Source organism: Girardinichthys multiradiatus, chromosome 24 (genome assembly GCF_021462225.1).
Source record: "Girardinichthys multiradiatus isolate DD_20200921_A chromosome 24, DD_fGirMul_XY1, whole genome shotgun sequence".
NCBI lineage: Eukaryota > Metazoa > Chordata > Actinopteri > Cyprinodontiformes > Goodeidae > Girardinichthys > Girardinichthys multiradiatus.
In genome coordinates this window covers 11,899,809-12,134,076 of record NC_061816.1, presented here as the reverse complement: position 1 = coordinate 12,134,076, position 234,268 = coordinate 11,899,809, and the positions used below count along the sequence as shown (strand labels likewise).

Here is a 234,268-nt window from a genome sequence, read left to right as displayed (position 1 = left end):
CCAGTCGGTCGTGGCAGATGGCCGCTCACACTGAGCCTGGTTCTGGTTCTGCTGGAGGTTTCTTCCTGTTAAAAGTGAGTTTTTCCTCTCCACTGTCGCTACATGCATGCTCAGTATGAGGGATTGCTTCAAAGTCAACGCCAGTGCCTGTCCACTGTTTCTACATGCTCATCCAGGAGGAGGGAATGCTGCAAGTCACTGACTGGATGCAATCTGCTGGGTTTCCTTAGACAGAAAAACTTTTGATCCAATTTGAATAAATAACTGAATCTGACGGCACTGTTCAATGGTTAGGATTAATTGGAATGTATGTACCTGACTGTTGTGAAGTGCCTTGAGACAACATGTGTTGTGAATTGGCGCTATATAAATAAAATTGAATTGAATTTAAATTGAACTTATCCAATCTTCTTACAAATCTTACTGATACTCGCTTTTTTTGTTCAGAGACTTTGTACTCTCTAGTTCTGTGCATGAGACTTAAGACCAAAGAAAACTGAACCTTTCAGGTCGCGGCATGAAGGCGGTGTGTGGACTCATTTAGCTAAACGACAATCAAATATATGAGGTTCAGCCCAGCAATGTTTTGAACCTTTTCAACTAATTCAGTTAAATTCTAACTGATTTGTTAAATTATTAGAGACCGGCTGCCTTTCATACCATTAATCAGACTCATCTTCTCCTTGTTTGCACTTATCACCCCACCTGCATTTCTTAAGTTGTTCTGTTACTTTCAGTCCTTACTAGGTCCTCTGTGTTCATGATTCCTTGTTTTCTTGTGCTTCTTTCCATGTTTCCAATTAAAACCACTCCACTCAACTCAACAGACTGCCTCATGCTGCTGTGCATTTGGGTTCGAACGCAAATACAAAGAGGTTATAAGAGCACAAGTGTGTCAGTGTCAGTATAAATCCAGTTGTTCTATGAAGGCCTCAGTGGTTTGTTAGAGAACATTATTAAACAAAAAGCATCATGAAGATCAAGGAACACAGCAAAAAGTTGAGGAGAAGTTTAAATCAGGGTCAGGTTAATAAACAACATCCAAAGATTGGGGCATCTCTGTACATATATGTATGGAGTAAAGAACAACTGAGCACCTACCAAGACATAACCATCCACCCAAACTCACAAGGTAACTCAGGAGGAGCTGCAGAGATCCACATGCCATTGAACATGTCATCCTCATGGTGAAACATGGTGAGGACAGCATCATGATGTGGGGATACGTTTCTTTAGTTGGAAATAGTAGCTGATAAGAGCTGATGCGAGGTTCGAGCTAAATGCTGGCTAATCTTGGACAAATGCAGTAGGTTTTGCTTGTCTATTAACAAAAAAGGAAAGAGAAAGAAGAGATTCCTAAGATTCCTAAACATGTAACATATCTGTGAGAGGTGCCTTAAATAAGTTGCAGAAATTAGGGAGTTGGCACCTCTGTGTGTGGAGCAGGCATTCCATGCTAGCTGCACTACAATTGATCCCATCTAGCATCTCACATAATTTCGTTTTAAATGGGTGGAGGACATCAGAGCGGGCTGGCTAAAGGCACCATTCATGTGAGAATCGCCACTGTTTCTGACATTTTTTTTTGGATAAATTCCTTTCTTCTTTTCTTCATTTCTCTTTAAACTGTTTATCTGGATTGGATTGTGGATCATCTCGTGTTGCTGTTGTCTTCCTCACTGCTGAGTACTGCAATGAAAGCCCTTACCTGTTTAAATCTGTTTTCTAAACATAAAGTTTCTCAAAAACAGAATTGTCTCGACAATCCTTAACCATGGATGTAATCTTGTATCCCATGCACATGTAAAAGGTATTCATTTATTGTTGGATGGTTAGTTCCAAGAGCCGCCTGTCTGAGCCCAAGTCATTTACATAGGTAATGGTAGGGGTAGTGCTCAAAAATGTGTGGGGGTGGAAAAGATACAATCCTCTAACAGCATTCAAAACCAACCAGCAGGAGAGAGAGAGAGAGAGAGAGAGACACACACATAGAGAGGGAAGGAAGACAGAAACAGAGATGAAGGTTTCAGGCTCCTGAAGCACTAGGAAATGATGGGTAATTACATTTCAAATTACCGATGGGAACAAGAGCAAACTCGCTTGCTTTGGTGTACAGGGAAATTCATCAAGAGTGCTGAAATCAATGTGCAAGAGGTAATTTCCAGAATTCAGGCATTTAGGAGTTGCGGATTTGCATAGTTGGGGAAAAAAGAGTCAGTTCAGCAGTAAACAAACCAAATGTATTTTGCATCTCATATTGAACATCTTTAGGTTATGGGACAAAAACTATTCTGCTTGTTCAATGTTGGATGAAAATCCAAAAGATATGGAGATATTTCAGTCACCCAATGTGATGCAGAAATGTAGGTCTCTCTAAAGGGACGGTCATCATTTTAAAAGATCATTCATTATTCATGCTTCGTGTTTTAATAGAAATCCAGTATGGGGTCATTTTGTCTACTGAAACAATTTCAAGCAATTTATGTGCTACAATCATTACAGCTTGAGTACTACTAAGGCTTAGGTTGATTTGAAATCTCCTTTCCAAATGCTAGAATTTTAACACACATTTATATTTGCTTTAATTGAATAGCTATAGTTTAGCTTACATCCAAAGGCTGGAAAAAAAAGAGTTCACAGGGCTACAAGAAAAAAATGATGTAAATCATTTCTCACAGCTTGTTCTTAATACAACATCTGGGCAGAACTGTTTTCTCATGTGGTTTTCTGCTCCACGTGATTGGCCAGAAATTTGAAGTGGGTGTGGTTAATACAGAAAAGTGGAAGCTCATTTTGCCAACATTACTGCTGTCATTGTTTGAATTTCTTGTGAAATACGAAATGAAAGGCCTAAACAAACTTTGTTTTTTATCTTGTTAATTCAAGTAAATGCGCAAATTTATAGCTGATTGCAGATAAAACAGAGACTTAAGAAGGTGCCTTTTGAAGACTCGTTAAAGGCTCTTGTGTCTGGGATCTTGTTATTTCATTCATAATCCATATCTAATTACCATAGGTGAGGCTCAGAGAAGTGCCAACTTTCCTGCAGATGAGGCTCCAGTATATCTATTCATGTCCCGCTCCATTCTGCCATCACCTATGTATGAGACGCCGATATACTTGAACTCTTACGTTTTGAGACAGAGACTGGCCCCTGATCTGGTGGAAACAGTCCATGTTTTTTCTGACTGAAAACCCTGCCCCTGCAGATCTGCCCAGCAGAAAGCCTCTGCGGAAATGACCCTTCACAATTGGGTGAAGGTAAAGATCTGGTCCATTTTTGTACAATCGGGTAAGTCAAATATTTCTTTCGAGGTTTGATAATCAATCGGAGCCTTCTTTCCAACATCCAAGAGCAAGTGATTCTAGCAAGGATGCACTCCTCTTCCCTTTTCTAAAACGGTTCCCCTCCACAGGTGTCGTCCTGGCATACCTCCTGACATTGAAGAGGTGTGTCAACAAAATGGTTTATAAACCCACCAGAACAGGGTTGCCATAACTTAGGCTTAAGGACAGCTCCACTTTGTCAGAGCAAAGAGTTGACCTAAAATAATTTCTCATGGTCAGTGTATGGATCAGTCCTAGAACCCAGAAATACTATACATGTCCTAAAAGTTGTAAATGTGTCCCTGGTTCCTTGTTGATATGATGCACTTACCTTTCTAGCCTATTGTCAAGTCCTGCTAATGACCCATCTAAGAAAGGAACATCCAAAAAGTAACAGACATTGGGTCAGGATTAAAGCACAATTAAAAAACACCTAAATTATGATGTTTTTCAGGGACATATTGATGAATGGAGTCCTAATCAAAAAGTGACAAAGATGACAGAAACAGGTTCATCTACATATTTCATGAAAATAAATATTAAAATAGGGTGATTATAATGGGAGTAAGTTTAAAATACACAAAAAAGATGGATACTTCAATCACTTAATTAGGTACACTTGGCATGAGGTGAAGCAACATGCGCAACATGCTGAACCTAGAAGCAGATGGGCTACAGCAGCAGAAGACTGCACCTGCTGGTTAAGGAGAGGAAGCTGAGGCTACTATTTGCATCGGAAATATCACATTGGAAAAGTGTTGCCTGGTCTGTTGAGTGTTGATTTCAGCTGGAGCTTTTAGATGCTGGGGTCAGAATTTGGCATAAACCTCATGAAAGCATGGATCTCTCCTGCCTTGCATCAACGGTTCAGTCTGGATGTGGGAGTGTAAAAGTGTGTGGAGTGCAGGGGATACTTTTGTGGCTCACTTTGGATCATCTTTCAAACACAAAACGTTTCTGACATTGTCCATCCTTTTCTGACAACGGTTTCAACATCTTCTGGTGGCTACTTCCAGCAGGATAATGCACCATGTCAAGTTCAAACTAACAAAATGGTTTCTTGAATAAAACAATATGTTCCAGTGAATTTACATCCCTTTGGGCCTGAAAACACCTCCAGATCTCCCAGAGAGAGATGGAAAATGTCACTGGAGAGGGATTTCTGGTTCTCCCGCTCGCAGTTTTTACCTTGATTACCCAATATCTCAACATTTGTTTCTGAGAGAGTGTTTGTTTGATGTAGCTGACCGGCACTGACCACCCATATTTGAGTAGCTGCATGTAGCTGGATCAGCTCACATCGAGAGGTGGAAAATCAATGGTTTACTGCTGCCTCAAGCCCAGGATCTACCCTGCCTATTTTTTTATGTTTATTTTCAGCAACAACGGGAAAGCTTTGGTTTGATTTCTGTCAAATGCAGTTATTCTGTTGTGCAATCAGAGATTTGCCTCGTGGATGTACAGCCAAACAAATCTCCAACAACTACATGATACTATTATGTCAACAGGGACCAAAGTCTTTGAGGAATGTATTTGAAACCTTGTTGATCCTGCACCATGAATAATTATTTCAGTTCTGAGGGCAAAAAGGGGTCCAGTCCAGTATTAGCAAGGCATTGCTAATAAAGTGGCTGTTGAGTGTATAAAACCATCAATCCAGCACCTTAGGAAGTTTTTTTTTTCACTTGAACCATTCCTAAAGGTAAGAATGCAGGTAAAATGTGAAAGTTGATGGTGTTTTCAAGCAAGTTTAAGGCAGTTTTAGTGAATGCATCATGTTAACAGACAATATTCCAGCAGCAGACCTAGCGTCTTGCATTATTTGACAGAAGGAAATAAGAAATAAGTAAAGAATATCTTTGCAATAAACAGCAGCTTGTGCATTTTGAAATAGATTCTTCCTAAATGTTTATACAAGGTGCAAAACTGTAGATGTTGCTTTTAGCTGTGTACCTGTGAGTTTCACTGAATATTTTAGTCTTTTATGTACATCTAATTTTTTCTTCTCCCTGTCTGACGGGTCCAACTGTTTCTATGGAATGTGGCGTGGGACAAAAGGAGATCCAGAAACTCTCTGACCTCCTGAAGAGGCCTCACTCTCTCTCTCCTTCTCCTCTCACCCTATTTGTATCTTATTCTCTTTCCTCCTCCATTCAAAGAGTGTTTTTTCCCTTTTTGCCTCTCTTGCTTCTTCTGTCTCTCACTCCTTTTTTCACTCTGTCAGGCCGCTGTACTTTGATGTGTTGCTGGCCCAGGTACTCTTGCCTGGCCTCCTCCTTCACACACACACACACACACACACACACACACACACACACACACACACACACACACACACACACACACACACACACACACACACACACACACACACACACACCACATCACTATATTCTTCTCCAAGAACAACACAAGCTGATGTGTGCACGACCTGAAACACAGCCAGGCTCTCTCACAAACAGGAATGTGTGGGAATCTCCCCTCTGGCTACCTCTGTAACCTGCATCTGAAGCTGGTGAGGGGCCAAGAAGGCAACAGACCCAGGAGACTGAATGCAAATAGCGGAGATGCTAGTAGGCTGCCTGGCTGAGATCAAAGATCCCCTCCACATAGCTCAACTCTACTAGACATGCATGAACAACACTGGCTTCCACACATGCTCTGTGCGTGTGTGTGTTTTTTTGGGTGTGGGACATGCGTGCACGTGCGCGCCTGGTGTGTTTGCGTGTGGGCAAGCAGGATTGTGGGAGCTGCCAGTGTGTGAGCGGTTAAGATTTGTTTTAGCAGCTCATTCTCTCAAGGAATTTCTGCTTTAGGCAAATGAGTCAGACGGAATATATGATCACTGACCTTGGTGCAAACAGCTCCAAACACAAGCAGGTAAATAAATATGATCAGCCAAGCCTTTTGCATCCTGTTCTGTGGAATACAGCCAACAGATCTCAGCTCTTATCAGGGGTGGGTGAAAAGGTTCTCCAGGTCTGGATAAAAATGCTGTATTTCCATTCCTTTTCCCAATGCCACAGTTGAAATGTCCGTTCGTCCATCTCCTTCCAATCTCTGGTTTTTGCAGATGTTTTCGATTTTGCGAGCCTGGCCTCTGTAGCGATATCTGCAGTAAAATCATAATGAACTTCTACATTTAAAATAGACAAAAACTGACTGAAATCTCTGGAAATTCGAACCTGGAAAAGTATAGAATTTTCACATAAAAATACAATCAGTAAATCAGCAGGCAGCAACTCAATGCATTTAGGCTTTTACAAGCAACAGAATGGAGAACAAAGGGGATTTAAGTGACTTTGAACAAGACATGATTGTTGGTAACAAAAAGGCTGGTCTGGGTATTTAAGAAACTGCTGATCTGCTAATTAACTATTGAGCATCACTTAAACAGCATATAAACTCCATGTCCATCCAATTTTATACACACTGTACCTATCTTCTGACAGCTAATTTCAGGAGCAAAATCCACTATGCCACAAAGCTCAAAGCATCTCATGATAGTTTCTTGAACATAACAGTGTATCCCACTGGCCTCCACAGAGATCAGATCTCAGTCTCCAAATTAAATCAGTAAAGATGTTCTTGTATGTAAAGCTATCATTTTACCCAACTGAGTCCACACCTTAATATCCAAACAAACACTTGAATTCTAGAGAAAATACTTTGTGACTGCTCCTCGGAAATGAAACCAGTGAACGTAAACCAGGATACAAGACAGAACATGGCTGGAGGAGATGGATGCCAACAATAGCTACAGTATCGTGATTAAAATGGCTTACAGTACAGGAGCTACTGTACAGATGACTGTTCAAAAATGCTTAGTTTAAATATATTGGAGTAGCATCTGTTCATTCATTCAAGGGAATTGCAAGGGAAGGGTTTGGGTTGAATGGGAAATTACTGTGTTGTTTCTAAACCAATGGACTGGGCTCAGTTTTGCTAACAAACACTGGCATGAACAAAGAGGGGGATCTAAGTGTCCTCCAAGAACAACTTTCTCCAACAATTGGAGCTGCAGGTAAGACATGAATGTGTCACCTTCAGTAGGGATGTGACCCAGGCATTAAAATTAAGCTTGTCAGAGTGGACTACAGAAGTGCTGAAGAATAGAGGTCATCACTTTTAATACTGACTGTCTGATGTACAGGGGTTGGACAATGAAACTGAAACACCTGGTTTTAGACCACAATAATTTATTAGTATGGTGTAGGGCCTCCTTTTGCAGCCAATACAGCGTCAATTCGTCTTGGGAATAACATATACAAGTCCTGCACAGTGGTCAGAGGGATTTTAAGCCATTCTTCTTGCAGGATAGTGGCCAGGTCACTACGTGATACTGGTGGAGGAAAACGTTTCCTGACTCGCTCCTCCAAAACACCCCAAAGTGGCTCAATAATATTTAGATCTGGTGACTGTGCAGGCCATGGGAGATGTTCAACTTCACTTTCATGTTCATCGAACCAATCTTTCACCAGTCTTGCTGTGTGTATTGGTGCATTGTCATCCTGATACACGGCACCGCCTTCAGGATACAATGTTTGAACCATTGGATGCACATGGTCCTCAAGAATGGTTCGGTAGTCCTTGGCAGTGACACGCCTATCTAGCACAAGTATTGGGCCAAGGGAATGCTATGATATGGCAGCCCAAACCATCACTGATCCACCCCCATGCTTCACTCTGGACATGCAACAGTCTGGGTGGTGCGCTTCTTAGGGGCTTCTCCACACCGTAACTCTCCTGGATGTGGGGAAAACATTAAAGGTGGACTCATCAGAGAACAATACATGTTTCACATTGTCCACAGCCCAAGATTTGCGCTTCTTGCACCATTGAAACCGACGTTTGGCATTGGCATGAGTGACCAAAGGTTTGGCTATAGCAGCCCGGCCGTGTATATTGACCCTGTGGAGCTTCTGACGGACAGTTCTGGTGGAAACAGGAGAGTTGAGGTGCACATTTAATTCTGCCATGATTTGGGCAGCCGTGGTTTTATGTTTTTTGGATACAATCCGGGTTAGCACCCGAACATCCCTTTCAGACAGCTTCCTCTTGTGTCCACAGTTAATCCTGTTGGATGTGGTTCGTCCTTCTTGGTGGTATGCTGACATTACCCTGGATACCGTGGCTCTTGATACATCACAAAGACTTGCTGTCTTGGTCAGAGATGCGCCAGCAAGACGTGCACCAACCATTTGTCCTCTTTTGAACTCTGGTATGTCACTCATAATGTTGTGTGCATTTCAATATTTTGAGCAAAACTGTGCTCTTACCCTGCTAATTGAACCTTCACACTCTGCTCTTACTGGTGCAATGTGCAATCAATGAAGACTGGCTACCAGGCTGGTCCAATTTAGCCATGAAACCTCCCACACTAAAATGACAGGTGTTTCAGTTTCATTATCCAACCCCTGTATTTGCTAATAAAAGCAAAACTTTAACATTGGCTGTAGTTACTTCTAAAACTACTGCAGATACGGCACATCAAAAAATGTTGCCTACAATTTAAATCACAAATGATTGGTAGGAAAACAGCTGCAGATCCTTCCTTCCTTCCTTGTTCCTAATACCCCCATTTATTCTTTGTGTTTTCCCTTCTTCCTTGCTTTCTTGTTAACCAGTAAAACCAATAGATTGAACAATAGACAAGTAGTCAGTCTGATCTCTCTTTCCTATCGATGATGAAAGTCCCCGCTCTGGTTTTTCGCTTGTTCATTCATCATCTTTACCAAAGTGGAAAAACTTTACTTGGTCTTCAGTTTTCTCTGTACTCTACTGTTTGCATGCCTTACCCTCAAAACTGTGCCTTTTTATTTATCAAAATATAAATAGCTCAGACTACCTTCAAGGGAGATTTTGTAGAAATCAGCCAAAAACATTTCACATAGGTGTGTAAGAGGGAAAGTTTCATGTCAGTTAAAATCCTTTCTTTTTAATGAAATGTTAGGATCACTTTACAAATATGCAAACATAAAGGTGGACTCCTGCTTTTCTGTCTCTCCCTCCTGTGGAGCACGACACTGAAGGAGCAGCAACATAAAGATCAGGCATGGAACGTAACAAACACATTCAGAAGAATGATACTGAGTTTTTCTACATTCTGACTGTGTACAAACATATTTAAATTTGACTTCCACTGCAGACAATTCAGTGACTGAGCACCAGTTCCTGAAACAGGCATAAAAATTCAACTTTTGATTCGATTTAAGTGCCCACAATAAAAAGATGCTTCAGTGCGTATAAGAGAGTTAACTGAAAAGCAGGAAACAACTAATATTTGCTGTGATAACAGACCATGAAGACAGAGGCACTTAGCAAACAGCTATTGAAATCAATCCACACAAACCCATACATCTTTAATTTTTTAGAACATATTCTTGATTTTTAGACTGCAATACAGCAGCTTTGGATGATACACATTATAATAAAATATTCATCTTACCTAAGCTCTTTGTTTCTTTCTTACAATTTAATATACTTTCATGATAAAAAAGTAAGTAAGCTACTTCTCAGTTCATATGAGTCACAGATTTATCAAAATACTTCATAATAGCTATATAAGTGAAAACAGGGAGCATTTTTTAAGTATCTCAAATTAAAAGAAGGGTATTAAGCTCCTGAATGAGGAGCAGGCATACAGTGGCTTGCAAATTTATTCCAAGTAGGACATTTTTCACGTTTTGCAACATTCTGTCACACAACAAACATGTGGACAAACATGCTGTAGTCAGATGAAAACTAAATTAAACTTATCGGCCTAATTGCTGTGTATGGAGGAAAAATAACACAACATGCCCATGGCAAAACACAGTAGTGGCAGCATCATGCTGTAGAGATATTTTTCTTTATCACGGATAGGGAAACTGATGAGGTAGATGAATGGAGGTAAATGCCAAGCAATCCTGAGGGAAAACATGTCAGTGGCTTAGACTGGTGCAAGCAGGGCAAGAACACCAAACATGCAGTCAGAACTACAGTGCAGTGGTTTAGATCAAATCATTTTTATTTTTAGAATGGCCCAATCTAATTAGAAATTTGTGGCAAAAAATTGAGACTCACAGATTCTTCCTGATTTTTGATACAACAGGCAGCTGCCCAGGGTGGTAAACTTGGGGGGTGGTACCACCAGTAGACTAGGAAAACATAGGTTTTATGCTTTGGTTTGCACCCTGAATGAGCTTTGTATTATACATGTGCAGTCAGTGGGGAGTTAGTGCCCCCTTTTTGTTGAGTAGTGGCACCCTGTTTGCTGCTGACAATGGATGCAGCAGGTTGTCTGACTTCACATCATCTTTTTCTCCCTTCCCCAAAGCTGAGTGAATTTCCTGGATTTTGATTGGTTTCAGGAGGCATGGCTGTTTTTGTCAATCAGAGCCACCTGGTGTCAATCAGACAGAGCCCAGGTGGCAGAACTGCATTTTCACCTGTTAGCAACAGCGCTACATTAACCTACACTCAACCAGGAAGTTTGAAGAAATTATGTCCGGGCCGGTTTCTGTGGATGTTTGTTTCATGGAGACAGTCATGAAGAAGGGAAATTTGGTGCTAATAGAGAAACCCATTAGGTTCTGGTTAACAGATCGGTTTCCAGCTGTGAGGGGCCTCAGTTCAGCTTCCGGTGCGGCAGGAAGGAGTTCCACACTGAAAGGTACCCTATAAAAAAAATCCCATTTAGATATACTGAAGGTTTTGGTTGTGACATTACAAAATGTGGAACGGTTATAGGGATTGAATGTGTTTGCAAAGCAGTGGGAATAACTACTTCCTTAAAGTCTAGTAATCCAGATGCTCCTAAACAGTTGCTATACAGAGGAGTGAGCAGATTTGCTGAAGTTACCATTACCTACTGAGGCAGGGGTAATTATGCAAACATTGTTCTTATGTGTGCAAATGAATGTTTCTGCGCTCTCTGAGTAAAAAACAAAAACAAAAGAGCTCACACACATTGGAGTTTGTGTGTCATTGTTCCTTAAGTGTGTAAAGAAATTAGAAAGGCAGTCAGTTCTAGATATTACAAAAACACAGGCAACTCAGAGCGGTGTGAGACCTGAGCAGTCAACTTTATGTACTGTACCTTTTATTCTTATTATACATTTTTTTTATAGTCAGTTATTCAGGTTTGAACACCCTCTGTAGTGTTACACATCTTTTGAACATCTTGTCCTAGTTCTTGAAGGTGTTGTTTCTCATTTTATTGCCTCTCTAAAAGATCCATCCACCAGTGGATTTCATAATAAATACGATGCCAAATAAGATGTCAGTCTTGTGCTACCTGCCAGTGTGGACGATTGTCTCAGTATTAGAATTTCAAGTGCACAGTAAGGCGCTGTGTGTACTTATCGTGTACAAGAGGAGTGAAGATGAACACATGGGCCGTGTGGGCGTCTTCTGGTAAGGAACCGCTACGTTCCCTCGGTTTGAACAAAAGGCAAGAAATGCAACATCTTATTCCTGCCAGTTAAATCTCTATGTTAATCTGGAAAAATGTCATTCGGATTCTGGGTGGTGTTGCTTGTGGAAAAGCAACACCAAAAGCAAAGTTGATACTTTGTCATTAGGTGACTTCTGTGTGTTGAGTCTTATTAAATAGTGAGAACCTCAGAAATCCTTGGCTCATATTCTTTTATTGAAGCTCAACATTGGACTCAGCTTTCATATGCTTTCTTTCCCATGATAGAAGGGGCAAACACATATTTCTATCCGTGTCACACACACGTGCACACACACACACACACACACACACACACACACACACACAGCCTTACTGGCAGCCATGCACACAAATCCCAGCTATTGAGTGCAACGTGAATCATGTTTTCAGACAATATCTTTGTCAAACACTCTGGCCTTGACGAATAGACACAGGCAGATTTGCAGAGCCATGGCAACAGTCGAGTGTGAATCCCGCTGATGAGAGGGGAGTGTTTGTGCTTTAGAGAAATCGTTCGGTTAATTCCTTCACAGAGCCTGCTGCACTTTCAAAAGCTGCGATGTACAGGGTTGTAAAGAAAGATTCATTCTTTTTGCTTTTTTTTACCACACTTAAATGTTTTAGATCATGAGAGAAATTTTAATATCAGACAAATACAGGTCCTTCTCAAAATATTAGCATATTGTGATAAAGTTCATTATTTTCCATAATGTCATGATGAAAATTTAACATTCATATATTTTAGATTCATTGCACACTAACTGAAATATTTCAGGTCTTTTATTGTCTTAATACGGATGATTTTGGCATACAGCTCATGAAAACCCAAAATTCCTATCTCACAAAATTAGCATATCATTAAAAGGGTCTCTAAACGAGCTATGAACCTAATCATCTGAATCAACGAGTTAACTCTAAACACCTGCAAAAGATTCCTGAGGCCTTTAAAACTCCCAGCCTGGTTCATCACTCAAAACCCCAATCATGGGTAAGACTGCCGACCTGACTGCTGTCCAGAAGGCCACTATTGACACCCTCAAGCAAGAGGGTAAGACACAGAAAGAAATTTCTGAACGAATAGGCTGTTCCCAGAGTGCTGTATCAAGGCACCTCAGTGGGAAGTCTGTGGGAAGGAAAAATGTGGCAGAAAACGCTGCACAACGAGAAGAGGTGACCGGACCCTGAGGAAGATTGTGGAGAAGGGCCGATTCCAGACCTTGGGGGACCTGCGGAAGCAGTGGACTGAGTCTGGAGTAGAAACATCCAGAGCCAAAGTGCACAGGCGTGTGCAGGAAATGGGCTACAGGTGCCGCGTTCCCCAGGTCAAGCCACTTTTGAACCAGTAACAGCAGCAGAAGCGCCTGACCTGGGCTACAGAGAAGCAGCACTGGACTGTTGCTCAGTGGTCCAAAGTACTTTTTTCGGATGAAAGCAAATTCTGCATGTCATTCAGAAATCAAGGTGCCAGAGTCTGGAGGAAGACTGGGGAGAAGGAAATGCCAAAATGCCAGAAGTCCAGTGTCAAGTTCCCACAGTCAGTGATGGTCTGGGGTGCCGTGTCAGCTGCTGGTGTTGGTCCACTGTGTTTTATTAAGGGCAGGGTCAATGCAGCTAGCTATCAGGAGATTTTGGAGCACTTCATGCTTCCATCTGCTGAAAAGCTTTATGGAGATGAAGATTTCATTTTTCAGCACGACCTGGCACCTGCTCACAGTGCCAAAACCACTGGTAAATGGTTTACTGACCATGGTATCACTGTGCTCAATTGGCCTGCCAACTCTCCTGACCTGAACCCCATAGAGAATCTGTGGGATATTGTGAAGAGAACGTTGAGAGACTCAAGACCCAACACTCTGGATGAGCTAAAGGCCGCTATCGAAGCACCCTGGGCCTCCATAAGACCTCAGCAGTGCCACAGGCTGATTGCCTCCATGCCACGCCGCATTGAAGCAGTCATTTCTGCAAAAGGATTCCCGACCAAGTATTGAGTGCATAACTGTACATGATTATTTGAAGGTTGATGTTTTTTGTATTAAAAACACTTTTATTTTATTGGTCGGATGAAATATGCTAATTTTGTGAGATAGGAATTTTGGGTTTTCATGAGCTGTATGCCAAAATCATGCATATTAAGACAATAAAAGACCTGAAATATTTCAGTTAGTGTGCAATGAATCTAAAATATATGAATGTTAAATTTTCATCATGACATTATGGAAAATAATGAACTTTATCACAATATGCTAATATTTTGAGAAGGACCTGTATTAACCTGAGTCAATGCAGAAAACAGTTTTGAAAAGATGATGTGAAAAAGTATACTCCTCCTTGTTAAATCATGAATTAACTGTGATGAACCACATTCTTTGTAAAGCAGAGTTAAGATTTGTTAGCCACATCTGGGGCAAGATTTCTGCCAAGCGTGTAGAAATCATTCAAATAGAACCTGTCTGACAACATGAAGTTGGCTAAAAGATCTCAAAAAGCAACACATCATGCCCCAATCTAAAGAAATTCAAAGACAGATGAGGAACAAAGTGTCCGAGATTTATTAATCTGGAGATGGTTGACTAGAACAGCATCTAAAGCACTGCAGCCCTCACTTGTCTGAGCTAGGGTCTGTGTTAATGATTCAGCAAAAATGGCATCCATGGGACAAACTCAAAGCATAAAGACTTCTTGGAAAGTATTCTGTGGATGAAAGTGGAATTTTTTGGAAGATGTGCGTCCCATTACGTCTGACGTAAAACTAGCAGCATTTCGTAATGGTCTAGCATTGTGGTGTAAGTGTAAGGCTCTGGGCCTGCTTTTCTCCCTCAACTTGCTGGAAGTGATAAAACTGTGAATTTTACTTTGTAACAGAAAATCCTGAAGGAGAATCTCCAGACTTATTACTCAAGCTCATTTGAGTTATGCAGCAGAAAATGACCAGAAACACACCAGCAAGTATACCCCTGAATGGCTCAAATACAACCAAATGAAGGTTTTAAAGAGGCCTAGTCAAAGTCTGGACTAGATTTTGAATGCAAACAGGTAGTTTATACTTGAAACTCCCCAGTGTGTCTGAAATAAGGCAAGTCTGCCAAGAAGACTGAGCAAACATTTCTTCAAAGCAATGCAGGAGACTGATTGCCACTCATAATAAACATTCGATGACAGTAGTTGCCATTACTGATTTTTTCATTAAGGGGTAGTAACTTTTTCACGTATGGCTAGGCTGATTTGTAGCAGTTTTCTCCAACAATATAGCAGATAATGTTCTGAAAACTATATTTCATTTCTACTCAGGTCATCTATGATCTGAAACCTTTTAGGTGTGACAAAAAAAGCCAAACCTGAGTAAATCTGTAAGGGGGAAATCATTTTCAACAGCACTAATGTTGAAGTGGGGAAAAAAACTAATAATTCTTGATATGCATTATAAAAAATAGGAAACTCCCCCCAAAAATGAACAATTTTATTAATGTTTTTCATATTTTAATATCCCACTCAGCAACATGCCTTTGGTTGCAGTTTAATATTTCATATTCTTTCCTCCAATTTTCTCTTCCAAACCCAAAAGTGTACAACTGTCTAACAGGGCTGCCTTTTTTGCGGCCTAAAGAGGCTTTTTGCAGTTCGACAACGCAAAACATGTCAACAGAAAATGTAGCAAAAAAAGGGTGAAATGTCACAGTAAAAAGGCCCACAAACACACGCTCTGAAACCCACTCACTCAGGACAAGAGTCCATAAAAGCTGAGCGTGGGTGAAAGTGGTAGAGAGGAGGAAAAAGGACCCAGGTGATGAGGAAGAAAAGGTTGCTTTCACATCCTGGTCTGATGCCGAGGCATTCAGGCTGCGGTGCATTACCCACAATTGTGGGGCTTCTATGGTATCCGATGAATGACTGTTTTTTGTTTTTGTTTTTTTAAGACGCACACATGGGAGAAGATGCAGGAAGCTGACATGTCTGAAACTGAAGAGACTTGGAGGATCAACACTGAAAACGTAATTTAGTCTGGCTTTTTTTTAATGTGGAAACATTTCTGCAGAGACTGCAGAAAATGTATGTTGTGCAATGTCTAGAGTTTAACAATATTCCTATTTTCATGACTATAAAGGGGTCGGCACGATGCAAAACTTGAATGAAAATTCTTACTGAGGTCAGGTAGCCAGTTTCAAACAGATAAATCTGCAAGAGTGTTGTCATTTAGGGTGATGGTAGGATGGAGCAGAAGATGGATAGATGGTCGGGCTGCCTTCTGCATTAATGAAGGTTCTGGGAAAGAAAGTGAGGTTCAGAGCAAAGAGTTTAGTTCTGTTTGTATTTCTGTCTTATTTGATGTGGTGATAGCTGACCGGTATTGACCAGCTATGTTTAAGCAGGACTATGGTGAATGTAGCTGGATCTACAGTCCAATAGCTCTGGAATAAAAATCTGGCATTGGACTAATTATTGTTTCTAAATGTATCTTTCTCCAATTAAAACAAAAAATTCATTTTAAAATCGTGTACAAATCTGGGATGTATCCCAGTGCTGCAGTTAAGTGTTAGATGTTATGACTCTACTTGCCCTTGAAAAGCTGTTTTTTACTATCCTAACTTGCAATGCTTCTGGATTAGTTGCTTTGACACTTTATCCAGTCCTAATTGTACCTTTACATCTGTGTCCCAGGATCACCATGTTCATGATTAATAGTTTTACTAAACCCCATGTGAGCTTTCTCATTTCTATTATACTGGAAATCAGGAAAGTGCCCTTCTACCTTTCATTGGTTTAAAGAAACCATGTTTTATGTTTTTTTATAAAACTGAAATATGGACTTTGTGGATCTACAGATTGTCTCCTGTTTTTCAGATCTTCAGCAGCTGTTTGATTTGAACTGTTTCACTAATCTCAACAGCTGACAGGTCGGGAAGGGTACGTTTTTCTTTTTTTTTTCTCGGGTTTTTTTGTTTCATTTCATTGTCTCTATAAATGTGTAGATTTTGTTCTTATATTTCTGTATTTTCAAATTATGCTTGTTTTTCAGAAGGGTTTGTTTGAAGATGACTGCAATTTGAATTGAAGTGTATAGAATAAGATGTTTCTTATTATGTTGCGGACAAGCCACACACTTTCTTCTGTCTGTCTGTTAAAAATCCTCGGCCCGTATTCACAAAGAATCCCAAGACTAAACGTAGCTTCTACTGATGTCGTTCGAAGAAAACTTAGACTTTGTCGAATTCTAAGATTTTTCTTAGACTTTCTCCTTGGTAAGATAAAGGTTATTTAGTGGCAGGACAGGTTAACGGTGCACCTTTAGTAAGGTAATATTAGGAAGGACAAACAAATAATAGAAACCATGTTGAATAACCATGAACAAAAAGTGAACAAAATTACAAACACTATATATAGTACAGAATTATTTAAATATTTGCTGCTTAAAATTTTAATTTGGAAACAATTGGAAAAACTAGAAAAGAAAATACTAATAATACAAACTGTAGTCAACAGTACAATAATCTAAGCACTATATACATAGAAGGAAGGTGAATGGGGTATTCCTGACGTATTTGCTGCACTGTACATGATGATGTCTGCAGTCTAAGCCTAAATGGTCATCTACAATGCTCCCCTGTCTGTGGAGAAGTTCTCTGGTGTGCTGCTACCTCCTTTCTAGCTTCTGAATGCTGCAGGAACCAGAGCTGCTCACATTCCAGGCTGGTGTTGAAAGCAGAGGGAATGATGCATTGATCTGCTCGGGAATGCCTGTTTGTTCCCACAGTGATCCCAGGATCAAATCTACCTTTCAACACACCTCGCTCCGCCTCCACCAGCAGGTTCTGCTCCTCTGTTCAGTTATTTTTTTTCTCCACCTTTTTTTCTCCGTTTTGGTTTGGTCATTTTACAAAATTAAACATCATTGCACAAGAAGGAGATCACAGTAAAATGCTGAATTTTAATATTCTGAAAACAATTAATATGAAATAGATGCGTTATGAAAACGACCAGCATGGCGAGTAAACATAAAAATAAGCAAAATAATGACAAGCAAATAAATAAATAAGCTACGTTCAAACATGTTGATGCTGTGTGACAATTTAATTCAGCTAAGTTTTATCATCATGATTTATCCATTTCTAAATTGTTGTCTGACTGCCAAGAGATTTACTTTCACAAGCGGAGCATTATAGCGTAGCCGTAATGCTCCGCTTGATGTATATAAAAAAAATTATTAGAAACTGCTTTTGGAATATTTCAAATGCAATGGACATGGAGATGGAAATGAAAAGGGGGAAAAAAGCAAGAAAGAGAGAGAGGTGGGACAAAAAGGTAAAAGGGAGAGGAGAAAATAATTCAGGATAGAAAGAAGGATGAAGAGAATACAAGACAACATCCTGGAAGACTGCTTCTACACCTTCTGAATGCATATAAAACAACGTTACGCTTGTGTATATGTAAGGTTTTTCCACAAAAGTACACAATAGCGGGTGTGGGGAGCCACAGACCCACCCCCCTGCACTGAGACAGACACAGAGGAGATCTGAACCACAGACATCCAAAGGCCCCCCCAGACCACGGGAGCACCACTGCCTGGTCTAAAACTTTGTTTTCCATCATGCCAATGATCCAAAAACCGCTTTTGGAATGGATGACGCTGACCATATTGTAGTCCTTTTTTAACGCTGTCTCGTGCATCTCGAAGTGATTGGTGTGTTGCTGAAGAAAGTCAAGAAAACATTCAACGGTCCTGGTCACTTCTAAATTTGTGTGCACTTTCTTTTGTGTATACTTGGTAAAAACTCTGCCCACCACTAATCTGCCTCCACTTGTATACATGTGAAACACACAGTCACAGTTTGTGGGAAGAAAAATGCCTCAGACTTATTCAAAATAACACAAGAAATGCTAAGATGAGGCAAAGGAGCAAATTGTAGCCAAACCTGTGGAGAGATCAGCAGTGCTATGAATAAACATGAACAGCTCAACCCACGCAGAAGCCTCCTTGTTACCTCTCTTTAAGACACATGAACATATCAGGGTGAACTGTCTTCTTCCACATGTGTGCAGAAAAAAAACATGGGGATATTTTTTTGTGCACGACGAAGTCTGCCTAAACAGTTAACAGTTAAATGGTCAGTTTTTCTGGTTTTACATCTAAGATTTGAAAAGTGGAGAAAAATAAATATTTTTTTACATTTTATCCAGCTCTGACTTTGAGGTCATATCACATGCTTCCTTACCTTTGTGAAGCCTCAAAGCCAAGTTTTTATTTCATTTTTATATAAAACCAGGATATTCACGTATCAAGCAACACTGTTGCCACGACAACGGCTGGAGATCAGTCGTATAGGTGGGCGATAGTACCCACTGGCATTCAGTCTAAAGGGCTCTCATTGGCCTCTTCACGGATTCCCACAATCCATTGTTGCAGTGCTACGACAGCCACCATGAAGCCCACCTACCTTTTCATGAGTTCATCACTCAACAGGAAGTGCAGTGAAGGTGGACAGCCCGGATTTGACCTTTAACTGACAAGAGCGCTCTTTTTCAGATCCCCTCGGCTGGCTTCACTGGACTTTGGATTTAGTCGAAGCAAACTCTCAATCCCACGTCTATCTGCATCAATGTCATTTATTAATTGCGGTCATGGGGCCACAAAGTCAGTCTGAGGGCTGCTAAAGGCCCTTGGGTCGAACTGTGGACTCCTCTGGTTAAGTCCAAATAACTTGGTGTTATTAGTTGTGATAATTCATTGTAATTCTTGGTAATTTAGTTTTATTTTGTTTTTTTTTTAAACTGGTATCAGTGGAAAAAAAAAATCATGTTTCAAGGGAAAACACTGTTCTTAAAGCACAATGAATGTTTGTTTTTCCAAACATAAATGCATATTTGTATACAATCATAATTTCAAAACTGACAAAAATATGTATTTTTTTCCATAATCAAGCTGCCCTATTTTCACTGAAGTAATGGGAAAATCTATAAAATCAGGAGTCTTGCCAGTTTGGTTGTTTGGAGTATACAGATGTATGTAATTACAATGTAAAGGCAGCTGACTTACCATGTTACATCCAAATGACCCTCAAAACCTTTTGAACCACGACAGATTAAACCAAAGTAGACACGTTTGGTCATAATGCACAATGTGGTGTTTACAACCTGATGCAAACTGCTGAGCACGGTGGGGGAGGAGTAATGATTCGCAGTCATAGATTTGACCAGAAACTCTTCTGTGTACCAAAGTATCGGCCCATCTGTCCGACAGCTAAACCTTAGCCAAAATCAGGTCATCAACAGCACAATGGTCCCTGAAACTGCAGCAAATCTGCAACGGCATGGCTAAAAAAAAGTGCAGATGTTATGGCCCAGTTGAGGTCCAGACACTGATGCATCTTACAAGACCTGAAGAGGTGTAAAGAAAGAAATGTCTGAAAAGCTACAGTAACTAGATGAAGCAATGAGCTACAACAATGTGAGAAAACGACTACCGAGAGTTATTGCTGCGAAAGGTCATTCTACAAGCTATTTAAACCACAGGGTGTACTTACTTTACACACGACTGCTCCATTTATAAATGTTTTCTTATATTTTCCATGACAGTATTTGTACATTTTAAGCTTCACTTTTATACACTGCAAATATTATAAAGTGAGTTAGAACCTTTAATCAAACCTCATTAGAAGTAGCTCAGCTGTTACTGTAATTTATGATGACTGCTGGAATATTTTCCAGCAATGTTTTGGGCCATTATGCCAGCTAATGAAGCCGAATACATAGCCTCTTTGTCTCATGCAACATATTGAAGATTTCTGCCTTCTATACGTTGCCACATACGGCCGTAGGAATAAAATGGCACCCAGTTTTCATCATTTGTGGCTTTGTGTCCACCTTATGTGTCTTTCTTTCCTGTGATTTGCTTTTATTCAGAAGGAGGAGGATATCAGCTTTCCTCAAAGTAATTTTGATCATGGTTTGTCTCCAGATGAATGTCTTCTATTTCCTTAAAAAGTGCCACAGGCTAGATATATGGCTGAGAAACATATGTTTTAGCTTATTGTATTGCACTTTTAGAACCTGGTTATTGTTTTCCCTCAAGTTAGAATGCCAAGAAATGAATACCAAGTTATACTTTATTCAATATCGTTGGCATAGTGAATTCCGAGCATAGCCTAGCAATATTTGTGCTGTTAGTCCTTGTGATCTTTAGTCTTCCATAAGTAAGACTGGAAATCTATTTAAGACATTGTCATGAATGTATTTTCACTCTGCCTGCTTTCCCACGGTGGTGTGGTCAGTCGGTGTCCGGTTTCAGGTAGCTCGGCTGTTACCAGAACGTGACCTGGGCAGGGGCACATGGGAGCCCTACCGGGACACTTTGGGATCAGTTAAATTCCCGGCATTCCTCACATAGTCCTTTTTGAGGGGAAAGCAAATACACAGAGGTTTATTGGCCCCACTCTCACACTTCCATACAGGCTACAGAGGGGAAACAGATAGAGTGAATGAGGGCTTATCACAAGATAACCGCAGTACCATGCTGGGCTGGGGTCAGTTTCCTCTAATCTGTTCACTGTAGTTCAGGGGAAGGATTTTCTTGAAGTTTCTTGCATGAAGAAATTTACATTTTCACAAAACACAATTTGGGGTTGAATTTGCTGATTCAACAGGAAGCTAATCTGTTGAAATAGTTAATATCAGGATCATAATATCAGGATTCTTTTGAAATCATTCCTTATTTACATCTAAGGATTATTCATTGGCTTCTAAAATGAATACACTTAACGTCAATCCATAATGAGCCCCTTCTTACCCCAAAGAGCTAAGTGACTGGGAAATCTTAACTGATCTGTCTGTGTGAATTTACCAAATAGAGAAGCAATGTTATCTACTTAAGGAACTGCTGGAGTTTTAGTTTCATTTATACTTTATTTCAAAAGGGAATGAAAATATAAAGTTTGCCTGCATCCATTACTTGAGGGTTATTGCCACCTTAACCCTCAAAAACTCAGGATTTAAATAGTTCATTCAATAACTCTTGCCTTTTTTAAAGTTAGAACTTGTCTTTGCAAAGAAAATGTCACAATGAACTGGCACCTTGTCTGGGATGTACTCTGCTGTTTCTTCTTTCACTGTTGGAGTAGGCTTTACCACTCCCTGAAACACCGAACATGAACAAGCAGGCAAAGGAAATGAAGAATGCTTGAAGTTAAGCTTGAGAAAAACCACACTCACTGCAGTCCTGATCATAAGTTGGTGTTTCCAAATAAACAGGACTGCAAAAGAATGGCAATAAAGGGCTTGCTTACTGTGAAGGCCATTAACTTAGGGGATTTGACTTTCAAAGAGGTCATTTATATTTTTTGTGGCTTTGACTTTGTAATTTCCTATAGACCTGGAACTACCTTATTTTGAAGCACATGCATGTATATTATTGTTTGTAGCTTGACAGAAAACTCTACAGGAGTGTGGTACAAGCTTAAAATAAGGATAAATCAAAGGGCTAAAGGTTTAGCCATCTAACCCCTATCTCCTGAATCTTCATCTCTTACACCTACTACCTTCATGTTCTCTTTCACTCCATCCATAAATTTCATCTTTGTTCTCCTGCCTGGCAGTTCCAGCCTCAGCATCCTTCCACCGATTTACTATTGCTCCTTTCTACATGTCCAAATTATCTCGGTCTGGCCTCTCGGACTTTATCTCCAACACATCTAACTTGAGCTGTCCCTCTGAGCATTTCTTGTTTGTACTTCTTTCCTTTTTCTCTTGTGATCTTACTTTATTTCCTTCCTTGTATCCTTCATTTTTGCTCTGTTTCCATGCTGCCTCTCTTCCTTCCTTCTGTCCTTCCTTCCTGTCTGTTTGTACGGTTTTCCAGGTTCAAAACTCAATGACCACCCTCTGTAGAAAGATTTGCCATAAATTAATGGTGAAATTTGAAATAAAAAAGCCCCTAAACTTTATTATCATTGGTCAGTTGTCTGAGTAACGAAAGCAGGAGGGCAGCAAGACTTTCCTTTTACGTTGTTTATTTAGTGAGCATGTTCACTTTAAAGTTTGTTTGAGCAACTTTTGGATGCTGTGATGAGGGGCATTCTTCTCAATAGAGACAGATTCATTCATTCATTTCCATTCTGAGGTTTCCTAAAGGGAGAATGTAACATGCAGCATGTGACAGAGTGCAAGATGGCTTTAGGAATGTGCATGCAGTGCAGTCAAGACACAACATCTGGGAATGTGTGTGCGCTTGTAGCACGCACACACTCCAAGACAGTCGCTCAGCACCTTCATCTGACTCCAAAGATCTGCCTTTTACTTTTCTGTCCTTTGACTTTTAACAGTGTGTCACCATGGAGAACACAACACTTTTCTTGGTTTTTATTTCGGACAAGGAAAACTGTCTGCTGTTCCTTTGCTTGTTCTCTCCCCCTCTAGTGCTGATCATGCATAATTACTGATTTTTTAAAATTGTGTCCCTGTCCAGGTTGTTACTGTGTAGTTTGAAGAACACAGCACATAATTCAGGCAAGGAGCAAATGTAGTGCACACATATTTAAAACGTGTTTGTTTTACTGTGCTTGTGGCAACAGTTGGGAGGAGTCAGTCAAGGAGATACAAGAAACACATGTCCTTGAGCTTACAACGTCATTAAGGGAGAATACGAGAGCCAAGTTTTCAGCTGATTATGATCCAGAGTAACCCATCTTCTATACAGCCTTTGCTTGGTAACGCAGCCTTTAAAAACCATAAATACATGTTGGTTTAAAGTACATCTCAGACAATAGCAAGACCTTCATGAAGATGAAAGAGTCTGGCTCCCTCTGGTGGTAAGAAAATGTAAATGCGATGAAACTGTTGAAAGTTGCCTGTGATGTGTATTTTTTTTATCTTAGTAAATTAGAAAATGAGCAGTTAACTCACTAAAGTCAGAAGGGAAACTCTGCAGTCGTCATTCTCCACAAAAAGTAAGATGCAAAAAGTCATTTCTATAGAAAGTGGCTGTTCTGAGTGCTGTACCCAATCACATTAATGGGAAGTTTAATGGAAGGAAAAATGTGGTAGAAAAGGGTACACAAGCAACAGGGTAAACTGCAGCCTTAGGAGGATTGTGAAGCAAATCCCATTCAGGAGGTTGGAGGTTGACACAACTATATCCAGGATATCCGCTACAACAGTTATTTGTTAAACCACTCCTGAACCAGAGACATTTGAAAAAAATCACTGTTTAAATGACAAATCTATGAGTTTTACTTTTTGAATTGAGTGCTGGAAATAATTAAACATTCAGTGATCTTCTCTTATTAATTTCCTTTATAAAAATACAGTAAAAAGGTAGCTAGATTTAAGAAACAGAATTATAGATTTACGCCAGGTCAGGAAATCTTTTGAAATCATTTCTAAACATTTGGAGATTATTGATTCAAACAACTTTATGTAATTATACTAGACATGTCCATGGTCTGGAAAAACCTCAAAATGGTCCCCCTCAGATTAAAGGAAAACCAAGGCTCACAAATGCCATGAAGCTGAAACTGCTGGAACACAGTTGTCACTGTCCACAGTGAAGCCAGTTCTACATCAGCATTGACTGAGAGGAAGCAGGAACCTCCTACAAAAGTGACTCCTGAAACTTGAAGAAGACAAAGAGCTGTTTGGCCATAAAGACAAAAAAAAACAAACAATGTTTGGTAGAGTCAAGATGAGGCAAAGAATACTCTACTGACTGTCCAGCATGGTGGTGCCAGCATCATGCTGTGGGACTGTTGCTGTCAGTGGTATTGGTGCAGCAATAGAAAAAGATTGCCTTGAAATTCTTTACTTTAAACAGATGACTAAAGCTTCCACACGACAGGGTGTCCTACCAGGACAATAATCCAAAATATGTCAAAACTGGTTTCCTGACAGACCATGCTTTAGAGCCAGGTCTGCCAGTTTAAATAAACTCCAGCAATTCTGCCCAAACAGTGATCACTGCAATCATTGAATTTATTGTGGCCACATTTGTTTTCTGGAAAAGTCACTTTCACAATCTCTGGACATTAAATTATTTTGCTGTCATGTGACTTGGACAAATCAAACCAGAAATGGGTGATATATGTCATACTGGACACAGTTATCTTCTCATTCAAACCTAGTTTATGTTCACACTTGCTACAAGTATCTTGTTATCCACCTACTGTATTGTGTTGGATGGTAAAATCTCAGAAACGTGATATGTTTTAATAAACACTGTTGAATTTAAACGGCCCCTGACCACTTGAGGGCAGTGTTCATCTTTTTCATTCATGGATTATGTCCTTCTTCTATCGCTCTGAGCTCCTTGTCCTCACATGTTAATCTCTCAGAACAATACAGATTAGAACAAAATGTCTGCAGATGCTGCCTGAAATCAATCTGGTGCTGAAGCTCTCCTTAAAATGAATTCTGGTGCGGTTCACTTTAACGTAGATCACAGGATGCTCTTCCTCTTGCTTTGATGGCTTTTCTGAATGTTTAGTGGCATTTTGTGGGCATTGATTATGAAGATTAGTGCTAATCTACTAAATGCTTGCAGTTTATTTCACAGCAGTCTGTCCCTGGACAAAATGCTTGGAATTGGAAGACTTGTTCAGGTGCCTTACATGTGTACTTAATTACCGGTTTTTCATGTTATGTGAGAACAAACTGATTTTTTAAATATAGGGATTACATGAGAAACTTCATGCTGAGCCATTCTATGCTTGAGGAAGAAGAGGACATGGATACACGACGAATGATCTTTAATTAATTCAAGAATAAAAGGCAGTCTGCTTTTATTTTTCCCAATCTGTCTTTAAAGATGCTTGTGCCTTAATGCAGGCCGATCAGCTGATGTGTAAGCGGCATGGTTATCATTGCATAAAGCATTTCTCGAAAGATTTGATCTTTTGATCACTAGAAAAACATTAAAGGAGGAAGTTATAAAAGAGATTAGTACTAACACATGTTTGTACCCGATGGTGGTGTGGATTTCTTATTGTTTTGTTTGGAGTTGTGGTTAAATCATCAAGGTTTCCGTTTAGCGTCCTCTATTGGTAACCTACTCTCTTATCTAGCTGGTTAGTCTCTCAGTATGAATTTAGCCCGGCTTAATTTGATGAATGGCTTTGAGTGGTTATTTTATCTACTGATTGGAACTGCCTATTCTCAGACATTTCCGTGACACTGCTGCTCACTAGATGTTTTGTGTCCTGTAATTAGCTGATTTTCCATTTGTGTTGCAATTGAACAGGTGTGTCTAATGAAATTGCCGTTGAGGGCATGGCATACATCACACTCATATTCCATGGTGTCTTTTATTAGACCTCCATGCACTGATGGGATGCATTTTCTTCTTTTCTGGTTGGAATTGGACTTATAATTTAACGGTTGGTTTAAATATGTTGGTACATAATATTTTTAATGGTAAGTTGCAGCTACATTTAAATTGCCTTCATGCAGGGTGAGCCACTTTAAAGTCTATTCAGTATGTAACAGGTCATGACCCAGATATCAGTCAGTCAAGGTTAGGTACCCTTTCTGTACCTAATCTTGACTGACTGGGTGTGTTTCCTTCGTAGCTCTTCAGAGTTAATGCTTGGACCCACTGATCTCTTCTGTTTGTTTTTGGGTGTTTCCTTGTAGGAAAATGTAACAAATACTGAAAAGTTATGATAGCCTTAGAAAACTATGCATGCTTCTATTAACAACTGTATTCATGTAGAACCAATTGTGCAGACGATTGTGCCAACCAATCGTCTGCACAATGTAGATTTAAAACAAACCCAAAGAATTTTTATATAAATCCAGTTTCTTCCTGGCTGGATGAGGAGTAGACGGCAACGCCCAGCCACAGTGTTGGTTTTACATCCCAGATCAATGCAATAGGCTTCAATAAAAGCGGAGGATGAAAACAGGCAACAGAGGACACAGCCACAACCTCCAACCTGGGTGCTGCAGAGAGACCTGTCAAAGACTCTCAATAATAAAAGTCAAGCTTCTCATATAATGATACAGACAACGTAAACAAAACAGCACTTCTATCAAAAGAGCACTGGCTCCAGATCTTCTGGATTTTGTGTTTATTGTGAAACAAAAAGATGTAAATTAGAGAGCTGGAGTCGTACAGGCAGAGCAGACTTTAAATGGGTTCTGCCCCAAATTAGAGTTTTAAGATGCATTCCCCTTTTCTCATCTGTTTCAGATGAGGCAAAAGTGGGTTACTGCTGTATTTGTCAGCTTGGTGGGAATCTCTTCCTGTTTGATCCTGGAAGATGTTACATGCATGGTAAAGTAATCACATCAAATCCCAGTATTTACCGCTGATCCTTCTCTAAATTAGTACTGTTTGTCACAGGAGCCACTGAGACCCGCAGGATGAGTTAAGGAAATTTCCAATGAAAAATGACAAAATGGGGATTTATACAGAGGCAGCAGGCTGACAAATTCAAAGACCAGTCTGTCTCCTGTTTAGCAACTGTTTAGTTCACTAACTAACTAACTACCTAACAGGTTAGTTATTGAACTTGAGTTGAACAATATCCACAAGCTGAATATTTGTACTGCCATTTATTAAATGTAGCCTAAAGGTAATTTATAAAAGTGTCAAAAAGCATCCTGTATTTGTTTTCTTGAGCATGATTTCCTTTTTAATCAGCTTGTAAACATGTACAGCAGATCTACATCCCCTGAATAAAATGTCAGGTTTTCCTGATTTAAAGGATGAGATGAGGATTTAACCTTTTCAGCCTCTAATGGAATGTATATCCTGTAAGTGTGCAACCCCAGGGGCAGTTTTTGATATGGGGCTTACTTGGTAGTTGCCCAGGGTGGCATTAGAAAAGGGACATGCAAACACAGGAAAAATCTAATTACGCATGTGCATTTAATAGACCAATTAGCCTGTTAGGTTAATTGGTCACTCTAAATTGCCCTTAGGTGTATGAATGAGTGTGTGCATGGTTGTTTGTGTGTTGCCCTGCGATGGACTGGCGACTTGTCCAGGGTGTACCCCGCCTCTCGCCCATAGACTGCTGGAGATAGGCACCAGCTCCCCCGTGGCCCACTATGGAATAAGCGGTAGAAAATGACTGACATTTAATAGGGAGTTGGCAGTCCCTGCTTTCTGATGAGAATGAGGCTATTTGAAGTGCTTCATGTGAGACCGCAGGTGAATTTGATCTCACCCTAGGGTCCAGATGACATCCTAGGGTCCAGATGACATCCTAGGGTCCAGATGACATCCTACATTTTGGCAAGTTGTGGGGTGGTAGAAGGAGAACCTTGCCCAGGCAGCCAATCCTGTGGAAATTACCACCATGCACCCTCTTTAATTAATGGTTTCTTAAAACAACTTGGATTAAATTTCAACATTCAGACTTCTTTACCAAGAGTCTGTCAACATCCTGCATCTCGACAATGTAATATTTGCCAACTCTGCCCTGTCAAAGTTCTCCATAGCTCTGACTTTGAGGACATCTCTTGTCCATAGCCCTATTCAAGCGACCTCACAGATTTTCTGCCAGGTCCCTGGCAAAACCTTACTTTTCTTCTAAGAAAGTAGTGATTTTGTAGATTTTGATGTTTACTTGGACTAACAGTGATGCTGAAAAATGTGATTCAGTTTTCCTAACACACACCTGAAGCGTATGGGCCAAGCTGTTTAGTATATTCACTGGTTTGATTGCATCCAGCTTGGAACAAAATGTCCAGTTTCATCTGAAGAACAGCAACTCTAGGTCATGATGCTGCCAACACCATGCTTCACTGTGAGTTCTGATATTCTTATTCTGGCGATACTCATGTTTTTTCCTATTTTTTCTTCAAACATAGTTTTTGGAATTTGGGGTCACAAATTCAAGTTTGGTTTCATCAGACCAGAAGACATTCTACTACAAGATTTTGGGATATTTTAGATGGGCCTGGATGTTTGAAAGAAACATGTTCTGTTTTTCAGCAGGTTATTGTCACGTGTATGCCAACCCCAATAAAAAACTTGTTCAAGGTGCAACTGACAGAGAAGTGCCGCCCAACCCCTCCCCTTCTGGTGCCGCCCTGGGCAGCTACCCATATTACCCATATCTTCAAAATCGCCTTGAAACACAGCTTCTCCCTATATAATTAATGATGAATTTTATTGTGCCTCAGTTTATAAATATAAAATGCTGCACATTGTGTTTATACCCTTCTGCTGAGTGATACCTTTGTACACTGAGATAATTTTGATCCTATTTATCCTCTCTGCAAACTGTGGCTTTAGCTAAAACATGCAAATGCCAACTTCCCAAGGACAGCTGAACTTTATTTATGTTTAGACTCTATATTTGAAGGCAAGTATGTGCCTCAGGACGGAACACTGTAAAATGTGTTTAATCTAAAACATTTAAGAGTGCCAAAAAGGAAAAATTGAAGAAATTTGTAAAAGGGGAAATACTTTTTCACGGCAGTGTAATATATTTTTGTTTAATTGTGCACATCAACAAATAATCTTAATAAATTTAAGATCAGAGTTAGTTACTTAGGTTAGCTTCACTCTCATTTTCTTTAGTGGTTGTTTAGACTGTCTGGTGCAAGTAAGATTCTGATTATTGATAGAAAATCTACAAAACCCCAATTCAAAAATCTAGATTACCCTACTTTTTGTTGGGAAGGGGGGGAACTGTAAAAAAAGTAAAATCCTTCCATGTTTTTGTGGTTTTGCATGCTCCTTTTCTCTGAATGTTTTCTGTGCAGCCCTGCTTCTGGCCCTGTTCGTGCAGTTTCATCATGTGCGCTTAATTTCATTGTTTTGGTCTCACAGTCTGGAACAGCTGCAAATTGTTAGGGTAAGCCTTGCATTAGCAGAGCTTCAGTAAGGGAGGAAAGAGTGGGGGAGGCGAGGGGTCATTAGGGTGCTGAAAGGCAAATCTCAAACCAAGCACCAACAAAAACAATCGATACTCACACTTTATCCTACATTATCACCTCTGTCCCTCTGGATTTCCCCACTTGTCCTTATGAATACACTGAACCTCCAAAAATTGCTTTTGACTTACTTTGGTTCTGACTAATTGCTGGACTGCACTTAATCTCAACCAGATAAAGTGTCTCACTATAGTTTTTCAATTACACTCCTTCATGATCAGTTGAGGTTTACCAGCACAGGTTGGGAATAACCTTTGAACTTAGAAGCTTTTGTTAAAATATCACTAAATCTTTGTGCAGAGTACCTCTACTAAGATTTGTTAAGTGTGTAAGAGAGGAGAGTTTGTTTTTAAGGTTGGATTATGACAGGGAAGCATGCTGGAGATTTTCCGTAGGGAATCACTCTGGGTTTGGCTCCAGCCATCTGCTCCTCCAAAAGGCTTGAAACAAAGATAGCAATCACCCAGAGTCCTGGCTGTAGGGTCTTTCAGCTTTCAGGCATTTTTGGGGAGGACCAGTGAGTGAGGAGGTAATATCTGAGGTCAGAAGCAGCCAGGATGTGATGTTCTGTTCTCTGAAAACGTCAAACTGGGTCAGATCAGCTCGCTCTGGTAGTTCACCCCTTGACTGAGCAACTCTTGATCTGGAAAGAGATAAACCATACTGCGATGTCTACGGTTACAGCCAAGCTTAGGAAGTTTAATTGGTGTGAACAGTACTGGGAACTTTCTTCACTCCTCTTCTTGGTGTGTGTGTGTGTGTGTGTGTGTGTGTGTGTGTGTGTGTGTGTGTGTGTGTGTGTGTGTGTGTGTGTGTGTGTGTGAGTATCATAATTTTCATAGAGCCTGAGAAGCTGTCAGGCTATCTGGTGAATGTATACGGGTACAAATAAAGTGAAGGTTTCAAATGCTCAACGACCAAAGCTTTAAACTGATTTTTGTTTTATATGTGGACTTCTATTTTTTGAACAAGTATTTTTTTCAGTATACCAAAGCTAAAAGAAGCCATGCTTAAATTTATTTTCACAACTTTATTTTGACATAACAAAGCTTTTCCTAAGATAATTATTAATTTATTTAGTTATTTGAACCTACAAATACATGTTTCCCATGAGAACTGAAAGTTATTTTAAAAATCAAAGGGTTTTATTTTTATTAAAGGTCAGGGCAGTCCTGCTAGCAGCTAATTTAAAAATAAAGCAAATTTATTTAATCAGCTGAAGTAAAAAAGGAAACTCTTATCTATTAATTATCAACAGACTGATATATTTCAAATGTTTGTTTAAAATTATGATGTCTATGGCAGAAGTCCAGCAGACGGTCACTGACAGCCAGAACCTGGATGGTAAGCCATAGATGGTCATTGCTAACAAAGGTAGCTGCTCACAGAGTGCTGAACCCACTGAAATAAGAGGAAAGTTGAGTGGAAGGAAAAAGTGTGGCAGAAAAAAAGTGCACAAACATGAAGTAAGTGAAGTAATTCACTAGGATTGATTGGTTTATGGATTGGTGTCCAAACTTTTGGCCACATGGGCCCGAAATTGTAAAGTGGAAAGTATTCACAGATTTTAAATAAAAACAATAAAACAGATTTTATTGTGATTTTGTTTTTCTACTTTTACACGCTCAAAATTGAACTAAACATGGAATATTTTAATAAAAATGGGAAGTATTCTGTTTTTGTAGTAAAGGGATCAGTAATTAATCTTATATCTGAAATATAGAGGATCTGAAACATTTGCCTTTTTAAAAGATAAGCATATAATTTCAAATGGGTCAAATGTCACAGGCTATTCTCAGTAACAAGAAGAGGATATGGGTTACTCTTCCAAAATGCTTACTGCAACTAATTAACTTGCTGTTCTGGTTGGTCAAATTTGTACTAATCTTTAATTGCCACAAATGGCACCCGGGCCAAACTTTGGACACTCCTGGTTTATGGGAAGCTAATAATCAGAAACAGTGGCTGCAGCACTGTTGGTGCCAACGAAAAGGAGCCACAAAATAATGGAAATTTCATCAATTACTGTTAGTTTCACATAGGCACTTTGGAAAAACCCGAGGTGTCGTACTTCTGTCTGGTATTATTAACAACCATAACTCGATCCAAGGTGAGCTCTGAGTCACAGTAATCACAGCAGCACCACTGCTTTGCTGCAAAACCTCTGTGGAAAGTTCAAGTTCAGAAATTCCAGTCAGGGCGGCCAGGCTTGACTACAACATTGGCACATATGGCCCAAGTGTCCGTGTTGCTTTCCAAACCAGAATAGCTGACCTACAAATGTGTGTGAAATATACACATTTCCAGTAATCTGACGTTCTGGAAAATCCCAAAAATTTGAGGTGCTTTCAATTTACCATATACAGATCTAATAGATGTTTCCCTATCTGAAGGTTATATACACTCCTCATCAGCATGAACTTCATTCATTTTTAGCTTTTCATTGTTCATTTTGAATTGTTCCCTTTCAGGGTGGAATAATCATTCGATAAACAGCTTCAACCCGTTTTAAAAACAGGAATTTGGCCTAAAGTTTGTATGTATTATGGCTTTTCCCTAATCCAGAAAGGTAAAAGTTATACATACAGGCTCAAATGTGTATATAGATATCATATAATATTATATATATGGAATATAAATGTTCCATAGCAAATTACAGATAACAACATGCTCTATGTAGCCATAAACAAGGTTTTGGCACAATTTTAGCTAGATATTTAAACACTAGTTTTATCAGAATCAGAAGGGCCCATTCATATTGGCTGTCTTTCAGCTTTTAGGCATAGTCCATGAATCCCATGTTGGGTTGAGGTTGAGGCCATTCCAGGAGCTTGCCGCTCCAGTCCAAACCAGTAAGACATTCGTGGTGCTTACTCTGTTGGAACACCCAACAGTCTCCAAGTCTAAATGTTACTTTGAGGGTTGTTATACAAATTAGGTGGTAGTTCTCCATCTTCATTACACCCACATTGTTCAACGGCAGGAAAACAGATCCTCATCATGATACTTCCACCACCATGTTTCAGATGATACAATGTTCTTTGGTTGGAAGCTTCATCATGAAAGCCTCATTTGACCATTCAGCATTCCTCCAGAAGACTCGGGCAGAAGGGATTACTAAAGACTGTGGAGCTTCTCGTTGTAGATAAAGACTGTAGCGACTTTCCACTCTGAAATGAGGAGGAATGAGGCACTGCGATCCCACTGTGCGACATCCCTGCTGTGTGAGTGTAGCTAAAGGAGAAACAGGAGGTCCATCAGTGGACGAGCGCACCTCCTACACCATGAAAAAATATGGCCTTGTTCATTCATTTTCCCCCCTACACATGCTTTGTTTTGATATGTGGTGTTTCTGCATCATGGAAATTTGGATGGAGATATTTCTGAAAATGACCATGAATTACTGAAATTTTCCTGTCGGTTATTGTGCCGTAATGACAAATTCCCCCTTCTAGCAGAATAAAAGCAACTCTAAGAGACCCTATTTGTAGGAAATGTTTCACCAAAAAAAAACCTTCTTAATCACAACTCATAGAAATAGATTTATTAGAATTTGGGGAAGCAAATTGATGGGCTGCTTGCATGCAGATGTTCAGTTACTGCGAAATAGGAGAGATGCATTGTATGTGCATCCATGCACCTATAATAGGAAATTATGAGTGAGTTCTCAAGTGTGTATTAAGGTTTTTTTTCTGATGTTTTTCTAAAACGTGAGCCTAGTTCAACAGGACTTCTTTCAAAAAAAGTCCTTTTTGTTTTCCTCTCTGGTATCATGTGTTCAGAGTTTTATTCTATTCCAGCTCATTTCCCACAGTAGCTGGCTATCCTTTGTTTCAGATCAGAGGGTGAGCTCCAAGCCTTTGTCTTCATGAGTGCATCAGCTTATTCTCATGGATTTCAGTATTTAGTTAACGGGGTGTGTCGGCATCTCGTTATCCATCTGTGTGTCTGGACAAGGTTATAGCAAGACCATTTGTATGTCATGCGCTGAAATGAGTGATTCTGGCTACACATATACTCAAAACAAAACCTGCAGAGGTGGTTGGAAAACCTTTCTTGCTTCAGAACACTTCCAAGTGTGGGGATAGTTTGGGCATCCCCAAAACTCTCCCAAAGAAAGATATATATTACCTATACAGCTGACTTAAATCTAAAGATGAAGAAAGATAAAGATGCCCATGTGTTGAATTAAATTAAATGATTTAACTTCTTAACCTACAGCAATGATTTGTTTAAGGCTGATTGAGATGAAGTGGATCTGATATATAAAGGTTGGCTTCAGGCATTAGATTTCACTTGAAATCACTTGAAAACCTCTGCCAGCTGGTCAAGGTGCATGGTTGCTTAAGCAGAACCTGGTGCTGATAGAGGTTGAAAAGAGTTTTTAAGAGATTTTTCTTTTCACTGTCTACTTACTTACTTACAGTTGGATGAGGAATCACTGCAAAATCGGTGACATCTAAATCTGACTCTCTGATTGGATTCTGCTGGACGTAAATCGATCAGTTGAATCCGCATCTGATTGTGTTCAGATTGGATTGCATATATTTGTCCTGTCAAGTGCCTCCATATTCTACGTAGAGTAAATAAACTGAACATATTATTGCATAAAATAAATGGCCTGATTACACTCTATATGGAGTAGAAAACACATAATTGCTCTAAAATGTTAGAATAGTTGGGACATTTTTTGTTCTACTAATAAGGGATGCGTTTTTGCTTCAGAACAATGTGATTTGAAGGCTCTGTGAGATTTATTTATCCCTTTCTCTTCTGCTTTGTTGTATTGTCAAATCATCACTGCGGAGGAATTTTAGACCACCCCTCTTTGCAGAATTGTTTTAATTCAGCCATATTTGAGTATTTTTAAAAACGAATTGCATGTTTAACGTCATGCTACAACTTCTTAATTGGATCCAGGTCTAGAATTTATTAGCTTCCTCCAACACCTTTTATTTTTTCAGCCCTTCAGGGGAGGACTACTTTGTGTACTTTGGATCATTGTCCTTCTGCATAATCCAAGTGTAATGGAGCTTCAGGTCACAAACTGATGGTTGAACATTTTACTTCAGGACTTTCTAATAGAGAGGAAAATTTCTAGTTCCATCAATAACAGTAAGTCATCCAGGTCCTGATGCAGCAAAGCGGCCCCAGACCATTACACCACCACCATCACAACCATCACGCATGACTGTCAATATGATCCTTTTCTGAAATGCTATGTTGTTTTCTTGCCAGATATAGCAAGACTTTTTGGTCAGCAGTGGTTTCCACCTTGGATCTCTCCCACGAATGCCATTTTTGCCCAGTCTATTTCTTACAGTTGTCATGAATGCTGATGTTTACTGAGACGCGTGAGTTCTGGTTTCTTTTGTAACTTCCTGGTCAGTCCATCAGGTGCTCCACGAGTAAATTTGGTGGACTGACCACTCTTGGAAAGGGTCACCACAGGCCCAAGTTTTCTTCATTTGTGGTCCTTTTCTAGACTAATAGATGTCAGTGACTTTCTCATCTGTTCTTTAATTTCATTTGTTACTTTTTGGTATGTTTTAGCCTACTTTCTTTTTTTAGTCTGACAAGTTCTATTTAGGGGATTTCTTGATTCTACAGGTTCAACAGTAATCAAGCTTGAATCTGAGTAGCATCTAACCACTAATAAACACAACTCAGACTGAAAAAAAAAATAAAACAATTAAATGTGGCCTACTGAACATAAGATCTCTCTCTTCAAAGACATTGCTAGTTAGTGACCTGATTTGTGACAATCAGATTGATTTATTTTGCCTCACAGAAACCTGGCTGCAGCAAGAGGATTATGTTACTAAAAATGAGTCAACTCCCACTAATTATTAAAATTTTCACATTCCTCGAAATACTGGGCGAGGAGGAGGAGTAGCAACCATCTTTCAGTCTGATTTATTGATTAGTCCCAGACCAATCAATAGCTACAACTCTTTTGAATATTTAATCCTTAGTTTTCCTCATCCAAATTGCAAAGCACTAAAACCACTTCTGTTTGTTGTTTTGTACCGTCGACCAGGCCCTTACTTTCAATTTTTAGATCAGTTTTCAGACCTTTTATCTGATTTAGTGTTAAATACAGATAAAGTTATTATAGTGGGGGATTTTAACATTCATGTTGACGCTGAAAGTTATAGCCTAAATATAGCGTTTAATGCTATCTTAGACTCAATTGGCTTTGCTTAAAACATTAACAAACCTACCCACCTTTGTCTTCATTCTCTGGACCTTGTGCTGACATATGGCATTGAGTGTAAAAACATAACAATAACCGACTGTTGTATAAAAAGACACTTCGCCAAGCCAGAACAGCTTATTTCTCATCATTAATAGAAGAGAACAAGAATAATCCTAGGTTTCTCTTTAGTACAGTTGCTAAACTTACACAGAGTCATAGCTCTGTTGAGCCATCCATTCCCTTAGTTCTTAGCAGTCATGACTTTATGGGATTCTTCTTAAATAAAATTGATTCTATTAAAAAGAAAATCTTTGACATACTGCCAAAGATGATTACTTCATCCTCAGCAAGTGAGACAACATTGGAAATAACAGCAGAACCTGATTTGTGTTTGGACTGTTTTGATCCTGTGAAGCTTCCTGAGTTATCAGAAATATTAGCTTCATCTAAACCTTCAACTTGTATGTTAGACCCAATCCCAACCAAATTATTTAAGGAAGTGTTCCCTCTGATTACCAGCCCCATTTTAGATATGATTAATTTATCCTTAGTAAATGGATATGTACCACAAGCTTTTAAGTTAGCTGTAATTAAACCTTTACTTAAGAAACATTCGCTTGATCGAGATGACTTGAAAAATTACAGACCTATATCCAATCTTCCATTCTTATCTAAAATTCTTGAGAAAATAGTTGCTAATCAAATGTGTGAGCATTTACACAGCAATGACCTGTTTGAAGAGTTTCAGTCAGGCTTCAGAGCTCATCATAGCACTGAAACAGCTCTGCTGAAAGTCACTAATGATATTCTTATGGCCTCAGATAATGGACTTGTGTCTGTACTGGTTCTGTTAGATCTCAGTGCTGCATTTGATACAGTCGACCATAATATTCTCTTAGAAAGGCTGAAATATGCTGTAGGGATCAGGGGAACAGCACTAGGCTGGTTTAAATCTTATCTATCTGACAGATTCCAGTTTGTTCATGTAAATGATAAATCATCTTTAAACTCCAGGGTTAATTGTGGAGTACCACAGGGTTCAGTATTTGGGCCAATTCTCTTTACTATATATGTGCTTCCAATAGGTCAAATTATCAGGCAGCATAGGATAAATTTTCACTGTTACGCTGATGATACTCAGCTTCACTTATCCATAAATCCTGATTAACCCAACCAGTTAGATATACTACAAGCATGTCTTGAAGATATAAAAACTTGGATGACTTTAAATTTTTTGCTTCTAAATTCAGACAAGACAGAAGTTGTTGTCTTTGGACCGGAGTCTTTAAAAAAGAAACTGCTTAGTCAATCACTTAACCTGGACGGCATGAAATTGACCTCCGGTAATAAAGTAAAAAACCTTGGTGTTACTTTTGACCAGGACATGTCATTTAAATCCCATATTAAACAAGTTTCTAGGATTTTCACCTCCGGAACATTGCCAAAATTAGAAATATCCTGTCCAGGAGTGACGCTGAAAAACTAGTCCATGCATTTGTTACTTCAAGGCTGGACTATTGTAATTCTTTACTATCAGGATGTCCACAAAATGCAGTTAAAAGCCTTCAGCTGATTCAGAATGCTGCAGCAAGAGTTCTGACGAAAATGAAAAAGAGAGATCATATTTCTCCTATTTTAGCTTCCCTTCATTTGCTCCCTGTTAAATCCAGAATAAAATTTAAAATTCTCCTCCTCACATATAAACCCCTTAATGATCTAGCTCCATCATACATCAGAGATCTGATTGGTCCATATGTTCCTAACAGAGCACTTTGTTCTCAGACTGCAGGTTTACTGGTGGTTCCTAGAGTCTCTACAAGTAGAATGGGAGGCAGATCCTTTAGTTATCAGGCTCCTCTCCTGTGGAACAAGCTCCCAGTTTTAGTCCGTGAGGCAGACACCCTGTCTACTTTTAAGGCTAGGCTTAAAACTTTCCTTTTTGATAAAGCTTATAGTTAGAGTGGCTTAGGTTATTAGGGAGGGAGCCTTCCTCCCTCCCTGTTGGATGGAGTAAGGGGGAGTCAGGTTTAGCCTAAATCGGCTCAGTTATGGTTGAGGTGCAAACACACCCTCCATTTCTGCTACCTGTATGACCCCTTCTCTTTTCCAATGGTTATAATCAATCTGACAGAGAGAGGTATCCCAATCCTTGTGGTTTTTAGTATAACAATGACCATCAGTGGGACCCTTTGTGAGGTTCCTTGAGACGACATTGCTGTAAATAAGCGCCGTTTAACAAAATAATCTGAACTGAAACTATCTGTGTAGTTATGCTGCCATAGGCTTAGGCTGCTGGAGGACATAATGACCACTTTCACCCTCTTCGCTACATTCTCACACTACTCTCCAATTTGGCATTGTTTGCTTTTATTTCAGCTTTTAACTTTGTTCTCTCTTTTCTCTTCCTAGAAGCTACACCTGGCCTGACTCTGTGTCTGCCTGTGACACCTTTCTGGAGAGGGGCATCGTCCGAGCTTCTGCTGGCAACAACTTAATGCTCACCCTCTACCAATGATCCACATAGCCCTGTCTTTTAGTGTTTAACCCTTTCTCTCTCCTAGACATGGAAATTGACTGAGCTTTTACTGTAACTAATTATATGTGCTCTCTTTCAGACTCTAACCTTGAAAACTGGCTCAGAGTTTATCTGTTCTTTCTTTCTAGGTGAAACGACTAAAGGAGCTACATCCATTAACATTTACTTTTCCTTCCCATAGAAAGGACTCCTGGATCAGTGCTTCTTTGTTCTCTTTGTGTCTCTGCTCTGTTCTCTCAAACCCCCAGTCGGTCATGGCAGATGGCCTCTCAGACTGAGCCTGGTTCTGCTGGAGGTTTCTTCCTGTTAAAAGGGAGTTTTTCCTCTCCGCTGTCGCTACATGCATGCTCAGTATGAGGGATTGCTGCAAAGTCAATGCCAGTGACTGTTCACTGTCTCTTCATGCTCATCCAGGAGGAGTGAATGCTGCAAGTCACTGACTGGATGCAATCTGCTGGGTTTCCTTTGACAGAAAAACGTTTTATCCAATTTGAATAAATAACTAACTCCAACTGCACTGTTCAATGGTTAGGATTAATTGGAATGTATGTAACTGACTGTTGTGAAGTGCCTTGAGACAACATGCATTGTGAATTGGCGCTATATAAATAAAACTGAATTGAATTGAAAAAATTAAAACTGAACTCGGCTGTTCAGCGGTTCCTGTTTCCCATAGGGCCTTGATGGTTTGGACAGCTGTTTTCCTTTTTAAGTGATTTTAAAAACGACATTGTTTATTTACTCATTTTATCTTAGACTGATATTAACATGTTTGATGTTCTAAAACATGTAACTGTGACAAAAATGGATAACATGTATAAAGGGGACAAATATTTTTTCTCAGCACTATAGGTGTTTAAATATGACAAAAATAAATATAAAGGGATACTATGTTTATTTGGCTCTAACCACATTCTTGATTGCTTGCCAGTTGGGTAGTCAGCCTACTAAAAATTTACAGATCTGTATAGTAAGAAAAGTGAAAAGAAGTTGAAGAAAAGGGGAGTGAACGGGGCCGCGTTTATTCACCCACCTCCCTACACTTAAAACCTCTTCACGTTTTACAGAATTTAAAAGGGTGGTTACGGGCCACAACAAGGCCATGGTAGAAAAACAGTTGTACATTGCTGAGGTAGGCACTTTTGGGAAATGTTTTCTGTATGTATGGATGTGTAAGGGGATTTACTGTGTGCCTGTGAGCGCAGGGGAGTCTGGGAGTACGCACATGCTTGCATCTAACCACTAACAGACTTGCTCCAGATGTGCCACAGTGTGAAGCAGCTGGGTAGGTTCTGGTGCCTTAGAATAAGTCCGGTCTGTGTCTGCACAAACAAAACCATGAGAAATTCCTGACGGTCCCTGTACATGTGACCTGACTCTAAGCTTTATGCATGTACAGAATGTCTACATATTGTTTTGGTTTTCACTTTTCACCATTAGAGGCTTAGAAGCACGCAGTCCATTTAAACCTCTCAGATTGCACAACAATCTGGCAGCCATTACATTGACAAAGGGAGTATAAGGAGTAGTCAAAGTTAAGAGTTTACACAGTTCAGCAGTATTTTACAGTCAGAGGGTTTTAAGGTTAGGAGCCTGGTTTTGTTGGACTTAACGGTGACGAAAGAAGAGTGAAAAACAAGCACGTCAGCAGTACGTGGCTTCTTTTCAGAAAAGGCAAACCTAAACTTCTGATCCTGCTGCTGTTGTCCACAGCAGATATTCAAACACACCTTATACAAGGGCGCACAACCTTTTTCCTCAACTGTCTGACATTAAAACCCCTGTTTTAGGTCAGTTAGGGTAACTGAAATTATTTCTATTTGCTACGGTATTAGGGTAATGTACATTTCATTGATATTTTGCAGAATTACCTTTTAAACTATATGATTTAGATGTTTTGAGTATCCTGCCACAAGCATCTCACAGTAGTTGCTGAAGTTTTTGGCCAATTTCTCCAGACAGACCTTCAGGCTGGTGTCTTCAGATGTTGCTTCAATATTTCCACATAATGTTCTTTTTCCATGATGCCATCTATTTTGTAAAATGCACCAGTTTCTCATACAACACAATACCCACACATGATGCGTCCACACCCATACTTAACAGTATGATGTTCTCAGGCTTGCAAGGTTTCTCTTTTTCCATAGCTCCATCAGACTACAGGACATTTCTCAAAAAATAAGGTCTTTGACCCTGAACGGATTTACAAAGTTTAAAATAGCTTTTGATTTTGCTTTTTGAGGTATACCTTTTTCCTCTCGGAGTGGCCATTCAGCTCTCTTAACCCACTTCAGCCAGCATCTTCACAAGGTCTTTTGCTTTTTCTGTGGGACTCAGACGCAGACACTCCCTTGGTTCTGATTCTTGTGTATAATGTTTTGAACGGATCAACCATCTGGAAGTTTTACCCAAAGGTCCAAAGCTCTCTTTGTTTTTCACACAAGGAAGCAAAATGTTTGAAATGTTTTCCAAGTTCATCAAATATCAGACAATGAGAAACAAAATTTTGTGGCTTTTAAACAGCGTATATAAACATCTGGTTACAGATGTGTGTTGGAATCTATGAAGAATCACTGGTGGTTCAGTTAATATGATGCTGTTTCTGTGAAAATATTACCAAAACAAGTTTTTAATAAGCCATCCACAGTCAGACGTTGACTGAGTTTGCCTTTTTTTCTTCGGCCAACATTAAAAACCTCAGCATACTATTGCTTGTTGAGTTTTAAATCGGAACCGCCCATAGAACCAGGTCCAAATATCTGTCTTCTACTAGTCAAAACTGGAAAAGAACAGAAAAAGAACCCCTTCCATCCTAATATCTATTGATGGTCTGAAATGTTCAACAATAAACATGATCAGAAACAGACATGTGTTTAGACTTGAGTCTGATTGCTTTCAACATGACTCCAGCAAAATGAAATGTGAATTCTGAAAACAAAATGTCACGGGATGTTCCTGACTTTCTATAAAGAGAATGGAAAACAGTCATAAGGCTTTTGCATTTACTTGAAGATTGCTGCTGGATGACTTGCTTGTTTGTCATGAATTTTGCTAACTTCAGAGGTTTCCCTTCTGGTCCTAAAATACAAAACAAAAAATGGTTCACCTGTGTTACGCTCAGGTAGGAGACCATGTTGACAGGACATCTAACAGCTATTAACTCCCTAAATCTTGCCTTTATTGAAGAGTGGTAGGAAGTAAGCCATAAGAAGTCCAGTTTACAGCACATTATAATCCATGTAGGGGAAACTGCAAACATTCGGAAGACGGTGCTCTGGTTGGATGAGAGCAAAATTGAACTTTTTTGACTTGCATGCAAAACACTTTGTGTGGGGGGCAGAATACAAATTCATGCCGCACTTTTCAGATTCTTATTTGTTAAATTCTTAAAACCATTTATTAGTTTCCTTTCACTTTACAATTATGTACAATTTGTTTCCCAGTGCCATTAAAACACTTTTAAAGTTTATGGATGTAAATAGAGGGTTATATATACTTTTACTGCAACAATTGGCTAGAGGTGGTGCAGATTTACGCTGGGTTACCTTTGTCTGATATTGAAATCTGCTTCAAGGTTGGATGTGTTGTGCATTCAGTGATGATATTCTGCATACCTTGGTTGTAATAAGTGATTTGAACTACTATTGCTTTTGTATCATCTCAAAGCAGTCCGCCCATTTTCCTCAGTCATCAACTATGCATTTTTGTCAAACCATTCTGGGTAACCTCAAGACATGGTTGTATGTGAAAATCCCAGTAGATCAGCAGTTTCTGAAATTCTCAGATGAGCCCATCTGGTACAAACCACCATGCCACGTTCAAAGTCACTTAAATCCTTTCTCCACCCCATTCTGATTCTCGGTTTGAACGTCACCATGTCTAGATGCTGCTATGTGATCAGTGGTGGTTCTTGCATGAATGCTGCCCTGGGTGATTTATTGTGCAAATAATCAGAACCATTAAAAACGTAAAACAATATTGATATTTTACATTTTGTGCATTACACAAAAACAATTTTATATGTGACCCCACTTTTGCATTTTAAGCTAGGGATCAAATGCGGCCTAAATTTTAAAAGAAAACAAAATAGTGAATTGGCCCTTTAATTCAGTTCCAACTTGGGAGCTTCAGATCAGACGGCCGTGGTGCAGTCCTGTTTTCTTATGTTACTTTCTAGTGCTTTCATGGTGCGAAACACCACAATTGCTCCTTATTGACTAAACATGCAACTAAGCAAAAGACAATTTTTTATTTTTAGGTGTAACTGAGCACCTCACGTAACAGTTTTTGTGCTAAAACGTCAACCCCAGGTCATGCTCCTCTGGGTGGGGAGCCACATCAAAAGCAGCCACAGCATGTAATTGGCTTATTATCTATTTGTGTTCACAAGCAATTGCACAGCTGTACGTAATGAAGTGGTCAGTGAGTTTACACAATGTGTTTAAGGAATAAAACATTTGGTGATTTTCACTAAACATCTGGGATGTTTTTAAAAAATGGATATCAGCATCCGGTGGACATTTTCCATATCTCCTCACAACGCTGTGTTCACAGATGAAATCCTGTCAATATTTGTCCTCAATCTCCTTCTTGCTTTTAATCAATGAGAATTAACCCCCTCACTCGGAACTCCTAGTTTTAAAAATCATGTTGACCAAAATGAGCCGTACTCCAAGCTGCTAACCTGCAGCCTATGAGCCATACATAGGGTTTGTTCTATTGCGGTTCACATCCATAAACAAACTACTTCTCTCATGCACACAGACTGACAACCGACTGAAGCTGGCTTTGAAAACAAAGCACTGTCCTCCAAAGAACAATTGATTCCATCTGGATCAAGATGCTGCAACGTGTCAGTGATGGGAGTTTTGAAATGTAATACTGCCACAAGGCATTTATGGAGCCATGTTAGGCAGGAGTCAGTTTCTCCTTTGCTTCTTTATTGGGTAAACGGCGAAAACAGGAGCGGGGCGATTTGACATTGATTTGACAGAGGGAGATGAGCTGTTGATAAAACCTACAGCTGGAATATTTGATCACTGGAAGCTTTTGTCTGTGAGGGATGTTCTCAGGCATGATAAATACTCATTGAAGCAGTGGTACTGCATAGCTGTCATACCGACTGGTTCTGGATATTTTTTACTGAACGTGTGTGAATGTGCCTTAGATGAAAAACGCTTTGGAACTGGACATTTTGATGTTTTTATTACTGTGGCTGCTTCTGACTTTCAGCAGATCATATTTTACCCACTGTGGTTTGGTTTAAGGTTGGGATAATAGTGTGGGTTTTACATTTAGGGCTTATAGCTCTTAGTGGTCTGTGCCTGTGGCACTATATCACTATGTGATACAAATACGTATGCAGGTGTCCAACCTGCATTTGTAATTCTAATCAAGCTGTCACCAAACATTAGTTTGCCATTTTTCAAAATGGGCCATTTATCAGGTAAACCTGTTCACTTGATTGTTAACTCAAATAGTGAATTAACCAATCACATGGCAGCAACGTAATGCATTTGGAGATCAAGATGGGTGGAAGATGACTTGCTGAAGTTCAAACTGAGAATCCAAATGGGAAACAAAGGGGGTTTAACTGACTTTTAACATGGCATGGTTGTTTCCAGATGAGGCGGTCAAGTTATTTCAGAAACTGCTCATCTACTGGGATTTGCACACACAACTTTATAAAGTTTGGAGGAGAATGGGCAGACTGGTCTGAGATGACAGAAAAGCAACAACCGCTCAGATAACAAGATGCAACAAAATCAACCAAGGTATTGGGACAAACAGCATGGGAAACCTTAAAGATGGGCTACAGCAGAGACTATAATCCAAACAGGTCCCCCAAAGTTGGATGATAGCAGATTAGAAAATGGTGCTTGTGTTGAATCAATATCAGTTGAGACATTCAGATGTAGGGTTCTACATGGTTTCTGTGGTTCAGGCTGGTGGTGGTCGTGTCACGGTCTGGGGAATATTTTCTTGGCACACTATAAGACCCTTTGTACCAACTGAGTGCCATTTAAAATCCACCGCCTATTATTGCTGATCATGTCTGTCCCTCTATGGCCATAATCTAATGACTACTTCCACCAGGATGCACTGTCACAAACGTAGATCATCTTAGTATGGTTTCTTGATCATGACAGTGCATTTTGTTCATTTATCTGGAAATTGTCCCATTTGAGAGGTTGAACTAGAAGATGTAATTTGTGATAAGGAAAATTCCTTTTCAGATTGAAGAAATTTGATAAATCTCTGATCCATACTGGACCCAAAATGAAATAACTTCTCTAGGTTGTAAATATCCTGTGGTCTACAACTTATCTCAGAGGAATGATGTCATCTGTACCAGAACTTGCAACATTTTATCAACCAGATCTTAAAGAAAAGAGATTTAAATCTCTAAGCAAAAAAATAAAGAGCCAGAGGTGAAGTTTTTGCCAAACTGCATAAATATAGGTTATTTTGGGTGTTTTTTTACTTGGCATTTTTAGTGCCAAGTTTTATATTAGCTTTATAATGTTATGCTTTTTAATGACTTTCTTTTAATTATTTATACAGTTCAAAGAAAATAAAGGCCAAAGTAAACCTTCGCTGTGCCTTTTCTGCTCTTTTTTATACCTATTTGAATTTGTGCCCATCCTTTTACATTTTATTATCTACTGTATTATTAGGCCTATTTCACGTGCCAGTGAAGCATCACATTTTGTGGGTGTTTGAGCTTGTTTTTATGCATTATTTTTTATGTTCCCTTCACAGTTTTGCACTCTGGGATTCCTCGCCAAGCTTCCCAAACAACCTCCTGGGTAACCTAAAACTAAGTTCTGGCAAAACATCATTAAATGCAATAAAATCATGACCTACTTTTTACTTGATCACAAATGGAGACAACTTCTGAAGACAGATCGGGTATCTCGGAGGATTAATGCAGACATGTACATGCAATCTGTTCCTCTTTGTCTGTAGTGTGAAACATCTCCAGGGAGACGAGATCTCAGTCCAGTTGCATTTTATGATCGTCTTCCAGTTTCTCCTCCTGCAGTCTTCTTCATGTGCTCTCCCACATCACACCTTGACTGGCTCGCAGTCACTACTCTGATACACCAAAACTAACACGTAATGGTTTGACACAGTGTTGACTCTGTTAAACTGCTTACAATTTTAGAGTAAAAAGATGAGCATGAGCACTTTTTTCCTTAACGCTGAAAGTGTTTTATGGGAGGTGGTTTGTATGTAAGAGAATTTAAGTACACCCTTTCATCAAACTTTTTGACAGGTGGGCGGGACTTCCGGTGAGGGCGGGACTTCCGGTTGGCGCCATGTGGGCGCCATGTGGGTGCCATGTGGGCAGGAGGTCACGTGGTCAAGCAGGTGGTGTGTCCAAGGGGGGCGTAACAGTGGATGCTGATTGGTTGTCGTCATTAGGGGCGATACCTTAAATGACTCAATTAAAACACAGGGGTGTGTTTGTTATAAATAGAACAAGGCAAATATAGTATTATTGGAAACTGTTTGGCATCAGCACCAATTAAAAATACAGGGGGTGTGTTTGTAAGCATCGTTAAACCTTGAATAACCCAATGAAAACAATAGGGCGTGCTTTAGTCAGTCAGTCATTTTCTACCGCTTATTCCATAGTGGGTCGCGGGGGAGCTGGTGCCTATCTCCAGCAGTCTATGGGCGGGAGGCAGGGTACACCCTGGACAGGTCGCCAGTCCATCGCAGGGCAACACACATACAACCATGCACACACTCATTTATACACCTAAGGGAAATTTTAGAGTTACCAATTAACCTAACAGGCATGTCTTTGGACTGTGGGAGGAAGCTGGAGTATCCAGTGAGAACCCACGCATGCACGGGGAGAACATGCAAACTCCATGCAGAAAGACCCCAGGCCGGGAACATATTGATTTAGAAGGCCAATGGATGGTTGCATTAGCCGAGATTTCATATCCTCATACATGGCATAATTTACCGGATTATGATGCCTACTTTGAATGGAGGAAGGTTGGTGATGTGGAGATCAATACGCAAAGGATCAGAAGTGGCTACTATAACAGTGTTATTCAACCCGAGACAGAGATGGAAATGTTTTTCAAAAAATTGAAATCGGGTTTACGCATTAAATTCAGCAAAGTTCAAAAGAGATTTGCATTTCAAGCAAACAGTCCGTATAAAATACGCTTCTTCAGCACTCTAGCTTATATGATGGGCGTGAAACCAGGGGAATGGATTCATGTTTCTGAACCAAAACTGGCTCCTTTTCCGGCGGATATAAAGGCTGGTTTCTACCACCTATACTGTTACAGCGACGTGGTCAGCCCACAAATAGTAGGCGACACTTTTGCACCTTTACTGCGGACCGTTAAAGTACAAGGCACATTCAGTGATATGATTACTCAGACGTTTAACCCCGCCCACTACCTTCCAGTCTCCAGAAGATATATTGAAAATATCAATATAGAAATTAAATCGGACCAAAACGTTCCTGTAAATTTCGTCTATGGAAAGACCGTCATAAGACTACACTTCAGACCGGTGATATCACAACGTAGCCTGAGATAAATTTTATTTGTATAAACTATTCCAGAGATATGTATATAACCTCTAAGATTGATTGGTTATCATTCATATTACGCTGGTCATTCAACACTGCATCAAGCAGGCAAGAGAGAACATGGCACAGCTAAGTCTGAGACGTGATCCAAATCGCTTTGTAAATTACTATGTAAGTCAATCAGGCGGTAATCTGCCAGGGTTTTATGGGGCCCCGGTCATGTACGGACGCGGAATTGGATCATTATTTTCAAAATTATTCCGCTTCGTATCCCCTCTGGTTAAAAAAGGATTTGCAATTGCAAAACCCCATCTTAAAACGGCTGCATCAAATATCGCTTCGGATGTCATCGGTAGAGCCGTGAGTAAAATGAGTGGTTCTACACACACCGACGGTCAAGAAGGTTCAGGAATTATGTTTTTATCCAAAAGACCCAGAACAAGACCCCCTGGTGATTTTTTAAGGACGGTTAAAAAACAACGACAAACGCGAAAAAGGAGATCAGTCGCAGCTGACAAACGAAGAGGAAGGAAGTCATCCGCAAGTTTTGATATATTTAAATAATGGCTCTTTTACATAACAAATCATCAGAGTGCACGCTGGCAGAGTTGGACTTATTTTCTGCCCCGATGACGCAGCTATCGATCGAAGATAAAATTTATACCGAGATCCAGCCTTTATCAGCAATCACTGATGGAGGGCCGATCGAGTTTTTCATTCCGGGAGACGAAGAAAAGTATCTGGATCTCAACGATACGCTGTTGCATCTCAGAGTGAAAATTACTAACGAGAATGGAACAAACCTGCCAGATGATGCACCTGTAGGGCTCATCAACTACCCGTTAAACACCATCTTCAGTCAGTGTGACGTCACTCTCGAAGATCGAATGATTTCACAATCCAGCGCTACACATCCATATAGAGCCATGATTGAGACATTGTTAAACTTTTCTGAGGATTCTTTAAAAACCCAGTTTAGCTCTGATCTTTTTTATAAAGACACTGCAGGTGCTCTGAACTCTATTGTTACAACTAACGGCCCTTACCAAGGTCTTAACAACAGAGCAGGCTTTACGGCAAATTCCAGGGAGGTACATCTCCTAGGCCCCCTGCATGCAGACATATTTTTCTGCGAGAGACTTCTTTTAAACTCTGTTGACCTTAAAATTAAACTTACAAGAGCCAACGATGCCTTTTGTCTCATGGCAGCAAGAGACTCCACTTACAAACTCAGGATATTAGGAGCATCTCTTTTTATCAAAAAAGTTACTGTCTCTCCAGCTGTACGACTGGGGCACGCTTCAGCTTTAATGAAAGCAAATGCTCTCTATCCACTTTCACGTGTGAATGTAAAAACATATTCCATCCCTGAAAATTCAAGGGTATGCAACCAAGAGAATCTTTTCTTAGGCGTCTTTCCCAAGTATGTGGTGATTGCATTACTGGATCATGACGTTTTTACAGGAACACGCAATCTCAATCCGTTTGACTTTAATCATTTTGATATGGAATATTTAGCTTTGTGTAAGGATGGCAGACAAATTCCTGCTAAAGCCTTCCAGCCCAATTTTAACCAAGGTCATTCAGTGAGAGAGTATTACAACTTGTTTACGGCTACAGGACAACATCTAAAAGATCTTCCACTGAGTATAACACGTCAGGAATTTAATCAAGGATACTCTCTATTCACATTTAATCTTAACCCGGGTGAGGACACAGATGCTCTATCTCCAGTTTCCAGTGGGAATTTAAGATTGGAAATGCGCTTCAGAAACCCGTTGCCTCATACCACCACGCTGATCATCTACGCTTGTTATGACTCTATTTTAGAGATTGATTCAAAGAGGCGTGTGCTGGTGGATTATTATTAATCTAATCAGGCATGAATAATCATGAAATTGAGAGCCTGATGCGTCATCTGCTGGGAGATTTGTTTTGTGGTGTACGGCCGTGCGACCAGCTGCCGCTGCTAGCTGACAAATTCCCAGGGCCGGCCTACTTTATCGTGAATACACATCCTTCACACATGCCGGGAGAACACTGGCTAGCTCTGACATTGGATGAGAATGGTCAATCCAGCTTTTTTGACTCTTATGGATTCTCTCCGGATTTCGAGTTCTACCCGTCAAGCATTGTAACATTTTTAGAAGACAGATCCTCAAAAATATTGTATCATAATAATCAGCTTCAAAACACTCTGTCCACTGTGTGCGGTCACCATTGCATTTTTTATCTATGTCATAGAGCGTGCGGATTATCAATGCAGCAAGTGTTGTCGAAATACACCGGAGATGTGATTAAGAATGATTTAATGGTATCTAACTTTGTGAAAAAATATCAGAAATGTGTCATTAATCAAAGTTGTACATTTTATACTCACGGAACATGCTCTTTGGAGATGTTTATGGATTGTTATGGAATTTAAATTGTCTTATTTGTTTTTTTTATTGTTTGTTTTTTTTTTTTCTTCTTATGATTTAATATTTGTGTAATGATATCATATGTTAGTGTGTGAAGTAGAGAACGAAGTTAGACTTGAAAAATATAATCAATAAATATTTTATTGAATGAAAGAAATAGACTACATGTTTCATTTTCTTATAACGGTTTATGGTGAAAATGTAATCCATCGGGGTGGTAGTGTCGTCTTACGAAGAGACCTTTTTGATCTCCCATCAGCATTTTTTGGATCTTCCAGCTCAGATCTCGACCAGTAGGGAGAATGAGTTATCTGCCTTCTTCTTCTTTTTCTTCTCTGCTTAACGCTGGTGGGTGTACCCCCATTTTCAATCGATGTACCCTCTGTTTTGAAACGTCTATATTCTTCACGAGCATAAGGGTTAATGACTGAAGATATAGGGATGTTTACCTCTGACAAGGTGTGTAGAAAATCAGACCATCCTCAGGTTTGTGATGCTCCAGATTTTTTAAACGGAAGCATGAGATTTTTCAACAAATCAATCATGTGGGACCCCTTTATAATATTTCCGTTAAATACAAATTCACCTCGCGAAGTCCAGCTCTCACTTCTTTCGGATAATTTCTTCAAAATGTACTCGGCATTTTTACGGTTGTGTTTAGGAAGGCTTTTCAGTACTTCCGTGAGAACCTGATCCTTAGGGGCCTCGTCCTGCCCTGGGCCTTGTTTTTCTTGGGACCGCTCATGTTCAGGAACCTCTGTGTCACGCTGCAGCGTTAAACTGACCCGCTGTTTTTGTTCTTTGACACCTTGCTTAAGTAAAGTCAGATACCTCTGGAGAAGAGCATCGTATCTCTTGATTTTTTCATAAGAAGTCAAACCCGGCTCGTTTAATATCGCTCTCATTTCAGCATCCAAATTCTCCTCCGCCGTCTGTCTGATGGACGTGTCTGACTGGGTCAGACGCTTGAATTGATGAGGTGAAATGAGAAACATCTTCTGCGATGTTCTGAGAGACATTATCTCCTGATTATACCACCCACTAGATCACCGATCAAGGGTGCAAGAGCCGTTAAGATGGGGAGAATAAAACCACCTCGTTGCTTTTTGAGAGCCAGCTGTTTAGTTTTTATCCCGGTTCTTTTATCACCCGACAATCTGATGATATTTCTTTGTTTCTTCAATTGTCGGTGTTGAGAGGGTGATAGTTTAATGTTACCTTTTAGGATATTCAGTGCAATCTCGCACAGAGCCTGAATAAAGTCGGGAGAGCAGTGTGCGAGAATATCTTTACGTTTCTGTGGACAGGCCTGGTACAAAGCTCTGAATAATGGTAAATTCCTTTTTATACGTGCAGACATGATGACTTACTTTGTTCTGGGTACGTACACAGCAGGCCACTGCTGAGGAAGTATCCCCGTTCTCAGTCTGAAATGTTCTGGTCAGGTAGGCGTAAAATCGATGATTAAATATCCATGAGCTTCTCTCGTTGCGTCTTCAAAACTCTCCAAGAAGAGACCCTTTTGAGATGGAAACATTTGGCGGGCCAGTATATTCAGCTGGAGTTTATCTCTCGGGTTCTTAAACAACACCATATAATTACAGTTCAAACTAATAGTGCGACTGAACTTTCCCTGATGAAAAACATTCTGAGTCAACATCATAACACTCATATTACGATGGTGACAAAACTGGGTAAAGACCTTCATCACGTTTTCATCATCTGAGGCTTGAGCGATAACATCGTCTAGAATAATCAGATGATTCTGATCAGGAGAAAACAGGTTTTCATCTTCAAAAGAATGAGGCAATCCTTCCACAAAGGTAATATTTTTATTCATCTTCTGCAAATCAGCATACATGGGTTGAAAAGATGTGTAAATCCATACAATATTTTCTGGAACAATATCCATGACATGATTACAGTTTTGTAAAATACTTTTTACAAAGAAAGTTTTCCCGCAGCCGCTGGGTCCAACTATCATACATGAGAAAGGTGCTCTAAATATAGGATCAAAATCAATCTGCAAAGACTATGTTTTTAAGACCAAAACCCTTTCTTGAGTTCAAAGGTGATATGGTTATCTAAGGAAGAGACCTAACTGCCCTTCCTGACATCGCCCCTAACAGTTGTATATAGTATAACTGTAACCCCCCTGAATAACCTTTTACTCTAAAATGAAAAAGTAAATGTTTTAGAAAAGCTACAGGTAACTAAAATTATCATTCCTTTTTTCCTAAAATGGAGTCTCTCATGATTCAAAAACAAACACATCATTGCTAGTCAATTTGTAACTTGGAAACAGTATACTGAAGTTCTTTTTTTTTTTTTTTCTGTTAATCTCATATTCGTCTTACCTCTTTCAGCTGCTTTTCCAGTATGTTGACGCAGAAGCTGAAGGTTTTTCTCGTTCCATCGATGTAGTGAAGCACAATCTTTTAATTTACTTTTTAGGTCTTTTCTATTTTGAACTGATTTAGAATGGCTCATATATTCAACAAATAGGTCCTGCTGTAAAGCAAAATGAACTTACAATTCTGTCAGGTTACACAGTTCATTTATTAGGATTTCATGTGATAGGTCAACATTAAGTTGATTATACCTTTAAAATATAAAAGGATGCATGTCTTTTTTGTTTTTAGATGTATTAACGCCTGAAAAACATACAGATTATTAATAACACCCTTAAACACACCCCTGTGTGTTTTAATTGGCTCATTTAAGGCCTTCCCCGTAACACCCTTAAACACACCCCTGTGTTTTAATTGACTCATTTAAGATATCGCCCCTAATGACGACAAACAATCAGCATCCACGGTTACGCCCCCTTGGACACACCACCTGCTTGACCACGTGACCTCCTGCCCACATGGCACCCACATGGCGCCCACATGACGCCAACCGGAAGTCCCGCCCTCACAGGAAGTCCCGCCCACCTGTCAAAAAGTTTGATGAAAGGGTGTACTTAAATTCTCTCTTACGTAGGGTTTGGAAATGATTTGCTTTCTAAACATGCACATCAATACAAAATGCCAAATAAAACCAAATAAATACATTAGTGAATAGTAATGACTTTAACTCAACCTGTCTCATTGGTGAACAACTATCAAATCAGTCTAATTTCTTATAAATATCATTAATCCCCTTAATTAACTCTGAGGCATAATTTAGTTAAAACGGCACTTAATGGTAAGCGATTCATCCTTCACCAACTTGACCACCCAGGGACGTACGCCAGGATCCTCTTTGTGGACTTCAGCTTGGCCTTTAACACCATCAACTCAGACATCCTCCACCAGAAGCTCACTGTACCGGCCTCCACCTGTCAGTGGATCACCAGCTTCCTGAAGGACCAGCAGCAGCAGGTGAAACTGGGGAGCATCTACTCCCGCACAAGTGCTGACGTTCCCACCACCCAGTACTTGTACAGGTCTGGGTCCAGGAAAATGGCAGCTAACATGTCTGCAAACCCCACACATCCTGGACACAAACTATTTAGACTTTTACCTTCAGGTCGACAATTTCTTAATACAAAGCAAACATTTAGCGCAACCACAGCTCTAAAGACCAACAAGGCCCTGATGAATGGGTTCGTTCCAATGTTTTACTTGAATAGAAGTTCAGATTTTGGTTAGGAGTGTTTTTAGGTAACGTGAGAGCTGAGTGATGTCATACAGCCAATTGATTAAAAAGAGTCTAAAATTTGTCAGTTCCCTATAGCTTTTCCTTTGTGACCCCAGAGAGATTCACAGATGTGGGATTTTACACACAATATTTCATCCTAACTAAAATAAATCATCTGCTGAGACTGTTGGTCACTGTGGGGAGAGGCCGTTTGTAAAGCCAAATAGTCTCAAAGAGCACCATGAGAGTAGATCGAGCCTGCAGTCAGGAGAAAACTTTCCTGGCTTAGAAATCACACTGAAGATTATTTTTCCAACGACAAAATGCAGAACAATTGGTTGGCACATTTTAAAGGGAGAAAACATTTCTGAAAAAATCTATCAAGTCCCCAAATACTTGTGCTATCATAGAAAAGCCAACAATGATCTGGTTTGTGTTTTTCAATTTTGGTGACACTTCTCTGGACACAGAAGGGGAAATGTGGAGCCAGCACATCATCTCCCTGACAGGAATAATTACCCCTCTGAAGTCTAAATGTTTACAGACTGGATTCAAGCAGGAGGTATACCTCCAAGAGATGCAGATACTCAACAACTGAAGACAAATGACTAAAAGTGTCCTGAAAAAAACACCTCAAAACGTACCTTGATAACTTCCTGATAAATTACTGATTACAGAAAACTGTAGCATACAATTTTTAAATGACAACCTGCTTTCTTGGACAAACTGGTCGTAAATAGTAAATTCACTTATTTTGCAAGTTTACAGAAAGCTTAATATTCCTGTAAATCTGCCTAGATTCAGGTATAGTGCTGGGCAAAGGCTTCTGTGCACTCATCACTGGAATTAATCCTATTAAATTGGGGCCTTTGTGGTATATTTTAACCTTTTACTTTCCAGGGTACAACAAAAAACCTCACTGAGTTTGAAACACAAGAACTGCATATACCACTTTGAATTTTCTCAGACATTCTTCTTGGACATACATGTTTCAACTAAAACTTACATCCACACTAATACTTGGTTAAATGTCCCTTAGCTAGTTGCAACTGTACCACATGCTTTTTGCAGCCATTAAGAAGCTTGTGTTAATTCTGGCTGGCTGTTTGAGAACTCTTCTTGACAGAATTAGATTAGATTGGTAGATTTCATGTAAATTGGCTTGATCCTCAGCAAGGGCCAGACCTAGAAACAATATTCCACAGGTTTTCTGTTTTGTTGATATCAGGGCTTTCTAAAAGCTAAATGTTGGCTTGCTATATCTATTCCAAAACAACTTATGATGTACATTTAGAAACATTGTCCTGTTGGATCTAAGTTTCAAGATTTTGACTCGAAATGTCAACTTCAGACGGCAGAAAATTAGTTCGGATGTTTGAGAACACTTCAGAAACTACCAATGCTGAACTAGAAACTGCTGGAACACCAGTGTCACTGTCTACGGTGAAACAAATCTCACATCAACATGGAAAGAGAGAGTGTCGACCAGAAAAGATACTTAACTTTAAGCTCGACTGAAACTGAATTTGTGGTTGTAATGAAATTTAGCAATAGCAACTGTTAGATCACCAGCTCCTTTTGGGGGTGGGATGCTTCCAACCCCCTTGGCTCACCATCATCCTGCCGACTGTAACCAGCGCTGCACTTCTCCCTCGTTCATTCGCCGTTGATTGGGTGGCAAATTTCTCCCATTACATTACTCACCAGTCAAATTTCTTATTCTGATCATTATGTGGGTCCTAAGCCGCGGCACCACAGATTGTGTTTGCTGGAGAAAGACGTTGTAAATGATTGGATGAGGTGCAAATTCCAGCTCAATCACAGTCGAGCCATTCTTATCCCATTCGGTGTCTCTGTGTTGCCCTCTGATGGACTGGTGACCTGTCCAGGGTGTACCTGGCCCCTTGCCCAATGACCGCTGTATCATCCAAAATAAATGACATTAATGACCATGATGGGTGTATGTAAACGTCTGACCACAACTGTATTTACAATGAAAACCAAGCTATCTGGCAAGTTAGTGTATCTAATTATTTGATCGGTAGATAGTGGTGGTTGCACTTCAGGTCCAGCCAGGTTTTCCAGAAAAGCCTATAGGAATACAAAATGTTTCTGTACACCCGTTTCACTTTCTATTTCTGCACTTGTGCAAACTGTTCAATCAGTAAAATGCATCCATCTGTGGAGCATGAAGAGAAAGCACCATTAATTAGCTTGACAGGTAATGTTTTATTTCATTCATTGCAAATACAAAAACTCTTCTCTGGGGCTTTTCTTGGACATCTACTCTGCAGCCATGAATGTTGATTTATGGGAATTTGGCATAGAGAGGTAGTGGTGAATCACTGCACAAAAACACTATAACCTTATTGGGTCCAGACACTGTGGGTAATTAAAGTCAGAACCTTAACCTGTTCTGAAGCTTATGGCGCCAGACACCTGCAGAATGGCACACTTTACCAATACCAAGATGTTAAAAGTAAAACAAACACAAAATGGGCTGAGAGATGTTTGCCCACCCACCTATCCCCACACACATACACACACTCATAATAACCCACAAGTACAGTTATCACACAGATATTGCCCCCCCTCCCTGTACCACTCATGCATGAAGTCTTATAGGACACATGGAGAGCCACTGTTTTGACAACAATCTCAGCGTGATTTTTGGGGCCTGGATTAAACCTTTGCACTATATTTGACTTTCTGTCGTTCTCTATCAGCACTCCCATGTGATCCAGATAAACCTTTCTGTTGTATCATGTTTTTTTTAACCATTCAGGCTTCTGGACTTAAATGATATTTTTCAACGTCAGCACCTTTATTACATAGTATATTTAAAGATTAGGAACTGTCCAAGGACCCTCCCCTGTAATGTTACGGATAAAATGCTGTAAAATGTGTTTTCCTCACTTGCATGTTTCAGATCATCAAAAACATTTTATATCAACTGAAGTACATAAAAAGAAGTATATAAAAATATGTTTTCAAATGATAATTTCATTTATTAAGAGCAAAAGGTATAAATACCAGCCTGGCTGTGAAAATGTAAATACCCTTTAAATGTAAACATAAACATAAAAAGTTGTCACATTAGGCAACAACAGATGTTAAGCGCTTGCATTACATGGCAAGTAGTCTTTAACATCTCAGTTCAATTAAATTTGAAGTGTTGAATGAGCAGACTTTGACTAAGCCATTCCAGAACATGTTTAAATTTTTTTTAAAAGCTATTCATAGGTAGACTTATTGGTGTGTTTCGGATAACTGTCTAACTGCTCTTGACCCAAGCTCTGTCTAACCCAAGCTCTTGAGTTTAAGGTAACACTATCATAACCGCCTGTGTCAGGTTTTTTGAGGTTGTTTACTTTCTCTGCCCAGCCAGGTTCTTCATTTGGTTCAGGTTTATTAGATCCTTTCTGTTTAGTTTTGTTACTTCTGGTGTTAGATGTGTTTAGTTTATATTTCCTTACAATCTGGTTCCCCCCTGTGTTAATGTCTTTTAGTTTAGTCTCATTGTTTACTTGTTTCAGTTCATTTAGATGTGTTTATGTGACCTCCCTGCTCGATTGTGTTAATTAGTCATTCTCCCTCTGTATTTGTTAGGTTCCCTGGCCCCCAGCTGTCTCATATTCTCCTAATTAGTCCCTCTCCTAGTTCATTGGTCCACTCTCCACTTCCCTTAGTATTTAAGTTCTCTGGTTCTCATTGTTCTCCACCAGACTGCTGACATTAATATTCCCCTGTCTCTGTGATCTTGCCTGTTACCCTGCATGTGTTTCCCTGCTGTAGTGCCTGAGTTCAGTTTTATTATTAAATAATCTTTTGACTCACCATGTGGCTCTTGTCCTGCTGTCTGTGCTTTGGTCCTGCTCCACCTCCCAGTATGACAAACAGGCTCATGGTCATACATTCTCCTTAAGGATTTTTCTGCTGGAGAGCAGAATTTATGGTTCCATTAATAACAGCAAAGCGTACAGGTCCAGGAATGGCAAAGCAGCTCAAGACCACCACACTACCTCCACCATGTTTGACTGTACCACTTCTATTTTGTCGCTCCACAATATAGTTTTCCAAAACTCTTAGATAATGCAACTTTTGTGACTTCCTGGGTGAATCTTAGACTCTTTCCTTGACTAATTGTGGTAGGCTGGCCCTCCCTTATAGACTATAGGCTGTAAAATTCTGAATCAGAATCAGAATCAGCTTAATTGCCACGTTCGTACATACAATAAACAAGGAATTTGACTCCGGTACACTTTTCTCCCTGGGTTTCTTTTTTGTTTTTTTGTGTTATAAGATATATTCTGCATATATCCTTATGTCCATAAATACATATATACGATATACACATAGACAAAGGTGCATTTGCAACATCTGTATGCTGTTGTTCTGTACTCTATTAAATGTTCATCAGAGAAACAGCCTGGGGGAAGAAACTTTCTCTGTGGCGGCTGGTTTTAGTGAACAGACCTAACGGTAAAACTCTAAACAGTTTATGTGCAGGGTGTGTGGGGTCTGCAGAGATTTTAGCAGCTCTTTTCTTGACCCTAGACCTGTATAAGTCCTGGATGGAGGGAAGGTCAGCCCTGATTATTCTCTCTGCAGTCCTGATTATTCATTGCAGTCTGGACCTGTCCTGTTTTGTGGATGAGCCAAACCACACTGAGATGGATGAAGACAGGACAGACTGAATGATGGCAGTGTAGAAGATGACCAGCAGCTCCTGTGGAAGGTTGAACTTCTTGAGTTGCCTCAGGAAGTATAGTCTCTGCTGGGCCTTCTTCCGAACAGTGTCTATGTGTGAGGACCATCTCAGGTCCTCAGAGATGGTGGTTCCTAGGAACCTGAAGTGGTCCACAGCTGATACAGTGTTGTTGAGGATGGTGAGGGGGGTGTATGGGGGTGGTGTTCTCCGAAAGTCCACCACCATTTCCACAGTCTTGAGTGGGTTGAGTTCAAGGTAGTTTTGACTGCACCAGTGTACCAGCCGATCCACCTGCTGTCTGTATGCAGACTCATCACCATCCTGGATCAGTCCAATGACAGTTGTGTCATCTGCAAACTTCAGGAGTTTCATGGACGAGTCCGATGAGGTGCAGTCATTTGTGTACAGGGAGAAGAGGAGTGGGGATAGAACACACCCCTGGGGGGCACCAGTACTTATTGATCTGGTTCGGGAGAAGATGCTCCCCAGTCTCACCTGCTGCTGTCTGTCCATCAGGAAGCTGTTGATCCACTGACAAGTGGAGACTGGGACGTTGAGCTGGGTGAGCTTCTGGTGGAGGATGTCTGGTATGATGGTGTTGAAGGCCGAGCTGAAGTCTACAAACAGGATCCTGGCGTACGTCCCTGGGTGGTCGAGGTGTTGCAGGATGAAGTGTAGACCTAAGTTAACAGCATCATCTGCCGACCTGTTTGCTCGGTAAGCAAACTGCAGGGCGTCCAGCAGGGGGCCTGTGATGTCTTTCAGGTGCTTCAACACCAGCCGCTCAAAGGACTTCATGACCACAGACGTCAGGGCTACAGGCCTGTAGTCATTTAATCCTACGATGGTGGATTTCTTGGGAACCGGGATGATGGTGGATCGTTTGAGGCAGGAGGGGACCTCACACGTCTCCAGTAACTTGTTGAAGATCCGGGTGAAGATCTGAGCGAGTTTGCAGGCTTTCAGGCATGATGGGGAGACGTTATCAGGTCCTCCAGCTTTATTTGTTTTCATGCGCTGAAAGAGCCTGTTTGCATCTTCCTCGGAGATCTTTAGTGCAGGTAGAGGATCTGATGGTAGGGGGTTGGTTGTTTTACGGGTCGAATTTGTTCCTGAATAGGATGTGGAGGAGATGATTTGAGGTGTGAAAGGCTTCCTGTCATGTCTGGAGTAGAAGCCATTCAGACGGTTCGCCAGGCGAGGGTTCCGTTCAGGATGGGTGGAGGGGCTCCTATAGGCAGTCAGGTTTCTCAGACCAGTCCATACAGCCGAAGCATCACCAGTAGAAAGGCTGTTCTTAAGCTTCTCACTGTAGCTTCTCTTGGCTGCTTTGATCTCCTTTGTTAGTCTGTTCCTGGCCTGCCTGTACCGCACCCAATCTCCACTGCTGTGAGCTTCTTCCTTTTCCCTGCGCAGATTCCTGAGGTGTGGAGTAAACCATGGCTTGTTGTTCTCAAAGGTGCAGAAGGTCTTGGTCTGCACACACATGTCCTCACAGAAACTGATGTATGATGTCACCACATCAGTTAGTTGGTTTAGGTCAGTGGCTGAGGTTTTGAAAACAGTCCAGTCTGTGCATTCAAAGCAGGCCTGTAGCATCTGCTTTGATTCCTCAGTCCACTTCTTAACAGTGTGAACCGCAGGTTTGGAAGCTCTTAGTCTCTGTCTGTAGGTTGGGATGAGGTGGATTAGATAATGATCTGAAAAACCCAGAGCAGCCCTGGTACCAGCATGATATGAGTCCTTTAAAGCTGTGTAATAATGGTCCACTGTGTTTTTGTCTCTGGTGGGACACTTAATATGCTGTCTGTATTTGGGGAGTTCATTTGAGAGGTTTGCACTGTTAAAATCTCCCAGTATTAGGATGAAAGAGTCCGTGTATTTTTTCTCCAGGTCTGTAATCAGCTCAGCAAGATGTTTTTCAGCAGCAGAAGTGCAGCCATGCGGTGGAAAATATGAGCCAATTATTATAAACGAGGAAAACTCCCTCGGTGAATAAAACGGTTTACAGTTTATGGAACATGTCTCCAGATCCGGACTACATGTTTTCCCAGCACTTTTATGTCTCTGCACCAACCTTCATTTATATAAAAGCAGATTCGGCCTCCTCGCCTCTTCCCCGATAGCTCCGCGCTGCGATCCGCTCTGAGCAGATGGAAGTCCGGCATCAGCAATGTGCGGTCCGGGATGTTTTCGCTCAGCCATGTCTCGGTGAAGCAAAGAATCGCTGATCCGCGGAGGTCCGTGTTTTTACCAGTGAGGAGAAGCAGCTCATCCATCTTGTTACTTAGAGAGCGGACATTTGCCAGATGGATTGAAGGCAGTGGTGTTCGTAGTCCTCTTTTGCAGAGTTTTACCAGCGTGCCAGCAAGTTTCCCCCTCCGGTGCTTTCGGCGTAGTATTCCATATAGAGCCGCGGCTCCGCTTGCCAGAAGCTCAGTGAACCTCAGATTGATGAAAGATGGTGAAAAAATCCCGAGAGAGGACTCTCTGATGTTGAGAAGTTCTTCTCTGCTTTATGAGCCAACAGTGGCTCGAGAAACATACAAACACACAAAATACACAAAGAAAGAGAGCGCGAAGCACCAAGGCGGCCATTGTCGGCGCCAAAATTGGTTCTCGTTGTGGATGCCATTGACTTTCTGAATTATTTTTGATCGGGGCATGATTTGTTGCTTTTTGAGGTCTTCTACTGGTCTGGAAATTTTAAGGTCTTAGAGTAGTTAGTGAGGTTGAACTGAACTTTTCAAAAATTACGTTTAATCGGTTTGTTCATAATTTACCATTGTGCACAGTCATCTTGGTTTGGATATCTTTTTTGCTTTAAGAAATTAAATATAATTTGAAAACTGCCTTTTGTATTTACTGGGGTTAACGTTCTCTGAACTAAAAATATGTTTGATCTAAAACTTTCTAAAAAATGGTTCACCTGTGTTACGCTCAAGTAGGAGACCATGTTGACAGGACATCTAACAGCTAAGAAAAATGCAAAAACATAAGAAATATGTAAGGGGGCAAAAAGCTTTTCACATTACTGCATTTAAATCTAAGGTTATCATAAATCTGGAAAAAAAAAACACAACTCAGGATTAGGAACCTGTAATGTTAGGCTATACGTTGTGTGGGATACTACCATGTGCTACAGTTTGGAGGCTGGGTGGCCCTGCTCAACAATATAACCAACCCTCCAGCATTCTGACTACAATAAAGGTCCTTTATGCAGCTGTTTTATGTCAACTTCTCCATCATTATTGAGCATTTAATATCTTAACCACATGTTCCACATTGCATCTCATTCAGTGTTGTCATAAACCATGCTCCACATGTGCAAATCAAGGACTTTTGCTTTATGTCTGTCCTTCAAACTGGGAAGACTATATTTTCAGAGAAAACATTAAGACTCGATTATTATGCACCGATCCATGAAAAGTCAGTCTAATGCAACTAAAATGCAGTAAAAGCTGTCTTAGATGAATGAGAGTGATGCAACTCAACGTGTGTGGTACCTTTTACCTTGTACGTGCTCTCAGATTGTAGCATAACTTGTTAAAAGTATCGTCTCCCTGCTCAGCTAATTCCTTAATGTGTTTCAGATGTGCTGCATAATGACTTACTTGCACTTTAAAAGCTGTGTTTGAAGAGAACTGGATGCTGATTCTGCACATTTCAAAGATTTTATGCAAGACAATGGACTTAAAACAGGCAATGTTTTTGAGCCATACACACAACATTTACTGCCTAAAACTATTTTATGTAACAGCTTCCTGGATACATGTATGGAAATTTCCTTTTTGAGTTGTATCAGTTAATATTTCAACATTTCTTGTTGTTTCTGATTGTGCTTCAGCTTTAAAATTGTTAAACTAGCAGTTGTTAAGCTAACGAGTTGGAGAGTAGCTAGCTTTCGACCTTTGACTACCGCTACAAATCACTGGTATTATTGATCTTTTAAAGTGCTGCCAAAGACTTTTTGTGAAAGTGTAAAAAAGAATGATTCATCCGGACTGCTGTAAATGAAATCAGCAAAGCAGTTAGATTTAAACTAACATACCAAAATATGCTTCAACATCACTGTTTCTGTTGTGTTTTTGACTGTTTTCTGCACATAATGTCTTAACAGCTGCTTGAATCAATCCCACTGTACACTCACAGGCCACTTTGATAGGAACACCTTGCTATTATTGGGTTGGATCCCCTTTTCCCTTTATAACTTGCTTAATTCTTCAGAGGATAGACTCAATCAGGTGTTTCGAACATTCCTGAGATTTTGGTCCATATTGATGTGATAGTTGCTGCTGATTTATCGGCTGCACATCCATGATGCTAATCCGCTGTTTAACCACATGATGCCATGATGGATTGAGATTTAGAAACTGGAGCCCAAACCTTTGTTCAAGAAAAAAAAAAAACTGAAGTTATTTAAGTTCGATTTGTTTAAAAGGCTCCATAGGATTCTACAGAGTCAAGCAGTAATCAGGCCCGGGTGTTATTTCAAATTTTTTCATGATTTAACAAGGGGACAATTACTTTTTCACAAAGGGTCAGGTTGGTTTGGTTATCTTTTTTCAACTTACTCAGGTTATCTTTGTCTATGTTGAGTGCAGATCTTTCAGGTCCTCTAGTATGTAGGCTATAAAAACCATACGAAGAGGAAGCTAAAAAGGCAAAAGCCTTGGTATTCACTGCCAAAGCGACTGAGTAGGCCTCCAATATCCCCACACCCAGTGCATCCTCTACATATAGCACCCCCACCCAGAACAAATAGGCTAGGAAGCAAGTTCATTAAAAGTGTAGAAATATGGTTCAGTAAAAATCATTGTGTCTAAGAGGTGTAACTACAGCTGCCCTCTACTGTCACCCCACCTAGGAGTAGTCAGGCATTTTCCAGCAAACAAAAGGGGGTGGATTTACAAAGTCAAAAAGGAAGCTACTGACAGCTGTTTCTCTCATCACCTTTGACTGATGGGTGAAAGTGACCTCCCTCCTCTTCCTCCTCAATGCCGTCATGAATCAAAACTGAGCTCTTTGACTTGTTCGGTCCAGAGAAAGTTCGTTTTGTGTGTTTGCATGTGTGTGTAGGTGGGGTGTATCATATTTTCATAGTGAGTGCGTGGGGTGTCTGTATTTTGTATCATCATCTCTAACAGGTACTAAACTCCTAGGCTGGATCAAGGATACCACCAGGTTAATTGTCGTGGAGGAGTTATAACTTCATATCCCGTCCAAGTTCTGAGGTTCGAATTACACCACGCAAGAGACCCTCATTCTGAACCTCTTGGAACTTAAAAGGGTAGCAGTTCCTTTTGTTTTGCATTTGTGCAACTTGAGATGTTTTGAGAAGAATCTCGTCTCTGCTGAGACCGTTCAACTCCCAAGCCTCCCTGGTTGTTGGCTCTTTATTTTCAGAAAATAAAGAACTTTGCCAGAACAGAAAATCTGCTGAGACTGCAAACTAGGCTCCACCGTATTGTCACTCCTTATATAAACTGAAGAGCCACTTGTGGCCGAAGTAACTAGAGAGTTGAGTGACAGTAAGCAACAAGTGGCTTTTTTTTAGCTTCCCGGTTATTACGGAGTTGCTGTTTCCCAGAGGTGCCACTCTCTCTGACATCATTTACAGGACAGGATGTGCAGTAGAGCAAGCAGATAGCCATCTGTAAAGGGGCATATGCCAGGAATACAATCACAATACAATACAATTACAATACAATCACAAAGCAAATAAACACAGATACAGACACAGAAAAACAAATCAAATGATAAAATCAAACAACAGAGGTAATTTAAAAAAGTAAAATAAAATAAAGAGAATAGAATGATGGACAAGAAAATGAAAGGAAAATTGGACTGAAAACGCAACTAATCATGCCTAGGTGGCACAGTCAAAGGCCACTCTAAACAAATAAGTTTATAATCTTGATTTAAAGCAACTTAGGGTTTTACAGTTTTCTGGCAGTTTATTCCAGATTAGTGGAGCATAAGAACTAAAAGCTGCTTCTCCAGGTTTGGTTCTGGTTTTGGGTATGCAGAGTAGATTTGAGCGAGATGACCTGAGAGGTCTGGCTGGTTGATACACTGACAACAAGTCTGTAATGTATTTTGGTGCTAAGCCATTCAGTGATTTATAGACTAACAAAAGTATTTTCTCTGAAAAGTCTATTCTCTGAGCTACAGAGAGCCAGCGTAGGGACTTTAGAACCAGGGTGATGTGCTCCACTTTCTTAGTTCTATTGAGTAGCAGCGTTCTGGATCAACTGCAGCTGTCTGATCGACTTTTTAGGCAGACCTGTGAAGACACCGTTGCAGTAATCAATTCTACTAAAGATGAACGCATGAATTAGTTTTTCAAGGTCCTGCTGAGACATTAGTCCTTTAATCCTGGAAATGTTCTTTAGGTGATAGAAGGCCGACCTTGTTACTACCTTTATGTGCCTCTGAAGGTTCAGGTCTGAGTCCATCACTACACCCAGGTTTCGAGCCTGACTGGTGGTTTCTAGCTGTATTAACTGAAGCTGTGTGCCTAAGGCCTATGCAGCACCATGCCACACAGCAGAGGCAGAGAACCCAAAGGTTTTACTTGTGAAGTTGTCTTGCAGCACCACTTGGAGCGTGACAAAGTGATCTTGGTGCATTAGGTCTACAATTAGATAACCAAAGTTGAAACTCAGGCCATTGCCTTTAGCGAAGTTACCTGCTGGGTTGTTGTTTTATTATCAACAAAGATCTGGTTGTGCCACAGATAAGCAACACATGGAGGCTATTTCTGCCTATCTCAATAGATTTCAGCTGCAAGGGCATGCAAAACAATGTTGGAGAACCTTGTGCATGAGTTCATGGGCTGTGGACACAAACAATAACAGTGAGCTGTCCTAATATGGTGTCCTTTAGAAAGGATACAATTTATTATAAAACGTTTATTAATAAACCTTTTGTGCCCAAAAACATTTTGCAGTGATGTATACCGTGTTTGTAGTTGTTTGGCTGAAAACAGAAGCAGTCTTGCAAAACCGTTCATATCACCTGAATATTCCACATTTATTACAGGCTAATCCCACAAACTTTCATGTGCATTTCACTGCCACAAATATATACTTGAGTGGCAGCTATAACAGGTTTAAGTCTTCTGAGTTGACTTTCCTTAAGGTTTTGGAGCATGTTTATGGGAATTTTTTACCTTTCTTCCAGAAGCCCATTTGTGAGGTCAGACACTGATGTTGGACCTGTCACTCACAGTCACCACACTAATATATCTCTACAGTGTTCTATCAGGTTAAAGTCAGGACTCTTTGCAGGCCAGTCAAGTTCTTTTTCATCTATGTATGAAGCTTGCACACGTTAGAACAGGAAGAGGCCATTCCAAAATAGTTCCCACAAAGTTGGGAGCATGAAATCATCCAGAATGTCTTGGTAGGCTGAAGCATAAACTCCTACAAAACATCCCCACAACATAACCCGCTCTGCACCAAAGGTTGAACTTGACACAGTGCAGGCAGGCAGAAATACATGATTTGTCTCCCCTAGACATCACCTTTCCATTGGCGGAGAGCTTTACACCACTGCATCCAACATTTTGTATTGCAATTTTTGATGTAAGGATCAGAGGCAATTGCTGAGCCATGGAAGCCCATTCCATAAAGCTCTCCATGCATAGTTCTTGAGCTAATCTGAAAGCCACATGTAATCTAAGTACAAGGGAATCCTGGAAGAAAACCTGTAAGAAGCTGCAAAAGAGTTATGACTTGAGCAATAAACCTTAAGACTAACCTTTCCTGCAGGACAGTGACCCAGGACTGTACATCTTCTGCTTGCATCAAGCAGAAATTCACTACTACTTAGGAACGCAATAAGAAAAAGCTTACAAAAAGTCAGAGGGTCAACTGTTAGTTTTGGCACAAATAAAATTTGCCATTATTTTTTATGAGTTTGACGCTCAGCCACTGCAAACCTTGGCTGTCTGTTAAACAGGCCATCCAGTAGCATAAGTGTTATAAAAGCTTTTGGTTCATGTTACTATCTGTATGCCAAAGATGTTGATAGGATACGGCTCAAATAGTGGTGTTTTCCTCTGTGAAATTTCATTTTTAATTAATAATGATCCAGACATGTTCCCCATATTAGGCCATTCCTTGGAACTTTTTAAAACCCAGCTCTGGCTCTTCTCAAACACTTAAAAAGAGCTGCCAAACTTTTCACTTTTGATAAACTGTTGATGTTTTACATTAAAAAAAATAAGTCTTTAGGGAAAGAGAGTGTGGATCAGCAGACTTTTGCCATTTACTAATAAAACACTGATCATCTGGAGTGGGCCTTGATTGAATGAGAAGGCTGACCCATTTTAGAGATGTGTTGTTTACCGTCTGCTGTTGCTGTTTCCTTGGACTGAAAGCTGAGCTTCAAACCAGACACTTTCAGAGCCCTGAGAGGAAAGTAATGCCTCTTAAGAGTTGAAATTAACTTCTCTATTGTCCTACCATCTCAGTTCTAGTTTTACTCTGTTCTTTTCTATTTTCAGTCAATTAATCAGCCTTATCAGAAGCTCAATGCTGGCTGCCGGAAACGAGAGTTAGGTTTGTCATGCATTGACAATGATGCAGGAGGACCACACGTTGCCTTGTTTCACAATCTGAGGAAGTTAGACGTCATGTTCCCCCCAAGCACACCCTGACTTCCTTTCATTTCTCACACGGTAATGACTAATTCCTGCTCCTGCATGTCATGCAGGAAGTTGGTTGCCATAAGTATGAGAATCATGAAAACCTTGTGAGTCGTCAGGTGGAGGTTTAGCTGACCTTGGGCACGAGTTGTCCTGACCAGTGGTGGAAATGGATGGGCGTGTGTCAGGAGCCAGGAAATAAATTCACACAGAGAAGCTATAAAATATATAAAACGGATGTCCGTAACTCCCTAACAATAGCAAAAACACCTTACAGGAAATGCAGGGACTAGAGTATGACTCAGCAACCGGCCTTTACAGTTAAAATAATTTTGAGAAAAGCTCCACCAATAATACCATCCTAATTTCTTGAAGTTATGTCATGTTTTTGCTCCATATCCTGTGGTAATATCTTACTTACCATGTCAAAATCAAGAGGAATGGCACACAGAAAATCTAATATTGCTGTGTGTTTGTGCAGAAGTTTTGACACTTAAATATTGGCTGTGCCACCTTTGGCAGCAACAACTGCCATCAAGCATGTAACGTAACAGTCATTGTGTCCTTAATATCTCTGTAGAGGAATTTTGCTGAATTTTCACTGTTCTTGCAGAATTGTTTTAATTTAGCAACAGGATGATCTTTAAACATGAACTGCCTGTTTACAAACTCAAAAAACCCTAGCATCTCTATAGATTAGAAGTCATTCTTTGACTGGATCCCAAATCCTTCCCAGGCCAAAATGGATATATTTCCTTCAAGATGTTCTGAGTCTGTCCCAGGGTTTCCTACCATTGGGTCATGAATAGAAAATCTCCAAAAGAAAGGCATCCAGGAGTGATTCTGATAAGATGCCCAAACATCTCTGCTTAGTCCATTTGACATGGAGGAGTAGCAGCTCTACATTCAGTTCGCCTTAATATCTCATAAGGCTGGCCACCATGTGAAATAAACTCCTTTCAGTTGGTTATATCCCTAATTTCATTCTTTTAGTCATAATTTATATCACATAACTATGCCAGAGGATCAGAATGTAGGTGGAGCAGCAAATTGAGAGATTTGGCTCTTTTTTCACTACTATGGGCTAAAGGGGCACCAGTGTTGCTCCAATGAGCCCCCAATTCATCTACCTTCTGATCCAACTTACCATAAATCCTGAAAAGTGTAGCAAGACACTTGAACTACTCTTCCTGAGACTTACCCTTTGACCTGGAGGAAGCTGCCCACCTTTTCACATTTGAGAACCTTGGCCTCAGCTTTAGATGAGCTGACTGTCCTTCCAGCTGCTTCACACCGACCCTGAAGGTCGTGGCTTGAAAACGGCTGCTGAACCACATGATCTGCAAATGACCTGCAAGATGAGATGATGAGGTTCCCAAACCAGACACCTTGAGAACCTCATCATCTCATCTTAAACAGGATTGGCTCTGATGGAGTCTGGCCAGCACTGCACATAAGCTTAAGTTTGAAAAAGCTATTGCTTTTGTGATGGGAGGTTTATATCGTTTTTTAAAGCATCTGTATCATCTCCCACAAAATGCCTTGAGGAGCAAGGTAACATATATCCAGGTTCAAACACACACACACACACTGTGCAAGAGAAGGTGGGATACTACCTCTAATCCATTGCAAAGTGAATAGCTCTGAAGACAGGCTTTTATGTGAGGACTTTATAGTAATCCTGTTGAATCTTATAGAAATTTCATTAAGACTTCATCATGATGCGAACTTGTGAGAACAGGCAATAATACTGTATGTCTTCTTTAAGCAGTACAGGGGCATCATTCAGAGGATTATGGTTGAGTATCTCTTTCACAAGGAAATTGCAGTTCATTCGATAACCTTATCTCCCTTATGAATGCCTTTTTAAGGAATTGTTCCTCCGGTGACATTTACTTTGATTTACACAACTTCAAAGCAAAAACGTGGAATTCAGCTGTAGGCTCCATTGCTCCAGAGTCTAGATGGAGTGAAAGCTGATCAGTTTGCAGTAGGAGATTTGGTTAGTTAAGGAAATTAACCCACCGAGGAGTTCCCTTGATCTGCTGCTGTCTCTGCTTCAGCCTGTAATGGGCCTTGGCAACATGAGAGCTGTATGTCAGCGCAGGAGACCGGCTGCTGAGATCGACTCAGTCTCTCCTGCGTTAATGTCACCGCCACGTCTGTCCAAGTCAAACCTCTCAGGGTATTTTGATGTTTTTCCTTGACATGGACTCTGGTGATGGTGAGATAAGGAGGATGATGTGGAAGGGAGGAGAAAGGAGGAATTTTGGTTGACTGGTTATAAATGTTTTTAAGAGAAACGGATCCTTTATCTGCATTTTCTGCCTCTTGATATCCAGATCATGAACCATTCTCTCTCTGCAGATAACAGCCTTACCTACTGACTTACGGTCAATAGGTCAATATCTTTTTAGTGATTTATGATAATGCATCAGCTACCAGGGCTGTTTGGATTTGGAAAAAAAAACCCCACATTTCTTATTCCGATTATACACACAAGTCAAAAGAAACTCTGCACAGACATGAACTGTTTGACTGAGACATGATGTGGAACAACTTGGCCAAACCAGGAGCTCAGTTCAGTCCAGTCACGCCAAGCAGACAAATCCATCTTCATCAGTATGGCATAAATGGTGGAAGACTTGCAAAGAGAGAGAATCACATATCTGGAGATGATCACTTTCTCCCGAGGATTGTTCTCATGAGTTCATAATATGCTTAGCTTAGCTCCAAGAAGATGTCGTCGAGTTCAGAAAGTCTAAGAAATGGCGTTCAGTTGTTGGGTTCTTCATTTTTACTGCACAGATGATAACCACAACAGCTAAATGGATGGAAAGTGGGTCACCTGGCCAAATGCCATCAAATTCAAGCTCAGCCAGGACAGAGATTGGATTTACATAGCATGGCAAAAGAGCCTCATATGGGCTGGGATTCAAGCAGGAGAAGAGCTCCTTGGACCGTGAAGGAAAAGCTGAATTGGATTTCTATTCCGGTCTAATTTAAGGGAGCTCAGTTATTTCTACATTAAATCCATGCACAGCACAAATCAAGGTAGACAGAAGGATTCACAACCCGCTGCCCTAGGGTACGTCTGCATTCTTGTTGTTGGCTTGATCATAACAGGACCCCTGCAGTGAGGAGAGTATGAGGAGGCACTCGTTGCACAGCTTTTCATTACATTCATGTAAGAGTTTAAAAGTAATATTTATGTGTTACGATCTAGCTTTAATGTGAATAAAAAGTTTAAATGTTTTAGATTTTGAAAGCTTCCGAATCTGTAAAAAATTTTTTTACCTTACTTTGCATTTCTACCAAAGTGAAGCTTATAGGAAGTCTTTTTCTAATTCAACCACATAACTAGGCCCTGATGAGGTCTTCATATCTTCTTTCTTTAATTCAAATCAACTTTTTTAAGAGTGTTCAGAAACACTTTTATTGTACATAGAATTTATAAGGTAAGTTGGTGATATTAGGGTAGATAGTTTGTATTTTTTGCAGTGAGAGTCTACAGAAATATTATCAGTTATAGTATAATTACATGCAGTAGATATGCTTAAGCTGGTTTTAGCCATTTAAAATAAAGAAACTATTTTTTTCAGTTCAGTTCAATTCAATTCAGTTTTATTTATATAGCGCCAATTCACAACACATGTCGTCTCAAGGCACTTCACAACAGTCAGGTATATACATTCCATTTAATCCTAACCATTGAACAGTGTAGTCAGATTCAGTTATTTATTCAAATTGGATAAAAGGTTTTTCTGTCTAAGGAAACCCAGCAGATTGCATCCAGTCAGTGACTTGCAGCATTTAAATCTGTGAAACACAATGCTACATTAGTGGATATTAAATATTTATCTGTTAGCCTTCAAAAATCCTAGCTATCCCTTTAAAACTGAGGTCATGAGACAAAACTGTGCAATCAGTGAAAAAGGGGAGATAACATATTTTATCCTGTATAGGTCAAGATTGTAAATCAGGATGAGTAAATTGAAGGATTATGTAGACCAGCGGTTCTTCTGTACCTCAGGTCCCACTATCCTGCATGTTTTAGATGTCTCTGCTCCAGCAAACCTGATTCAGTGATTGCAGCACCTCCTCAGCTGCCATTAAGTGATGCAGAAGCCTGGCAATCACCCATTCATTTAGGTAGGTCCGGTGTGGGGCAGCAGGGAAACACCTAAAATACGTAGGACATATCATTTCATATCAGGTAAGTCTCTCTTACTGTCGCATTTCCTGAAGGAAGAGTGGTTTATTTTTTGGACGTCCCCCGACTACGTCCTGGTATCTAAGCCACAGGGGTCAAACTCGAGGGCCAATGTCCTGCAATGTATAGATGTGTCTCTGCATCATCACACCTGAAGTAAATGGATTCCTTAGCAGGACCCTGAGGAACCTGACTGCATGCTGAGGAGGTAACTTAGCCATTTGATTCAGGTGTGTTGAACCAGGAAACGATCTAAAAGTCCTTGGGGACTGCAGTTTGACACCCCTGATCTAAGCCTACCAATAATACTTATACACAGGTTGCTTGAAACATTGTCCTGGCGCTTTCACATAAATTTGCAATGAAAACGAAAGAATAAAATGTAATTTTCTCATTTTCTGACTGTGTTGAATTTGTGGCCTAAAAAACCCCCCTACTATGTAATATATTTATTTCTTAAGACAGGTGCATAGATGAGGGATTAGCCTTTTCGAGGACACACAAACCAAACTTGAGTGTAGTTTAACTCATTGGAAGTATAAAAGGGCCTTCATTTGGCAAACAAATGCTTATCTGGGTAACAGATGTCCATGAGCTCTAACACGGAAACCAATATCTACACACAAATAGACATAAAGATATATAGAGGGTGGCTTTAGAGGCTCCTGATGCCTGCTCAGCTCGTCAGTGAGTCCTTCTGATGACGGGTTTTCCTAAAGGAAGGAAGTTTGACCTGCTGGTCGGCTTCCTGAAACATTTTGATGCTTCTCAGTCAGTTGGAGCATCAGATATACGGATTTGCACAAATCCTACCCAAACTACTCAAAATTGAATGTATGTAGTTGACATCTCCTTCACGACATTATTCTGAGCATATTTCATCTCTTGTTGTTGGCTGCTTCTCAGCATGTCACCACACAGGTTTCCTCTCACTAAAACAAGGATGAGTGGTTTTGTCACATTGTAAAGTCATCAGAAGGTGGGCGACGCAGCGGGACTTGTCCACAGGCTTCCATGTCTGGCTTGTTATGAGTCTAACAGTCACATCCAACCCACTCACCCACTTGATGGAGAGGTATGGAGGAGCAGAGAGGAAAGGAAAATTAGGAAGACAGAGAGAATGAATTGGCAGACTGAAATTTTAGAGAGGTAGTTATTATTAAAAAAGCTGGTTTGCATTAGGAGCAGCTATGGCTCCCATAAGGGTGATTGACACCGCAGCTTCATAGTGGAGGACCAGGAAAAACTGCTTCTAAACAATTTATTTACATCCAAATCAAACTGCCTGAAGTGGCAACATTCTGCCTCAACAACAGTGTGCCTCATAATTCACTATAAAATGAAAAGTCCTCATGTTTCCAGCTAATGAGCCAGATGTAAAAAATGCAAATGTGTTGTAAATGTGTGTAACTTGGTAAATGTGTTCATGTTTTATATTACTTGTCAAGTTGAACGAAACAATTAGGACTTTTGCACGGAACCATGTGTGTGTGCAGATGCCATGTGTAACCTTTTATTGTGGGTGTGGAACATGTTCGGAGCTTTCATGGTATTTGACAGTGGTTATTGTGGTGATGTTAACTGGTCGACAGCGCCTTGCTGCCATTGGAGCACTTCTGTTTTATGCATGTAGAATGGATAATAAATAGATCTGGTTTGAATATACCGATCACACTGGAAGTCAGATGTGTATTGAGATCGTTGATCCAAGAAGAGTTAAACAATGTAGAAAACATTCTTATCGACTGTTCAAGTTAACTTCTTTAAAGAGATTATGGTGCTTTTTTGAACCCCTTAAACTTTTCTACATTTTGTAATGTTACAATCACAAATTTCAAAGTTGTTTATTGGATCTATGTGATAGACCAACAAAAAGCAGTGCTGCACGTTTGTGTCAAGTCCTCTGTGCTCTTGTACTCCAGTACAACCAAATGGGATTAATACTTCCATTACGGTGATGTATTTATGCAACAGAATAATGCATATGGTATCTTAAAGGGTTTTAAAGATTCTTATATTTAGGTCCAATCAAAATAAAATGTCAAACAACATTAAATGTAGGTAGCGGTACAAACAGATGTTAAATCTCGATACTAAAACAAGCATAACGAGCCTTTAGTAGAAAGCCAAGCTCCCACGCTTTGCATGCCTGGTAAAATAAGACTTAGGAAGGAAGGAAGAAGCTTTGACAGATCTGCAAAGCTTGACAGAGGATGTTCAAGATGCCAGCAAGTGGAAGAATGAAAAAAAATGTTTCAGCCAGCAGCACTGAAGGAATTTATCTGAGCTTGCTTAATTAATGTTTTTCCTTTTTAAACCATAATGTGGTTCAGATCTAATGCTGGATGTCCTTGAATTCTTTTAAAGTTGAAAGTCACCAGTAGAACAGCAGGACTATTTCATGCATTTATCTGAAACCTTAACTCTATGATACAATGGGCTTTCTCTCTGTTCTGATGTTCTTCCCTCTGTCAGCAGGGGGCAGTGTGGTCTCATCGCTTGTACATGGACATCTTTCAGATACTAAGCTTTCTTTGATGTTTCCTTCAGGAGTACAGTCCTGCTGTTTATGCCAAAATGTCAGAATTGGGCGACTACCATTGATAATGTATTTACAAAAATATCCATAGACCTAGAAAAACTGTCTAATAAATACTGATTAGAGAAGGATGGTGTTTGGCTAATGCAGAAAGCAGCAATTTTTATGTCTTGATGTGAGAGAAGATTTCCCCATCAGGGCCATGCTGCATTGGTGAATGTGCTTGTTGGCTCCTGCGTGTTCTCCTTGAGTAGGCCTCTGCTGATTTCTGCACAACAGTACAACACAGTCCTTTTAAAGAAGGAAAATTAGCCCATTCTTTCATATAAAACAGTTCCAGCTATGCATGTTGGTGATTTTTGATCTTGGATTTATCAGTTAAAGCTTTCATATCATTTAAATAACAATGGTAGATGAGCTTTCACTTCCAAAAGCTATCTCTGAACTTCTTTATACAAATTTCAGTATAAAACCTTGTGCAGTGAGCTTTATTGTCTTGTTAAGCATGATAACCTCTGCGGAGGGGGTCAATGACATCATGACATTGAAGAAGTCACAAAACTGATTGAACAGGGAGAAGTAAATAATGACCTTACTGTTTCCTTACTGTCAAAAAACACTTCTTTATAAGAAACTGCTGCCCGAATGTACTTTATATGTGTAGAAGTAAAAGTTGATTTAAAAAGGAAACCACTTTATGTATTTTATATTTGCTTACGACAGAGTTTCTGTGCTTTAGTAAAGCCCTAAAAGGAGGTCACGAAAATCAGGAACTAGGATGAGGGAAATCTTGGAGCAATAACATGGCCACAGTAAGACCATATCTGCTGTCCAATCAGGATGAATATGAAAACTTTTTAAGATCAGACCTCAGAACACCAGGTAACTTTAAAGGGATCCCCACAGTATTTCCACCAGTTTGCAGGGAGGCAGAGGAGGAAGTGTGCTGCTAGTGGTTTTGAAGTGTCCACAGTTTCCTGATGCCTCTTCCAAGAACTCCACAGAGAACAAGAGGGAGGAGTGTGTGTGTATTTGTATGTGTGTGTGCGTCTGTTCCAGGTGTGTGAAGGAGGAGGGGCTAAGCTTACACTAGACAGTGTCAGCGTTAAGATAGACATGCTATGCATTCTTAAGATATAAGCTTTAATTTTCAGAGAAACTTAACTTGGGATTTTCATTAGCTGTAAGCCATAATCATTGAAAATGAAACAAATAAAATCCGTTTGACTGTTTAAATTTAAATACTGTGGTAAATATACATTTGATGATATCCGTATTCACTGAGATGCACATGTGTCTGTTTTTTAATGCCAATTATAATGCCACTTTGTTCTGATGTTTATGGCACAAAAATACCTCAGCACTTTGTTACATTGTTGGTGTCCAGCTTTGAAGTCTAAAGGTGCATATGAATGCCCATTATTTTTTTTTTTGTTTAGCTCAAAACACTTTGAGCTGTTGCATTCCCTGACAGCAGCCAGCCAGGAGTTATCATTACCTTGAAAGCTTTGAGAATCACCTGTTTCTGTCCACAGGAGAAGAGCTTAGTTACAGAGCAACGCTGGTTCTCTCACCAGTGCCAACACGCTTATGAAGGAGACCAAACAGTGATGCTAGGGTTGATAAACATAGACGGATTTAATATTGGACCTAAATTCAAATGTGTATGTTTGCTTCTGAAATATTAGTTATACCCAAATAGATAATAAGCAAGCTAACTGCAGCTTTTATTGGTGTTGTTGAAGATGGTATATTACTGTACTTTACTAGCCACTTCATTGGGTACACATGCTCTATTTGTTAACAGAAACAGCTACTTAGCCAATAATGTGCCTGCAGCTGAATGCATTTGGGAATCTAGATATGGCGGAGACAACTTGCTGAAGTTCAAAACAAGCATCACAATGGTGGAGAAAACAGGGGATTTATATGACTATGTACCTGGCATGGCTATTCCTGTCAGACAGGAAGGTCTAAGGATTTCAGAAACTGCTGGTCTACTGGGATTTCCATGCACAACTATCCCTGAGTTTACAGAGATTGGTCTAAAAAGAAAAAATGTCCACTGAGCTTCAATTGTGGGTATTAAGCAGAAGGCCTTACCTGTCAGCTAAGAACAGGAAACTGAGGGTAGATTATAGCTGTGATGCTCCAATGGTAGGGTCAGAATTCAGAGCAAACAACATGTATTCTGCCTTGTATCAATGGTTCAGGCTGGTGGAGGTGGTGTAATGGTGTGGGGGATGGATGTGCAACTGGCAAATCTGCAGCAACTGCATGATGCCTTCATGTCGATATGGACCAATCTGAGGCCTGTTTTTGACACTTTTTTGTTGCTATTTCACAAAGAACTAAAACTGCTCTTAATGTAAAATGGGGTCCAGTACTACCAAGGTGTATCCAATGAAGTGGCCGGTTACTGTATGTTAAAGAAAAAAGGTGTATGACTTTAAACACAGTTGAACATTGATAGCCAAGGGTTGTTTGCAGTTTTCTTCCAGATGAGCACTTTTAATATCAAACTACAACATCTATTATATAGATAATTGATTTCATAAATGAAATAAAAGGTAACAATAACAGAGACCTACGCCTGTTAACTGGTGTGTGGAGACATAAACCTTATCCCAAAGGAGTTCAATCCACAAATCTTGAGAATAAGAGTAATCTGACAGTTGGGGGAAGGTCAGGGGTTCTTACTTCTGTTGACGTGGGCAGGTCCTGCAGAGAAGGGACCCTATGGCCTCACGGGAAAACCCTTTTGACGTCAAAGTGCGTTCCAAGCCCACAGATGGAGTGTTTTTGTACGAGATGCCTGGTCTCGGGTTACAATAAAGAAGGGGAAATTGCAACCACAGAGTTAAGAGGAGGGGAGGATGAACCCAGACTGGAAGTCTCACACTATTTCTCTCCCACTTTATGTGGTACAGCTCTGTGGTCTTCCCCCTACCTTTAAGGAAAATCATTTACTGTCAACGTTCACCTTAAATGCTTCGTTCTTTTCAGTCACGTGCCCTGCAGATTAGGCTAGTCTTTGTGTTCAACCCAATCTTTAAATTATAGATTTCGCATAAAACTATGGATAAACTTTCCACCCCTACCAGCTGGATATATGCAGAAGTTGGTGTATCTCAGTGGTGACACCTCCAGCTGTTTCTGCTGACATATGGTGGTGAAGCCTCGGCCAAACGAGGAGGGTGTAAAGCTGTAGCCAGCTGTTTGGCTGCTGCCTCATCTCCCCATCTGTTCTTGTTAAAAAAAAAAAAAAAACACATGCCGAAAAACAGATGGAGCTAAGTAAAACTAGCACCCACTGGTTGCACACTTGCAATATAAAAAACACACCTACATGTGTTGGTGTGTATTTATCTCTTCCACAGGACACATCTTTGATTACACACTGTACACCACTGACAGCCGCAAAAAGTTCGTTTTGGTGTGTAAGAAGGTCAGAAAAAAATTGACGCTGAAGGTGCAATCTATAGGGAAAATTGGTATGCAGCCACATGTAATAAAGGCTGCACTTTGCTCACAGCAAATCTGTACTGTCCTTTTAACAATAATGGTGTAAAGTGTTATAAGCCACAGTGGATCAACTGATTTGCAACAGTTAGTTAATGAAATCTATATTTAAAAGAAAAAGATAAGAAAAATATGCAGGATTAGGAAAGTTCAGATTTTTGAATTGAGGTTATGTCAAAAGGTTAGAAGCAGTTAATATTTTACCTGCAGTAAATAATCCTCTTGGTGTCTTCATTTAGTATAGGACCCCATCTGTTGGAACTGGAGGCTGAAGCTAATGGCTAGTCCAAGAGGGACCATCACCAAAGTGCACTTCTACCATCTTAAAACAACTCAGATCTTAAATACATCAAAGCGGTTTATACAAGTGCTATTTTATGAACCTTTTAACTTGTAACTTTTGCATTGGGGAGTTATGCACACAGACGCTAATAATTATTTACACAGGAAGTGGAAGAGATGATTATTGACCTTCCAGTGTGAAACTCACACTGAGAACAGGATATATGAGAAATCTCTGGTCAAATTGTCTGATAGAAAAGAAATCTGTTTTAAAAATACTAATTGTTTTTATTTTTATACTGCCTTATTATGGTGTTAATTGCGTTTTTAAAACTTTATGTAACATGTTGGAATAAATATTCCCTGTATCTTAATTCATAGTTCATATTTTATTCAAATGTTTCAGACTTCAGCATTCTTGGTCATTGCCAATTGACGAAGAAAGTTGGAGATGTACACTATTCGCCACGCACCCCCTCCCAGCTGTGCACGCACCAGCATCTCTCTCACAAGAGTGTTTATGAGGAGAGAAGCGGCAGGCAGCAGGGCGATCTTGTGCCCGTGCAGCTCCAATATTATGAAAGCTAAAAGAAAGGTAGTTAAATCTGCTGAGTGTACATTGTGTGTTTGACTACTTTACAGTGCCTTGCGAAAGTATTCGGCCCCATTGAACTTTTCAACCTTTTGCCACATTTCAGGCTTCAAACATAAAGATATAAAATTAAAATTTTTTGTGAAGAATCAACAACAAGTGGGACACAATCGTGAAGTGGAATTAAATTTATTGGATGTGTCAAACTTTTTTAACAAATAAATTGAAAAATGGGGCGTGCAATATTATTTGGCCCCTTTACTCTCAGTGCAGCAAACTCACTCCAGAGGTTCAGTGAGGATCTCTGAATGATCCAATGTTGTCCCAAATGACTGATGATGATAAATAGAATCCACCTGTGTGTAATCAAGTCTCCGTATAAATGCACCTGCTCTGTGATAGTCTCAGGGTTCTGTTCAAAGCACAGAGAGCATCATGAAGACCAAGGAACACACCAGGCAGGTCCGAAATACTGTTGTGGAGAAGTTTAAAGCCAGATTTGGATACAAAAAGATTTCCCAAGCTTTAAACATCCCAAGGAGCACTGTGCAAGCAATCATATTGAAATGGAAGAAGTATCAGATCCCTGCAAATCTACCAAGACCCGGCTGTCCCTCTAAACTTTCATCTCGAACAAGGAGAAGACTGATCAGAGATGCAGCCAAGAGGCCCATGATCACTCTGGATGAACTGCAGAGATCTACAGCTGAGGTGGGAGAGTCTGTCCATAGGACAACAATCAGTCGTACACTGCACAAATCTGGCCTTTATGGAAGAGTGGCAAGAAGAAAGCCATTTCTCAAAGATATCCATAAAAAGTCTTGTTTAAAGTTTGGCACAAGCCACCTGGGAGACACACCAAACATTTGGAAGAAGGTGCTCTGGTCAGATGAAACCAAAATCGAACTGTTTGGCCACAATGCAAAACGATATGTTTGGCATAAAAGCAACAAAGCTCATCACCCTGAACACACCATCCCCACTGTCAAACATGGTGGTGGCAGCATCATGGTTTGGGCCTGCTTTTTGTCAGCAGGGACAGGATAGATGGTCAAAATTGATGGGAAGATGGATGGGGCCAAATACAGGACCATTCTGGAAGAAAACCTGTTGGAGTCTGCAAGAGACCTGAGACTGGGACGGAGATTTATCTTCCAACAAGACAATGATCCAAAACATAAAGCCAAATCTACAATGGAATGGTTCACAATTAAACATATCCAGGTGTTGGAATGGCCAAGTCAAAGTCCAGACCTGAATCCAATCGAGCATCTGTGGAAAGAGCTGAAGACTGCGGTTCATGAACGCTCTCCATCCAACCTCACTGAGCTCCAGCTGTTTTGTAAGGAAGAATGGGCAAGAATTTCAGTCTCTCGATGTGCAAAACTGATAGAGACAAACCCCAAGCGACTTGCAGCTGTAACTGCAGCAAAGGGTGGCGCTACAAAGTATTAATGCAAGGGGGCCGAATAATATTGCACGCCCCACTTGCAGTTTTTTGTTTGTTAAACAAGTTTGATACATCCAATAAATTTCATTCCACTTGTGTCCCACTTGTTGTTGATTCTTCACAAAAAATTTGAATTTTAAATCTTTATATTTGAATCCTGAAATGTGGTAAGAGGTTGAAAAGTTCAAGGGGGCCGAGTACTTTCGCAAGGCACTGTAAGACGTGGGTTTCTGTTGGCTGAGAACATGGTCAGGGATTGACTGTCATGCACCAATGAGCAGAAGTACAGGATTGCAGCAACATGGTGGACTGTAGAACAGGAAAAATAATTGAGCGTTTACATTAAGTATAACGCCACACTCCAGCTCATTCAGTAAAAACAAAGAAGAAAAAAATTCAGAAGTTATTTGAAAAATAATGCTTGCCATATATAATTAATTAGCAAAACAAATATCATTACTGCAACTTAGGCTATCTTTTTTTTGTGTTTGTTTTGCATCATTATTGGTCTTTATTTTGTCATTATTTGTAAGTAGGCAGACAGGAAATGGGGTGAAGAGAAGGGGAAGACGTGCAGCACAGGTCACCATGGCCGGGACTCAAACCAGGGGATACATAGGTCGTGCCCTCTACTGCTGCACCAGCACTCGCCCAACTTATACTATCTTACTGGTAGTTGCATCCAAAACCAATCCTACACCATCTCAAAGAAAAAGCCGGAAACTGCTCCTTTAAAACAGATTTATTTTCAGCTACATCCCCTGCAAATTCAGGCCTTGAAATTAATGCCGGGCATGATCATCATGCACTCTAGCTTGGCTGCCATTATTTATATTTTATGCCCTATGCCTTTACAAAAAAATTGAGACCTGCAAAAAGCGAAGCCAACTGTAACAACAAGTATCAAAGATCTGTTTTCTAACAGCTGCCTATATTCTAGCTGGCATGTGCTTGTTTTTACTTTTACCAGCTCCATCTCAGCGGGATGAAATGTTATGGCCCCTTGCTTATTTTGTAGCACTTTTTTAGGAATGTGCAGAAACACTTGCCATTAAGGTTTGACATAATAACATTTGGCTTCTCTCGGGTTAGGGGCAGGTTGGTCAAGGTGGATTTTACATTTTTTTTCCACTGACCAAAATGATTTGCAATGAGTTTAAGATTTCATCTGCAAAATCTCCACTTTTGTAAATGTGTGCAATGAATGGAGGGAGAGCGGTCACACTGAATAGGTGAGCGTGTGCTAAAATAAACACACCTTTTTACAATAGACCCCCTCACTAGTGCCGTCTGGCAGGGAAAACTGTTGGTATAGCTGAGGCTCAGGAACTGCTTCTCATGTGTCATAGGGGTTAATTGTGTTTTTGTGTTATCTTAGAAACAAAACCCCTGTAAACCACTTTGAATTTCCTCCTAATGCCTTGTCGTCTGGTGCTATGCACCTGGACAAACACAACAATATGAAATAATGGATTATATGTAGACACATGGTGTAGTGTACTACTTGCTGTATCCTACAAAGTTTATAGCATAGCAGCTATATATTTCGACTAGTGCGTTTTAAAAGATCTTTATTACATCACTCCATTTTTTTTACTCTATCGTTCCAAAGTGGGAATGTGTTCCAGCCATTATAATAGCCACTGTGTGTTAGGACAGCCGGTGGAGGAGGGAAAATTGCTGCCCTTGCACCTTGCATTCTTAGACCGGCTCTTGGGGAGGTGGGCCTTACTTTTTGCGACTCTGTGGCTAACAGAGGAGGAAACTCAGCCTCGACAGTGCGCAGCGCCGGCAGGGTTGCGTGAATAGTGTTACTCTGAGCAGAGAAAAGCTTATGTGCAAAATCAGTAAGCAGAGTTTGATGAATGGCACAAAAGGATGAACAATTTGCTCTAATTGCTGAGTAGCTGACTGGTGGTCATGGAGATCATGGCTTGTAGTTCATTTATCTTGCATTACTTTACTGCCGAAAATTTAGTCAAGGACAACACAGAAATCTATATATAATGTAACAGACGGCACAGAATTTTATCATCATGCTTTTGTAGTTTGAGTGTTTGGTGCATTTAAGCAATTTAGCCATTTCAAACAACATCAATGTAAGATGTTTTGTACCCATTTTGACAACCAATAATTTAAACTAACTCGTAGTCTACTGCAACACAACGTGGTTATAACACCAATGAATAACAACTACACTGCAGTGAAGACTCCCTAAACCTTGTGAGTCTTTTTTTTTCACTTGAGGAATTTTTCATACTTTTCAGGTCATGCCACATCATTTTAATCGGACTGTAGTCCGGGCTTTGACTAGGCCACTCCAAAATGGCATGAAACCTGGAGTCTAATGGCTCTGAATATCAGATAACTTATTTGAAGCTGACAACCAGAAAAATATTATATTTATATCTTTTTATGTACCGTCTTAGTTTGCCAGCTTCATATGTAAATACAGCAAACCCTAAATGTCCTTCCTTTTAAATATCTGATTTACTAAGCATTGAAATCTTAATGTGCTGAACGTCATCCTCTGCTTGTGAAAAGAACACAATATTCTTCTTTCCCAAAAGGAGGATTTGGAGATGAAATATAAAGAACAGCATGGAGGAGATGTGGAGAGTGTATAAACCCCAGAATAGGTGCCAACAATCTGTTAACTTCTAGACTGGGTGATACCTCTAGAATGTACAGACAACCAAGGTACACCACAAGAACTGGAGCACAGGCGGTAAATAAATCGGAGGAAAGCAAAGTGCGGAAAAACCTTTCTCTGAGCCTGTCACTCTGCCACTTACTGCAATGATTTTTGTACTTTGTAGGCCGACGTCAGTCTTTGGCCTCCCTCTGTCTCATTTATTTGTGTTCGATCTCAATCTGCGGTTTACATGCATGGTTGTCCTCCTTGGCCATCACAGCTGCTGCATCTCTTATCCCTCAGCTTTCTTTCCTCACATGCACACATGTACACTGGGAATGGGATCTTTCACTTTGTGCTGACGTAGTGAGGAGTGAGATTTGCAACGTTGCTCTTACCCTTTGATCATCCAAAGCGAAACGATTGCATAACTGTGTTTACACGTGACAGAAGAGCAGCTCTTTTCTGTCTGTGATGAGCTTCTGGGTTCTGATGTCACGTTCACTCTTGCTTACGTATGTTCACGCTGTTAAACTCGAGTGTTGCACACAAAAAAGTCTATATTACGCACAGGGAACAATCTTACTGAACTTTGTTCATTACATGTCAAAAGACTGATTCTTCAGACGCTTGCCTTAAAAATTGATGAGTATAAATAACACAGCATTAAGCATTCAATGAAGTGCTCTCATTGTGTTTTGATAGCTAACGTTTGGGATTAGGTGAGCAGTTTAATGTCATTGATAAACTTAGTGTGTACCTCTCAGTCATATCTTGCAAAGCTGCCATCTGCTGTGCTCCTCTCTGAATCTAATGATTTTTGCTCTGTGTTTTTCCTAAGTGAGTTTATACTCCTTTCCCACTCTGGATCCACCGGAGACACATTTGGGTTCCTTTTTCCAAATACCTAACATAATTTCAAGCATGAGAAGGAATTGGGCTTTCTGCCCTGTGCTACATCTTGCACCACATAACAAACCTATCATAACAAGCCCGTAAATTTGGTTTTGTGTTGCATAACAGTCTTTTAAAAAGCACATTTGCCACTAGTGAAGCTGAATATGAATATTACATGGCTAAGTGACATCTTAATGGAATAATGAGATGTACCTTCATATAGACTCAGCAGATTGGTAGGGGTCACACTCCTGGTAAGTGTGAGTGTTATAAAACCAAACTGACTGTGAGTGTTGTTGGGAGTTGTTGGCCCCTGATTAAAAGAAGCAGTATTATTAAGCCCATCCACGCTTAATTTGTGTTGAATGTTGCAAAGCTGAATAAACATCTCTTCAAGTAGCTTAGAGATGCTTTCATGCTCTCAAACCTTATTAATAATATATATATATATAAAACTGTCTTCAACCGTTTGACTGACAGGTGCTAAATGCTTCTATAGTGTCTATCTGTGCTTTTCTAAATAATTGTGCCCAGAAATGAACAGTTCAAACTGTGATTAGGTGATTTTTATGTCTTCAAGCTGTGGTGTTTGCTAGTTTAGGATCAGGAGCAGAAAAGGGGAATATGAAGCCTCCAGAACTTTTAGGGATTTAACAAAAAGTACCACATCATATATCTGAAGATGAGCTGAGTGAGCTACTTTGTGCCAAATGCTTATTTCGTTGAACGCAGCGTATTACGTAAAAAGCGACCACATCTCAAGAAACTTCTGTTAATCTTGGCAAAACATCTATGATCAGGAACGTCAAGCAAAAGGACAAGCTGTCATCACTCTCTCCCACTTCAAGGACATCTTGGCTCCATAAATGTTCAATATCTCTTCGTCTGCAGTAATTGTGTTATATCAAGCTATATAGATTTGTTAAGTTCTGTTATCAGTTATGTCAAAGTTCTTGGTCACTAATCAAAACTATGTGGAAACATGCCAAATTAAAAAGAAAAACAACAGGTGGCTTTAGCTGGGGTGAAAGAATGTTATTTAATATCGGCAATCAAATCATTTTGACAGCAGTGTCATTATATGAGGTGCTCGTCATTTTGCACTTTTGTCATTTTGTACCTTTTGTACTTTTGGTCGTTGTGTACCTGACAAAATTACATAATAGAGCCATCTGTCATCTGAAGGTTCAACTATGCATCAACTTTTACCCATCCAAGGAATATTTTTTGTATCTGCTTTGACAATTGGGGATTTAAGTCCATTTCCATAATCTACTCATATTCTGCTTTAAGGAAATCATTTTATATAAAATAATAACCAGAAGGGGGAGTGATTTTGGTTTAATCAGGGGTCATAATCTATCATTCATAAGAGTGGATTGGTCTATACAGGGATCAGAACCAATATAAGGTGATAGTGTGTTATCAAAAAGAAAGTCTTTGAAGAATAATGCAATTCGGTAACTTTATATTTCAGAGAAGACTTGACTACAAATAATTATAACATAAATAAACACATTTATATGGCTTAAATAAACAGGTTTAAAATGGTTTGTAGGGACAAATATGTAACGCATGGTTACAAGATAGGATGAATTGAGCCCAAAACATGACATCTGTCGGGGAAGGACTGTGGGTCGGACCAAAACGCAGAACAGAGCTCGGTAGCCGCATCATAATTTATTCCACACTCCAGGTAGTATGGCAAAACGAAGCATGAACAAAACAGTCATGGTAAACGTAGCATAAACGAAGCATAGACATCACCGACATAGAAACAAGGAACCAGCGAGGAACTAAACAAACAGAACAACTAATATACACAGAGCACAGAGAGGGGCACAAAAGGCAGGTAATCAAAGAAACAGGGAACAGGTGAAACAAATACAAAGGCTGAGGATGGGTGAAAGGACTAAAACAGAAAACACAAACTAAGCAAGAGAATAAATCAGAGGAGGAAATAAAGAACTATAATAACTATGAACTAAAATAAACAGAGAAACTAGAGGGGAACATAGAAACAATAACTTAAGGAATAAACAAAGAGCCATAAGGAGAATCAAAATTACAAAATAAACCAACAAGTCCAAAATGTCACTCCATGACAACATCTATGGTGTGGTTAAGCTAAAAGAAGAAGGCAAATGAATAGCTCCAGTTGTAGGAAATTTTTATTTAAAATTTACTGAAACTTTTTTTACATTTTTATTTTGTTTCTACTTATATTGGTATCTTGGGGTCTCAGTTTAATGTAAAAGACATAAAAAAAGGAAGCTAATGCTAGTCAACATTAGCTTCAACATAAAGATATGTATTAGCATGATGGGTTTTTTAGGGCAATTCCAACTGTTATAGCTTAAAATTTAAATTGTGACTAATGTTTTATAATATGCATTGGTAAAACTTCAAAAAATATGAATTTTATGACTCTATCACCTTGGAAAAAACCTAGTGGTTAAAAAAAATTAATAAGCACCCACTGGCAAGAAGCACAAATTGACACACATCAAAATATTCTGTTTTGAGTTTACTGAGCTTCAGTTTGGGCCCAGAATACTTGCTCACAAATACTGAAGAAAGCTTTTCCATTCACTTTTTGGCCACCCTTATAACATTCTATTTGACCAAGTATTCCCCTTATGAGCAAACGATTGAAGGGGAAAATCCATCTTGAAAACCCCCAGCATGATGTTTCCTTCTAAAAATACATAAGAATTGTAAAAGGATTTTAGTAAACCTTAAAAAAGAACCATCTTCTTGTTTATCTAGAATCGACTGTGGTGTAATTTCTGTAAAATTGACTGATAAATGTGTATTACATCAGTTCCTTTGGCAGCAATAACTTAACATTTGCCAAGATTTCTGTCATCATTTTAACAACATTTCCATGTCATATTTTGGGTTTCAATAAAAACTAATCATCACCATCAGTAAAAGGTCAAACATTATCAGTTTGCTTTTCAACTATGTTTAGGCTTGTAGCTAATTATGGTTACATTCATTATGCAAAATATGTATAAATGTGAAGGGAAAAAAGTGAGCACAAGGCAAACGAGAACATAGCCAGAAGTTGTCAAAGAGTAATGATGTTATGTCTGGAACACTGGCATTACTGCATGATCCAATGAAAACACAAGACAAACTTTGTTGCAGCAGTAGATTGGAAACTTAACAAACCAGCACCTAGAGGGATTTAAGAGTACAGTCTGCCTGTAATTCACCAGTGTGAGAAATAATTGTGACAGAAACTATAATTCAAAAAAATTAAATTCTGGTGTCATTCAGGAAGATACTGTATTTCTGTTCCAGTTCTGACTCACTTTGTTACTCCGATGCATCACCCCTATTATTGTAGAATAATTTATATCAAGGAGCCATGGGTGATTGTCCAAGTCTCACTTTTCACCACATAATCATTCTTTGTTTTACTCGTGAAGGTTTAACTAATGTAGCTGTCAAAGTTTTAATCCTAAAACACAGTTTACACTTGATTTGATGCTAAGAAGACCTTTTAAGCTAATACTATGCATCATGGTTTGAAGGGACATAAAAATAGCCTTATTACATATGCAGAAAATGTTCTCTCACTCATTTGGCTCAGACATAGAAAACAACCGATAAAAGTGTTTAATTACTTATTTTAGCTTTAACAACCAATGGAAAGTTCTGCTCTGTTCTCTCAAACCCCCAGTCGGTCGTGGCAGATGGCCGCTCACACTGAGCCTGGTTCTGCTGGATTTTTCTTCCTGTTAAAAGGGAGTTTTTCCTCTCCACTGTCGCTACATGCATGCTCAGTATCAGGGATTGGTGCAAAGTCAACGCCAGTGACTGCCCACTGTCTCTACATGCTCATCCGGGAGGAGGGAATGCTGCAAGTCACTGACTGGATGCAATCAGCTGGGTTTCCTCAGACAGAAAAACTTTTTATCCAATTTGAATAAATAACTGAATCTGACTGCACTGTTCAATGGTTAGGATTAATTGGAATGTATGAACCTGACTTTTGTGAAGTGCCTTGAGACAGCATGTGTTGTGAATTGGCGCTATATATAAATAAACTGAATTGAATTGAAAGTCAGATTGTGATGTTATGTTTCAAAATTTCTGAGTTATTGGTCTCTAAAATATGAGTCTATTTAAAAAGTACAATATTCAACATTCCCAGGGTACAGAACTGAAGGAGTGATATTTGTTTAGATTTAAAAATCATAACAGTTGGATTAAAAAATGATGGGCAGTCTTACAAAGAGATCCTATCCAAGCAAGAATAACACTATCTATGATTAGTGATATTCTTTCAAACCATGATACAGTGCCAATAAAAATAATAACATAAAATGTATACATAACATAAAACATTGAAAACAGATCATGTTTATATTCAGTGATCCTCATTTCAAGTCTTGTTTTTATTTCCTACCCTGATCAGGCTGTTATTCTGTAGTATGTTTGTGGAAGTTGTGCCTGGCAGTCTCCTTTGTTTTGTTTAAACATAAATTATTTACCCTCACTTGCCTGAACCACAAACCTTACCTGCATTTTAGTTCCCTAAAGCTGGATAATCTAGTTTATTTCATCTTATTTCATGTCATACCGAACAAATTCAAATGATTTACATCAATAGTATATTTATTTAGAAAGCTGACAGCCTCAAAGAGCACTCAGATCTTTACAATAAATACACTATTGGCACAGTTGCCATTTGTTGGTCCAAAGGTTGGTCTATTGTTCACTTTCTAGACATGAGGTTCATACTGTGAATTGTGCCTCACAGCATGTGCCTCATGCTGTGAATTTGCACTAGACAAAATGTGAGTCAAGATGAAAATGACCACATACAAAAGTGAAATCCATTCACCATCTAAACTATAGCATCTACTCTGTCATATTTTATGATACTAGTGTTACTCTGCAAAGAGCAGAACTGTAAAAGGTGTAACATTATGTGCAATACTACTGGGTTTATTAAAGGTGTTTTAGGTGCTTTTGCTTAAGTCTGTGTATCCAAAATCAAAATAAATGAAAGTTTTAGATAACATTATTATACTTGTAGTAATTAATGTTTATTTTATCAACAATAAGAATAACTGTTTCTTTTCTGTTTTAAAGAAAAAAAAGTCATGCTGTGATATTCTGTATACAATTTATTTGTATATGAGTTGCTAACATGAGGATCAGGGGTAGCTTTGAATGCAAATATCATATTTTAGAGCCATATAACTTGTAAATATTGAAAGTCTGAGACATAAATGAATCCTAGTCAACCTTCATGTTGTTTTTAAAAGAGGTGAATAACTTGAAAGGTTGTTTCGTGTACTATTGTTGTACCTGGGATGCAGATTCTATATCATAAAAAAAATATGTTTTTTAAACAGGAACATCAAATTGATGGCTGGCCACTTGTTGGTAAAATGGAAAATTATTATAATTAGCACTTTTGCTGCAAAGATCATTTTTGCAAGAAACATGGATGAGCTCAGTTGAAGTGAAAACGTGAAGAGGATGGATTTCTCCTCTCCTAACAAAAACATCCTCGCTGTTGGACACACCAAACAACTAGGCCTCTGAGGCAACTGCAGCTGTTGTTTGTCAGCATGAAGTTTATCAAGTGACAAAGTTCTTTCTTTAAGTTTTCTTCTGTCTGTACAGGCAGTCTACAGATTGCATCTACTCATTAACCAGCATCTTTAAGCAACCCTCATGCATGTTTAGCAACAATACGTAGGTGCAGGTTGTAACTGTGTCTGTGGAATAACATTCAGCTACATTGCTGTAGTGTAGTTAAACCCTAATGAGTAAAACATACATTGAATATGTTGCAATATATATATGTTCGTTTTAAAATTCTCACACTAACATACAGAGCACTAAACAGCAAGGCCCTAGATTACTTATCTAATCAGATTTTCTAGTTGTTTCATGTACATCCAAAAGCACTTCCTTGTTTAAACAGGCTTTCTGTTTAATGTTTATTGTAGTTGTTTTATTGGTTTTCTGTACAGTGATTTGTGATAATTTTGTCTGTGAAAGATGCTTAGCAAATAAACTTTAATTACTTACCTACTAAGGCTTAACTTGTAGCCTTGCCTTTCCCCATTGATCACTAAGATAGGCTCCAGCCCTAAATGGATTAAGAAACTAAATACAGAGTCCCACAAAGCAACAACTTTATTTGAACAGCCTATGCAAGAGAAAACTCTTTAAATTCTGTATTTTGTTTGAGTGTCTGAGGAAGTGAAACTAAACTTCCCCTTTCACAATCCAAGGATCTTGCATAAACCAAATCATATGGGCCAGCAGAATTCATTGTCATTCTTTGTGATAATAAGGCTGGACACATGATTTTGGGACGTTGTCATGTGTCTGTTAAGCCCTAAGCCCTAAAGGGTTCCTCCTGAAATGAGATAACTTAAATAAACCAAGTATAGCTCTATAGTTATAAAGTCTAAATGCAAACTGCTGGTACCTATGTAAAGGTAAGACATAAAATATGTTTTGAGTGGAACCACTATTGTTACTGTTGCTATGTCTGATTTATTTGTGATCAAACAAAAAAAAAAAAAATTTTTTTTGAGCCTCGCCAAAATTTCTTTCTAAATGACAATTGCAAAACACCACGAAAATCCTTTTGAAATCCTAGGAGAAGCCCCAGATTGTATTCATCAACATCTTGACTATAACAGCAGCAAATCTGGACTGAATCAGTTGAAACATTGTTCCCCAAAGGTTTTAGTGGGCAATGTCAGGCGGAGCTGGGATTTCGGCACAATTTAGCCAAATGTGCCAAAACTGTGCCGAGTGTTTTTTTAATCTCATAAAAGCTAATATGATCAAATAACAGTGCTGATTTTCATTGTTGGACTTCTTCTGCATACGATATAGCCTTTGGTCATGACATTTACCCTCTATATCACAGGTGTCAAACTTCAATCCTCGAGGGCCGGTGTCTTGTAACGTTTAGATGTGTCATTCTGTCAACACAACTGAATCATATAATTAGGTCATTAGCAGGACTCTGTAGAACGTGAGTGCATAAGGAGGAATTAAGTCCTTAGATTAGGTGCGTTGGACCTGGGACCCTTTAAAACTTGTAGGACACTTGCAGTATATCATCAAAATGTGCAAACATGCACAGCATAAAATCAATATAATATACAGAAATCAAACTATATCCTTTTATCTCCAACTGGAGGAATTTTATTGAAAAAATAAAAAGAATTAGCAGTGGACTGGGGGATGCAGCCTCTTTGCGGTGTGGTCTGTGGCCTTTCTGTGGCACCCTTCCACTTGCTGGGTCTGTGTCTTTTCCTTGCGCGCGGTGGTGGGCTGCGTGGTCTCCTTGACCTGCGGTTTCGGTTCGTTTGTCTATGGGGGGGCTCCAGTGTTTCTCCCATTTCCTGTTGGGGTTCATGGGGCGTGAGGGTCTCATGGGGTTAAGATTGGAATTCATTGGGGGGTTGGGACTGTTTGTCGTGGGAGTAAAGCATTGTTGAAATAACTTGACATGCAATGTAATGTTGTTGGAAATGAAAAGTAACACTATAACTTACTCATGAACCAGGTCCTGAAGTTTCTCATCTTCATCCATCTTGTTGAAATTGTTGTAAAACCAAAAGTATTTGTGAAAACTAATTCAAGGTTCCCCATACTCCCGCTACACTACCCAAAAAATACCTTGAGGCACAGGGTTGTAAGCCTTCACCACATCAACACAACACATATGGACTAAACAACCAAGCTCCCACAATCCCCTTTATTTTTAAAAATGTTTTTTGTTCAGCATTTATTTAACCAGGAAAAATCTTATTTTGATTTCAATTTTGTTTTTAAAGAGTGCACTTAGTAATTCTGCAGGAGTAAAGACCTGGTCTACCTTTCCATGGCCCAAGACGATCTCATGCCAGCCTATAAATTCAATTTACTCTGAGACAGTTATTACAAACCTCTTGAAACCACAGAAGAAATGTTGCCACTCTGTCAGTAATTTTCAGTCCAGAATGAGGCTTTATGTGAAACCTCAAAAACTGTGACACATATTTAGTAACATTAGAGCTTCTTGAAATCCTCTGAAATGCCTCAGCGCTCCCAAAAAATACTTTAGAATCTGCCGTACAGCCTTGAATGCTACATAAATGTAAAAACATTTGCCCTGCACCTCTTACTATGCTGACTGACAGACAAATTGACCAGTGCCTTTGGCTGAATTCTTAGGTGTAAACTTGAGAGTCAACATCTTGACATGGGAGGAAAACCAGGAAACAAACTGAAGAGAAATCAATAGAAACAAGTTCTCTTACTCGTAGTTTCTTCTTTGGCCTTGAAGGATCAGTGGAGTTGCAGAGATGGTGGAATGCAGACTTTCTGGACTTAAACTGGAGGTTGGCAGAGAAATCTCTCCACTGCTCCAACATCCAATCCTCTTATGTCACAATTTCAACACACAAAGCAGCCGGTATAATAGACAGTGAAAGAAGAATGCACTGCAAGGATATGAGAGTAAGACTACTGAGACATTTGCATTAATCCTCTTAGTCTCTTTTTTACTGCCAAGGTTTACCTTATCTTGATTGCTGAAGTAACAATCACCGCTGTGCTTGAAATCAGTGTCAAAAGCAATGCAGTCGCTTTGCCTTGACTGCGTGCCTTCAATTAGTGGCTCGATTTTTGTGTCAGATTTGAGTAGGCTATTCTTCCATTTTGGCTTCTTCAGAAACATCCATTACAATCCGAATGAGGAAAGCATGCAAACTCAGCATTAAGAGTGGAAGGACAGTGCAGAGAGTGCACTTGTTCCATCTCTAAAAATCATTTTTGGTTTTACCATTTTTTTTCTCATTGACCCAGAACACATTTCACAGCGCAAATGGGAGGCCCCTTACAGGAATATGAGGTTAAAGAAAAAGGGGGGAAAAGAGCTTATACACAGACTTGCAGGAACAAGGACTCCTCTGTGTAGCACATTCATTCATGGCAGATACTTCTGTCTCCAGCCAAACATCAAATGAGGAGGTGCTCACTAGTTATGTATCATCAAACCCATCCAAATTTACGGCATTCCTTTCTCCAGCCTCTAAAACTACTTAATAAAGTGTAGATACAAGGTTCATTCTTGTTATGGACTGGAAAATATTTACTAATGTCTGTCTGTGAATGTGTTTGGGAGGAAAATTACAGAAAGAATAATTCCTGAGCAATGCTAGAGTGGAAAGAAGTGGGGCAATTGAGAAAGATGGTAGGTTCCACCCAAACCCTAAGATATTGAGCTAGAATGCTACTGACAAAACAAGTGCTGCCATCAAAGGAAGAGGCCAGAGAAAATGAGATACTAGAAATGGAAGAGCAAAGAGCTGTGAATGGATATGATACAAATAGAGTTGAGGAGGAGGTAGCACATGAGATGGCCTAGACCATCCTGTCTTCGGGTTGAGTTATAGAACTAAAAGATGGATGCCTGCTTCTTGGTATCCTATAAATGGGACAAGGGGAAGAACACACACTGATTCTGCTCCTTTCTATCTCTGTAAACACAAGTGAAGCCTGCGATTGCAACTTTCAGGAGTTCTCTCGAATTTGACAATAAACAGCTGTTTCAAAACAGATGTCTAAACGTTACAGAAAGGTAAATGCAAATCTGGAAAAAAGCAAGGTCCTTTAGAGTTCACTGAAATTTCAGTGGAGATGATAAGCATTTTTTTGCCTTTGTCCCTGAGTTGTTTCTAAACTGAATATAGCCTTATTTACACCTCACTGCTCTCTTACAAAAGAGATCCTTAATGAACAGAGGCCCTTTGAAGCACCGAAAAAGGACAAATTTGGACTCCCACATGCCCAGTAACACCATGACAGGCAATAAGCACCAATCAATCAGGGGGGAGCAACAAAGAGCTTCTGTGTTTACTGTACACTGTGAAACAGTGGACACTAGAGACTTGTAACTGCTAATTAGCACAGAAATCAACTATGTGTGCCGTTCTTTAATTCTGACTTCTATCCAGTCGCCCTGTGGAGACTTTCCGCTCTAAATAGTCAAGAATTGCATCCACATGGCCTGTGTAGGAGTTGCTGTGCTTGGGAGATATCTGTGAGCTCCTGTGTGAGAGATGACTGAAGCCATGACCAATAATGGAAGCCTGACATGACTAAGAGCACCTAAATTCTCTTCGTGCGTTCACGTTTGGATTTGATTGATAAATATGATCGCAGTCCTGGACAATGCCTTGCACACCAGACAGGGCTCAGCCTAAAAGATAACTTTATCTGATCTCAGAGATGCATGAACTCTCTATATGTGTTCATTGTTTATTGAGCATATAAGCTACTGACTTTTATAAATCACATAAAACAAGCGTCCGACTGTTAATGCAGTTGTGTAAAACTCTGTTTAACCTTGCTTCTGTCAGGTTCTGCCACTTTGCTTTTTGTTTTCGTTTACTCTTGCTCTTAGGTGTTTTTGGTTCTTTATGATTTAGTAGTTTACTTCGGTTTATTTATTCCTGCCGTGTGCTTCTTAGTTTTGTCAGCTCATCGGCATTTCTGTCTTTTTAGTTTTATTAGTTGTTTTCCCCCCAGGTTTGTTATTTTAGCATAGTTCTCTTTTGTCTGGTTTCTCACGTTTTATTTCCGGTTATTACTGTAGTTGCAGTCCATCTAATAGTGTTTGTGTTTATTTACTTTTATAGTTAGGAGTTTCCATGTCCTTAGAGTTATTTTGTTGTTTACTATATGTTGTGGTTCAGTTTTATTTTATTATTCTTACTTAGCTTCCCGTGTCCCTGCTCCTCCCGGTTAGTTTTGTATTTGTTCCTTGTATATAGTTTCCCTTAGTATTGTCACCAGTCTAGTTTCTCCTCATGTCTCTGTTTTCCTTGCACTGATAACCATAGTAACCTCCATTCCCTCAGTTCCCTACACCTGGTCATCACACCTGTCATTTATTATCTGATTACCTGCCTCCCTTCCCATTGGTTCACATTGCACTTCCCTCCGTATATTTACCTACCGGTTCTCCTTGTTCCCCGTTGGTTCCTCCTGTTATCTTCCTGTGTCTCCTGCTCCGTTTACTGGTGTAAGTCATTTGTTTATTGTTTATTAAAGTAAAGAAGACTATGTGGCTACAAAGCTTCTGTCTGCATCCCAGTCCCAGCCAACCACAAACCCCTGACAGCTTCCTGGTTGGTATTGTAGAAGGGAAGTAGCTGGTGTGTGCTGCAATTTTAATGTACCTGAATAATTGATCATTAGAAAGTGTGACCTTTATAAAAGCCTACAAGTATATGTTAACAAAATGCCAAAATGAAAAGACACCAACAATTTATGTTGCCTTTTTAACCTAAGGAAGAGTATAAGAACATCTCCAAACCATCTGAAGAGTTTTAGTCAAGGTTTTTTCCACGGATTAGACCTGCAAGGAAATCCCAGACAAACCTCTCCCTTACAATCCTCTGCAACTCATTCTAGGGGATCCCAAAGTGTTCCCAGACCAGAGGAGAAACGTAGACCCTCCAATGGGTTCTGGGTCTGTATCAGGTATCTTCAGAGTGAGATGTGCCTAGAAATGCTCAAAAGCATCCAGAATGGATCTTGATAACCTCAGCTGTTTCCTTTCCATGAGGAGGAGCAGAGGCTCTACAACAAAACGTCTCACCCTATCTCTAAGGTTGAATCCAGTCACCCTAAAGAGGACGCTAGTTTCAGCTGCTTGTACCTGGGAAGGAATGTAATGTTGAAGAACTTCACTTCTTGGCATAGGCTTTTTTTCACCTCAACAAACAACAGCAGTGCCTGCATTACTATCCTCTGAATGAACCAATGACTTCTAAGAACAACATCATTTGGACAGTTGATACCAATTTTAGCATAATTGCCTAATGTGCAGGACCATATTTGGCAAAGGGCAAACACTGCACCACCACACCTCATACCAGCTGTGAAGCATAGTGGTGGATGGGTCATGATTTGGGCATGTGTGTGTAGACACAGGATCTGGGCACCATGTCTCTCATGGAGTCCTGGGAATGCCAGAGTATTCTCGAATCAAATGTGAGGCCATCTTTTCAACAGCTGAAGCTGAAACAAAATAACTACTGTAACTTGTTGCTGACAAAGGTGGTTTTACAAGCTATTGAATCATACTTCTGGTACTTTTTCCTGTGACTGAAGATGACTATGTGTCTGGCAGGGTATTTAACAGGGTCTAACTATGATGTAAATTCCTTACAAAGTATATTCTGTAAGTGGAGCAGAATCTATCCAGTTAACAGTTTGTCCATAACTGATGAAGCCAACAACTTTAGCTCAAGAAGAAAAACTGATACCAAAAGTCTAGAAGTAATAGCTGTAGATGTTGATGTCAAAGGGCTGTGTCTAGACAGATTACTCTGGCAACAGTAAGATTAGGCATGTTTTATTTGGAGCAAGTACTGCTTTTCTGGAAAAATTCATAACATCTCTAAAGCAAAACATTGAAAATATTTTTCCTTCGTAGCTGGACAAGTTTACAAAGCTATGAATTCATGTAGCTATGAATTTTAAATTGAGTTTTGAATTTAGTTGAGGAGATCTATCTAAAACACTTTGCCATATTGCCTTGTTAGACTCCAACAAGTGATAAATTGTTTCTTTTAGGATAAAATCATTTCTGTTCTTAAACCTAACAATGAAACAGAGATTGAACAGAGAAACATGCATTAAACAGGGTGCATTGCTTTGAAAATGCTTGAATTTTTAACACGGTGTTTTCAAGGTTGAGAAAGAGGATCAGGCAGCGGACAAAGGTAGAGACCTCGACGGCCCGATCTCTGGATGTTTAGGCTGACTCTAGGGACTTGGAATGTCACCTCGCTGGGTGGGAAGGAGCCTTAGCTTGTGCCAGAGGTCGAGAAATATCAACTAGAAATAGTGGTGCTCGCCTCCACACACAGTGTGGGCTCTGGAACCCAGCTCTGACAGGTCTCTGACTGTCGTTTTGGCCTACGGGCCAGGTGGTAGTATGGAGTACCCGGCCTTCTTGTCGTTCCTGTCAGGGGTGCTGCATAGTGCCCCTCCCTGGGACTCCATTATTCTGCTAGGCGACTTCAATGCCCACATGGGAAACGACAGTGACACCTGGAGAGGTGTGGACAAAGTGTTTAATGTCATCTAGCCTACTGTACTGTAAAATGTGCAACAACAAAACATTTTTATTAGGAAACGCTAGTAAAGGTGGTTAGAAAATGGTTTAATTACACAAAAGATAGTTGTGGCTTGGCCATGTTCAGTCATACGTGAATCAGTATTTCAGATTGTTGATAGGCTTCCTTCACATAGGGAATGCTGTGTGTGCTGTGGTTATATAGCTCAATGGAAAAAAAGGTGCACCAAAGCTGCTCTGAAGTTTGGTGCTCGAAAAGTTTTAAAATGTACCTTTAAAAAGGCTTGAAAAGTGCTTAAATTTTACGGTGGGAAAAGTGTACAAACACTGATTAAAACACTCTTGAAAAAAAAAGAAATATTAATTACTGGAATCCGATACCAATGTTGTACCTTTTCGCTGACGACTGTCAATGATTTTCTCTGATTCTGACATATTGGTTACGGTTTTGACAGTGTTAAAATGAGGCTGAAAGAAAGTTTACACATCCTCTGGGAAGGCATGATAAAAGTGTTTATTCAATACGCATCCAAGAAAAAGTTGGCAAAGTGATAAAATTATAGCAACTTTTATCCAATTAGCTGTTTCATCATCAGGGACAGTGTACAATTGAATCCAAATTGTGATAGAACCAGTTGGATTTCAGTATTTGAAAAGTGACTTGGGATCAACACATTTTTTCTGGCTTTTCCTCCTGTGGGTAAACACAGTGGAGTTATAAATTGTCAGACGATGAGTGCAACTCAATGTCTTCATTGAATCCAGATGCTCCCAGGAGGGAGTTTGGTTCTGCAGTCTGTCATGCAGGGTGTATTCATCCCCCCATATGAATAAGAGCTAATGATAAGAAGAGATGGCCTGGAGAGGGAAACAAAATTACAGAGCTAGGCTTTTTACTTTATCACACTTAAATATTTCAAATCATTAAACAAATTTCATTTATCTAATCACAAATAACTGTGACCATCCCACTCTTTAAAAAGATGAGTCCAGTTTTGTTAGTCACACCCTGGCCTAATTATGACCTGACCTTTTAAATCAAGCAATTACTTATTTAATAAGATGAGCAACAAAGTCTTTGACATCTGTAAGTCCAAAAAGGGTGAGGAAGCCATTTCTAAGGCCTTTTGACTTCAATGAACAACAGTGAGAGCCAGTGTCCACTAACGGAGAAAACATGAAACCTTCCCACATGTGATCCGCCTACAAAAATGTGTCTTGGAGCACACCAACGACTCATCCAGGAGATCAGCCCAGAACCTAGAATAACATCTAAAGCAATGCAGGTTTCACTTGCCTCTGTTAAGGTCGGAGATCATGATCTGAAAAAAACAAGAGCACTGGGCAAAAATGGCGTTCATTGGAGTTCCAAACCATTGCTGAACAAAAATACAATGGCCCATCTCACATTTTGCCAAAAAAAACAGCTTGATGATCACTAACATGATTGGGGGAAAAAAGTGAACTGCCTGAGCATTATGCTGTACATGGGGTCAAGCATGATAGTGGTAGTGTTATGGTCTGGGGCTGCTTGCTAATTCAAAACCCGGATGAGCCGATATGTGCACTGATGTGTGCTTCTTGAAATGGTGAGATCTATGCCAGAGTAATGACATTCAGCTTCATCCAAGATAAAAGTGACCCTTAAGTAGATAAAGTAAGTGCATTTTTATTGTGAATAATGTTTTTTTGTTTTATCTATCTGGTGCTGATACTGACTTCTGTATGTTCTTGGACTAACTCCAGTCCTCGAGGGCAGGTGTCCTCCATCTGCTTCAACAAACCTGAATGAAATCAGCCACCGAGGACTGGAATTTGACATTCCTGGTCTAAGAGAGATGGATACAGAAACAAAAGTAACTGAATCATTTTACCGCCAATTAAATATCTAAACACTTTACCAGGTTTGTCAGATTTATTATTGGCCATTCAAATAACTGAAGAGTTGTAATCTGTATGAGCTATTCTATTCTAAAGATTTAATCAGTCTTCTGAGCAAAACTGCTGCAAGTTTCTCAGCAACTCTATACTATTTATAATGTAGAAATAGATCCTGTCTCACCACAGCAGTTTTTAGCTCTTTGTCAAAATATGGCCATTCAGATACATTGTAGAATTCAACCACATTGTTTAAAATGAAAAAGGTACATATTTCAGGCAGTTTATGCGAGATTGTGATTTTTGAATAAAAAAACAGAGGAACATTATTGGTTAGCAATATTCTCAAACTATAGGTTTTCACATTGTTTAATCCTATTAAGCCTCATTGATTAGTCCATAGAGTGTTGAGGTGCCTGCAAAAGACGATGATGGCGCTTATTGCCCTCCCACAAATAGACTTTTAGCAAAGATCGCTTTAATCAGGACCACACCATGACATTCAACATCATGAAGAACATGGAAGAAAGATGTTCCCCATCATGTGGAATTGAGCATTAGAGTTCCCCTTTTGTTTTGAGCATGGACCAAACCTCCATAGTGGTTCATCGTAATGATGGCTTGTGTGGGCTGGCATACCTTGATCAGCTGAAGCTGGCATCATGCCCCAATTGTACTGTATTGCACCGACTACGCCAAAACAAATTCCTTGTATGTCCAAAAACGTACTTGGCAATAAAGCTTTTCTGATTCTGATTCTAATTTATTATAACTGACATGGAGATCAGTATGCATTGGGTTTTTTGTGAGGTCCTCCATCTGAGAAGCACAAACACCTTCAAAGTGCACACATAGACTGAATGCTGCAAAACAGAGTGAAGTTTGGCAAGCTCTCTGTTACACTGCGATTTATACCAAAAATCCTACAGCTCTGTCCTTTCCTGCATTTTACTGCAAAATAAAAATAAGATCACACTCTGCTTTAAGAACTGCATCTAGGTCACTTTTACTCTCTGACCTACTGTAAGTGTAGTCTGGAACATTCGTAGAGAAACTAAATAATTGGAGAATTAGCAAATAAGACCTAGTGCCTGTACTCTTTGTGAGTTGAGAACAATAAACTGCTGTAGAAAATACTTTCTCATGACTGTAGGCTTAGATCATGTCTGTGACAGCTAAACTATCAGCAAACAGGGCTTTGTCCTGAAAATCATCTTATCTAATCTTTTAATATTAAATTATTAAAATCATCCAAAGCCGTTTTTGTATCTTATTGCTGAAATTTCTTTCATATTATTTGGCTGATCAAAATCCTGATGATGTTTACTCCTCCAGAGCAAAGCTGAAACTGATTATAGGGTTATTTTATTGATTGTGTGTAAACATCCTAGTGCAAATGATTTGAGTTTGCATTGTGGTAGGATGGCCAGAAAGGCAGCTGGGAAAAATCTATGTGCTGAGTACTAAGCATGCAGTAGAGCCATTTTAAACTTCGCATTGTCTTATTTCCATTGTAATCCAGCCACAGACATATGTGAATATGATAAACATTGTTATACATTGTTTACTTTCTCTCAATCAAAAGTAGGTTTTATTATGCCGATTTTTCTGGGTGATTGGAGCAAATCTTTTCAATACGAAAAGCATATTAAGTCAACGACATCACCAGGAAATGGTCCCCATCTCAACTCAAATCGAAAACCGAAAATCTACGACAGAACATGGAAACTGGTGCACGACAAGGTTCTCTTATCCAAACCAAATATTTCAGCAGCTAGTTGAGGATCTTGGAACCTAAATGACTGAAGTCCCTGCATCAAAGAAGTTGTCCTTAAAGCCTGAAGGGTGCAATGCAGTACAAATAGTGATGTTTTATAGTTATTGATTCCATTATTGTTTTCTCTTTGTTTGCTACAAATTTAACTGATGGAACATCTCCTGGAGCATCCATCCATCTGTTCTCCATCCACCATTTCTTAGAGAACAGTTTGGGTTCAGGAGAGAAACCAGAAATTCATCTCTCCTGTGAAAATCTCCTGCAATTTGTGGATTATACCCACAAACTCCAAAAAATCACTATGTCTCGGGTTCTCTTCTCATGACCATAGGTGAGAATCTGAATATAGACAGATAGCTAGAAAGCTTCTCAGTTATTGATTGGAACACCGACTGCATTGCTGCTGGAGAGGTCCAGGTCCGTCTCTCCATCTTCCTCTCCATCCTTCCATCAGTCATGAACAAGACACTAATATACTTTAACGCCTCCACTTGAGGCACAAACTGACTTCCTCTCTGGAGGAGCAACAATCACCGTTGGGGTCTTTACACTTTGAGGTAGCAACTATTACCCTGGTTGCTTCACACATGGCTGCTCTGGTACACACTGAAGATTGTGACTTGCAGACATAATCAGAACCACATCATCCATGACTAGATCCTGTTCATGAACACCACAAACATAATGAGGTTTAGACCAACCAACACTGGAAACAAGCTCTTGGTTTGGACATAAAGAGAAAAGGTTGCTTGTAAGAGCATACCTGGTCTCCAAGAGCAGTGATTCCATAATTTTGCATTAATACGCGTGGTTATGTGGACTCTGGCGCTGTGACTACTTGGTTGAAATGGAGAAATGGTTTTACGTAGAGCCACATGTTTAAGCTGATACTTTTAAATACTTGTTAGTGCCATAAATAACACAAAAAGGTGAGAACTAAACACCAGTAGAATTGTAAGGTTTTTCATGGACTGTTTTCCTTATTTTTAATACGAATCCAGATAACCCTTGCAGGCCTTAGCAATTTGACAAACAGCATCGTTAATGTTTTACTAGGCAATAAAGCCTGCGGCAAATTAAAAAGAAATTTTTGTTGCGTTTAAGTGCCAAACAAAGGCCCAAAGGTTGCAAATCAAAGCCTAGGGATACATACTGCTGAGGTGGTGAGTTTGCAAGGATAAAATTTAGAGGGATGGCGAGGGGAACGTTATACACGTGTATGTCTCCCAGTACAAATAATCACTCCAGTCTGCAACTCTGCTGTAAGTGCTTGGGGGCCCCTTTGAAAAGAGTGCAACAGGCCCCTTGCCTAAATAGAGGGCTGAGAGAACACGGGGCCCAACGGAGTGTCAAGGACCACGGGAAGCTTTCAATCCTGTTATGACATGCTTACCACCATCCATAAACAAAGGGTGCTCTGATTCCCTCTGGTTTTCGTCTCACATGTGAACATACACAGGAGCCCACCAGATAACATAAGTTTCAAATAAAAGCCACAAAGTACAATAGGCAAAAGGAATTTAGCTGCTGAGATGATACATACATCATCCTCACATGGTGGACAAGATCAGGGATCTCAGTAAAAAGGGGGAAACTGGTTCTCTTCCATTACCAAGTAAGCAGCTCATATGACCTCATATCTAAAGTACCCAAAGCCTGGCCCACACGTGTTTTAAATGTGTACATGCAGACACAGACCAAAGCCATCAAATAAACCCTCTTTCAAACAAGGCCAGTTGGATGGTAGATTTGACGCCTTTAAGAGCTCCGAAATAAACATAACTACAAGGATGCAGATTATACCATTGGCAAGGGCGCAGAAGCTAAATGAAAAAACAATACAGAACATCCCTCACTCTTTCCATCCTCGTGAAGTTAATTAATTTTTATGAGCTTTTAGCTGTTTGCTCTCATGTCTTATCCCAAGTTCGCAGAGTGAATGTATTCTTTCTTTTGTTTTTACCGTTATTGACGCTGGAGGCGAATTGGCCAACAAAAGGTGTTTCTCAAAAGCTTTCACACCTGGCACAATTGAACATGTTGGCATGATATGTGAATTAAAAAACTCTCCATCCTGCAGGGCTTTGAGTTTTTTTGCAGCAGTGTAAGAATGGAGCAGATTCCCAGGGTAAAGTAAGATGTTAAACAGGGTTTTGGTGAGAATTACAATGCCTTACAAAAGTATTTACACCCCTTGGAGATTTTCCAGATTTTATCCTATTGCAAAACACAGAGTTCAGTATATTTTATTAGGAATTTTATGTGATATGTTTAAAATTCAAAAAGTGTGTCTTGCGTTTTTATTCAGCCACATTTACTCTAGTACCCCTAAATAATTCGTTGCAACCAAATGCCTTCAGAAGACACTAAATTAGTAAATCTACCTAGGAGAAATTGCAATTTTCCCTAAATCATAATGAAGGACACGGCAGCGACATGGAAGAAGGTGCTCTGGTCAGATGAGGCCAAATTTGATCTTAATGGTCAACATGCAAAATGTTTTGTGTTGCAGAAAATTAACACTGCAAATAAAAAGAACACACCATGAAACACGGTTGTGGCAGCATCACGTGTCCCTCAGGAGGGACCCGAAAGCTGGAGTGAATGGATAGGAAAATTCTTGGAGCTAATACTCCTTGAAGAAAATCTGTTAAAGGGTGACTTGAGACTGGTGCAGAGGGGCACCTCCTAGAGAGATAACAGCCCAAAACCTACAGTCATAGGTACAATAGATGGGTTCAGATGAAAGTATAATAATCTACTAATAAAATGGCCTTGTCTAAGTGCAAACCTAATCCAACTAAAAATGTCTATTAAGGCAAAAGGTGTTCACAGATGTTTTCAACCCATTCTGACTAAATAATTTAGTCTTTGAAGACGTAGAGGTATAATCGCAGTGAACAATGGCTCTATAAATGGTGACACAGGGTGGCTGAATACAAATACACGCCATGCACAATTATGTACTACTTTGTACTTGTTTATCACATAAACACCTAATGACAAAATGTGAAAGTTTAGGTAATTTAAATGCTAATATTAATAAATGAAAAACATGTTCAATATTTAATTTATTTCTATTTTCCACATTTAGAGGTAACAAGAACAAGGCATATGAAATATGAAACAAAATCCGGCTGAACTACAGGAGACGTTACGGCAGCAGATAACTGATTTAGGACGATAAACAGGGGCCCTCACACTCGTGAGAAAGTTTCTCTCAACACAATATAAGTTAACCTGAAGAACACCTTTAGTCTGGTGTAGGCCTGGAAGCAACTTCAAAGTGAAATAAAGTACTAAAACCTAAAACAGGGATGAGGGGACTTGATTGGGAACATATAATTTCCAGATGGCTCAAAAAAAATTGAAGCTGCGAAGAGGTGATGGAAATCCCTGGCAATTAAGCCAGATAGCTGCCATATGCACAGGGCTAAATTAAACTGCTTCAGGCTCCAGTTTCTGCAACCTCAGCTCATAGCTGCAACAGTTAATCTGCTTCACACTGGTTCAGAAAATACGAAAAAATGTTTACACTCGTATTTGTCTTAAACACAAAAACAGAGGCAGACATATGGACATAATGTTTATTAATTAGCTTTAAATTAAAAGAGACCCTAAAGAAGAAACAGCAGTCATAAGAATGGGTTTTTTATGCAGGCACGTTACTCCATATTTGAGCCACACGTTTCCCCTTTTAAGGTTATAAGCATCAGATATTTTTCTGTTTTTCTTTGCACTGGAATGCTGTCCACCACTGGAGAATGTGTTATGGAAAAACGTATTGCTCCAAACAGTTTCATGGAGTCATTGCGGCTACCATGTTAAAGCAGTCTGAATGAAAAACCAGGTTATTTGTAATTCTCTAATTGGATGAACTGGAGGAATTTTGGACGTTTTTCCATTCATAGATAATCACCTCAGTTTTATTCTAATACTGTAAACAGAGATCAAATGTGCTGAAAACATGTAAATTGTGTTAGAAAAGGCCAGTCTATTATTTTAATGTGATATTAATAGATCTTGTTTACATCTATTTCAGCTCTTCTTTCTATACAACGTTGATGCTGCATTTTACAGTCTCTTGGTTTGTGGAAGCCTGAAAAAACAAAAATGAAGAAACAAATAAAACAGAGTGGATTGGACCACAAAAATGACAACCACTTTTTAAGGAGTGAGCTCCATGTTACCCTCCCCTCCCTTAACCCAGGCGTCTTTAATAGAGAGAAAAATACACACAGACCAACTTCCACATCTCTCAACACATTTAGGAGTTTTGGTTTAGAGAAGTGGTGGTGGAGTTTTAGTGTGCAGATTCCTTCATTCTGTAAATCTGTGTGAATAGACATAATTAATGTTATGTTTCTTTTATACAATGAAGTCAATACCCAAATTGATACATTTCTTGTTTTTCTCTATATGTAATGCACTATATTGCTGACGATGAGATGGGTAGATTAGCTAACTTTTATGCATAACAAACTGGGATCTATTAGGCTAGCTTATTTTAGCATCAGAACTGGAAGCAATATGCCACAAAAATATCAGTAAGTCCCAATAAGGTTAATTTACTGTCACATCAAATCTGACTTTCCTACTATTGGAAGTCCAAGTATAGAAGATTTCTTCTATTTTTGCTTGTCAACACTCTTAAATGTTTCAGGTCATCAATCAATCAGAATCAAAAGCAGCTTAATTGGCCAAGATAATGTGCACAAACAAGGAATTTGACTTCAGTTTCAAGCGCTCACAACGCACAGACAAAATAATTTTAACGTCAGACAAAGATAACCCAAGTAGATACAAAAAGCAGTTTATAAAGAGGGTTTGATGTTTCTCAAAACATACTTCATTTATTCAGACTAACATGCGGCACAACTTTATAATCATTAGCTTTTAAATCAGATTTAAACATTGTTTAGATAGAAGGTAAAGTTGTCCTTCCACTAATTTCACTTATAACGGGAATGGATTATGTTATACAAATGTTATCTTTTAAAGAAAGTTGAATTTTCATTACTATACTCTAAACGAGTGACCAGTTTTTATTTAAATCATCCCTTGAGTGTTGTTTCCGATTATCACCATTACCTAAATGTGAAACAGTCCATTTGATTCCCAGTATGAATGGGCAGTTATTTGTGAGAAATATAATCAGTATTGGGCTAAGCACACACCCTTGGGGGACACCTTTGAGGAATGTGATAGGGCCTAAAGTTCTGCTGCTGATTTGTACTAGCTGGGTGTAGACCCCAGATAAAGGTTAACTGTGATCATCAGAATATTTCTAATCTTTCACAACACAATGACGTAAAACATAGATGGTTCTTCAAAGGCATGGGCTGCATTTCATACTAGTTATTTATTTCTACTAATAGTGTAAAGTCCTGGCTGTGTAATGCCCAGTTTTTGTGTCCTACACAATTCACTACAGATGTTCTTAAAATGAATGAGCCACCATAAAATTAACAAGTTATTTCAAAAGAAAATTCTGAGCCAATAAAGGCGAGTTTTTAATAGACAATGAAGCAAAAGCAGAATGAGGCTGCTACTATTTTCTGCAATTTACAGTTCTAGGGAAAGAATCTGTGGATACCGTAACCGCTTGGAGCAAATATTTGTTATTGAACGCACTGCATGACCGTCCTCATTTTTTTTCAACAAACTCCTTATGACTTTTTTGTATCTGTCTCCTCCTGTCTCCGTTGGTCCCAAGGATCCCACAAAAATAAAACCAGAGCAAATTGCAAACTCATTGTGCTGGCAAAAACCAAAGTGGGTCACTGGACATTTTTCTGCTATTTGTGTCATGCAAAGGTCTGACAATGAAAAATTCCTTTTTATACCATTAAATAATTTAGGGGTGCTTAGTTCCAACAAGCTGCATAGTTGTAGCAAGCAATATTTTTATTTTAGTGTATAATTAGTATTGTACTCAATAGTTGCTCATTAGTCACGTTGAAACTATTTTTCAGGAGTATATTTGATTCAAATGTTGATTGGTTTTTGCAGCATAACAAATAATAAACTGTACCACATGATAAATCTGTTCACATTTTCAGTGACAGATAAATACGGGGAAGTGAAAAGGTATTTTCTGCCCAACAGATTTCTAATGTTTCTGTTTTTTGTCACACTTAAATGTATCAGAATATCAGATTTATTCTAGTATCACAAAAAATACCACGGTTGTATTTGAAAAATAAATAAAGTTTCAACTGATGAATTCATTTATTTGGGTATAACAAATTTCCAAGTTCACCTGGCCCTATGTGAAAAAGTAATTGCTCCCTAAATACTGGTTGTGCCACCCTTTGTGGCAATAGCTACCAACAAAGGAATTTTGGGCCACTCTTTTACAGAGTTGTTTTAATTCAGCCACATTGGAGGGGAACTTGTGTGAACTAGTTTGTTTAAAGTCAAGTGACATCATCTCAATTTAATTTAAGTCTAGACTATGACTAGCCACTCAAAAACCTTCATTTTTCTTCTTTGTTTTAGCCAGTCATGGGTGGACTTAAGTAATTACGACTGGCTGTCCAGGTCCTAATGCCAAAGCAATATTCAGCTTTCATAAAAATGTGGTCAAGCACAGTTAACTCATGATTCGATAAGAGGTGCAATTATTTTTCACATAGGTTGGTCAGGATAGTTTTTCACTTTCATAAAAACAATAAAAGAATCCGAAGCTTTTTGTGTTTGAATTGTTTGATTGAAATTTGTTTGAGCTGAAACATTTCAATATGGAAAAACAACCTTGAACACTGAAGAAAACTAAGGCGCAAATATTTTGTCCCAATACTATAATATGATTAATTTCAGAATCAGTAAAACTTTGTTTCTCACAGTGAGAACCACCCTTCGGTTGGCCACCTGTGGGTTACAGCTAATGAAAGAATAGAGGAGCTTTAGCTTCTCCTGCTGTGTGCCTGACATTAAGTCCCACTTTTGTGCACCCTTAAATGCTTTAATATGGCTTATTGTTGGCAGGCCTTGCTAAATGGCACAAGAGGGCATGCTGTGTCTCTCAGGTCCTTTGAGGAAACAGGCACAGAGAAGGGCCAGCATTGCACGACATCCTCTCTGCTGCACCCCTCAACGTGTGGATCCAGCCCACTAGGCACCACTTCAAAGTACCTAGACCCACTCACACACATACATGTGAGTACAGTAGCTCACATCACTCTGTGTGTTTGGGGTATGCTCAAACCGTGTCTCAGGTTTGACGCTTGCAGATCTTTGCAATTGTAGTATGCCAAGCAAATCTTATGGGAGGTAAAGTCTTTTTTTTATACAATTTTTTTTTGTTAGAATCAACATCAGTAAAGAATATACAACAGTTAGTGTTTACAGCCATCAGTAAAACGAGAGTTTGTGCCATGCATTTCATCCACTGATGAAGGGGTTTTAAACTGATGGATTCTTGAATGCAGTGATCTCTCATTAGATTTCATTCCATCATTCAGTACCATCTGGACAGAGTCTGATGCACAACAGTTTGACTTGTGACAGGTGACGGCGACCCCAAAACAAAACACAGTGCCAATGCAGTAAAAGCATACCTGGATAGAAAATCAAACAATGGATCAGTAATGGACTGAATTTTCCTAGAGCCAGAAACTCAACATTCAGGAAAGATTTTGGGATCACCTTAGGAAAATATGAAATAAAAACATTTAAAGAAGAGGTTTGAAATGATGGATGACTTGACAGTTGTCCAGCAGACAGTCACTGACACCCACCGCAAGAAGGGTAAGCCACATAAAAATCATTGCTAAGAAGAAGGCTATTCACAAAGTGCTGTATTCATGCATATTTATGGAAAGTTAAGTAGAAGGAAAAGGTATGACATGGCAAATAAAGGTCACAATCAATAGGGGTGCGCACATCCTTGAGAGGATTGTGAAGCAAACCCCATTCAGCAGTTTGGCAGAGATTCACAACACGGGGACTGTGACTGGAGTCGGACCCTAAATGGGCCAAAACACAGACGTATCCAGTACATTATCTACAACTGTCCCATTACTTGTGTTAAGCTACTCCTGAACCAGATAGAACATAAGAAGCATCTTACTGGGGCTAAAGAGGAAAAGGACTTAACTGTTGCTCAGTGGTTCAAATTCCTCTTTGTGAGAAGAGTGAAGACAGACAGAATCCACATTACTGGAAGTCCAGTGGGTAGTTTCCACAGTCTGTGATGGTTTGGGATGCCATGTCATCTGCTGGTGTTGGTCCACTGTGTTTTCTGAAGTTCACAGTAAACACAGCTAACTACAGGACATTTTAGAGCTCTTTATGCCTACTTCGGCTGACGAGCTTTATGGGGAGACGGATTTTATTGTCCAGCAGGACTTGATACCTGCCCACACTGCTGAAAGTACAAATATCTTTGGATGCGTTATTACAGTTCCCGATTGAATGGTTTTCCAACTTGCATTTGTACTCCAATTTATATCCACTTGTAAAGTTATTGAAGAATCAGAAATTCATTGCAAAATGCTACTGTGTTATGTTTGCTGTAGAATGTGTTTGCATCTCTGCTGTTAGATATTTTGTCAAACTTGGGACATTTTGGGTCTCTTCTTCACTCTTACTTGCTCTTACTTCATTCTCTCTGCTCTTTCTCCATTACTATTAATATAAACAAGCATCTTTTGCACATACAATAACTGTCTCTGTGGAACAAGTAACTGTGTGACAAAATACACATCCACCTAACAGTTTGCAGTTACAGGAAATAAGCATTGAGTCAAAGGGTTACACCTGAAGAATATTTTTGAATAAAATTGAGGAATTGTTATAGCCCTAAATGTTAAATACGGAAACTTTAATACAAAAACAATTGAACACGTGGATGTATTTCTTAGTAAATATATTTCTAGTGTTTCGGTTTACATAAAATTCACACCAGAAATCGGCAGCAAGCCAAGTAGTCCACACGTACAAAGAAATCATGACAAATTAGTCCACAACATAATTTATGGGTAAAAAGTGGGTGATATGCAGAACCATTCTTCATCTAAACATGATGTGTGCATTGACTTCCACAGAGTTGAGCATTGAAGGGAAGCAGTGAAAATTCTAACTTTTTCTATATAATTTGTCTGCGTTTTACTCATGAGAGTAGCTCCAGTAATGTAGCTGTGAAAATGTTATTTGTCATAATCTCTGTTGCCCTTGCCAAATATAAAGAAATGTTGGGTGGTTTCAAATCTTTACATAATACTAAGGGAATAAAACCTATTTTCAGGGACAAAGGTATGTAAACAGGTCTGAATTTCCATCTGAGGAAAATTCAGCCTTGCAATGGAGCAAGAATGTACGTTATTTATCTGAAAGTTTTGGCTGGAGGGACGGGGACGTTTTTGGAAGGGGTGGTGGGGGGGGGGGGGGGGGCGCTGATGGGAGTCTGGCACTATTGAATTGGGGCTCTGCAGGAGCGGCTTGTTCACAGAAAGTTTCTCTGTGGCTCTTTATCTGTGGCCTGGCAGCACTTCAGTGAAAGGCTTATCTTCCTAATGGGCACACAGGAGATGACACAGCACAGCACAACACAACAATGAGGGACTGAGCGCTCACATGAACATAAACTCTTCTCTTTTCTCTCTTTTACCAATTCTTGTTTCTTCCCATCTGCTTCCTCTTTACGTTTTGATTCCTTTTTTGCTGCCACATGACCTTCTGCAACACTATGCTGGCCCTCTTTGGCTATAAGTGTTACGTTAGAGCACTTAATTTTGTTCTTAAGACCTCAAAATGATGAGGGATGTCACTCCAGACTGAATGTCTTTATAGCTGGATCATTCCTGTTGCATTCCCGGTGTGGCCACAAAGAGACACTGCAGCTCACATAGAGGAAAGTAAAATGGGAATGGTTTAAAATATAATCAGGAAAAACAATGGCTGCCAGAAAAAAAGATGAGTCTGGGACAAATTTAAAGTTGAGATGAGGACAAAATATGCAAGAGTAAAAAAATTGTGAGATGGACAAGGAATAAACCTGGCAGGGCCAAAAATAATGAGACACACGAAGGAAATGAGTAGAAGAAGAAGAGTCCAGCCAACATAAACTGTTGTTCTCCGGCCCCATTAATCCCACACATAACTCTATGAGATGGTCTTGCGGTGCTCAGGATGAGTACAAGTCTGAGTGTCCATAAACAGCTTAAAAAGACACAACACAAAACTTGGATTGATGTATTCTAACACATGCTGTTTAGCTGCGTGGCATAAATCGCACCAGGCGAAACTCTTCCCAGAGGAGCACTGTCAGACGTCTGACCCGGGAGGTTTTTAAAGAGCTGGGAACATCTGAATATGAAACCTCATTTCCTTTTCTATGCTTAATTTCTCGGATTGGTTGTTTGAGAAGACAATATGTTGTAAGATGTTTTTCACTGCTTCAGGGTTGACAAGACAGCTGTTTTACAAAGTCCTTATAAAACAACAGAAAAATAACTGTTTACCCCTCAGGGAAGCAAACATGTCAGCTTAGCTCCTTGTCCCTCCTTCTCTGCCACAGTTCCAGTTGTTTTAAACTTTTAAATCACTGCTCTGACTGTAGATGTGGATATGTTTAATTAGGTAACTATTTTCCTTGAGTTTTCTATAGTAATGAAGAGAAGCATACATCTGCCTTACTTAAATGACATGTACTCTTGTCTTTCCCCATTTTGACGAGTGGCTAAGGGAAAACGGGCTATGTGTCCTAACATTACTATAGCTCAGAATGAAATATAGATTACTAATGAAAAGTTTTTTGACACTCTGATTAACTATAACCCAGACAGCTCCTTAAAAGTCATGTGGGTGTCTTTAAACCCAGTAATGCAGAGCACCTTGTGAATATCTTTCCAGTCTTTATATAACTTGTTACAGGTAAACATGTTATTTGTAGTATCATTAACCACCTAACAACTCATATAAATGATGAAATGTATAGCTGTTGATTTTATATTGGGAGAAAATGGCAATTATTCATCTGTTTATTAAAGAGGACACCAAGCATCACTGGCTTTATTTCACCCAAAGTTTTAACCGTTATTATGAATATATTCTTGAAAATAATGTAATGTATCTCAAAAGTACACACACTGCTTCATCTGGTGTAAATAAATGAGACCATAAATCCTTTAAAAAGGTTCCCCCACATCTAATTTAATATTTATCTAATTGAATTTGTCCTGTTCAGTTTAACTGAAAAACAGACAAAATCGTTTGTATAAAAAAATGTAAAAAACAACAAACAAAAACATGTAATGTCCTGGTTGCAGAAGTCTGCATACCCTTAGGAAAAGAACACTTTCATTTAATTTTAGCATTCAGTCCTCTTGGATACATAACTTATATTAGTTATGGTAAATTAATCAGAAAGTACAACTGTACCAAGATTTTTTTGATATTTGCTCATTTGCAGACAGGTTACAAAAGATTAAAAGGATCTTATCATGCAAATGTATCAATGAGTTGGGGAGAAAAAAGGGACAACAGTTCAATTTGTAAAACTTGATGCATTTCTGAAATTGATAGAAAGACGAGACAGAAACTGGTCAGTGAGGCTGCCAAGAGGTTGACAGCAACAGTATTAATTTAGACCATAATTCCAAAAGGTATGTTTAGTAGATGGAAAATGTGTGGCTGGAAATTCTGTCAGTTTTTGCCAAAATTGAATGTCTATGCTAGAAAACTACGGACAAAAAGAAAATACTTTTTTTTTTTTTGCATTAAACTGAATCCAGGCATTCACCAGTGCAGAGGTGCCTGAAGATGATTATAGGCAATTGGAGAAAAATGATAAAAGAATGTTGTAATTTATCTATGAAATGGTTAAACAAAAATGGTTATTAAATTAACTTTAACAAACATGACCATAGAATACATGAGCCATGAAAGAAAGACTAATCAGAGTTCATGCAAAAGTCTTCACCCTTGGTGTGGCCCACAAACATCTCCTATTGAACGCCATTAGAAATATTAGAGCTTGTGTTTCCAAGTCTGAGCAGTGTCTAAACCCAAACAGCAACAACATAAAAAAGGTCAGGGGCTTCCAGTTCTGGTCTATAGCTTTTTCCCAAAACATGTTCTTTCTTGTTCTTGTTTATCTTTGGTTTACCTTGGCTGCAGCTTGAACCATCTGCTGCAAGAGACACTCACAACTCTCATGTTACATGTGACGTTAACAAGATGCTTGTGTGACGCTGGCGAAGCAAAATCTCTTAAACTCTGTCTGGAAGTGGTGTGATTGGTGGACCTTTTGACTCTTCTCTTGGGGGAAGTTTTCTCTTCAATTGAACTGAATGAGGCTGAGATGAAGCACGTGGAATAATAACCACACAATCACATATCATCCATATGATAACACATCAAATCTATCAGAGTTAAAGAATACTAGAACTGGCCTAAACATTTCCTAATTTGGTCATTTGGTTAAAGCTTCACAGCAATAAGTTTTTGTTTTTTGCCTGGGATTTGAAATGTTGGCACATACCTCATATTTCCCCTCCCGCAATCTGTTATTATTAAGCCCCTGTCTCTATGGAAGGAAATAGAGGTGTTTTCACTGCCAGAGCAGACTACTCTGTGTTAGATGGGAATGACAGCAAATCTAGTGGATGTTTGGTGGTGGAGACAGGTCTTTGCAATAAGCTGTTTTGATCCAATATGTCTTATACTAAGGGAAAGAGTGGCAAAACACAACAATTTACTGCCTCACAGCTATTTAAGATCTCAGAACAGAGAGACAAGTAGTAAAGAACAACCTGTGCTATTTAGTGTACCAATGCAACAAACCTCACTGACAACAGAAACTGACTTTAGCCTCATTCTAACATTAAAGGTAGAATATATAAAAGCTTTGAACTTTTATACATTTCTTGTTGCTAGTGTATCGTATGAAATAATTAGTGCAGTATTGTGACACTTTATATGTAATATGTAGGGAAGTAAGGTTAGGGAAAGGAAACCTGGATCACTCTCTCCTCTTGGTCTTTTTTTCCTGTCTACATGACAATGGATATTTTCAAAAGGTTACACACTGGAAGCCATTTTCAAATTGTGCCGTTTAGGCTAGAATTAAATGATATTAGAACCTGGTAAATGTATAAGCCTGGAATTGAAAGAGGTTGTAAATGTATTTTTCGAAAACAGAAAAATGTGTCCTTATATCATTAATACTTGAAATGAGTGCCTTTTGTCTTTAGTTTTAATGCATCATGTGTTGTGTCTCTAACCTCATCGTCATTGGATTATCTGATGTGCTCCAAATTCCCCTGTAGGTCTTTTTCCTTGTCAAAGCTGTGGTCCTGCAGTGTTTCTTGTTTAGCCTTTTATCTCCCTTCTCTCTCGCCCCACTATTGTGTCCCAAATCTTAACTGCTTTATCTAATCTGCTCTTTTCGTATCTCTATCTGCCTATCCCCCACAGGACCCTTAGGTTATTATTCTGATGTGCTTGATCTTGAAGGTCTTTCATCCCCTTACAAAGATATGCATGAAGAGGCTGAAAGCTAGGAAAACAAGCTGGGAGCACTCCTGATTTGTGTCCCCTTGAGTTAGCTTTAGACTGCAGGGGCATTATCTGTCTTTGTTCATGTTGAGTTCACTGTGTCATTTTTGCCATAAATGGTAAACATGCTGTAAAAGTGCTCCTTGTGGTTCTTCAGTTGTGCAATTCCCCATGTAGCTCCACTCAGTGATTCTGACCATTTCATTTACTTACTAGCAGCTTAAAGTTTACATTATCACATCACGCTTTACATTATACACCATATTTAGCCTTGCAGGCGCTGTTAAATGATTGAATTAATGCAATAGGGACCTTCAAACCACTTCTGTTGAGATTTGCCTTCTTTTGATACATACGTAAACATGTAATTTTCTTTTTAAAATGAACAAAGAGTGGCATTTTTTATTCAGTAAAATTGCATTCGTGATTAATAATAGTAAAGCAAACACTGTCTTCTAGACAGTTAAATCAGCAGAGGTCGACCTTAAGTGGTACTGCATGTAGTTCTTCATTTGTACCTGTTGGTGTCAGTGTTGCACTGTAGTAAATTCCTCACTAGACGTGTTGTGGAGCACAGAGGAGGATCTTGTTTTTAAGGTGGCTCCATAGAGTTATGAAATGTGTGTTAGATATCTCCCACTGATACCCTTGCAGAGAGATTTCAAAGTTTGCTTTGATGAGTAGCAGATCTGTAATTTGCAGGTGCATCTGTTTTTAAATACTTTGTGTAAATACATGTCCTCTCAAAGCTGCAGCACCACCAGTGCTGGCTGTGTCTTTGTGCGGCGTGGCGGTGGCTGACACAGAGAAAGCAGCTTACAGATCCTGGTCCCAGCTTGGTCCTGGCCGGGCAGCGAGTGCCTGGGGGGCCTCCCGGATTGCCACCAGCAGGGCTTTATCGCTCCTGAGGATTACTGTGATTTCATCAGGGCATGGGGCTGCTTGCAGCAACACAAACATGCAAACCATACAAGCATAGAATGCACATACGGTTTATAGAGCTTGCAGGTACTGAATTGCACCTCTATTTTCTTTGTTAAGAAGCAATTCAAATGTTGTTTGATGTTAGGAGGCTACAGATACGATATGCAATGCCACCTTTGTGCAAAGGCCTTTGCATATTGAGTTACAGTGGCTTGGAAAAGTGTTGGGAATTACATTTTTCAGATTACAAGCTAACCCTTCAATGTATTTTTATTAATCAGGCACTCCAGAAATATGTCCTTTATGAAAGAGTGGCAAGAAGAAAGTCGGTGTTAACAGAAAGCCACGGGCGTCCTGTTTAGCTATCACAAGCTGTGTAAGGAGCAAAGCAAACCTGAGGAAGAAGGTGCTCTAAACTTTTTGCACACATAACGCAATGTGCAACTAAAATGTATTACTGCAATGAAAACAACATTGGCATCAAAAGACTTCAGACTGGGGAAGAGTTTCATGTTCCAGCAACTAACATACAGCCAGAGCTACAATAGAGTGGTTTAGATCACAGCATATCCATAAAAGGGCCCAGTCAGTCACAACTGTCGAAACCTAAATCCAAGTTGAGAATCTGTGACAAGACATGTAAACTGATGTTCACAGACATTTCATCCAAGCTGACTGAGCTTTAGCCATTTTGCAAAGCAGAATAGACAGACATTTCAGTCTCTACATGTGCAAAGTTGATGGAGACACACTCCAAAAGACTTGCAGCTATAGCTGCAGCTAAAAGAGGCTGTACTCAGGGGGCCTAATACAAGAGGCATGCCACATCTTTCAGTTGTTTTGTAGGAAAACAAATGGTCTCCTTTTCTTTCTACTTTTATCACGTTTTTACATAACTGTAATTGAAGTATATTAGTGAAAAAATAGCGTGCCAGTTTGAAAGGTTGCTGGAGGGGGGCTCTGTGTGTTCTAAGACAAGCCAAACAGCAACATTTACTATGGTCTTTTCTGGATGTTAGGATTCTTGTCTGTGATTGTAAGGTCATATTGAAGATGTGTGTTTTCTTTGAATGTTTTGTATCTTAAAGGGATGATAAAAGCTTGTGATCTCATAATATTAAAACGACACAATATTTCTTGTTGAAAGAACTCTGTCTCATGTCGGGTGATCTTTCTAATGTCTGCATGTATATATTGTCTGGTAAAGTGTAAGCTAACATAAGCCCCAGATATGAAGGTGAGTCTTTTAACCTTAACACACTGTTGTGTTTGTGTTTAAGCTTTGTATTTTGAAGGAAGAAAGGAAGTAGATTTTGATTTGCCAAAGAAAAACCCTTCATCACTTTTAAATTGGGTACTCAGTACAAAAACTATTGGCAGCTGGCTGTTAGCCACTGACAACAATAAAGTTAGCATCTGCTTGATAGCTCATCCTCAGCGCAAAACTAAAGAGCTGTTTTACAGTTTTAAAGAAAAATATGGAGGGCATTTGATAATCTAAAACCATAGTTTTAGTTTTGCATGTGAAACTCCAACATGGGAGCATTTTCACTGCTTCAAATGCATCAAAACTACAATGATATGGTTTTTCAAACCTTGAATGCAATATTCTACACTGATTACAGATCCTTCAAAACACAGTTTACTATATTAATGAAAACAAGAAAATTGGCTTAAATCTCATCTGGATCTTAAGAGCATAAAGTAGTCCGATCTTGCATAATGAGCTGGATGGATCATTACAACTCAAACTGACTACTTTGACTTGAGTTGCACTTAAGTTGCAAAACCAAAGACTTCAGCTTGACTTACACTCATGCTCTGAAGACCTGGTACTCGACTTGGACACGAGATCTGGAACTCCGTTCTTATGAACAATCCTCATCTTCTAGTGTTGAAGGGTACGTTTGATTTATTCACCAGGGACGTGCCATGAGCTACTAATGCTTCATAACAACTCGGTCCTGTTTGTTGTAGAGTCATAATAATAACCACACAGATGTTGGTCAAACAGAACTATTTTAAAAGATTTTTGATTGTTTTAAAGCAAAATAAGCCCAACTTATCCAGACTAGACCAGAGCACCGTTAGGATCCGTCCTCCTAGCCAAATCACTGAAATGTCTTGTCCCACCTCAGTTTCACATATTACAGAAATAGAACCCATGCAGATTGGGCGGACTCGGCTTTCCCCGGAGGAACGATTGAGACGCCACCAGACTAATCAATGTTTCTACTGTGGCTCATCTGATCATCTCCTGGCTGACTGCTCTATTCGTCCCATGGGACCAAAAGGCCAGGTCCGTCAGTAAGTAAGGGGAGACTGACGGACCGTCCACTTACCCCTAGACTCTGCTTACCTGCCACAATAATTTCACACCGCCCTTTTCAGAACCTATCTGCCCTTATTGACTCTGGTAGTGATCAGAACCTTATTGATCAGAGGTTAGTTAATGAAGCACAAATCGAGACTGAACCACTTCCTGCACCCCAGTTAGTGTCCTCATTAGACGGACAAAATTTACCACGAATCACTCATTCGAATCACTCATTCCTTTCTGGAAATCATAGGGAGGAGATTTCTTTTTTTATGTTTCCCATTGCCTTAAATTCCGTTGTTTTAGGTTTTCCTTGGCTCAAAAAACACAATCCTCACATTAACTGGGCGGAAAACCGAATTGAATTCTGATCCACTAACTGTCATTCCTCTTGCCTACAGTCAGCAGTCGCCTCACTCCCCTCTGATTCAGCTCCTGCAGTAAATGAGATTTCCAATCTTTCAAACGTCCCTCCTGAGTACCATGATCTGAGGTTAGTGTTTAGCAAATCTAAGGCTTTATCATTGCCTCCACATCGACCATATGACTGTGCTATGGCATTCATGAGACACTTAGCTTGGACACTGGAGGAAAAAATAACATGAACATCTCTGTTACACCCACTGTATAGTTGATATGAATCATAAAGAGAAGGTTTTATGTCCCACAGTCCAACCTGCTTGCATACAGACAAATAATGCACTCTCTGCCACCTGTAATCTTTATTTAAGCAAGATTTCTGTCTCCGACTGCTTTGTGTCTGAACTTGTCTGCCTTTCATTCTCTCCTTGACAAACGTTGACCCTATCAATGTTTTCCTGCTGGTGTTGTCATCAAGACATGGCCTGAGGTGATTGCTTGCAGCCAACCGTCAAAACGAAACAGCCCGACTGGACGGCTGAATCTGCCTTAACTCTTTTGATGCTTCACCTTTATTTCTCAAACAGTTGGAGCAGCCATGTGGCAGAAAGAAATAATGCTGTATACCCTGAGGGCTTGGTGTGTCTGTGCCTGTATCTATCGTAGTCTTTGTGTGTGAATATCTGTCTAGGTTTATGGATGAGGGTGCCTATGTGTTTGCCCGTCTGTGTGCTCTGGTCTGTCTGTTTTTATAGTCCTTTATGTGCCCGCATCAGTGTATGAGACTGCACGTGTGTCTGCGTATTTATGTCTATGTCTGTGTTTGTGTCTGTGTGTCTATGTGTGTGTCTCAGTGTGTTTGTGGGTTTGGCTACCAAGTGTGACCATGCTTGGCGCTGTGCAGCACTCTATGTGTTGGTCAGCCAAACTGAGTGTCATCACTCAGTTTGGCTGAGTTATACTGTGAAATGGGATAATTCAAAATGAACCATTTGATATTTGTTTGTTTAATTCGGTGTCCATTTATCTGGGGGAGAAAACGGATTAATATCAAATTAATCAGAAACAAATTCTGCTTATTCACCATATTTTCATATATAAAATCCTTTGAAAATACAACAAATTCAATTTGGTAACAGTACAAACTAGGGATTAAAGTGAACAAAAACATCTCTCAGTTTAATTAGGTTATAGATTACTCCGTATTTGGCTCCATCCATCTTCAAACAAACTCCTAAAAATTACAGTAAAGGGAGCAGAACCTGAATGCATGCCATGATTCTCAGATTAGTTTTTTTTTTCAAATGATTTAAAACCCAGGAACCTTCTCCTTCAAGTTTATAGCTTTTCACTTCTTTGTGTAGATGAAGCATTAAGAATCCCTATAAAATACATTAAAGGTAAAATAATAAAATGTTATGTTAACATAATAACAGCTGACTAAATTCAACTTTCATTGATGCTGTTGCAAGGTGCTGCATATGCTTGAATTTTGTCGTTGTCGTCTTACTCTTTACCCAAGTTGCAGAGGCAGCAGACTTAGTAGAGATGCCAGAGATTTCCCTCTCCCCGGACACCACCTCCAGCTCCTTTTCGGGGGGAGCCCAAGGCAATCCCAGGCCAGCCGAGAGACATAGTCCCTCCAGTCGAATACCTTCTCCAGGTCCACAAAACACTTGTGGACTCGTTGGGCAAACTCCCATGAAGCCTCGAGCACCGTTTTGAGAGTGTAGAGCTGGGCCAGTGTTCCACGGCCGGTAAAAGAACCACACTGATCCTTCTGAAGCTGAGGTTCAACTATAGGCCGGATTCTCCTCTGGCATACCCGGTCCAACCACTGTCGAGGAGCTGGGTTCCAGAGCCCAGCCTGGCTGACATCTCTCAACCTCTCGCACAAGCTCTGGCTACCGCCCCACCCCCCCCCGGGTCAACGCGGTCTCCATCTTTGTCCGCTGCCCGATTCTATTTGCACAAGTCCCTCCTGCACGTGGTGGGCCCACTGGGGGATGGCCTTGCATCCCTCATTCGGGCTTGGCCGGGCCAGGTCACGCGAAGAGTAACCCAGACACCAGGCGCTCACCGATGAGTCTGGACCGCAGGCCTGGCCCAGGGTGTGCCATGGGAGACCCTACCAGGGACATTTAAGCCCCTGACAATGTAGCCACTAGGATCATTCAAGCACCTAAACCCCTCCACCATGTTAAGGTTAAAGTTCAAGGCCGGGTGCTTGACTTTTGCTCCAGCCAATGATTCTGTAGGGCAACATTAATATGTTGCTCAAACAAAGGTTTAATGAGCTTAAGAAAGCTATTGTAATGATCCATCAATGCATTACCTAAAATAGCTTTATCACTTGGTAATAATGATACATCCGACTGGACATACAGCTGCAGTCTTAAAAAAAACTTGTGGGTTGTGTTGAAAATGTAATTCCTAGTGTTTCAGCTGCTCTCTGCATAGCTCTCATTTTGGCAAACTAAGAGCTGCAACAGCCAGTATAGTCTCTTTCACCATTACATCATTGCAATGGATGACAAACACCTTCTTTGGTAAACTCCAGACTCATGAAATCAACAAAACATTGTGCATAGACTACAGTGGTGCTCTGCATGCCACGGACATGTGAAAAGTCAAGAACATAGACCAAGAAAAGTTATTGGGAGTTACGTTTAGTCTGAGATTGAACAAAGACAGCATCCCTTATTTCAATAGTTGATCCCAAAATTATGAAATCAGAGCAGCGAAGTGGATTTATTAGCTGTCAAATGCTATAGCAAGAGTAACATCACCAATCTAAACATTCATTCATTCATCTTCTATTCTGCTTATTCCATAGTGGGTCATGGGGGAGCTAGTGTCTATCTCCAGCAATCTACGGGCGAGAGGCAGGGTACACCCTAGACAGGTTGCCAATCCATTGCAGGACAACACAGAGACATACAGGACAAACAACCATGCACACACTCATTCACACCTAAGGGCAATTTAGAGAGACCAATTAACCTAACAGTCATGTTTTTGGACTGCAGAAGGAAGCCGGAGTACCAAATGCGCCACCGTGCATCCACTGTGCAGCCATCTCCAATTTACAACTGTGTCATCTCAAAGCACTTTACAAGATAAACAGATTCTGTTTATATACAGAAATATAAAGTCAGGTCAATGACTTATAAAAAAGCAGCAAAACCAGCATTTTAAGGCTTTAAACTGTTAAGCCCAGCTTAAACTATTAAAACGCTGCCCTGGTTTCCTCGTGGTTGTGTCTCTCAGAGTCTTAAAACAACCCATTATAACAGTTTTACTTATGGTTAAGATGTCTAGTCACCTACATTCTAGCCTGTTAAGCCCGGCCGAAAACAATGACGTTCATCTTTCGCTGTTTCTAAAAGTAGGTCAAACGCCGAATTTTCTTTTTCTAAACCCCTTGCAAAATGAGTCTTTAATGTTTCTAAAACAAGTTGTCAACTTAGTTTTTGACAAATACGTTCGGTTTTGCAGCAATATAAAAACACAAGATGCCCTGTAAAGATCCACCGGAAGTTGCTGACTAAACCGGAAAAACGCTACAGTAAACACACATGTTGTTGCCACACCCCCCACGGCTAGTATCATGGAAAACTGCAGATTCTCCCCTTTCCAACCTGTTGCCCTGGGACTAATAATAATTTATTACAAAATAATGAATTCTGAGACAATTTATTATCCTGTAACCGCAAAACTTTGCAAAATCTACATCCCCATCCCCGCATGCAGAACAAAGGGAAAACATTTACCTGAATGTGGAATTGGTTCAAGGAGTGTTATGAAGCTGTTACATCATTGATACTTTACCAAGACCACTTTACTGTTACAGCGTTACAGACCTGGTTTTTATGTTATTTAGTTATTTTTGCAGTACAGTAAGAAATAATTTATCATCTTGTAATCAGAAACTTTGCAACAACACTACACCCCCACCCCTGTGTGCAGAACAAAGGGAAAACATTTACCTGAATGTGGAATTGGTTCAAGGAGTGTTATGAAGCTGTTACATCATTGATACTTTACCAAGACCACTTCACTGTTACATCATTACAGACTTTTTTTTTTAACTTTGTTTAGTTATTTTTGCAGTACAATAATAAATAAATAATTTAATATCTTGTAATTAGAAAAAGAACAACCCTATTTCTTTATTTTTACAGCCAGGAGCAAGCAGGACCGTCTGAAACTCAAAGGACCCAGCCTCCCACCACTTCGCTTGAGCCTTTATCTTCTTCTTTGAGGTGAGACGTCTATTCTGCACACCATTGTAGTTACAAAATAAGCCTGATGTGTCATTACAGTGTTAGGGTTAGGGTTTTCAACATTTGTTTGCACAGTTTTTTATACATAACTGCTTTTGGCACATTTGTTGACATTGTTTTCCATTGAAAATTCTTGTTTTCAATAAAATCCAATTATTTGGAGATAAAACTATACAATTCAACTTGTTTTTTATTCATTATATTGATATTAGGCTGTGCAAAATGATATATTTTGATGATACACAGGGTAAATGTCATGACCAAATGGCTATGTCATATGCAAAATGACTCCTACAATGGTAATCAGTGCTTTTATTTGACCAGATTCCCTTTTAAGAGGTGAAAAAAAACCTTCGGCACAGTTTTGGCACATTTGGCTAAATTGTGCCGAAATCCCAGCTCTGCCTGCCACATTGCCCACTAAAACCTTTTTGGAACATAAATGCTTCAACTGATTCAGTCCAAATTTGCTGCAGTTATAGCCAAGATGTTGATTAATACAACCTGGGGGTCCTCCTAGGATTTCCAAAGGATTTTCATGGTGTTTTACAATATTTATTTAGAAAAAAATTAAGGCGAGGGCCAAAAAATAGAACATTTTCTGTGTTTAATCATGAATAAATCAGACATAGTAACAGTTGTAACAGTGGTTCCACTGGAAATATATTCATTTATGTCTTACCTTTACACAGGTACCAAACATTTGCATGTAGTCCTTGTAGTTGTGGAGCTATACTTGATTCATTTAAGGTATGTAATTTCAGGCGAAAAATGCTCTAAAATCCCTTAGGGCTTAACAGGTTAAGAAGCTGTGATGTTTATTGTGTCTGTACGAATTTCATGTGATTAGTATTTATGCGAGTGTGAGTGTAGAAATATAAGGTATTTCCACTAATTCATATAGAAACATGACTGCTTTGTAATCATTGTTTCTTGAGATTTCCCGCTTTATCCTTTGTAATTGGATCTCATCCTGCTTAATAAGTATTTGCAGTGTTTGCATTTTTGACTTGCACATCCTTAAGCGCTGCAGTGGAGACAGTCAGATCTTCCTCATGGCATCATGGTGTATGTAGGTATTTACCATGACTTTATAGGAAATTTGTTTGGTGAATTAAGTTTGAATTCTTTTCATTCAAGATATAAGATGTTGAGAGGTTAGTTATGCAGCTTATCCAAAGATAATAGTATCTTGGGAATAAAAATCTTTTTTTTTTCTAATTTCAGATGTTTTTCCAACTCTAATGTGACAACCAGTACAAATTAACCGATAAACAAACTGAAATCTTAAAGAACTAAAATATGGTGGTTGAATAAGTGTGCACATCTTTAAACAACAACACTGTTAAAGCACCTTCTGATTTTATTACAGCACTAATGCTTTTTAGATAGGAGTCTAGCAGCAAGGCAAATCCAAATCCATTTTATTTATAAAGCACATTTTAAAAAAATTGTTTAACTACAGTGTTGTACAGTTCTAAATTGGGTTAAAACAAGACATAAATCATAATAAAATAGAACAAAAAACATATTGCAAAGACTGAAATGGCTGTAATAAAAACAGAAATAAACAAACTTACACTGTGTCAAAAGCAGCAAGAGAAGAAACCTGTCTAATAATTGATGGCAACTTGTTCCATAATTTTGGAGCCTAATCTCCTCTGAGCTTCAAACTAGTTTTTAGTACAACCAACAGCAGGGCAAGTGGTGAAACATAAGGCAACGTTTTGACCACACTGGATTTAGTTTGGCGAGCTCGCATAACTGACATAAACTTTCTGCTCACTGCTGGCCTGTTTTTTGGACTTGAAACCTGAATCCAGGGTTACACCAAGATTTGTAACCTGACTTGGCAATATTTGTACGGGTGCCTGTGGCTCTTGATATCAGGATGGACGACATCCTAATCTTCTCAAAAAACCTCCAAAAACATAAGACACATGTCCGCCTTGTTCTTCAACGTCTCTTAGAAAACTGACTGTGTTAAAGCCGAAAAGTGTGGCTTTCACCTCTCATCGGTTCTGGGTTACATTTTTGAGGGCGGACATGTCCAAACTGAACCAGAAAGGATCAAGGCTGTACAGGACTGGTCCGTTGCTGAGACTCGTAAGCAGCTACGGCGCTTCCTGGGGTTCGCAAATGTTTATGGGAGGTTCATTAAAAATTACAGTCAGGTTGCTGCTCCTTTGACCTCGCTCACTTCTACCAAGACTACCTACTCCTGGTCTCCTGAAGCTCAGTCAGCCTTCCACAAACTTAAGAACTGGTTCTCTTCCACCCCTATTTTGGTCCAGCCGCAACCTGACAAACAGTTCATTCTAGAGGTTGACGCCTCAGAGTCTGGCGTTGGAGCTGTCCTCTCTCAACGCTCCGATTCTGATCATAATCTTCATCCTTGTGCCTTTTCCTCCCATCGTTTGACACCCATCAAACGAAACTATGATGTGGGGGATCGAGAGTTATTAGCCATAAAACTAGCTTCTGAAGAGTGGCGTCACCTACTGGAGGGGGCAGTGATTCTTGTGCAAGTATTCACTGACCATAAAAATCTTTCATACCTACAGTCCGCCAAACGCCTCAACCCTCGACAGTCTAGATGGTCCCTATTCTTTTCTCGCTTCCACTTCAATATCACCTGTTGTCCTGGGACTAAAAACCTCAAATCAGACTCCTTGTCTCAGCAATTTGCTCCCCAGGACAAGGAGCCCCTGAACCCATCCTGTCTCCTCACCGCACCATTGGAGCCCTTGTCAGGGAGATCGAAAAATTGGTCGACCGGGCCCTCCTGTCCGAGCCTGACCCAGGTACCGGTCCTACCAATTGCACCTACGTCTCTTGAGCAGTCCATTCCAAGGTCATTCACTGGTTCCACACAGCAACATTCACCTGTCATCCTGGAATAAGCCACACCATTACCCTCATCACCCGAAGGTTCTGGTGGCCATCTTTACATTGGGACATCCGAAGTTATGTCCTTTCTTGTCCCACTTGTTCCAAAAACGATTCCAGCAACCAACCTCCAGCCAGCCTCCTTCAGCCTCTCTCCATCCCTAAGAGGCCTTGGTCCCACATATCTCTAGACTTTGTGACGGGCTTACCCAAGTCAAAAGGTATGACCACCATCCTTACAATTGTTGACAGGTTTTCTAAAGCATGCCATCTCATCGCCCTCAGGAAACTGCCTACGGCTCTCCAGACCTCCCAGCTTCTGGTGAAGCACGTTTTCCACCTCCATAGCATTCTCCAGGACATTGTCTTGGACCGTGGGCTTCAATTTACCACTCAGGTATGGAAACAATTCTGCTCCTGCCTTAACGCTACTGTTGGTCTTTCCTCAGGATTCCATCCTCAATCTAACGGACAATCAGAGAGGATGAACCAAGAACTTGAGGCTGTCCTGAGATGTGTAACTTCCTCAGCTCCAGTAGATTGGAGTACGGACCTGCTTTGCATGGAGTATGCCCATAACTCCCACGTATCTGCTGCAACCGTGTGTTTGAAGCCTCTCTGGGTTACCAGCCTCCTTTGTTCCCTGCTGACGAGAGAGACATTTCTGTGAAGTCCGTGCAACACTACATCCAGTGGTGTAAGCTCCTGTGGCAACTCACCACCTTTGCCCTCCAGCCCTCGGTGGAGAATAACCACCGGATTGCGGATCGTAGAACTGTCCCTGCCCCTTCTTACACCCTGGACAGAAGTATGGCTTTCTTCCCGCAATATTCCTTTAAAATCCATGTCCAATAAGCTCTCTCCCAGATAAATCGGCCCTTACGTCATTGAGTCCATCATCAGTCCAACTGCTGTCCGCCTCTGACTACCCCAACATCTCCGCATCCACCCCACATTCCATGTCTCCCAACTCAAGCCCGTCAGGTCAAGCAATCTGACCCTCCACCCACCCGGGATGTCGATGGGGATCCCATCTACACGGTCCGGCGGATCCTTGACTCTCGCCGGTGGGGTTCGGGATGGCAGTACTTGGTCGACTGGGAGGGGTACGGGCCCGAGGACCGCTCGTGGATTCCCTGGTCCTTCATCATCGACCAGTCCCTCATCCGGGCCTCCCGTGCAGATTCTTCTTCTGCTGGACCGCCTGGTGGCAGTCATTGAGGGGGGGGGTATGTCAGGTTTCAGGCTGTGCAGTCTTGTTTTGCTGCTCTCTTCTCCAAGCAGGTTCATATGGAGGGTGGACTGTGCAGCTGCGCTTTCTCACACCTGGTGTGCAATCAGGCTCATCTTGAAGCTTAAAAGGAGGAGGCTGCAGATCAGTCAACGGCTGAGTGTCAACCTTAGTCGTACCTCCAGTCCTCCGTGCCTAGTTGTTTCCTGATTTTTGAAAAAGATCTCTAACTTGAATTCTGTCATAGGTCACATAAAAGCTGAAACAATGTTTTAGGAATTTTTAATTCAAGCAGGGGTGTCCATACTGTTTATATCCGATGTAGTACGATCTCCTTGTTGCATTTCAGGGTTCAGGAACATTCATTTATGGCCTAAAGTAAAATGAATTTGTGTGTCTAGTCAGGATGATTTTAACTACTCTGACCTTTTAAATGGTTATCTGGGATGTGAACAGATCCAGTGAATGAAAAACCTCTAGTTCTTTGCTATAGTTGAATCAGAACTTCGTTTCAAGTTGCAGGAGTTTTAACATGCCTGATAACCAAACAGCTTTTAAAATATTATCCTTATCCTATCAATTAGCATTGCCCCCACAAGTGAAGACTCAGTCAGTACTATATAATTTAAGGCTGTAATTTGCTCTTTTTATTGGTTGTTGCATATAACATTATTTATTTTCCTATTCGTTTATTTCCCACCTTGATGCTTTATCTTCTTCCATATTCATTCCATCTGTCTATGACTTGTCCATGAGAGACAAAAGTCTCATTGTTACTGAGCTTCATAGGTGTTTGTTGGACCACACAGGTCTGCAGAGCAGACGAAAATGAGTTCAGCACATCTTCTTTACCCCTCTACATTGCCATATTATCACAACAGCAATCACCAGACTCTGACAGCTTGTCATCTCACAGCTTAGACAGAGGAAATACCTCAGGGACTTACATATCCTTTATAGTGAGGACACGTGCCCGTGTACGTCTAACAGAGACAATCGGGCCGTTTGTTACCTGTCTCTTCCTGGCGGTTGTGCAAAGAAAGGGTGTGGGATAACACATCCACACAAGCTTCATTGTGAATTGTTTTCACACCTATGAATCCACGGCTCATTTCACACACAACTCGTGAAGTGAGCATGAAATCCAAAACTAATGAACAGAGGAATGATTTGTTTCTGGCATTCTGTCACTTTTACACAAGCAGTGGTTTCCTCAGGGCAAAGGCTTGGAAAAGATGTTCATTGCGTAGAAGAACTGAAGAATGGATGCAATCCTTGGGTGCACTTGCTGTTTAACTACAGTGCTGTGAAAAAGTGTTTGTCCCAAATCTTCTCTGTTTTCCTCTGTTTTTGCTTTTTTTGTCATGTCAAAGAAATTTAAAATCAGACAAAGATCAGCTGAGTGGAAGCAAAACACAGTTTTTCAAATGATGGTTGCATCTTTTAAGGGAAAAAAGCTATCCAAACCAGTCTGGCCATATGAGAAAATGTAATTACCCCCTAAATTTAATAACTGGTTGTTGGTGGCACTAACTGCCTTCTAGTGTCTGTGATTGCTGAAAAAGGGTCTTTTACATCTCTGTGGTTACGTCCACTAAATAGACGACTATTTAGTGTGATGAGAAGAAATCCTCCCAAGCTGTGTTTACTGCTTCAGAGCTCATCCATGTTTCCTGCATAGATAACCTCTGTGGCAAAGGTGCTCCCACCATCTTTTTTCTGCATTGCCAAGAAAGAGCAACACATCCATTAAAAATATTGAAGATGTAATTCTGTGATTAATGTGAGACATTTTTACATACTACATCATCATTCATAAAGGGTTGTGTATTCTTGTTTTTGTGGACATGTCACAAAAGGCTCTTTTTGTCTCAGAAAACTGCATTTTGAAATTACTTGTGCAATTTGAAAAAGGGATGGGAAGTCCAATTCTGATTTATTTATGCTTAATTCTACAAGATTTTTAGGTTTAAAGCACTAAAATATGATGATGACACCCTTTAAAATCTACTTAAATAAATTGTTGCACCTATTTTATTGGATAAATTCTAATGGTATTTTTAATAAAATCACAGAGGCTGGATGTTGAGTTTCTAAAGACTGTGTGCACACCTCATGAAATATTCCTTTATGCATTTTATAATCATATAATTATAGAGCATTGCTTTAATGCAGACTTTGTTGTTAAATATTCCAAATTTTAGTTACAATAGACATAGTAGGCTCTTAAAGTTTGGTTGTCTAAAAAACCTGTGTTTATGCACATATGTGTTTCCTCTAAATGCCACATGACCATAAATCACATTCATTGAAATGTGTTAAAGCTGAAAAAACAACTGCACTGAGGCACAAGGCTACATGAATTAAAACAAGGGGTACAGTTGTACAAAAGAAGGTAAAAGAAGCTAACTGTACTTTTTCCTGATTATCAGAACGACAGGGGTGTTTTAAATCACAAAATCAGTATTATTGTTTAAGCCTGTAAAAATATCCTAAAGGATGGAGGTGGTTTCATTTCGGAGAAAAGCGACCACAAAAGAAGCACTTTAAACTTAAACATAACATACAATTAATCTGTCAGCACTGCAGTGGCTCTACAGGAGCACAGCTTCTCCTTATATAGGCACTACTGCAATGTATAACTCATAATGGCTGTTAACCTGCATTACTCTCACCTTAGACCATGCACAGCAAATACATCACTCTGTATATGGTGTATTAAGGAGCTTTTGTCTGTATTTAGCAGCATTAGACATCTTCCTAAATTTCCATTACTCCTGGTCATAAAAGGTTTTTTATAAATGCTGCAAATAGAACGTGGCAAAGGAAGTGACTTGGAGCAGCAAGATGCAGCGATTATGTAACTGTTTCATAATATTTTTCTTTAGAGAACAGCGCCTTGCATAAGTATTTATGTCCTTGAACTGTTTCACATTTAGTCATGTTGCAACCAAAAACCTTTTGGGATTTTATGTAATTGACAAAAATAAAAATAACAAATGCATAAAATCCTACGTCTTGAGAAGTCACATATATAGAGTTTTAGTCTACTTTAATCACAGTTCAATCCATCTGGGAGGTCACGTGAACAAACATCACCAAGTAGACCAAGGTAAACATCAGACCGGACAGGGAAGAAGTTTTGAGAAACTTAAAGCAGGTTTAGGTTATAAAGCACTATCCTGAGCTTTGAACATCTCACAGCAGGAGAGCATTGATCAGAGAAACAGCCAAGAGGCCTATGGTAACACGGGAGGAGCTGCAGAGTTCCACAGCTCAGCTAGAAAAATGTTGACAGGACAACTATAAGTTATTCTTTCCATAAAAATGGCCTTTATGGGAAAGTTGCAGAAGAAAGGCATTGCTGAAAGAAAGTCACAAGAGGTATCGTTTACTAGAAGAAAGTGCTCAGGTCAGATGGGACCAGAATTTAACATTTGGGCCTGCCTGTATAATGCCATGTGTGGCAGAAAACTGAAACACCATCTCCACAATAAAACATAGTGGTGGCAGGATCATTAAGTGAGGATGCTTTTCTTCAGTAGGCACAGGTAAGCTTGTTAGAGTTGATGGAAAGATGAATTGAGCTAATTACAGGACAATTCTGGAAGAAAACCTGTTAGAGGCAGCAAAAGATTTGAGATGGGGGGGAAGCTCACCTTCCAGCTCACCAACCATCAACATACAGCCATGTATTCTGCATAGAAAAATTACCACAAATCTTTGTGCATTTTTTTCTAAGGGGCATGCAGACTCTGGATTTTGTTTAGGAATGTTAAGAGTAAAGTAGGTTTTCAGATTTTTATTTGTAAAAAGATTCTGAAAACCACATTTCAGTTTGTGTTGGTCTGTCATTTAAAATCCCACTAAAATAAACATTGAAGTGTGTGGTTCTAACATGACAGAATGTCTAAAACATCAAGGTGTTTGAACAAGTTTGTGGTAAAAGTTGCCAACTGTGAGAAACCACATCTAGCATAGTGTCCTCTAAATATCTTAAGCTTTCAGTACATTTTTACAAGTTAAAAATATCCCAGATGATTCAGAGCTAGAATAACACCAGATGATAGAGCTAACTTGTTCAGCCTCATTAATCCCGGTGCTCTCTTGCTTAAGGTTCTGATTGAAAGAAAATAGATATACATGGCCCACCCACTGAGTGATGATGCCATCACTCCAGGCACACATTAGGAGGCAAACAAAACTGAAATAGATGCTGGTAATCGATTTTAATGTATTCTCCTATGATTTCTTGTTCTGCAGCTTTTGGATCCAGAAAGCAGTGCTATGAGGGTTAAGTTTCCTTGGATCTAATCTGACAGCGCAGCTGTAATATGTACACTTCTGTGATAAGGTCCTCATTGACAGCATTGAAAAAGTAATTTTTTCTTTGGCGTACGTTATACGAATACATTTTTTACCCTTCTTTGAAATTGGTTTTCCTTTTAGGAACTGTTTTCAGTTGAACCTTGAGATGTAAGGGAGAAAAGCCTTGTGGGGTATTACAGCTATAGTGAAGTGATATGCTGGTGTAACAATTCAAATAAAGCCTCAGGAGAGACTTTCTCCAGTAAAAGGGCCATACATACAGAGATTTTACGCAAGCATGACTTGAGGCCCTGTTTTAAATCCTTCCACTTAACTGCAGTACAAATCCATCCTGTGCATCTGCTCTGCATGGGTTTTGACCTTATGCAAATAAATATATCTGTATTCTCATCTGGAAATGTATAAGCCTATTCATCATTTACTGATCTAATGGACAACTATGCCTCTTTACACCTCTTCTAAGGCTTTATCCTCTTCCTCCTTTTTGTTTTGTTTGCTCCATTATTCCTTAAGTGAAAGTTTTGCATGCATTCATGGAAGAACAAGGAATCCATGCACGAGTGTGAGCAGGTTGAAGTACAGATAAGGGATCTTAAAATAACAGAGTCAGAGAGCAGGCGAGCATGTCAGCTGAAACAGACCCTGCAGAGAATGAGCTGATTACATGCATTTGCATGCATGCTGCAAACTGGAAAAATATGTAGGCTTTTCTTTTTGTTATTTAATAAATTTTAGTAAAGCACGGTTGCGAAGGAGAAAACCCAGACATTGGAGTTCAAAGCTCAGAACAGGAAATGACATTACACCTGAGCTGAATTTCTAGCTCTAGAATTCTAGTATTACTAATTCTAGCTGGTATTAGTAAAACAATTTAAGATGTAAATCATTTTTACATGTTCACATGTATTTAACAGAAGTACACCATGCTGCCAAAATTATTGGGTCACAGCACCAAATTAATAAATTCTGGTGTTCCGATCACTTCTATGGCTGAAGGTGGATAAAGTTCCGTGCGGAGAAACTCGACTGGCCTGCACAGAATCCTGACCTCAACTTTCTTGAACACCTTTGAGATGAATTATAGCGGCAGCTGCATTTCTCCCAATCCTTGTAGTTTTTAGTATAACAATGACCATCAGTGGGACCCTTTGTGAGGTGCCTTATGACGACATTGCTGTAAATAAGCGCCGTTTAACTAAATAATCTGAACTGAAACTATCTGTGTAGTTATGCTGCTATAGGCTTAGGCTGCTGGAGGACATAACGACCACTTTCACCCTCTTCGCTACATTCTCACACTACTCTCCAATTTTGCATTATTTGCTGTTATTTCAGCTTTTAACCTTGTTCTCTCTATTCTCTTCCTAGAAGCTACACATGGCCTGGCTCTGTGTCTACCTGTGACACCTTTCTGGAGAGAGGCATCGTCCAAGCTTCTGCTGGCAACAACTTAATGCTCACCCTCTACCGATGATCCACATGGCCCTGTCTTTTAGTGTTTAACCCTTTCTCTCTCCTAGACATGGCGATTGACTGAGCTTTTACTGTGATTAACTCTATGTGCTCTCTTTCAGACTCTAACCTTGAAAACTGGCTCAGAGTTTATCTGTTCTTTCTTTGTAGATGAAACGACTAAAGGAGCTACATCCATTAACATTTACTTTTCCTTCCCATAGAAAGTACTCCTGGATCAGTGCTTCTTTGTTCTCTTTGTGTCTCTGCTCTGGTCTCTCAAACCCCCAGTCGGTCATGGCAGATGGCCGCTCACACTGAGCCTGGTTCTGCTGGAGGTTTCTTCCTGTTAAAAGGGAGTTTTTCCTCTCCACTGTCGCTACATGCATGCTCAGTATGAGGGATTGCTTCAAAGTCAACGCCAGTGACTGTCCACTGTCTCTACATGCTCTTCCAGGAGGAGTGAATGCTGCAAGTCACTGACTGGATGCAATCTGCTGGGTTTCCTTTGACAGAAAAACGTTTTATCCAATTTGAATAAATAACTAACTTTGACTGCATTGTTCAATGATTAGGATTAATTGGAATGTATGTACCTGACTGTTGTGAAGCGCCTTGAGACAACATGTGTTGTGAATTGGCGCTATATAAATAAAACTGAATTGAATTTCTGGTTTGGTCATCTGACTGTGAACACACTCCTAAACCTTTTGGAAGATGTTTACCCAAAAGATAAAAAGGCTGTTTCTGGCAACGGTGGGTCCATCAACAAATTAGATTATAGATTAAGAATAGGATGTCATCAAAGTTCATCTACATGTAAAAGTAGACAGACAAATACTTTTGGCCATTTTGTGTATCTGTATCACTGCTTTAATGAGACAAAAACCCTTAGAAGTGCTTATAAATAACTAATATTGGCCATTTTCCTCACATTTTATGTGTGCAGTCATATTGGATACTAAATGCCGGGTTGCTTGGCAGGCTCTGATTTTTTTCCAGTCACAATTTCAACTTCAGAGGGTGTTCTTCTGGTTTTATGACTTGGAGCTCGAAATATTTGTCCAAGTATGAAGAGTTGTGGGGCTTCCTGAGGGTTTAATCCCTGTTAGATGTGCCTGGAAAACCTCCAGGAGGCATCCTGAAACACCTCACCTGACTCGTTTCGATGTGGAGGAGCAGTGGGTCTACAACAAGCTTTGATTGGCTTTTTACTGCTTTTTACAGGATATCTAGCAGAAGGAGGACATGCACCTTTTTACAATCCCAATTAACATGTTACTGTAATTTCTTTGCACACACGTTTCATACATTTATTCTCAAACACCCGCAAGTCTGTCTTTGAGAATCTGTGAGGTCTAGATGTTTTCAGTCAGTGTTACAGATTCGGATACATGTTTGAGCTCAACTGGAGCCTCAGGTAAAGCAAGCCTGGAACCATCCAGGACTGACAAAACAGTCAATCTGTAAATAGATACTTGTCAGAGAGTGAAAGCTTGTGTTTTTATGTACCTATATTGATTTGTATACACTTTCAACATTGATATGCTGTCATGATGATTGCAGCGCTGTCAAAGTTAACATGTGCACCTAAGATTTCTTCGCTTTGCTCACCGCAGCCTGACAATCATGGAAATCCTCACTCAACAGCCCTTAGGCGAGCAAACATGACTCTAATCCTTAATGACTACTGTCTTGTTTCCTTACCAACCTGGTCTGTTTATGAAGCAGCAACGATGGCAGAAGCCTTTTCATTAAGCATCTTTCTTGGGGCAGAAGGATTATTAACAATATCCTATTGTCCAGGCATGGTGCAAGCAGAACAGGCAAAAAGACACCATGAGCTTGGGTTGTTACTAGTAGACTTCCAGTACAATGGTAGTATTATCACTCTAGGAATGTGTAATTGTCTTGGCATTTTTAAGGAAGAGCAAATGCTACCACAATTGAATCTATATATCAGGCTGTATAGCTGCATTCTGGGTCAAACTAATAAATGGTTTCTGTGCAGGGCGTCAGCATGTTTAGTATTATATTCGACTCTAAACCTCTAAGAGCTGGCACAGTTGAAATGATCTTTGACAAGATCTTTTGGCTTTTCTTTCTTTGTTTTGAACAAATTCCTCACGCGGCTATGACGCGAGGACTGGCACAGCTCTGGAGTCATACAGCTTCTTCAAATCAGCATGCAGCCTAGATTTATGTTACCAATTAGAGCTGTACATTCTGTATGTTTGTCCCCAAGCAAAGGGGAGAGTTTCTTTAAGGCATCTCTAGAGCCTCTAGACTTGTCAGGACACACTTCAAAAGAAGGGCTTTAAAGCTGTCCAGCATATGGGACGCCGGGATGAGGATTTTAATGTATTAGTAGGACAGCAAGCCAAACTGTCAGATTTGTTCCAGAAGTACTGTATTTGGCTGCACAATATAGAAGTTATAAATACTTTGTTGTGGCAGAGGAGCTATTTCAAGGCAGATGCTGATGGTGTCTTTTTGCTGTCAGCAACCATTGTTAACCTTCGGTTGGATTTCTTTCTCAAGAATAAAACATTTTCTGCTTGCATAAAAAACAGGATTTTGAAAAGAAATCTCTTTATGGTGTTAAAGTAATCAATGCATTGAAAAACATCCACTGGATGATCTCTGTACTTCACAGAATCCTATCTAGCTAAAGTGATGGTGAAAAGAAAGAATGATCTTGGCACTAGTGGCCCTTATTCATTAGTAGCTGGACAGAAAGTAGGGCAGAGAGAGAAGGGGACGACATGCAGTAAATGACCCAGGGCTTCTGCCTCAGCATACGGTATGCCTACTCTACCAATGAGCCACACTATGCCCAAGACAGAGCATCTTCTTTCAGCTCTGGGATCTTCATGTTTCAGGACATAATTAAAATCTGGTCTTTACCAGTTTTTAAAAGCATTTAACTATAACCCCCAAAATTCCACTATGTAATTTATTCATTCATTCAATCATTCATTCATCTTCTATACCGCTTATTCCACAGTGGGTCACGGGGGGAGCTGGAGCCTATCTCCAGCAGTCTATGGGCGGGAGGCAGGGTACACCCTGGACAGGTCGCCAATCCATTGCAGGGCAACACAGAGACATGCAGGACAAACAACCATGCACACCTAAGGGCAATTTAGAGAGACCAGTTAAGCTAACAGTTCTGTTTTTGGACTGTGGGAGGAAGCCAGAGTACCAGGTGAGAACCCACGCATGCATGGGGAGAACATGCAAATTCCATGCAGAAAGAAAGTCAAACCCAGGACCTTCTTGCTGCAAGGCAACAGTGCTACCAACTGTGCCACCATGTCATTTATTAAATATTAAATAAAGCCAAACAAGAAATAATGTTTAGCAAAACTAAGTACACTGCAATAGTTTTAGACTTTATTGGCCTCTCAACTTGTGGAGGAATTTTGCCCCACTCTTCTTTAAAATTATGCTTCAGTTCATACAAATTTGCTGAGATTTGCAAAGCTCATTTAAAGTCCCATCCTATCATTTAAATCAGGTTGAGGTTTGCCAGGCCAATTGCCAGAGCTAGTTTTTCTGTCTCCTTTGTAGCCACTCTGTTGTACATTTCCTGCTGTTTGGGATCATTGTGATGGTCCATGAATAATCTTTGCCCAAACTTTCTTAGTCAGACAAGTGGCCTCACATTTGACTTTGGTACAATAATATAAGGAGGAGTTCATTGTAAACACAATAATTGTTAGTTGCTCACAATGTCTCACAGAACATTGTTCCAAAAATGTTGCTGTCAATTCAAGTGGAACTTTGCCTAACAAAATTGCTGCCATATTCTTTTTACAAATGAAAAACGTCCTCCTGGAATACGCCCCTAACAATCTATACTTGCGCAGTCTTTTTTCTAATTAAACAGCTAACTTAAACATGTAAAATACTAACTGAAGGACCTAGAGATGTAGCTCTTCGTTTTTTTTCTGGCAAGTAAACAGTCTGAGCTTGAGGTGAATTAGCTGAAATGTGCACAGTTGGCAGAATTGCCAACTGTCGTAAATACTTTCTTCCTAAGAATAGTCTTTTACACTGTACAATGGCATTTAAATTGTTTGAAAAATGGCCTTATAACCCTTCTCAGATTTGCTTAGTGGCAACAGTTGCTTTTGTTTAGGTCAGGGATGTCCAAAGTTGGTCCTGGAGGGTCGGTGTCCTGCATGTTTTTAGATGTTTTCCTGCTTCAGCACATCTGATTTCCACTGATGGTTGTCTAACAGGATTTTGCTGAACTGCAATTAACTGTTTCAGGTGTGTTAAAGCAAGGAAACATCTAAAACATGCAAGACACCGCCAAGGACCGACTTTGGATACCCCTGGTTTAGGTATTTGCTGATCTCTTTCTACCCTGGCATTGTTGTAACGCACAGAAGAGGAAACTTACAGGACAAAGCTCCTACTTTATAGAACGGGTCACACCTTGCATTCGCAGCACCTCCTAAATTCTATGAACGTGGCGAGTGTGTACTTACTTTTTCTCCCAAAGATATAGCATTTTAGCAATATTTTCATTTAAAAATGAATAAAATCTGTTGTGTGTTTCTGTATTCTAACGTTAGAATAAGGCTAAATAAATTTAGAATTTAGATCCTGTTGTAATAGATAGTGGAATTGAAAAAAGGTGCACTTTTTCCCATCACTCTAATTGGATTTATTCACAAAAATATTATCACTTAAAATTTGTCTCTAGTGAAAGCCTGGACTGACTGCTTATTTTAACAGCTATGAAGTGCTCTAACTACACGATTGTGCTGGATTACTCTCATTTCATTCAACACATCATATGTTCCACTATCAGGTTCCTTGTCAATCAAGACATTTCCCAGTAATCAAAGCTTCAGTGTAACAGCTTCAAATCTCTAATAATTGACATGTGAGCCAGCGGCACTCTATTAAAAACAAGCTGAGGAGTCAATTCAGCTGTGCCTTCCCTCCCCACAAAATATAAAACAAGGCCCTAATATGAAGCACATGGAGGAGTGACATAAAACTTCAGCTGGCTGCGACACGGCTTTTCCTCATTCATACGTACACCACATCATAATCAAATCCCTGCTGAAAGTAACAATTCCTACTTCCAAGTTCAACACTTGCTTACAAAGCACATGTTGACTCTGGCGCCAGAACTTTGTGGGTCAGCTAACTTTAACGCCTCCGGTCACACACACACTTTCGTTAGAGTAACTGGTGTTTCATTCTTAAGTTATGAGCTGTTATGTAGCTTCGTCTTTGTGTGTTTGGACCCACCTGTGGAGAAAAATCATACCTGGATCAGTATGGATTCTGCAAACGCACACAAAAAAACAAGATTTCACCTGCAGGAATTCACTGACACATTCCTCACCTCTCTTGTATTTTATTGTATTTTCTCTGCGATCTCAAAGGGCTTATTTATCTGAAATTAAATTCTGCTGGTTGATCTATCCAGCAGCACCAACATCCTTGCAAAACCTCAGCCAATAGGATAAATTATTTGAGTCATTCTTTACCACTCATGTGTGGGTCTACAGGTGCTGACAAACCTGGGGCTTCCCGTGGCCCTCATTGAGGCTTACCGAGGTGACAGAAGAGATGGGGCTGATATCTCCCTGAGTGGCTGGCCACCAGCATTCAGGACTGTTTGACATTACAGGCTGACTGGGATACCCAGTGGAGCTGTATGTCCACTGCTGGCCCCAAAAATCTGCCAGAGACTGTGACCTTAAAGGTCTTTAGAGATATTTGCCAAAATAATAAAAAGGGATTACTTATCCAGATGCATGGAAATGTCATTGTAACTCCATGATTTCTGTAAGTAAATGTAGGATGGTCCCATTTGGGATTTAATTTTCGTTCAAATTAGCAAACTAGTAGATTAAGGTTATAGAGATTAATATGACAAGGTCTGATGAGGTCTGCACATGCTGCACATGAGGACAGGAAGGACACCTAACTAATAACAGGAAATGGGAAAACTCTGGTGACAGATGGGTAAGTTTTCACTTAGTTTGGACTACTTTTTATTTCCGAGGGTGTTTTAGCAATTCAGCCCATTTTATTGTACACTCTAGGCTTGTTTTCTCAACAAAGAGCTATTGAGCCCAATAAAGCTGCAACCATAAATAACTGACATGAAAACAGAGGCTTTAACCTTTGATGATTTGCAGCCTTGCAATCTGATCGAGCAGCAAAACTTCCAGAGTGATATATTCTCAGTTTTGTTCTTTTTGCGAACCACAAATGCCATTATTCTGGTCTTCTAAAGGAATTTCTCCTTCTGCGTCTATGAGTGTGCCATATCAGAAATCAGCAAACAAGCCCATATTCAGAAGCTAGGGGTAGATTTAAACAGCACTAAATCTACCTCCAACCCAGGGGTTGCTTTGTACAAGTGATGGTTTAAAGGAGAGGGTGATGGAAAGGCAAATTGGGGTTTCATCTACAGTAAAGTGTGTGCTGCTCTATTCTGCAATGATGATTTACTCTCATAATGTTGTATTTTTGTGTGATGGACCAAAAGGCAGACAAGCACGGAGAAAAGCAGAGTGGGTTCGAAACTCCTTCTTTAATTTAAAGAGAGTCCACTTACATGCAGGCGAGGTGCTGGATGATAGGATAATCCTGATTACAAGGCAATTTCAAACTAGAACTTAACAGGATCCGGAGCAAGAACAAAATCCAAAGAGACATAACGACACCGCGTGGAACAAAGGACGAAGGCAAACTTAAATACAGACAAAGGTGGACATGAAACAATAGGGCAGGTAATCAGAGGAACAGGGAACAGGTGAGACAAGGAGGCAGGGAAGCAGAGAGAGCAGGTGAACCAGATAGGGACAAATGAGGACATGGAGGAGCTAGACGAAGAACAAAACTGTAAACACACCCAGGGACCAGAACACGGGGGGAACAGATCTATAAATAATAATAATAGTACAAACATAGTCAACAGAAGAGAACCTAGGAAACAGAACCCAGAAACGAGGACTTAAGGACTAACCACACAGTAACAGAAAAAACACCTGATTAAACGTAACTAATTACAGAATCAAAACCACATACAATAAACTGAACGTAACCTAAAAAATAAGACACCAGAACAGGAACTCAAAGACTAATCATACTGGACAGCAACCACCTAACTAAATGTAAACAAATACAGAACCAAGAGACACACTGTGACAATTTACCAATGATCATTTTCCAAGCCTCAGCTATTGTCATCAGAAATTGAGAATGATCCAGGGTGGAGAGGAGAGGTATGTCTGGGTTTCCCCAGATTATTTGTGGACACCGGGTTAGCACATCCTCCCAAGTAAGAGCCTTCATACCATCTGTGAAACATAGAGCTGTAAAGGTGCGTTCACACCAAACGCGATTTCTGCGAAAGGAGCGGCCAATTTACATGTTATCCCTATGTAGAGGCGCTTTCAGGAGCGGACCGGCGCGGTGCGGTGCGAAGGATGCGGAGGGCGCGGCGTGGAAGGCGCGGCAAGCGAAGCGGGAGCAGAGCGGCGCGATGGACGAGTTGAAAAATCTGAACTTTATCCTAAATTCGCGTCGCGTCAACCAATCAGGGACTGGATGTGGCTGTGACATAGGGTGAAGGACCAAAGCGGAGAAGAAGCAGTTGTCAATGATGGAGGACCAGATCATAGTGGCGGTGTGCGGCAAGCCAGAGTTGTATGACTCAACTAATTACTTTTACCGAGACAAGTACAGAAAGGACCTGGCCTGGTTATGTTTAGGCACAAATATCTTATATTTAGGAGATGTGGACATTAAAAATCGGCTGTTTTTTTACTGAGCTGAGATTTATTTACTCACCGAAGACAGATGGACAGGTGTTCAGCAGCGGGGATACAGTGCCGGTAAACCGCGTTGAAGTTAGTTTGAAGTTGGATGTTCAAGCTCCGCGGAGTTAGCGGCATCTAGCTCACGGTTGATCCGATTCAGGCACTCAGATTTTCCACGATTGTTTGGTTCGGAAACTTATTGACGGTCCCAAGTGAACCACCGGGCGTCAGAAGTGGGAGCAACAGAGAGCAGCTAGCCGAAATCTGGGTGCCTGACTCGGATCGGCCGTGGGCTGGATGCCGCTGGCTCCGCGGAGCTTGAGTGTCCGGTGTCCGGCTTCGGGCTGGCTTCACTGCGGTCGCCGGTAGTTGGCGTCCCGGAGGTTGATTCGTCTCCCAACGCGGGGCAGCAGATCTTCGAACTGGGTCCTGGATAGACGGAAGTACCGCTGAAATCGACCATCATCCAGACGCAGCTCCTGGAGTAGGGGGTGGTAATCTTCGAACTGTTCCCGTCCCTGAAGAATCTGGTGAACCCAGGGACATTGATGTCGGCGGCGTTTTTCGGCTCTCCACAAGTAAAACACAGTGATTATCCGTGAAATCCATGTCCCCCATGTTCAGTTGAAACCAGCAAGCAGCAGATGGAAGCTCCTCCTATTTGATGACACGGCGGAGCTTTGCCGCTTGTTGCCGAATGCCAACGCGGAGTTCACGCAGAATGTGAAGCGGGCAAAAGCACACAAATGAGGCGAAAAATTCGCTGAAATCGCGTTCGGTGTGAACGCACCATTAGTGTGATGGTTTGGAGATGTTTTGCTGTAACAGGACCTGGTCAACTTGCCATCACAGAACCCGTCCAGATTTCTACTCTGTATCTTGGGAGCTTGGAAAAAACGAGGCAGCTATCTGCTGAAATAAGAAATAACGATTTATTTTGTGATTTTGGTTGTGTCTCTTTTGGCATCCATATTTAGTTCAGTGTTTCATCTATTTACTGATCTGTGTTGTAGTCTTTAGTTTCACCATTTTAGACCATAGTTCCTGTTTAAGTTTTAGTTATCAGTCTTCCTTTCTGTTGTGTTTACTTACTGTTTCCCTGTTAATCCCTTTGGGTTGTGTTCTGGTTTGTATTCTTTTCTGGTTAAAGTGATCTTTAGATCTTTGTGTAGTTCTGTTTTTTATTACATTTCCCTGAGCTTTTCCCCAAGCTTCTCTCACAGGAGCCATTCATTCTTCTAATTAGACCCATCTGCGTTCACTTCAATCAACCCCTCTAGCATATTTCAGTTTCTCTCATTCTGTGCTGGTTACTTCTGAGGTCCACCCATGGTCCCTGGTTCTCCCGAGTTTCTTCCTTTTGTGGTCTAGTCTTCTACCAGTAAGTCTTGACATTTTATATTCATGAAAGCTACTCATTCATTATGAGACTGTCCCCTTTCTTCTTCAAGTAAGAGCAGAATGTGAAGGTTCAATTAGCAGGGTAAGACCACAGTTTTGCTCAAAATATTGAAATGCACACAACATTATGGGTGACCATACCAGAGTTCAAAAGAGGACAAATTGTTGGTGCACGTCTTGCTGGTGCATCTGTGACCAAGACAGCAAGTCTTTGTGATGTATCAAGAGCCACGGTATCCAGGGTAATGTCAGCATACCACCAAGAAGGACGAACCACATCCAACCGGATTAACTGTGGACGCAAGAGGAAGATGTCTGAAAGGGATGTTCGGGTGCTAACCCGGATTGTATCCGAAAAACATAAAACCACGGCTGCCCAAATCACGGCAGAATTAAATGTGCACCTCAACTCTCCTGTTTCCACCAGAACTGTCCGTCGGGAGCTCCACAGGGTCAATATACACGGCCGGGCTGCTATAGCCAAACCTTTGGTCACTCATGCCAATGCCAAACATCGGTTTCAATGGTGCAAGGAGTGTTAATCTTGGGCTGTGGATAATGTGAAACATGTATTGTTCTCTGATGAGTCCACCTTTACTGTTTTCCCCACATCCGGGAGAGTTACGGTGTGGAGAAGCCCCAAAGAAGCGTACCACCCAGACTGTTGCATGCCCAGAGTGAAGCATGGGGGTGGATCAGTGATGGTTTGGGCTGCCATATCATGGCATTGTCTTGACCCAATACTTGTGCTAGATGGGCGGGTCACTGTCAAGGACTACCGAACCATTCTTGAGGACCATGTGCATCCAATGGTTCAAACATTGTATCCTGAAGGCGGTGCCGTGTATCAGGATGACAATGGACCAATACACACAGCAAGACTGGTGAAAGATTGGTTTGATGAACATGAAAGTGAAGTTGAACATCTCCCATGGCCTGCACAGTCACCAGATCTAAATATTATTGAGCCACTTTGGAAGAGCGAGTCAGGAAACGTTTCCTCCACCAGTATCATGTAGTGACCTGGCCACTATCCTGCAAGAAGAATGGCTTAAAATCCTTCTGACCACTGTGCAGGACTTGTATATGTCATTCCCAAGACGAATTCACGCTGTATTGGCCACAAAAGGAGGCCCTACACCATACTAATAAATTATTGTGGTCTAAAACCAGGTGTTTCAGTTTCATTGTCCAAATCCTGTAGATATGTGAACATTTCTTTTGAACAAAATTTATATTCAATGGGCTGTTCCAGTTCTTTCACAAGACTGTGGATAGACATCTTTGGGACTCTCTGTCTAAAGAACCTGTTTTAGAAAAAAAAAATAGGGTACATAATTTCTATTTGGTCTCCAATGTAATGTATTTCATATTACAACAAGTCCGTCTCTGGTTGGTTGTAAACCTCAGTCCTCTATTAGGACTGAAATTCACTTTCAGTTTCAAGCAATTGACCTGCTGATGGGAGTGAATCTTCAGCAATGCAGAAATCATGGCATAGCTTAAAATTGAATATTGTCATTACTGGGTCCTTGCTAAGACATTTGAGGTGTGTCCATTCTGTAGCAGTGGTACAGACTTGCAGCAAATATGGTGTGTAAAAGCTGCGACACTCATTCATTGGAGTACTTTCAAGTCAATTCAATTAAAAATACTTTGACATGTCCAAAAGGCCTGTGACAGCCTGGCTCAGGGGTTGATCAAATTCTATATGCAACTGTATCAGATGTGTAGTGAGGCAGCATTGTTTTCCTTCGGCATCATGTCTTTTTACGTCACAGAAACAAAACACAGATATGCATTAGCATAATGGAGTTGTCAACTACAGCAATGCAGAGCTGTAGGTAGACTAGAGGGCATCCATTTGATGACAATTTATTTCATGTCATTATAGTCCACACTTGGACTTGTATTGTTCAACTATTCAACAATAACAGTATAACAGTGGGACAGAATTCAACACATAAAGAACATTTTAAAAGAGGACTATCAGAATAGATTTATAACCTTAGCATTTGCAGGCATATGGAAATATACAGGATTCTGTCAAAATTTTCCAGTTTGAGTGATAAACAAAGGCAGAAATAATACAGATTTTGCCAACTGGTTAAAAAAAAACCCTGCCCATTGGGAGATTTTTAGCAATATGCTGCAGTTTTCAAGTTTTTTCAAGTTTTCAAGCTAAAGGTTAGGGTCAACCTGTCCTCCTCATTTTCTACAGTTTAAAAGCTTTACGTCAGTGTTCTTTGTGAGCAAAAGCATGTGGTGTGGTATCATTTGTGGTGTGGTATTGTAAGTCTTGGTGACCCCGCAAAAATGTCTTCCCCTTCTACTTCTACTGCCATACAGCCAAACCTGAAGCCCCTCACCTGCTATCATTGACCAAGTAAGTTGCGTAACAGTGGTATGTGAGTACGTGTGCGTGAAACAGAGGAGCAAGAAGGGGTGAGGGGGAGCCAGAAGCACACAATGTTCAGCACTGACCTACGTGTGTGCCTTACGGATTTCATCATCTTGATGTACGTACCTTTTGGTCTCTCTCCATCTGAACTTGGCTCTCTCGGGTGCTTATTACTGGCATGGAAACAGACCAGATCTGATAGTATTTGCAGGTGGGGAGAATAATCATCTGCACGATTTATGCACTTGAGCAACAATGTCTAATTGCACCAATGATGATAATCTAAATGTGTTTCATTAACTTTGAAGATCACAGTTGATTTTTTTAATGTTTTATTGTTGTAGTAGACATCAAATTAATCCTGTCTGACAACATTGGACTGCTTTTCGTTTGTTGCCATGGATATTATCAGGAATAAAAATCATTGAAAGGACTGAGCTTTTATGCCAATTTAATCCAATCACAAACTGGTCCAGAACTGGCTGTGTATTCAACCTAAATTGGTAATTGAGCCCATCAAAAGAGAACCAGTTCCATAACAGTTGAAACCATAATTATAGGCTCAATATACCTTGCAAGTACACCCAATCCCCTGGGCAGGCCATGTCACTGAAGTTAACTGGAGTGCATCCTCCTTTTGGCCTCACCTACTTTGCAAAATGCAATATGTTTTCACTAGTAGATGACTGGAAAAGGGACTGATTCTGAGTCACGGATCCGAGCACTGTCACTGGTGCAGAAAATAAATTTAGTCTGTTTTTGGATTAAATGACAACAGTATAGCATATTCCTTCATTCTGAGATAATAATCTGTCCTCAGAGTGAGTTTACTGTGGCTTCTTTCTGGTTTGACCTACATTTCATTTTGCTTCTGCATCCAAGTCAAATGTAGTTTAGAGTACCAGTGAGGTTCTGGTTTTGGTTGAACAGTGGAACATTTTTCAACCTGTGTTTCAGTTAGAAACCCCAAATCAAATCTTGCAGTGTGTGTAGAAAAATAATTTAAAGGTTCGTTTGTGCACAATGTAAACATCACTGACAGAAGAAAATAGGGATGATAAATGATGGGCGTCCCATAAGCGTGCTCATACCCATTGAAGTTTTCCACATTTTTCACCATAACAATCTCAAACTTCAATGTATGTCATTGGGATTGTATGATAGGCCAAAACAAAGAAGGGCATAATTATGACTTGGAAGGAAAATGATACAAGTTTATCAAGGTTTTTGTTTTTTTAAGGAATATTTGAAAAGTGTGGTGTGAATTTCATCCTTGCTAACTCTGGGGATAAAATCCATCAAATCTAGAAGTGTCAGGCACGGCATGGCGGAGGACCCGAGCCTGTTAAGCCCTAAGGGTTTTAGAGCAATTTCCGCCTGAATTACATACCTTAAATAAATCACATGCCTGTGTAAAGGTAAGACATAAATGAATATATTTCCAGTGGAACCACTGTTGCAACCGTTACTATGTCTGATTTATTCATAATTAAACACAGAACATTTTCTATTTTTTGGCTCTTGCCTTAATTTGTTTCTAAATAAATATTGTAAAACACCATGAAAATCCTTTGGAAATCCTAGGAGAACCCCCAGGTTGTATTCATCAACGTCTTGGCTATAACTGCAGCAAATTTGGACTGAATCAGTTGAAGCGTTTATGTTCCAAAAAGGTTTTAGTGATATATATATATATATATATATATATATATATATATATATATATATGTAGACACGGATACAGAAATGGAAAGAAAACAAAATGAAGCAAGTGAGAGAGAGTGGGGGAAAAGGGGCAAAAAGGAAAAAGGGAGAGGAGAAAACAATAGAGGAGAGAAAGAAGGATGAAGAGAACATCCTAGAAGATTGCAGAAACATATATAACAACAGCATTGTTACTGAAAAGTGCACGGTACTAATGAATGAAAGATGTATTTGGTGGGAACTGCGGCTCAATATAGAACATCTGTGTATCTGTTAACACCTGAATCCAAACACCTGTGCGTGTAAGTGTGAACACGCTTGTGTATTTATGTACTTTTAAACCATTAATGATTTTTGTGTGATCTTTGTTATTTAAGTTGTTAATCATCATCTTTTTATGTTTAAAAATTTTTTTTTATTAAATAGATTTCTGCATAGGTTTCATTGTTTTGTTTCTTTCTCCTTGGTGTCTTTTTTACGTCATCAACCTGACTCCGACCCTATGTCTCCACAGTCTTAGATATGATTATGTACCTTGGCAGGAATGGTCTCCTTGCATCATTGTGTTTATGAGTGCATGTGCGTGCATGCAAGGAAGCGTATCCTGGTCAGAGGAGAGAACGAACACATGGAACACTTGACAGAAGATGTATACCTTTTCCATAGTGAAAGGAAACAAAGGCAAACTCCAAATGATACACAGCTCAGCTCATAGGCCTGCACAGTATGTTATCCTCCTCCAGTAAACCCAGCTGTGAACCCACTAACTCTGCCGGACCAGTTTTTTTCATTTTTATGGTTCTTTTAATGTGACAAAAATCACTCACAGCCAGTCGCTCTGCTATCTTTCAACATGTGCTGACTTGAGTTGGAACCAACTCTCCTCTTGCAGTTTCTGTCAGTTTCTCCTTTGCCAGTAGGGCAGAACTCTCTCTTCATTTGCTTTTCTTCAGTTCTTTCCTCGTCTAATTATATTTCCTACAACCCTTTCTTCCTTGCAGCAAACAGTCCCCCCCCCCCCCCACTAACCTCGTCCAGGTATGTTGTTGAAACCAGATGGAGGAGCAGAACGTTCCTTAGTAATTTCCAGGGATCAACTCCAGAAAATGCATCTGCCATGTTCAGGAACACAATAGCAGCCCTCTGCAGCAGTGGGCCTAATAAACATATTTCAAAATAATTTCTACTGTTGCATCATCAGATATGCGTCAATATACACATATCAACAGACACCAGAAACCGACAGAAACAGCTTTGAAAGAAGCGTCCAGGCCAAATTAAACATAGTATATCCAACACAGACACCACTGTGTGCTCCGGCTGCTCAGTCTATACAGTCTATAATTTTTAAAGTACAGTCTAGCCACATGCACCTTCACATTTATCCAAAGAACCCCAATAAAATAATATTACAAACACTAACACAAAACAATTCAAAGTTCCATAAGCAGCATTGCAAGAATGTTATCACATTACTGTATATTATAGCAAAGTCCCTATAACCTGGTACAAAACTATCCAACAAATAAAAGCAAAATTAACAATTTTAGGCCTACTTTTGGGGTTGTAATAATACATCTCTATAATACGTCCAAAAAGCAAGATGAAGGAGCTGGGGCTTACTGTTAAAGATGGATATCACTGCTTTGTAATCCAAAGAGTCGGACAGGTTCCGTTCAATAGACAAAAGAGAAAAGCTGTGTCTCTATCTAACTGATAACTAACCTGCATGAACCCTAAATGTCTGTTGGATTTGGACAAAATGGCCTGCACTGACACACTATACTCAACCCACATGAAGTCATTATTACCCAACTTGAAGAAAAGCAGCATAATGTTACTGATATCACAGTTCCAGGGAAGCTTGTCAATCTTGGCTGAGACTCTAGTTCGTCAATGACAGATAAATCTGGTGGTGGCAATTGAAGATTTCTGCAGGCAAATATTCTTCAGGTCTAGAACCTTCTGTCGGTCGATGATGAAGTCCTATCAGGCGTAATGTCTGATGGTATCAATGCGATTCACTGCCCCCCTCTCCTGTAGTGTTTGTGATGCCATCAGTCACAAGGTCCTCCACTCTGTTTTTTGGAAAAAATGTACATTGGATACTTGTTTTACTATTTATAAATTGCATTTGTTTGTCATCACAAGGCAATTCTAAAGTTATTGTAATATTAGCAATATCAGCCCTAACATCTCTGAAGAGTTCAGAAGAAGTCAGCAAGTCTTGCAATCACCACCAGCAAAATATAATGATAATTAAAATGTTATTTTATTTCATTTCCTTATATGACTTTAAATGACGCCCTTCACCCTTTGTACCACTTTGGTCCCAGGGTGGTCCCTGGTAAAAACTGCATCACCGATAGCCACAGCCCTGCTCTACAATGTTAAAAGCAACACATCATGGCACGATGTAAAGAAATTTAAGAACACACGAAAAATAGTCATTGACATCTACATCTGGATAGGGTTATAAGGCCATCTCTAAGGTATTTAGGCCTTCAGTGAACCAAAGTGAGAACCATTATTTGCAAATGCAGCCTCGCAGCAGTGATTGGCCCACTAAAATTGCTCCAAAGTTACTCAGCCAGGACATAACAAAAGAATACAGCATCTAAGTGGAGGTTTTTGGAAGGTGTGCGTCCTTTTACATCTGGCACCATCAAACATGGTAGTGGTGGTGTGATGGTCTAGGGCTGCTCTGCAGCTTCAGAAAGAGAATGACTTGTCGTAATTGAGGGAACCTTGAATTCTGCTCTTGATGTCAGTTGTTGGCATGACCAATTAACTAGGTTTAGGGGGTAATTACTTTTTCACTTAAAGGTTGATCTGGATAGGTTTTTTTCCCCCTTAATAAATGAAATCATCATTTGGAAACTACTTGTTGTCAATCAGTCAGTCATTTTCTACCGCTTATTCCATAGTGGGTTGCGGGGGTGCTGGTGCCTATCTCCAGCAGTCTATGGGCGAGAGGCAGGGTACACCCTGGACAGGACTACTTGTTGTGTTAACTCTTATTTTCTTTGTCTGATACGAAATTTAGTTTTGAACATTTAGGTGTCACATAAAAGCAAATCAAATTTGCAAGTGCCCAAAAACCTTTTTCACAGTACTGTATCTGAGGCTTTACATTTCCAGAATTAGGATTTCGGGAGTGCTAAATGTCTCATCAGCAGACTTTAAGGCAGTTCAAACACATTCTCACATCCCCTATGTTTTAAAAGTAAGAGTTGTCTAAAATCTGCCATTTAAACAGCCCGTGTTAACTTGAAGATATAAATTCTGGTTTCTTCCATTTAGACCTGGCAAGTTGATGCATTACCAGCTGGTCCGCCTACACTCAGACCCTCCCCCTGACAAACGTTGCCCACTGCCACAACTGGAGCCCATCACTGGGGCTGGCTGACAGCCAGCCTGCCAGATGTGAAGGACTCTCTGCGGCGTCTATAATCCGTCAGAAACACAAACCTCAGGTAAGCCGGCTTACACAGATAACAAAATACATAAAAGTATCATTTATCACCACTGTGCATTTAGCTGCTGTGTACTCTTCTTCTGAAGTATACTGTGGAACACAGGAGGCAGTTAAAGAGATGGTATGCAGACCTCTCTGTTTTCCCTCCAAACCAAAGATTGACCTCGTTGTGCCCACAGATTCCCCTTGTGTAAAGCAGCCTTCTTCGAGACCCTGCTATTAGTGGCTTTGTGGGCCAGAGTGGCGACATCTTAATGTCAGACAGACACAGAAGGGGCTACAGGACCCCTGCGTTCCATGCACTGAAAACACAGCTGACTGCAGGGCATGTGGATTATTAAAGATATACTCTACCATCAACCACCAACACAGAGTTTTAAATGTTTTTACAAGAGGCTGTGCAAAATTTGTGACATGTACAGTGTAGAGCATCCCCACATTAATTATAAATGCAAGTCATGACTGTAACTGAACGGTGGATCTGATGAAAATTCAAAACAGGAAGTCTTTACCAAAAGTTAAAAAACACTTACCCTTGAGATTTTACAATATTTGTGGAATTATTCCCACAGTCATTTAGCCTAATTCAGCAACAAACAGGAGAATGAGCTCAGGACAAACTGTTTCTTCATTTAAAAAATCTTTAATGTGAAAAAAAAAGTTTAACTTCTGTTGGTCATACATGGAATGTAGAGCGAGCGTAGCCTACATCATTTAATCACTATTTATGTGAACCTGGACAAGAGGTAGAGGGCAAATTCTTTTCTATTACTGCCTTGCCTTGTGTGGTTCTGGGTAAAAGCAAGATATTTCCAACTAAAATCTTTAAAACTACTTACTTGTGCTTGGCAATCAGTTGTACAAGTCGTAAAAAACCAGGAATGAAGCTCTAAATAGACTGATCCAATGGGAACATAGGAGCTGGGCCACTACTCTAGGACTGGCGGCAAATATTTTATCCAGGTAAATTTTTGATAAATTATGTTTTTTTTATGCATGTTTCGTTTGCTTGTGTAGGTTGCTGCAGTGATTTTGTTGGTGTTGGCTCTTTTGTCTTTGTTAGAAGTGTTCTTTTTAATAGTGCACGCAAACAGTTTCGACAAGTGTTTTAAGAGCAAAATGTTGCTTTTAGAAAGGAAAGAAAATAGGTAAATGATGCACTGACTTTTAAGCATCTCCTCTGAATATTCGGACTTCTTATTTATGAGTTAAATGACTGCCAAGGTCTCGATGGGTAAATATTGGGCAAATATTTTTGACTGTGAATGCTCCTGAGTGTTTGTTTGATTCTTTTTGAAAAACAATAAGATTGTACAGGTCTTTCCAACCAAACGCATGCTGTTTTTCATGAATCAGTGCATGACATCACTGTCTAAATGTTGAATGTATTCAGAAATACTTCCATAAGCATTTGGTATGGAGAGCCGTTTCATTCAAAATTAAATGAATAAATAAATACTGCTATTGATAAATTATTTATAAATATTATATGAAATAAATAAATATCCGCATGAAATAAAACAAAATAATTATGTTAAAATAAATGTTTATCTTGTTTTATTTAATTAATTTCAAGATTTATTTAGTTTACTTAAAGATTTATGTATTTATGTATTTTATAATGCAGTTTTATTTTGTGACACTTTTATTTTGTAAAGCTACTTTAGTATTTCATTGACTTTTACTTTTTAACCCCGTTCTTCATTTTAAGCTCTTTTTATTTCATGTCCTTATATTCAAATGAGTGGCCGGAGTTTTATCTGCTGGGTGGCGCTGAGCACAGTTCGTGACAGTGGCCGGCAGAAGACAGCAGCATGCCGGGGCTGCAGCCGTCAGTGCTGCAGCATGCCGGAGGGAGCCAGGGAAATCCGCAAGGAAGCCCCTGGCTACCCCGGTGCCAGACCGGCCATAAAGGCCTGCCACGGCGGTTGCTGCTGTTTTTGTGGAAACCAATGCTGATTATCGGCAAACGGGATGTTATTATTGTTATAGCCTGTTACTTTGGAAAATAAATAGCACTATGTGTGTGTATGACGTGCTGAAAGAATGACGAAGACTTATTGCACAAACAGCTTCCACAAAAACAGCGGCAACCGCCGTGGCAGGCTTTTACGGCCGGTCTGGCACCTTCTGGCATCCTTGCAGAAACCCCTGGTTCCCTCCGGCATGCTGTCTTCTGGCAGGCAGTGGCATGTTTCTGCCGACCACAGCCACGAATTGAGCTCGGCCCTGCTGTCCCAGCACCGCCCCACAGATAAATCTCCGCCCCCTCATTTGAATATAAGATCATGAAATAAAAAGAGCTTAAAATGAAAAACGGGGTTAAAAAGTAAAAGTCACTGAAATATGTAAAGTAGCTTCTTTTGGTTGTAAATAAAAATCACAAATTACGTGTACTACTGCTACACATGACTGCTACTGACTTTTACCATCCTGCTAATGCTAACTCTACTAACAACTATTGCCTCCTTCCATCGAGCTAGTGCTAACACTACTTATGACTCTACTGGTTCTTACTGTCGAGCTAATGTTAACTCTTGTTCTGATTGCCACAACCAATTACCATCCAGCAAATACTAGAAAATCTCTCCTTCCTGTTTTTTTAGCCAACCGGGTCACAAAAATGTGGGCTGCATGGAGACATTCACAGAGACCCATAGTTGATCTTTGCGAAGAAAGTCCTGCTGGGACCCAGCCATGGATTTCAACATTAAACTACGGTATAAACTCTTCTGGAACTTTTCAAAATAAAGTGCATTAACCTTCTTCTGGTACAGCCAGGAAACAGGATAACTGTGGACTTCCTGTGATGCCACTGGCCAAATAAAAGCACAGCTGTTGCTACATCCGCCCTCTTCCACATGGCCTTCCAGAGGGTCGGGATAGGGGAGAAAAAGCACTCTTTGCTGGCAAACAGACATAACTCTTCAACTGGATCCAAGAGTGTCATAAGATCACACGATCATATGCACAAGTAGAGTTGCCGACCGTCCCTTGAAAAACGGAATCGTCCCGTATTTAGAATAAAAAGTACGCGTCCCGTATTGAGCTGAAACGGGACGCACGTAGTCCCGTATTATTAGGTGGATCTAAAATCTTCACTAAAATGTCAATAGAATTAATAAATGATGGAGTGCTTTATATTTAACATTACGGTAAATTCATTACCAGCCATATCCTGCTCTGTGACCAATGAGCTGACAGAATATTTCGACTCATCTCATTGGCCAGCAGGTACCGTTGCTAAGGATAGATACAGGTGTTACGTCGATTCGCGTTTTCCCATCAGATACGGTTTCCCCAGCGTCTCCTCGCCGCTTACGTGACAAAAAAGGCCCGTGTTTGTTCAGCGCTCGTAACCAGCGCGCCGTGCTTCCGCCGCAGGAGATCTACGGACACCGTGAAAGGTTTTTACAACTGTGCTCTTATGATAGATAGATAGATAGATAGATAGATAGATAGATAGATAGATAGATAGATAGATAGATAGATAGATAGATAGATAGATAGATAGATAGATAGATAGATAGATAGATAGATAGATAGATAGATAGATAGATAGATAGATAGATAGATAGATAGATAGATAGATAGATAGATAGATAGATAGATAGATAGATAGATAGATAGATAGATAGATAGATAGATAGATAGAGTGCCTCACTACAGTCTCTTGGGAAAAGGCGAAGTGTCAGTCCAGTGGAACAGCAGAGAGGTGGATGCAAGTTCTTCAGGCAGCTGACATCCCCAACATCCAGGCTATTGTACCCTTTGTCCTCAGCATCCCTTCTTCTAGTGGGTTTGTGTAAAATATTGTCTCCATCATGAAAAATAAGTGGACTGATGTGAGGAACAAATGTTCTACAGAATTAATGAGAACTGAGCTTATTGTCAGTCTAATTAATGAAATGTCCTGCTCAGAGTTTTACTCGGTAGTCCTGAAAAGCAAACAACTCCTTGCAGCAGCAAGAGCTCAAATGAAATATAAATGGAAAAAATAGGTTGTTTCCACATAATTCAGAACTGCAGTTTTTAGTTCACTAGTTCAATATTTTTTTCACTACACCTGTACAGTCATGGCCTTTAAGGCAAAAGTGTTTATAGTTACAACTTTTCTACAGACTTTTTGTTTGCACTAAATGCACTATTATGAAAATGTTTTGTATTATACTGTTATGCTTTTTTATATTGTTTTAAGTTAAGCAGGACCGAGGTCTTTTCAATAGTGGTTTATTTATTTCAGAAGGATATTTGTTTTTGTCTAGTAATTTTATTTTGCAAAAAGAATAAATTATTTGATAAATTGCTGTATAATTGTTTTTCCATGGATATTTGTATCAGTCAAAACATGCATCGAATTAAACTTGGGTTCGAGTCAAAGTCATTTCACACAAAGAAAAAGGGTCAAAAAAATCACCAGGCCGGTAGAGGTGCAGACAGTGGGGTTGATTAGCCCTACCAGGAGGTGTCCCTTATTTATTTATCAAGGAGTTGGCAACCCTATGCACAAGTTAAATATGACTGAATAACTGTTTGTGTACCCAGTATTCATTCATAAAAATGGGACTTAAGGTACACGCATGTGAGAAGTCCCTGCAGAGACGCTGTCTCTACAAGCCGAGTGAAGCGGTTCTCCTTGCCTGAGAGGAGGACAAACGAGTAGCCGCATTACGGCAGTTAACGTGCAGTGTGGTCAGCGGACAGAACGAGTTGTCTTCTAGCCACTGCTCCAGTGGTTAGCTGGACGCTAACCTTTTGTTCACAGAGCTCTCTTCAAACTTCATCGTCGCCCGGACAGCTTTTCCTCAGCACAGTTCATACGAGGTTAGGTTTGGGCAGAGCAGAGAAATAGAAGGATTTAGATTGAAATGATCTAAACGTTTTTCATTTTATGAAGTTTGGTTTTGTTTGTGTTTAACTCAGCTATCTTGGTGCTAGCAGAATATCTGCAGCACACATGTTCAGTTTTGTGTTCTTTGTCAGTGTGTTTTTAAAGTTAAGACAAACTTTATTTAAAGGGTTATTTTAAACACAGAAGATTGATCATAACGCGTCGTCTGCGCTTATGCATTTTAACCCTTATATTAACCGAGGTATTTTAAAGGTAGGTGTTTGTTTCTGGTGCTAAGCTATCAGCTTCTTTTGTTAGCTCAACGGCTAACCGGTAAGAACACGTGCTTGCTACTAAAGAGTATTTAACAGAAAGGTTGTTAGTTTTCAAGCTAGTGAATAATAGTCCCTAAACATCATTTTACTAAATTTGATAACTAAGTAAACACCATTAAGCCCCATTTCTCCAGAATAATTTGTCTCTTTTCCAAAATACTCCCTTAATAATATTTCTTTAAATATTATTTGAATAAATAAAAGCAGCTAATTAGACACAGTTGAGAAATGGTCATCCAGAAGGTTGGTTTTATTCAGCAGATCATTATTTAAAACATTATTTTATTAAAATAATATTTTATCTGATCTTGCATTGTGAATGGTTGTCTAAACGTTTGCTGATTATTGCCTAAGTTGGTTCCAAGACTAACTTAACTTCATTTCCAGATTCTTCAAGATAATCCTTGGTTCTCAAACATAAACATTGCATGGTAATGTTGCATCACTCTTTTGGTCATGATTTTCAATCATCTTTAATCAACTTGTTTATATTGTACATAGTCCATTAGTCTTTGTTACTCTTTAATTCTGCTTGGTAGTTTAGTTGGATTGTTTTAGCATACTAAAGAGTTTGTTGATTTAAATATGTTTGACTTTGTGTTGACTTATTTTTGTTAATAAATTCTTGTATTTTAAGAAATTGTGTGAATTCATCCCATATATGTGCAGAGTTTATGCTGTTCAATAATGTCAGAGCTCGTCTCACGCCTTTCTATTTTGTCCTAATACCATCGCCTTATTGGGCTGGTATTCACAAGACAACCCTTAACAGACCAAAATATTATTTGATAAAATGTTAAAATATTAATATTAAATATTAAATAATATTCTCTGATTCATAATCCCAACAGTCCAGAAGACGGCAATTTTACCTTCAAATGGTACTGAAACCTTTCTTCAAGCTGATGCTGAAGAAATACTTACTTACTGCTACCATGTTTCATGCAGCTAACGCTAATGCTGCTTCTAACTGCTACTGCCACCTTTCTTTCATTATGGAGGCTCAATAGTTAAACCAACTTACTAATATAAATAAAGGATTAACACATAGTTACATTTTGTTCTTCTGTTAAAGGGCTAAGTGAGCATAAAAAACATGTTACCTCGCAAACAGCCTGTAAATTCGTTAGTATTATTCATGATTTTATTTATTTTATTAGACCTTGGTTTGAATTTAAGCTACAGTGGATTCACAAAATTGCAAGTAAAATATTTCCTGCCTTGTACATTTAACAGCAGTCTGGACTTGCACTTCCAAAATACTTTAGCAGGAATAGCAATAACTTCAGTGGCATTCAAGGTCAATCTGTTAAAACTTTAACAAGTAAAACAGATTCCTGAGGCCCTAAGAGGTAGATGTGTCAAACCTAAAGCCAGAATTTCTGTGAAGGCACTACCCTCTTAAACTTCACAAGGTTTTATTAAGTGAAAATGTTTGATGGAAATCAATCATAAATCAACTTAAGCTTGCAGTGATTTTCTTATGTCACAAGGTAAGACCATGGTGTCAGAATCTTAAAGCAAATTCACCTTGGTCTGCCTTTCTCAAAATTCGGGTCAGTACAATAGTTCAGTGGCCATTTGTTTGAAGTTTCATCTGACGCCTAATATCTCAAAGTTTGAAACTCTGATAGAAAACACATCCCCAACTTTCTGTCAATTTCTTCACATTTATAAAGGCAAACATCAATAATTAAAGCAATGCACTTGTAAGTGGGTACCTAGACATTGACTTGTTAAAAAGGCTTCTCTGAAGTGGTCTCTGTCTGACAGCCAGACACACTACAGTGGAGGAAACAACTGACACTGAGAGGAGAGTTCAAGAACGTAAACAGATGCTCTGCAGATCTGAGAAGAAAGCTCCTCCAACACACGAACATGCTCCAAATCAGATGAGAGTGACACTGTTGGACCCAAACCTACAAACTGCTTCACCCTCTGTGAAACCCCATACCACTGTACATGTCCCATTTACCTCATTTTCCACAGACCTTTGTGTTCAGTCACAGGCCACGAGATTTAAAGCGTAAACAGCATGGGCCATGATGAGTCACAGAGAGCTCCACTGTGGGAGTAATTTGCCAACGTAGCAGCAGTTTTTCAAGAAGCTAGTTTCTGTCAGAAATTCCAACTGAGGGCTTTTCTTTATTTATTTCATTAAAATTAATTGTTTTGGATCTAAGGTAAGTAGGGTATGTTGTGGAATGGACAAAATATATTAATGTATGAATTTCCACTGATGTGTTTAAAGGAACACAAAATTTGCTGAGAAAGCCAACACACTAATTCAATTGTGCATAGACAGTTTACTGTAATCATTTCAAGGACAGTTGGTGGCAAACTTAACAGATGGATTCAAATGGTTGAAGTCAAAGACGTTAGATGGAAAAGTAGCAGAAAAAGCATTAAAAATTTTACTGGGTGGCCTTTAGCTTTAATATCACCCTTCATTAGAAGCAAGTCTAAGGGTGTTGTGACTGTGTCACCGGGCCAACAGCAAAGACAGCTGGTGTTTGGCTCGGCACTCCACAAGGCTGGCAAACCAAGCTCCAATGATATCCAACGCTCTGGGCACTTTGTAGCATCCCTCTGTTCTAAGGTCTGAGAGGAGCTAAAAGCTCTGAAGAAATATGGAGATTGGTATGCTATCATAATTAGAATTCTGTGACACTTTCAATCCTCGCGAACTTTAGGCTTTTTTTCTGTTTGTGTGTCTGCCCGCCTCTGTAGCCCGGAGACGACACATTTAAAACCCATTAGCAGACTGCCTGCCAGCTGTACATCAGCAGAAAAATCATAAATTGTTTTGTTGGATGAAGTTTCTGCAAAGTGATGAGGTCAGCGTTACCGATTCCGAGTAGACCGTTTGCTCATTGTGTGAGCAAAAAGCGTGCCTCTTGTCAAATATTCAAAGAAAGTAAGTTATTTCCAAGGTTTTTGATGTTTGCAGAATGTCACTTGTGAATTGGCATGCCTGTCTCCAGATCTGTGTCAGCTGGCTAGAAGCTTTGAGGCATATAAATTGAATCTCCTGTGCAAATATTCGGACTTCTTATTTATGGGTCTGCCAAAAGGAATTGAATTGAAATATTTCTCAGCATAAATGTCACACTTTGAAAAGAATGTTTGTCTATGCCATGTCTTGCCTTCTGTGCAGCAAATTGCTGATTTATGAGATTTCACATGGGCTTCTACTATTGCTACATGTGGTCACAGTGTCTTCATCACTGTGAATGATCCATTAAGGAGCTACTTGTCTAAAGTTTTTGACAGTTGGGCCCATCTCTAGCCGCCTCCAAACTTGCCCACTCCACCGTCCTGTACACACCATCGTCTCCAAGTCGCATGTCCATGTGCTGTGCAAACACTTCAAGCCCCTTCCACTAGAGTTGCCAGGGCAACAAAGACCACAACCAGGTATCACTGGTATGACTGAATCTATGGCTCCTTTGTGAGTAAGACTCTCCACTTTTTTAATTTCTAATCCAATAAGGAATAATGGATGAGCTATAAAAAGGAGAGTCAAGGTTTTACAACCTCAAGTTCGGAGAAATATGTGGGTGGACGTGTTTTTGGGAAAGGGGTTCTATTTGGAAAAGCCACTCAGCTCTCACAGTTTCATTGCTGGTGTTGACACCCTTGTTGCCAGGGAAACGGGAATTTGAAAAGACAGGGAAGCCCCTTACGTCTCTAAACCCCTGTGCCATCTGCCCAACCCCGTATGCAACACATATCCAGCCCAAGATGGAGAAGGAATGTTGTCAGAGGACAGGTGGTCCCACATATAGGCCCTCCAATATATAAGGAAAACATTTGTTCCCCTCAATCCGAAGCTTTCCCATATTAAAACTGGAGTTACCAATAAAATTAGCTGCGTTATTATTTAACAAGTCCCATTATAGACTGACTTAAGATGCCTAAAATCTAATTTTAACAAATTAGAGAGAAATTTATGTCTCAACATCCTCATTTCATTTGATTACAAACATTTTTCAACGTGTGATGCATTCCAAGATATCTAGAAAGGTAAAGTCTTTCTTTGTTTTTCAACTTTGCCATATCACCACTTAAGCACTTGATGTTGATGAGGAAGACAAGAGAACATTTACATTCCAATAAGATATACGTGTTTTGATGTTTTTGCTATGCTCTTAAATTTGCCCACGTTCAAAGTGAAATTAATACTTAAAAACTACTGGAACTATGACAAAAATGGCTGGATTAGGATCCATGTTTATGTTGCCAGTGCGCAAGATGGTATGGATGATTATCAATTCTCCAAAGCTTACTATTGGAGAACTGCAGCGATGAGTGGCATCTTAAGGTCACCAACAGCCATTAGACACAATCTACACGGCAACAGTTTTTTAGGAGGCATGTCAGGATAAAAAACTAACTTTTTTGTCCTACCATCACAAAGGTAAATATCTGGAGTTTGTTAAGACCTATTGGTACTCTAACTGGAACCGTGTGCTTTGGTCAGATGACTCCCCTCCAGATGGGTCTTGTGTAAAACAAAAGATGTATATAGGGAAAAATACCTTATGCCCACTGCTAGTTAAAGTATAGATGTGTGATGCTATTGGCCATTTTCTCTTCTGAAGGCACAGGGAACTTTGCTAATGGTGATGGCGTAAAAAAAAAACTTTGAAATACAAAAATATTGTATATAGAAATCTAGTGGACTGCAGCAGAAAACTGAAAATGGGTCATCACTGGATCTTTCAGCGGGACAATGACCTTTTCACAATTTGTAGATCTTTGGGTTTTGTCGTTTCGGCTTGTTTACAGCATTTCTTTGTTATTAATTACTGGGTCTTGCTTCTGATTGTTATTGTTGATGTTCTCCAGGTGGCACTTTACTGTTCATGGTGAAGTTTTAGTTCTATCTGTAAGACATTTCCTTTGATTAGATTGTGTCCTTGTATTTCTGTTTAGTTCCAGTCAAGTTTTGGTTCCCACTCTCAACCTTTGCCACCATAATTAGCTTCATTCAGTCCACCTGCATTATGCCAATCAGTCTCCCTGTCTCACTTGAATGTGGTACTAAATATACTCTTCAGTTCTGTTCTCACTGGTGGATACTGTTGTGTTCATGCCAAGTCTGCTTATGGCCATGCCTGCCTCTGCCATCTCATGCCTACCTGTAAGTTTTCACTTTTTATTAATTAAACTTCTCCACTCACCGCCCTGCTTCTGTCTGCCTGTCTGCATGTTGGCCCACTCCAAGAACTACACCTTGCTAGATCCAAAATATCTTAAAGAAAACCTGTAGGGTCTACTTAAGAGAACAGAGTGTAAGAGTGAACCCAGAACCCCGGATAATCCTGTTAGATTATGCAAGCAGGAATTGGCAAAGATTGTCAAAGTGTCAGCAAGTGTAGTGGGAGTTGTACCTTTACCATGTTTAGTCTGTGCAACAACTTGTTGTTCCAGTAATTCATCCAAAAACTACATACTAAGCTGTCCTTATAAGGGGACTTGTAGCATGTTTTCACATAAAGAAGGATGATGTGTTCTTTAAAAGCAAATTTATGCAACATCATTGGTCTGGGAGCTTTTGAAGTAATTGCTCATATTTATAGCATGGCTATAACCACTTTTCCCAGTCTTATTTATTGCGAATGGCCATCAGTATAGGACAATATGTGTTTGGAGTAGTGTGTCAAATATCAGCATCTCAACAGAGGAGATTTAAAAGTGAAGTGCTCTCTGGAAGATGAAAGCATCCTTTTAAGGGTGTGTAGTTCCTTGAAAATAAAAAATATTTCTGACAGCGAGGTAACATGAATCAGCCGAGGTTTATGAGCCACAAACGTATCGTCTGAAGCAGAGCACTTTGAAAAGAGAAATAAATATCTGGTACTCATGAATAAAGGATTTCATCTCCCTCCACTCCACAAAGACTCCCCATGTACCCCTCCACATTTCATAACCGTCCCATATGCACATAAACACACACACTGTCCTCATACTTCAGTCTTGTATCTGACATGGATGGATTGCTCACCAGAGGGTCTGAGGGATGCCTAGGAGTGATAACATTATTTTTGCATTCAGAACTACATTCAAGCTGTACTTAACAAAAGAGAGACACTGTGGAGAATGCGATAATGACAGGGAAAAGCTCTGCAATGAATCTCACTGCAGAGTTCAGGAGGAGCATTGTGAAAATGGAAAAACATAATTAAGAAAAATCCTTTGTAAAGAGAACCATGAAGCTAGGCAGATGGAGAGGAAAATACATGGATTGTGTTGCAATCGTACCTAAGATGCCTAATACACAACCGCTGAATTCAGCCGACACTTAACGGCTGAACGCTCGGTGCCAAAACGCAAAACTAGACACATGAATGCAACCACATGTTGGAATCAGATGGAGAGCGCAGTACGGCGCTGGTTGTGTAATGTACAGACGAGGTGGTTGCAAGGGGTCAGTCGACCAGAGGTCAGCCACCCTTCGTGTCTGATTTGTCACACAGTTAGTCATAATCTCAAATGCATGTGAAAGAATAATGTAGAGCCGTTTGGGGACGTCAGAGGGATCATTTGGTGACGTGGAGCTGTGAGGCTATAGTCATTCAGTCAAGGCCTAATGGCAAACTGCTGGGAAGAAGGCAGATTTATAATTATGTTTTCTCTCTTTACTCTATGTTCCTAAGTCTGGTTTTAATTAAAGCAAGAGGTTTCCTGTTAGTGAGTGAACAAATTAAGCTTTAAACATAATCTTTTTATTGTCCTGTTTGTTGTGTTTTGCTGATTGTGCAAACGAGAATAATGTTTAGGGAAGTTCACATGAATGACAGGAAAACAGCCACAAGAGGATAGTGTGTAAAAGAACAAATGACTAATACAAAGTTGAGAATATCATCATTAGTGTCTCATGAAAATCCACTGGGAGTCCAGATTCACAACTCACATAAACTTGAGGCTCTGCTCCAGAGAAGCCTTATCGTAAACAGTCTGACGTTTTAGAAGCAGCTCAGCTCTGCTAGTTGTCAATGTATGGGTCTGACAAAAGACCTAATACAGACGTATGATTATGTTGTGGAAAAGTGTTATAGTTTCCCCCTAATCTCGACATCCACGTCCAGCTTTAGACTGTTCATCACAAGTCAGTAGTCAGGCAACACTGTTGTGATGTTCTTGAAGCGGATACAGAACAAATGCTTGCAGAATGAGTCACACTAGATCAGATCCCATGTGTTTATACAGGTATTTTGTTTTATGTTGTAAAAAAAGAAACTTGTTAACAGATTGAAGATGATCCACTTTGTTATTATGATTAGTTGGGATTTTCTTTCCTATTTGAAGAACAGAAGATTCATTGTAATTGCTGGTTACTACTCTCATATAAAAGCTTTATTAACCTGTGGGGTTGTTAATTGGTCCATCATTTTATTTGTTATATTCCTCTTAGCAGGTATGTTTTTCTAAAATAGTTTTTACCATTTTGTTTAGATGATATTTAGATATATAAGTATTTTACACTACACCAGCTGTGCTCTGTCAGCTCAGCCCCTCTCTCGGTTGGAAGGATCATCTGTCTGAGGTGGTCAGTCTGGGACTGGAAGACTTTAGATTGAAAACAAAATGTTTACCTGTGCAATAATTAACTAAAGTATTTCCGTAGTTGAATTGGGGTGGGGAAAAACAGTCCTACAAGATATTTACACATAACTAGGAGCGTAGCAAAGCATGTGGAACGAGCAAAACTTACAAAATTACACAAATGAATTGGCATGGATAAATAGGATAGGCTTGGAGCCATGTTGCAGTGCACAGCCAATAGGAAAAAATTAATATTGCCACCTTATTTTAACAGCAGAAGGAGCAGGAAAGACAAAATAAGTTGATAATAAAAAACGTCTGCTGCAGCTGCTTACTCTGGCAGGTGGGTTGTTGTTAAAAATGAATAGAAAGGCAGGCCTTCATTCAGAGTTTAACACATAAGATTAATCATGAATTAATTAAAGAATATTAAAAAAAAGCTTTCCTAAACTAGCAGAATTAGACAATTGACTCTAAAGATCAATTTGAAATTATAACAGTGGGGTAAGGTCTTAAAAACATTCCTATCTTGGAGGTTTTGGGACATCATCATATGGGATAAACAATTGTGAAATGTCAGATCTGAGGTGTTCGTATGTACTGATTACTCATCTAATACTTAATCTGTATTCATTCATCCTTAAATGTATAGTCAGTGTGGCCTAATTCAAGGGTATGTTTATGTTTATTTCACTGGAGATTTACTGTTAGACTTCAAAAAGACTCCAAATCCTGGTTTTCTGGAATGTTGTTTTGCTGATTCCCTTCAGTTAAGACATAAAAAGAAAGCTTTTCTCTCAAGCAATTATGGCAGATTTGAATAAATCCTGGCATCTCAAAGTCACAATAAAAACAAAAGAGCATGGTATAAAAGCAACTGGCATCATTTACTCAACCACAGGAACATTTCATGCAAACTTTTATCATGCTTGGGAATTTTAGTGATGACATCCCCTGGCAGTCCCTTGAGAACACACCATGAGAAATGACGTGCCTCGGCGAACATTGAGCTAAATCACTTCTCATGTCAAGTATCTGATATCGCACTTCAGCCTGTTCCTCTAAACCTTCTACTTACTGTCAGCTGGCTTGCGTCATCTCTATTATCTGAAATAACCAAAGTGCTGAGGTTCCAGACGAAAGACTGGCAATGGGTGTTCTCAGACGAATAGAGAGCCAACGCATGCACGGGAACACTCTAACTTTGAGTAATATTTATGATAGCTGAGGCTGTTAATGCCAAAATAAACAAATTACACATCCCACCAAGACTCAGCTACACACTGTACATTCGGTTATGCAATCTAGTAAAGATGAGAGGACACTGTCACTCAAAATGAATGACTCAAACTAATTAAAGCTTTGTTTTTACTACTGATGTATATCATGAAGAAGATAACTGCTGTGAAGTCTTCAGTGAAGGGATTTGAAACAGTCCCATTTCACCCTCACTAACCTACTAGTATGTTTATCACATTTACATAAAGGTGTAGGGATATTAACACCTTGTTTAAGGTATTTGGGTGCATTTTGTTTCTAACAAGCATAATAACTATTATAATAATGTCTACTAATTTGTGTTTTGGTGAATTCTCTTCTATTATGGTAAGATCTTGATCTTTCACAAAAAGCATGAAATATAACCAATGCCTATTAAAAGCTGGATAACAACTAAACACAGGATCCTTAAGTTAGAAGCACTTTCTATGAGAAAAAAACAAAAACAAAGAGATGACAGACTTAATGGGAGCAAAAACTCCATAGATAACGTTACCTGGAACTGTAGCTCATCAATGACTTCACTCTGGAAAAAAGAAAATTAAGTGCAGAAGTACCAGTTCAGGGGTACTTTCTATGGCAAAAACAAAACAAAAATAGTAGACATAGTTTATGGCAGCAATAGTTCTGTCCCTGGCTTTGTTCAGGAAACAGTAAATGAGTCAGGAGTCCTTTCTATGCAGGAGAAAAACAAAAACATGGAGCATTTTGTTTAAGGAAGCATTAGTTCTACAAACTGCGCAGAAATGGAAACTAGTGGGAGAAAATGGAAAGCAGGGAAAATGGTCAGTAACGCCTCGATTAGTCTAAACCTGTAACAGCATGACTAAAGACATAGCTCAGGATAACCCATACTACTGTAATTATAAACATTTTTAAATTGTGACTCTAAATCAAGGGCAAAGGGGACAATCACTATTGTCTGGTGTTATTGATGCTATCGTCAATATCGCTAGTATTTTCAAAAAATAAATCGTAAAAATTTATGTTCAGCCAGCTGCCCTCTCCATACTTTGATTTTCCTCAAAGGTATTTTACAACAGGTCGACAGGGCCTGTTTTCAAACGCGGTCAGGGTCCTGCAGAGGGACGTGACGATGTCGATATAGACTTCCCAGCACTGGAGAAGGCAGGGTGGCGCAGCGTTCAAAGTGCTCACTTGTCAGTGTGGAATGTTTGCTGGGTGAGCTGAGTCCATTTGAAGTGTGTGTGCGACCAAGCAAAAATAGCCGTTGCTGTCCAGATAGCATGTCTGTTTTGAAGGCAAAGTGGTCTGGGTTTTTACGTGCGCTGGCCGGACCTACAGACCTCTCAGCCAGGTGTGCCAGTCTATCTGCCAAAGAGGAGCATGGGAAACAGTTTAGATACAGATGACACTTCCAGAGCAGTTCTCCTGCTGGACATGTTTATGAGTTTCGCCCGCATCTTGTAGCAGCACACAAAGGGTGATTCATTGTCAGCCAAATCCCTGCGATGTTGGCCTGGATCGACATGTTTGTGTTTACTTTTTTATTTTAAAACGGTTATTTTCTATCCATTGAGCTTAACCTAATGACTGGCAGTTCTACACAAATATTTGCTTGCTTTCATAGAAAAAAGTTTAAAGTTTCAGGTTTCACACTGATGCTATAAACTTTAAAATAATCCAGTCATCACATCTTCCTAGGAAAAGCAGCACTGTTAGAAAAAAAACACTATCCTGGTATCTAGGTAACACTAAAGCAAAGAGGTCAACAGGTACGGCGAGCCCCAGCTGTTAACCGATGAATTCAGGCAGAACCTTTTGCTGAAATGAGTTGACTTTTGTTCATTCCTCGATAATAACCACACATATTGTATTTCCACATAGTGTCATCAGTGTGAACCTGCTCCGACACGATCGTTGATAAAAAATGCATGCAGGATCCGGTGGTACAATACAGCAGAAACCCCTGTAGAAATATTTAGCTGCTTTACTTAAAAACAAACACCCCATACAGCTCGATTGGCAAATCTGAATTTACTTTGGACACCAGCTGTTTGAGCAGAGCCAACTTTAACACTTTGTCATGAGAATCATCAACATGGCTCCAAAAGAACACAAGCAGAAACCTTCCCTCCCTGCTTATTTCTTGCTTATGTCTAAGCGGTGGAGTGTGCGTGTGTTTGAGAGCAAAAAGAGTTGAAAAGGTCTTCGGTCAAGCATTTCTGGGAAGAGGTGGACTTGGAGTGTAGGTCCTGTTGGTGCAACTCACACAGTTAAAGTGTGGACATATGAAAACCATGACAGAACATCTTGATATTTTACATAGGCAAACTAACAGTATTTACAGCATGTGAATTTTTGTTGTTGTCCTGCTGGAAGGTGAACCTCTGATTTATCTCATAGATGTGATTAAACAAGATTCATTATGGCTTTCTTTCAACACTAGGTTTGTTTGCCACAAATACAAATTTTCCGCAGTGCACAACTGATAGTTTTGTGTAGATTAAATTACACAGAAGTGGACTCCGTTTCCTAAAAAGGTCACTTCTGGAGGCAGCTGGTTGCACTTGATTCTATTCAGGGGTATTAGAGTAAAGGGACTTGAGTACAAATGGATTCTTTGACTTATTTTACCCACTCATTTGTGTCAATCTATCACATAAAATCCCAATAAAATATATTGAAGTTTGTGGTTGTAAAGTGACAAAATGTTATTGTGCTAAAAAGAATTATGCTTGTGGATAAAACTTAAGCACCAAACATGAAATCATTGTTTTAATCCCCGCATGAAAAGATGGACACTCCCTGTTGGAAATCCACCTTGTTGGGGAAGGAGTTGTTCTGCTGCATTTAAGGTCTCTCTTGTTCAGGAGTGAAACTTTAGAGGAAGTGGACACTTCAGCACACATTAGATCACAACATTGTGACAATGATCGAGAGCTTTTAATCCTAGCCATAGCTCCAGGCAGTAATTTTTCTTTTAGAACACGATATCTTTCCAACAATAAACAGGGATTTCACACATCCGTGTACTCCTGTTTTCATGCAGCTATGACTTCATCATTAAATCATAATTGTGGATGTAAATGCACTCAAATGGTGAGTCTCTGAAAGCTTCAAGTTAGCAGTCTAATCCCTGTGTAGTTCATGTGACCTTGCTTTAAATGGCAAGTTTTTATGAATGGCAGAATCTCAGCTTATCCTCATTTTGAAAAACATGTTCAAGCACGTCATCTTTTGGATAGAGCAAATCAAGGATTTGCTCTAGTTCCTCAAACAAAGATGGATTGTTTTCTTTAAAATCCCTCTGCCCCAGGTACACATGTTCATGCACAGTTCTGCACAAACGTACAAAGGCAGAACGACGAATACATCCAGAGTGACATGGCATTAAAAGATTATTTTCTGACTTCAGGTATTGCAGTAAAATCACAGTTTTGATCGTATTTGTCTGAGTGTACAATTAATCTGGTAGAAGGCCAAAAACAGCTTGCTACACTGTACTTTTAATGTCTAATATTCTAGTATAATGCAAATTTTCAGGAGGTTAGAGGTCAAATCTCTTCATTGATGAATCCTATAAATTTCCTCCTACCTCTTGCAATAGAAACAAATAACATTTTGAGGTCTCCATAGCGACACTGAGCTCGCACATAGAGCTTATAGTCACACATACTTTACAGGTAGCTTGTTAAGAGCTGATATTTACCACTAGGAACTACCTCAGCAGTTTCTGAGCTGAAAGAGCCTCATCTTGATGTGAGACGTTGCCAAAGAAACATTAGCATTTACAAGCAAAGTCTGATGAAGCATTCCTGGCACATTTCGGATAAAAGGAGAAATTACAAAGCTAAAAGCTACAAAGCTTACATTGTAAAGATCCATGTTAAGAGCCTCCACTAAAATGCTATCATAAAAAGGAAATATATTCGAAATTATTCACCCCAACAAACTTAGATCTCTCTCCTCTAATCTTATACCTTGAAAGCCAGAAACCTTGCAAGTTTAACCGAAGCCTGAGCAACCTCCTTGTCCATATGTCTAAAACCTCTCAAAAACACACTCCCTTTGCACCACAGGGTAATTTTATAGACTTTTGTTAAAGTGAGTCTGTCAGAGAAGAGCACAAAGGTTAAGGTGTTGGATGCCAGGGCTCAGGAGCTGCTGGGAAATGGGATGAGCAGCATGGGAAACATCCTGGTGCTTGACGGGGTTGTGGAGACGTGTAGCACCACTTGATATTCGACGTTCAAGCTTTCTAACTTCTCTAATTTACTGGGATTGTTCATCCTTTTCTTAGCCTGGTGATAGTACTGACACTGAAGGTAAATGGAACCATTTCAATGAGAGGTATCATGAACTCTTTGAGTTCTTTGGATCTGAAAACTATGCCCAGCACAAACAAAATTTCCTTATATAAAAAGACAGCTGCTTATAATGTCTTGATAAAACAAAATGCATAGCATTTATTGGCCATAGAATAGATCCCAAGTAACTAGGATCTTTTACCCCAACCATGACCTCTCCCTGCCCATTCTACTAGTCTGCATTAAATGTAACCTGATACTTTAAGCGTCTGTCAGCTCCAGTTTTTATTTAATTGGGCCGGCGAGCAGAGAGCCCTTCTGGATCAAGTTAGCTTAGACTTGTAGATGCAAAAAAAAACAAACCTGCTAAAACCTAGCTACAAATATTTTCAGCCTCAATGCATCTGGCAACAAAGTAGACAGGCCACGAACTAAATAAAATAAAAAATTTGTATTTTTACGACCTTTGACTATTTGAATTATGTGTAAAGGTGTGTGGATGTGTGTGTAAAGTAGATGTGTGTGTGTGTGGGGGGGAAATAGGTGTCTGTGAGAAATTGTCAACTTAGGGTGCAAAATTGTTAAAATGGTGAGAAAGATTGAAACCTTACAACAATGATAAGCGTACATAAGAGCAGCACAGGGCAGGTGCTCCTGAAAAGCTTTAGCAGCTCCAAGCAGCCAGAAACCAGGTTCCCCACAGAACTGCCGCAAGAATAACACAGAGTTAGGTCTGCAGCAAAGCACTGGAGCAGCAGCCCCCAGGTCAAAGAGGCACATGGAAAGATGCAGGGCACTGAACCCCTTGACCTAATACTGTAACCATATACTGTGCAGACCAAACCCAGAGCCCGGTCACCTCAGCAGCCAGGCACCAACAAAAGCCCACAAGCAGCATGATTGGGCCAGTACCAAGGAGGGGAAGCACCCGCCTGGATACTCTGACGCACCAGGCAGTCATCAGCTGGCACGCAGTCATCCCCACCTCAACAGTCCCAACCTGGCAAAGGGGCAAATTATGCCAACATGCACCCGCCTTCCTCATTCTTGTCCCTACTCCATGCATGCTATGAGTCAATGTCTGAAGTGCACTGAAATGGCATTGTCAGAGAGGAGCCCCAGCAGGGCAGCTGTCCCCTGGGTAGGAGCAGTCAGAAAGTATGTACCTATTACTTTGCAGAACTGGAATTAAACATTGTGGGTGTCCTTTCACAAGCTACAATCAGATTTGTATAAATTTTCTATGGGATATAGTTCAGCTCTTTATGATGGCTACTCCAAACACTGTCTTTGTTGTCTGCCGCTTTACAACTAATTAAACGGTTTACTTACGGTCATTGTCTGTATGGAGGAACAATTTGGGCTTACGCTTTAACCTCTTGAAGACTATCATCATTAATTCACCTCAATCCACCACACAGCCAAGATGGCCTGCATACCAGTAATGCCTGTTAATCCATATTCTACATATACAAAGGGTGGTAGTGGAATCATTTTCCCAGCATGTAGTGGTCGAAGTTACACCCGGTTATGCGAAGTCTTTCTCATTTGCACAGAAAATACCTAAATTTATATCTATTGTATGTAATCTAGTCATTTGAGGGAACCTCTGCATAATAAAAAATTCGTTTGACAGCAAAACCACCAATTATTTTTTTATTTAATTATACATAAACTCAGGCAGTGGGGTCAACTTCCTGTCAAATGTATTCAATGTTATTTTCAGACTACATGACATGACTCCAAAACTGAATGTTGTTGTCCTTGAGTACATTTACAAAATATAATTTGGCTTTTTAGGTTCCTTTTGGAGTAATGGCTTCTTGTGTGCTAAGCGACCTTCCAGCTCATGTTGGTAAAGGGCTTGTTTTGGTAACAGTCTCTCACTAGCTTCTTCATAAGATACATGAGGGCAAAAAAAACAAAACACAAAAAATAAACACAATTAAATGACAATTAGACAGAGCATATCTAAACATAAGTGTGACAAGGACAGAAGACGTAATGTCTCCAAAAATTTGGAAATAGGCGTGAAAAGGAAGGCAGGGAGCAAATTGGGAGTAAAACCCATGGATTAGCTAAAAAAAAAAGCATCAAGAAACAAGTCAGGAGGTGGAGTGAGGAAGAAAGAGAGGCCACACGTTCATCATTCCCTGCCTGTGTGATCACAGGGCCCCGCAGCAAAGCCATAGAACAAAGGCCCCTGTGTGCAAGCATAAATGTGTGTGCATGCTATCCCTGATAAGGCCGCCCATTCTCTGTCTCCTCTCCGCTTCTCGTCATCTCCTCTCTCTTCTCATGCCCCCTTGTTGGTGCTCCTTCTTTCCTCCTCTTCTGTTCTCTTTGTCTCTGGTCCTCAGAGGCCTCTCTGAAGATGAAAGGGAGGAGAGATAAGGCCAGGTAAAGGAGTGCAGGAAGGGAGAAACTGCAGAGGGGAAAGTGATAAGAAGGGAAACAATAAAGGCTTTGATAGCATGTGAGCTACTCTGTGCAGAAGTCTCTTCGTATATATGTGATTGTAATTATGCTTCTATGTCTTATGCAGATGTAAAACAGCAAAGTCTTTTTCTTCTTCTTTGTGGCAGCAGCAGCAGATTAAGCATTGGTTCACAAAAGTATTGTCCACTTACACTTTTTCACATATTCTCACATTACAACCACAAACTTTATTGTATTGTATTGGGTTTGATGTGACTAATTCAGACAGTGCATTTATATTCAGCTTTCCTGAGTCAATAGTTTATTAAAGCACCTTTTGCTCCAATTCCAGCTACAAGTCTTTTGGGGTATGTCTTTACCAGTTTTGCACATCTAAACAATGAAACTTGTCCTCTTTTTTGCAAAAAAGTTTAGTTATGTCTTTGTATTCAGCCTTTTTATCATATCATTATATAAACTCCAGTGCACTTGTCTTAAGAAGTCATGTAGGTTGCAGAGTTCACCTTTGACAGATTGCCACAGGCCATTTTGGGACACAGGAAGCAGACATTTTTTGGCATACATAGAAAATGCTGTCTTGGAAAAGCTATTAACCTGAGCACACCCTCTCCACAATAAAACAGCAGCAACACCCCATAGCGGTGGCAGCATCCCACTCTGGGGAGGGTTTTTTTTCCACAAGGAAGGAGAAGTTGATCAGAGTGGATCTGAAGATGAATGGGATGAAATATGGGCCAAGCCTGAAAGAAAACCTGTCAGAGGCTACAAAAGAGTTGCAAATGGTATAAAGGTTCACCTTTAAGTGGTACGATCCTAAACATGTAGCCAGAGCTGCAAGCAAACGGTTCAGATCAAAGCATATTCCTGGGAATTTAGGAGAGGAAAAGGCTATCTCAGGTAAATGTAACATATGTCATTTTACTCTGAATGCTGTCTTTTTTTCCTTCATAGTGCCTCTTTTTGAATTGTCTGTCACTTATTCTTGGCCCCACCCTCAGAACATACAAATATTACATCTTTAAGCCAATAATTTGGATTGTTAATGTATATTAAATTGTGGACTCTTAATTTTGCAGGGGCTGGGTAGTTATTTTCCAACCTATATGATCTTTTTTGTATATAAGTACCCTAAAACCACAAAGCTACAGGCTAGTAGGTTGCTTAAAAATCCAAAGGAGTATTTTTTCTTTTATTAGAATTAAATATATTGCCACCATGGCAATGTATGTCAAAGATCCTGAAATTCTGTTATGGCTATTGGTTTTAGTTTGCCACCCCAAGATAACCAGTGGGGCCCACCTGGGCCCTCTATGCGAAACTTTCTGAAAATGCCCCTGGTTCACAGACGTTCTACATCCAGTCTGACTGACCTTGAGCTATTTGGCAAAGAAGGATGTTGATTATTCAACCCTCAGGGCACATTATGTTTGCGGGCAAATTATCAGCTCTTTAAGTAGCTCAACACCTCCAGACACTGCAGGTTTCCAGTTCCTAAAGATGTAAAGTTGCCCCAGAGCAGCATTGAGCCAATGCCATGCTTCACAGTGGGATTGGTGTTCTTATCAGAATGTACTGCTTGTTCCTTTGAATCTGTTTGGTTTATACATATATATATATATATATATATATATATATATACTGTAGTTGTGAGCAAATTAGAGTGGCCATTATCGTGTGCTTTTGGGTCGGTTGTCGGGAACTCCTTAGAGTTCAGACATAGAGCCATTTAGCAGTAGTGATTGGAGGTTTTGTGGCCACCTCTCTCATCAGGAATCCAGTGGCAGCCGTTCATAGCTTTGTCTTTCTGCCAACAGGTAGGATGGCTACTTTGAGACTGCAGTAATAATTGAAACCAGGATTAAGTGTTTGAATTTGGATAAAATCCTTGTGATATTAGTTTTGATAATTTAAACAATTTTTGTGTAATTGTATTGCAAAAATGCTGAACAATTTTACTTATGCCAAATAATTTTGTGTTTAATTGAACAATGACAGACTTGCAGTTGTAACTGCTGGTAAAGGTTGTTCTAAGGGACTAAATACAAATGTCTGCCACACTTTTCAGATTTTTATTTGCAACCATATATCATTTTTTTTCCTATGAACAATTACAAGCTAAGTTGCATTGCCCTAAATAAAATCCCAGTACAATGCATTGAAGTTTGTGGTTGTAATGTGTCAAACTGAAAAAAGTGCAAGGAGTTTAAATACTTTAGCAAGCCATGGTCAGGATATAAAAATCTGACTTCTTGTTGACCTGTCGTTTGCCTCTTTTTCCTCTTTTCATTAGCACTCGCTCATCCATTTAAGCCATTACTTCTCCTTTAGCCAGTGATTACTTGCACAAAAAGAATCCACTTAACACACACACAGTATCTCACCTGTTTCTCCCATTTAAGGCTTTAAAAAATCTCTCCTGTCCCTTCTGGGTGTGGATTTTCAATCTGCAACTGTTCCCTGGTTTTGCTATTACAGCCTCACCCACACTAACTGTCCGCATTTCTGGCCAGCAAAAATAATAAAAATCCCCCTGCCACCTCCGTGTGTTTGAGGACTTTTGTTTATTGGCCTCAGAAGATGCGAGAAGATGCCCGACTTTCCCAGAAGGGTCTATAAAATTTTATTTGAATATGAGTAAGAAGGTGTGAGTGAGGAAGAAAGCCAAGGATTCACAAAGGAGGAGCCATTCGCCAGAGGTTTGGGGAAGAAAAAAGTTGGATCAAAACAAATGAATAAGAGGTAATAATATGTTTTACTTTTGTAATGCTTCTCTTTTTATGTGCACATCAGGTGGGAACTATAGACACGGGGACATAAAATCTTAAGAATAAAGCTTATCTACAGTGATTAAAATAAATTGAACGAAATAAGAGACACGTTAAATTTGAATGTGCCTATGAGTGCAATTCAATATTTCCAGCTGCCCTAAATATTGACATCTGTGACCCAGAACCACAGCATGGACACACAGTTAAGACTAAATTTACAAAGTTAAGTAAAGCAAGGCCTCTGGTTAAACCTTCACCACTGACTGCCCTACTTTCCAAAAGAGAGATACTTTTTGCCCCCTGCTGTTTGTGCAGCCGCATAACAGTGTTCATTTGCAGCACGTTGCAGTTCTGGTTTTGTTCTGCAGGAGGCAGATGATACTCAGAGATGCTGGGTGAAGTGGGTGTGTTGTTTATAAAGGCTTCCCAGCAGGTGGCACTGTATAACCAGGTGCGAAAGTCCTACCTTCTGTCTCTGTCCTGATTTGGAAGACGTTTAAACCCTCAAACATCTGCGTGGCAGGATTGGAGAAGAAAAACTGAATTCCAGAACTTAAAGATCATGATAGATGGTCATATCTGTCACTTAAACAGTAACATTACTGTAAAGACTATTGCAACAAGTCCTCCTTTGTTGTAAAAGAAAATAAAAGTTAAAAATAATATATAATTTTTAACTTTTACTGGACTTATACTACAAATGAGGACTTATTGCAACAGAAACAAGAAATATGAGATTTAAACGATAATTTGACTCATACATGTCTGCATATTATTGTACAAAGGAGAAAAGCAGCATATCATGTGCAAATCTGGTTTGGTTATATAAAGATATAATACTAATTATGTATTTTACAAAATAATACACTGTTTTAAGTTTTTTCATAAATTAAAAATACAAAAACTGTAGCATGTATCTTCACCCCCTTTATTCTGATACTCCTAATTAAATTGCAGTCCAACCAAATCCCTTGAGTAGTCAGCTAAAAGGTAAATGGAGTTTATCTGTGTGTAATTTAATCTCAGCGTAAATCCAGCTGTCCTGTGAGAACCACATAGGGTTTAGAGAACATTAGAGAACAAAGATCCTCATGAAGACCAAAATCGCAGCAGACAAGTCAGAGATAAAGTTGCGGAGAAGTTTAAAGCAGGGTCAAGGTATTATAAACATTGAACATCTCACAGAGCATTGTTCAATCTACTATAAAAAATGGAAAGATTAGTTACAGTACAGTACCAAGATACCAAGATATACCGAGACACCACTGTTATTGGTCTGATCCAGGACAATGATGATTCTGCATACAGACAGAAAGAGGATCGGCTGGTCCACTGGTGCGCTCGGAACCACCTGGACTTTAACCTGCTCAAGACTGTGGAGATGAGACTGGACTTCTGGAGAACACACCCCACATTGGTACCCGTCACCATCCTCAACAACACTGTCTACTGTGTATCACTTCCGGTTCCTAAGAACCAGCCTTACTCGGGACACGGGATGGTCCTCACTCACAGACACTGTTCAGACGAAAGCCCAGCAGAGACTCCTTCCGGAGGCAAGTCAAGAAAAACAATCTACCACAGGTGTCATGATGTAGGGTTGTTTGGTTTTTGGTTTCGGGGTTTTTCCTTATGTTTTTCACTGTTCAAGTTTTGAATCATGTTTCTGTTTATTTTCCTGGCCATGCTTTTTGTTTTGTCGTCTTGTTCATGTTTTGTCAAGTTTGGTTTTCGGATCTGGTTATGCTTTTGCTTCATGTTTTTCTAGTTTGTGTTCAAGAGTCTCTGTTTTGCTCCAGTCACGTTTTGTTCTGTTAATTAAGTTTATTCAGTTCACCTGCTTCAAGTTAATTTGTCTCCTTACTCCACCTGGTTTTCACGCCATATATTCACACCTGTTCTGTTAGTCGTCGCGGAAACATCTTTCATTCTCATGCTCATGTCTAAAACCAAGTCTTGTCTTTTTGATCTTGCCATGCCTGTCTTGCCTGCCCGTTTGGTTTGTTCTTGCCTTCTGCTAAGTGTGAGGTTTTGTAATTAAACCTTTTTTTTTCACTTAAAATCTCGCTGCCTGCTCGTCTGCATTGTGGGGTCCAATATCAAGACAGAACCATGACAACAGGAGCTGCTGGTCATCTTCTACACTGCCATTATTCAGTCTGTCTTGTGTTTATCTATCTCAGTGTGGTTTGGCTCACCCACAAAAGTGGACAGTACAGGAGTACATATCTAGGGTGAGGAAAAGGGCAGCTAAAGTCTCTGCAGATCCCACATATCCTGGACCTAAAGTGTTTAGACGTTTACCTTCAGGTCGGCGCTACAGTGGTGCCTACCAATGGTCAAAAACAGTTGCCATAGAGACAGTTTCTTCCCCCAGGTTGTCTCTCTGTTGAATGCAATGAACAGTTTACGTCCTGATTAGTCAACTACTCCACCCTGAAACAAAATGCCCATTTGCACTACCACAATCTGCCTTTTTTTTCTTTTCTTTTCTTTATATATTAAAAGTAGAAATAAAAAATTGCATTACATACTGTTCCTTTATCTTTAATTTATTCCCTGTAAAGTTGATATATTTACACTAATTCTGATTCCTATTCTGATTCTTTGAAACTGGCCTTTACGGCGTTGTGGTTAAAAAGCCATTTGTGAAAAAAAGTTATAAGAAGTCCGTTTTGCAATCAGGTAGTGTAGTCAGAAATCATGTGAAAGACGTTGCTTTGGTGAGTCAACACAAAAATATAACTTTTTGCCTGCTTGCAAAACACTGTGTGGTCGAAAACTAACACCGCACCTTACTCTGAACACACCATCCCCACTGAGAATCGTAGTGGTGGCAGCATCATGCTGTGGGCACGTTTTTCTTCTACAGGGAGAGGAAAGTTGGTTGGAACTGATGGGAGGACTGATAGAGCTAAATACAAGGCAATCCAGAAAGAAAATCTGGTAGAGCAGGAGTCTAAATCTCCAGTCCTTGAGAACCAATGCTTTGCAACTTTCATACATGTGTCTGCTTCAGCACACCTCAATCAGAAATTAGGTCCTTATCAGGACTCCGTAAAAATTGGTTGCATGCAGAGGACTCACTTCAGCTATTTGATTTAGAATAAAATACAGTAGGTATGTGGTTTTAAAAGGACAAAATGTGAAACGGCACTGTATATATTCCACTCTGAGCTCCCCCCAGATGACGGAGCTCCTTTCCCTATCTCTACAGCTGAGCCTGGCCCTCCTAGGGAGGGAGCTCATTTTATCCACTTAGATCTGGATCTCATTCTTTCAGTTATGATCCAGATCTCATGGCCACACAGCATCGGATTAAAGATGGACGAGTAAATCAAGCGTTTTGCCTTGTGGCTCCGCTCTTTCTTCACCACAACATACCTTAGCATTGACAACATTACTTCTGAGGAAGCCCCATCCATCTTTCCATCTGCTGCTCCTTCCTATCATCCCTCGTGAATAGGACACTAAGGTATTCGAACAGACTAACCAGCCTCATAGTTGCATCCATTTTTATCTTTACCTTTTGTTACCGTTCAATAAGGTGCAAAGAAGGAAAAAAAGACAGCTAAAACCTCTGCTTTTGCAGGTCTTCTGTAGAGGCTTCCTTCCTTCCCCTTCCCTCTCAATCCTGTCCTATCTATGATTCCTGGTCATTGTCTGACTGTCTGTTCTGCTGCTAACTCAGACTTCCTGTGTCAAACTCCTCTGTTCTCTCCACTGCTCCTATTTCCTGAGATGTCTCCCTTTGCTCTGAACTTGACTGTGCACTAGTTCTGCTCCCGCTACTTGAAGGTCTGTTTAATTTCTTATTTTAACAACCACACAAAATATAAAATGTATTTTTATTGTCTCTTGAAGTTCTACATTTTATTAGTGAAACTTATGCTGAAAAATAAATCAACAGCTCACATTGGAAAACAGCTCTTGATGTCCTGGCGTGACCCGTTGTTTGGGCTGCATAAGCAATTCTTGGCAACAGATGACATTTCTGTCCCAGTTCCTCATGTTGCTCCTGACAGACATTAATTTACTTTTGTAAAACAAAAAAGACTACACTTTCATAGTTGCAGGGCACTGGCAGACTTTACTGCATAAAAGAAAGTGGATGATTAAGACAGAAAATGACCTTTAGAACCAAGTATTGAGCCCACAGTAAAAAAAAGAAAATGCCTCTAAATCCACTGACAGTTACACTATGTGAATAAAATGATGTAAAACAGTTTAGTAAGTGCTTTCTTTATTCTGTTGTTCTTAAAAAACTATTTCATTGATCTTGTGAGGTACTAAATTACCAAATGGTAGCCAAAATCAAAACAACATTCAATAAACAGACGGTTTTGGGACTGATCTCTTTGTTGATTCAGTTTTTTGTTTTGTTTTTGGCTGGGAAAAAGCTCATCACAGTTTCTGTGAGGATTTTCAGGATTATAACCACTATTATAACTATAAGCCGTTTGTTTTAAACTGTTGATGAACAGTTCAAATGCATCAATACAAAAAAAACTAAAAACAGTATGCAAGTCCATGCAAACTTCTGTCTGGCTATGTAAATCAGCTGGAGCAGTGCAGATCACATCCAACATGCAAATCCCATCAATATTCCTACAATGAAAATCCAGTTTGATGTTAATCTACTTAAAGCCAACTCCCTTTAAGGCAATTCTGCCACTTCTGACATTCAGCATTCAAGAGATTTATGGACTCTTCTAGATTTTGGTCACAGTCGTCTAAAGCAAGCGTCATACTGTAACGCTTTACTTTTCTTTGCCAGCAATGACCCAAGGAGTCAAACAGACTCTTCTTTGTTTATTGTGAAGACTATCGAGGCACCTCTATACCAAGCACACCAGTAAGGCCTTCAGCAGTTCGTCAACATGACGCAGCCACACAGGAACGTAGCAATCCACTGTGGCGATATAAGGAGGTCCGCTGTGACATCAGCCTCTGAGTGTCTATCTGTTGAGGGTGACAACAGCGTCTCTCCCTTCCCAAGTGGCCACTGACATAATGGGAATCCCCACAATGTCAAGCCCTGGAAGAGCAGCAAGCTGACATCAGGTTGTGAAAGGGAACAGAAAAAAAGAGAGGTTCCCTTATTGTTGTTCAGGGCTGCTGGGAGACGGCATGACATAATCCGATGCTCTGATCTGAATGGTTTAGTTTTATTCTCCGGTTTGGAAGGTGGGATGGTGACATCAAACAAGGGAGAGGTTGTAAATTACTAATAATTTCAGAAATAGATTGTAAATTGGACTAGGGCTGATATACTCCAACATCTCAATGATTGACAAGAGAGGTTCAGTCCCCAAAAACTCTTTTCCAGCTGATGGGGCTTGAGAGGGAATCTTTAAGATTTCTTTGGTAATGCTTTGAGCCAACTGCAACAACTGGGGGCTTATCTGGGATTTGAACGCATGACCTCTGACAAGGTTCAGACGGCTCTACAATTATCATCACCCTTGGCTGTCATCTTTTTTGCAGTAGCATAACCTCACTCTGAAAATGTTAGAAAATCCAACCTTTAATTTCAAGATATATATTCAGTGGGGGAAAGAAATCCCACTTGAGAGAAACATCCCCAGTGCCACATTCCTTGGCAGCCCTGTTGTAATGACTATGGCTGCACAAAATGGAGGTGCACCAGACCACTAAAAGCATGCTAATATTGGCTAATTAAAAATGCCCTTGTTTTATAATATTGTAAAACATTAAAGCCACATGTTTAAAAACGACATAAAGGAAAACATACCTTTTCTTTCTTCTCCAACTTTCTTCTGGGCATCCTATTAATACTGCGGGTCTGGTGCCATATGACTTGGCGGTCCACTCCCTCTGGTGGTCTGATGCACTTCTAATTTGTGGAGCGAGCTTGCAGCTTGTTTTAGCTTGCTAAAGTTTGTGGTAATTGCAGAGTTTTTCTTTTGCATGTTTTTGTGTGTTTGTTTTGGAGTTTGCATCATTCATGTATTTGCAGCATGTTTCTTCGTTTCTTCTGTTGGCGTTTGCGCCTGTCGGCCACCGTATAATACACTCTTATAATACGTTGTATTACCATTTGTGTTAAAACATTTTGCTAACATGTGTTGCAATCCACTTAGAGTGTTCAAGACTTGAATCGAAAGCCTCACTTTGATCCTTAACCTGCCTCATGATTGCATGCACATTCTTTAAAACCACAGTTTAGTGAAAATTTTGATTATTTTTGGATTATTTTCCATTTGAAAGATCCAGTGATGTTCCATTTTCAGTTTTGTGGTGGACTTCACAATATTTTTATTTAAAATGTTCTGGTACATTGTTCTGGTACAATATACCTAGGGGCTTTTGGAAGAGAAACAGGCCTAAATCTAGATCTGGGTCTAAAGAATTTTGTAAGCTCCACATATTTCCGTTGATGACGGCAGAAAGCCTTTTTCCTGGCATGCCTCACAAACACCTGGTTGGCAGGAAGATAGCATCTAATGATTCTAATGGAGACATGGTGGACCCAAGGTGCCAGCCTTTACTGCAGTTTTCTAACAGTGAGGTTTTGGATTTTAGCTCCCCTACCATCCCACTCACAGTGTGCAATGAGTGGGATGGCAACATAAACATGATGTGTTAGTGATTACACGTTTTCTAGACATTAAACATACATTTATTTAAAATCTATAAACATATACTTAACAGGGGTGTCGATAAGTGTCAATAACGTTTACTTATTCTATCAAATTATGATCGAAGAAAGCCCACCAACAACATCTTTGCTTGTCACAAGTATAATGGTGAACCACTTCTTCTTTTCAAGAGTTTCTGAAACATCCTGGCATGTGCGGTACATTTGTGGCCACACCAAAACTACACTTTCTCATACATGAGGCATGGCCTTCAGACATAAACATCCCCCCCTCATACATATACACCTCAATATTGAAGCGGAAGAGGGCAATAGTGTGAGGACTGGATTGACTTGGCATTGGGAGCAGCAGCTGTGAAAACAGGACGCAAGTGATGTCAGAGCAGCAAGGGACTCTGGGTAACGAGGCCACTTTGAAGTGTTTGTGCTTTTATATCACGTCTGGGAGAAAGCAGTGGATACGAAGTCCAGCGTGTGAGTCAGACACATTCACACTTATTGCAAACATTTATCAAGAGTTTCTTTGGTGAAAAATAAAGAGAAGCATGTGTGGTAAGATGAGCTATTTTCAGGTGAATTCCACAGATTGGGATCTTTACCTTCCAGGCAGCTCTCATGTAATGCAGGTGCAAAGTTACAATCATCCCTTTCTTCTTTTTAATTTTCACACTCCATCCATCTCTCCTTTCCAACTCCTTGTGCAGAGTGGGGGCTAGCAGGGGCACAGGGCCAGATGTGCCAAGTCATACCAGCAGACAAGCTCAGAATGAAAGCCTATGAGGTCCAGGAAAGGAAATCTTTGGGCATGTGCACAGTGTTAAAATGTGTGGGAGGCTTGGAGGAAGAAATCCGAACCCAGAGCCTGCATGTTCTCATGCTACTTGTTTTACTTCAGGTGTGCAGCTGTCAACATATCTCAGATGGCGTTTACAGGAGTCTGCCTCATTTTCAAGAATGAACATTCCTACTCTGACATGCAATGTGCTCATTGGATTTTCCGTACTATTAGCTGATGTTAAGAAGTCTCGGATTATTCCAGACCAAAAGGTTCATTCTGAATCATTTGGATGACAGTTGTTTACCCCAACTTGGGTTTTGTAAACTGTCACGCCTGACCCGGTCAAAACCTAGACATCTGATCGGTTCCTTGGAGATTCACACTCAGTTTTTGTGTTTCTAGAATTATTAACTGTATTTGAGAAGTTTGCAAGTACATCAAAACATAACATTTGAAATAACAGCACCTTTGTAGTAATAATCATACCCCTTCATCTTTTCACATTACTCCACATCACAGCCACCAGTGTATTTTATTGGGATTATTGCCATTTTAAGTCTTTTGTGGTATGTTCCTACCAACTTTCAGTCTTCAGACTTAATTTTTTTGCCCATTCTTTTTTGTAACATATCTCAAGCTCAATCTGATTGGATGAATAGCATCTGGACTTTAGTTTTCAAATTCTGCCACAGATTTTCCATTTGATTTAAGCTTTACTTTGACTCGGCCCTTCTATCCTATTGTAGCTTTGGCTGTAATGTATGTTTAGGGTTGTTGTGGAAGGAAGGTGAACCTCTACCTATATATTCTGCAACATCTAACTTGTTTTCTACCATGATTCTCTTACATTTAGCTGCAGACATCCTCCCATTTACTGTGACCAGTCTCCATGTACCTCTTGAAGAAAAGGATCACAACAGCATGATGCTGCCACTACCATTTTCAAGAGGGGATTGGTTTTCCAGGATTATGTGTAGCATAATGCTGCTGTCTCACTGTTTCTGTCAGGTTCTGTGTAGTGGAGGACCCCAGAATGCAGAGGAGCAGGAAGCATAGGTGGTGAGTAAACTGATTTAATAAATAAAACTCACTTAAGCAGGTGGTGGTAGAAACAGGCATGAACAGCATAAACTGAATTATAACAGGGTGAAGTGATCCATAATGTTTCCACGAGGAATGAACAGAATGAAGGTGGAGCACAGTACAGGTGAAAACAAAGGTGATTAACATGGTACAGGTGGACAGAATGAAGCTAACTGCAAACAGACAGAAGAGAACAAGACATGGCTGGAGCAAAACATAAATTCAAGGATACAAACTAATCGGGAACACAGAACATGAACTAGAACACAAGAAACTAAAGCACAGCCAGAAAGATAATAATAAGAAAAAAGATCCAAAACGTAAACTGGAAATAAGAATAACTAGAACCCAAACAAACAAAAAAAAAACCAAACACCCTCAAATCATGACAGTTTCCTATCTTGCCATATATGCTGGCATTGTGAAAAACACCTGTTATGTGGATCTAAATCCGAGCAAATGAAGGAAATTTTCTGGAAAATTAAGTCCGATCCTGTCTTTGAGAAATATTTGTAGCACTTTTGATGCTTTTGACTGCTGTGAAAAGTTCCTATATTGAAATAAAAGGAGTATCTTATTTGTCCTTGGCATCTCTCTTTTTTAGGTTTTTGCACATTAAAGCATTAACCAACCAGCTGGATATTATATTTCACTTTGTGGTTCAACCACCACATATCTAACATGAGTAAAGCATCTGCAAAGTTAAAAGTGAGGCTCTGAGGTTAAATCATACACAGGTGGACCCTGTCTACTGATTAGCTGAGTTTTAAAGACAAATGGTTGCACTGGATTTTATTTAGGGGTATTATAAGAGAATGGATACAAATGTACACCACACTTCTCAGATTTTTATTTGTTGAAAATTTTGAAAACCATGTATCATTTTTCTTTCACCTTACCATTTTACTACACTTTTTGTTGGTCTATCGCATAAAATTCCAATAAAATACATTGAAGTTTGGGGTCGTAATGTGACTAGAGGTTTTAGGATTATGAAATGTGAAAAATTTTGAATGAAGCTACATACATCTGAATCCAGAAAGCGAGTTTGCGCCATATCTGTGAAAACTGATGGGAACAAATTAAATAGATTAGGTGTTTTAACACTGATGTCTTCAGATCTACTAATCTAATAATGTGGTCCTTGCATCATAGAAATTCCTTCCAGAAAATGAAAGACAAAACTGTCACCTAAAAACCCCAGAGAAACTTTAGCTTCAATGTTTCAGAGTATGAATTAGTCAGACAGGAAAAACTAATGGAAAAACATTTTTTCAGTCTAACAGGAAAAACAAAGTATGCTAATAGAAGAGTATGCTAGAGAATGCTAATGGAAGTTATAGATGAAATATGTTAAAACATATCAATGCAGACCACAGGCAGTGAAAGCTGGACTCTGGAGATGGGCTGCATTCTTCCTGAGGACCACACACAGCTCCCAATAATGTGTAACAGTGAAGTTTCTGCCTTTTCTCACTCTCTCTCTGCGGCACATTTTATTTCATTGAAAATATAGCTTATCTACCATTCCACTGCCTATCTGTCCTCTCGTCCTTCCTCCCCACATTCCTCCATTTTTCTTTCAGGACGTCTTCCATGCTTATCCATCCTCCCTTTCACTCTTAACTTGCTTCCACAGTCACCCTTTCAGCTTTTCATCTTGTTCCTGCTTCATCTACAAATCTTTCATCGGCACCTTCTGGTTTAACTCTTGAAGCGTTGTGTACTCGTAAAGCGCGTCTTAGTAAGAGAGAGGTGGCAGTGTTTTTCACATGCCCTGAGCTTAAGAAAGAAATGGAGTTATGTTCATGTGAAAAGAGCATCTTGTATGCCAATCTGTTTGACACCAATCTAAAAAGGAGGAGCAGCTAAAGCTTGGGAGACTGGACTTTGCAGGCAAAACTTTGGTTTAATATTTTTCCTCTTTATTTTTGACAGGTATGATGTTCTTATGCTATAAATTGACTTAATTACATATAATATACACAAAAATGTACAATGAGGATGTGTAACGTAATGTAATTGCTTCTGCTGTGATGGAGCCTGCATTCATTTGCTTAAAAACATGCCCATCATAAAAAAAATCGCTACTTCATGAAAAGTGATATGTGGCACTTCTATGGTTTCTATTCCATGACTTGGCATGTTTTTGGCAATATTTTCTAATTTGATTTTATTGTGAGCAATGGAAATGTGTAGCTGTAATGATCTACTGGTGTTTATGTTTTGATTTTCATCTGTTTTCATTTTTGTCATTTTCTTGTTAGGTCTTGCCTTATTCACTTCTGTATTATTGGTTAGATGTAAGATGCCTTCTTATTCCTTGTGCTGCATGTCTTAGTTTATTGCATTTGCATTCTAGTTTATTTTCCCTTTGGTTGTTTTTGTCTTTTCAACCCTTTTTCCGCTCTGCTGTATTGTTCTTCTTTTTCTTCTTTCAGTTTTATGGAAGATTGAGCCACCTTCTATTTCGGAGTATGTAGCATGAATTATGGTCGATGGGATTACTTTAAACCAATAAATAAATAAATAAATCTAACTAAAACTAACTAAATCCTATAATATATCTCTATATTTTTCAGATGCTGTATAACAGCTTTCTGTTTCCTTCACCGCCTCTCCTGCTGTTTCTAATAAACCTTCAATGTTTATTTTCCTGCCTGATGTATCTTTTGATTTTGTCTAACGCTTTAATTCTTATGTTTCCTACAATGTAACAAAATATGCTCTACATTTTCTGTGACTATACATTCCAAACACCCATCTGTTTGACTTTTACCTAATACAATGTTTAATTTAATCCTGTATGATCGAATCGTAGTCTGGTTAAAAAAACTCTCCTGGGCGTGGCGCTGGTGGTGTAGGGGTTAAACGCACGACCATGTGCAGAGGCTACAGTCCTCAGTGCGGCTGTCCTGGGTTTGAGTCCCGAACTTGGTGACCTTTGCCGAGTGTCTCCCCCACTCTCTTTGCCCCTTTTTCCTGTCTACCTACTATCAAAAAATGAAAAATAAAAGCCTCTAGTGCCGTGAAAAAAACTCTCTTCTGTTCTTTCTAGTCACACCCATGATTTCTGTACAGTATAATATTTCCTTCCACTTTTATCCATTACCCACCTGTCCTGACATTACTTCATTATTTCTTTTTTAATCATTGCTTTAGCTTCTCCTTTTCTGTAAGGTATATTTATGATATTGTTTATTCTGGTCTTTTAGCTATTTTGTCTGCTTCCTCATTGCTCTGTTCTTCTGCCTCAGTTGCTCCACATATCTTGTGATTGCTCTGCTTTCTCCCTGCCTCAGCTGCAACTCATTCCTCTGATTAGCTCTTCTGGTTTGCCTGTCATTTCTCTACCCCTGCCTATATACTTACCAGTTGGTTTTTGCTCTCCATTGGATCCTTCTGTTACAAAGCCTGTTGTTTCCTTGCTGTTCTGTCCAGTCCTCTGTCCATGCTTAGAGCTGTGTCCTCTAACTGCCAACCAGTAAGTTTTTGTATTTTTACTTTTTCATTGAACCATTTCAACTCATGCTGCTCCTGAGTACCTGTCTGAAAGTTGCTCTAGCTCTTGCTTCACAAAACATGACAGTAGCCTTTGTTTAACCACCCAATTGGTAGTTCACAGCAACAAGTAGGTGAGGGGCTGAGCTGCATTATGGTGAGTTTATGCTTGACCTCGTGAACTGCATGGTGCATTAAAACTGATCAAGCCAATTGCATCAGACAAAGGCCTGTTCTGTCATTGCAACTTGCTGTTTTTTAAAGTTCTTGAACAAATCCTGAGCCGGATTGTTTTTTTCTTTTGTAGGCATTTGTTTGATTAAATATTACAACTGAAGGAATATGTATTGCTAACAAGCACTTGTCAGCATACAAATGTGTTGATTAGTGTGGGATAATGATGTCAAAGCAAATTAAGTTTCCTAAAAAGGGACAATGTTTGTCAGTTCCTAGTTTTACTGCTAGCATAATTTACAGCTCATTGCCTCCTTGAAAACCAGACACTGGCATGAATGCCTAAAACAGTAGGGGCACTGGGTGGAACAGGACTCACCTGTAATCTCTGAGATGTATTGAAGAGCAAACATTACAGGAAATCAAAAATCACTGATCATTGACAATAAGAGCTGCTTTGTCCTCTGCATCCTGCACACAGATGTAACAGACATAAGCTGGTACTGCTGATATCCTGGGATTCAGAGAAATAATTACAGCTCTTATCTCAACTGGTACACAAGATTTTCTGCTGATTGTTCTAGATAAGGGAGAGCCCCATCTGTACAGGTCCTTCTCAAAATATTAGCATATTGTGATAAAGTTCATTATTTTCCATAATGTAATGATGAAAATTTAATATTCATATATTTTAGATTCATTGCACACTAACTGAAATATTTCAGGTCTTTTATTGTCTTAATACAGATGATTTTGGCATACAGCTCATGAAAACCCAAAATTCCTATCTCACAAAATTAGCATATTTCATCCGACCAATAAAAGAAAATTGTTTTTAATACAAAAAATGTCAACCTTCAAATAATCATGTACAGTTATGCACTCAATACTTGGTCGGGAATCCTTTTGCAGAAATGACTGCTTCAATGCGGCGTGGCATGGAGGCAATCAGCCTGTGGCACTGCTGAGGTCTTATGGAGGCCCAGGATGCTTCGATAGCGGCCTTTAGCTCATCCAGAGTGTTGGGTCTTGAGTCTCTCAACGTTCTCTTCACAATATCCCACAGATTCTCTATGGGGTTCAGGTCAGGAGAGTTGGCAGGCCAATTGAGCACAGTGATACCATGGTCAGTAAACCATTTACCAGTGGTTATGGCACTGTGAGCAGGTGCCAGGTCGTGCTGAAAAATGAAATCTTCATCTCCATAAAGCTTTTCAGCAGATGGAAGCATGAAGTGCTCCAAAATCTCCTGATAGCTAGCTGCATTGACCCTGCCCTTGATAAAACACAGTGGATCAACACCAGCAGCTGACACGGCACCCCAGACCATCACTGACTGTGGGTACTTGACACTGGACTTCTGGCATTTTGGCATTTCCTTCTCCCCAGTCTTCCTCCAGACTCTGGCACCTTGATTTCCGAATGACATGCAGAATTTGCTTTCATCCGAAAAAAGTACTTTGGACCACTGAGCAACAGTCCAGTGCTGCTTCTCTGTAGCCCAGGTCAGGCGCTTCTGCTGCTGTTTCTGGTTCAAAAGTGGCTTGACCTGGGGAATGCGGCACCTGTAGCCCATTTCCTGCACACGCCTGTGCACGGTGGCTCTGGATGTTTCTACTCCAGACTCAGTCCACTGCTTCCGCAGGTCCCCCAAGGTCTGGAATCGGCCCTTCTCCACAATCTTCCTCAGGGTCCGGTCACCTCTTCTCGTTGTGCAGCGTTTTCTGCCACACTTTTTCCTTCCCACAGACTTCCCACTGAGGTACCTTGATACAGCACTCTGGGAACAGCCTATTCGTTCAGAAATTTCTTTCTGTGTCTTTCTGTGTCTTACCCTCTTGCTTGAGGGTGTCAATAGTGGCCTTCTGGACAGCAGTCAGGTCGGCAGTCTTACCCATGATTGGGGTTTTGAGTGATGAACCAGGCTGGGAGTTTTAAAGGCCTCAGGAATCTTTTGCAGGTGTTTAGAGTTAACTCGTTGATTCAGATGATTAGGTTCATAGCTCGTTTAGAGACCCTTTTAATGATATGCTAATTTTGTGAGATAGGAATTTTGGGTTTTCATGAGCTGTATGCCAAAATCATCCGTATTAAGACAATAAAAGACCTGAAATATTTCAGTTAGTGTGCAATGAATCTAAAATATATGAATGTTACATTTTCATCATGACATTATGGAAAATAATTAACTTTATCACAATATGCTAATATTTTGAGAAGGACCTGTATTTGTCTGCAAGATGCATTCACCAGATTTTCATGCCTGAAGAGGCTTCTCAGACAGTTATGGGTCAGTTTCAGGAAGTATATAAAATGTACGACGTGGAAAATTTTATCTTTTGAGATCTGGCAAATGACACAAACATCCCGTTGATTAAAAATGGAGCTTATCTATGATCACATATGGTTGCCGTTTGTCTGTTTGGTATGTAAGGGAGTAAAACCAAGAGTGATTACAATCTAACCACTCCTCTCTTTTTATATTTCTCATAGTTTCTTGTGGCCTTAATTTTCTGTCTTGGGTTTACAGCCCTGATATAATCCTTTTATTCTTTGGTCCTTTAATAGCCTTTAGGATGGGAGGAAAAGGAAGTAGATAAATCATGAATTATTTTTCTGTTTTACAAAAGGTTGATTACAACAAATAATTTGACAGTCATGCCTAATCAGTTTGCCTGAGTCTTGCGTTGCAGCCCTGGCTCTCAAATTTTCAGTTTTTGCTGTATAAGTAAGATCATAAAGACAAAATGCTTGATGTGGTCAGACTTGTTTCCTGGTCAGGCTACTGTGGGGATTCATTTATCAAAAGCATACAAGAAAACCACAATTCGAGCCTTGCATCCTTATTTTTTGACTCCGTTTGGCTGTGGAGGATTGGTTTGGGAGGGTGAGGGCAGCTGTGGTTTGTGTTCAAGTGCTACTGCTGTGACTTGCCAGGAAGTGAGCTTTTAAACTTTTAAAGTGTTTCATTTTAGTGTTTTGGAAACAGGAAGGGAAATTTTACTTGATTGCTGTCTGGATGTGGTTGTTGGACTCGATCAGTAGCTGTTTGCCCAGCAAGGCAGCTTTTTGTATCTATTTCATGTGCTCTGGTCATTAATAATGCTGGTAAGAGCTTTCCAAAAACTCTTCATGGGCATAAATGTATTAATTTGGGGCTTTTAACACAACATTCTTGTTCAAGGTGGAATCATTATGCAACAAAAACCTTAATAATTCTTAAAAATAATAACTGTCCGCCCACATTTAAATTTATTGTGGATTTCCTCTAATCCACACAGCGTTCAAATGTATACATATGCCTCCATTAACATTTGGTAAAAGTCCCTTAGCTTAGATCTGGAGTAATTCTAGCTGGATATGATGGCTCTTATTGGTGGAATTGGTGTATTTTATTTTATTTTTTTATTTAACCTGGTTAGTTTCCTGACCCACAGATCTTCTAAGCACTGGGTTGATGTCAGAGCTATTCCAGAGGCCAATTGTTAAATGGACTGAATTTATATAGCGCCTTTCCAGTTAGACAGACTGCTCAAAGTGCTTTACACTAGAGCCACATTCACCCAATCGCACTCACTAACACACACACGTTCATACACCGATAGGTAGGCAACATGAGGTTAAGGGCCTCGACATGTGGCAAGAGAAAGCTGGAATCAAACCCACAACCTTCTGATTGCAAGACGACTACTCTTCCTAATGAGCCACAGTTGTTAGGCTGCTTTATCTATTAAAAACAGTGTGTGTTTGTGATCATTGTCCTGTTGGATCACCCGATTGAGTCCATATTTCAGTTCTTTTAAGGGGAAATTGAAGAATGAGGATGTAGTTCTTTGTGCACTGGCAGCGAAACAGACCCATAGCATTAGTTGGATTATATGTAAATATGTAAAGCATGACACATTTATGAGAGAACAGAACATTGTATGTAAAAGTTAAAGGTGCCATACCTGCAGGTCTGAGCTATTTCATATGAACAAGACAATAAATATACAATACGCCACCAGTTGTCCTGCAGACTTGTCCACACATCCCTATAAAAAAAATCTGTTTTCATATTCACAAATGTACCTTCGTCAGACCCGCGGGTCAGAGGTGGGCTAAGGCTTGTTTTGATCCACAACTTTCTGGGAATTCTGTCCTCCCCTTTTTCTTTTGCTAATTACAGTATTTACTTTTCCATGTTGACTTAGAGACGTTTTATTACTTTCTGCAAAGATGACTTACGTCTTGGACAGAACAAGAGGGGGATTACAAGGTACTTTTGCCACCAAAATAAGCAGGCATAAATTCCTGCAAGGTTCACCCAAGCACCCTCTGCAAATACTTCTTAAATCATTAAAGATTTGAAGGACCAGACTGGTCTCAACACATTGAAGGTATCCTGATGTTCCAGTACACAGGAAAAGGATTCATTTAAGGTTCTTGTTTTTTCAGAGATCATGTAGGTAGTGACAGGAGGAAGACTAATGGGTTGTTGTGAAAAAAACAGCATTTGAGTTGGATTATGTCATCAGAAAATATATGGAAAGTATGCTTCGTGGCGGGTATGACTGGAAAAGTCTGGTGGCCACTGTATGTCAGTGTGTTTCTGTGGGGTTTTTTTTCTTGCTGTTTATGCAAAATAAAGTCAAACGTAAAATATGTTCCCTTCAAGACGTTCTTGTAGGTTGTTTGTCTTGAAGAACACAAATTCATAGAAAAAACGTAACGATGTCTGTGTTTTCACAGCTCTCCCATCGCCCTTCTGTTCTGACTCCTTGGAAAGAGTTATTTCCGTGGAACTTAAAAGGACACCAAGGCATATTGGTTTTGGGATTATCCCTTAACTAATGTCAAGTAATAATAAAACAACTGGGAAAGACTGTTTTTTTTTTTTTTGCTCTTAAGGTCACATCCTGCCTCCGATGCTGTACAAATCTTTTTTGTTATTAATACGTACTTGAAGCTGCAGTTGAGTTTCTGTTTGACTATTCCTGGCATGAAATGAAAGGCTTAAATGTTTCCTACAGGGCCGTCTTCAAGTAAAGTATGCACTGATTCAGGAAATAGCCAAAACCTCACCCTGCCTTGTCTGCTCACATTGATTCAAAGATAAAATACAGCAAAAATTATGGAAATAATACTAAAAACTAATAGTTTTCTTAAACAAGATTACCTGGTAAACTAAAACTTGGTTTAAGTCAAAGTGCCGCAGGTACAATACAGTTTCTGATATTTTGTCACACTGCAGTGTTTCAGTTCCTCAAACAAATTTTAATATCAGAAAGAGATAACCTTAGTAAATACAGAAAGATGGCAAAGATTTGAATCCACAACCTTCTTGCTGCAAAGCAACATTGCAAACTACTGCACCACCATGCAGCCAGTCATAAGCAATGCAAGGGATAAAGCACACATGTGGAAGTATAGGTGCTTTGATCAGATGAGACCAAAATTGTCCACATTCTAGACACTGTTTGTGAGAAAACTAATTCTGCACATCAGCCTGAACACACAATCCCAGTGGTTCAACATGGTGGTGGCAGCGTTGTGCTGTGGTAATGAATTTCTGCAGCTGTGACAGGAAGCTGATCAGAGTTTATTGGAAGATGGATGGCGCTAAATACAGGACAATACCGAAAGTCTGAGGTCGCATAAGATTCGAGACTTGGTTGGAGGTTCATCTGTCCTCAGCACAATGAGATGGGTTAGAACACAGCATACTAATGTTAGAATGGCCCAATCAAAGTCTGGACCTAAATATGATTGGGAATTTGTGGCAGGACTTGAAAGTTGATGTTCACATGTCCTTTACATCCAGTCTGACTGATGCTGAGGTATTTTGCAAAGAAGAATGGGCAAATTGTGTTTAGGTGCTTGTAGATATTTTTGGGTGTAACTGCAGCGAAAAGGTGGTTCTACAAATCGACTCAGAAGAGCTGAAGCACACCACACCTTCTTAACATCTTCAGTGTTCATTTAGGAAAAGCTCTCAACACTATCTACACAATTAGGACAATGTTCTTCTAATGCTGAAGAGGAAAACTAACACGGCAATAACAAAAATGTAGCATGAAAAGTGGACTTTCATTTGAGGAGAAAAAATCGAATCAATTGTGGCGTGATTTTTCTCATTCAAACGAATCACAGTTAACCAATTAATCACAGTTAAATGGTTGTATTAGTTGTATTTTCCATGAGCTGATGTTCATATGGAGCTTATGTTTACCTATTCAGCCCCTCTGTGATCCATTTTAACCAAAGCATGCCAAAACGATGAGCAAGACTGAGGCATAGATGAGCCAGCTGTCGTGTGGACAGAATGTTTTTGCAGTTTGTGTTTGCCTCTGTGTGGGTGGAAATGTTTGTTTCCTCCCAATACTCTGACATGTCAATTAGGTAAAGGACATTCAGCACTTACGTTAGCCCCTGGGTTTAATTAAACAATGTAATCTCTAACTGCAGCAAACATTCAGAAATGCTCCAAATTGTTGGACTCCTGTCATATTTTAGCTAAAATTATTGTTGTTGTTCATGTGTTTACCTGTAATACACCCATATTTCCCCACAGAAATCATAGATAACCCTCCGATAGGCATGGCCTAGCATTTCAGTTGCTCCGTTTTACTAGGCAGACCTCATAATTGCAAAACCACATGTGAAGGAGAGCTCTTTGCAAGAGGCATGTGCATTTGAGGCAGCAAATGAGAAACATTCTCCAGAGACAAACACATTCTGTGCCTTTTAATCCTCAGCTCTGCACTTTGTCCACAAAGTGACATTTGTTTTGGTGAGCTCGCAAGCAAATAAATGTCATGTCCAATATTTGCCATCTTTCACCAGATCTGCTTTACACAATGCTTTGGGATACGCAGGAAGCACAAACACAAAGCAGGAATTATCTTTCACATATATATTGATTTTAGCTGAATGGAAAAACATGCCTTTAAAAGTCTAGTTTCCTCTGTGGCTTTGCAGCTTTGGGCCAGTTCTGCTATGACAACTGCCTTGGTTTAGATCTGCTGCGCCGTCACGTTCCACAGACTCCAAACGGACACCGAGGCTACAGAGTGGGTTAGTAGGACAATGCTTTGTCACTTTTCGTCTGGGTTTTTTCATCAATAGCATTGCTCATGACTGGATATCCAGCAGGACCCGAGGAACAGATGATGTAGCATTAATATAGATCTATGATTGAGTTAAAATGCCAGAATTTTATGAATAAAACATTGGAAGACTTTTTACAAATGACATATATCCTGTACAATTTAACTGAAACAGAAACAAATCTGTTAGGAGGATAAAAATAATAAAAATATCTCAATGACCCTTTAACAAATACTACCCGAAGCATTTTTTGTTTTTCTTTTTTGGTAGTTGTAGACAATTTTTTCCAGCAGGTAACCAACACAGACGATTGTGGCTTTTTGGCATCTGATGCATGTATTTTAAAGTTTAAATTTCCACAAGGTGCACACAGTAAGACATCATTCATAAACAAAACAGCTGGTGAAACGAGAATTTAGGAAAACCATTTTTTTATCTATATTGTGCTATTGTTGTTTTTTTGTTTTGTTTTGTTTTTTTATCTATTGTGCCTATATCATGTACTATAACTATGTTAAGTGTTTTTATCAATCATGTAAAATACATTGAAGTTTGTGGTTGTAATGAGACTGTCAAAATTTTAATGTGCATTTGAATCTGAATTCACATTTCTTTTTAGGAAAACTAGTTAAAGCAGTAGTAATTTAATAGAAACTTTATTTAAATATTGTAACATCCTGTGTTTTGGGGAACCATCATCCTAGGGCTCCACATGCAGCTGTAGACTGAAACAAAGGAAGCTGATACTAGAAAAAAACATGAATTTTCAATGAGTCCACCAAAAAGTTTTATACCATCCAAAATACACAGACAGTAGAAGTTATGTTCATAGTTTCTCTCTTTATCCCCCTTCATCGGACTCTGTTTCCTTTTAGTGAACTCATTGAGCATTATAAGACAGACCGTGAAATTAGCTGCTTTTATTTAGCCCTTTAAGCAGTTAAGTAACAAATGCAGCTGTTTTGCCTCAAATGCAGAACACTGTAACATGTCGAGCAGCATGCTGATGGAGGAAAGTAAATACATTGTCTGCTTCATTTCACAGCCACCTCAGTGCAAATAAGTCCATCCCAGCTAAATCTTCTTACATATGGTACCATTCTATCCAATTCAGTACATTCCAGTTCTCTACCATCCTGTTATAATGCAATTTATTACAGTTAAAGTGGAAATCAACTAAAGTGTCATTCAGTTTAATACAACAGAGACCAATTTGTTATTTAGTTTAATACAGAGTATATAGGTAACTGGTAACATACCAGTTTGTTTGTTTGTTATTAAGAGGCAATTGGATGGTTGCACCCATCCATTGGAGGCAGGTTTCCAAATGTCCATAGACGACATTGTTTAAACAGGCAAGATACCCTAATTAGTAAAGTTGCACTTTATTGCAAAAAGGATTCACTGAACAGACTGCATCCAGGCCTTATACCGCCAAGTACATTGCAAAGTGTCAGATGCAGTTGTGTGAGGCACATCCCCACTGGACTCTAAAGCAGTGGAGACACATTCTCTGGAGTCCCAAATCATGACTGTCTAATAATCCAATGGACTGGTCTGGGTTTGGGAAAGCTGCACTTGACTGATTGCTTTCTGTCAAGTATATAGTTTATTGGAGGGGGTATAATGGGGTGGGACTGTATTTTAGGTTTTTCACTGAAAATAACTTAATACTTCAGCATAGACATTTTAGACAATTTCATGCTCCCAACGTTTTGGGAAGAATTTTGGTACAGCCCCTTTCTTTTCAAACATGACTGCAACTGTGCATAAAGCAAGATCCATAAATACATGGATGAGTGCCTTTGGTTGTCTGACCTTAACCTAGTAGGACATAGAGACTGTGAGCCAGGCCTTGTCATCCAACATCATGGTCTGACCTCATAAATGACCTGGAGGACTAGTTGGAAATGCCCACAAACACAACTTAATGTCCCTCCATAAGAGCGGCAGAGCTTTCCCCAATCTGTGGTCTGGAAACAGTTCTGCAATCTCTCATTGGTCTCCTCAGTCTACATTTTCACTGAACTTTTCTGTGCTCGCTCTCTTCTCAGCTTGGGTGTGTATTGGGAGAGCAGATGGACGAAGTTGTGGTCAGATTGTCCAAGCGGGGGCGGAGGTGTAAGCGTCCTTCACATTTCACATTAGCATACAGTAGGTCCAGCGTCTTGTTGTCCCTAATATGGCACATAATGTATTGCATGAAGGTTGAGAAAGTGGTGGAGAGAGAGGTGTGATTAAAGTCCCCCATTATAATACAACACCTACAATTGGATACAAAGGTTTGGGCTATTATGAAAACCTTTGCAGGCACAGAAAACCTGATATATTTTGTTTTCTTAAGTTTTTTTTCTGCTTAATTAAACAGCAACGAAATTACCATCTGCGTGCTCAGTAATTGGTGTGACTGAATTTTGTTTTACATTTTTTAGGAGCGGTGTCAAATATGCAACTCTGCATCAACAATTGCTCCAGTTGTGGGGAGCTAATACTGAACTAAACAGAGTGACCAATCGGTGGTCTAGTGTTTGTTTCAAAGACAATTCTCACATTAAAGTAATAACGTTGTCATGGGGGAGCTGAAGTTCATTACAGACCAAGAGACTGCATTATTCTAAAAAAAGAAAAAAGAAACTGTGAAGGCAAGGGTAGATCAACTATGAAGATCTGTCTTGTATCTGTGCCACTGAAATTTCCCAAGCTGCCACAATTACAAATGGCTTATCCCGCCCAAGTTGTGGCTGTCCTCAATTTAAAAGCGTAACATTTGTTTAGTTGAGTAATAGAATACAATGAGAAACTGGAGTGCAGTCTTTCGGTTGTGGTTTGTGGGATTTTATTTATTCCTTGTTCTTACAAACGGTTTTTAGACCATCCAGCAAAATGTTTCTATAATGCCACATCGGGGATTTCCAGAGATGTGAAACTCAACATACACTAAAAAGCCTTAGATCCTTATTGTCTTTGATTTGTAAGCTAGGTAGCTCCTAAGAGTAAATGTTACTTGGTCTTAAGTAAGATTGTTTCCAAAAGGAGCAACCATTCAGTTATTGACATTACAATGATGAGCCATTTGTAATTGTGGCAGCTTGACAAACTTCAGTGGCAGAGATAAAAAAACAAAGATCTTTTTGTGTACTTAAGGGTACCCTGAAAAAGAAGATAATTATTCATAGAACAGCTTATTTCTCATTTAATAGAAGGAAATAAGATTAATCCTATGTTTCTTTTTAGTAAAATTGCTAAACTTACACAGAGTCATAGCTCTGAGCCATCCATTCCTCCAGCTCTCAGCAGTATTGACTTTATGGGATTCTTTTTAAATAAAAATTATTCTATTAAATAAATCTATTTATATAATTCTATTAAATATCTAATAAAATCATTTGCATACTCCCAAACATGATTACTTCATCCTTACTAAATGAGACAGCATTGGTGGTAACGGTAGAACCTGATCTGTGTTTGGACTGCTTTGATCCAGTGGAGCTTCCTGAGTTATCAAAAATATTTGCTTCATGTAAACCTTCAACTTGTATGTTAGACCCAATCAAAGTGTTGACCTTGATTACCAGCTGTAATTAAATCTTTACTAAAGAAACCTTTGCTTGATCAAGCTGATTTACCAAATTTCAGACCTATATCCAACTTCTGTTTTTATGTAAAATTAAAGTGTGTGAGCATTTATTTATCCATAAATCCTGATGAGCCCAGCCAGTTAGACTACAGGCATGTCTCAAAGACAACTTGGATGACTTAAAATTTTCTGCTTCAAAATTCAGATAAGAAGTTGTTGTTTTTGACTGGAATCTTTGAAAAAGAAACTGCTTAGTCAATCAATTAATGTGGATGGCATTAAATGGACCTCTGGTAATAAAGTAAGGAACCATGATGTTGCTTTTGACCAGGACATGTCATTTAAATCTCATATTAAACAGGTTTCCTTCTTTCACTTCTGGAATATTTTCAAAATTACAAATGTCCTATCCAGGAGTGACTCCTGGATAGGACATTTCCTTTAAAGATCTAGCTCCATCATACATCAGAGGTCTGATTGTTCCATATGTTCCTAACAGGGCACTTTGTTCTCATACTGCAGGTTTACTGGTGGTTCCTAGAGTCTCTAGAAGTAGAATGGGAGGCAGATCCTTTAGTTATCAGGCTCCTTTCCTGTGGAACCAGCTCCCAGTTTTAGTCCTTGAGGCAGACACCCTGTCTACTTTTAAGGCTAGGCTTAAAACTTTCCTTTTTGATAAAGCTTATAGTTAGAGTGGCTTAGTTTATCCTGAGCTATCTCTGCAGTTATGCTGTTATAGGCTTAGGCTGCTGGAGGACATAATGACCACTTTCACTCTCTCTGCTACGTTCTCATACTACACTCCAATTTTGCGTTATTTGCTGTTATTTCAGCTTTAAACTTTATATTCTCCCTCTGTTTTTTTTCTATTTCTAAAAGCAACATCTGACCTGGTTCTGTGTTTAGCTGTGGCACCTTCCTTGAGGGGTCATCGGCTAAGCTGCTGCTGCCATCAACTTAATGCTCACCTTCTACAGAAGATACACTTGGCCCTGTCTTTCATTGTTAACCCTGTCTCTCCTAGACATACATAGCTACTGACTGAGCTTCTACTGTGACTAACTGTATGTGTGCTCTTTCATACTATAGACTTGAAAACTGGCTCAGATTTCATCTGATTAGCTGTCTTTCTCTCCTAGATGAATCCACTAAAAGAGCTAACCATTAATGTTTCACTTTTCTTTCTTATAGAAAGTACTATTGGATCAGTGCTTCTGTGTTTTTGTGTCTGCTCTGTTCTCTCAAACCCCCAGTTGGTCGTGGCGGATGGCCACTCACACTGAGCCTGGTTCTGGTTCTGCTGGAGGTTTCTTCCGGTTAAAAGGGAGTTTTCCTCTCCACTGTTGCCTCTCCACTGTTGCCCTCATACTGAGCATGTAGTATGCTCAGTATGAAGGATTGCTGCAAAGTCAATGGCAGCGACTGTCCACTGTCTCTACAAGCTCATCCAGGAGGAGTGAATGCTGCAAGTCACTGACTCAATGCAATCTGCTGGGTTTCCTTAGATAAAAAACTTTTAACCCAACTTGAATAATAATCTGAATCCGAATGTGCTTTTTGATAGTTAAAATTAATTGGAATGTATATACTTGACTTGAAATCTGTATGATTCGACTGAATTGACTTTGTAAAGTGCCTTGAGACGACGTGTTGTGAATTGCCGCTATATAAATAAAATTGAATTGAATTGAAGGTTTCTACATAAGAGCCGAAATCCATGGTCCGTTTATTAACCCCTCTCGAATTTATAGTTCATAACTGATTTACTCCTGCCTACACAGATACAACTTCAGCTTTTATAGAACAAAGCAGTCTCTTGGTCTGTTATGAACTTCAGCTCTCCCATGACAATGTTGTTGTTACTTTCATGTGAGAAGTGTCTTTGACCAATCAGTGGTCACTCTGTTTAGTTCAGCATTAGCTCCCCTGGAACAAGGGTTGAAGCAGAATTATACAATATTTGACACATCTTCTAAAAAATGTAAACAAAATTGATTCACACCATTTACTGACGATGCAGATCATCATTTATTTGCTGTTCAATTAAAAAGAAGAAAACAGAAATGAGCACACACCTTTCAATCTGATGTTTTGCACTTGCTAAGGTTTTCATAATAACCTAAACTTTTGTATCCAACTGCAGATGATGTATTCTCAGTTTTTTCCATACTCCACTCCAGGGTGAGGCGGGGCCTGGAGATATTGGCCAGAGATAATTGGGCTCACTTCAATGCACAGCATGGGCTCTGGAACCCAGCCTCCCTGGGAAAGCCTATTTCAGGGTGTTTAAGAGAAGAGCCTGGCTTCAGGGGAAGCGGTGTACTTTTCATCCCCGCCATGGAACACTGGGCCATTTCTACAGGGTGCTCGAGGTTTCATGGGAGCTTGTACAACCAGTCCACATGTGTTTTGTGAACCTGAAAAAGGCATTCGACCCTCGTGGAGCCCATGGGGGATGCTCCAGGAGTACGTAGTCAGGGGCCCTAGGGGGCCATCCGATTTCTGCCCGTTGGACTCTGGCAGGGCTGCCCTGTGTCACCTGTCCTGTTCAAAACTTTTATGTACAGGATTTCTAGGCTTAGCCAGGGCCGGAGGGGGTCTGGTTTGGGGACCAGTGGATTTTCGTCTCTCCTTTTTGTTATTGATGTGGTCCTCCTGTCTCCCTCTAGCCAAGACCTACAGCAGGCACTAGGGCGGTCCATAGCAGGGATAAGGATCAGCTCCTCCAAGTCCGAAGCCTTGGTTCTTGACTGGAAAAAGGTGGCTTCCCCTCTCAGGTGGAGGAGTTCAAGTATCTCAGGGTCTTGTTCACGAGTGCGGGCAGAATGGAGCAGGATATCGACAGACAGTAGTGCGGATGCTGCACCTGTCCGTTGTGTTGAAGAGAGAGAGCTGAGCTGAATGGCAAACCCGTGATTTACCAGCCGGTCTACTTTTCTACTCTCACCATGAATTATGGGTTCATGGCCAAATGAACAAGATCCCAGATACAAGTGGCTGAAATGAGCTTCCTTTGCAGGGTGTCTGTGCGCTCCCTTAGAGATGGGGTGAGAAACGTGGCCACCCAAGAGGAGCACGGAGTAAAGCCACTGCTCCTCCACATCAAGAGATGCCTTGGGCTTTCTCCTAGAGGAGCTGGAGGAGGTGTCTGGGGAGAAGGAAGTCTGGGCATCTCTACTTGGACTGCTGTCTCCACAACCCTGTCTCGGATAAGCAGAATACGACAAGTACGAGTACATTTAGGAACAGTTTGGGAATAGAGAAAAGGTAACATTATTCTTTGCCCAAACTCTCTAGATTGACTGCTAAAATACCCATTGGCGATATTTTTTCAGTTTCTGGCTAAGGTTGACAAATTTATTTATTTATTTTTTTCTGTCCCCTGGTCAAAAGAGTTTATTAAACACTCTTACAAGGTTCCACTTCCCCCAAGATGCCCGTCTTTACTGCAGTTCCTAAAAGAGCCTTATATATTTACACAAACAATTTCTGGAACTAATTTTTCTGCATATGACTCCAGAAGAAGTTTAAATCCATGGAGACTTTAATGGCAATAGAAGACTGAGTCATGCTCCTTTTTTGCATTCAAAGATTTTTAACAGAGACATTTAAATACAGGGCTGCATGGTGGTGCAGTTGGTAGCACTGTTGCCTTGCAGCAAGAAGGTCCTGGGTTCGATTCCCAGCCTGGGGTCTTTCTGCATGGAGTTTGCATTGTTCTCCCCGTGCATGCGTGGGTTCTCACCGGGTACTCCGGCTTCCTCCCACAGTCCAAAGACATGACTGTTAGGTTAATTGGTCTCTCTAAATTGCCCTTAGGTGTATGAATGAGTGTGTGCATGGTTGTTTGTGTGTTGCCCTGCAATGGACTGGTGACCTGTCCAGGGTGTACCCTGCCTCCTGCCCATAGACTGCTGGAGATAGGCACCAGCTCCCCCGCAACCCACTATGGAATAAGTGGTAGAAAATGACTGACTGACATTTAAATACAATTAAATTTAAAAATGTTACAAATGATCAACAAAGCTTTCTGGGTGTATTTGCGAGTGTGTGTTTCCAGAAAACCTTTCTGCTGCACGCCGACTGCCGATGGTCCACTTGCCTGGAACAAAACGTGGAGTTTTACCTAATTAGTAATTAGTCCACTTGTGGTAATTAAATTTCTGTACAGATCGAGCTGTTCTGTGAAGGCTTCAGATGGTTTTAAGAAAACATCAGTAGCTAAACTGCAGCATGTAAGAATAAAATCTAACTTTTTGACCAACAAACAAAATGCCATGTGTTGTTGAAAACTAACACTGTACATCACCCTGAACATACCATCCTCAGTCGAATACGGTGGTGGCAGCATCATGCTGTAGGGATGCTTTCCTTGATCAGCAACAGAGAAGCTGCTCAGAACTGACTGGAAGCTGGATGGAGCTAAATTCATTGCAATCCAGGAAGAAAACCTGTTGTGGAGGCTGCAAAAGACTTGAGACTCGGGTGACGGTTCACCTTCCAACAAGACAACAATCCTAAACATGCAGCTTTAATTACACCAAAACATGATTTGACAAAATATTGACCAAGGAACACTGAATACAAATGGACACCACCTTTTTCAGATTTTTATATATCCTTTGAATTTGTGTTGGCCTATAGCATACAATCACAGTAAAATGCATTAAAGTTTGAGGTTACAACGTGACATTTGAAAACATACTTTGAGTATGAATAACTTTGCAAGACACTGAATTTGTCTCCCTGCCTCACATTTCTTTGTCTTTCACCTACTTCATATGTACCTGAGTTTTCATCCAGTGGAGAATCAATGCATAACTAATTGTGTCGCATAGGTTTCAGTTTATTTTTTTGTCTCAGGATCTCATTGCCTTGTGTAAGGTTGTTTCAGGTAGCTGAACTTTTGGAAATTTTTAGATATTAGTTGACATCATTTAATACCCCTGCTAAACGATCAATAAAACTGGATTTTAAATATAACCTTGACTTCATTGCATGATTATATTTAGAAAGAATTTACCATGAAAATGTTTTTCATGCAGCTTTAGTTTGCTGAGCATCACCTCTTGGACTCCATGTCCGTACGTTGTAATGCATGCCCTCAGTTATAAACACAGATGAGCTCACGATAACATCATTAGTCATTTATTCAGACTTGGCTGATTTTTTTTTTTTTTTTTTAACAGACTGAGGGGAAAACTGTCTTTACTAATAAACTGACTGTAATGTATAAAGTAGCTGGAGTGTCCTTAGATGTGTTCTCAATTTGAAGTACATGCGAAACGGGAATAGGGTTGGGCATCAAGTCTCGAGAATTGATTGGAACCGGCACCAGAAAATTCCGATTCTCCAAGTACATTTTTAAATTTTGATTCCTAGTTTCGAAACCTAGTCCGCCGACTAGAAGAAGCTGCTAGACACCAACAAAAAAGAATTCACAAGAAGGGTGGCTTAACTTTAATAAAATAAATGACCAGTATGTTCAGTGCAACACTAGCAATAAGATTATATCATGCAAAGGAGGTTATGCAACCAACTTGACTGAACACCTTTGACATGCTGCGGCAGTGTAACACTGGCCTTCCTCCGGCTCCGACACCGATTACCTGATTCTGACCACACTGCAGCTACCCCATTTAAAACATGTAAACCTTTTGACCCTGCCTCTTAGAAGAATCGAAATGGAGAATTGATAAGAACTGGAATATAAACAAGGAATAGGAACTGGAATCGTTCAAATTCAAACGATGCCCAACTCTAAACTGGAATAAATACAATGTTAAATAAATAAAGTTCGGGTATGGCCTTGCCAAAGTACTGACCTCTAAACAAAAAACCAAACAATTTAAATTAAATCTGTGTATAATTTTCACCCTTTCAGGATGAGAAAAAAAATCCACAGAAAACTCAAATTTGTGCATTCTAATTCTTGTTTTTAAATGCCATTAAATCTGTTTGTTCTATAATAATTCCAGTCTGAAATAATACTTGTTTAAATGCATTATTTTAGGCCTTAAGTTTCAGATTGAGTTCATTTCAACCAGAGCTGTAAATAAACACAACAGAAATCTGTTAAATGTGGGTGAAGCTCGTGGTGTAGCGGGAGGGCGTGTGACCCTTTTACAGAGGCCTCAGTCCTCGACACAGCCGTCCCGGGTTCAAGACCTCTGCTGTATGTCTTCCCCCCCCCTCTCCCCCCACTTCCTGTCTGTCTACTACTAAAAATCACTAGTCACTAGTGCCACAAAATAAAATAAAAAAGAAGTGTATTAAATGTAAAAACTCATACATAGTTTATATTAGTACATATGAGTATCGAAGTCTCATGAAGCTTCAAGTTTCTGAAATCTTCCAGCTAAACTCCATCCTACCAACCCTTTGAGTATCATCCATTAAAGCAGTCTGATGCACATACAGTACAGACCAAAAGTTTGGACACACCTTCTCATTCAAATATTTTTTTTATTTTCATGACTATGAATATTGTAGCTTCACACTGAAGGCATCAAAACTATGAATTAACACATGAGGAATTATATACTGAACAAAAAAGTGTGAAACAACTGAAAATATGTCTTATATTCTAGGTTCTTCAAAGTAGCCACCTTTTACTTTGATTACTGCTCTGCACACTCTTGGTATTCTGTTGATGAGCTTCAAGAGGTAGTCACCTGAAATGGTTTTCCAACAGTCTTGAAGGAGTTCCCAGAGATGCTTAGCACTTGTTGGCCCTTTTGCCTTCACTCTGCGGTCCAGTTCACCCCAAACCATCTCGATTGGGTTCAGGTACGGTGACTGTGGAGGCCAGGTCATCTGGTGCAGCACCCCATCACTCTCCTTCTTGGTCAAATAGCCCTTACACAGCCTGGAGGTGTGTTTTGGGTCATTGTCCTGTTGAAAAATAAATGATGGTCCAACTAAATGCAAACCGGATGGAATAGCATGCCGCTGCAAGATGCTGTGGTAGCCATGCTGGTTCAGTATGCCTTCAATTTTGAATAAATCCCCAACAGTGTCACCAGCAAAGCACCCCCACACCATCACACCTCCTCCTCCATGCTTCATGGTGGGAACCAGGCATGTAGAGTCCATCCGTTCACCTCTTCTGCGCCGCACAAAGACACGGTGGTTGGAACCAAAGATCTCAAACTTGGACTCATCAGACCAAAGCACAGATTTCCACTGGTCTAATGTCCATTCCTTGTGTTCTTTAGCCCAAACGAGTCTCTTCTGCTTGTTGCCTGTCCTCAGCAGTGGTTTCCTAGCAGCTATTTTACCATGAAGGCCTGATTCACAGTCTCCTCTTAACAGTTGTTCTAGAGATGTGTCTGCTGCAAGAACTCTGTGTGGTATTGACCGGTTCTCTAATCTGAGCTGCTGTTAACCTGCGATTTCTGAGGCTGGTGACTCGGATGAACTTATCGTCCGCAGCAGAGGTGACTCTTGGTCTTCCTTTCCTGGGGCAGTCCTCATGTGAGCCAGTTTCTTTGTAGCACTTGATGGTTTTTGCGACTGCCCTTGGGGACACTTTCAAAGTTTTCCCAATGGTTCGGACTGACTGACCTTCATTTCTTAAAGTAATGATGGCCACTCGTTTTTCTTTACTTAGCTTCTTTTTTCTTGCCATAATACAAATTCTAACAGCCTATTTAGTAGGACTATCAGCTGTACAGTGTATCCACTTCCTGCACAACACAACTGATGGTCCCAACCCCATTTATAAGGCTTGAAATCCCACTTATTAAACCTGACAGGGCACACCTGTGAAGTGAAAACCGTTTCAGGTGACTACCGCTTGAAGCTCATCAACAGAATGTCAAGAGTGTGCGGAGCAGTAATCAAAGCAACAGGTGGCTACTTTGAAGAACCTAGAATATAAGACATATTTTCAGTTGTTTCACACTTTTTTGTTCAGTATATAATTCCACATGTGTTAATTCATAGTTTTGATGCCTTCAGTGTGAAGCTACAATATTCATAGTCATGAAAATAAAGAAAACTCTTTGAATGAGAAGGTGTGTCCAAACTTTAGGTCTGTACTGTAGGTTAAACCAGATCTTCTGTCTTGCTCCTGTTACAGGTTTAAGTTGCCAGTAGGTCAGCCAAACCATATGAGGTTAAAGATTTTAAAGGTTCCTTCCAAGAACAGCTAGAGAAATGCAGACAAAGCCTGAATAAGCTTAACATAAATAAAGAGACACAGTGCACCTGATATTTTACCAGGTATTTTTAATGTTCTATTCAGTTTTCTTAAAATTAAGGGTAAATGTGATAATGAAGTGAGATAAATGTATTTAGCGCCAGTGCAAATCTTGTCAGAAAAGTTTTAGTTTTTCTTTTTTGGTATAGCTGCTTGTTTTCCTGGATTTCACCGTGTCCTGGAACTATGTTAAGCTTTTAAAGAATATGTTTTTCCAGAAATATTCTGGTGAATCAGTAAAATACTGAATCTGAGGCTTTTGCATTCATGTCTCCCCATAGTGGTCCTATGTCCTCATTCCCCCCCTAGTTTAGATCTTTTTGCCTAGTTTCAAGCATAGCAAATTCCATGAGCTTTGTAGCTGTTCAGAGGTCAGAGACATAAAGGAATGCGAGTGGCTGGAAAAAATTTGCACTTTAGAAGTTCTTGAGTAACTTCCTGTCATTGCTAAATTGCATCCAGAGAAAGACACTCAAGTGATACAGAATATACTGCGTTCTCAGCAGAAAAAAACGTACCAAAAAAAAAAAATAACCTAAAAGAAATTTTAAATAGATAAAGAGATTGTAAAATGAGTCATACACCGCCTTGCAAAAGCATTTATACCCCATAATTGTTTTTAATATACTAATGTTTTATACTATACTATAAACCTACCAAGACATGGTCATCCACCTAAATTGACAGGCCGAACAAAGAGAGGATTAACCAGAGAAGCAGCCAAGTGGCGCATGGGGTCTCTGGAGGAGTTGTGGAGAACCACAGCTTAGATGGAAGAATCTGTTGACAGGAGTACTATTAGCCAAAATCTGTCAATACTGAACTGACCAAAGTTCTTCAAATCAAACAGGAAAGAGCAGTAATTTCTAAATATATAGAATAGAGTAAAACAAAAGAAAGATGTAAAATTGTCTGAAAAAGGCTTAAAGGAGACAACATAAAAAAAAAAAAACAATGAGAAAGAATCGTTGTGCTTCTTTAGGAAGTGCTAAACAGAAAATGTCCCATTTCCAGGTTGTAACATGTAGGAGGTACAACATGTGGAAGATGTACTTGATCCTAACAATACCATCCCCATGAGGAAACATGGTGGGGGCAGCATCATTCTATGGGATAGCTTTTGTTCAGCTGAGACGGGTAAGCTTGACATTGACAGAGTTGATGCTCTCCATCCAATTTGACTAACCAATCAAACTTTTTCACATATTATCAAATACCCTGTAGCCATGAAGGTCTTTCCGCAGCATAAGGTAGTTCTACAAATTGTTAACTCTGGGAGGCCTGGTACATGCACACCACACTTTTCAGATTATTATGCCTAAACAAATTTCAGAGCTAACAATGAATGTTACTTTTTTATTAGTTTTGGTATAATAAAATCACTTAAATGATTGGGTTGCACATACTCCACAGGCAAAATTTTCCTTAAGATATTAAATCATGAAAACGTTCGTCACTGAACAAAACTTCATCTTAATCCTTTCTTTTGTCAAAAATCTAATCTGTTTTGAAAAAGGCTTCCAGGTAAAGAGTTGGCTCCATTTTCCTGGAAAAAAAATTGGTCTCCTTCCTTAGAAAGCATGTATTTTCACAGCATTCCATGGTAATTGGAGTGGTATGTTAAGAAGTGACATTGAGGGGATTTTGGCTTAAAATAGAAACTTTCCAATAAGTCATTTTGTAAAAAGGTTGGGGAGTGCCACAACTGAGTGTAAAGAAATGAGTTATTTTGTTCAAACTTTAAATAGAAAACAGACACTTGAGATAAAGGCATCCCCACCCGTACAGATGCTCACAGTCAGACTTACTAAACACACCCTCAAATTACCACTTGGCTCAATGGGCAGGAAGTAAATTAACCCTCTTAATCTGACCGTTGTCACAGCAACAAACACTATAGCAGGGGGTTAATGAGAGACTCAGGAGCCTGATTAGTTAAATTGTCAGTCTTTAGGAGATATGAACTGAATGTGTGTGGTTACAGCTGTAGTGGGCAGTGTGAGAAAACCAAGATCAGAAAAAAAGAAGAGGGAAAGGAGGATTGGAGGAAGGTAAAAAGGAGGAAGTAAAAGACTGGAAAGCACCTGAAGTGTTAGTCAGAAGGGGAAGAAAAGGAGGGGAATGAGGAGGGCTAAGCGCAGCTGCAATAACACTGTCTCGTTGTCTAAAGGGGAGCAGCTTGACATATACTTCTCAGACACGCACGTAAGATTCATATGTATATCGTCTATTCTCTCCAAAAAAAGTTATTTTGTTTACCGGCAGCTTCTTGTGTCATATGATGCATGCACTTCTTTATAAACACATTAATCAACATCCGCTTCCCCCCCCCTGAAATGGTGCATTAAAAACATCCATACATGTGTAAACATGCATGCAAAGGGTCAGCTAGTGCAGCCGGCCACAGGCCCACACCCCCACGTTTGGCAGTCCATGATCTGGCCTTGGCCTCCGTTCTTAGGCTGCGGTGGTCTGAGCCTCCTAGAAGCACCTCGGCATCTTGTCTACATTTTTTTTTTTATGAAGCATAGCTGGAGTCAGAGTAAAGGTGGTAGCTGAAGAAGCCATCAACAGGCTGAGAGGCTAAGCTTGGTGATTGCTTTGGTCACAGTGGTGCTGCATAAATAAACTACAGTTTGCAGTCTAAGTGTTGCTGTAATTTGAGGTCAAACTGGCAGCCAGTGGACCAACTTAGAAATGTCCACTTTTGTAGTAATAATTGATAGGACTACTAAATTATATTTTGGCTTCCCCTTCTTCGTCCGTGGATGGTGCAGATCTGAGTCCGTGCTGCTCGCTGTACTCAGACTATGTTCTGCCCTGAGGTTTCTCATCAATTCCTTTTTTATCAATCTTGGCTGATGTGCCAAGATTTAAGATCTTAAATATTTTTCAGGCAATATATTTGGTTATTGTTTTTATAAAACATTCATTATGTCTGACATAGAGCTTATGCCAGTGTTGTAAATCAAGAGCACACTGTGAGTTTTAGGCCATGGTCTTTTGATTCTGTAATCCCAATTATGACCTGAAAGCACAAAGGATCTGTGATCTTGGCAGCTAGACACTCATGATGTCTAAAGACTAACAGATAATTTGCAGGGGGGTCATGATTGCTCATAAGTTAACTTGGTTTTAACTGAAGAATTGAAGAAAGGGAATGAGCTCCAAGTGAGCCACTTTTGGTTTGTCAGCTTGGCCAACTTTGAACCTGCATTATAAAAAGATAAGATGACATCTTACTTCTCAAATCAGACTGTTATCATCTCTCTCTGGAAATTTTATTTGGATCTCAGCATGTGCAATTCACAAACACCCATGTGTCACATTGCTGACAACATTGTCCCCACAAACATCTGTTATTTGAATGGGAAGGTCAGCCAGACTGGTTGATAGTTCCTCATCTGGAATGGACCTCTGAGCCTCTTTGTTGTCCCCTCACTTGGAAGTTAGAACTAAATTGTTAACACAAAGTTATCCTGCTGGATCAGCTGGGTGTGTCTCTACCAAACTTGTTCTACCGCAAAACAAACTTGCTGGAAATTTAAAGATTATACTAAAAAAGCAGTAACAGAGCTTTTTTAGCACTGGACAGGTTACACATGTGACCTACTGTGATGTCATTAGGCGGCGATCTTCCTAACAGTGTAATTTAGGTAATTTATTATTCAGTCTAAATTTGTTCAAGCCTTTCTATCTAAGTGTCAGAGAAAAGACAAAACAAAAGTAGATACAACATATTTCTTGGTGGAGCAGCTTACTCCTCACGTTCTCAGATGTGCCATTCTAAAAGGACAAAAGGCCTATTTGCATTCAGTGTGAATGCTGGAAAGACGTTTATTTCTTAACACAATGCAGCTATATGAAGTAAAGAAGAAAATGGCGTGATATTTTTCAAATGATTGTATTGGTTTGCATCTGTTTAGCACATCTGATGTCATTCTGCTCAGTTCCTGTAAAGCTGTAGCTCAGCATTCTGGGAATTCACTTACTCACTTTGCAACTCATCATCAGTCCTATAAATATTTGTACATGGCTTATTGTTTGTACGAAATTGGAGGAGCACCTAGCAACATCAGAGCCATGAGAAAAATCCCATCGCTGTGTTGTTTTAATTTAATGATAATTCTGCTAATAGTTGGTGGAAATGTTCTATATCTGCAAGTTCCTGGACGTTTTGCACCATTTGCAACAAAAGGTTCATGAACATCCTGGAAGGACTTTGATTTTGGCAGAATTCCTCATATAATGCACTCTGGTTAGAATGAAACCAATTGTACTCTGGCAATGAGCTAGAAATATACCAACAGCTTTGTGTTTTATGTGTGTAAACCACAGTGACTTACTGTATTGCTGGAAAAAAAAACATCTATGAGTTGTTTTTAGGAAGTTTTACTTTCATTGAGATGTTTTATTCTCAATGATTTTGAAACATAGACAGGTACCAATGAAGATGTATTTATTAAATACAGAGATGCAAACATGTCTGTTGGAAGTCATGCTAAAGGTTCATAAAATGCTTTATTATAAATTCGCAATTAATTGCAGTAGCATAATCTCAAACTGAAAATTCTAGAAAAACATTATCCATAATTTTAAAAGATTTAATCAGAGAGACTAATTTGTTTTTAACAAACCCACAATTGTGCCACAATTACTGGTGCACCAAGCAATCCATTAAAACTAAATATACCTGAAACTGAAAATGGGTCCTTTGGAACAACATATTCCCAACTTCATACAGAAGTGGAACAGCAGACTCTAAATCAACCTTCTTCCATTGCCATCTCAGATCCTTACAGTTTGCTTTTGTGAAATTATGTTACTGCTATATTTTATTTTCAGGGTTTTTACTAATCTTCTGGTCCGGCTCTGTATTGAAGCTGCAGTAGGTAACTTTTGAAACATTTGTAAAAACTGTAAAACTATCACTATGTCCAGACTGTATAATTTGAGACAGATTATCTGTGAAAAAATCAAGCTACCCTGGCTCCTCTCGGTGCTCCTACTCCCAGTCCAAAACAACCAATCAGATCCAGGAGAAATGTCCTAGCAGTGTCAATCTTTGACAGAGTTGATCCTTATTCTCCAAATTAAACCTGGGTCATGCTTTCCAATTCAGACATAAATATGAAAATGTAAACTGTGGAGAAGTGTTTTGCAGTGAATTAAAACTATGAAAGCTTTTTGAAAGACCAGTGTATTTATTGGTAAGTCGTAAAATTATTTTACTGTGCAACCTGAGGACATTTGCAGTTATTTTCTTCAGAAAATATATAGAGCTTAATGCTACGTATAGAAATGGGCAAACAATCTTAAGTAATTACGAATGGTTTTAACGGAAACATCAAAATCATGGTTAAAAATAAGCCAAAACACCTTGTGCGTCGCTCTGCACAAGAGCACCTTTTCAATGAAATGGTAAAGAGGAAGTATCATGGTCTGGAGCTGCATCACTATCTAGGATTCTGGATGACTTGCTATCACAGAAACGACAATGAATTTAAGATTGCCTTCAAAAGTGTACAGATAAATGTTAAGATGCAGTTCAAAGTTCATATCCAAAACAAAATAGTTAAAAAATAGAGCTGTTAACTCAATGTATTCTCAGCAAACACTCGTTACATTATAGCTGACAAGTCAAGGAGAGTAGATGAGATAAAGGAGAAGAAAGCAGATAAAGATGAAAGAAGATTCAGGCACTAAAGGAAAACACTTTGGTGTGGTATGTTTACAAAACGCTCTGTAAGATCATAATTGTGAAAGCAGAATCCCACAGGAAGGGCTGCATTGGCTGCCAGCAGAAGGAAAACCTTCCCCTGCTGTTGTAAATCTGACCTCTGCTTCCACTGCCTCCTTTCTGCAAGCTCAACCCACTCTTGACTCACACATATCTGAGTCCTTGCAGGCCTCAGATCACCATTCAGCATTGTAGGGGAGATCATACAGAGACAAAATGATGAACCATGTTCATGTGAATCTTTATATTGTCAAATGTGTCACTAAACCCACAGTAAGGGAATCAGCAGAGAAGAAAACAACGGCAAAACAAATTCCTTGTATGTCCAAAAACGTACTTGGCAATAAAGCTTTTCTGATTCTGATTCTGATTCTGGTTTGGTTATTGATAAAGTGGCGAGTATAAAATTGTAGAAATAACTGTTTTGGTCCTACACAGCAAGCACAACACACCACACACTAACAGATTTCACTGACAAACATTCAGATATCAGATGGGAAATCTCGCAAAGCCTCTCGAGATCGAATGTGAGTTCAGATTAATTCCCTTCCGTGTTTCTTTCACATCGCTTTCTGATTGGCTACACGTCACATTCAACAAGCTGCATTTGTTGTTTGTCCTCGAGGAACACCCCACACAGTAAGATATCGGGCCATGACAATCCAATATGTTGAATATCTCCGATTTAAGGTCGGAGCGGTCCAGACTGTCTACTGAGCAGACTAGATCACTCTTCACACACCACGCACAGCAGGAATATCTTATAAGATTATCTTAAGAGCCATCGTGATGATACGGGCATGTCGGAAGGGGAAAATCGGGTCAAATGATAACATCTGAGCTTTGAACATCTCACAGAGCCCAGTTCAATCCGCAAAACTAAACTCATGGCCATTCACCTAAACTGACTGATTGGGCAGGAAAGCATTAATCAGAGAAGCAGTCAAGAGTCCCATGGTCACTCTGAAGGAGCTGCAGAGATCCACAGCTCAAGTGGTACAAATCTCAATCTTTCTGAAGTAGTAAGAAGGAAGTAATTGTTTAAAGAAAACCATACGAGGTCCTCTTAGCACTTTGCCACAAGCAAAGTAATGGACACAGCAAACATTTAAACCACCACATTTTTTCTCTGCTCTTTAGGGTATTTTATCTGAGGAGGATGCTTGACATAATTTCCTGCCAGTTTAATTCATGTGTGATGTTAAGCTCTGACCTGTCGAACCTCTTGTAATACTCTGGAGGTCTGCATCAGTAAGGCTCCTGTGGCCATCTACTTCAGAGGACATAGAACAGTCCCTCGCACAGATACTGCATGTTCTACTAAAACAGGCAGAACAATGTGTGAGTAAAGTTGAGGCATTAGGATGTAGTTGAAAAACTGAAAGAGAACCACAAAGTAATATTTTACCTTCTTCAGCAGTGGAGTCTTGTGCAGTGAGTATGTACAGAGGATTTTGCAGTTGAGTGCATTATTTACTGTTTTAATAGGAAAACCTGCTATTTCCAGGTCTTTCTGGAGCTCTCTTCTTGCCTCTTCATTAACTCTTTTTATCTCTTTTTTTTTTTTTACTCGTTTTTCATAAATATTACAAGGACCACCTGGCCATGGCTGATTTATTGTGAAGTTGTTCTTTCTACCACAGGATGATGTTTTAAACGGTGCTTACTGGGACATTCAGAAGTTTAGTCATTCAGTTGAAACCTGGTAGGTTTTGTAACAGTATGACGTTTTTGTGGAGCTCTCTGCTTTAATCAATCGTGGCTTGCTGTGCAATACTTGGGTGACAAGAAACCTTTATTATAGATCATGAGGTAAATATTGAACTAGCTGATATTTATTGCACACAGCACCAGGGATGCTTTCTAAATACGGGCAGATTTCAACTTGCTTCTTGTGTTTTTATGCCTTTTTGTAAACATTCCTAATCTGTTAACTAGTTATTCCAAGTTTTTACCCATACCTTAATTTGTGGACCAATTTGCTTTGGTTTTCTTTTGTAAATAGAAATATAACAAATATATTCACTGGGAATACGATTTTTACCTATGTGTTTGATGCAGAAGATGGTGCTCTGGCCAAATGAAATGACAACAAAAGTTTCTGACCTACATTGAAAACTCTGTGGCAGAAGGCAAACACTCCATCCCTATGATGAAACATGGTGGTGGCAGCCTCACATTTTGGGACACCTTTCTGGAGCTGGGACATGGAAGATGGTTGGAGTCTTGTGTTGAACTTTATTATGTAAGGGTAGTTAAGTGTTTTGCATTTAGTTTTCTTTGGTTTCTTATTAGCTACTTCAGGATTTACTCTGGAGTGTCTGACCTTTGCTGTTCTGTGCTCTCTGTGCTCCCTATCTCCTGTTAGTTTTGAGTCTTTCTTATATCAAGCATGTTCTGTTTGTGTACTGCTTATTAGTTTCTGGTCTGTGTTCAGTGCTTTTATTATTAATGAACATCTTAATGTTTTGATCCACCTCTGCCTCCCTTCTGCCTGTATCTGGGTCCTCCACAACCACCACGCCTGTGTTGATGGATGGAGCAGGCCCACCCGATACATTGAAGTTTGTAATTGTTATGTGACCAAATACAAGTCCTTCTCAAAATATTAGCATATTGTGATAAAGTTCATTATTTTCCATAATGTCATGATGAAAATTTAACATTCATATATTTTAGATTCATTGCACACTAACTGAAATATTTCAGGTCTTTTATTGTCTTAATACGGATGATTTTGGCGTACAGCTCATGAAAACCCAAAATTCCTATCTCACAAAATTAGCATATTTCATCCAACCAATAAAAGAAAAGTGTTTTTAATACAAAAAACGTCAACCTTCAAATAATCATGTACAGTTATGCACTCAATACTTGGTCAGGAATCCTTTTGCAGAAATGACTGCTTCAATGCGGCGTGGTATGGAGGCAATCAGCCTGTGGCACTGCTGAGGTCTTATGGAGGCCCAGGATGCTTCGATAGCGGCCTTTAGCTCATCCAGAGTGTTGGGTCTTGAGTCTCTCAACGTTCTCTTCACAATATCCCACAGATTCTCTATGGGGTTCAGGTCAGGAGAGTTGGCAGGCCAATTGAGCACAGTGATACCATGGTCAGTAAACCATTTACCAGTGGTTTTGGCACTGTGAGCAGGTGCCAGGTCGTGCTGAAAAGTGAAATCTTCATCTCCATAAAGCTTTTCAGCAGATGGAAGCATGAAGTGCTCCAAAATCTCCTGATAGCTAGCTGCATTGACCCTGCCCTTGATAAAACACAGTGGATCAACACCAGCAGCTGACATGGCACCCCAGACCATCACTGACTGTGGGTACTTGACACTGGACTTCTGGCATTTTGGCATTTCCTTCTCCCCAGTCTTCCTCCAGACTCTGGCACCTTGATTTCCGAATGACATGCAGAATTTGCTTTCATCCGAAAAAAGTACTTTGGACCACTGAGCAACAGTCCAGTGCTGCTTCTCTGTAGCCCAGGTCAGGCGCTTCTGCTGCTGTTTCTGGTTCAAAAGTGGCTTGACCTGGGGAATGCGGCACCTGTAGCCCATTTCCTGCACACGCCTGTGCACGGTGGCTCTGGATGTTTCTACTCCAGACTCAGTCCACTGCTTCCGCAGGTCCCCCAAGGTCTGGAATCGGCCCTTCTCCACAATCTTCCTCAGGGTCCGGTAACCTCTTCTCGTTGTGCAGCGTTTTCTGCCACATTTTTCCTTCCCACAGACTTCCCACTGAGGTGCCTTGATACAGCACTCTGGGAACAGCCTATTCGTTCAGAAATTTCTTTCTGTGTCTTACCCTCTTGCTTGAGGGTGTCAATAGTGGCTTTCTGGACAGCAGTCAGGTCGGCAGTCTTACCCATGATTGGGGTTTTGAGTGATGAACCAGGCTGGGAGTTTTAAAGGCCTCAGGAATCTTTTGCAGGTGTTTAGAGTTAACTCGTTGATTCAGATGATTAGGTTCATAGCTCGTTTAGAGACCCTTTTAATGATATGCTAATTTTGTGAGATAGGAATTTTGGGTTTTCATGAGCTGTATGCCAAAATCATCCGTATTAAGACAATTAAAGACCTGAAATATTTCAGTTAGTGTGCAATGAATCTAAAATATATGAATGTTACATTTTCATCATGACATTATGGAAAATAATGAACTTTATCACGATATGCTAATATTTTGAGAAGGACCTGTATTAGACAGCTCAAGGTTCAAGTTCTGGTCTTTGAAAGCACTGTATCATTAAATGACGACCTTGGTTTCCAACAAGAACATTTTCTAAATTATTGTTTATAAAGTTTTAGAAAAGGATACTGAAGTTGTATTCCTCCATTATACTTAGGTCATATTACTAAATCGAGCCTGTTTAATAAACAAGAATGTCTTCGTGCTATTATGAAAACATCCTCTAACATTTGTGACACTGATTTGTGAATATTTGCCTTCCTGTATGAGGAACTAAATCTGTAGTTTTAATTAGAAATACTTTCTTCCCAGAAGACACATTCATTTGTCATTATACACAACCTTTTCCCCCATTCATCCAGTTTATTTGATGCCTATTACTATTTCGGTTCTTGGCAGTATCATCTGTTCATCAGAATCAGAATCAGAATCAGAAAAGCTTTATTGCCAAGTACGTTTTTGGACATACAAGGAATTTGTTTTGGCGTAGTCGGTGCAATACAGTACAAATTAAACAGTATAAACATATCTACAATATAATATAAATATATGTGCACAGTTTTAAGTGAGTGAGAGTAAATATAGAGCAGTATAAGATGCAAGAGCAATACAACAGTGCAGGTGATCATTGTGCAAGTAAAGCAGTGCAAGTAAAGCAGGAGTCCAAGCTGAGCGTTAATGTAACGCATAGAGTTGCAGGTTACAGGTGTCCTGTCAGCAAAAAAAGGGGGGGTGTGGGGGAAAGGGAGAATGTCAAGGTGGTTTCCGGGCTTTGTTAACCAGGCTGGTGGCAGATGGGAAAAAACTGTTCTTGTGGCGTGAGGTTTTGGTCCGGATGGACCGCAGCCTCCTGCCAGAGGGGAGAGTCTCAAAGAGTCTGTGACCGGGGTGGGAGGGATCAGCCAGAATCTTCCCGGCCCGCTTCAGGGTCCTGGAGGTGTACAGTTCCTGGAGCGACAGTAGACTGCAGCCAATCACCTTCTCAGCAGACCGAATGACACGCTGCAGCCTGCCCTTATCCTTGGCTGTAGCAGCGGCGTACCAGATGGTGATGGAGGAGGTGAGGATGGACTCAATGATGGCTGTGTAGAAGTGCACCATCATAGTCTTTGGCAGGTTGAATTTCTTCAGCTGCCGCATGGATAGGACAATTACTTTGGAGAGGGAGCAGATCTATTTGCAGTGGCTTTCCCAGGATAAAAATATTCCTCACTTAACAGACAGCAATTGTCCCCATGGTGGGTGGGAAGGTTGTTAATGACGGTGCGGCTTACAAGCTCTTACTGTGGAAAAGTTTTGCAGAGAGTTTAAGAGCAACCTAGACCCTATTAACAGGCTGCTTTTATAGATTGTTTACAGGGAACATTAACTTATAGGGGGGTCTTAGGGTGTGCATGATGGTATCAGCCTCTCTCCTAATCTCCATTTGTTTCTCCTATATTAACAAGCTTTTTGTCCTGCTTCCATGAAATTCCTACAATAATAACATGGCAACTGGAAATTCAGTTCCTGTCATAAAACTCTAATTGCTCCTCCTGGTATTCCCATGCTACTCCACCCCGACCAACCAGTCGATCACACACTCATGTTAAACTGTGACATGACTGGGCCAAGCGGAAACTCATTCGAGATAGGTTGGGCATGGCTGCTGGCACAGCCTCTGGAATATATGAATTTCCACACAACAGATTTTAACTTTTATGCGTCTTTTTCTCAGCCCTTGGCCATGTCCACTTACTTTTTAAACACAAAGAATTGCCCATTTGTAAAGGTTAACAAGACCTGAAGTACCAATGATTAACTTTACAGATATCAGTGTCCAAAAAGCTGCACCATGCTTACTTTCCATTCAAATTTTTAGAATAAGACATTTAAGCTACAAATCTTAATGGAAAGTTATTGATGAATAAAAAACACATCATAAAACAGATGTTTGTTCCACAATACTAGTGTTAAATATGTGTTACGCAACAATAATTAAAAATGGGGCACGTTCATAAGGACTATGCAGACATATTTTTAGGTGGGTTAGTGAGAAGAGAGGAACGGAAAACACAGATAAAACAGAGGAAACTCACAGTACTGAACTATCAGTGTTTAAACTAATCATTGAAATAAAGTTTGTTGCGACTTTAAAGCACAACCAAAACTAATTCTGTAGCATCAGGCTCACTTTCCTTCTCCACTCTTAGTTAAACACCACAAGAAAAGCAAAATACAAAGAAATAACCACTACATAATTTGTTTTATCCTAAACTAATTGTCTCTGCCCAGAGACGATCTCTTTCAGAGTACTATTTTGATGAAGAGGAGAGCCCGTTGAATTCAGCAGGTCCGATGAACAGAGCAGACGTGATTGCCGCTCTCTGTCCAGCAGCTGAGTCAAGAGTCTGCTTGGACTGGCGCACGCGTCAGGTGTTTCTTCAAATGCCAACTTATTCAGGGCAGTGGAAGAAAAAGCGCCTCATGATTAGAGACAACCCAGACCGTACTTTACTTTGGATGGAAAGTTTCTTCAAAGAGGTAGTCTTTAACTCAGCCAGCAAGATCAAGATGTTCACATGTGTGCCCTCCCAAGTCCAGGTGGTTGAGAGCTGTGGGACAGAAGCAAGAAATACTGCTGCAAGCAAAGTTTTGTTGCTCTATGACATTCCTGGTATTCCAGCTGTGACTCTTTCCTGTGAGGTGTCATAAAAAGGATTAATGCTGCGCATTCTGGGGTTCAGAGTTATCAGTCGCTTTTGTCCTCTCTGTGTGGTTCAGTCCCTGTTTCCTCCCATGCCTGGGTCTAACATATGCTTCCACTACCATGGCCTGCCTAAAAAATAAGTCAGTTGGCCACCTTCATGCTGTGCCAACAGCTCCTGGAGTAAACTGAAGCTTTTTCCACTGCATCAAATATTGCAAAAACAAATCACTGTACAAACTCAGTGGACAATTTATGAGAAACACATGTTCAAAGGCCCTGCGATGGATTGGCGACCTGTCCAGGGTGTACCCTGCCTCTCGCCCGTAGACTACTGGAGATAGGCACCAGCTCCCCCATGACCCACTATGGAATAAGCGGTATAGAAGATGAACAAATTAATGAATGAATGATCAAAGGCTTAAAACAAATAGAAAATCCGTGTATTACACAGCAGCAACGCAATGCATTTTGGTGTCTGGGCACCAGATTGTAAAATTGTTGCCTGGCCGTATGAATTTTGATTTAAGCAGCAACATACCAGTGGAGGACTCAGAATTAGATGTAAATGACAGAAAAGCGTGGATCCATCCTATCTTGTATCAGTGGTTCAGGCTCGTATTGGTGGTGTAATGGAGTGGAGAATTTACTTGGCACACTATTGATCCCTATGTTTCTGACATCTAGTTTAATATGTGCTCTAATTAATTTGGGGGAAAAGTACTTTTTACTGGAAGCCAGTTTGAGCACACCCTTCTTTTCATTATATTGTCTGTCAGAGTGTGGTTTTCAGAGTGGACCCAACTCCAGACAGGCAGGCAGGAGCAAATTGGTGAGTAACAAAAAAGCAGGGAGGATGTAGCAGATGCAGGCATGGACATGGACAGGCTTGGTATGGTATGAATAAAAATTCAGTCTTGGCCAGCAAGGAGTAGACAAAGACAAAAGGTTTATGTAGAGCATAGCATAAGTGAAAGCAGTAAGACTGTTTGTGTGAAGCTGTTGGACCAAATGATGCTGGTTTCAATGGTAGTGGCAGAGAGACGAAACATGACTACAACTAAACAGAGAAACAATTATAATGAAACCAAATGGCACATCTTAAAGTAAGAGAACTGAAATGCACCATACCCATAAGAAGTAAGAACCTAAGCATAAAGGAATGAACTAAAGCACCACCTGGAAAACATAAACAATCATGAGCAAGATCCAAAACAAAACTCAAATACCTACAAACCATGACGCCATCATTCACTTTAATGTTTTGCATGTTAACTGAAGCCTGTACTGTCAAATATATTTTTTCTGCTGTGAGTAGCAATTTGACAGTTTCAGGGTTGTAACTCCATCTAAATCTACCACTTCTAGAAAGCTTGTCATTTACAGCTTGTGGATTATCATCAGTCATAAACTCCAGAGAAGCTTTCCAAGACTGCAATAGACATACTGTGCTGTGCTGCAGTGGCCATGCAGTGGACAACTGTTCGTGGGTGTTCTGGGACTGTAATAGCTCATCCTGTAAAGTCATAAATCCACTACATGATCACGGACGTTTGACGGGACAGTAGAGTTTGCGTGTTCATGTTGGTTTCATTGTATACATTTCATATAAAAAACAAACACATTTATCTCATTTGTACATGTGTGCTTATTGAAAAAGAAACAAAGTGTTTCTGTCAATGTCAAAATGTCTCACTGGTAGCAATAACAGAGGCTTAAACACACGTTTTTATGCACAGTTAAGGAGAACTCACAGTACGTTTTCCAACGAAACACGAGAGGGAAGTTGGGGGGAAAAAAAGTTAACAAATAATGCCACAGCCAACACCTAACAGACTAGCTGAAGCCATGGACCACACAGTTTTGCACCCTGAGAAGCTGGGCTGCAAGATCTATTAACATAACAAACCACTGGGTGTAGTTTCCCCTCAGATGAGCCAGATTCTCACTGAGCGAGAGAGAATGTCCTGTGGATGTCAGAAATATTCCGAAAAAAGCTCTGAGCATGTTGTTCAGATGATGGTTATTCAGCATTAGAGTGATGGAAAGCAGGAAGCTGTTAGCTTTTAACTGGTGAGAACTCAAAGACTCACCTTTTATCCAAGAGTATCTGCTCTGTGCTCAGTCCTCCACTTATTCTTATCTCAAAACCAAGGCGTTTTTAAAGTATCCATTTATTATTTTTGTTTGTACTTCATCTTGGAATTAAGGGGAAACATTATACCAATTTATCATATCAATTTCTTTTTTATATACATTTGTTTTCCCAGACCGTTTTGCCCTAGCACAAAGCATCTATTGCTATGGCAAGACTGAGAATTTAAAGATGTACTTTAGTTTGGGAAAGAAAATGAAGAATGAGACATGAAACCCATTCTTAAGCTATGTTAAATGGTATTAATGTTGATAAACCAGTTCGTATGTTGTAACAGTTTGTATGTTTCTCAGGAAACACATTTATTTAAAATCAACACTAATATTAATCAACATTTTAAATATAAAAGAAAAACCAAGAATAACAATAATTAAGTTTATTTTAAAATTTACTTTTAAGCACACTAAGATCTAGTCTTTACTGATTTAATTAAGCCAGTTTAGTGGCGATCCTTGATGGACTCTCCGGACATTTCAGGAACCCAGACTTCTGTAGGAGGAGAAGTCACAAGGGGCTGATCAACCTGACATGAGAGATAAATCATGTCAAAGGCAATAAAAAATTTATTTTATTTTCGTTTTGTTTTTCAAAGCCAACATTTTTATGGTGATAGTGATTCAAACTGTCAACAGTTTACACTGTTGAAAAGATAATGTAACTGGAATTTTCTTCACATCCAAACGTTTTAAACATTTTAAACTATTTCATTAAATAGAAGATGTTACACATTCTAGGTTTGACAACTATTAACAATCATTACTTAAATTTAACAGTTAGTAATTATTTTAAAGGTTCCAAGCTTTCAGATTAACAACATATAAAACTTAACCAAAACCATTGATCTTGATGTGATTGCAGTTTTCATATACAGGTCCTTCTCAAAATATTAGCATATTGTGATAAAGTTCATTATTTTCCATAATGTCATGATGAAAATTTAACATTCATATATTTTAGATTCATTGCACACTAACTGAAATATTTCAGGTCTTTTATTGTCTTAATACGGATGATTTGGCATACAGCTCATGAAAACCCAAAATTCCTATCTCACAGAATTAGCATATCATTAAAAGGGTCTCTAAACGAGCTTTGAACCTAAAAATCTGAATCAACGGGTTAACTCTAAACACCTGCAAAAGATTCCTGAGGCCTTTAAAACTCCCAGCCTGGTTCATCACTCAAAACCCCAATCATGGGTAAGACTGCCGACCTGACTGCTGTCCAGAAGACCACTATTGACACCCTCAAGCAAGAGGGTAAGACACAGAAAGAAATTTCTGAATGAATAGGCTGTTCCCAGAGTGCTGTATCAAGGCACCTCAGTGGGAAGTCTGTGGGAAGGAAAAAGTGTGGCAGAAAACGCTGCACAACGAGAAGAGGTGACCGGACCCTGAGGAAGATTGTGGAGAAGGGCCGATTCCAGACCTTGGGGGACCTGCAGAAGCAGTGGACTGAGTCTGGAGTAGAAACATCCAGAGCCACCGTGCACAGGCGTGTGCAGGAAATGGGCTACAGGTGCCGCATTCCCCAGACCTGGGCTACAGAGAAGCAGCACTGGACTGTTGCTCAGTGGTTCAAAGTACTTTTTTCGGATGAAAGCAAATTCTGCATGTCATTCGGAAATCAAGGTGCCAGAGTCTGGAGGAAGACTGGGGAGAAGGAAATGCCAAAATGCCAGAAGTCCAGTGTCAAGTACCCACAATCAGTGATGGTCTGTGGTGCCATGTCAGCTGCTGGTGTTGGTCCACTGTGTTTTATCAAGGGCAGGGTCAATGCCGCTAGCTATCAGGAGATTTTGGAGCACTTCATGCTTCCATCTGCTGAAAAGCTTTATGGAGATGAAGATTTCATTTTTCAGCACGACCTGGCACCTGCTCACAGTGCCAAAACCACTGGTAAATGGTTTACTGACCATGGTATCACTGTGCTCAATTGGCCTGCCAACTCTCCTGACCTGAACCCCATAGAGAATCTGTGGGATATTGTGAAGAGAACGTTGAGAGACTCAAGACCCAACACTCTGGATGAGCTAAAGGCCGCTATCGAAGCATCCTGGGCCTCCATAAGACCTCAGTGCCACAGGCTGATTGCCTCCATGCCACGCCGCATTGAAGCAGTCATTTCTGCCAAAGGATTCCTGACCAAGTATTGAGTGCATAACTGTACATGATTATTTGAAGGTTGACGTTTTTTGTATTAAAAACACTTTTCTTTTATTGGTTGGATGAAATATGCTAATTTTGTGAGATAGGAATTTTGGGTTTTCATGAGCTGTATGCCAAAATCATCCGTATTAAGACAATAAAGGACCTGAAAAATTTCAGTTAATGTGCAATGAATCTAAAATATATGAATTTAAAATTTTCATCATTACATTATAGAAAATAATGAACTTTATCACAATATGCTAATTTTTTGAGAAGGACCTGTATGTTCATTATGCTGCCAGTATTTACTGCCAACTGTGATACCAGTGGATGTACCCAATATGGAAATGGTCAAGGGTTATTACTGTGCTTTTCAAATAACTTTTCATTTTAGTGAAATCCTGCAGTGAAAATATACACTTTGATATCCAAAATTAATTAAATAACCAGAGTATACATTTTAAGGCTTCATCTGCCTATACTGTAGATGGTGGAATTTTGTCATGTAAGATGCTTGTTATGGTGCTTGTTGTAGCTAACCCAGATATTGCAAATTACTGTTTATTTTAGGCTCTTGGCAGACATTTGATGAGTCAGAACTAAAATAAAATTAATGCTAGATTCTGTGCGTCTTCCATAGAGCTGTAAAGTGACCTGTGAACTCACCAGGATTGACGTGATTATGTTGATATCCTTCTGTTATCGTTCATCATTTACAGTTTATTGGGGGTGGGAGAAGATTTATTTCACAGAGTCTGGGAAAGATTTGAGTTTTCATTAGAGATATGGATTGTATGTTTTCAGCACATGTTTGGAAATTGACGGATGGGTGTATTTTTGCAATGCATCATGGGCTATCAACACCCTTTCAAGCAGAAAGAGGCCCAGAGGGCATTGTTCTGTAGTTCCTAGAAAGGAAAATGTTTAACACATGGAAATAGCATGAGTGAATCCAGTTTCCAATTTTGTGCAGCTGCATTGGACAAAAATTAAATAAATAAATACATCTTGCATAATGCAGAACACAGAAAAAAAAAGCTGGATCTAAACTAACCACAAAACTAACCACAAATACATTTCCTATCCATAAAACTCTACACTTATACTAAAACACAGCTGGATAACTTATTATGACTCTCTACCATATGATTTCACAAATGCATAAAAGTTTTACATAGAAAAACATTACTGTCATGAGGGACAGTGGAGACTCAAGGGTTAACAATATCAGCGAGTTCCCAGGTGATCAGCTGGCTTTAGGATGCACTGAGAAAGACAACCAGAGCTTAACCGAGATTTTATTCCTGAGAAATCCAACAAAGAAGAATACATACCAACAATCCCTGATTATTAAGTGATACAGCTGTGGAAGATGAAGCTGAACCAAGTGCTGACCAGGGCAGTGATCACCATCACAACTTTAATCAGCCTCTTTAATCAAGCTACAGTGAGACTTAGAAACTCTTGATAAATGTTAACTCTACTGTATGTATAAACTTTTATTCCCTTATCATAAAGAATTTCTCTTTAATGTGTTGTAGAATAGAATTAAATAAGTTTTTGTGTATTTGTTTTCAAAAACATATTAGAGAGAAGACATTAGGCTGATTAATAATACAATAAATTCTTGATTCAACAGGCATTAAGCAGGCCTATGTCTGCAAAGTTTAAGCAGTGGAACACTATGTCCTTACCGTGCAGCTGGCTTATAAATCTGTATTTGAAAAAGAAAAAGGGAGAGAAGGAGAAAAGAATGGAGGAGTGAAAGAAGGATGAAGAGAATACACAATAACGCCATGCTTGCTTCTACACCTGCAAAAACATTCAAATTAATTACCAAAAAGTGCACGGTACTTATGATTGCAAGATGTATTTAGTGGTAAATGTGACTCAATATAGAACATTTGTGTATCTGTTAACACCTGAATTTAAACACTTGTGGGTGTGAGTGTGCATTGTGCATACAAGGTTTCTCCATAAAAATATGCAATAGTGAGTGTCAGGAGCCACAGACCTACTACCTGGACCTGGGACAAATACAAATGAGATCCAAGCCATAGACATCCAAAGGCCCCCGAGAGCACAGGAACCCCAGAAGAACCATCGCCGGGACTACCACAACCTCCTCCATGAACTCTACAAGAATTTGCTCACAAGGCAACCCCCAACCAGGACAAAGATATCGAACACATGCCCCCACCCGAACCCAAACTCCTGAATCCCCTCCTCACATGGGCACACCCCCTTAGGTGAGCTCTATCTCCGAAAAGCCGATGAAGCCACACCCACACAGTGCAAGCTCCACACACAGCCCCGCTCCAAGCACCCCCACTGCATCCTGCCCCCCACCACACAGCCTGCCGCGACAGCAAGGCAAGGGCTCTGCACAACGCCAACGCAGCCTCAGCCCACAGGCGCAACAGGTCAGACACCACCGAGCACCGCGCCCACAACGGAACCCCAGACCCCACACCAAGATGGGACAAACTCACCCAGCAAGAGGTCCCCAGTCACTTGATGGGTTCAATTCTAAACTTGATTAATCTATATGAAACAGATTCTTTACAGTGAAGTTTTAGATTTAATCAATATTTTACATAAAAATATTTTTTAGGACCACATTGAATTGAGAGAAGCATACAAGTTGGAGGCAGAAGGAGGAGCTCACCTAGCACACCATGCATGCAACTCATAAATACACTATGATGTCAAAAGTATTCGATCATCTGCCTTCACACAAAGATTAACTTGAGAAACATTTCATTCAGAGGTGTCAAACTCCAGCCTTTGAGGGCTGGCATTCTGCATTATTATGCCCACTTACCTGAATTACATAATTAGGTCATTAGCAGGACTCTGTAGAAAGTGAATGCATGAGGAAATCATTCATTTAATTCAAGTGGGTTGGACTTGGGACCAATCCTAAAGTTGCAGGACCCCAGTTCTTGAAGACCAGAGTTTGAGAAGCCCTGTTCCACAGGGTTTGATTATGAGAGGGTATTTCACAAGAATTAGGAGTGTATTGATGGGAATTCTGTTGGCCATTCTTCCAGCGGTTTCAGGACTTATGGGGCCACACTGGAAATGACTGAGGTTCTGACAGTGACCCTGTTATGCTTGTTTGCAATTTCCTGATCCGCATGGGGAGAGATTCTTTAAAAGACACAGGTGAATATTTAAATTTAAAATGTTTTATTGACAAAAGAATGGTTCACAGTTCTGTAATAAGTGTGGTTCAGGATTCCAGTTTCACCGGATCTCTGAGGAGAGGTGTGCATCTTGCTGTTTGACCAGAAGACTGTTATGGGGGATTGAATTATTGTAAGTTGATTTAGTCCTTGCGGAAGGTTCTGATGTTCTAGGGTAACTGGAGGTCCATGAGGTGAACCTTCACCTCATGTCAAAATGAGTCATGAGCGGGTATAGACCGCTCAAGGGTATGCTTTTGGAAGCAGCGTGAATGCCCAGGTGTTGGGTTTAAACACATATATGACCACGGAAGTGTTTGGAATACCTGAATTCAATTATTTGGAGGGGTGACCCAACTCGTCAATATAGTGAGTTAAATTTCAGATCTTTTTCCTCATGCTGCTTAGATGACCAGCAACATCAATTTGAACAACTTAATTGCAAGATTTATGTCTCCCACGGCAATAAATTGCATCAAATTCTGAAAGTTGTCATAGAAACATCTTCATGTGCACAAATCTTGAGGCCAATTCATTTGTCTGTTGCTATATAAGTCAGTACTCATGCAATTGTGTATATGGACATTAAATTAATCTCTGAAAAAATCCAACTGCTTACAATTTTCCACATCCCCACGGTGTTTTAGCACCAGCTTTGAGCTGGGTGTTTCAAAGGCATTCACCAAGAGTGAGATCATCCCAAACTAGCTGCGTTTTACAGCAGCGGGACAAACTTCTAACACATATGGGCCACAAGATTAATGCTGCGTCTACAGAGCGTGGGTGTCTCATGGGATATGCAGAAGCAAAGGTCAATATTCCTCACCCACATGGTGTCAGAATCACATGCAAACTCATGCATATAGGTTAAGTTTAATGTACAACTTTGGTAACCATCTCTTTAAACAAGGACTACAAACTCATCACAGGTCAGAGGAGCCCATTCCAAACTGCTTTACTTTGTTCTCCGTAGCTTCTTGCTGTTAACAACTGTTATCTCCTTTAACAAGCAGCTTCTGCTTTGCAAAGAAAAACCGTGTCACTCAGCCAGGATGTTGTCTGCTTAGCCCCAGCCGACCTGTAAAGATCAGAGTTCAGGCCTCAAAGTCAGGCTGAACCCCGAGACCGGACGGCAGGCAGTTTGCAGACCTGGGTTAAGTCAACATTGGTTTTGACTGAAGTTAAGCTCCGCCTTTTAGCGTGTGTTGGTTGGGATTTATTTCAGCTTTGCTTTGGACCAATTTGTTCCAGCTGCTAAAATGAGGTGTTACTGCTGTCAGTGTCAATTAGGCTAGAAGAGGAACAGATATCTGACCTACAGTGCTGTGAAAATGTAATTATTTCCCTATAAATTTCAGCTGATTTTAATTTTCTGTCAAATTTAAATGATTCATATTATGAACAAAAATATAATAGACATTAGACAAAGAAAATGTGAGTAAATACAAGATGCAGTTTTCAAATGATGATACATTTTTTCAAGGAGAAAAGTCTATCTAAGGCAACCTGGACCTATTGCTCCCTAAACCTAATAACTTGGGGCTTTTGCCTGACTCGTCTTTATATAAATGTTTTAATTAAGCCACATTTAAGGATTCTTGAGCATGAAAGGCCTGTTTAAGGTCATGCCTCATCATCTCAAGAGACTTTGTCCCATATGGGCTTCTCAAAAGTTTTTATTTTGGATTGCGATTCAAATCTGGACTTGCTGGGATTTTTTTTATTTTATCATTTTCCTGCTGCATAACCAAAGAACGCGTGAGCTTAAGATCACAGACTGATGGCTTGACATTTCCCTTCAAGATTTTCTGTGTAGGAGATCAGAATTCATGCTTCTTTAATGGCAAATTTTGCAGGTCTGGAAGCAACAAAGCAGTCCAAAATAATCACACCACCATTTCCATGTTTGATATTCTTATCTTTAAATGCTGTCAGTTTTCTACCAGATCTAATAAGTTGTATTTTTGTCTCATCAGTCCACAGTATTGTTGTCCAAAAGTCTTGGGGATCATCAAGATGTGATCTTTGGGGTCTTTTTCGTTAGCAGAAACCAAAAGTGAAAAACTCTTCCATTAAGGGTCATTTTTGCCCAGTCTTCTTATTGTTGAATCATGAACTGTGACCTGGACAGAGGCAAGTGAGGTTTGCTGAACTTTAGATGTAATTATGGATTCATCCTGGATGAGTTGTTGATGCGCTTGAAGCAGTTTTGGTAGGCTGGCCACCCCTGGGAAGGTTCACCATTGTTCCATGTTCTCTCTGTTTGCAGATAACTGCTCTTAGAGTAGTATGCTGAAGTCTTAACACCTTAAAAAGGATTTATCTTCCCATCTTTTCTTGAATTTCTTTAGATTGGACCATGATGTGTAAACTTTTTATATCTTTTAGCCTATTTTATGTTCTCAGATAAGTTCTATTGAAATTAGTGTCATTAGTGTTATATTTTCACATACGGCCAGGTTGGTTTGGATGGCTTTATTTCCCTCAATGAATGAAATCATCATCTGAAAACTGACTTTTGTATGAACTCAGGTCATCGTTGTCTGATATTAGTTTGATTATACAGTGCAACATAAAAGCAAAAGCAGTAGAAATCTGTTGGGGGAAATACTTTTTTTGCACCACTGTATACCCAGAACTCTAAAGCATCTTGGAGCAGAAGCATGAGATACAGAACACCAATTTAGTAAAATGTGGCCATTTTATTTTCATCATTAATTGTAGCCTTTGAGCATTCAGAATCCCTCAGCCATCAGACTCAAACTGGATAAACATTTCTGTCCTTCTGTCTTCCACACCTGCTAGTTTTGGCTTTGTCCTGTGGGAGGTTGCCCATTAGACCAGATTGGATTACACGCACTACACACACACGCTCACTCTTGCAAATTTCAGTCATTACTCAATGTAGTATCATTTTCAGTTCTCACATTGGTCTTGGACACGCAGACAAAGAGTGGAAAAAAGTTCTGTATAACTCCAAAAACTTAGCCTGTGAGGGAAGGGTAAAACTGATGTAATGGCATTAGGAGAACCAGTTTGACTCTCATACTGGGCATACAGATTCACTGGTAAGAGATGGATTTGGCTGCATGGTGGCGTCAGGACCTATGACTGTTTGATTCCATTCAAAGTGCCATGAATCCCAGTGGACCATCAACAAAACATATAGCACAAAGGCTTCATACTTCTGGCATTGCTTAATGGTTTTGGGTATGTTATTCTAACAGTAGACCATATTTCATACCATAAACCGATGAGTGTTTGAAGGACTTTGTGCTTCGTAGCAGTCTTCGTGTGTTTTGAACCTCTTCACACTTTTTTAAGTGACAAAAACAAGTTCAGTGTATTTTATGGGGTAGATCAACACAAAATAGAGGTGGAAGGAAAGTGCTACATGGTTTTTAACTTTTAAAACTTTTCAAAATAGAAATCTGAAAAGTTTGACATTTATTTGTCTTCAGCTCCCCTTACTTAAGTAAGTTTTAATTAAATTAACACAAAATAGTATACCATGACATTGTATAGAGGGTTGAGTTCCCCTCAGCTCTCACCAGTTTCTTTGACTCAGTTGAAGTAAAGTATCACCATAGCATGATGTTGCCGCCAACAATTTTTACAGTTGGGTTGGTACTCCTCAGTGTGATCTGCAGCACAAAGCATTTAGCATGAAGGCCAACATGTTCAGTATTTGTCGCCTCTGACCATCTTGTACATGGGTTATGGCAAGTGAAAAAATACCTGCTTTTAGTTTTCTTCTTGTTAATCTTCCATAAAAGCCAGGTTAGTGGAGTGTGTGATTAATAGTTGTCCTGTCCTAATAGATTTTCCAAATGAGCTCTGGATTTTTAGGGGGATCACACTCCTCAGCCTCCCTGGTAAGGCCTACGCCAGGGTATTGGAGAGGAGAGTCCGACCGATAGTCGAACCTCGGCTTCAGGAGGAGCAGTGTGGTTTTCGTCCCGGCCGTGGAACACTGGACCAGCTCTATACCCTCTACAGGGTGCTCGAGGGTTCATGGGAGTTTGCCCAATCGGTTCACATGTGTTTTGTGGACCTGGAGAAGGCATTCGACTGTGTCCCTCGTGATGCCCTGTGGGGGGTGCTCCAGGAGTATGGAATCGGGGGCCCTTTACTAGGGGCCATCCGGTCCCTGTACGAGCAGAGCAGGAGTTTGGTCCGCATTGCCGGCACTAAGTCGGACCTGTTCCCAGTGCATGTTGGACTCCGGCAGGGCTGCCCTTTGTCACTGGTCCTGTTCATAACTTTTATGGACAGGATTTCTAGACGCAGCCAAGGGCCGGAGGGGGTCGGGTTTGGGGACCAGTGGATTTCGTCTCTTCTTTTTGCAGATGACGTGGTTCTGCTGGCCCCCTCTAGCCAAGACCTACAGCATGCACTGTGGCGGTTCGCAGCCGAGTGTGAAGCGGCTGGGATGAGGATCAGCTCCTCCAAGTCCGAGGCCATGGTACTCGACCGGAAAAGGGTGGCTTGTCCTCTTCAGGTTGGAGGGGAGTTCCTGCCTCAAGTGGAGGAGTTTAAGTATCTCAGGGTCTTGTTCACGAGTGAGGGAAGAATGGAGCGGGAGATCGACAGACAGATCGGTGCGGCTGCCACAGTAATGGGGGCGCTGTGCCGGTCCGTTGTGGTGAAGAGAGCTGAGCCGAAAAGCAAAGCTCTCAATTTACTGGTCGGTCTACGTTCCTACCCCCACTTATGGCCATGAACTTTGGGTCATGACCGAAAGAACGAGATCCCGGATACAAGCGGCTGAAATGAGCTTCCTCCGTAGGGTGGCTGGGCACTCCCTTAGAGATAGGGTGAGGAGCTCGGCCATCCGGGAGGGGCTCGGAGTAGAGCTGCTGCTCCTCCACATCGAGAGGAGCCAGTTGAGGTGGCTCGGGCATCTATACCGGATGCCTCCTGGACGCCTTCCTTGGGAGGTGTTCCAGGCACATCCCACCGGGAGGAGGCCCAGGGGACGGCCCAGGACACGCTGGAGGGACTATGTCTCTCGGCTGGCCTGGGAACGCCTTGGGCTCCCCCTGGAGGAACTGGAGGAGGTGTCTGGAGAGAGGGACGTCTGGGCGTCTCTGTTGAGTCTGCTGCCCCCGCGACCCGGTCCCGGATAAAGCGGAAGACGACGAGTACGAGCTCTGGATTTCTGCAGCTCGCCCAGAGTTCCAAAGGGCCTCTTGGCTGATTATCTGAGTAACCTAACCCTGCTTTCTCCCTGACCTGTCTGCTGTGTTTCTTGGTCTTCATGATGTGGTTTGTTCACTAATGTTCTCTATCAAACTTCTGAGAGTACCAGAGTAAAGGAGTCTAAATACACATGCATACCACACCTATCAGTCTATTTGTGAAAGTTTCTGAAAACCTTTTAGCCTTCTTTTTACATTTTACAATTATTTACTACTTTGTGGTGGTCTATTACATACAATCATAAGAAAATACATTGAGGTTAAATTTTAAGTGGTATAAATATTTTTCCAAGCCACTAAGGATGTGCTGCAAAAAAATCGTTTTATGACATTAGTTCAGGAACTATTGTAAACATGACAAAAGAAAATGATAAAATGTGTTGAAACACATTTGTTCATCATTTGCAACCACATTTGTTCATAGAAAGGTCAACTGAGTGTGAGCTGCAGCAGTTTGCCAGAAAACTTGAGTTGGTTTTTTTTCTTGATATGCAGTTTGCATTTTATTCAGGATTAAGGGTGCAGCTAATGAAGACAGTGACAGCTCGACCTACGCACGCGAGTGACTCATCCACATGCTGATTAAGGGATCTTCTTACAGGGGAACTATCAGTTAAAAGCAGGATCACTCCCACTCCACAGACAACAGTGTTGTGTTTATCCAGCTGCTGGTTTGGAGTCTCAAAGACCCGTGCTCCTGTCCTGTACATCTGATGGAAGTGAACAAAGAAAGGAGGAGGAAATGTAATCTCTGCTCTGCTGCATTAATAATTTTGGAACAGCCAACAGTTATATGTTAAAAACTAAAGCCTCATCTAATCTTATTTACAGACATGGGAAATAAGCAATGTGTAAAAGGTTTCTTAAAAAGTATTAGGTTTGCATGTTTCTATGCAGCTCTGCCAGCAAGGAAATAACATAAAGTTCGATGCGCTCTTGGATGGAACGAGCATTGAACCTCAGCTCACCCACATCGACGGGGATTCGACACCCAACAGGCAGCGGAACAGACATATGGCTCAGTGGTTTGGAGCCGAAGCAAGCAGGAAACAATTGAGATTGAAATAAATAAAGAAAAAACTGATGTAGACAGCAGGGATAGAGGTCACCGGGAAGCAGGAGAAACGTGTTCAATTACTCTGCCTTCTCTTGACAAGGTTAAACATGCTGAGAGTGAAAAATCTTCCTAAATCAGACGAATCAAACAAGAAAAACAAAACGGCTACCAAGAAGATAATGGAAGTTGAGCCTTAGGGCAGACGTTTGGGGTTTGCATGTCCACTGGGAGATTGAGTCAGGGCCCAGCTGCAGCAAGAAGCGAGTGGAGATGGTACTTTCCAAAGAATCCCTCAAACTCCTTCATCTGACATGTCAGTAAGCATTTAACTGGCCAGTGGCCCTTCTGTAACTCTAGCATACAGGGCAGGTGGATTAAACTGTTTAACTGGATTCACATAAAGTTCTTAAATGATTTACTTTCTGTGGTTAATATGGTGGAGGTTCCCAGAACACATGAATGTAAGAGGAAAACCATCCAGGTTTGTGATGTTACCTAAAAGGACAAGGTTTCATAATGAGTTAGTTTTCATGGACTGTGAAGTTCAACCATTAACAGAGATACAGTACCAAAAGTATTTTCACCCCTGTGTCACTTTGCAAACACAAACTTCAATGTATTTTTGGGGGGTTTCATTTGATAGCTTAAAACAAAATAGTGCATCATAATGAAATGGAGGGGAAAAGATGCATGTTTTTTCACATTCTTGTTTTACAAAGCAGCCATACAAGATCATTTTGTCATCACTATGTTCCACCGTGGGGTTGCTGTGTTCTGACTAATGTGCAGACTTATTCATGATTTGCTGAACTTTTGTATTTTAGTTTGTGTTTTTTTTGTTTTGTAACTTTTGCCTTTCTATCTTTAGTTTATCTGCAATTTTGAGATTTTTTGGGTTCTGTGAGTACTTCAGCCATTTAGATTCTGATTTGGGTTGAAGTCCTTAATTTTACTCTTTTAGACCAGAGTTCCTGTTTCACTTTTAGTTATCCAGATCTCTGTGTTCTATTCACCTTCTGTTTTCTAACACTTTATATTCATTCTTGTTGGGTTGTTTTGGGTTCTGGTTTGTACTCTTTTATGGTCTCTCTGTGTGTCCCCTGACCCTTGTATTCTATTGTTCAGTTTCCATCAGCGGCTCATACGTTCTGCAGTCACAGCCGATATCCATCTTGCTAATTACCACACCTGCACTAATTACTCCTCCCCAGTAGCATTCTCTCACTCCTCACTGCTTTCTGCTGATGTTCATCCATAAGTTCTGGTTCTCCTGAGATTCTTCCTTCATGCATCAGTAGGTCTGAACAGCTTCTCAATTGCCTTATTCTTTCTTTAATTTTGGAACTCAATCAACACAACTATGACATTCATAGTTTCTTCCACCACAAACTCTGTTTCAGTTAGGAGTACCATTCATACTTTTCTTTGCACTTCACAATTAACCACTACCTTATGAACCAAATATGAAAGTTCAGGGGATGTGAATACTTTAGTAGGGCACTGTACTAAAAAAAACACACAGTATATTTACTTTGTAGGCATCAGAGAAAAAGCCAAAATATTCCCACAGTTAAACACGCTAACCTTGGGATCAAACTAGAAATGGGTGGATGCCATTTCACACCCTGAAGCTCATTAGTGAACATATAATCCAACAGAGACATGTTTGGACTGGATCTTTGCAAGAAGGTCTAACTTCATGTTAACATTTTTTATTAGATAAGACAGATCCCTACAAGGAAACTTTCCTTAATGGACATGATCATTAACTACACAACAGGATATCATTAAAATTTAACTGTTTCCAACAAGGGCTTCAAATCCCTGTTAAAATACCTTTTTTGTGATTGGGGGGTTGAGGCCCTAATAAATCAGTTAATAACTTTTAAGGCATAATGTTCTGTTTATCTTGTATAACTTTAGAGAAGAACAAACAAATAAAAATAAACAGAAAAGTTGCATAAGTGTCTGCAGCCCTAACAACACTCTTGGTTTCATTCTTCTTTGGTAGGTTTCTGTAAGCGTCTTGACTTGGTGATATCTGCCAATTAGTTAAAACTAACTGGGACTTGGAACCATTCTTAACTTCATTCATCTTGACAAAAAAAATGGTTCCATCTGAAGAAAGGTAAACCTGAGCATGATGCTGCCACCATCCCCTTCTTTTGCTGTCAGCAGGATGTTAAGATACATGGTATGTTGGATCTGATGTTCTCTGTTTTGTTTTTTTCAGGGTAATTGGTTCTATTAAGCTCATCTGGTTCTATTGCTGAAGGCAAGTCTGAACTCTGAAGAGTAAATGCTGAAACTGAGTCAAACATTATTATAGTGTGTGCAGACCTATTCGGCCAGGTTATTGCAGATTTTGAAATATTTTTTCCTCTTATAAATGTTGTTCCTTTTCAGTTGGATTTTACAGGATATATACACAGATGCATATGGACGAAGTCTTCTGTCCATCTTCTGCGCTTATTCTGTGCATATTTTGGTCCTTCAAACAGTTAGCTTGCGGATGCGTATCCGAATGCAAAAAATGGAGCAATACCACCAGTGATCATGGGGGCAGTGTGGCACAGTCTAGCTCAAATGCAATCAGCACACGGGACAAGAAGAAGAAAATGACAGAAATAGAGGAACTTATGCATTTAGTAATGTATTTTGCCTTTTTTATCTCAACTCAGAAGTTAACTCAGAACTACTCTCTAGTGTCGACATAGCCTAGTAACAGTGCCAACAAAAATGCATTGAAAGCATGAGGGCACTAATACTTGACAATTAAAAATGGGCAGAGCTATTTACGTGTGTAAAGGAAGCATAAATTGACCTTAAGGCTGAGGCCGGCAGTAGCTTGTATCCAGTATCACATTCTTTTGGTCGAGATCCATTTCCTTCTGGTAGATTTGGTCTACACCGCATAACCCCACAGGGACCATAGTAATAAACTGCATCAAATGCAATAGTTCTTGGCATTAACGAACAATGGGGATATCTGAGCTATCCGAATGCATCAAGAAAACAGATCACTGGACGCCTGCCAAGGGAATTTTCTTCTGTAGTAACTATGCTATAAAACCGAGGCATCACACATCAATAATGTTTAATCCTGTAGAATTTTGTTCTTAAAAGTCATGGTATAACTTGATGCTGGTAACCAAACCTAGACTGAACTCTAAAGCACTGTGAGCACATTCTCAAATTGAACTTTTCCTCTTTCTTTAGACTCCTTTGACTCTAAGAGGCCAGCAAATAAATGAATAGGTACCCCACACCAAGCCCAAACTCTCAGCGCAAACACTCAGGCAAGAAAAACAGCCATTTTTGCACACTGAACACCAACATTTTCCCAGCCCACTGCAGGAATAATGCCCACAGTCTGACATCACTCATGTAGCACATTGAGACTGACAGCTCATCCCACAGGGTTAGTCTGGTGTCTCCACACACACATCATCTGGTGCCAGCCACAGCCACAATATATAAACTGCATGTGTGTGTGTAAATATTTCTGTAGGCCTGTTTGTATGTGAAGTACATTTTTGAGGCATTTGTATGTTTCTCATCAAGGAGAAAGTCAGGGAGACCACCTGTTAGTAGAAAGTTTGTTGGTTCTGTGAGTCACACCAGCTTTAGGCAGAATAACCCAATCTATTCACATTATGCTACAGAGATCTCTAAGAAAATGCTAAAAAAGAATTGGGCAATTTATGCCATGCTATGGGTGATAATTGTCTGGATTCTGCTTGGAGATGCTATGGATAAATGATAACTGCTATTGAATTAAATGGTCACACAGTCGGAGAAACACAGTGAGAGAGCAAAGCTTTTAGGTAGTCAAGAAGACGTAAACTGGATGGGATAAGGCTTGAAGACAACAAGGGCACCAAACACTTACTGAACTTGTATAGCATGTTTCAATTCATACCATACTTTTGTGGAGGTTCAAATTGCTTACTTGTTGTTGAAGCCACTAAATTATCAGCTGTAATAGTCAATGTAACTACAGAAAATCTGTTGGAAAAGAGGCTCTGACAGATTGTCGAGGACCCTGGCTAGATTTAACCCCTGCATCCTCCATATCTTCAATAGAGTCATCAAATACGCATGAATTTCAGTCACTAGATCTTGCGTTTCCTCGCTTCACCATTTTTCTCATTTCCTTTGCCAGTTCTGCAGAACAGATTAGGGCCAGAAAGTATTAAGGCAGCACGATTTTACATCTTTCTTTGGTCTTCTCTTGCATTCTCATCTATCTTCTATTTTCCATCTGTCAGTGCTATCACCAACTCCTGCTTATGGGAGATATAGAGTTATTGGCTCCAACTTTTCCCTCTGTGCGAGCTAGCCCCCATGACCGTCTCCTCGGCTCAGGTCTTTGTTTTGTTTGGGACCTGCCAGTTGCAGCAGACTGAATAAAGAACAGGAAATATGGACCATAAATAATTGATGTAGACACATCTGTACTCAGCAGCTGAAAAGTCAGAAGGATCATAAACTTAGTGAGGTTCATGTTTTACTTGGATTTCTATCTAAGAATCTTGAATCTCTAACCTCCAGCCAGCATGTAAGCTTTAATTGGATGTGCAGACAGAAAGAGTTTTAAATGTCTGTGTGCTAAAAAGTGAGTTTGCAGATGGAGATGTCACAGCCTTTAGGTGAAGTTGAAGACTAAAAACTATCTTAAGGACAAACAAGGTAATCAAAGAAACCCAAAATAACTTGACACTAGAAACATGTTTGTTTGTGCCTGCAATCCTGCTTATAAGTCTCCTGAGAGATTTATCTTTCATCACCTCAAAACTAATCAGGAATACACAACAACATAAATCAGTCATGTCCTGAGTCCATGTGAGTACAATTATTTTTGAATAAAACCGCCTCAATGCAAAGAACTGTTGCATTTAAAAAATGAATGTGATATAGAGCTGTTTGTATTTTGCTGCTAATTGTAAGAATGAGATCCTTGACTGGGCTTTGAGACTTGGTTAAGGCGCTCCATCACCCAGAGGGAGCTTGAAGAAGAGCCACCACTCTGTTAAGTTAATTGATCGGATTAACATGGCTTTTTGCCACCTCCCTTTTGAGATTTCCCAGACCATGTCACTGGGAGAAGACCCTGGGGCAGATTTTTAACTCACTGGAGGAACTATAGAGTTCTTCTGGCTTGGAAACCTTTAGGGAGAATGAGCTGGAGAGTCTTGCTGGGGGAGGGATGTCTGGGTCTACCTCCTGGACCCTACCCTAACCATAACCTTTACCCTAAACTCTGCAGTTGGATATTGGATAAGCTGAAGACAATGGAGGGATAAATGTTTATAGTTCAAGGGTGGCCAACTCCTCAAGGACCAGCATCCTGCATGTTTTAGCCCCTGCTGGAGCACAGGTGGTTCAGATGGCTGAATTACCTTGTCAGCATGTCATTGGGGTCTGCCAGAGCATGCTAATGAAGCCTTCATTTGATTCAGGTATTCTTAGCATGGCGAAACATCTAAAACATTCTGAATTGGCCAACCTTTCTATTTGTTCTTTTAAAACAGGGTTTTCACACTCCAGTCCTCGAGAGCTACCACTGTTTTAAAATGACAGTGATGTTGATAACGTAAGTACAGCTTTAGTCATGAACAGTTCTATGCACTCTTTATAGGATCATATAAATAATTAGAGATCATTTGCAACATGGCTTAAGCGGAGCAAAACTAAAGGCAACAACTAAGAAGTACAATCTGAATGAATAGGAACATGAGACACATACACTAGTGAGGTGTAAACGCATTTCCTACTTGTTCTATCATTTACAATGTATACTTTAAAACAGGAGGCAAAAGTCATCTTTTTCATTTTTTAAAGTCTCCATTGTGGATTTAATGTAATCATACCGAAAATAATTCCTTGGTTTTAACTCTCCAGCTGCAGCTCTTTGGTTTAGATGAAATTCCATCAGATGGAGGTTTAGTAGTGTACTGCCAGCCATAACTAACCTCTCACCTTCAACAGTCTGTCAGCACACTCCCTCATTGATTAGATTTCCTGCTGAATATTGTCAGGATTATGGAGATGAAAAATTGTGGGTCAAA

At 39.9% G+C, this 234,268-nt stretch overlaps 1 long non-coding RNA gene across 1 annotated transcript; it reads left to right on the top strand.

Moving 5' to 3' along the window:
* Positions 1-10,822: 10,822 nt before the first annotated feature.
* LOC124861843 lies at positions 10,823-148,129 on the top strand. Its single transcript, XR_007036767.1, has 6 exons — positions 10,823-10,981; positions 15,679-15,753; positions 16,604-16,666; positions 120,541-120,621; positions 147,155-147,327; positions 147,509-148,129. It is a non-coding gene; the product is annotated as an uncharacterized LOC124861843 (long non-coding RNA).
* Positions 148,130-234,268: the final 86,139 nt, after the last annotated feature.